Source organism: Gigantopelta aegis, chromosome 7 (assembly GCF_016097555.1).
Source record: "Gigantopelta aegis isolate Gae_Host chromosome 7, Gae_host_genome, whole genome shotgun sequence".
NCBI lineage: Eukaryota > Metazoa > Mollusca > Gastropoda > Neomphalida > Peltospiridae > Gigantopelta > Gigantopelta aegis.
In genome coordinates, this window is record NC_054705.1 from 33,521,864 (window position 1) to 33,810,221 (window position 288,358).

Here is a 288,358-nt window from a genome sequence, read left to right on the forward strand (position 1 = left end):
TTGGGTTTGTTTTCATGTAAATGCAAAGAAAACAAATATCGAATAGGAAATAAACGTAACATTTGCAAAAAACTTTGGGTCTAAATAATTGAACAGGATAATAGTAATAACGATGGCTTCGGGAACACAGCCAAAGTCGCATTTCGTTAAATGTCGGAATATTTCGGTGAAATGTCGGAAATGTACGAGGTTAAATTTGATGACCAATAGACAATAGTTTTTATGACATCAGTTCCGGTTTTGCCTTCTCTGATAGCAACGACGAAATGTAAAAATTAAATTTCGTTTATTCTTCTTATTCGAAGTATGACGTGATTATTTTCTTATGTAACGGTAATATTATGGAGATCATTCTTCCCACCTAAGTATGTGACAAGCGATACGTAAGTATGTTAAAAGAATATGGCCATTTTTATGGGCGTATCCATAATCCTGTAAACATGAAATTGTATTTTTATTATTTTTATTTTGGGTTTCCATTTCCGTTTCATATTCATGGATCAACCGAAGCATTCTTTGCGACGCTATACCCTGAATCAGAAATACTTCAGTACACGAAGGCATGAGTTCTACCCGTACCCCCTTCAAATTTCAATGGTTACGGTAGTTTTAATTACTAAATTAGGGATCGGGTTAGGCCAACTTAGGGTAGTTGTTAATCACTTCATACCATGGTCATTTCGTACCTGTTATGATACGTTCGGTCTACCATAATTGGTAATACACGTCTATGACGTACTTCCGGTCTTGTTGATTTTCCACTAGTGTGCAGTAAAGGTTGATAACTTTTGATCGTCTTCTTTATTCTTTAAAGTTCAAAGGACCTTAAACATGGTGGCAGTGGTGAAAGTCTTAAACATGGTGGCAGTGGTGAAAGTCTTAAACATGGTGGCAGGGGTGAAAGTCTTAAACATGGTGGCAGGGGTGAAAGTCTTAAACATGGTGGCAGGGGTGAAAGTTCTTCCACAGCTTTATTGTGTACGATTCTCCCGTGTCTGTGAGTACTCTCTGCACATACATTTCACACACTTTCGTGGTTTCCGCATTGGAACTTTTTAATCGTAGTACGCCATTTTGGTTATGTGTCACTGTGTGTGGCGATAGTCTGCTTAAATTCTTAAGTGGAGAAAATGAAGTGTTTGACAGTGTTGCTACTACAGTCCTTGCCTTTTGAAAAACAAAGACAAGTGAAAAATTGCACACCTCAAAACACTTGTACCCGTCAAAATGCTATGGTGAGTGAAAATCAAGCATTTATTGTGCGAACCAAATTGTTAACAACTACGAAAAATTACTCTCCTACCTTTAATTGCCGTTAGATTTCCTTCAAAGTTTGTCCAGACAGAAATCTTGAAAAACCATTACAATGACAGATTCCACATACCAGATGATAACTATGTCACCTAAATCGTCTTAGCTGAGAGCGCATAGGGCAAAAAGCGTGTAATTTTGTGCCAGCTGCCATTTTGACTTTTTATGGAATATTCTTCAAGAGGGGTGAAAGGATAGGACTTAATCTAACAACGTCATAACATGTTATGATATAAAAGCAAACGTGATGACATCATATTTTTTTATTATTATTATATTTTTTTTGATGATACCACTAGAGATAATTGATTTTATATTAATTGTGTCACATACTTTGGAGGCTTTCACCCCTCTTGAAGAGTATTCCATAAACAAGCAACATGGCTGCATGATGGCTGACGGCAGAAAACTGCATGTATTTTTCCCTGTACAATCTCAGCAAAGACGATATCGGCAACATCGTTGCAGTCTCGTGTATGGAATTTGTAGTGGTTTTTTTTGCGATTTGTGTCTAGACAAACTTTGGAGGAAATCTAACGGCAATTAAAGGTAGGAGAGTAATTTTTTGTAGTTGTTAACAGTTTGGTTCAGACAATAGTAATTGGTACATGTAAATGTAGAGACATATGTTGCAAAAATGAACCAATTAATAAACCAATATTGTTTTCTTCTAATTTTATGTTTGGTTCATTAGTGGAGTCGGATTCTTTGCCCTTTCAGGAATGGAGTTACAGTTTATAAAAAATTTCAGGAGTAGTACTACAGAAATATAATTATGACATGTATACACTGATGCAGACTATTTGATTTTTTAATTACAATATGTACTATTCAGATAATTTGATGCACACAATTATATATATACCTTTTCAGTGTTAGATGGTTTGATGAACGTGCAGCTAAACATATATATAGGAATCAAATTGTCTTGAATTTGATTATTATGTACAACGAACATTATTAGGATAGTTGGGATGGGAAAAAAACACTGGTTCCGAGGAGGTGGTTCATGAACTATGACCCAAGCATATCAGGTGTGCACTACTGACTCATATTATTAAAACATTTAACAAAAATTATAACTCGTGAAACATGGGCCTACAATTACTTCATTTGATAGTGTTGGGACATTGACATTCACATGGTATTTGCCACAGACTACTGAGCATCAAATCATGTTCCAGTCACATGGTCTGTGACTTTCTAACAAACGAAAACAAAAATTAAATAGTTGGAAATGATCATTGATTACTGTTACTATAGTGTGTACATATGTACATATCTAAATAACATATGCACATTCATTAACCTCTGGCTGAAATACAAATATTTAAATGAAGTTTTATTTGATTTTTTCTTAAAGATAAAAAAGAAAAATAATAGACGTAAAAAAATACCTATGCTTATTCCTACATACCTAATATTATCATTTCTTTTCCTTCTTTTTATTATTCCGTCTAATTTTTTAATTTTTTAAAGAAAGTATAAAATTACACGATTGCCATTTTCGGGACCTTACGTAAGCTTTGTAGGCTAACACTTAGTAACAGTTATGAACTAATTGAGACAATTTTAACGACTTTGCTGATTCCGTAACAAATTAATTTGTGTAGGCTACAGAAGCCACTATTTAATTCAATCCCATTTCTCTTTTTGTTAATTTTTTTTTGACCGCCCGATCTAATCTAGCGTCCAAATTTAATGAGTAGTAGAATTTTTTAAGATGCACATTAATTATATTAAAGGCCCACTATAGAGATGCAAAATTGTCAAAAGCAAGTTTCCAAACATGCTCAAAATTTTAAAGGCCCACTATTTAATTTTTGGATGTAAATTTCAAAATTACTAGATATGAACAGTATAAATGAGTTATCCTTATCAGACGTTGTGATCTGTTACCTTACAAAAGTGGACTGTTTCTAATTAATAATAAATTAAATAGGCAAAGAATTTTGATCGGATTGGTACGTCTTCGAAGATGTCTATTAAACTGTGTTTTCTGATTTGTATAGCAAAGATAAGTACCAGTCATATATTAAAATCTTGCATGGATACTGCCATTCTCGTAACATTTTTTTCTGGTTTATTAACTGGATCTTTCTATCAGCTACATACGGTAAATAGTGGCAATCAATATACAAAATTACTTTATGTGCGCCGTTTGTTAAGTGTAACACTCGCCAGATTGAAATTACGAGCGCGATCGCACCCGCACACCTTAAAAAGCAAGATCTGTACTAATAACATTACATATATTATTATTCCTGCATTCATAAGTAGTACTGCCCTACTACGAACTGTATTTTCAGTGAAAAATTTGAGAAACATTACTCACTGAACGTAAAAGAAAAAAAAGTATAGAAGACTGAGTGGGTCCACATTTACCTGCGAGAGTTAATCAGTGTCCGCCATTGAACGTTAAACGAGGTGGTGATGAGTGGAAATTTGTTAAACAGATGTGGCAGAACTATACTATTGTAAAGCTAGATAGTCAAACAGCTGAATATCAACGTGCTTTATTCCCACACACTATTGGACCAGAAGCTTTTACTCTGTAGTTAATGGAGTTCGCCTTCCAGATCCACACACACTGCAAGATATTATTGATGGTTTTGATGCTCATTTTATGGGAAATATTAATGAGACATATGAACGCTATATGTTTAACAGTCGAAACCAAAGTACTGCAGAACCTCTTGAAGACTATGTTGCTGCACTGCACACACTGTCAAAGACTTGCAATTTTTGTGAATTTATGAGAGACAGTCTAATGAGAGACCACATCATTCTTAGTATTACTGACAATGCTACAAGAAAATGTCTGCTTCAAGAATCGGGTCTAAACCTCACTACATGTATTGATATTTGTCGATGTGCTGAAGCTACATCATTTAGACTGCGATCCATTGGATGTGAAGAAATGTCTGTCCATGCAATCACAAGTCACTCATTAGGAGGAAAGTTAAAGCCCAAATGCAAGTTCTGTGGGAAAACTCATCCTTTTAAGAAATCACTTTGCCCTGCTTGGGGAAAAACGTGCAAAATGTGTAAAAAGAAGAATCATTTCGCAGAGAAATGTCCTATGAAGCGAGAACTTAAGAATATCCATCTGCTAGAGAATGTTCGGATTGATTCTGATTCTGAACAACTTCTCTCGGTAACAGACAAGCAACAGAAGATAATTAAAGCAAAGATGCTGATCAACGAGAAACCTAGTCTTCTTACTACATTCCAGACACCATTTGGTCGGTATCGATGGAAAAGGCTGCCCTTTGGAACCTCTGTGAGCTCAGAACTCTTCCAGAAATGTCTGAATGCTTTACTGCAAAGTCTTGATGGGGTGATTGGTGTGTCTGATGATGTCATTGTCTATGGATCTGGCGAAGACCTAGAATCTGTTACAGAAGACCATGACAAGAATCTCACTGCTTTGCTCAACAGATGTCGATCTGTGGGAATGAAGCTGAATAAAGATAAAGCTGAAATCCGAAAAAGTGAAATAACCTTTCTGGGTCACAAGGTAACCAGTGAAGGCCTGATCAATGAGAAACCTGTCACATTCCAGATTGACTGTGGTGCATCTGTGAATGTCATTCCTGAAAAGTATATTAAAGATACTTCTACTCTTATCTTGTGCAAGACGTCACTTCATATGTGGAACAAGACAGTTCTACAGCCGAAAGGGAAGACAAGAATAACTCTCTGCAATCCAAAGAAGATTGATCCCGAGAAAGTTGATGCTATCCTAAAGATGAAGAAACCTGAAAAAGTTGAAGATGTCCAGCGTCTCTGTGATTTTGTAAACTACCTGGTAAAGTTCTTGCCTAAGCTATCTGATGTTCTTTAACCTACCAGAAAACTGACACGTGCTGATGTGATTTGGAACTGGTATGGACACCTACTCATGATGATCGAAGCCTTCAATTTAAAGCTGTCCAGAAACTTGTAATTGAAGCTCCTGTTCTGGTGTACTATAACCCTGAGTGTGAACTTACTATTCAGTGATGCTAGCCAGAAAAAGTAAAGTTTGTTTTATTTAATGACACCACTAGAGCACATTGATTTTTTATCTTATCATCGGCTATTGGACATCAAACATATGGTCATTCTGACACTGTTTTTTAGAGGAAACCCACTGTCGCCACATAGGCTACTCTTTTACGACAAGTGGTTTACACCTACCCATTGAGCCTTGCGGAGCACTCACTCAGGGTTTGGAGTTGGTATCTGGATTAAAAATCCCATGCCTCGACTGGGATCCGAACCCAGTACCTACCAGCCTGTAGACCGATGGCCTAACCACGACGCCACCGAGGCCGGTTGCTAGCCAGAAAGGGCTGGGTTACTGTCTTGATGCAAGATGGCCAGCTAATTGCTTATGCCAGTCGTGCCTTGACAAAGACAGAAACTCGATATGTGCAAACAGAAAAAAAAATGTTGGCTATTGTTTTCTTGTCCTTCATCTTTTCGGGGGTACTGTCATTGGTTATTGCTCTACCACCTACAATAGCACTCATCACTTTTCTTTTCTTTGTGGGCTTTGCAATGCTGAACATAGTCTCATCAAGTTGCGAGAAGAATCCTGTTGCAGAAAATGGCAAAGTGACATCGGTGACTTCTGATCATTTCCTTTTGTTCGTGTTGTTAGATTCTTCTGGTAATACTGCCTGATCTTCAGAAGACTGGAACAACTGAGCTGGCACAAAGTCCGATTTGTTTACCGCATGTCTGTCGAAAGGGAAAATTCTGTACTTTCTGATAGACGCCTGCAGATTGGCTTGTGTTACTGCCCTTGTGTATGCCTGACAACCCATTCGACATACAATGCTTCTCGATGCCCTTTGTTGAATGCTCACGCATGTACGTGTGTCTAAGGTTGCAGTAGATTTTCTCGAACAGCCCAAAGCAACCAACATCCATTGGTTGAAGTACATGCGAGGTATGTGCTGGAAGCACAAACAGGATGATGTGTCTCTCTCTCGCCCATTCACGCAGACTTGTGACCATCGTACAAGATCAACACTGGTTTCTCTGCTGTTGGCTGGACAGAGTACTTGACAAAGTGCTCTATAAGATACTTCTGGAAAGTTTCACTGTTGTACCAGCCTGAATCACTGACAGTTCCATTAGCTCCTGGCAAACAACCTTCCATTAGCTCGTCTTGCATTCACTTCCCTTTGAAAATGAAATATGGAGGGATGGCATGTCCAATGGCATTGCCACATCCGATCACTGTCGTCGTGCTCGACCTCGGCAGTGTTACTGCAACTGGTACCGATTTACTGGAGGCAACGTTTGGAGGCTTGTGATTCTCGATTAGTCCTTTTTCATCTATGTTGTATATACGCTAAGGACTGTTCTTCAAGTCGTTGTCATCCAAAATCTTTTCCAAGTGGGAGTAGTAGCACAAAACTGTTTCCTTGGATGTTGCTTTGGCCCTCTGGATATCCAGGGACCTCGGCTTCTGTACATTTAACTCAGGGTATCTCCTCATGAGACCATGAAACCAACCTAAGGACACTGGCATATTGGCTCTTGTCTTCTTCCCTAAACAGATGGCAAGATCAGTTGCAATGATCAGCACATCTTATCTGCTGTAGCCATAACTGAACGCTGCCATGCTCTGTACATTTGACACCAGTTTTTCCTCTTCATGGGTAGATAAGAATGGTTCAGGTCCGGATTTATGGCAGGCCGCATCAACTTTCCAACTGCATCGATCATGCAATGTACTAACGGGAATATCAATTGTTCTTGAAGCTTTCCGGATGCCCATGCTATCTTCCACAACAGCTACATATGCCTTGGACACTGTCTCATCCGAATATAATCTTTATCTTGATTTTTCTGGCCGTGGAATAGTCTAAAACACAAAAATAAAAACATATTAAAAACATTACAAACTGCATACATCAGAATTCTACATAAGAAATGGCCCGGATGGGCTTCCATACTTTTAAAAATTTGACAGCAGTTCCCTCCCTTTGGTATTGTAGACCGCTAGTATAGATAGTAAACAAAGCAGACGACGCTTCCTCGTGAGTACTGAACTTTTCGTTTGTGTGTTACTGGTGACCTTTTAATGATGATGCATTTACAAAAAGTGTCACAAGGCAAAATGACATAAGATTACAAGATATTGATGTCATACTTATCCATGGGAGTTTTACCCGAAGCATTTTTGTAGGGCTAGTGAAAATAGCCTGGCTGTTAACTTGCGACCCTTGATGACGTCACATCTCTATTTATATCGCGAGAAATCCCAAACAAAATGGCCGTTCGGAAACTAATGATGTTCGAAAATTAATGACCGGACGATGTAGTGAAAACACGGAATTGGTGGCTAGAATGCGAAAACCCCAATGGGCCCACCATTGAGGATCGATCCTAGACAGACTGTGCATCAATCGAGTGCTTTATCACGGCATTTCAAGATAACAGATACCTGTTTTCATTTTGTTCTAGATAAAAAAAAATCTTCCCATGGTGAACGCCATTACACTAATTAACATTAATACATATATATACTCCACAATCACATCCACTCTCTAATATAATGTTACACTGCTTTGGCATTAAATGAGCTGAGATTTTTTTGTTCTCTCTCCCATCGTTAACCAGCTGTTGTGGTCTGGTGGCACTTAGCTGTGACAACATTGATTTTGTGTGTTTCTTGTTTCTGCTAATTGAGGCAAGCCAGCCACCATTAGGCCAGGGCCCTAAACATGTATACAGGGTGTGCGTACCAGTGGATTGGTGTTTTTTTATGTGGGTGTGTTGACGGCCAGTCAACTGTGCGTAAATCTGATTACTTCTGATCTTCGACATCTGGCATCACATCAAGATCCTGTTGATCAAATTAACTTCTTAATAATATCGAACGTTATTGAAGTTTCTGGCAGTCTACTTGTATAGGTGTTGTTATTTTTAGGTGTGTTGTTTTAAGGTATGTAGTGCTTATAAATACATAGAACATTTTAAAGTATATATATATATATATATATATATATATATATTATGTAGTAGTTTAGCATTGTCTTGTGTAATAAAAAAAAGTACTGGTACAATACATTAATGTGCATTGTGGGTTTGTGGGGTTTAAAAAAAGAAAGAAAAAAGTGTTTGTTTTGTTCAATGACAGCACTAGAACAGATTGATTTATTGGCTGTTGGATGTCAGACGTACATCTGGTAATTTTAACATATAGTCTTAGAGTTTTGGTTCTGTTTAACACCGCTGCTAGAACAGATTGATTTATTGGCTGTTAGATGTCAGACGTACATCTGGTAATTTTAACATATAGTCTTAGAGTTTTGGTTCTGTTTAACGCCACTGCTAGAGCACATTGATTTATTAATGATTACATCTTCGGCTCTTTAATGTCAAACATTTGGTAATTTTGACATATAGTCTTAGAGAGGAAACCTGCTACATGTTCCCATTGGTAGCAAGAGATCTTTTATATGCTCCATCCCATAGACAGGATAGCACAAACCAGGGCTTTTGATATACCGGTCTTGTTTCACTGGCTAGAATGAGAAATAGCCCAATTGGCTCAGTGGGATTTTTAGTGCTAGGAAACATTATATTTTGAAAAGGTTAACTTTATAATTTAAAGTAAAGTTAAAACCAGACAATTTGGTGTTTTTTTTAGCAAATTAAGTTATAGTCAAATATCAGTGTTCAAAATAAGCACTTGTCTGTTTGTCTTGACAAGTCAAAACCTGCTCGGACAAGCAATCAAAAATACATTCCTTGAGCTTGAATAAAACCAAACATTTGATTGGACAAGTGAAAATATTGCTGGACAAGTATATTTCTCCATGTACTTGTCCGGTGGACAAATATAAAATTCTGCTTATTTCTGTCTTTGGAATTCTGCTTAATTCTATTGCTGGACTAATGAAAAATTCTGCTTATTTCTATCACTGGACTAATGAAAAATTCTGCTTATTTCTATCGTTGTCCTGTCCCATTTAGAGCCCGGTTTTATTTATGTATTAAATTGAGATTGTTGAGTCACTATGTATCTTTACTTGTCTGTTTGAAACTAAAACATTAATTATTTTAAATGTTTGATTTATATAATATGTGTTATGATTCGCTCCAGTCATCTCGTGCTTATCCTGATAACGGGTCCCTCCACGATAACGACTTCTCCAATCATGAATGTCATTTTAATCATGTCAGAAGTCATTTTCTCCAGTGGAGGATGAAAACATGCTTCTATTTTCATGACTCGACTTTATATAGACGGCTTTAAAGACACAGCTATTTATAAAACAGTATTTATGGATTTACAAGGCAGTATGTGACGAACAAATATTAGTTAAACCAAAAGTAAGGTAGCCGATTCGTAACTACTAGTAACACGTTGAAGCCTGGTAGATATTATCTTTGCTTATCAATGCTTTTATTTAACTTTTAATGAGTACTAGTTTAAATGCATATCTTAGCAGTTGTAGGGTCCGCTAGTGTTCACCTGTCCACTAGTGTAACAATGAACACTAACGGTTGCAATGTTGACCGCTAGTGTAATAATTTAAAATGTTACAGTAACAGTCAACACAGTCGACTAATTTTACTACATCAACCATTAGTGTAACAATGCCAACGATTAGAAGAGCAATTAATTAATTTAATTATTGAATATTCTTGTCTGTGTATTGGATAGATAACTGGATTCAAAACCAGTAGATACTTGCACTGTGTCTATATTATTACTTTCGTACAGAATTTTTGGGGGATTTGCCTTATATGTAACAGCCTCTGGAAAAACAGTACGCTGGTGTGTCCTTTTCACAAATATTCTAATATCTTCTATCTTCAAGGACCATAATTCTGTCATGAAACTCAAACTGTGTCTGTAACTCCACATGATATATACAAACTTCCAGCTCAATATCTTGACGCATTGCAAATAAAAGTCTAGGAAAAGGCCGACGGACAGACTGACAGATGTTGGAGACAAAACCTGTAATCCCCTCTGGTTAGGCTGGTAGAGGACTACTATACACCCTTGAAAAAGTAAAGTTTGTTTTATTTAATGACGCCACTAGAGCACATTGATTTTTATCTTATCATCGGCTATTGACTAAAACACCCTTAAATTCTTTCTTGTACAACAATAGGTTTTGATAATGAAATTAAATTTTTTTTTATTATTTGTTGCAGTACGATATTGAATACGATGTGATGTTTCTTTCGCATTTCATTGATATAAATTGACTAAATCAAAATAATGTCCAACATCAAAACCAGTTATGTGAACACTAACGGTCAACATTGTACATAGTTAACCGTTAATGTTCACGTTGTTACACTAGCAGTCAACATTGCAACCGTTAGTGTTAGCGTCAATTTTGTGAACACTAACGGTTTTAGTGTTCATATTGTTACACTAGCGGTCAACATTGCAACCGCTAGTGTTCATTGTTACACTAGTGGACAGGTGAACACTAGCGGACCCTACATAGCAGTGCCATTAAAATATTAATTCGCTTAATTTCGTTTAATAAAATTATTGGGTACAAAATTTGCTAATGATAGTTAATAGTCGTTCACTGTTTTAGTGGAACCATGTTGGTAAAATCACGAAACCAAAATTCCGTTTTCTCATTATTATTATTATTATTATTATTATAGTGTTTTTCCTAACTTGTTTTAGCATTGTGTAGCACCATGCCTCAATAGTCTAGCACCATCTTGCCTTAATCAGCACGGGCGCCATGCTGCCCTGAGATTAAACAAGCCTTTTTCACTAATTCTGAAATTGCCTTTATAAAACACCCAAAAAGGTATTATTAATTAATAAAATATGCTTTTTATATCTTTTGCCATTACTTTATTAAAAGCAAGCACATAAATTACATTAATGTTTATGTCAATTAATTTTTGTGTATTTTTAATGAAAAACAAGTGCCCCAAAAATTGTGAAAATGCCCCAAAACTGTTTGGTCTACCGTGCCTTGCCAAATTTCTAGGGAAATCACTATATTATATCGAGTACAACTATTCAGCGAAAATAATATATATATACAGTTTCCAATGAGTTCCCATGATCACAAGGCATGGAACTGAAAAAGTGTTTCCCATGAAATTATAAATCATATGGCCTGCACCTGAGGTGATCGCTCTGTGAGACCATCCCTTCATGTCTTCATGTACGTCAGCGTGTATCCGGGAAAGGTGCAGAATAATATTAATGTAATGTTACACACAGACTGTTATCACCTCATCTCGTATATAATTATTAGTATACACACTACTTCTAATAGTGTTAGACAGTATGACAGCTGGTACAAACACTGACACAGGGCATCTAAATTATGGTAGCCCAACTTCGATGATTAGTGATGTTCAATGTTGGGCTAGTAAATAACTACTATTGCCATGTCCAACGGCTAGTGAATTTTTTGGGGGTCAAATGTTGCAGTTAAATCTATTTTGTAAATATGTATATCCTGCCCACACCCCAACCCCCCAATATTAGTGTTTTGAAGCTTTATCTCCCTCTTTAGGTGACATATCTGATTATTTATTACTATTATTTAGTCAAATTGCATTAACTACTGTAGGGCTAGTGAATTTGTAATCATGGCTAGTAAATTTTGTTAATCACTGATCCCATGTAAAAACCAGGCATTATCATTTTTAAAGTGACAGACCCTTGTTTTTAAACGTTCCAGTGTATTTTTCACTATTAGAACTTACGGTAGGTACTGGGTTCGGAACCCAGTCGAGGCATGGGATTTTTAATCCAGATACCGACTCCAAACCCTGAGTGAGTGCTCCACAAGACTCAATGGGTAAGTGTAAACCACTTGTACCGACCAGTGATCCATAACTGGTTCAACAAAGGCCATGGTTTGTGCTATCCTGCTTGTGGGAAGCACAAATAAAAGATCCCTTGCTGCTAAGTGAAAGAGTGCCCATGTAGTGGCAACAGCGGGTTTCCTCTCAAAATCTGTGTGGTCCTTAACCATATGTCTGACGCAATATAACCGTAAATAAAATGTGTTGAGTGTGTCATTAAATAAAACATTTCTTTCTTTCTTATAATGTTATTACTATTATATATATTATGATATATGTAGTGTTTTATTTAAAATGAAATTAGACTTTCACATCAATAGATCTATTCTATATCACTGGGAAATTTAGTAACATTTTATATAAAATTGGGAACTTTTATTTCAACGTAAATAACTTAAAAGTAGGCTAGTTAGAAATGATAATAATATTACATTTATGATGTATATATAAAGTAATAAATTAATGTGCTCTAGTGGTGTCATAAAACAAAAAGGGAAAAAAAATTGTATTATCACTTTACTAATTTTGTCTTTAAAATTGCAAATAATAATATGACAGTCTTTTGGGGAATGGTGCCAGATACCGTCACTCCCGTAAGACTAGCTTAAGGAGAGTGATTTTTAGCTTCCCTAAACAAACAAAAACTACTACAAAAGGATTAAATATCAATGCTCAGTATGGTAATATCTTAAATGGATCCCATAATATTATAAGTTGTAGAAGCATCACGAAGGGTATATGGCTTTTTATGTACCCTCTGTGTGTTCTTTTACCCCGAGCCGAAGGCGAGGGGTTAAAAGAGAACACAGAGGGTACATAAAAAGCCATATACCCCGAGAGATGCTTCTACAACGAATTTATCTTGCCGACATATTAATCTATATAGCCAAATAATCAACATAACGCCAGACAATAATTGTTAACAATTTATTAACGGAGCCGTACCACGCGGACGTGAACGAAACCACTTGCCAGTGACGAAAAATAGTTCCATCGATAAACGAGTTTTTAACTTCAAATGTTTGTAATACGAAATTGTCTGAAATAGATATTAATAATAATAATAAAAACTTTATTTATTTATAATCTAATTATTGCTTTAGCATTAACTGGGGTGGCTGGAAACTGTTTGAAATTACAGACGGGGTATAAAAGAATTTGGCTCCGCCCACAGGGGTATACGGGATTTGTCCAATGGCAAACAACCAATGAGATTAAAGAATTTTACATGAAGGTGAGATAATATGAATTAATCACTGCCCTCAATTTCTGTATGGTAAGGCAGGGCTCGAACTTAACGACGGCACTAACAGCAATTGTCGTTGTTGAGATATAAATTGCCATAAGTAGAGAGCATATTACTGATGGCACTTTTGTGGCGTCTGTAAAGCTCCTGAACAACGGCAAAATGTATACACCTGGTGTACATTATCTGCCAGTATTTAACATTTGCACATTTGAAATATGTCTACATACAGCATAATAATCTTTTTAGTCATGTTTATTTGCTGCAAAAGTCCCTTTAAAAAAAATAAAAAAATGCTATCTATAAGCAGGCTTAGAATTACCTTCGGTGGGCCATTTCATCCATTTTAAAACTTGCTGTGGGAGAAAAATTCTTAAGTTGATGCCCTGTAATGTCGGTAAAACATTGATATACATGTATACATACATGTACATGTGCATGCATGTACGCCTTTATGACTACATGCATGTCACTGTTGGCCTGGTGTGATGTCAGGAAGTCGTCTTGTTTGTCCCTGCTGTCTTCTTGGGTTGACAGCAGTAGGATGGCATTTCTAGCACGGCCTTGCTTGCTGTGAAGAAAGCCCATCTTGTTGACAACACCCCGTCGTACAGGTGCTAATTAACAGCTGTTGGGTGAATGGGTCGTGGATTATGTCAAAGCAGTGGTAAGACTTGCTGCTGTTTGTTCATCATGTAGGAAACACAAAGTTCCAGTTCTCTGTGTATATGCTATCAAAGTCTTCTGTGATGTACATGTACATACAACAGTGTAGGTAGATAGAGGTACAATGTACCAGTTTTGTTTTCTAGCCATGTAGGTATGAATACAGGCCTCTGAGTATTGCGAGAGCAAATAGTTTTGTTCGCGTGTCGCTCGCGTAAGTATAGTTTGTGTAACCCATTTTTCGTTTGCGTATTAATTTTGTGACATTTTTATGTTCATAATGGGTTACCTAAAAACGAAATAGGTTGCCTAAATTTGTTTTTGCGTGACCCATAAATGGTTTTCGCAATTTTTAAATTATCAACCGCCTGGAATAGACGCATGTACATTCCTTAATTCATTTCAATGATATATTGCGTGAGTGATTATATTTTGTTTCAACTTTGTGTGTGTGTGTATATATGTATGCATGTACTGTATATTGTAACTGAAGTGTTTTTACAAGACACATGTATATATTTATATTTACAGTGATGTATATTATAATTGAATAATGTTTTTACAAAATGTTTATGCACAATATATGTCCACGGGATGCGAAATTAAGAACAACACTAATGTTTTATGTTTCAAACAATTAGAACTTCATGCATATAGCACTTTTGGGATCTATCCCCATCGGTGGGCCCATTGGGCTATTTCTCGTCACAGCCAGTGCACCACGACTGGTATATCAAATGCTGTGGTATGTGATATCCTGTCTGTGGGATGGTGCATATATAAAAGATCCCTTGCTTCTAATGGAAAAAATGTAGCAGGTTTCCTCTCTAAGATTATATGTCAAAATTACCAAATGTTTGACATCCAATAGCGGATGATTAATATAGCATTGTGCTCTAGTTGTGTTGTTAAACCAAACTTATTTTTCATTTTTTGTTTTTCATGTATGGTCCATTAGCAGGGTTTCTGCCAGAAGGTAAAATGGGTATACCCAAAAATTAATTTTTTTAAAGTTAACTTTTTGACTGTGGTTGCATTCAATTCCATATCACCATACCTAAAAATGTCTTTCTGGCAGAAACACAGATTAGTAATTACAAAATGTATTAATAGGTACATATATTGTGTAGCAGTGCTCACTCCCATTCCCCTCCACAATCACCTGAAAAGTTTTTGGAGAACTTCAACTTGATCGCCTTGCAGTGCAAATTTTAATGAATTTCACACGATTGCTCACCTGGCATTATTTAAGGAGATTGGTCTTCAGCTCGCCTGGCATCATTTAAGGAGAGTGATCTTCAGCTCGCCTTGATTTTGTTTATGGTGAAGACTGTGTACATGTAATATATAGCAATATGCCTGCACTGTACATTTTGGATGTGTATGGGTAACTCTATTAACATGTCTATAAGTTACCGCACTGTGTACCCTGGGCACAACCTTTGATCTTCTTCATGACCGAGTCCATGGCAAATATTCAAGAAACCCCTAGAAATATTAAGGCACACTATAGCTGGGTTCCCATAAAATATGTATGGTCTCACTACACAGATGTCATCTGCCATGGAAACCCATGTTAAATTGCCCAACTTCAAATGAAGATTGCCAATAGAACGGGTTCTCGTTGGCACCAACAACATACCGTTACACCATTGCGAACATACATTATATAAGCATTTATTTTCACTCCAAAATTGAGAACATTTCCGTCTCAGTTTTTTTGCTATATGACTGCATCTGTCTGTAGTACCTGTCCGAACAGGTGGTTCATTAACTGATTCACTCCGGCTGTCTCTTGCGCTATACACCCATGTCCCAAAAGGTCGATGCCTAATATTACAAAATAACATGGGCAAAATACAGCCAGAAGGCTTACCATTAAACATACATATTGTTTTAATTCTTCACCATTTCCTAGAAGTGAATATGTGAACCATAACATGTGTCAGTTACGAACTATAGTGGACCGTGATGAATGAACTGTCACCCGGAAGTGATCTGTGTAGTGAGACCTAACATGTCACAGACTAGCTGCAGATATGTTCCCCTGAAACTTTAAACTGTATTTACTGTGACTGAGTCCATGGCAAATATTCAAGAAACCCCTAAAAATATTAAGGCACACTATAGTTGGGTTCCCATAAAATATGTAACATATCACAGACTAGCTGCAGATGTGTTCCCATAAAAATTAAAACTGTATTTACTGAGATTAACTACTGTGATCTGTCTTCATAAATTGCAAAGGTGTGTAGTTGCGGAAAAAAATCTCATGTCAGAATCTTAATCAGGCTAGGATTTTCTTAGCAATCTTAGCACTATGATATCGTAAATCTATCTTGGCTATGATTTCACTATAGCTCACACCATAGTTATGTCATAGTTTACGATTGTTTTACGATTTCATAGTGCTAAGATAGCTTCGAAAATATGGGACCTGGGCCCCATTCCACAAAGCGATCTTAGTTCTAAGATCACCTTAAGTGCGTATGGTCGTTATGCACATAAGGTGATTTTATGGCTAAGTTCGCTTTTATGGAACGGGTCCCTGGTTCACAGTATTGAAAAGTTTTCTCATTTGCTTTCAGGTTTGTCGTGTCTGTGGCAAAGCTACCTATAAAGACATAAAAAAAAAAAGATGAAGAGAGGTGATAGTGAGGTTGTCTCCACGTCGTCGGGTGCCTCCCGCAACTCCGGCTACCGCAGAGGCTCCACCTTCAACTTCAACTTAAACTTCAGCCTGCGACGCCTGTTCCGGTTCCGGTTCCGGTTCCGGCGTTCTCGCAAATATTCCAAGTCTCACGTCAGCCTCGACTCAGACTCAGGTCGCTCCGAGATGAGCTTCAACATCGCCAACGCCAATACCAGCAGCCTGAGTCCAGACCAGTTGAACTTGTCGTCGAGTATCACCCTGCACGTGCCCAATCAGACCGCATGCTACATAACCCCCCATCGACAGCCTCGTTCGAGGCAACCGAGCGGCAGTGTGGGGGGCGGAGGAGGGGCGCCCCGTGAGTGTCCCGTGTGCCTGGTCGAGCAGGATGCCGACCAGTTTCCCGAGGTGATGACCAACTGTGATCACCGCACGTGCCGCGATTGTCTCCAGCACTACCTGCAGATCGAGATATCGGAGAGCCGCATCAACGTCACGTGCACCGAGTGCCCCGAACGGCTGCACCCGAACGACGTGCACGCCATCCTGGATGACAGAGCCATGAAGACCAAGTATGAGGAGTTCATGCTTCGTCGCGTACTCGCTACCGATCCCGATGTGAGGTGGTGTCCGGCACCAGACTGCGGGTGAGTAGTACTTTTTTAAACTGTACTAGCCGGCCTCCACATAGACGGAACTCAGGGCTAGCTCTGGGTCAGCAGAACATTTTGCTTAGAGAAACCCAGTTATTTTGTAACAAAATGTCAATTAATACTTGAAATTATTTCACCAAATTATCTACTAAGCTTAAAGAAACCCAGTTATTTTGTAACAAAATGTCAATTAATACTTGAAATTATTTCACCAAATTAAAATAAAATTCTCCAGTTGTTTTTAAAATTCGCAATTGGCGAATTTGGCAAGTGCCAGAGCTAGCCTTGGAACTTCACATACGTTGTTTAATTTGCGCAAGAATATATACATAACACGAGACCGCGTATATAGTGGTCAAGTGGTATGTCCTTGCGCAAAATAAATGAGTGCAATAAATAGGAAGCAAAAACAATGTATGTGAAGTGCTGTATTTATTACATACCTTCTTTTATTTTTAACAAAAACGGTTTTTAATTTAACATCTTAAAGGAGCTCAATCACGGATTTAGTGAGCCTTGTTTCTCTAAATATGCATTATAAATGAAACTTACATTCATTTGGAATACCAAACCTAGTTATTATATGATCCAAAATATTTTAATTAAACTACGATTGAGGGAATTCCATAATATGCTTCTTTTTTAAAATTTGGAACTCTTCTTGTGATGAGACATGAAAAATACGTAAAAACAGACTTGTAGTGATGAGGCTATATATACGACAACCGTATAATGTATTTTTAGATTTTATATAAACGATCGCCGTGTATAGATACTTGGCAAATGAGGGCCGGCTATATACATGGCAAATAATAAAAAAACGGCGATGCTGGAATACCGTTCTTTTTTCGGATGAATCCAGATTTTCTTTACAACATGGTGATGGCAGGGTGTGCGTCTACCGTATGAGAAATGAACGCTATGCTGACTGTTGTGTTCTTGAACGAGATCGTTTCGGGGGTGGGGGTTGTGTCATGGTCTGGGCAGCCATTGCCCATGGTTATCGTTCACCACTAGTCGTCATTGATGGCAATTTAAATGCTCAACGTTACCGCAATGACATTCTCGCTCATCACGTAATTCCTCTGTTCCATAACAGCGCCAACATCTCGATTTTTCAGCCTGATAATGCCACCTCTCATACAGCTAGAGACACTGTAAATTTTCTTAGGACAAATAACATTGATTTCATTGATGACTGGCCCGCTAAAAGTCCTGATCTCAACCCCATCGAGCATGTCTGGGATAGTCTGGACAGACGATTGAGTCGTCGTCCCAACCCACCCGCTAACGTCAACGAACTTCGTCAAGCACTCATTCAGGAATGGAACAATATTCCACAGGCAGAAATCAACACTTTAGTCAATTCTATGCACCTGCGATGCACTGCAGTGGTCAATTCAAGAGGTGGTCATACCCGTTATTAAGTTTTTTTGTTTTTTTTAACCCCTACCACACTCGGTCAAAAAAATTCCCAGTTTCTGTTAACCTATGGCCATGATTTTTGCACCAAACGATGCATCATGGAACACTCTTTAAACAATTATTCCCCCGGTTTGTTTCATTAAGTTATGTTCAAGCAAAGTTAGCGGAAGTTTCTTATTTTGTTCAGTACATTTAACAAGTCAGGTGATGACCTTAAAAGACTTGTACTAATACTTCAACTAATTAATTAACGAACTCGAGTCTAAAAACATACAGATAATGGATTTTGTACTAAAAAATCCTTCAGCGCCTCATTAGAAAAATACTATAGTTTACAAACAATATCTCAATACTGACAACAACCCAACTGACTATACTATGGCGTGATTATGACCACACTATATGACGCGATTGACCAGACTCGCAAACATTGGCTGGATTGCTATTTATACCCCCGCCACATTTTACGTTTGGCGTAATTCTGCTATTGCTGGAATTCCAGCCGCTTGCAGAATTTACACTGTACAATTCCTCCGATCCCATCAATTGTTGAAACGGCAGAATTATTCTGCCCTTTATTGGATAAATTGCCAATAACGCTAAAATTAACTCTTTAAAATAATAAATATATTATTTTAGCTAACTATACTTAATTTTACATATTTTATAACTTTTATGAGACATTTCTCATTCTTTAAAAACACATAAATACATAATCAGCTAAAAATAGCACTTTACCTTTGCACGGTGAATGTCGTCTGCAAAAACAGCTGTTTATGACGGGAAGTAATTCAGAATGAGGCTCTGGTGCCATTTTCGTATAACATACATGTTATGAGCTACTATTGCTAATCTCCGATCTTATTTCCACTTGGAAACCGATATCATCTGTCATACGATAATAAATATCTCCATTAATGCTAAACAAATCTAATGATACGTGGTATGAATTGTGAATAATTCAACTTGCCATTAAAATAAGTGTAAACAAGAATGTAAACAAACGTTCTTGTTTGATTCTATTAAAGGTGCATTATCTTCCAATACAATCTGATTAAAATTAGCTCTACTGGTCTCACCAGTAGATCTAACAGCATTGTGTGGACTCCCATGTCCAGGTGACATTTCATTTATAAATAATTTAAATGTCGACCAATTACACTTTGCCTTTTATAACGTTATTTGGGAGCATACAAATTCTAAAAATATCGGTCGAGACTATTTATGCAACAGGCAAACTTGTTGGTCTATTTCAACATTGAAAAAACAGGGGAAAAAGTGCAGTATTAAACTCTGGATTATATACTAGTATAAATAGATTTTATGGCTATACCATCATGGGTTTTTTTCGTGTTAAAATGAATTTTATATAAAATTTTATATTGAAATTAGTTTTCGGCATACTTCGTAATTCACCCGAATGATTTCATATACTCTCGGCATAATCCCGAATGTTTTCAAATTCTTTTCAAATCACTGGCATGATTTTGCAAGTAAGATTTTGATTGGTCGAATGAAAGGTCAACTGGACATGAGCTCCAACGGGCTGCTGTTAGATCCACAGGTAATAGTGGAGCTAATTTTAATTAGGATTGCTTCCAATACGAACGTCAACAATAATGCAGATATTATTTATAAAATACACTACTGGTAATGTCACACATTACCAAATCCTTACAGTATTCCTCGTGTTCCAGATGGTTCGGTAATATGGATCAATCAAATACATGTACTTATTTACTATCTATATACATTTTTTCTGTGAAAATAGCCAGCCCTCGTTGGTGGAGGCTATAGACACGGCCTTCGTATATATAGTCACATTGTATATAAACACCGTCTAGTTCAGAGTATTCTTTAAAAATGTAACAATTCCTATCCCAAGTCAGCTGTTATGGCATATTTTGTATAATAATGAATTTGACACGGTGGAAAATGACGGTGTTTGTGATCCAGATGTTTAGAGTTTTTCGCGTACGACTAACGATAAATTTACCTATAGATGCAAAGGCCTAACTAGTCGGGATTGTCGACGTTTAACATGCTTCTGTTATTAAAATAAATTAATGTATAAGCTTATTATCATTCAGTACATGTTTTTATTATTTTTTAATAACTTATTTTCATTTTTTTAATTTTCTATTTACCCTACGTCGCAGAGGACAGTCAAACGTTCTTGTTACATGAGCTTGGTAACTCGTTTTGGCACTGCGGTTATTCGGGGAATGCCCATCACATGACTCAAAATAATACGTCACACCTCTGCTCTCCAAATAGCCGTTATTTTTCTCGGAATTATGGACCGTACCCATAATTCAGTTATTTTTATAAAATATCAATAATAAGTGTGATATGGTGGTTATGTAGATGGTTCAATAAAGTACTTTTAGGTACAAATCAAATGTATATATTGTCATATAATACCTTGTAGGGTCAACAATTAGGTCAACCATCTGTGAGAGAGCGCATTTAACTACATTTTCGTAAATCTATGAATCAATCAGGTGGGACGTAGCCTAGTGGTAAAGCGCTCTCTTGATGCGAGGTCAGTCTAGGATCGATCCCTATCGATGAGCCCAACAGCTATTTCTCATTCCAGCCAGTGCACCATGACTGGTATATCAAAGGCTGCGGTATGTGCTTTCCTGTCGGTGAGATGGTGCATATAAAAGATCCTTTGTAGCGGGTTTCTTCTCTGTAACTGTCAAAATGGCCATATGTTTGACATCCAATAGCCAGTGATTAATTAATCAATGTGCTCTAGTGGTGTTGTTAAACAAAACAAATGTCTTTTGTAGAAATAGAGATTATTATACAAGCTTGTGTTTTTAGGGTTAAATATTATTTATATTTCATCTCGTATTTTCATATCGTACAAGCAACCTTTTCATTGGTTAATTGTCTTGTCGTTAAGGCGATAGTTGCTACATGGATCCTGATTCTAACATGACATGATATTAGTGACATAACATTTGTCAACTGGGAAAGGGGAGTGATGTCATGGTACAACTTTGTTTTATATGGACCTAATGATTATACTAAAATTACATTTATAATATACCTGTTTTTATCTATGCATCTTATTCTAACTGCTCGGATCGATCCCCGTTGGTGGACCCATTGGGCTATTTTTCGTTCCAGCCAGTGCACCACAATTGGTATATATATCAAAGGCTGTGGTATGTGTTATCCTGTCTGTGGGATGGTGTATATAAAAGATCCCTTGCTGCTAATTGAAAAAGAGTACCCCATGAAGTGGCAACAGCGAGTTTCCTCTCTCAGTATCTGTGTGGTCCTTAACCATATGTCTGATGCCATATAACCGTAAATAAAATGTGTTGAGTGCGTCGTTAAATAAAACATTTCTTTTTTTTTTTTATTCTAACTGGCCCTGTTGACTACTATGAATTTTAAGTCTTGGCCCCGATTTGAAAAATATCAAAAACAAAATGGCGCAACAGATTTTAAAAATCTAACATGTTTTGTGACGTAGCTCTCTTTAGCACCTTGTCACTCCTTTGACGCGCATTCGTTTACTTCAGTGTGAATGTTTGACTCAAGTGTGAAACTGGACGTCAGATGTCACTCACATATGTCAAGCACTGTTAAGCATCTCGGCCAGATTAATTTGAGTAAGGCCGTATAAAATAAACATTTGATTTTCATCCCCACCTGCCCTTTTAATATAACATCACATTAATCATTAGTTACTTAATACAAGTATCACATTTTACATATAAATATTCAATTGGTTTATCCACCCACTGCACTACGACTGGTATATCAAAGGCCGTGGTATATGCTATCCGGTCTGTGGGATGGTGCATATATAAAAGATCCTTTTCTGCATTAGGAAAAATGTAGCAGGGTTTCCTCTGATGACTACGTGTCAGAATTACCAAATGTTTGACATCCAATAGCCGATGATTAATTAATCAATGTGCTCCAGTTAAACAAACCAAACTTTTTTTCTTCTTTTTTTCCAATTGGTTTACTTACATTTTATTACTAAATGAGTAATAATAGTTAATAACAAAATATTACTAGTCACATCTTTTCCCCCAAAATGTGGAACATGACAAAATGCTACAATATACCAATAAATATTCACTTCATCCATTTTGATCAAATGTCTGTGCAGGGAGAAGTCATTTCTACTTTTGGCAACCCTACATGTAGGCATCGCAGGATTGAACCACCTCGGTGGATACATTCAGCTGATTGGGTGTTTTCTCGTTCCAACTAGTGCACCACAAAAGGCTGTGGTATGTGCTTTCCTGTCTGTGGGAAAGTGCATATAAAAGATCCCTTGCTGCATTGGGAAAAAATTTAATGGGTTTCCTCTGATGACTACGAGTCAGAATTAACAAATATTTCATGTCCAATAGCCGATGATTAATTAATCAATGTGCTCCAGTGGTGTCGTTAAACAAGCAAACTTCTTCCTACATGTAGATGAGTGCTTGCATTGCTACAGAGAAAATACCCAAATCCACTGAGCAATTTGTGTGAAAATAAAATGTAACCTACCTGTATCATTGACACATTGAATTATCAGAATTATCAAATGATGTGTGTAATTATTGGCTACATGATTAATTTGGCTACTGATAAAGAGTAATTCTATTTTAATATATTATAGTAATTTATACAACTGAAGTACATCAACTGGTTTGTGTTGGATTTTTTTCAGATTTGCTGTGATAGCGGCCGGTTGTGCGGGATGTCCCAAATTGAAGTGCGAAAAACCTGGCTGTGATACTTTCTTCTGCTACCATTGTAAACAGCAGTGGCATCCTAACCAGACTTGTAATGCAGCTCGCGCAGAGCGGTTTCCACACATGCGATCGGGGTCGCTTAGTTACAGCGCCGAGTCAGGCTCACGTAGTAAGTCCATTATTGCCCTCGCTTAGTTACAGTACTGAATCATGCTCACAGAGTAAGTCCACTTCGTTTTATTGCTCTCGCTTAGTTACAGCATTGAGTCAGGCTCACAGAGTGTCCACTTCACTTTATTGTCTTTGTTTAGTTACAGTACTGAATCATGCTCACAGAGTAAGTCCACTTCGTTTTATTGCTCTCGCTTAGTTACAGCATTGAGTCAGGCTCACAGAGTGTCCACTTCACTTTATTGTCTTTGTTTAGTTACAGTACTGAATCATGCTCACAGAGTAAGTCCACTTCGATTTATTGCCCTTGCTTAGTTACAGCACTGAGTCAGGCTCACAGAGTGTCCACTTCACTTTATTGTCTTTGTTTAGTTACAGTACTGAATCATGCTCACAGAGTAAGTCCACTTCGTTTTATTGCTCTCGCTTAGTTACAGCATTGAGTCAGGCTCACAGAGTGTCCACTTCACTTTATTGTCTTTGTTTAGTTACAGTACTGAATCATGCTCACAGAGTAAGTCCACTTCGTTTTATTGCTCTCGCTTAGTTACAGCATTGAGTCAGGCTCACAGAGTGTCCACTTCACTTTATTGTCTTTGTTTAGTTACAGTACTGAATCATGCTCACAGAGTAAGTCCACTTCGTTTTATTGCTCTCGCTTAGTTACAGCATTGAGTCAGGCTCACAGAGTGTCCACTTCACTTTATTGTCTTTGTTTAGTTACAGTACTGAATCATGCTCACAGAGTAAGTCCACTTCGATTTATTGCCCTTGCTTAGTTACAGCACTGAGTTGTGGTCACAGAGCTAAGTGCACATCACTTTATTGTCTTTGTTTAGTTACAGCACTGAGTTGTGGTCACAGAGCTAAGTGCACATCACTTTATTGTCTTTGTTTAGTTACAGCACCGAGTTGTGGTCACAGAGCTAAGTGCACATCACTTTATTGTCTTTGTTTAGTTACAGCACTGAGTTGTGGTCACAGAGCTAAGTGCCCATCACTTTATTGTCTTTGTTTAGTTACAGCACTGAGTTGTGGTCACAGAGCTAAGTGCACATCACTTTATTGTCTTTGTTTAGTTACAGCACTGAGTTGTGGTCACAGAGCTAAGTGCACTTCACTTTATTGTCTTTGTTTAGTTACAGCACTGAGTTGTGGTCACAGAGCTAAGTGCACTTCACTTTATTGTCTTTGTTTAGTTACAGCACTGAGTTGTGGTCACAGAGCTAAGTGCACTTCACTTTATTGTCTTTGTTTAGTTACAGCACTGAGTTGTGGTCACAGAGCTAAGTGCACTTCACTTTATTGTCTTTGTTTAGTTACAGCACTGAGTTGTGGTCACAGAGCTAAGTGCACTTCACTTTATTGTCTTTGTTTAGTTACAGCACTGAGTTGTGGTCACAGAGCTAAGTGCACATCACTTTATTGTCTTTGTTTAGTTACAGCACCGAGTTGTGGTCACAGAGCTAAGTGCACTTCACTTTATTGTCTTTGTTTAGTTACAGCACTGAGTTGTGGTCACAGAGCTAAGTCCACATCACTTTATTGTCTTTGTTTAGTTACAGCACCGAGTTGTGGTCACAGAGCTAAGTGCACATCACTTTATTGTCTTTGTTTAGTTACAGCACTGAGTTGTGGTCACAGAGCTAAGTGCACTTCACTTTATTGTCTTTGTTTAGTTACAGCACTGAGTTGTGGTCACAGAGCTAAGTGTACTTCACTTTATTGTCTTTGTTTAGTTACAGTACTGAATCATGCTCACAGAGTAAGTCCACTTCGATTTATTGCCCTTGCTTAGTTACAGCACTGAGTTGTGGTCACAGAGCTAAGTGCACTTCACTTTATTGTCTTTGTTTAGTTACAGCACTGAGTTGTGGTCACAGAGCTAAGTGCACATCACTTTATTGTCTTTGTTTAGTTACAGCACTGAGTTGTGGTCACAGAGCTAAGTCCACATCACTTTATTGTCTTTGTTTAGTTACAGCACCGAGTTGTGGTCACAGAGCTAAGTGCACATCACTTTATTGTCTTTGTTTAGTTACAGCACCGAGTTGTGGTCACAGAGCTAAGTGCACATCACTTTATTGTCTTTGTTTAGTTACAGCACCGAGTTGTGGTCACAGAGCTAAGTCCACATCACTTTATTGTCTTTGTTTAGTTACAGCACTGAGTTGTGGTCACAGAGCTAAGTCCACATCACTTTATTGTCTTTGTTTAGTTACAGCACCGAGTTGTGGTCACAGAGCTAAGTGCACATCACTTTATTGTCTTTGTTTAGTTACAGCACTGAGTTGTGGTCACAGAGCTAAGTGCACATCACTTTATTGTCTTTGTTTAGTTACAGCACCGAGTTGTGGTCACAGAGCTAAGTGCACATCACTTTATTGTCTTTGTTTAGTTACAGCACCGAGTTGTGGTCACAGAGCTAAGTGCACATCACTTTATTGTCTTTGTTTAGTTACAGCACCGAGTTGTGGTCACAGAGCTAAGTGCACATCACTTTATTGTCTTTGTTTAGTTACAGCACCGAGTTGTGGTCACAGAGCTAAGTGCACATCACTTTATTGTCTTTGTTTAGTTACAGCACCGAGTTGTGGTCACAGAGCTAAGTGCACATCACTTTATTGTCTTTGTTTAGTTACAGCACCGAGTTGTGGTCACAGAGCTAAGTGCACATCACTTTATTGTCTTTGTTTAGTTACAGCACTGAGTTGTGGTCACAGAGCTAAGTGCACATCACTTTATTGTCTTTGTTTAGTTACAGCACTGAGTTGTGGTCACAGAGCTAAGTGCACTTCACTTTATTGTCTTTGTTTAGTTACAGCACTGAGTTGTGGTCACAGAGCTAAGTGCACTTCACTTTATTGTCTTTGTTTAGTTACAGCACTGAGTTGTGGTCACAGAGCTAAGTGCACATCACTTTATTGTCTTTGTTTAGTTACAGCACCGAGTATGCTGGACTATGTTATTGCTTATATTTGAGATCACGATTTCAAAGTTGTTTGTTATGATACAAATAGTTTTTCTTTTATCTTTGTGTTTGAATTTATCATTGTATATACATGTATCACTTCCAGATTTAGTACATTTTTCATTTCCACTTATTTCTGTGCTTATATCTAAGTGCTCTGTCCTGGGCACACACCTCAGCTATCGGGGCTGTCTGTACAGGACAATGAGTTAGTTGTTAGTGGTTAGTCAGAGACGAGATGTTTTAGTGGTCTTACACCTACCCACTGAGTCGTTAAAACTCACTCTGGGTGGGAGCAGGTACTGGGCTGCGATCCCAGTACCTACCGGCCTTATGGCCAAGCTAGGGCTTACCACCGAGGCCGGTATTTAGTACAAAGTTGTTTTGTTGTGCCAGACTCTACAGTTGAATAAAATATTTTGACTGTTAATTAATTATACATTGATAAATTCCCCAAAACGGCAACAAATTAATTTCCGCTTTAATGACTTGTTTTTCCAGGAGACGACATCAAGCCGTGCCCGCGTTGCGGTGCTCTGTTCGTCAAGATGAACGATGGTTCTTGTAACCATATGTCCTGCGTGCTCTGTGGAGCGGAGTTCTGCTGGCTCTGTATGAAGGAGATTACAGACCTACATTATTTAAGGTGGATACATGCAGGGATCGAAATTACATAACTTCATATAAAGGTTTCAATAAAAGTGGTGGGGCAGGGTCTATGTCGGTCCGTAGAGTACTCCCCTCGTAGCACCATGACTGGGTACATCAAAGGATGTGGTATGTGCTATCCTGTCTGGGATGGTGCATATAAAAGATCTCTTGCTGCTAATCGAAAAGAGTAGCCCACGAAGTGGCGACAGCGGGTTTCCTCCCTCAATATTTGTGTGGTCCTTAACCATATGTCCGAAGCCATATAACCGTAAATGAAATGTGTTGAGTGCATCGTTAAAGAAAACATTTCCTTCCTTCCCCTAAGGTGCTTGAGTCATGAGATCAAGCAAGCCCTTGTAGTGTTTTTTTTCCCCCCATTTCAACCAATACCACCTTGCCAGTATATCAAAGGTCATGGTGTGTACTGTCCTGTGTAAAAAAATGCACATTAAAGATCTAGTAAGGATGCAGAAGCAGTAAATTCCTGTCTCATGTTTGACCATTTTCCTGGTTATAACCAGTGTGCCACAGTTGGTTAAATGCCATGGTATGTGTTATCCTGTCTATGGAAAAGTGCATATAAAAGATCCCTTGCTGCATTTGGAAAAATGTAGCAGGTTTCCTCTGATGACTACGAGTCGGAATTACCAAATGTTTGACATCCAATAACCGATGATTAATCAGTGTGCTCTAGTGGTGTCGTATTGTTTGACCAAGGATCGAACCACCGCAGTGGACCCATTCTCTGATTGTTGGTTTTGCTGGCCCAACCAGTGTTCCACGACTGGCATATCAAAATAGCTAAATTTTATGTGGGGTTCTATCTATGACAAAGTGCATATAATTTGTGAGTAAAAAAATTGTCAAATGTTTGACATTCAATAGCTGATCATTATTGAGTCGATGTGCTCTTGTGGTGTAGTTAATCAAAAACAAATGTTATTATTTACAGGTATATAACTTAACTTTAATTTGTTTCGATCAAGAGTCACATTAACCACATATTAACACCAAATGGCTATTGTTTAGAATGCACTGAAATGTTGTGAAACAAAACTTCCTTTTCCTGATCCAACCAGTGCCATGTGACTGCACTGTCTATGGAAAAGTGCATATAAAACATACTGTATAGCAGGGCTTATGCTTGTCCTGGGCCCCGTTTAATGACGCGATCTTAGCGCTACTATCGCCGTAAGTACCTAAGGTAGCGACCGTAACTTTTTCCTACAATCGACAGTCCGTTTTACTAAACGACCGTAGCTTACAATCACCTTAAGTTACTATTAATATTTACAATAGGTCTGCACCTATTGTAAGCTCTAAGGTCGCGATCTTAAATTAACGCTGAGGAAGGAAAAAAGACGAATGGAACGTGTTTTTTGCGACAGAAGCATAAAGTTCGACACAATCAACGACGAGGAACTGATATGAAGGTATCGGATAGCTCTGCATGCTATGTGTTTCGAGCGGATTTGGAATGGACGACCTCTTTCGCCATTAACATTAAGGTCGACGACAGTCACTCTTCGCACCCATGTTTTGGCTTTGTACACAATAAATATAACATATCTTACCGTAATTTCACTTCAGATCCACATTTCGTAAATAGTACAATTTTTTTAATTCCAGGATTTTTTTTCTCTAAAAAACATGTGCATTAGTAAGTTCAAACAAAACAATTTCAATAGAATTTTTGCATTGGGATTTTCCCAGTGTTATTTATTGTGTATGAGAAAGGAAACGTCATACACTGAGTTTATTGTTAAATTATAAGAAGATGGAAAGTGACGTCATTGGAATACTGACGTCATTTAAATTCAAAATTAGCTGTATTATTACAATGCTATGCCACTTTAAAATAAAAACTAGTCTACTAACCTTGGCCCCTGTCAAAATAGTTCAGAGAGCAGACAACGCAGTTTACTTTCGGTATGTTTTTATTTTTAATAATTTTAAACAAAATATTAAGTTTAAGTTTTAAAATGATGAAATATATAAAAAGCACATTTTGTCAAATATATGATATAAAAAAATACCTTTGGATATGTTATATTTATTGTGTATGAAGCCGAAACAATTGTGCGAAGAATGACTGTCGTCGATCTATAAATAAAAACTACAAGTTATTTATTTCTGAGCCGACTGTTTTCTAAATTGGACACAAAAATAGTTTTAAAAAAATCTTATTTCCATGACGCTTTTACTTTTCTTCTTACGTCAAGCAAAACTGAAATTATTTACAAAAAAACATTTTTGTAGGAGGATGGGATGGTCTATAATATTTTAACCTTAGTTAAGATTGCTACTGTAGTAAGTTTGAGTTTACAATCGCACTAAATGTTAAGGTCGGTAGCGTAACATCAACCTTAAATCACTAAGTTCGATAGTAGCTAAGATCGCTTCGTAAAAGGGGGCCCTGGACAGAGGAGCCGACATGGGCCAACACCTGTGCCCATGACAGGCGTGCACTACAACTAGGGCTCACATTGGAACAAATTTTGGTTTAGCCAGTTTTCAGAAATGTAGAGTATTTTCTTCAAATTTGTTAAAAATGTGGTTAATTTGAGGAATATTTTATTAGCCAAAGACTACATTTTGTAGCCATTTTGTATAAAAATTAGCAATTGGCAAATTTGGCAATGTACAGGGTGAGCCTTGTACAACAGCTTGCTCTGAAAGTGTCCGTTAAGCCGTATGACGTGACCTGACCTGACCTGACCTGACCTGACCTGACCCGACCCGAACCGACCAGGGCTCACACTGGAAAGAATTTTTGTTTTAGCCAAATTTCAGATATATGTAATGTGTTCCTTGAAATTTTTTATTAAAAAGTGGCCAATTTCAACACCATTTTATTAACCAAACAGTAAATGTTGTGGCCACTTTGTATAAAAATCAGCAGTTGGCCAACATGGCTTTTTGGTAGGGTGAGTCCGGCTGTAGGTGTAGGCAATGCAGCAACAAGTAGCCTTAGTTTAAGATGTGCTGAGGTGTCGTTAAACAAACATTTCTTTCCTTTCCTTTCCTCCAGTCCATCGGGCTGCACGTTCTGGGGAAAGAAGCCATGGAGCCGAAAGAAGAAAATACTTTGGCAACTCGGAACGCTGGTTGGTGCTCCCGTCGGAATCACCCTGGTCGCCAGCATCGCAATTCCCGCCATGATCATCGGCATTCCAGTCTGGGTTGGCAGAAAGGTAATTATAGTCCTTCCCATCAGGGATGCGGGAGGTGGGGGTTAGACGTAGCCCAGTGATAAAGCGCTCGCTTGATGCGCAGTCAGTCTAGGTTCGATCCCCGTCAGTGGGCTGTTTCTCGTTACAATCGGTGCACTCGACTGGTATATCAAAGGCCGTGGTATGTCCTGTCCTGTCTGTAGGATGGTGCATATAAAAGATCCCTTGCTACTAATGAAAAAATGTAGCTCACAGACTGCTTCTGGAAAAGCCCCTGACATTTGGCAATTCGACTCACCGCTATGGCAATTGGTGTCAGTGCCGCCGTTAATTTCGAGCCCTTCTTAAACATGGTGGCTTGAACGAATGGGGGTGATTTGAGGCCATTTGAGATTGGTTATACATTTAAACTGAAATGACATGGTTTGTGCTTTATTTCCAGATTCACGCCCGCTACGAGGACAAGCCATCGCGACACAGGCGCAACCTCGCAATCACGGGTGGAGTTGTCGCTTCCATTATTGTCGCACCTGTCATCGCTGGTCTCGCTGTCGGTAAGTGGCTGGTTTCACTGGTGTAGCCGGGGCGGGATGTAGCCCTGTGGTACAGTGCACCACGACTGGGTATATCAAAGGCTGTAGTATGTACAACCCTGTCTGTGGGATAGAGCATATAAAAGATCCCTTGCTGCTAATCGAAAAGAGTAGCCCATGAAGTGGCAACAGTGGGTTTCCTCTCAATATCTGTGTGGTCCTTAACCATATGTCTGATGCCATATAAGCGTAAATAAAATGTGTTGAATGCGTCGTTAAATAAAGCATTTCTTCTACATCAAGGATCTAAGGGAGGAGACCAGGGGGACACCTGTCCTGCACACACACACCCCTAATTACTCCTTTGAGAAATTTTGTATACAATTTCCAGTGCATGTTTCATGAGTTTGTCCATGCACCCTTTTGTCCTTGGTCCCGTCTCTAAAAGATTCACTGGATCTGCCCTTGTATATTTAATACAAAATTGAAATGTGGTATATTGTGCGTAATCAACTTTTAAAAATCACCGAAAGGCATTTCAATCAGGTGTGTGTGTGTGGGGTTATGGGACCCCAGTGACACTCCCCCCGTCCCTCAAAAATCGGCCAATGAATGATCCATGCATTGTCAATAGAGATTTAATAATCTTTTTCTTTTTTTTCTTCTAGGTATTGGTGTGCCAATTCTCCTTGCCTACGTCTATGGAGTTGTCCCTGTGTCACTGTGCCGCAGCGGTGGTGGCTGTGGCATCACGACAAACACCGGTGGTGTAAGGTTCGACTTCGATGAAAACATCAACAGCAATCAGCCATGCCGATCTCCGTACAGAGGTAACTGCATTCATGTTATTAGACCGACCTTGGTGGCGTCGTGGTTAGGCCATCGGTCTACAGGCTGGTAGGTACTGGATTCGGATCCCAGTCGAGGCATGAGATTTTTAATCCAGATACCGACTCCAAACCCCGAGTGAGTGCTCCACAAGGCTCAGTGGGTAGGTGTAAACCACTTGCACCGACCAGTGATCCATAACTGGTTCAACAAAGGCCATGGTTTGTGTTATCCTGCCTGTTGGAAGCGCAAATAAAAGATCCCTTGCTGCTAATCGGAAAGAGTAGCCCATGTAGTGGCGACAGTGGGTTTCCTCTCAAAATCTGTGTGGTCCTTAACCATATGTCTGACGCCATATAACCGTAAATAAAATGTGTTGAGTGTGTTGTTAAATAAAACATTTCTTTCTTTCTATCTTTCATGTTATTAGTTCTCTTCCCCCCCCCCCCTCCCCATCAGTCCAACAGGAGGGGACTATAGGTTTTGACCTTTGATCATCAACATTTAAAAAAAAAAGGTTTTCATGTTACAATGTCGATTTTTGCTGGGCTTTTTTTGCTAAGACGTAAAAACTGTATTTGGAGCCAAAATGCCATCGCGAATGAAGTACGACGTGCATTCTGATTTCAATTTAAATATGCTCCTTATTTTGATATTAAATATACCCACCTTTTCTGTGCAATCCATGCTTTAAAAAAGAAGACATTAGTATTATAATTAATTCTAGAACTTTTGTCTGACCAGAGACCAACATTGTTTTGTTTTTGGCCTTGACCTTCTGACTACTGCAGGCAAGATATCTCGCCAGTCGACATACTGTACACTGTATACAGTGTATTCCCCAATTCATATTTCCCACTGTTTTGCACACTACACTCACCGGAAATGTTGTTTCTTAACAGGGAACAGTTTATTTTACAGCATGGTAGCTTTTGTTTGTTGTTTTTCAATGGAAAATACATTGTAATTTTGAGTTCAAAAAGTGGTTTTCGGCAAGTATTTTTTCTTGACAACAATGGCGGAACGTCACAGTCAGTTTCAGGGATCAATAGCTGATTGTGACAGCTAATTTGATAATAAATTTTGATAATTTTACCAGCAATGAAATTCACCAAATATTGGTCATAAAACCACTGTTATCGGAAATGATGGACATAAAAATTAGACAGCTGGCCAGATTTTTGCCGAATTTTAATCAACATTAACTGATCTAAAATATAAAAATTATAAAAATCCACGAAAATAATAATTACAGATTCAGATAGGAACTTTATTTTATGTATTTTTAAAACATTTAAGTTAATTTATGTGAGTAAAAATTATAAAACTTGTACCCACTTAATGTGGGTTTTTTTGTCAAAAATTAATCCAGTAGTCTAAAGGTTAAACAAATGTTGTTCTGGTTGCAGCTGCAGACAGTCAGAGCGTGGACACCACTCACAACGTTGCCAACCCCAGCATTGCTCCGAGCATCGGCGATGCATCTCTGGCTATGACCAACAGTCTGAGTGCCAGCGGAAGCCACATGGACCGGGTAGGGGTCCTACGTGACGAGAGCGACCGCGACTCCTCCAGTAACCGCGCCATCGCCAGTTCAAGTCTCAATGGCAGTCTCTGTGGCAGTACATACGCCGCAGTCGTTGGATATCAAAACAAGTGAGTGTGTGTCTGGTGGGTGGGGGTAGAGGGTGGAGGTAAAGCAGCCCATGTTGCAGCAGTAGGTTCTTGTCTCATATTGTGGGGTCGGGGGGGGGGGGGGGGCGGCGGAGGGGTTTGGGATCGATTATCGTCAGTGGGCCCATTATGCTATTTATCATTCCAGCCAGTGCATCATAACTGGTGTATCAAAAGCCGTGGTATGTGCTATCCTGTCTGGAATGGTGCATATAAAAGATCACTTGTTACTGATGAAACAAATATTCTGGTGTCCTCTCAAAGACTATGTAAAAAATACCAAATGTTTGACATCCAACAGCTGATGATTAATAAATCAGTGTGCTCTAGTGGTATCGGTAAAAAAATCAGTAGAGCAGTCATCAGAGGTGCTCCGGTTGTAGGAACGAACAACCAATGCCGCATATCTGGTATATGAAAGGCCATGGTCTTGTTTGTGGATAAGCTTTTAAAAAAAACAAAAAAAAAAAACTTCATTTCTGTTTTCCACCTGTCCAAATGCATAGTGTCACAGAGTACAAGTTTCATTGCTGTCTAGTACTGGATTGTAAATGAAATTTATATTCACTTGCAACCAGACTGGAAACACATTCTGCAAAAATAATTCCGAGTCAATACACCTTTTTTAGGTCTGATTTTGTTAGTCTTATAATACATTGACAAGCTTCAACCACAGATGATTTCTACATGTTGTAAGGAAAGAATGAAGGAAATGTTTTATTTAATGAAGCACTCAACACATTTTATTTATGGTTATATGGCGTCAGACATGCGCGCGGTTTAAGAATGACACAGATATAGAGGTAGGAAACCCTCAATATCTGTGTGGTCCTTAAACATATGTCCGATGCCTTATAACTGTAAATAAAATGTGTTGAATGCGTCGTTAAATAAACCATTTCCTTCCTTCATTTGTTTGTTCATTCGTTCATTCCAGTTAATGACTAATTTTTATTCATTTAGACTTGAAGTGCAGGCCGATGTGTCAACAAGTGCCTCGTTGCACGTGCGAGATAGCTGCAGCAATGAGTCGGCCAACATTAGCCTGAGTGATCACTCGACAACTGTTTCCTATGGCGACAACTGCAGCACAAGGGCTCTTGCTGGATCAATCCTTAGTGTGAAGTAAGTCAGGCTATTGAAACGGGTGAAATATTTTACATTGAAAACATAGATCCCAGTTTAATATCCACATCAGAAGGATGTCTGCCAGAAGGTACGAAGGAAGGAAGAAAATGGTTTATTTAACGACGCACTCAACGCATTTTATTTACGGTTATATGGCGTCAGACATATGGTTAAGGAAACCCACTGTCACCACTTCATGGACTACTCTTTGATTAGTAGCAAAGGATCTTTTATATGCACCGTCCCATAGACAGGATAGCACATACCACAGCCTTTGATGTACAAAGTCGGGTGCACTGGCTGGAGCGAGAAATAGCGCAGTGGACCCGCTGACAGGAATCGATCCCAAACCGACTGCGTATCAAGCGAGCGCTTTACCACTGAGCTACGCCTCGCCCTGTAAACATGTTGGGAGTATATTTTAACCGATATTAACAATGAACAAAGATTGAAGCTTTGTAAAATCAGAAACAAATATATCTTGTTGTATATAAAAAAAACCACGTAAAATATCAACTTGTGCTTAATTGTTGAAAAAAAAATTGGAATATATTTGTACTGGGTGTATGTTTTTCGTCAATTAGCACTTGTGGTTGCATTTTTAGCACTTGTGGTTCCAGTTAAAGTCCTTAAACAAATATTCCTTTCCTTTTATTAATTCATTTGTTTGTTCTGGGCCCATTGGGCTATTTCTCGCTCCAGCCAGTGCCCCACGACTGGTACATCAAAGGCCGTGGTGTGTGCTATCCTGTCTATGGGATGGTGCATATAAAAGATCCCTTGCTGCTAATCGAAAAGAGTAGGTCATGAAGTGGCGACAGCGGTTTCCTCCCTTAATATCTGTGTGGTCCGTAACCATATGCCCGATTCCATATAAGTGTAAATAAAATATATTGAGTACGTCATTAACCTTTAGACTACTGGATTAATTTTTGACAAAAAACACGTTGAGTGGGTACAAGTTTATAATTTTTATTGACATATATTCACTTAAATGTTTTATAAATACATAAAATAAAGTTCATATATGAATAGGTTAGTATTATTTTAGTGCGTTTTTGTCATTTTTATGATATATTAGACATTTGTGGCCAGTTTTCCAGTATTTTTGTCCATTATTCCCAATAACATATGATACATTTATTATCAAATTACCTGTCACAATCAGCTATCAATCCCAGAAAATAACCGCGACGTGCCGCCATTGTTGTCAAGCGAAAATACTTGCCAAAAACCACTTTTTTAACTCAAAATTTCAAGCTATTTTCCACTGAAAATCAACAAACAAAAGCTAGCATGCTGTAAAATAAACTGTTTCCTGTTATGAAAAAACGTTTCCGGTGAGTGTCGTGTGGAAAACGGCGAGAAATATGATTTCGGGAATGCACTGTATACAGTGTACAGTATGTCGACTGGCGTGACGTTGGGCGAGATATCTCGCCTGCAGTAATCAGAAGGTTAAATAAACCATTTCCTTCCTTCATTTGTTCAAGCATGTGATTGAAACATTTCTAAAAAAGCTGAAAATGATACATGCGTGCCAAAGGCACGTAATCGAATGCAGAATGCAAGGAAAATGAATCAAAGGAAAATATTTTTAAAAGCGGAATTCCACCAATTAGCAGAAGAATCACATGCCTGTTTGTTCATTTGTTCATTTCAGTTAATGACTCATTTTCATTCATTTAATTATTAATTCATTTAGGCATCAAGTTCCGGCTGCTGAGTCATCGAGTATCTCGTTGCTCTCGCGCGATAGCTTCAGTACTGAGTCGGCCAACGTTAGCATAACAGAACATTTGGGATCTGTGTTCTACACTGACGATTGTTCCACAAAGGCTACTGCTGGCTCAATCCTCAGTTTCAAGTAAGTCAGGTTGTTGAAACGGGTGAAATATTTTACATTGAAAACAAATATCTCGCCTGCAGTAGTCAGAAGGTTAAATAAACCATTTCCTTCCTTCATTTGTTTGTTCATTCATTCATTTCAGTTAATGACTCATTTTCATTCATTTAATCATTCATTCATTTAGGCATCAAGTTCCGGCTGGTGTCCCATCGAATATCTCATTGATCTCGCGCGATAGCTTCAGCACTGAGTTGGCCAACATTAGCATAACTGAACACTTGGGATCCGTGTCCTACAGTGACGATTGTTCCACAAGGGGTACTGCTGGCTCAATCCTCAGTTTCGAGTAAGTCAGGCTGTTGAAACGGGTGAAATATTTTACATTGAAAACATAGATCCCAGTTTAATATCCACATCAGAAGGATGTCTGCCAGAAGGTACGAAGGAAGGAAAGAAATGGTTTATTTAATGATGTACTCAACACATTTTATTGACGGTTATATAGCGTCGGACATATGGTTAATCTTCTGACTACTGCAGGCGAGATATCTCGCCCGACGTCACGTCAGTCGACATACTGTATACTGCATACAGTGCATTCCCCAATTCATATTTCCCACCGTTTTCCACACGGCACTCGCCGGAAACGGAAATATAATAAAAGAAAAAAGATTTCTTTTTAACCTTCTGACTACTGCAGGCGAGATATCTCGCCCGACGTCACGTCAGTCGATATACTGTACACTGTATACTGTGCATTCCCCAATTCATATTTCCCGCCGTTTTGCACACGACACTCACCGGAAATGGAAATATAATTAAAGTAAAAAGATTTTTTTTCAAAATGGTGGCTTTTGTTTTGATTTTTTCAATTGAAAATACCTTGAAATTTTGAGTTCAAAAAGTGGTTTTCGGCAAGTATTTTCGCTTGACAACAATGGCGGTACGTCGCGGTAATTTTCAGGGATCGATAGCTGATTGTGACAGCTAATTTGATAATAAATTTGATCGTTTTACCAACAACGAAAATTACCAAATATTGCAATATGAATCTTAGTTCGGGTTTTAAAAAAAAATCTGGTCAGAAAACCACTGTTATCGGGAATAATGGACATAAATACTGGACAGCTGGCCACAAATGCCCGTAAGTAAACGCAACTTTTTCGATTTTTTGCCTAATTTTAATCAAAACCATTAGCCGATCTAAAATAATAAAAATGACAAAAAAAGACATGAAAATAATACTTACCGATTCATATATGAACTTTATTTCATGTATTTATAAAACATTTAAGTGAATATATGTGAGTAAAAATTATAAACTTGTACCCACTCAACGTGGTTTTTGTTAAAAATTAATCCAGTAGTCTAAAGGTTAAAATGGTGGCTTTTATTTTGATTTTTTCAATTGAAAATGCCTTGAAGTTTCGGCAAGTATTTTCGCTTGACAACAATGGCGGCACGTTGCGGCCATTTTCAAGGATCGATAGCTGATTGTGACAGCTAATTTGATAATAAAATTTGATCGTTTTACCAACAACGAAAATCACCAAAGATTGCAATATGAATCGTAGTCAGAAAAACACTGTTATCGGGAATAATGGACATAAATACTGGACAGCTGGCCACAAATGCCCGTAAGTAAACGCAACTTAAAAAAAAAAAATTGCCTAATTTTAATCCCCATTAACTTAACTAAAAATCATAAAAATTACAAAAACCTACAAAAATAATACTTACCGATTCATATATGAACTTTATTTTATGTATTTATAAAACATTTAAGTGAATATACATGTGACTAAAAATTATAAACTTGTACCCACTCAACGTGGTTTTTGTTAAAAATTAATCCAGTTAAGGACCACACAGATATTGAGGGAAAACAGATGTTTTATTTACATACTCAAAATAGCAACCCCAGATGAAAAATCTAAAGTTAAATTAGAGCAATGAAACTAGATGCAAATGGTAGATCTTAAAGAGATCTTTCCTAAACAGTTTAAATTAGAGCAATGAAACTAGATGCAAATGGTAGATCTTAAAGAGATCTTTCCTAAACAGTTTAAATTAGAGCAATGAAACTAGATGCAAATGGTAGATCTTAAAGAGATCTTTCCTAAACAGTTTAAATTAGAGCAATGAAACTAGATGCAAATGGTAGATCTTAAAGAGATCTTTCCTAAACAGTTTAAATTAGAGCAATGAAACTAGATGCAAATGGTAGATCTTAAAGAGATCTTTCCTAAACAGTTTGAATTATCTTGGTAGCTCTATTGGAATCAAAGTTATATAGAAAGTAGGTGTCGGAAATCTAACCATTTTTAGAAATCGTGATGTACATTATAGTAAGTAAACTAAAGGTCAAAGACGGCACCGGTGCCTAAAATTATTAAGACTTTTTCCTTTAATTTGCTAAATAACTGACAAATCATAATAAAATTTAGCAATTTAGTGTCATTTTTCCTGCTGAATCCATTTCTAGACATTAAAATTAAATAACTTGAATAGGTATATGTGAAAAATGGCAAAATATAATTTGTCAAAATTATATGAATACATATTTGATGAAAAATATTTGGTTACTGTTTCTCACCTTTTATATCCGTTCATTTGTTACACCAAGAAAGTAATGTTCTTTCCTAAATATGACAATTATATGTGATATATACAATACATTGTATTTAGTAAAGTAATTTTCAGTTCTGTTATGTACATTTATTCAGTGGAAAAATCATCCTTCAAGAACTAGTGACCAGTGTGTTTTGAAAATCCATGTCATTCTTCGATAAGACCAATTACTTGACTGAGATATTTCATGTCATGTCATAGGGTTTTACGTGCACATTCAGAACAAGCTGTTGTAGTGCACGCCTGTCATGGGCACAAGAGCCATCCTTGGCCGGCTCCTCCATCCATGACAGGAAAGGTGGGGGGAGGGGAGAGGAGGGACTGCCTGCACTGGCAAGTGCAAGGGAGCACCAGCAGCCCGATCGAATCGGTAGCAGGCGGGTGGGGGTGGTGGTGGTGCTATGGAATTTTGAATGGAGCCATTAATGCCAAAGAGAAAGGGGTGCGCAACTTTGATTGAGGAAATTTGGCAGCAAGTATTGGGGGTTTGGGTGGTATTTTTTGGTCCAGTTCCTTATTAGAGCATGTGCTGGGCCATTAAATGGGGGCCGGTGCATTGTTGGTAATAAATGGACAAGGTCAAGAAGACCTTTATTTGACTGTTCAAAGAAATATTTTAATTCGAGAACAATTCCATTTGATAGCTCTGAAATAGGATGAATTTCTTCATAGTCCAGAAGTTTTGCTGACATAATGGTCCAGGATATTCCATCTTGCATCATGAATAATTTGGGTAATATATTACATTTAAGAACATGCTTATGTTGGCCTTTGATGAGAATTATGGCAAAGCAAGCTGAATTTTTTTTATTATATATAGGCCTACATACAGAAATATATTATTACATACCTGATTTGGTTTATGAAATTATTACATAATTAGGCTCCAATTTGAAAAAACTAAATTTGTCAAGTAAAACATACTTCTTTTGTAATAAATATACAAATATAAAAAATATTTAAAACAATAAAATTATATTTTGTTCTTTATGAATAATTTTTATATCATAAATTAATTAATGTAAAATTTATAATAATTATTAATGTAAAATAATTAATTACACTAAAAAAATATATATATATTTAATTTTACAAAATTACTTTGTGTTTTAGGACAAAAGATGCTATAAAACGAAGTACCATTTGATCAAAGAATGGGAATTCCAAATGAATTAGATAATCTATTTTTAGAAGAAAAGTTCAACAAAAGGGATTTCTCCATAAACCTGCACAAAATATCAATGAATTTGAACCATACTATATATATTAGTAATCATATATCATCCATGTTTGTTAAAAACTAAAAATCAACAAGTAAATTCACTAACAAATGCTGCAGTAATCATTTATTTTTTGCCAAAAAATGTACCATCGGCAAAATCCAAGATGGCGGCCGACTGACGCTTCAATGAAGGGAAACATTTGGGGAAATATGAAACTTTGGCAAACGATGCAGCATCGATAAATTGGGTTGCAGACAATATCAAATACATCAAAATAAAGTTTGAAGTGTCTATTATTAAAATATATATGAATCATTGTAACATTCCTTGAAGTTTTCATACAGTGATCATTCTACTTTGGGTATTTTTATCTTCAATTGAGGAATTCCTATTGATACGATTCAAACGCCACCACAACAGGCATCCTCTTTTCTGATTGGTTGCAAAATTTCATGAATATTAAGTAGGTGTAACCCAGTTGCAAGTGGACTTGAAATAGCCACATGTAGTGGGAAGCTTTGCCAATCCTACTGACGCGCAGTGAGCCGTGAAAAGCCGCTAATTACAGATTCAAACATAAATAACTTAAGATACAAATAAACAACACACACACATTACATGCTGTTTAAAAGGTAATTTTATTGTGTTTAAAATAATAGTGAAAATGTTATAGTAATTTATTAAAGAATAATAAAAAAAACTAAAGACAAAACCCACAAAACTGGCAATTCCAGATTACAATAGGTGTTAGCTGGGGTTGCTACTCAAAACATTTTATTTACGATTATATGGTGTCGGACATATGGTTAAGAACCATACAGATATCGAGGTTGGAAACCTGCTGTCGCCACTTCATCGACTACTCTTCGATTGTTGTCAAGCGAAAATTCTTGCCAAAAACCACTTTTTGAACTCAAAATTCCAAGCTATTTTCCACTGAAAAACAACAAACAAAAGCTAGCATGCTGTAAAATAAACTGTTTCCTGTTAAGAAAAAACGTTTCCGGTGAGTGTCGTGTGCAAAATGGCGGGAAATATGATTTCGGGAATGCACTGTATACAGTGTATTGTTACATAATGAAAATATAAATGTATTCTTATTGGTTAAAAACCAGTCACATGACCTTCCGTAAATAATGATATTGCCCTGAGACAGTCCTACCGGTCCATCAAAAGTGATATTGCCCTGACCAATGAAAATAAAGATGAGACAAAATTCTATCCAATTAATGAGTAAGTAACTAATGCAACGTCAACTGCTAATTGTAATGTAAACAAGCACAAACTTGTGACAAAACGTTTTGCTGTACTTCAACAAAAAGATAACATCTTTAGTCATACTGAGTTTAATTCCGCAAATACGACAAAAAACGAGGTCAGTAATCGTCAAATTGTGTATGGAATATCTCGCAGATTTAAAAACGTACATGATACATTAACATTAAAATGCAGTTGGAATTGGCACCGTCAGGATTTTATGTTACAAATAAAAAAAATGCATTTAGAAGTAATCGGTAACTGTTCAGTATTAAATGCATGTTCAAATTTATCACATTTTGTGTTTTATTTTGCTATTCATATGATTTTGATACTGTTATGATGGTTATAATGTCTCGAATTTGATTTTTGTCTTGGTAATGTTTCAACTGTTTTATTTCTGCATTCCTCTGCGTGTCATACGTCATAGGATTACGTGACGTCACTAAATCCCATCAGTTTTAATGCATTGCGGGAAATTATAAGCGATGGCGTATTTCGATTCTGATAAATAAAGCAGGAATGTATGAGTCTTATGGATGACATTATGTAATAAAACAATTATTGACCACATTTCAGGCAATATCATGTTTTATGGACTGAAGAAATTGATATTGCCCTCAGTGATGGTCAATAATTGATAACAGTATGTCGACTGGCATGACTTAGGGGGAGATATCTCGCCTGCAGTAGTCAGAAGGTTAAATAAACCATTTCCTTCCTTCATTTGTTTGTTCATTCGTTCATTTCTGTTAATGACTCATTTTCATTCATTTAATCATTCATTCATTTAGGCATCAAGTTCCGGCTGGTGTCCCATCAAATATCTCATTGATCTCGCGTGATAGCTTCAGCACTAAGTCGGCCAACGTTAGCATAACTGAACACTTGGGATCCGTGTCCTACAGTGACGATTGTTCCACAAGGAGTATTGCTGGCTCAATCCTCAGTTTCGAGTAAGTCAGGCTGTTGAAACGGGTGAAATATTTTACATTGAAAACAGATCCCAGTTTAATATCCACATCAGAAGGATGTCTGCCAGAAGGTACGAAGGAAGGAAAGAAATGGTTTATTTAACAACACACTCAACACATTTTATTTACGGTTATATAGCGTCGGACATATGGTTAAGGACCACACAGATATTGAGGGAAAAGAAATGTTTGATTTAATGACATACTCAAAACATGTTATTTACGGTTATATGGCGTTGGACATATGGTTATGAACCACACAGATATTGAAGGAGGAAACCTGCTGTTGCCACTTCGACTACTCTTCGATTAGCAGCAAAGGATCTTTTATATGCACCGTCCCATAGACAGGATAGCACATACCACAGCCTTTGATGTACAAGTCATGGTGCACTGGCTGGAATGAGAAATAGTGCAATGGGCCCACTGACGGGAATCCATCCCAAACTGACTGCGCATCAAGTGAGCACTTTACCACTGAGCTATGTCTCACCCTGTAAACATGTTGTTGGAGTAAATTTTGACCAATATTAACAATGAACAATGATTGAAGCTTTATAAAATCAGAAACAAATATATCTTGTTGTATAAAGAAAAATACGTAAAATATCAACTTGTAGTTAATTGTTGGGGTTTTTTGGAGTATATTTGTACTGGGTGTATATTTTTCGTCAATTAGCACTTGTGGTTGCATTTTTAGCACTTGTGGTTCCAGTTAAAGTCCTTAAACAAATATTCCTTTCCTTTTATTAATTCATTTGATTGTTCTGGGCCCATTGGGCTATTTCTCGCTCCAGCCAGTGCACCACGACTGGTACATAAATGGCCATGGTTTATGGTATCCTGTCTATGGGATAGTGCAGCTCTTGAAATTCGGACAAGTTTTCTACGGCAGTTAAGTGCCATCGCAAATACATTTTGCAACAGCACTATGACAGCAATTTTAAAGAAAAGATTACTGCTGTCAAAATTATTTATCTATGATCCACTGCAGTAATAATATGCTAAAAGATGACATCTCATCTTTACTTTAGTGCGTTTCCATACCGGAATAAACCGATTTATATTAATTGAAGAAACATTGCGCCACACTAGATTATAAAATGCTTTTTTCTAGGATCTGTATTTGGACAGAGTTCAGAGAAAAATGCCTAGAGACTTTTCACCACTCTCAGATTTGCGACAGCGATCAAATGCTGTCGCAAATCAATTTTGCGATAGCTTTTGCGACAGCATTGCCGATTGCCGCTGCGAATTTCGAGGACTGATAGTGCATATAAAAGATCCCTTTCTGCTAATTGAAAAAAGTAGCCCATGAAGTGACGACAGCGGGTTTCCTCCCTTAATATCTGTGTGGTCCTTAACCATGTGTTGAGTGCATCGTTAACCTTTAGAGTACTGGATTATTTTTTTAACAAAACCCACGTTGAATGGGTACAAGTTTATAATTTTTACTGACATATATTCATTTAAATGTTTTATAAATACATAAAATAAAGTTCATATATGAATCAGTAAGTAATATTTTCATGCGTTTTTGTAATTTTTATGAGATATTGGGCTGTCCAGTATTTATGTCCATTATTCTCGATAACAGTGGTTTTCTGACCAGAATTTTAAAAAATCCCAACAAACTACGATTCATATTGGAATATTTGGTGATTTTCATTGTTGGTAAAATGATAAATTTATTATCAAATTAAATGTCACAATCAGCTATCGATTCCTGAAAATGACGACGACATGCCGCCATTGTTATCAAGTGAAAATACTTGCTGCAAACCACTTTCTGAACTCAAAATTCCAAGCTATTTTCCACTGAAAAACAACAAACAAAAGCTAGCATGCTGTAAAATAAATTGTTTCTTGTTAAGAAAAAACTTTTCCGGTGAGTGTCGTGTGCAAAATGGCAGAAACTATGAGTTGGGGAATGCAGTGTACAGTGTGTCGACTGGCATGACGTCGGGCAAGATATCTCACCTGCAGTAGTCAGAAGGTTAAATAAACCATTTCCTTCCTTCATTTGTTTGTTCATTCGTTCATTTCAGTTAATGACTCATTTTCATTCATTTAATCATTCATTCATTTAGGCATGATGTTCAGGCCGATGTGTCGACAACAAACGTCTCCTTGCACGTGCGAGATAGCTTCAGCAATGAGTCGGCCAACACTAGCCTGGGTGAACGCTTGACAGCTGTTTCCTGTGGCGACAACTGTAGCACAAGGGCTCTTGCTGGCTCGATGCTTAGTTTCGAGTAAGTCAGGCTGTTGAAACGGGTGAAATATTTTTACATTGAAAACAGATCCCAGTTTAATATCCACATCAGAAGGATGTCTGCCAGAAGGTACGAAGGAAGGAAGGAAATGGTTTATTTAACGATGCACTCGACGCATTTTATTTACGGTTATATGGTGTCAGACATATGGTTAAGAACCACACAGATATAGAGAGAGGAAACCCGCTGTTGCCACTTGCAGGGCTCGCCCTGGATCAAAAATACCAGTAGCCAAAATATTAGCCAAATGGTTAAGAACCATTACAGATTGAGGTAAAACCTGTGTCGCCAAATTCATTTTACACAGTACTGTTGAGTATTTATATATGAATATGAAAATGCATCTTTTTCAGCTAATTGTGTACAAACTGGAATAAATCTGAATAACAAAACTGTATTACCTGATCAAAATCAAAGACAGCAATGGGGATAGGGGCAGTTAATATATTACTTTGATTTTTCAGCACCCCCAACAATTTCATAACTTGCGCCATGTTGTTGCTGTTGCTGTTGATTTCAGCATCGTGTTAAATGTTTGTTGTGATTTCTGCACGTAAATACCTAGGCTAACAATGCTGACTTCACAGTCGTTACAACTATTCCATTTAATATATATATATTCATATATAAAATGTTAATAAACTTAAAATTTACGGTCTTTTTAAAATCAAGCTGTATTAGTAAAAAAGTCTCCTTGCAGTCTTACAAATTGATATCTAACATTATCTAACAAATATCATGATTGATTGTAACAGCTAATTTTATTCGACAGTGTAGTTTAACTGCTCTTTTTATAAATACGAGCAAGTTAGGCTTTGAAACGCGAAATCTTTTTCATTGAAAACATGCGTGCTCTCATATCCATCAGTACGAAATTAACAAAGACAAAGGAAATAAATGAAACTGCAGTTAGGTATTCATTGATGCACTCAAACACTATTGTTTGTTTTTATACAAACATACATCAAGTTCACACAGGTATTGAGGGTGTTAAGTTTTGCTACTTATCAGCATTATAACAATGAAATACAATATTATGTATAATAGTGTGGAACAATGGTGGAGAATGACTTACATAAATTCATACACATATACCGACAAAAACAAAATTTATACACATATATGGACAAAAACAATCTATATCTATATATAAACAATCAGCAATATGGGTCACACAAATAAAGATATATTGAGTTGTTTGTAGTAATAGCATATCCTTCATTTTGTTCGCCTGTAGTAAGTAAATATTTGCCAAGGTTATTTATCTACAAATCTCAACATTTACTTGTGTAATCGTATTCTTTGATGTCCGCAATGATGTCTCTTGACACGTGGGTCACAGCTGACTCTGAAGCTTGACCAAGGTTCGTACGGAGTCTGGAAAACCTTGAAAAGTATGGAATTTTGAAAATCCATTTTCCAAACCTGGAAAAAGTATGGAAAAATACCTTTTTTGCGAGTTAGTTTGGGAAAAGTATAAAATTTTCGTCTTTTTAAAATCACGTAAAAAAAAATGTTTGGTTGCGTGAAACCAGCGGAATCTGATGACGTTTCATGAATCTCGGCACTAACGTACATTTGGTGTAATCGAGACTAACAATTGCCGACATTTACCCGTGGATTTTAAGTACGCGCTTGTGCATGGGCAAATTACAAAAGAAAGGATTGTCCATTTTGTTAGATTTTGATGCAAAAATATGGGGAGATGTATTTACTGACTATTGAGTAACATGAGTCTTGAAAAAATATTTTTTTGTCTTGATAAAAAGTCTGGAAAAGGTATTATGGAATTTGTTTGTTTCCAAGGTGTGAATGCTTGACATATAATCATACGCAGAGAGCTGTCCTGAGTTCAGCCAATGAACGTTCTTCCTAACATTCGCAAACTATTTGATTGGTGTCCAACATGTCCTTTTGGTTTTAACATGAAGTCCATAAACCAGTATAGTGAACGTTTTATTTTCAGCCTACATGTCTTTCGGCCCTGAACTGGCATGTGTATTCAAATTGATACGCGTTATTGGTCTGTTTTATTACTTTGGTTCAAAGACTTTACAAAATTAAAATAACAAGTTACAGATCTTCCAGACTGTTGAATGCATGCCATTAAAATGAATAATCGTGATTATTAAAAGATAGAAAATGGCTTAGCCAATATTTTAGCCACTTGCAAATTTTATTAGCCAATTTTTGTCAAAATTAGCCAGTGACTAATTTGGCTACCAACAGCGCGAGCCCCGACTTCATGGGCTACTCTTTTAGATTAGCAGCATGGGATTTTTTATATGCACCATCCCATAGACAGGATAGCACATACCACAGCCTTTGATATACCAGTTGTTGTACACTGGCTGTGACGAGAAATAGTGCAATGGACCCACTGACGGGGATTGATCCCAGACTGACCCTGCATCGAGCGAGTGCTGTACCACTGAGTTACATCCCACCCCTATGAAATACAGTGTTCCAATTTCAGAAGATTTCGGGGCGCATATTTTTGAAGCTATCTTAGTGATAAATACCAAATCGTGAAAACCATCGTAAGCTGTGACGTCTACTATGGTGTGTGCTGTAGTGACGTCATAGCTTACGATGGTTTTACGATATCGTAGCTTCAGAAATATGGGCCACCTAGTAGAGGTACATATGATCTGTTTTGTTATTATTACATACCCTCAAATTATTATTTTCTGGTGGAAAGCATGATCAGGGTTTTCGTTTTCTTTCAAAGTATGAGGCCTTTAGAGAACGGTAAGTTGCTATATCTACAGAGCATAGTAATAATGTAATTGTAAGCATGAAGGGGGGCGAAATGTAGCCCAGTGGTAAAGCGCTCGCTTGATGCGCTGTTGGTTTGAGATCGATCCCTGTCGGTGGGCCCATTGGGCCATTTCTCGCTCCAGCCAGTGCACCACGACTGGAACATCAAAGGCTGTGGTATGTACTATCCTGTATGGGATGGTGCATATAAAAGATCCCTTGCTGCTAATCAAAAAGAGTAGCCCATGAAGTGGCGACAGCGGGTTTCCGCCCTCAGTATCTGTGTGGTCCTTAACCATATAACCGTAAATAAAATTTGTTGAGTGCGTCGTTAAATAAACCATTTCCTTGTAAGCATGAAAAGTAGGAAACAGTGGAGGCTGCCATAGCGACTTAATACCCCAAATACCACCTTCTGCATGTGGTTAAAACTTCATATAAAGCATTTTGGTTTGTTAGTGTTTTACACACTTCATGGGTTATTTATGATATCAAATGGCAGTATATCACACGTGTTATCAATTTAAAGTTATACGATTGGCTGTGCCTAGGTGATGACCCAGTCGCCATATAGCCAATGAAATAAGCATGGTTGAAATTTCATTTCTTTCTTGTGTATAAGATAATAAATTTTAGTTGGAAAAGATGTTTTAAATTTATTATAAACCTTTTTGAGTATACGTAAGAAATAGAATACTACATTTGTATGCATTAGATATTATTTATCTTTCAAGTTGTTTTAAAATGTATTCAGTTTGCTTTCATTCATTACATATTATCTATATTTACGTAATTTATGTACGATAAATTATATCTAACGGCTACTCATACAGTATAAGTGTTACCTATTAGACTACTGGATTAATTTTTGGCAGAAAACAAGTTGAGTGGGTACAAGTTTATAATTTTTACTCACATATATTACCATATATGTTTTATAAGTACATAAAATAAAGTTCATATTTGAAGTATTATTGTAGCTCAGTTAATGTTGATTAAAATTAGGCAAAAAAATTAGGCAAAAAAAAGAGAAAAAGTCGCATTTACTTACAGCCATTTGTGTCCAGTATTTATTTCCATTATTCCCAATGACTGGTTTTCTTACCAGAATTTTTTTTTTTTAAACGAACTCCGATTCATATACCAATATTTGGTGATTTTCATTGTTGGTAAAATGATCATATTTATTATCAAATTAGCTGTCACAATCGGCTATTGATCCCTGAAAATGACCGCGATGTGCTACCATTGTTGTCAAGCGAAAATACTTGCCGAAAACTAAGGTATTTTCCATTGAAAAACCAAAATCGAAAGACACAGAAAGCAGAGTTGTCTTCCGTTTTCTAATAATAAATTGTTTCCGGTGAGTGTCGTGTGCAAAAGGGTGGGAAATATGAATTGGGAAATGCACTGTATACAGTTTACAGTTTGTCGACTGACGTGACGTCGGGCGAGATATAGTCAGAAGGTTAATAAAAGAAATATTTCTTTTTTTCTCTCTTTTTCGTGGATCTAGTTTTGGGCTGAGGTGTCGTTACACATCCATCCATCCATTCATTCATTTTTTATTTATTTTTTAAACAGAGAAGATCAACACGGTGTCCTCGAAAGCATTTCAACAGCCGGGACTTGGACGAAATCGGGTTCCATCAAGGAGGATACCTCATCCCGAGCCAGCCGTCCCTCGAGCTCCCCTCCACTCCCATTGCCAGCAACGATCTCGACGATGTCATGGCACAGAACTGCAAACAGTGCGACGTACCGATGGAGGGAGACGCAAGCGACACCAGTATGTTCGAATGTCTCGAGAAAACAACAAGTCTGTGCATGTGCCCTGAGAAAAGCATGTCGCTCTTCCTGAGGTGTCCGGAAAAGGAAAAGCTGCCTGACGTGTCCGCAAGTTGCGATACCATCAAAGACAATGCCAAGAGTATCAGCCCATGGGCGCATGGAGACATGCCCGTCGACGTGCGAAGAAGTTGCTCAACTTCACACCAACGGCGAGATCCAGACCAACGAAAATTGGAGAATGTTTTTCAAAAAGCTGTGGATTCTGTCGGCGTCAGTGACACCAGCACCAGCATCAGCACCGCTGCCGCTGCTGCTGCTGATGGCAAAAGAATTCATGACCTCAGTCGGAGCCGGAGCCGCAAGTCCGTTCTCTCCATGTCTCTAAGCGCCCGGTCGGGACGACTGGACTTGCTGTCATCACAGGACAGAATCGACATTTCGTCCACCATGCCGGAAGTGGAAAGCGACAGGCCATCGTGCTCCAAGACTCGATCGTCGCGGGCCTTGTCCGAGGCAGCCACGATGAACAACGTCAGCTGTACCTCAGTGCACTCGGACTGCATGTGTTCGCCGGAGAGCCCCGAACTAGCAAAGCGGCGACACAGCCTTGAGCTCGCCTACAAAAACGGCCGACTGTCGCCGTCAGCTTTAAACTGAGAAACTTTACCACGATGATGTTTTTGATTATTGCCACTAGTGTTGGTGCTACACAGAACAGCCACAAAGTTTCTTTAAATTAATAATAATAATAATAATAATAATGATCATATTACTAATTACATTATGGCTTTGCTACACCAAATACCCAAAGTGAATCCATCTGAGTTATATCACGGCTGTGGGGGGGGGGGGGGGGGGGGGGATGTCCCGAATAAAATGTTAATCATAATATTTTTAAAAATTTTGAAAATGTCTGTCATTACAGTAATATACTTCGATAGATACTATTATTGCCTGAGTTTTTTAATGTTTTAAGTCATGTCTGTGTCTTTTATGACATTTGATCACGCTTGATGTTTAGATTTATCATGTGAATTGTGATAAAGCGATGACATCTGAATATCACGCATGGTCACATGTCAGAATATGCTAATCAAAAATTCGCTTTTGTCATTTCGGACTTAGACCAAAGGTACAAATATTATCTATTGATCATTTACTAGTCTGAAATTCAGCTATATTTGAGTAATACACAAATTTTGTTCAATTTTCATAACCTTTTGACCTTTTGTGACCTCATTAAATAATGTATTTGCATAATGCTTACAAACAATTTGAGGGGTCTTTGAAGGTAATTTTCTCAGTTACTGCCAGGCTTCCAAGCACGTAGCATGGGACATTATTTGAGGGGGGTAGGGGGTGCTAGTTGAGTTATTTGGGGGGTCCGGGGGCATGATTCAAAGGTTACTGTAACTCAAACCGTATTTGGTATAGCACCAACATTAGTGTGGCTTTGGCGGGTCTCAATATTCCAGATTATTTTGCAAGGAATATTTTTTGTAAAAAAAAACCCCAACATTTTTAAATGTTCAATAGTAACAATAAAATATGCTGTTGCAAATAAAACATTCTTTTAATCCATTATTCTATGAAAGACAGACCCAGTTCCCTAAGCAATTCTATCTTTATTAGAACTCAAAACCAGGCCTCCATCTGTGTCCATGTGGAACAGGGCTATTCCACCCGAGGGTACATAATTTATTGTCAGGGACAAGGCTTGCAGAGTCCCAGACATCATATTATGTTCCCGAGTGTGGAATGGCCCTGTCCCACATGGATACATAATGGAGGATTATTTTTCTCCTGTCCAGTAGATGAAAAACAAGCATTTTGTGAAAACGTGAAGAACCTACATTTTAAAATTTTTACCTTACAATAAAATAATCATAATCATTGCAAAGATCGTACCCAAAAAATGGTTTATACTTAAAGTATAAACCGAAAATTATAGTATAATTTCATTATGACAGCAGGTTTCCTTGTTTTTCTGAAATATAAAAAGTACTTCTTGAGTTATTTTCCCGTTTACGTGACGTCACCCAATGTTAATATCAGCTCAAACAATAGAAATCACGTGGTCATGCAAGACTGATTTATTCCGCATGGGCTGACGTCATGGAATATGCCTGTCTTGCATGGCTAGGGATGGGAGAAAATTATATCCTAGAATGGGCGGCTGTAGTCGTCGGTTTTAAAATGAAAAACTGATACATAGGATACCTTTTATTAAAATTACAGATAATAATAAGTCAGTATTTCGTACAGAGCTTGGTGTTTGCTTTTATAGAATTGTGAATAATACTAGTACATGTACCTGTGACTTGTAAACCGGCTTCGGTGGTGTCGTGGTTAAGCCATAGGTCTACAGGCTGGTAGGTACTGGGTTCGGATCCCAGTCGTGGCATGGGATTTTTAATCCAGATACCGACTCCAAACCCTGAGTGAGTGCTCCACAAGGCTCAATGGGTAGGTGTAAACCACTTGCACCGACCAGTTATCCATAACTGGTTCAACAAAGGCCATGGTTTGTGCTATCCTGCCTGTGGGAAGCGCAAATAAAAGATCCCTTGCTGCTAATCGGAAAGATTAGCCTATGAAGTGGCGACAGCGGGTTTCCTCTCAAAATCTGTGTGGTCCATAACCATATGTCTGATGCCATATAACCGTAAATAAAATGTGTTGGGTGTGTCGTTAAATAAAACATTTCTTTCTTTCTTTCTGTGACTTGTAAATGAAAAACAAATGATGATCTTAAATAACTTTGTGTTTCACAAAATAGTGAATACTGATAATTGTTTTATATATAATGCAAATAATCATTTAGTTCCATAAATCAGTTGACAAGTGCCAGCAAATAATGTTTTAGTTTGACAAGTCGTTTAAGAAGTGGAAAGAATCATTTGTTTGGTATCATTTAACATATCGCTGTAAAATATTATAAAATACATAGCCAGAATTCAGGGCTTCTAGATTATGGTAGCCCCATTCCCGTGGCTAGTAATATTCAATGTTGGGCTAGTAAATAACTACATTTGCCATGCCCGATGGCTAGGGAAATAAAATTGTCAAATGTTGCAGTTACGTCTATTTTGTAAATATGAATATACTAACCCCACTTCATCCCCAAATAGACATATATGATTATTACAATTAGTTCCGTAGAACAAATATTCAATTGACAATGGACATAACCATATGGAGTTTTTAGATTTGCAGGTGTTATTGTCTATTTGATGCTCGGAAATGTTTATTTCTTTTCACATTACCTGTCGTCAAAACAAGTGCACTCACCCACCCCCCACCCCCCACCCCCCTTAAGGCTAGTAGTCTGGTCCGAACAGCCAATGGGATGGCCTAAATTCTTCTATTGCACACTCCCTCTAGTTCTGGTCTGGTTTGCCTATTCTTCCACTTGTCAGACTTCATCCGGTCCTTGGGGAGATATCGGGTGCATCTACGGATCTCGCAACCCACCGCCTTTTGTTGAATGCTGCACTTGTTTTGAGGACCGATAATGTGAAAAGAAATGGAGAAAACTTGGGAGTGTTTTCCCTTTTATGGATACATTACCTGTCCTCAAGGATTTATTCCCGCCCGAGCCTCCCCGCTTCCTGTTCTCTGTGCTATGCGCTCAGGGAAAACGAAGGAAGTTACAGTCACGTGACCGGAACTAGAGGAAATATGCAGTAGAAGAATTTAGGCCATCCCATTGTCTGTTGAGATGTTTGGAAAAGACTACTAGCTGTGGGGGGGGGGGGGGGGGGGGGGAGTGCAATTGTTTTGAGGACCGGTAATATATCCATAAAAGAGAAAACACTCCCAAGTTTTCTCCATTCTGTTATTTCAGCTACATTGTACGATGACCTAGAGGTCAAATGAGCGATTTTGTAATGTAGCTATGTGTGTGACGTCACATGCGTGATGTCAAAAGTCATATCCTGCTACTATATATATATATATATGACTTTGCTTCTTTCATCGTCATATTCTATCAATAGAAACAGTGGTTGCAGGATAAAAAATGTTTGAAGGGTGGGGGATGGGGGTGAGAAGAAATTGGATTGGTCGGTGATGGTATAACATGACAATACACGTTTATTTTACATGTATCTCATGAATGTCACTAATCAGAATTTCTAAAACGGATTATTACCAAGTCCAATAATAAAAATGTCCATGGACTGTAGATATTAAAAGTTAACGACATCAAAATTATTTTTAAAAATTGTTGTACCCAAAAATCAAATATATTTTTGCCCTAGGCAAGCCATGAGATGCTCTGTTTTCACTTAGGCCACATAAAAAAAATTACTTGTTTAGTGTCCCCCGCCCGATCTGAGAAATACCCCCGACTTCCAAATATATATATATATTTTTATTTAAAAAACCCCACTTCATATAGTGTAAAAACTCTCAAAATGTCATTTTCCTGCCTATTATAGTTATTGTGCAATCGCCGACAAACTTCATCATGATGTCAATTTTCTATCGGACAAAGGATGTACCACTTGCACCTGCGCATTAACATTGACACCATTTGTTTTGTTTTTTGTCCAACCATTATCATGTAAATACAACAATCATGCGATGGAGTGAGTTAATAGGTTAAAACATGCCTTTTCTGTCTATAATTATAGGATACTAAACGAGCTTCCATTTCGTATCATGTTTATGTCCCGAGTGAAGTAATAATCAGTTGTCAAAAGCTTTAGCGAGTGACAATGAAAATTATTTCACGAGAGACATAATCATAATCGATCTTAATTTATATCATTCATCTCGTTTCGTTGATGTTCCTGTAAGGTTGTAGTGCAATAATTGATGATGTCATTGTGTGACGTCAAATGTGCTACGTCCCACTTGGCACTTTTGTGGGACTATCACTTTGATAAAGATAAGATAAAAGATAAAAACTTTATTGCATATAAACATTCCACATATGGAACTGGATGTAAAACATATGCATAAACAAGAAACAAACAAAATGACTAAATAAGGACTAATTATGTGCAATACATGTATAATCGTGAACAAATTTGCATACTGCACCAGCACAGGCTGGATTTTGGTTTTGCATAATATATATAAATTATTCTTGCATACTCATACTTGTAAATAGGTAATTATGGAAAGTTAGATATGCATATAATTTGACACGTTGACTATTATATTTCTTACATATTGTGATATGATGGTATTCATCTTCAATTACATTGCAGTGGTCACATAAACGTTCTTCCACTGGAGTGAAGGGTTTTGTATGGCGCCCAGTCTCTATTTTTAATTTGTGGTCACTGAGACGTAATTTAGTAAAAGCTTTACGGTGTTTTGGATGTATACAGTGTAATAAATATGGCTCTAGTTGAATATTGTGTTTATATAATTTGTATGTTTGCATCTTATTACTGGATCTCTTTTGGCTGGAGCTATAAGGTTTTCTTTTAAAATATTGTGATACTTAGTTTTAATTATATTTATAAGATGAATGGGATAATTGACTGCTTCATTTTTGATTCAACTCACCAATGTAATAATATAATTTGTGAAGCCAACCTGTATTTTTCTTTTCAAGGCTTGTGCATTCAGAGAAAGCATGGTGTAAAATAATGTTGTCTGTAGTTTGCATATGGGAGTAAAAATGTAACATTCTTTTTACCACAGACAACAGGAGTGGGTGCAAACCTAGCTCAGCTCTAGAGGCCCAATTATGGGTACGACTATTAACCTGTAGTGTTGATTTACAGAATTTTAAAAGAACTCTCTCTGACAGGAAAGTTTCCAAATATTTTAATGATATGAACTGGGCACCCCAAACCTCACTGGCATATAAAAGGACAGGCTCAACAAGAGAATTAAATAACTGGCATGAAATGTCTACTGGTAGATTAACATTTGAGAATTCTTTCTGTATCTTGTAAAAACAACCTAGTCCTTTGCTCCAAAGTTATCGGGAACATTCTTTAAACTTTCCATTTTGAGTTAAGTATACTGTTACAACTGGGATTTTATTGCCCGAGATATGCCAAGTAAGCTTATTTGTTGTACTTTGGCCATCAAAAATAACAATTTTTGTTTTATTTAAATTAATAGTAAGATTGTTGTCATTACAATATATATCTAGTTGATCAAGGAGCTGTTGTAGACCATGTGGGGTTTCTGATAAAAGTAGAAGATCATCTGCAAAAAGTAGATGGCTTAAGCGCATTGTGTCTAGTGATACTTTATCTCCAATGTTATTCTTGGAAGTCATTAATGAACATAATAAATAGTGTTGGAGATAAAATACAGCCCTGGCAAACACCAATGTTTGATTGGAATTTTTGTGATATGCCTTTATCAGTCTGAACACTATATGTAACATTAACATATAAAGATTCGATTATTTTTAAAACATTACCTGTAACCCCCATAAGAGCAATTTTATTAAATAATTTGCTTCTATCCACAGAATCGAATGCTCGTTTGAGATCTACAAAGCATGCATAGACCTTTTTCTTTTTACATTTATATTTATCAATCAGGGTTTTTAGTTTTGATATGTACCAAGATATTTGTAACCATATGGGTAATAAATAGCGGTAACAATTCGTCAGATGTCTTCTTCCTGCAGTACTCCATTCTACATACAAAATAAAAATAAAAATAAAACCTCCCTACCTGGGAAAATTGAAATGGGTGGACGCTAAATAAGTTTAAAAAAAATAATTATGTGGCCTTATCTTATTGCAATGTTTTAAATGTTGAAATCATTATTTCCCAAATTTTGATGACCATTTAGCTTTCGTAATGATAGTGCTGTCTGTTGATCGTGGTGCTGAAATACATTGTAATTATCTGAATGAGAATGTTCGTTACTCAAGATGTTGGATTTTCATGCCTTGCAATGCCTGTGATTTCTCTTCAGAACTTAACAAGGATGGAATACAGTGAATCAGGAAATCACAAATTTAGCTAAATCTAAATTTGAAGAAACGTACAATAGAATGTTTTGAAGAAAAAATTTAGATTGTCTGTTTGGTAATTAAAGGGACAGACCCCAGTTTTTAAACACCTTAAGGCATATTTTTCACCTAGACTCTAGTTTCAACCCATAAAAATGGACACTAAGTTTGCTTAATTTACAAACCTGTAACAAATTTGGATACAACTGAGTGAAACAAGTGTGATGTTGAAATACCCTTAAAAATAGACTAACCGTCAACCGTCAACATATTTTTAAAATATGAAAAATGCATTTTGTGGTATTAGAAACACCAGGATGAGCAGAAACACCTCGATTGTACGGAAATGGATGATCTAAACAATAAAATGTAAGTAAAGTTTATTTCAGTGATCATAAACAGCTGTATTAGTGAAAAATATGTCATAGTGTTTAAAAACTAGGGTCTGTCCCTTTAATTGAGCACACAACAATGGTTATATCATAATGATTGAAGTATAAGTATAGCAAACTTTTTTTCTTCTTATTTTGCATGAGCTACAACAACTTGCTCTGAATGTGCACGTTAAACAATCCTTCCTTCCTTTCTTTTCTCAACAGTTGCTAATTAAGGCTTTTTGTACTACTGTGTCCGTTTGAAACGAGCCGACACCCACTGGTTGGGGTGTCGTTAAAATGTTTATTCATTTAGGGGATAACCCTACTGTGTTTTCCGATTTGGGGACGTATATCGGTGGTTTTACTGTCGCAAATTTAGTTTGATAAAACCACCGATATACGTACGCAAATCGGAAAACACAGTAGGGTTATCCCTATTCTAATTAAACTGTTTGCTGGTTGATTTTAAATAGGAAATTGTCACATTTGTAGTAAGAATAAGCCTATAAACGTCACCAGCTGGTGACGTCATTAGGCAGCGCATTAACAGATGATGGGTGGTCGGACAGTTAGCGGCTCGAACATAGATGTGTAATTTGACATATTTAATCTGCTCTCATGATTAGATAATGACTAATAAAGAATAATATGTTCATTTCTGACATAAAAACTTCTCAGTATTTAACGACTTCTGTACGTAATATGAACGCTACAGAAATTGTCTTTATGACGTCATTACAAAACAACCCTGTTCCTCGCTTAACCTATGACTTATTTCTGCCAGAAAATTTGCGACCGGCATATCGGTGATTTTACCACCTGAAATTTTTAGCAGGGATCCAATCAGATTTGTTCTTACAAATGTGTTGAATTAGAATCATTTATTCATTCATTTAAATGCTGCTGTTACTGATTTGGAATAAAAGGCCTCCGAGAATCGAAAATTTGCATAAACCATTTATGGGTTACGCCAAAATCAAATTCAGGTAACCCATTTCGTTTATAGGTAACCCATCATGAACACATAAATGATGTCATAAATTCAGTGCACAAACGGGCGAGACGTAGCTCAGTGGTAAAGCGCTTGCTTGATGCGTGGTCGGTCTGGGATCGATCCCCGTTGTTGGGGCCCATTGGGCTATTTCTTATTCCAGCCAGTGCACCATGACTGGCATATGAAAGGCTGTGGTACGCTTTTTTTAAAAATGAAAAATGTCAATCAACATTTTTCATTTGGGGAGTACACTTTTAGACGGGGGGGGGGGGGGGGGGGGCACTTCAGTGATCAAAAGTGTACGGTTTGTTATACGCTCAAATGCAAAAGTTGGGCTAACATTTGGAAGGCCCAATAATTTTTGTCCATCCACTAAACAATGTCAGTAAATGTTACTGGCATTGTGAATGTCACAATATATTTTTGGCAGTAAGGTAGACTGTCGTTTTGGGGGAACTAGCAGAACGACAGTGGCATACTGAATGTCTAATCTTTTTCTGAAGCAACATGTCACTATTAAATGATGGTGTTTCAGCGCTGAAACATATACACAAGACATGATTCTTTTTATTATCCATAACAAATTGTAATGTCTTGTGATTAAAAGCGTTGACAAAAAAATGAAAAATGTCAATCAAAATTTTTCATAAGGAGGGGGGGTCGTGTATATCTCCTAGGAAACAATATTGCAGGGCAGATTTAACGCAAATTATAGTGCCAGCGATATCTCCTACAAAAGATTTTAATGGATGATAAAACTCAATTAGCGAATATAAAGTCAGCACAAACGTCCGCAAATGGTCAAAGACAACATAGTTATCCCCTAAGTGACCCTAACCCTTGTATAAAAAATATTGGGTTATTTACCGAGTATTGCCTACAAGAAGGAAATGTTTTACTTAACGATGCACTCGACACATTTTAGTTTACGGTTATATGGCGTCAGACATATGGTTAAGGACCACACAGAGATTGAGATAGGAAACCAGCTGTTGTCTCTTCATGGGCTACTCTTTTCGATTAGCAGCAAGGGATCTTTTATATGCACCATCCCACAGACAGGATAACACATACCATGGCCATTGATATACCAGTCGTGGTGTACTGGCTGGAACGAGAAATACCCCAATGGGCCCACCAACGGGGATCGATCCTAGACCAACCACGCATCAAACGTGCGCTATACCACTGAGCTGTGTCCCACCCCTTGTCTACAAGAATGCATCCAGTTATACAAAATCAATTTAATGTATTACTTTTTCTTGCCCACTGGACAGTGTTATCCAGCTTTTGCACAGTGCTAGATAAATCTATCCGACCCGAAGTCTAGACGATTTCTACGTACGTGTGACCTCATAACTCATGCTTTATAACGACTGACGTTATAACTCATGGTTTTCAGAATTCTGTTTGCCATTTCACGTTGTAAAAATTGTTTTAAAATTATTTAAACAAATTAATATTTTCAACTTTATATTTATTTGTAAGTTGTTACATTTTTATGTCATTGCATGAGATGGACTATATTTTTCCTGCGTATGATTAAATGAGTTTGTAGGTAAAATGTTTACAAATCGTCTTAACCTTCGCTTACAAAATTAATGTTTTGTTACTGAAATTAAATGGGCAAGAAAAAGAATCGATCACCGTTGTGAGGTATAAATAAGGCAATTCCAACCCTCGGGGACAAAATGTTTCTGTAATGGCCTCGGTAAACCTCGATCCTCACAAAAAACAGTTTGTCCCTTGGGTTGGAATTGCCTTCTCTATACCTCAAAACGGTGATACATTCTATTAGTCTTCTCATATCCTTTTTACAGCTTCAAATCTGACGGGTGCATTTTCAATAGATTTTGGGGTTATTTATTGTCTACAAGAATACATCCAGTTATACAAAATCAGTTAAAAGTATTACTTTTTACTTCTCGGGACAGGATTTAGCCCAGTCGGTTGAGTGCACGCTTGAGGTGCTTGCGTCGCAGGATCGAACCACCTCGGTGGATCCATTCAGCTTATTGGTTTTTTTCTCATTCCAACCAGTGCTTTCTTGTCTGTGGGGAAAGTGCACATAAAAGATCCCTTGCTGCATTAGGAAAAATGTAGCGGGTTTCCTCTGATGATTACGAGTCAGAATTACCAAATGTTTGACATCTTAATTCATCAATGTGCTCTATTGGCGTCGTTAAACAAACAAAACTAACTTTTTTTTTACTTCTCGTATCCGTTTAACAACTTCAAATCTGACTGGTGCATTTTCAGCGGATATCAGTTGTTAAAATATTCACTTTCCTTATGTTATTCAGTGTAAATGGGTGGCTGGTTCATACAGGTAATCTTGTGATACTTGGTTTGAGATGAGACTAAAGTGGCCTGTTAAACCAGGTGGTTGCTATACACAGGCCATTATGTGATGTGATATCATGAGAAATACATTTTCATTCATTTCAACTTATTTTCGTGATTGTATCCAATTAAGGTTCAAGCACGCTGTCCTGGGCACACATCTCAGCTATCTGGGCTGTCTGTCCTGGGCCCCTTTCCACGAAGCGATCTTAGCACTAAGATCACCTTAGTGCATAAGGTAGCTATGCACTTAAGGTGATCTTAGGGCTAAGATCACTTTGTGGAACGGGGCCCAGGACAGTGAGTTAGTGGTTAGTGAGAGATAAGAGGATGTAGTGGTCTTGCACCTACCCACTGAGTCGTTAAAACTCGCTCTGGGTGGAAGCCGGTACCGGGCTGGGAACCCGGTACCTACCAGCTTTATGTCCGATGGCTTAATACACATGTATATACATGAAATGGAGCCATTTGAGGTCTTATGACGTATAAATTCTTCTCCTGTGTTCTTGTTGTTTTTTGTTGTTATAATGACGGTTGTTAATTGTATATTTGATTTTTAAAATGTATATAATGGAAATTATTTTAAAAAAAGAAACGTTTTATTGATGTATATTTTATAATGTAACATAGCTAAAAGCTGAATTTATTTGTTTTTGTTTTGTTGGATTTTTTTTTAAAGAAAAAGTATTGTGCTGTAATCTGTATGTTATATACAACTGCCGTATGCTAATGCAGTACAGTGGATATATCCCATTGATTGTAATCTGGTGAAAGTTCTGTGACGTTACGGTTTTCCGTCAGTTTATCAAACTGTTGTTCTTTTGTAGTAATGTTTGGAGGTTTTGTTTTGTTTTGTTTTGTTGCTTACCTGTATATTAATTTTTAAGAATGGAGAAGAAAAAAAAAGATAATGCATTAAAAAAATATGGTTACCAAAACTGACGTCATAACTATATTTTTCTTACAGTCTGTTGAATTACATATTCCCCAAGTTACCATTTCACATTGGATCATTCTTTTTAAAAATTTATGGTCAAGTATGGCCTGTAAATGTTTCATTTTTAACCTCAGGCTAACTCCTTCGGTCAAAAATGATACATTTGCGGTCATCAAATAGAAAATAACACCCGCAAATCTAAAAACTCCATATGGTTATCTCCCAATTGAATGTCAGTATCATGGTTAATTGCCTGAAACTAGGACTCAGGCTTTTCGTTGCAGGCACTATTTACATCTCTGTATTTGTTATCTCATTTCTTTCCAGTTGTATAGATAAATATCAACTTGTTGCAAAATATGCAATAGTCCCCAATTTATCTTCTTGGTGGGTTTTTTTTTTTTCTCTTCATTTTTTTGTTTTTTAAATATTAAATTTTTGGAACAAATGTATGTATATATAATAATGATGGATAAAAAGCTATTCAGTTTGAATGAATAAATAAAATTGAATTTGTTTTTTTTTTCAGATTTTTTTAGAATCTGTTTTAATTAACGTTAAAACTTATTAATCGGAAGGAAAAAAAATAATTCTGCTATGTTCAAGGCTTGGAAACTATATGTCTGTCAGACAGACAGATGGACTGACAGATACAATACAGATAAATGGCGAAGGAAGGTGCCAAAAAGTAAGGGTGTGTGTGGGGAGGGGGGCACATTTTTATATTTACACCCTTTTACACTATTATAAGAGCAATATATCTGAAAAGTGTGGGGGGGGACATTCCTTCCTCCCTCCCTCTCTCCTCCCCCCCCCCCCCCCCACACTTCCTACGCCAGTGCAGATGACAGACAAAAAGCAACCCCTTCAATTACCCATGGCAATCGGCAATGCTGTAGAGATTGCCGTAGAGTTTTTAATTCTCCACCGCATTTTTTTGCCTTTGACAGTATTCAGGTGGGCGTTTTTCAGTGGCATGTTTAGTTGTTTTTTTGTCATGGATATTTTCTTAATTGTAGGGGTTGAGAAAGACAGACAAAACCTACAGTCCCCTCCGATTGGACGAGTAGGGGTTTAATAAAAAGAACTAGATAAACTTAAAGTGTTTGGGCAGAATCTCTGTTTTACTGGTATCAACAGCACACTGTTTAGTCATATGTCTTCGTCTGTTAAAAACAGTAATAGTTTGTGTTCTCTATTGTGTACTACATGCAGTGCATTGTCAGCTATGGTGAATTATATTTTGTACCTTTTCAATCTACAAATCAAATGCTGAATAAATCTTGTTTATTTGTCTTGTGGCTTTATTCATCTGTTTGCTTCTTCATTTTTCTTTTTTTGAAAATACATTTTTAACAAGAGTTTCAGTGAGGTACATGTATATGATACACCTGTCAGGAGTTTGATGAAAAGTAGGTCATGGTGACCTGGTTATGATACAGGACTTGCCACTAGCCCAAGTTGTACTTACAAGCAAGGTTTGATGATTCTATATAATTTGATACTGAAGAACATGTTTGACATCCAGTAGCCGATGATAAATAAATTGATGTGCTCTAGTAGTAGTGTTGAACAAAACAAACTTTTTGATAAGAAGATATAGCCTGAACAAGGATTTCCTTTAATCTGCAGTAATTTATGAAAAATATGTTCGCAGTGGTTATAGTACGCAACACACTGCCATCCCAAGTTAGTTTTCATGCGAGGTTTGACGATCCTATATAAATTGGTAAGTAAGATATGACCTTAACAAGTATTTCCTTTAATGTGCAGTATTGTATTAAAATTAGGTCGCAGTAACCTACATGTAGTTATGGTATGCGACACCGCAATACCAGGTTGTACTTGCATGCTAGATTTTATGATTCTACATGAACCGATAAGAAAGATGTGGCCTGGACAAGGCTTTTTTTTAATGTGCATTAACATATGAAAAATAGGTTGCAGTGACCTAGTTATGGTATGCGACACTGTCATCCCAAGCTGTATATTTGCATACAAGGTTTGGTGATCCTATATAAATTAATAAGAAAGATGTGGCCTGGCCGAGGCTTTCCTTTAATGTAAAGTAATAATATGAAAAATAGGTTGCAGTGACCTAGTTATGGTATGTGACACTGTCGTCCCAAGCTGTATATTTACATACGAGGTTTGGTGATCCTATATAAATTAATAAGAAAGATGTGGCCTGGCCGAGGCTTTCCTTTAATGTGCAGTAATGTATGAAAAATAGGTTGCAGTGACCTAGTTATGGTATGTGACACTGTCGTCCCAAGCTGTATATTTGCATACAAGGTTTGGTGATCCTATATAAATTAATAAGAAAGATGTGGCCTGACCGAGGCTTTCCTTTAATGTGCAGTAATGTATGGAAAATAGGTTGCAGTGACCTAGTTATGGTACGTGACACTGCCATCCCAGGCTGTACTTGCATTCGAGATTTGATATGAATTGATAAAAAAGATGGCCTGGACAAGGATTTACTTTATTGTGCAGTAATGCATGAAAAGTATGTCATGGTGAACTAGTTATGGTATGCGACACGCTGCCATCCCAAGCTGTATATGGCATGCAAGGTTTGATTATCCTATATGAATTGATAAGGAAGATATGGCCCGGACAAGAATTTCCTTGCATGTGCAGGAATGCAAGAAAAGTAGGTCACGTTGACCTCGTTATGGTAAGCGACACTCTGCCATCTCAACTTGTACTTCCATGCAAGGTTTGATGATCCTGTATGAAATTGAATTGAAGATACGGTTCGGACAAGGATTTCCTTTCAAGTTCAGTAATGTATAAAAGTAGGTCGTGGTGACCTAGTTATGGAATGCAATACAACACCGTTCCACATTGTAAAATACCTGTAAGAAATCAAGCATTGTGGTTGGCTAATTACAAGTGGTTCATGCTACGATATACCATCTCCGAAAGTCAATGTACCTACTGTAACGTTGTTCACGCGTATTCCCAGTCTGGAGCTCCATGCGGTAAGACGTGTTTGTTTCGCTTGTGCACACTACATGTGCTTTCGTGTGCTCGACTTGGGGATCCTTCGTCAGCGAAATGAAGTTTTCTACTGGGATGTATGCGACCATTGGAACTGATTGAACGCTTGAACGCTTCTCGTTTCGACAGCCTGCACCACCAGGTTGGATTCTTTTTTAGCGAGATTCCTTGCCTCCACGTCATTTCTCCGTCTAGTTGTCGACTTGTTTTTTTTGTGACTCGTATGACGGCCATTCTGCAGAACGCCACGGTTGTTCGCGTTTAGTCTCTACATGTCCGAGCCTGTCCTAGCAGCACTGGAAGATTGACCGCCCCACTCTATGAAGAAACAGGAAGCGGGGTCGGCTCCTACTACTCTTTTTCTAAACTTTACCTTGCTTTATGGTGATACCATCTCGTATCCTCCAGAGTCAGGCCCGTCCGCACCACTATACCAACCCATGACGACTGGACTATACCCTAGTCTCATACTCTCTCTCGTTCAGACGGATCCAGCTTCTCAAGATCTGTATTTCAGCACAGCACTACACCTTCAACGTCTATCGACTGTCAATCTAGGGGTTTTCTTGACAGGATGCAACCCATCTCGTCCCTTTAAGCTGTGCACCCAAACGGCCTTAACGAGGCCACTCGCGTGGACATATCGATCGGACTTTAAACTTTTAGATCTGCGTTCAAAATTTTATGTCGAAATTACTATTTTTATTTTATTTAATATTATTAAATAGTCTGATCCTCTCTTCTTTCTCTTATTTAATTTTGGACTGTCCTAATATTTGGCCGAGCAGTCAATTCTTTTTATTTTTGGCTTGAAACCTTTTTATTTTTTTTATTTATTCCATTAACTTTTTTACTAATTGCTATTTTCAAAATTCTGCCCAGTGTTGGAATGTTTTTATTATTTAAGCATATTGAACAGAAAATCCAGTTACGTTTGGTGCATATATGACACCACACTCCGCATTGGTTTCACTACGCTGGCTTATCCAGGTCAAAAACACAGCCATGATTTTGAAAGTGGAACACTTTTGATGGGCTCGTACCAATCTCGGTTTTCATTGGCTTATCACAAGTATAGAATTCCCCAACAAGAGATCACATGAGATTTCGCAATTTTTTAACAAATTTAACTGTCTTGATTGAGGGGTCATCTCATATCTCCAAAACATATTTATATCCATAGAGGTATGGTACAACGCCTTTCCAGGGGTCAGTGAGTTGGGGATTTGCCTTGAAATTTTGACAGTGGCCTGCTGTTGGCATACGCGTTACATGTAAGGGGGTGTTACTAATTACGTAACGCTCTAGGGTTAGAGGAAGAGGGTACTGTGTTCTATTTACGTAAAAATTTTCAAGACTATATGTTATTTTTATTCATTATGTAGACCTAAAAAGGTTTTTTTTTGGAAATGCGCGGTCAGTCTAGGATTGAACCCCATCGGCGGGTATACAAAAAGACCATGGTATGTGATATCCTGTCTGTGGGATGGTACATATAAACAATCCTTTGCTAAAAAAAAATGTAGCGGGTTTCAAAAGCGCGTGTGCAGGGATTTAGCGGGGTTGGGGTTTTAGACTGTGTTAAGCGAAGTTTACATGGGGCCATGCTCCCCCCAAAAATACATTTCAATTTTTTTAAGCTTGGGCAAGCAAGGGTTTCGACCTCCAATACCCTCCTCCTGCACATGCACCCGATTCCTCTCTAAGATTATATGTCAAAATTACCAAATGTTAGACATCCAACAGCAGATGGAAGGAAGGATAGGATATGTTTTATTTAACGACGCACTCAACACATTTTATTTACGGTTGTATGGGGTCGGATGATTATTAAATCAATATGCTTTATCTTTGATGTCGTTAAACCCCCCGCAACTTTACCCTTTCCAAACGAAATAATATTTATTTGAATTTGTCAATTTTCACACGTAAAATTGTCTACTTTAGTATATTTTATTTTAAAAATATATACATGATTAATGTGTTACTAGTATACAAACTAAACTTTGAAAGTTCTACTAACACTTTATAGAATATCAATTCTGAAATAGGAAGGTACGACTGTTGATAATAGGCTACGTTGTCAAGATCAAACCAGTTTTAACTACAGCGCAAGATTTCTCTTTTAATTTTTTGAGACGAACCCTACAATTTGAAATCGGCAAACGCATGTGTTAACTGAAACTGACAACAGGCTGTCGTTTGTGCTTTGCTGAGCTATGGCGGCACGGGCGACGAATCAAGCGTATACGTTTGATGATATCCGTTCATAGCGAACACACACGACTTTTAAAAAGTGCATTTGAGCTTGTATTTCACATTTGTACATGATGTTATAATATGGTAACCAGATAATGTAACTTTAAGTGCACCTGGCAGTGAAAAATCATCGTGTAAACTCCAAATTAAGTTTTTTTATGTTCTTCCATCTTAAAAGTAGTTTATTGGTATTGCTTTCAGTTTAAAGCATTATGTTGTTGTTGTTATTTTTGCGTCTATATAAATAAAAATTGGTTCAAATACACAATAGTATTTTTCATATAACTAGTTTTGAAAATTTACTTCCAATTTCGTTACCCCGATGATGGACTCTTCCTATCGATTGACATCATCCACTTACAGATACGTTTGACAAATTTAAATGTGGAAGAGTAAAAACCGGCGCACACGAGCGATAAAAAACGCAGCGAGGTGCCTTAAAAATCACATTCCGGCAAAAATCGGATGAACGCAGTAAAAATGTACCGTGTGCGACTAGCCTGCTTTGCGGCTGCATTGCGTTTTTTAACGCTGCGATGCATTTTCAGAAATCAAACATGTTTGACATTGAACGGATGAACGCAGACGGATCCGATTGAAAATGCACCGTGTGCGCCAATCTGCGTCTGCGTTGCGTTCAGATTTGTTAGATGAACCAATCGTCTGTCGAAGCGTTTCAAAATGGCGTCATCCACCGACACTATGTGGACTCAAAAAACTAACACATGTTGACATAGCTCTACCAGGAGAGAACGTCCTGTACCAGGTTAATTCTCTTGAGTATAGTGACAGAGTTTTGAAGGCTGCGGCAATTGCCTAAAAAATACAAATGACTGGTATATTTAATTTTCGTACAGTAAGCTTACATTTGACGTAAATAGAGTCAACCACATATGTGGCACCATTTTGTACATGTTACATGATTACTCACGTCACATGACGTTAAAAATATATATACGCAGAGAAATCCCTGACCTATCGCAGGTAAACGCTAATGCGACGCATGTAGGCGCACACAAGCGTCATGCGTTTTTAGACGGATTGCGATTTTTAACAAGTCGCTGTGTTTTTTAACGCTCGTCTGCGTCGGCCTTAACATCGGAGAATTTCGTGAATGAAAATAGTTCGCTATTTATATTACATTAAAAATAAAAGATATATAATTTACAGGAAATAGAATAAAAGAAGGTAAAAGGTATTTTACAATGGAGATCACCAGTTTCCATTATTTGTTCTTCTCGAGGTGATATCGTCTAATTGACGTGGATAGGCGGATGATCACCAGTTTCCATTATTTGTTCTTCTCGAGGTGATATCGTCTAATTGACGGTGGATAGGCGGATGATCACCAGTTTCCATTATTTGTTCTTCTCGAGGTGATATCGTCTAATTGACGGTGGATAGGTGGATGACCACCAAGCCGTCAATTAGATGATGTCACTTCTCGAAGAAAAAAATGGAAACAGGTGATCTCCTAACAAAGTTTGGTGATATGAATTGTTAAGAAAGATATGCCACGGAAACGAAACGTTTTCGTTCGGAACTTCGGAGGGATGGACGTCTCACCATAATTATATGACCTGTCAAAAAGTTTGTTTTGTTTAATGAGCACGTCGATGAGGAAACCTGCTACATTTTTTCAAATGCAGCAAGGGATCTTTTATATGCACTTCCCACAGTGGTGTATTGCATGGTTGGAACGAGAAAAAACCCAATCAGCTGAATGGATCCACCGAGGCGGTTCGATCCTGCGACGCAAGAACCTCAAACGAGCACTCAACCAACTGAGCTAAATCCCACCCCATGACCTGTCAAAGAGGAGCGTATAACAATTGACAATCCAGGCCCCCAATTAAACTTCTTTTTTTAAAAACTATTAAATGTTATAAAATCATACATATACATACATACATACATACATACAGTGCCCCCCCCCCCCCCCCCCCAATAAACTCATGGCTACGCCAGTGATTCTGAAAGACCATTTATGTTACGATTGTGTTTTAAGAACAATTAAGTACTTGACACAGATTAGTATGTACATAAATAAAATTGTTTTATATTTGTAAATTTTATATATTTTCACAATATAAAGGTTAAATATTCTCTTCATACAATTTCTCGTTCGAGTCGGTGCACCACGACTGGTATACTGGGGTACCACGATATCGCGGTATTTAACTATTTGGAAGAAATAAAGAAATGTACTTAAACATATGAATGTAAATATACTTGGGTTTCAAATTTTGCTATATCTGCATCATGCCCATGCCACTGTGTTGACAAATAAATGCAGTTCTAACATTAAAACAGTTGATGGAAGTACACCATAGCACTGGCTTCCGTTCAAGGGGGGTTACCACGATATCACGATAAATCGCAAACGTAACAATACGATGGACCGCACGTGTCAAAAATGGCTCTTTTTGTACACACATTTGTAGTAATGCCTAGTAAACAAACTTCAAGACAATAACGAAGAAAAGTCAACTTAAAACGTTTCGTTTTTCAATTGTAGTAAAATATTTATATTTTCCAATGGAAAAGTCGGTAATAATAATTACTATTTTTCTGCAAAACAGTGTGGACATTTAAAAATACTACCAAGCCATATTAGTAAGATTCAACAGTTATATAATCAATATTTATCGAGTAAAACCAAGAATAGAACATACTAAAAGTTATGTGTTTTGTTTTAATTGCCAATAAATATAGGCATGACTCTTAAATGTTTCCATACTTTTCTAGAGGTCGCGCGTTCTAAATATAGTAACACTGTGACCGTATATAGCCTCGTTTTGATTGTCAACAACCAGACGACAGTCTGATAGCTGTGAGAGCAGAATTGTATGCGTGTATGGTAAGTACTGGGACTATTCATAAGCATGGTGGTGTCAGTAAAATCACTCTTACTGTTATTTTATGACTCAACAGTTAAACTATGAATAACTACCCAAAATTTTGACATTTCTTCAAATTTGTTAACGGGCAAAACAATGTGTTGTCTATCCTCATATTTCTAATAATAAACGTGCCATCGGGGGCTTTGCGCGTGCTAAACCGTATAAATGTAAATGCCGCAATATCGTGAGCAAGGAGTATATATCAAATGCCATGGTATGTACTATCCTGTATGTGATGTTAGTGCATATAAACGATCCCTTGCTACTAATGGAAAAATGTAGCAGGTTATCAAATATTTGACATCCAATAGGCCTAGCCGATGATTAATAAATAAGTGTGCTCTAGTTGTGTCGTTAAACAAAAACTTAATTTTCTCTTAATACATTTCATTCATATATAGCCATTTAACGTGTACTGTATTTGTAACAAAAAATTCTAACACTACTTATGTAGCTCAAGTGTCTTCTAGCCCTCCTGTTACATATAAACAGTGGAGGGCTAGAGGACATTCGAGCTATAGTCCGTCCCATCATTATATATATATATAATTTCAGTTTGGTTTGACGTAAGAAGAAAAGTAAAAGTGTTTTGGAAATAACAAAAAGTATTATTTTTTGTGTACAATTTACAAATCAGTCGGCTCAGAAATAAATAGCTTGTAGAAAATTTCATAGTATGAAAAAAAGGCGTTCTCAGTGGGACATGTACCTACATGGGTGGAGGGACGTAATGGTCAAGTGTACAAAAGGTATACATGGGTAGGGGGTATTAACGCGGCTAAACACTACATTTTAATGCTTATACAGCGTACAGAAATGTATTGTGACAGGATGTACCGAATATTTTACGGAATGACACGAACGGTTGGTCCATGGTATTCTGTGACAATTTCCTCCAAAAGTACGAACAAAAGCACCCCTTATGGTGGAAATTAACACAGAAAATCCAATATGTCAAATTTTCATAAGAACAATGTAGCGATACTGGATTACGAAATATGAACATTATGTTGGTTTTCTTGAGCATATGTTTTAAAAGTTATTGATAACTAACTATAACCGTCCTTACCCCCTTCCCACAAGTTTTAAAAAATGTTTGTTCGGTTTAAGTTAATAGAGTTTACAGGGGTGTAGCGTGATCTGGGCCCATGTTTAAAAAACTTAGTCTAGATTTTAATAAAGAAAGAATGAAAAATGTTTTATTTAACGACGCACTCAACACATTTTATTTACGTTTATATGGCGTCAGACATATGGTTAAGGACCACACAGATTTTGAGAGGAAACCCGCTGTCGCCTCTACATGGGCTACGCTTTCAGATTAGCAACAAGGGATCTTTTATTTGTGCTTCCCATAGGCAGGATAGCACAAACCATGGCCTTTGTTGTACCAGTTATGGATCACTGGTCGGTGGAAGTGGTTTACATTAAACGTCTCCGGCACGATATTTATTATTTATTATTTATAAATGTCAAAATGTAAAAAACCGGACTGTAGATGTTTACCTTGGTGAACTAAAAAATCCCATGCCTTGACTGGGATCCGAACCCAGTATACTGGGGTACCACAATATCACGGTACTTAACTGGAATGCACTAACATATATGAAGGTAAATATACTTGGGTTGCAATTTTTGCTATATCTGCATCATGTCCATGCCATTGTGTTGACAAATAAATGCAGTTCTAACATCAAAATAGTTGATGGAAGTACACCATAGCACTGGCTTCTGTTCAAGGGAGGTTACCACGATATCGCGGTAAATCGCAAACGTTACAATACAGTGGACCGCACGGGTCAAAAATGGCTCTGTTTGTAAACACATTTGTAGTAATGTCTAGTAAACAAACTTCAACACAAGAATGAAGAAAAGTCAACTTAAAACGTTTCGTTTTTCAATTGTAGTAACGTATTTACATTTTCTAATGGAAAAGTTGGTAATAATAATTATTATTCTTCTGCAAGACTGGGCATTTTTTAAAAATTGTTCATCGTATTAGTGAGATTCAATAGTTATATAATCAATATTTATCAAATGAAACCAAGAATAGAACATATTAAAAGTTATGTGTTTTGTTTAAATTGCCAATAAATATAGGCATGGCCATAAAATGTTTCCATACTTTTCTAGAGGTGCGTTCTAAATATAGTAACACTTTGACCGTGTATAGCCTCGTTTTGATTGACAACAACCAGACAGTCTGATAGCTGTCAGAGCAGAACTCTATGCGTGTATGTTAGGTACTGGGGCTATTGATAAGCATGGGGGTGTCAGTAAAATCACACTTTGTTATTTTATGACCAAACAGTGAAACTATGAATACTTGCCCAAAAATGTTGACATTTTTTCAAATTTGTTAACGGGCAAAACAATGTGTTGTCTGTCATCACATTTCTAATAATAAACATGCCACCAGGGGGGCTTTGTGTGTGCTAAACCACAAAAATGTAAACGCCGCGATATCGTGAGCAAGGAGTATACGTACCTACCAGCCTGTAGACCGATGGCCTAACCACGACACAACCGAAGCTGGTAGACTTTAATAAAGTCCAGACTTTAACGTAATGCTATTTAAATGGCATTGCCATGACGTTAAAGTCTGGACTTTATTAAAGTCTAGACTTTAAGGTTTATAAGCATGGGGCCTGGACCTGGGGCCAGTGAGGGGGAGGGGGGTTCAAATATGAATATGGACCCTTTTTCTATTTTGTTTTTGCACCATCAGAAACTCCATATGTATAAACCTGTATGTTTTAGTTCTGAAAGCAGACCATTTGCTTCAGCGGGGGTGTGTTTGTTTCGTCCGAACCACCCAGCCTACGTCCCTGGTTTACAGTAATTTTCAGACCATTCATCAACATTCATGATTCTGCAGTAGATAAGACAGGTTGGATGGGCACCAAAAGAAATGTTTTATTTCATGACACACTCAACACATTTTATTTACGATTATATGGTTAAGGACCAGACAGATATTGAGAGGGGAAACCCGCTGTCGACACTTCATAGGCTACTCTTCTTCTTTTTTTTTGATTAGCAGCAAGGGATCTTTTATATGCATTATCCCACAGACAGGATAACACATACCATGACTTTTGATATACCAGTCGTGGTGTACTGGCTGGAGCAAGAAATAGCCCAATGGGCCCACCAATGGGGAATCAATCCCAGACCGATTGTGCATCAAGCGAAAGCTTTAACACTGGGCTACGTCCCGCCCCTAGGATGGGTACCAAGATCGATTTCCCAACAGGTTCCAAGAGACCAAAACAATTTCAGTTGCCGATAATGTTAACATTTACTAATAAAATTGATATAAACAGCATATCAACACATACCAACAGCAGAACACCAATAAAAAGTGTTGCATCTCGCAGTTAATCTACCTGTAAAAAAATGTGGGGTGGGGGGATGAGGGGGATCACATACCATATAACATTTAATTAATGCCAATGTTTTTATTAGCAACTGTTAGTTTTGTTAAAAATTGCTATTCAATTTTTGGGGATACCCTGCATTGGTTTCAACCTCTGGCGTTTACTGCATAACAACTGCAGGGACGTTACAGTGTAAAAAAATAGTGGTACGGCTCCAATGTCTGTCCCATCATTCTATTAAAATGTTTTTTGTAAATAATTTCAGTTTGGTTTGACATAAGAAGAACAGAAAAATTGTTTTGAAAATAACAAAGAAATACAATTTGTATGTGCAATTTACAAATCAATCGGCTCAGAAATAAATAACTTGTAGTAAATTACATAGTATGAAAAAAATGTGATTCCTGTGGGACAGACTATAGGTTGCCAAACACTCCTTTCAATTAAATTCACCTAACAAGGACATTTTCACAGATACAACAAATATAACCATGCAACCAAATAAAAAAGGAAAGTGGTATGGCCTTGTATTTAACAAATAAAAGTGTATTTATTTATTGCCAATAGATAATAGTATTTGCACAAATAGTTAATCAATTTCACATATTACTACCAATCACAGCCGCAGCTGTTTTTACTGCATAAATATTTGATGCACCTCTAACTTTGACATGGAACTTTCTTCTTTTGTACGATGGAACCTAGACCAGTTTGCTGGTCAATTTGTACCATATTCATTTTGCAACATACATGTAGGTGTTTTGTACCATAGGCATATCGTAGTAACCTTGGTCATTTGATATGATTCATAACCACTCTGAAATTACCATGGTACGAAATTGCCTTACAGTCTTGTCTGGTGTATCGGTGCATGGATTTGATGATTCAGTGCTCTCAGTATTATGCATATACTCGTAGAAGTTGTTACGTTATCAGTGTATATTAGCAAATTGTAGCTCAATTAATTTTTGAATAGTTCATCCCCTGATATATTGTTAAAGGTGAAATGCAATCAAACATTTAGTATCAACAATGCAACATGTCTTAAATAGTATTTAATTTGATTTAATCGCATTTTCTAACTTTACGACAAGCAGTTGGCAGTACACTACTAAATAATAGACTGGCCTCATGGACATGCAAATAGCACTTATTTAAGGTCTCACTACACAGATCACTTCCGGGTGAGAGTTGATTGATGACGGTCCACTATAGTTCCTAATTGTGACACATGTTATGGTTCACATATTCACTTCTAGGAAATGGTGAAGAATTAAAACGATATGTATGTTTAATGGGACATGGGTATATAGTGCAAGTGACAGCCGGAGTGAATCGGTTAATGAACCACCTATAGCAAAAAACTGAGACAGAAATGTTCTCAATTTTGGAGTGAAAATAAATGCTTATATAATGTATGTTTGCAATGGTGTATGTTGTTAGTGCCAACGAGAACCCGTTCTATTGGCAATCTTTGTTTGAAGTTGGGCAATTTAACATGGGTTTCAATGGCAGATGACACCTGTGTAGTGAGAAATGTTTGGTTGTAAAAATCAGATTTGAAAAAATCTTTCGCCAAACCGAAAATTGTTTCTCAAATTTTTTATATTTTTCTTAATTGGCGCATTTAAATATTATTAGAATTATCAATAATTATATGATAATTTCAAAAAATCATTTATGTTTTCTTTTATAATCATGAAATATTGATATTAAGAATGACCAAAAAAAGTCTTAAAAATATTTCCCTGCATTTTAAAAACATAATTATTAGTAAACAGTATAACACTTTTCGGTTATTTTTGTTCAAACTGAGAGAAAACTGAAATGGAAAATACAGAAAAAAGGAAACAAAAATGAATCTTACACTTAACAATCAGTCCAGTTCACCATTGGTCACATTGTTACTAAAAATAAAAGTGAACTAAGATCCACATGTTTACACGATCTACCCAGGAAAAAAAAGAGGAAAGTTTGTTTTATTTAACGACTCCACTAGAGCACATTGATTTTTTATCTTATCATTGGCTATTGGATGTCAAACATATGGTCATTCTGACACTGTTTTTAGAGGAAACCCGCTGTCGCCACATAGGCTACTCTTTTATGACAGGCAGCAAGGGATCGTTTATTTGCACTTCCCACAGGCAGGATAGCACAAACCATGGCCTTTGTTGAACCAGTTATGAATCACTGGTCGGTGCAAGAGGTTTACACCTACCCATTGAGCCTTGCGGAGCACTCACTCGTGGTTTGGAGTCGGTATCTGGATTAAAAATCCCATGCCTCGTCTGGGATCCGAACCCAGTACCTACAAGCCTGTAGACCGATGGCCTAACCATGACGACACCGAGGCCGGTACCCAGGAAAAATATTCACTGTAGGCGTGCATCACTTTGAATTTTGAACATGCATCTGCAGTAACGACAAAAGAAAAAGATACTGAAACTGATTATGAGATGTACAAATTTTAAGAAAGTTTGAAAGTTTGTTTTGTTTAACGATACTACTAGAGCACATTGATTTATTAATCATCAGCTATTGGATGTCAAACATTTGGTAATTTTTGACATGTAATCTTAAATAGGAAACCCGCTACATTTTTCCATTAGCAGCAAGGGATCTTTTAAATGCACCATCCCACAGACAGGATAGCACATACCACAGCCTTTGATATACCAGTCATGGTGCACTGGCTGGAACGAGAAATACTTCAGTGGGCCCACTGATGGGGATTGATCCCAGATTGATCGTGCTTCAAATGAGCACTTTACCACTTTGCTACGTCCCGCCACCAAAATATTTAGAAGACAAAATAAAAGTGCTAAACTAATCCTGGGACATCATGTGTAGCTACAAAGTGAGGTCATAGGCAGTCTATAAATAGCTATGTTACCGGGCCACATCTACTGTGCCGAATCACCAGACATGTATATCGTTTTGGATACAGGGGGGTGCCTATATTTATGTACAATTTTAAAATGTTTATTTAGTACAGACAAACAAACCCCAACATTGAATGATGAGGGGCGGGACATAGCCCAGTGGTAAAGTGTTCGCTTGATGCACAGTCGGTTTAGGATCGATCCCCGTTGATGGGCCCATTGGGCTATTTCTCACTCCAGCCAGTGCACCATGACTCGTATATCAAAGGCTGTGGTAAGTACTACCCTGTCTGTGGGATGGTGCATATAAAAGATCCTTTGCTGCTAATCAGAAAGAGTAGCCCATGAAGTGGAGACAGCGGGTTTCCTCTGAATATCTGTGGTCCTTAACCATATGTTTGACGCCATATAACCGTAAATAAAATGTGTTGAGTGCATTGTTAAATAAAACATTTTTTTCTTTGTTTTTGTTTATTTAGTGAGAAACACATTTTCTACGTAATTCACAGTGTTCATAACGAAAATGATCTTTAAATGATGAGTACATGCAAATTAATCTTTTTTACTTATTTTTTTCAGAAGAGTTGCAGTGAGACAAATGATCTAACCCAGACTGAGTAATGTCATCTCCATCATCTGACTCGAGAGAGAGGAGAACGTTTTAGAAAATTATTTCTTACACCTCAGTCAGTTCGCATTTGACCGGGAGAAAGAACTTGCGGTAAACTGAATGTTTAAATTAAAAAAAAAATAACCGCTTAGTTTATTTTATTTAAAGTTACAGACCCTAGTTTCAACCCATAAAATTGGACACTAAGTTTTGTTATTTAAAGTTGCAGACCCTAGTTTCAACCCATAAAATTGGACACTAAGTTTGGTTATTTAAAGTTGCAGACCCTAGTTTCAACCCATAAAATTGGACACTAAGTTTTGTTATTTAAAGTTGCAGACCTCTAGTTTCAACCCATAAAATTGGACACTAAGTTTTGTTATTTAAAGTTGCAGACATTAGTTTCAACCCATAAAATTGGACACTAAGTTTTGTTATTTAAAGTTACAGACCCTAGTTTCAACCCATAAAATTGGACAGTAAGTTTGGTTATTTAAAGTTGCAGACCTTAGTTTCAACCCATAAAATTAGACACTAAGTTTGGTTATTTAAAGTTACAGACCTTAGTTTAAACCCATAAAATTAGACACTAAGTTTGATTATTTAAAGTTGCAGACCTCTAGTTTCAACCCATAAAATTGGACACTAAATTTTGTTATTTAAAGTTACAGACCTCTAGTTTCAACCCATAAAATTGGACCCTAAGTTTTGTTATTTAAAGTTACAGACCCTAGTTTTAACCCATAAAATTGGACACTAAGTTTAGTTGATGTACAAAACTAACATATTTCTATAAAGTTACAACAGAGTGAAACACGAGTCTGTGACGTTGAAATGGGAAATACTCTTTACAGGGACAGACCCTAGTTTCAGTCCATGAAAATTAACACTATGTTTAGTTAATCTACAAACCTGTAACACATTTGGATAAAGTTACAATTGAGTGAAAGACGAGTCTGTCACTTTGAAATGGTGAAATACCCTCTAAAAATAGACTAAAACTCGACTCCATAACTGTGTTTTTAAAAATATGAGAAATGCATTTTGTGATATTAAAAACAACAGGATGACCAAAAACACTTCGAATGTATGGACATGGATAATCTAAACAATAAAATCTAAGTAAAGTATAATTTCTGTTATGAAAAATGGCTCTAATGGTAAAAATATGTCTTAGTGTTTAAAAACTAGGGTATGTCCCTTTAAAAGTAATAAACATCTCCATATCCTTTATTTAGAATTCAGAGGTACGCGTGTTTTTAAAAATATGAAAAATGCATTTCTTGGTATTACAAATACCAGTATGACCAGAAACACTTTGGATGCACGGAACTGGATAATCTAAACAATGATATCCAAGTAATGTTTGACTTCAGTCATCAAAAATAGTTCTAATATTGACAGATATGCCATAGTGTTTAAAAACTAGTGTCTGTCAGTTTAACAACACCACTAGAGCACATTGAAGGAAGGAAATGTTTTATTTAACGACGCACTCAACACATTTTATTTACAGGTATATGGCGTCAGACATATGGTTAAGGACCACACAGATATTGAGAGAGGAAACCCGCTGTCGCCACTTCACGGGCTATTCTTTTCGATTAGCAGCAAGGGATCTTTTGTATGCACCATCCCACAGACAGGGTAGTACATACCACAGCCTTTGATATGCCAGTCATGGTGAACTGGCTGGAACGAGAAATAGCCCAATGGGCCCACCGACGAGGATCGATCTCACACCGACTGCGCATTGAGCGAACGCTTTACCACTGGGCTATGTCCCACCCCCAGAGCACATTGATTAACTAAACATTAGCTTTCGGATGTCAGACATTTGGTCATTATAACTCATAGTCAGAGGAAACCTGCAACATTTTCCCATTAAGCAAAGACTGTTTATATGCACTTTCCCATAGACAGGATAGTACATACCACAGCTTTTGATATGCCAGTCATGAGGCACTGGTTAGGAAGGGGGAGGGGAACAGGACACATGTTGGTCCACAGAGGGGATTTGATCCTTCGGCCTAAGCACCACCAATGATTAATTAAACAGTGTGCTCTAGTGGTGTTGATGAACAAAATTAACTTTAAATTTTAAAATGGGATCCTGGAAAAATTTTGAAGTTTAAAATATTGATCAGTTGTATTTTCAATCTATTTAGGACAAAAGGGTGGGATTTAGCTCAGTCAGTTGAGTGCTCGCTTGAGGTGCTTACATCGCAGGATCGAACCACTTCGGTGGATCCATTCAACTGACTGGGTTATTTCTTGTTTCAACCATTGCACCACAACTGGCCTGGTGCTTATAAAACTTTTTAGAGTGTAGACTCAAGACTTTTAATAGAGTCTGAGACAGTAATGTCATGACAACGCCATACAAATTGTATGCGTGTGATGTCATTAGAGATTGAGTCTGGGCCCAGGTCAAAGGCCATGGTATGTGCTTTCCTGTCTGTGGGAAAGTGCATATAAAAGATTCAAATTACCAAATGTTTGACATCCATTAGTTGATGATTACTAAATCAATGTGTTCTAGTGGGGTCGTTAAACAAAACAAACTGTTAACCTCTTTAGGTAGCTGTAGACCAAATAGTATCTGAATGGGTAAAAGTCCAAGGTGCACCCAACTTTTCATCCCGCAGTTAGGAGGCGGGACGTAGCCTAGTGGTAAAGTGTATGCTTGATGCGCAGTCGGTCAGGGATTGATCCCTGTCGGTGGGCCCATTGGGCTATTTCTCGTTCCAGCCAGTGCACCATGACTGGTATATCAAAGGCCATGGTATATGATATCCTGTCTCTGGGATGGTGCATATAAAGGTCCCTTGCAGTGTTCTCGCTGGGTGAAAATTAAAGGAGGGTGGCCGCGTGGCAGCACACCCTTAAAAAAAAGAAGCAAAAAACTAAAAAAACTAAAATAAAGATAATAATTAAAAAATTAAAATGGAAAAGCTTGGTTAATATATATCATTTGTGTGTTGGTTGGTCGAGTTTGCGGAAAGACATACTCCTTATTTTGCCTCTCATTATTTGGTACAAAAAAGTTGATTCGAAATACAAACGGACTCATGTTGTTGGTCTGACATTAAGCAATTCCGGTTTTGCTGAACCGATCAAAGTTTTAACATTATTATTTTAATAAAGATTTCAAGATATATGTAAAACAATAAAGATGTTTGTAAAGTGACTGTGATCCGCTAATGTGGGATTTAAAAAATCTGGTCATTTTATTTCCATCTTCATCGAATGAATCGATCGCTTTGATATTGTCAATTGATAAAAAGTAATTTCATTTTTGGAAAGGCGGTATATATGGCACCCAAGATAAATGATTTTAATTATAAAAACTACCACTTCTGTTGTTTTTATAAGTGGTGATATCTCCCAAAAATTAAAAGTTTATAATATTTTATAATGAATGAAATGACAGAAAGTAAAATTTGTTAGTTACAACAAATTAAATCTGCAATTGAGGACAAAATATCAGATGATAGTTAGTGGAAACAAAAGAGAGAATGACGACAAATTTGGTGCCAAATAAGTGGTTTTTCAGTCGGAGATTACCAAATCAATAACAAATAAAATGTTTTCATTGGTCAAATAAAATATAACTTTTATTGTGTGTATCAAACATACAAATAGATACAGGAATGGGACAAAGTAGAGGCTGTTAAAAATACTGTTAAATTACGTTACGGTAACTCGTAAACTACTGAAGTTTTTCGTCAGTTGCTTTTTCGTACAAACAACACAGCTTATTTCCTTTAATGTCCAGTGTGCAGACTGATGATTATTTTGTTGTGGGAAAAAGTGTGCGTTTGGAAATAGCAGAGATAGGTGCTGTAAAATATAGTAGGGTGCGGGAAAATAAAGGTGGGCGGAAAAATGCTTAAATGGGCTGTATGTCAAAATTACCAAATGTTTGACATCTAATAGCCGATGATTCATAAATCAATGTGCTCTAGTGGTGTCATTAAACAAAACAAACTTCATCTCACAGTTGAGGCTAACATTAACTTTAAAAATGGGGAAAACATTTGAAGTAAAAATATTGATCACTTCTTGTCTTAATATCTTTAAAGGGGCGGGATGTAGCCCAGTGGTACAGCATTCGCTTGATGCGCGGTCGGTGTGGGATCGATCCCTTGCGGGAACCCATTGGGCTATTTCTCATTCCAGCCAGTGCACTATGACTGGTATATCAAAGGTCGTGGTATGTACTACCCTTTCTGTGGGATGGTGCATATAAAATATCCTTTACTGCTAATCGAAAAGAGTAGCCAATGAAGTGGCGACAGTGAATTTCCTCCCTCAATATCTGTGTGGTCCTTAACTATATGTCTGATGCCATATAACCGTAACTAAAATGTGTTCAGTGCGTCGTTAAATAAAACATGTCTTTCTTTCTTTCTTTTAATATCTTCAGGACAAGGATAAAGGTGGAACTGCAACTTGCTGGGGCACTCTGCTGCAATATGTTTCTCACAACTAGCCACGGCAGAAAAAATGTACATGACCTTGACCTTGACCTTTTTAGGCCAGAAGAGGTTTCATGGTATTAGAAGGGCAAGGGAGGTAAGCAACATTTTGAATGTTGGTGTAACCATGAAAAAGTATCTCCAATAAAATTTTAAATCCTGTAGTCTGAAGGTAGGAGATGCCATTATTTACAATTTTGTGAATTCTCACATACCCGTTGGTGAGAACATCATTCATTATTTTTATAGCACATACATGTACTGTTAACACATATTTGTGTGATAACAATTTAAAGACATACTGGCTGCTTCTAGGTGATGACCAGGTTGCTACTGCCATACCATCCAATGAAAAAAGCTCTGTGACATATTGATTACTGAAATTTATTTCGCTGTAAGTTAACTACAAGCTATGGCTGTAAAAAAATTTGAGGTGGAAAAGATGTTTAAATTTATTTTTCAAGATATGTAAGAAATTTATAGAATACTACGTTCGTGTATGTTAGATACCATTTATCCTATAACTTACCCATGATATCCATGTCATAAACCCATGTGATAATTTAGTGTATTACCCTGTTAATAATGGTATGCAAATTTGAAATGTCTCTTGGTAATATGTTGCTGTGGATAGGTCGTTTGCTTACAAGCCAACAAGACGACTTTAGTACTGTGATTTGCTAAAATTTTTAATTAAAATGTTATTTTAGAAGTGTTATAGGATAAATATAATTTGCTATTCATGTTTTTTTAATATGTAAAATGTCAACCTCGTCTAGTTAATCAGTATTTGTCTCGTCAGAGCCTCGACAAATACCGATCAACACAGACTCGGTTGATATTTTCCATATTAAAAAACACTTGTGACAAATCCTCTATTTATCCTACAAGTCATTGGATATATTTTAAAATAACTCATTGTAAAATAAAAAGCTGCTAATTTGTAGGTGGCGAGTGTTTGAAAGTATTGTCTCACAACCTTTTCACCCCCTCTCCACGTGATCAATTCTCAAACGGGTGGGATGTAGCCCAGTGGTAAAGCGCCCACCATATGCGTGGTTGGTGTGGGATCGATCCCCATTGGTGGGCCCATTGGGCTATTTCTCGTTGCAGCCAGTGCACCACGACTGGTATATCAAAGGCTATGGTATGTGCTACCTTGTCTGTGGGATGGTGCATATAAAAGATCCCTTGCTGCTAATCGAAAAGAGTAGCCCATGAAGTGGCAACAGCGGGTTTCCTCTCTCCATATCTGTGTGGTCCTTAACCATATGTCCGATGCCATATAACCGTAAATAAAATGTATTGAGTGCGTCATTAAATAAAACATGTCCTTCCTTCTTTTAATTCTCAAACACTTCTTATAAAAACAGTTTGTCTTCTTAATTTGTTTAGAACCTTAGAAACATCTACCAGTTTCTGATTCAAGAATTCAAGAGACTTGATAGCTCGGGCCACATGGACACCACACCCGGATCAGCGCTCTTAGTGACCTGGAGATTCTGCTGGCTCATCTGTGCGGACAACTCTATCACTACCTGACAGCTCGACACAAGATGATGGACTTGTATCCATCCAGACATAAAAGGTTTTTTTCGGTTTCATTCAGATTTTTCCAGATCGAATTTTGTTTTGGTTATCGACAACCCTAGAGCAGATTGATTTATTAGTCATCAGCTATTGGATGTCAAACATTTGGTAATTTTGACATAGTCTTACAGAGGAAACCTGCTACATTTTTCCATTAGTAGCAAGGGAACTTTTATATGCACCATCCAACACAGACAGGATGGCACATACCACAGCCTTAGATATATCAGTTGTGGTGCACTGGCAGGAATAGCCCAATGGGCCTACTGATGGTCTGGGTGTTCCGCAGTTTGTCAGACATTTTCTATATTCTCCCTCCAAAACGTGTGATATTTTCAGGGTTTTAGATTGCACCAAGGCTGAGGTAATAATGGGTGTGCCCAAAATAAGAATAAAAAAAAATAGCCGAAACATGCTAACTTCAGAACATTTCACCTCAAAATTGATGACATGTTATGCATAAAGGGTGGGAAAGCAAGAAAGAAAGAAATGTTTTATTTAACGACGCACTCAACACATTTTATTTTACAGTTATATGGTGTCAGACATATGGTTAAGGACCACACAGATTTTGAGAGGAAACCCACTGTCACCACTACATGGGCTACTCTTTCCAATTAGCAGCAAGGGATCTTTTATTTGCGCTTCCCACAGGCAGGATAGCACAAACCCTGGCCTTTGTTGAACCAGTTATGGATCACTGGTCGGTGCAAGTGGTTTACACCTACCCACTGAGCCTTGCGGAGCACTCACTCAGGGTTTGGAGTCTGTATCTGGATAAAAAATCCCATGCCTCGACTGGGATCCGAACCCAGTACCTACCAGCCTGTAGACAAATGGCCTAACCACAACGCCACCAAGGCCGGTCCATAAAGGGTGGGACGTAGCCCAGTGGTAAAGTGCTTGCCTGATGCACGGTTGGTCTGAGATCGTTCCCCATCAGTGGATCCATTCGGCTATTTGTCATTCAAGCCAGTGCAGTGTGGGACGTAGCCCAGTGGTAAAGTGCTTGCCTGATGCACGGTCGGTCTAAGATCGTTCCCCATCAGTGGATCCATTCGGCTATTTGTCATTCCAGCCAGTGCAGTGTGGGACGTAGCCCAGTGGTAAAGTGCTTGCCTGATGCACGGTCGGTCTAAGATCGTTCCCCATCAGTGGATCCATTCGGCTATTTGTCATTCCAGCCAGTGAGGTGCGGGACGTAGCCCAGTGGTAAAGTGCTTACCTGATGCGCGGTCGGTCTGAGATCGTTCCCCATCAGTGGATCCATTCGGCTATTTGTCATTCCAGCCAGTGCGGTGTGGGACGTAGCCCAGTGGTAAAGTGCTTGCCTGATGCACGGTCGGTCTAAGATCGTTCCCCATCAGTGGATCCATTCGGCTATTTGTCATTCAAGCCAGTGCAGTGTGGGACGTAGCCCAGTGGTAAAGTGCCTGCCTGATGCACGGTCGGTCTGAGATCGTTCCCCATCAGTGGATCCATTCAGCTATTTGTCATTCAAGCCAGTGCAGTGTGGGACGTAGCCCAGTGGTAAAGTGCTTGCCTGATGCACGGTCAGTCTAAGATCGTTCCCCATCAGTGGATCCATTCGGCTATTTGTCATTCAAGCCAGTGCAGTGTGGGACGTAGCCCAGTGATAAAGTGCCTGCCTGATGCACGGTCGGTCTGAGATCATTCCCCATCAGTGGATCCATTCGGCTATTTGTCATTCAAGCCAGTGCAGTGTGGGACGTAGCCCAGTGGTAAAGTGCTTGCCTGATGCACGGTCGGTCTAAGATCGTTCCCCATCAGTGGATCCATTCGGCTATTTGTCATTCCAGCCAGTGCAGTGTGGGACGTAGCCCAGTGGTAAAGTGCTTGCCTGATGCGCGGTCGGTCTGAGATCATTCCCCATCAGTGGATCCATTCGGCTATTTGTCATTCAAGCCAGTGCAGTGTGGGACGTAGCCCAGTGATAAAGTGCCTGCCTGATGCACGGTCGGTCTGAGATCGTTCCCCATCAGTGGATCCATTCGGCTATTTGTCATTCAAGCCAGTGCAGTGTGGGACGTAGCCCAGTGATAAAGTGCCAGCCTGATGCACGGTCGGTCTAAGATCGTTCTCCATCAGTGGATCCATTCGGCTATTTGTCATTCAAGCCAGTGCGGTGTGGGACGTAGCCCAGTGGTAAAGTGCTTGCCTGATCTAAGATCGCGTGGATCCATTCGTCTAGTATTGATTCCCCAGTCAGTGTGGGACCTATTGGGCTATTGCCTGCCTGATGCATCGGTCCAGCCTTGATCCACAAATGGTGGACCTATTGGGCAAAGACTGTGGCATGTGCTATCCTGTCTGTAGGATAGACTGCATATTAAAGTCTGTAGGATAATGCATATTAAAGATTCCTTAGGAGCATATATGTCAAAATTACAAAATGTTTGACATCCAATAATCAATGACAAAATGGCACTTCTATAATAAAACAGCATGTTTTTTTCTTTCTTAGTTTCTGGGGTGCAATGATCTCATTGTCAGCTGGTATAGAAAATATTTTTTTACTTTAAAATCGCCTGTAGATGACTGAAAACTGTTTTATAAATGACCTTGACCCATTTCTCAGATAGGAGCAGATGTCGGCCATGGCGAATCACAAAAATGTAAGTTTTGTTGACCTGAGTGATAGCCAGCGAGATAATCGAGGCGCACAGTCGAGGATTCCATCACCCCCTGCTTAGTCCAGTGAAGTTGACTTTCAAGTAACAATTGCCAAACACTAAGGAAAATTGGCAGTGGGGGGATTTAGCTTAATTGGTAGAGTGCTCGTCTGAGGTGCTTGGGTCATAGGATTAAACCACAGTAGATCCATCTCAACCAGTGCCCCATTACCAGTATATCAAAGGCTGTGGTATGTGCTGTCCTGTCTGGAAGAAAATGTTGTTGCTAATAGAAAACTTTAACAGGTTTCCTGTGAATACACATCTTTTAACTTTTGGTTAATAATTAAATTAGGTATATCGAAGGCCGTGGTATGTGTTATCCTGTCTGTGGAAAAGTGCATATAAAAGATCCCTTGCTGCATTTGGAAAAATGTATCGGGGTTTCCTCTGATAATTACGAGTTGGAATTACCAAATGTTTGCTATCCAATAGCCGATGACTAATCAGTGTGCTCTAGTGATGTCGTTAAACAAAACAAAGAATATTGTTTGACCAGGGGTATGTCTAGCTCAGACGGTAGAGCACTCGCCCGAGGTGCTTGCGTCGTAGGATTGAACCACCGCAGTGGACCCATTCTCTGATTGTTGGTTTTCCTGGCCCAATCAATGTTCCACGACTGGCATATCAAAATAGCTAAATTGTATGTGGTGTTCTATCTGTGACAAAGTGCATATAATTTGTGAGTAAAAAAATTGCCAAATGTTTGACATTCAATAGATGATCATTATTGAGTCGATGTGCTCTTGTGGTGTAGTTAATCAAAAACAAATGTTAATATATATATAACTTTAATTTGTTTTGACCAAGAGTCACATTAACCACATGTTAACACCAAATACATTGTAGCTATTGTTTAGAAAAAAAAGGAGTAAACTAGAGCACATTGATTTTTTATCTTATCATTGGCTATTGGATGTCAAACATATGGTCATTCTGACACTGTTTTTTATCTTATCATCGGCTATTGGACGTCAACCATATGGTCATTCTGACACTGTTTTTTATCTTATCATCGGCCATTGGACATCAACCATATGGTCATTCTGACACTGTTTTTTATCTTATCATCGGCTATTGGACGTCAAACATATGGTCATTCTGACACAGTTTTTTATCTTATCATTGGCTATTGGACGTTAAACATATGGTCATTCTGACACTGTTTTTTTAGAGGAAACCCGCTGTTGCCACATAGGCTACTCTTTTATGACAGGCAGCAAGGAATCTTTTATTTGCAATTCCCACAGGCACGATAGCACAAACCATGGCCTTTGTTGAACCAGTTATGGATCACTGGTAGGTGCAAGTGGTTTACACCTACCCATTGAGCCTTGCGGAGCACTCACTCAGGGTTTGGAGTCAGTATTTGGATTAAAAGTCCCATGCCTTGACTGGGATCCGAACCCAGTACCTACCAGCCTGTAGACTGATGGTGCAACCTCGCAATCACGGGTGGAGTTGTCGCTTCCATTATTGTCACACCTGTCATCGCTGGTTTCACTGTCAGTAAGTGGCTGGTTACACTGGTGTGCTCGTTCGATGCAGCATCGATCCCCGTTGGTGGGCCCATTGGGCTATTTCTCGCTCCAGCCAGTGCACCACAACTGGGTATATCAAAGGCTGTGGTATGTACAACCCTGTCTGTGGGATAGTGCATATAAGAGATCCCTTGCTGCTAATCGAAACGAGTAGCCCATGAAGTGGCAACAGCGGGTGTCCTCTGTCAATATCTGTGTGGTCCTTAACCATACATCTGATGCCATATAAGCATAAATAAAATGTGTTGAGTGTGTCGTTAAATAAAGCATTTCTTCTACAAGGGAACTAAGGGAGGAGACCAGGGGGACACCCTAATTTTTACTCCTTTGAGAAATTTGTATACAATTTCCATTTTACAATCGTCAAAAATTTCATTGAAGTGCCTGTTTCATGAGTTTGTCCATGCACCCTTTTGTCCTTGGTCCTGTCTCTAAAATATTCACTGGATCTGCCCTTGTATATTTAATACAAAATAGAAATGTGAGATTAAATGTTGTATAGTGTGCGTAATCAACTTCCATGCATTGTCAGTAGAGATTTAATAATAATAAAAAAAAATCTTCTAGGTATTGGTGTGCCAATTCTCCTTGACTATGTCTATGGAGTTGTCCCTGTGTCACTGTGCCACAGCAGTGGTGGCTGTGGCATCACGACAAACACCGGCGGTGTACGGTTCGACTTCGATGAAATCATCAACAGCAATCAGCCATGCCGATCTCCATACAGAGGTAATTGCATTCGTGTTATTAGTTCTCCCCCCCCCCCCCCCCCCCCCCATATCAGTCCAACAGGAGGGGACTATAGGTTTTAACCTTTGATCATCAACATTTTTTAAAAAAGGTTCTCATGTTACAATGTCGATTTTTGCCAGGCTTTTTTTGCTAAGACGTAGAAACTGCATTTGGAGCCAAAATGCCATCGTGCATGAACTATGACGTGCATTCTGATTTCAATTTAAATATGCTCCTTTTTTTTATATCAAATATACCCACCTTTTTTGTGCAATCCATGCTTTAAAAAAGAAGACATTATTATTATAATAAATTCTGGAACTTTGGTCTGACCAGAGACCAACATTGTTTTGTTTTTGGCCTTGACCTTCTGACTACTGCAGGCAAGATATCTGGCCAGTCGACATACTATACACTGTATACAGTGTATTCCCCAAGTCATATTTCCCGCCGTTTTGTACACGACACTCACCGAAAATGTTTTTTCTTAACAGGGAACCGTTTATTTTACAGCATGGTAGCTTTTGTTTGTTGTTTTTCAATGGAAAATACATTGTAATTTTGAGTTCAAAAAGTGGTTTTCGGCAAGTATTTTTTCTTGACAACAATGGCGGCATGTCACAGTCATTTTCAGGGATCAATAGCTGATTGTGACAGCTAATTTGATAATAAATTTTGAACATTTTACCAGCAACGAAAATCACCAAATATTTGTCATAAAACCACTGTTATCGGGAATGATGAACATAAAAACTAGATCACAATTACGCGTACCTAAACACGACTTTTTCTCTCTTTTTTTGCCTAATTTTAATCAACATAACAGCGGTTGCAAAACGAAGTACTAGTAGTCGTTGGAACTGACAGAGTACTGAGTAGGAGTTGGGGGTTTATTGAGAGCTACAGACACTCAATAATTGAGGCACGCGGGGGGTGGGTGGGTGGGGTGTGGGGGGGTGTCTCTGTGGGCTGGAGTCTGTTACCACAGAACTGTGCAATGTAGTCCACTTGTAATGCATATAGTTGGTGAAATTGTTGGCCCATGAATAGAACAAGTATGACTTGATGGTTTTCCCTTTTATGTTTTGGTAAATTCCATTTCATTTCCGTTTCAGACTACAATATGTAATTAACATTTGAACTACATGTAACACAAGTTATTGACTGGCATCGACATGCTTTGCTATTTGTCATTAAATCAAAGTAAGCCTACATATTAGTAGCGAAAAATCACATCAGGAGCAAAGGCTACAATTATAATAACTACATAAAGCATGATTGTCCAACAATTAAGTGCACTGCTGTATTCAACGGGGCTTAGGGTTAAAAAAACGTAAACATTTATTTTATCATCTCTTTGACAGTCTAATGCCTGCAAATTGAAGTATGCGCATGACACAGCTAGCGGAAATAAAGTAACATTGCAGTGTTCAGCCAGCCGTTTTTTGCTAAACATTTGCAAACATATTTTGACTGGTGGTTCCTGAAATGGTCATTCAGTTTAATGTGTAGCGTAAAAATCTGTCTTCCAAGACAAGCGTTAGCGACATACCGCTGGCTAAACTCACTCCTGTAAAAAAACCTGTCCCATCTGTGCAGGCGAAAAACAGACTAAGCAGTAAACCAGAACCCAAGTTCAGCTAGCAAACGCTTTGCTAACGTTCACGAAGTATTTGATTGGTTCCCAATGTGACCATTTGGTTTACCGTGAAGCGCATAATCCATCTAGCGTTTGCCAATACTAATAGTACTGCGACGGGTCAGTCGTCAGTTTTACAGCGTGTGGCAATAGTAAAATAGTAAATTATTTTTTTTAACTTCGCGGAAAATCGTAATTCCGTTTCACAATGGGAATTCCGTCCATTTTCCGCGATCGCGGAAACTCACTGGGTCTAGTGTGCTCATGAATCAAAACAAAATATATTTTTAAAACAAAGGCAATGAGCAGTAATGGACGTTGTATTCGTGGGAAATTAACCAATAGAAACCGAGCTATACATTCAGAAAAGAATCAAGAAAACAAAATATGTCTGAGCAACTGTGGCAGAAATAGACGTCGGAAATGAGGGTAGTAAACGTTGCATGCGACGCGCAATGCCTTCTTTTGCAACCACTGCATTAACTGATCTAAAATATCATAAAAAGTTTTAAAATCCACGAAAATAACACTTACCGATTCAGATAGGAACTTTATTTTATGTATTTATAAAAAAATTAAATTAATTTATATGAGTAAAAATGATAAAACTTGTACCCACTCAACGTGTTTTTTTTTGTCAAAAATTAATCCAGTAGTCTAAAGGTTAAACAAATGTTGTTTTCTGGTTGCAGATGCAGACAATCAGAGCGCGGGCACCACTCACAACGTTGCCAACCCCAGCATTGCTCCGAGCATCGGCGACGCATCTCTGGCTATGACCAACAGTCTGAGTGCCAGCGGAAGCCACATGGACTGGGTGGGGGTCCTACGTGACGAGAACAAGCGCGACTCCGCCAGTAACCGTGCCATTGCCAGTTCAAATCTCAACGGCAGCCTCTGTGGCAGTACATACGCCGCAGTTGCTGGATATCAAAACAAGTGAGTGTGTGTCTGGTGGGTGGGGGTGGAGGGTGGGGATAGAGCAGTCCATGTTGCAGCAGTAGGTTCTTGTCTCATATTGTGGGGAGGGGGAGGGGTTTGGGATCGATCCCTGTCAGTGGGCCCATTGTGCTATTTATCGTTCCAGCCAGTGTATCATAACTGGTGTATCAAAGGCCGTGGTATGTGCTATCCTGTCTGGAATGGTGCATATAAGAGATCATTTGCTACTGATAAAAAAAATTATCTGGTGTCCTCTCAAAGACTATGTAAAAAAATACCAAATGTTTGACATCCAACAGCTGATGATTAATGAATCAATGTGCTCTAGTGGTATCAGTAAAAATACCAAATGTTTGACATCCAACAGCTGATGATTAATAAATGGACATATGGTTAAGAACCACACAGATATTGAGGTAGGAAACCCACTGTCACCACTTCATGGACTACTCTTCGATTAGCAGCAAATGATCTTTCATATTGTTGTGGCCGCGTCCCAAGGACATCAACAATCTCCAGAGAATATAAATAACATCCACAGATGACAAAGCCGTAAAGTGTTTCAGTTTTCAGAATTATAAATTTATTTAAAAGTTATGAGTAAATGAAAATAAAATTAATGTTCACAGGTAAGTTTCCAATATATAGATAGATCTCTTCCTTTCAGCTCTAATTATATTAAACCAGTGAGGCCTATCTCCAATAATTGTAAACAGCTTGCAGTTGCTTATAAATACTGCTTCCATAAAACAAGTTAATTAAATAGAGATGGTAAGTTAATAAAATTTGACTTTAAAAATATACGTTAAAGTTATTCCAGTGTCAATTTAAATGTATGCAATGTAATAAAGTCGGAAAGTTGGACAAGGGGACATGTCTTTAATGTTTGCTTGTCAAACCGCGAACGAGTGAGAGAACAACCCTCGACGTCCATTGACATCAGCCTTTTATACTTTTTCTTAAGTACCACGTGACGTCATAACAGCCAGTCAGAAATTACGTCACACTAGGAAGAGATCTACCGTTACAAAATAAATATCATTTCATTTAATAATTACGTTATGCACACAATTGCTCAATAAATAAAGTAATTGCTTTTTGGTCCAGCTTCCGTTTGCAGTTTACAGTTTGTAAATGGACACTCTAGATCCTGAGAAACTCCAGCTTTTATAAATACGTCAGTTCAGCCCATAGCAAAAGCATTACAAACTTGAAATAATTAATACTGGAAATTTCTAAAGTGCATAGACATAAAACTAACATTTCTTAATTGCTTTTTTAGTCTAAAATTAGCGTAAAACAATTTCACAGAAAAAGCCTTTGGAATATTTATAAAAACAACATTATTGACCACGCACAGAAACACGTTATTGTGCATTGCAAATACATTGAGAATTCAGGCTAATAATACAAACAAATTCTAATGTGCATAAACATGAGACTATCACTACACAATTGCTTTTTTTGGTCTAATTTCAATATAAAATAGTTTTAATGAAAAAGCCTTTGGGGATATTATAAAAACAACATTATTTACCTGGCACCGAAACGAGCTATTGTGCATTGCAAATACATTGGGAATTCAAGCTAATAATACAAACAAATTCTAATGTGCATAAACATGAGACTATCACTACACAATTGCTTTTTTGGTCTAATTTCAATATAAAATAGTTTTAATGGAAAAGCCTTTGGGAATATTATAAAAACAGCATTTTTATACTGTTGTTTACAAACAGTGTGTACTGATATATCAGACCTTAGCAACCAGTATGCAGGCCTTCTAGAATACGGTGGCCCGATGCCCGAGGCCAGTGTTTTTTGGATTCGGGCCAGTAAAAGTTATTTTGTACAATCCCAATGGCAAGTGGTAAAAAAAAAAGGCTACGTCCTACGATCATACAAAAACAAAATAAACATCTACATACTGAGTATGTGTAAACAGGTTCTCAGCAAACAAGGATATAGTTCCTAAAAGCACTAATATTACAGTAATCAGTTGTACAGTTATTATCTCACTTAATTAATAAAATTATATGCCATAATATACAAACAATATTAGGATACGTTCAACTAAGAAAATAGCTAATCGATCGTACAAGTTTCAGAGGAAAATAAACTTTACTGAAGGGCAACTTCGCTCTCGACAGCCATGTCAAAACAGTCGATGAACCGGAAATTTATCCCACGTTTATTTATGAGCCCATCAGATGTTTTTAGTGTGTAAGTACAGACACTTTGCAATTACGGAAATATTTACATCAGTAATATTAATGTCATCGTTGTGTCATAGCTATTATATGCACAGGAATTTGGGAATTAAATAAAGTCGAAGACCGCAAGACCAAAACACGGACATCATGCAAGCATTAAATTAACACATTTAGCGATTGTAATATACTAATATCCCACAAATAAATTACGTCAACTATTTACAAACATAGTTTCATACACTATAAACATATATTATGAAATACAACTAAATGTATATCGCACTGAGCATCCAAACAATCACTAATAACAATGGTAATGCAATTTCGTTTTTGTCTATATTGCGCGACACGACAAACTGCACTAGTAGGAATTTCATTAAACAATAACTATAATAAATGGCATAGTTCCAGACATTACAGAATACAAGCAAATATGCAGATAATTACTACTAAGTGTAAAAATAAATATTCTGTTTTGTCCATATTAAAATTACTTGAGAAAAGTCCATGTCACAGCACACATTTTAGAAAATTGTTGGGACAGCCATGTCAATATGCACCGTCCCATAGACAGGATAGCACATACCATAGCCTTTGATGTACAAGTCGTGGTGCACTGGCTGGAGCGAGAAATAGCGCAATGGGCCCACTGACGGGAATCGATCCCAAACCGACTGCGCATCAAGCGAGCGCTTTAAAACTGAGCTAAATGTACGCCTCACCCTGTAAACATGTTGTTGGAGTACATTTTGACCAATATTAACAATGAACAAAGATTCAAGCTTTGTAAAATCAAAAACAAATATATCTTGTTGTATAAAGAAAAATACGTAAAATATCAACTTGTACTTAATTGTTGAGGTTTTTTTTGGAATATATTTGTACTGGGTGTATATTTTTCGTCAATTAGCACTTGTGGTTGCATTTTTAGCACTTGTGGTTCCAGTTAAAGTCCTTAAACAAATATTCCTTTCCTTTTGTTAATTCATTTGTTTGTTCTGGGCCCATTGGGCTATTTCTCGCTCCAACCAGTGCCCCACGACTGGTACATCAAAGGACGTGGTGTGTGCTATCCTGTCTATGGGATGGTGCATATAAAAGATCCCTTGCTGCTAATCGAAAAGAGTAGCCTATGATCCGTGTCCTAAAGTGACGATTGTTCCACAAGGGGTACTGCTGTCTCAATCCTCAGTTTCGAGTAAGTCAGGCTGTTGAAACGGGTGAAATATTTTACATTGAAAACATAGATCCCAGTTTAATATCCACATCAGAAGGATGTCCAGGGCTAAACATTCGTGCGAATCTCCGAATCCGATTCGCGCAAGCAAACATTTTTTAATTAAATTGAATAATCAGTGAGTAAAAAATTACCGAATTAATAAATAAAAAAAATAAAAAAATAGTCTTGTTATCAAGCTTCAGTTTAATCTGGCTTCAAAAGCATAGCATACATTCGAATCTGTGCATGTTCGAAACATAGTGGTTTATCGAGACTAGTCTGGCCTGGAGCCAAGCGGTGGTTGGCCCATTTCTATGAACCAAATTGCCAATGAAGAAACCCGAAAGGAACATGTTTGTGCAGTTCTTACATAATAACAATAGACAGTAATTAAGTGTTCCCAAATTTAGTAATACATCAAACATTTAAATGTTAGTTTGCTGATACTATCTTCCTAACCTTGAATTACCTGCTCTTTTTAATCAATACATTTTTTTGTCTGTTGTGGAGATTTGCGTCAGTAATATCCATCCAAACATTGAACCAATACGCAAAATACATACATGTAGGCAAAAATATCCCATGCACTGTTTATGAATAAGCAATCTTCCAAAAGTAATGGGCTGCGTTCAGCCAGACCGAGCAAAAAAGCGTCTGACAGACTGGTTTGTGCGGTTCAGGGTAAACCAAATGGCCACATTGGAAACCAAATAGTTTGCGAACGTTAGCGAAACGTTTGCTGCCTGAAGTTGGGACTTGTGAGACACCTTAACAAAACCACTGACTGTAAAGAAAAAATGGAACCAACAACTAAACAAAACTGTTACTGACAAATTGGTTATTCTTTCCAGTAAATAATAAGGTTTTTGTTTTAATCCATATACAGTTAGTAGCATATGACACAGAATTCTATATACTAACACTGTTGATAAAGTTCTCTGAAAATTTTTAGAATCGGAGGATTCCCTTGGATTGCTTCCATGGGAATCCACCTGGATTCTCCTAAAAAAAGCAGAATGTTTAGCCCTGATGTCTGCCAGAAGGAAGGAGAGAATGGTTTATTTAACGATGCACTCAACACATTTTATTTACGGTTATATAGTGTCGGACATATGGTTACGGACCACACAGATATTGAGGGAAAAGAAATGGTTTATTTAATGACATACTCAAAACATTTTATTTAGGGTTATATGGTGTCGGATATATGGTTAAGAACCACACAGATACTGAGGTAAGAAACCTCTGCTGTCGCCACTTCATGGACTACTCTTCGATTGTTGACAAGCAAAAACTCTTGCCAAAAACCACTTTTTGAACTCAAAATTCCAAGCTATTTTCCACTTAAAAACAACAAACAAAAGCTAGCATGCTGTAAAATAAAGTGTTTCCTGTTAAAAAAACAAACATTTCCAGTGAGTGTCCTGTGCAAAATGGCGGGAAATATGATTTGGGGAATGCACTGTATACAGTGTATTGTTACATAATGAAAATATATCTGTATTCTTATTGGTTAAAAACCAGTAACATGACCTTCCGTAAATAATGATATTGCCCTGAGACAGCCCCACCGGTCCATCAAAAGTGATATTGCCCTGACCAATGAAAATAAAGATAAGACAAAATTCTATCCAATTAATGAGTAAGTAATGTAATGCAACGTCAACTGCTACAAACTTGTGACAAAATGCTTTGCTGTACTTCAACAAAAAGATAACATCTTTAGTCATACTAAGTTTAATTCCGCAAATACGACAAAAACAAGGTCAGTAATCGTCAAATTGTGTATGGAATATCTCACATAATCTAAAAACGTACATGATTCATTAACATTAAAATGCAGTTGGAATCGACACTGTCAGGATTTTATGTTACAAATAAAAAAATGCATTTAGAGGTAATCGGTAACTGTTCAGTATTAAATGTATGTTCAAATTTATCACATTTTGTGTTTTATTTTGCTATTCATATGATTTTGATACTGTTATGATGGTTATAATGTCTCAAATTTGATTTTTTGTCTTGGTAATGTTTCAACTGTTTTATTTCTGCATTCCTCTGTGTGTCATACAACGTCATAGGATTATGTGACGTCACTAAATCCCATCAGTTTTAATGCATTGTGGGAAATTATAAGCGATGGTATATTTCGATTCTGATAAATAAAGCAGGAATGTATGAGTCTTATGGATGACATTATAAATATAACAATTATTGACCACATTTCAGGCAATATCATGTTTTATGGACCGAAGAAATTGATATTGACCAAGGCCAACAGCCGAGGTCAATATCAATTTCTTCGGTCAATAAAACATGATATTGCCCTCAATGACGGTCAATAATTGATAACAGTATGTCGACTGGCATGACTTCGGGTGAGATATCTCGCCTGCAGTAGTCAGAAGGTTAAATAAACCATTTCCTTCCTTCATTTGTTTGTTCATTCGTTCTTTTCAGTTAATGACTCATTTTCATTCATTTAATCATTCATTCATTTAGGTATCAAGTTCCGGCTGGTGTCCCATCGAACATCTCATTGATCTCGCGAGATAGCTTCAGCACTGAGTTGGCCAACGTTAGCATAACTCAACACTTGGGATCCGTGTCCTACAGTGACAATTGTTCCACAAGGGGTACTGCTGGCTCAATCCTCAGTTTCGAGTAAATCAGGCTGTTGAAACGGGTGAACTATTTTACATTGAAAGCATAGAAAGTAATGTTTGTTTTATTTATCTTATCATCGGCTATTGGACGTCAAACATATGGTCATTCTGACACTGTTTTTTAGAGGAAAACCCGCTGTTGCCACATAGGTTACTCTTTTATGACAGGCAGCAAGGGATCTTTTTATTTGCGCTTCCCACAGGCAGGATAGCACAAACCATGGCCTTTGTTGAACCAGTTATGGATCATTGGTCGGTGCAAGTGGTTTACACCTACCCATTGAGCCTTGCGGAGAACTCACTCAGGGTTTGGAGTCGGTAGATATCTGGATTAAAAATCCCATGCTTCGACTGGGATCCAAATCCAGTACCAACCAGGCTAACCACGATGCCATCGAGGCCGGTTTGAAAACATAGATCCCAGTTTAATATCCACATCAGAAGTATGTCTGTCAGAAGGTACGAAGGAAGGAAGGAAATGGTTTATTTAACGACGCACTCAACACATTTTATTTACGGTTATATGGCTTCAGACATATGGTTAAGGACCACACAGATATTGAGGAAAAAGAAATTTTTATTTAACGACACACTCAAAACATTTTATTTACAGTTATATGGCATCAGACATATGGTTAAGAACCACACAGATATTGAGGTAGGAAACCCGCTGTCGCTACTTCGACTACTCTTCGATTAGCAGGAAAGGATCTTTTATATGCACCGTCCTATAGACAGGATAGCACATACCACAGCCTTTGATATACAAGTCATGGTGCACTGCCTGGAACGAGAAATAGTGCAATGGGCCCATTGACGGGAATCCATCTCAAACTGACTGCGCATCAAGCGAGCGCTTTACCACTGAGCTATGCCTCACCCTGTAAACATGTTATTGGAGTAAATTTTGACCATTATTAACAATGAACAAAGATTCAAGCTTTGTAAAATCAAAAACAAATATATCTTGTTGTATAAAGAAAAATACGTAAAATATCAACTTGTAGTTAACTGTTGGGGTTTTTTGGAGTATATTTGTACTGGGTGTATATTTTTCGTCAATTAGCACTTGTGTTTGCATTTTTAGCACTTGTGGTTCCAGTTAAAGTCCTTAAACAAATATTCCTTTCCTTTTATTAATTCATTTGTTTGTTCTGGGCCCATTGGGCTATTTCTCACTCCAGCCAGTGCACCACGACTGGTACATAAAAGGCTGTGGTTTGTGCTATCCTGTCTATGGGATAGTGCATATAAAAGATCCCTTGCTGCTAATCAAACAGAGTAGCCTATGAAGTGGCGACAGCAGGTTTCCTCCCTTAATATCTGTGTGGTCCTTGACCATATGCCCGATGCCATATAACTAAATAAAATGTGTTCAGTGCGTCGTTAAATAAATCATTTCCTTCCTTCATTCGTTTGTTCATTTGTTCATTTCAGTTAATGACTCATTTTCATTCATTTAATCATTCATTCATTTAGGCATGATTCAGGCTGATGTGTCGACAACAAACGTCTCCTTGCACGTGCGAGATAGCTTCAGCAATGAGTCGGCCAACACTAGCCTGAGTGAACGCTCGACAACTGTTTCCTATGGCGACAACTGTAGCACAAGGGCTCTTGCTGGATCAATCCTTAGTGTCAAGTAAGTCAGGCTGTTGAAACGGGTGAAATATTTTTACATTGAAAACATAGATCCCAGTTTAATATCCACATCAGAAGTATGTCTGCCAGAAGGTACGAAGGAAGGAGGAAATGGTTTATTTAACGACGCACTCAACACATTTTATTTACGGTTATATGGTGTCGGACATATGGTTAAGAACCACACAGGTATTGAGTGAGAATAAATGTTCTATTTAACGACGCACTCCAGACATTATATTTACGGTTATATGGCACCGGACATATGGTTAAGAACCACACAAATAGAGAGAGAGGAAACCTGCTGTTGCCACTTGCAGGGCTCGCCCTGGATCAAGAATAACAGTAGCCAAAATATTAGCCAAATGGAATTTTTATTAGCCATATTGAAAATGTTTGAGCCCAAATTGTTTTACACAGTACTGTAGAGTATTTATATATGAATGTGAAAATGCATCTTATTCAGCTAATTGTGTACAAACTGGAATAAATCTGAATAGCAAAACCGTATTACCTGATCAAAATCAATGACAGCAATGGGGATGGGGGCAGTTAATATATTACTTTGATTTTTTAGCACCCCGAACAATTTCATAACTTGCGCCATGTTGTTGCTGTTGATTTCAGTGTCATGTTAAATGTTTGTTGTGATTTCTGCATGTAAATACCTAGGCTAAGAATGCTGACTTCACAGTATTACAACTATTCCATTTATATATATTATTTTATTCAGTGTATGTTTAACTGCATTTTGTATAAATACTGCATGTTCATTTCCCGCGATCTCGATCTGCATGCGTGCTCTCAACCATGGGTACCAAATTAACAAAGACAAAGGAAATAAATGAAACTGCAGTTAGGTATTCATTGATGCGAACAACTATTGGTGTTTTTTTTACAAATTTACATCAAGTTCAAATTTTTTAACATTAGACAGTGAACACTCGACAACTCTTTCCTATGACAACAACTGCAGCACAAGGGCTATCTCAATCCTCAGATTCGAGTAAGTCAGGCTGTTGAAATGGGTGAAATATTTTTACATTGAAAACATAGATCCCAGTTTAATATCCACATCAGAAGGATGTCTACCAGAAGGTACGAAGGAAGGAAAGAATGCACTCAACACATTTTATTTACGGTTATATAGCGTCGGACATATGGTTAAGGACCACACAGATATTGAGGGAAAAGAAATGTTTTATTTAATGACATACTCAAAACATGTTATTTACGGTTATATAGTGTCAGACATATGGTTAAGAACCACACAGATACAGAGAGAGAAAACCCGCTGTTGCCACTTGCAGGGCTCGCCCTGGATCAAAAATGCCAGTAGCCAAAATATTAGCCAAATGGAAATTTTATTAGCCATATTGAAAATGTTTTAGCCCAAATTGTTTTACACAGTACTGTAGAGTATTTATATATGTATATAAAAATGCATCTTTTTAGCTAATTGTGTACAAACTGGAATAAATCTGAATAGCAAAACCGTATTACCTGATCAAAATCAAAGACAGCGATGGGGATAGGGGCAGTTAATATATTACTTTGATTTTTCAGCTTCCCCAACAATTTGATAACTTGTGCCATGTTGTTGCTGTTGATTTCAGCGTCATGTTAAATGTTTGTTGTGATTTCTGCATGTAAATACCTAGGCTAAGAATGCTGACTTCACAGTATTACAACTATTCCATTTATATATATATATATATAAAACGTTAATAAACTTAAAATTTACGGTCTTTTTAAAATCCAGCTTACTTAGTAAATGTCACCTCACAGTCTTACAAATTGATATCTAACATTATCTAATAAATATCATGATTATTGTAAACTAATTTTATTCAGTGTATGTTTAACTGCAATTTGTATAAATAATGCATGTTCATTTCCCGCGATCGCGATCTGAATGCGTGGTCTCAACCATGGGTACGAAATTAACCAAGATAAAGGAAATAAATGAAACTGCAGTTAGGTATTCATTGATGCGAACAACTATTGTTTTTTTTTTTACAAATTTACATCAAGTTCTAGTTTTTTTATTGTGTTAAGTTTTGCAAGTTATCAGCATTATAACAATAAAATACAATATTATGTACAATAGTGTGGAACAATGGTGGAGAATGACTTCCATAAATTCATACACATATACCGACAAAAACAAAATTCATTCACATATACCGACAAAAACAATCTATATCTATATATAAACAATCAGCAATATGGGTCACACAAATATACATATATTAAGTTGTTTGTAGTAATAGCATATCCTTCATTTTGTTCGCCTGTAGTAAGTAAGTATTTGCCAAGGTTATTTATCTACTAATCTCAAGATTTATTTGTGTAATCGTATTCTTTGATGTCTTTTGACACGTGGGTCACAGCTGACTCTGAAGCTTGACCAGGGTTCGTACGGAGTCTGGAAAACCTTGAAAAATATGGAATTTTGAAAATCCATTTTCCAGACCTGGAAAAATACCTTTTTTTGCGACTTAGTTTGGAAAAAGTATGGAAATTCGTGTTTAGGACTCACGTAGAAAATTTTGGTTGCGTGAAACCGGCGGAATCTGATAACGTTTTCTAATCTTGCCAGTAACGTACATTTGGGAAATCGAGACTAACAATTGCCGACATTTACCAAAGACTTGAAGTATGTGCTTGCACAATGCATGTTACAAAAAGATTGTCCATTTTGTCTGATTTTCCGAAAATATGGGGAGATGTATTTACTGAGTAACGTAAGTCTTGAAAAATATTTTTTTGTCTTGAAAAAAAGTCTGGAAAAGGTCTGGAATTTGTTTGTTTCCAAGGTGTATGAACCCTGCTAGAAGTATATTAGCGCAGAGAGCTGTCCTCAGTTCAGCCAATGAATGTTGTTCCTAACATTCGCGAACTGTGACGAGAAATAGTGCAATGGGCCCACTGACGGGGATTGATCCCAGACTGACCCTGCATCGAGCAAGTGCTGTACCACTGAGTTACATCCCACCCCTATAAAATACAGTGTCCCAATTTCAGAAGATTTCGGGGCGCATATTATTGAAGCTATCTTAGTGATAAATACCAAATCGTGAAAACCATCGTAAGCTGTGACGTCACTATGGCATGTGCTGTAATGACGTCATAGCTTACGATGGTTTTACGATATCGTAGCTTCAAAAATATGGGCCCAGACCCATAACCACCTAGTAGAGGTACGTATGATCCGTTTTGTTATTATTACATACCCTCAAATTATTATTTTCTGGTGGAAAGCATGATCAGGGTTTTCGTTTCCTTTCAAAGTATGAGGCTTTTAGAGAACGGTAAGTTGCTATATCTACAGAGCATAGTAATAATGTAATTGTAAGCAAGAAGGGGGCGAAATGTAGCCCAGTGGTAAAGCGCTCGCTAATCATTCATTACATATTATCTTTTATTTACGTAATTTATGTACGATAAATTATATCTAACGGCTGCTCATACAGTATAGGTGTTAATAAAAGTAATATTGTTTTAATTTTCTCTTTTTCGTGGATCTAGTTTTGGGCTGGGGTGTCGTTACACATTCATCCATTCATTCATTCTTCTGTCTCCTTTTTTTTTTTTTTTTAAACAGAGAAGATGGAAAGCAACAGGCCATCGTGCTGCAAGACTGTATGATCGTGGGCCCTGTCCGACACAGTCATAAACAGTGTGAGCTGCACTTCAGTGCACTCGGACTGCTTGAGCTGAAACTTTACCATGATTTTGTTTATTATTGCCACTAGTGTTGGTGCTACACCAAACAGCCACAAAGTTTCTTTAAATTAATTTTAATAATAATAATAATGATCATATTACTAATTACATTATGGCTCTGCTACACCAAATACCCAAAGTGAATCCATATACAGTTACTTAGTCGTTTGGCTGGTGTGTGTGTGGGGGGTGGGGGGGGGGGGATGTTCATAAAATGTCACAAAAGGTCATAATAATTGGAAAAACTTAGAATTGTTTTGTATTACACGAATATACTTCAATAGATAATATTATTGCCTTAGTTCTTTAATGGAAGTCATGTCTGTGTCTTTTATGACATTTGATCACGCTTGATGTTTAGATTTATCATATTAATTGTGATAAAGCGATGACATCTGAATATCAAGTGTGGTCACATGTCATTACATGCTAATCAAACATTCTCTTTTGTCAATTCTGTCAGTATTATTAATATTTCTAACATGACTTAGTTCATGGTTTGTACCATCGTATATACCAGTCTGTGTCTTTTATGACATTTGAGAGAGCTGTCCTCAGTTCAGCCAATGAACGTTGTTCCTAACATTCGCGAACTGTGACGAGAAATAGTGCAATGGGCCCACTGACAGGGATTGATCCCAGACTGACCGTGCATCGAGCAAGCGCTGTACCACTGAGTTACATCCCATCCCTATGAAATACAGTGTCCCAATTTCAGAAGCTTTCGGGGTGCATATTTTTGAAGCTATCTTGGTGATAAATACCAAATCGTGAAAACCATCGTAAGCTGTGACGTCACTATGGTGTGTGCTGTAGTGACGTCATAGCTTACGACGGTTTTACGATATCGTAGCTTCAAAAATATGGGCCCAGACCCATAACCACCTAGTAGAGGTACGTATGATCCGTTTTGTTATTATTACATACCCTCAAATTATTATTTTCTGGTGGAAAGCGTGATCAGGGTTTCCGTTTTCTTTCAAAGTAGGAGGCTTTTAGAGAACGATAAGTTACTATATCTACAGAGCATAGTAATAATGTAATTGTAAGCAAGAAGGGGGCAAAATGTAGTCCAGTGGTAAAGCGCTCGCTAATCATTCATTACATATTATCTTTTATTTACGTAATTTATGTATGATAAATTATATCTAATGGCTGCTCATACAGTATAGGTGTTAATAAAAGAAATATTGGTTTAATTTTCTATTTTTGGTGGATTTAGTTTTGGGCTGGGGTGTCGTTACACATCCATCCATCCATCCATCCATTCATTCATTGTTCTGTCTCATTTTTTTTTTATGACCCAGTCGCCATACAGCCAATGAAATAAGCACGGTTGAAATTGCTTGCTTTGTTGTGTATAAGATAATAAATTTTAGTTGGAAAAGATGCTTCAAAAATATGGGCCCAGACCCATAACCACCTAGTAGAGGTACGTATGATCCGTTTTTTTATTATTATATACCCTCAAATTATTATTTTCTGGTGGAAAGCATGATCAGGGTTTTCGTTTTCTTTCAAAGTAGGAGGCATTTAGAGAACGGTAAGTGGCTATATCTAAAGAACATAGTAATAATGTAATTGTAAGCAAGAAGAGGGCGAAATGTAGCCCAGTGGTAAAGTGCTCGCTAATCATTCATTACATATTATCTTTTATTTACGTAATTTATGTATGATAAATTATATCTAACGGCTGCTCATACAGTATAGGTGTTAATAAAAGAAATATTGGTTTAATTTTCAATTTTTGGTGGATCTAGTTTTGGGCTGGGGTGTCGTTACACATCCATCCATCCATCCATCCATCCATCCATCCATTCATTCATTCAATGTTCTGTCTCATTTTTTTTTTTTTTAAACAGAGAAGATGGAAAGCAACAGGCCATCGTGCTGCAAGACTGTATCATCGTGGGCCCTGTCTGACACAGTCATAAACAGCGTGAGCTGCACCTCAGTACACTCGGACTGCTTGAGCTTTACCATGATTTTATTTATTATTGCCACTAGTGTTGGTGCTACACCAAACAGCCACAAAGTTTCTTTAAATTAATAATAATAATAATAATAATAATAATGATCATATTACTAATTACATTATGGCTCTGCTACACCAAATACCCAAAGTGAATCCATATACAGTTACTTAGTCGTTTGGCTGGTGTGTGTGTGGGGGGTGGGGGGGGGGGGGCATGTTCATACAATGTCACAAAAGGTCATAATAATTGGAAAAAATTTGAATTTTTTTTGTATTACACGAATATACTTCAATAGATAATATTATTGCCTTAGTTCTTTAATGGAAGTCATGTCTGTGTCTTTTATGACATTTGATCACGCTTGATGTTTAGATTTATCATATTAATTGTGATAAAGCGATGACATCTGAATATCAAGTGTGGTCACATGTCATTACATGCTAATCAAACATTCTCTTTTGTCAATTCTGTCAGTATTATTAATATTTCTAACATGACTTAGTTCATGGTTTGTACCATCGTATATACCAGTCTGTGTCTTTTATGACATTTGAGGGAGCTGTCCTCAGTTCAGCCAATGAACGTTGTTCCTAACATTTGCGAACTGTGACGAGAAATAGTGCAATGGACCCACTGACGGCGATTGACCCAGACTGACCGTGCATCGAGCAAGTGCTGTACCACTGAGTTACATCCCATCCCTATGAAATACAGTGTCCCAATTTCAGAAGATTTCGGGGCGCATATTTTTGAAGCTATCTTAGTGATAAATACCAAATCGTGAAAACCATCGTAAGCTGTGACGTCACTATGGTGTGTGCTGTAGTGACGTCATAGCTTACGATGGTTTTACGATATCGTAACTTCAAAAATATGGGCCCAGACCCATAACCACCTAGTAGAGGTACGTATGATCCGTTTTGTTATTATTACATACCCTCAAATTATTATTTTCTGGTGGAAAGCGTGATCAGGGTTTTCGTTTTCTTTCAAAGTATGAGGCTTTTAGAGAACGGTAAGTTACTATATCTACAGAGCATAGTAATAATGTAATTGTAAGCAAGAAGGGGGCGAAATGTAGCCCAGTGGTAAAGCGCTCGTTAATCATTCATTACATATTATCTTTTATTTACGTAATTTATGTATGATAAATTATATCTAACGGCTGCTCATACAGTATAGGTGTTAATAAAAGAAATATTGTTTTAATTTTCTATTTTTGGTGGATCTAGTTTTGGGCTGGGGTGTCATTACACATCCATCCATCCATCCATCCATTCATTCATTGTTCTGTCTCATTTTTTTTTTTATGACCCAGTCGCCATACAGCCAATGAAATAAGCATGGTTGAAATTGCTTGCTTTGTTGTGTATAAGATAATAAATTTTAGTTGGAAAAGATGCTTCAAAAATATGGGCCTAGACCCATAACCACCTAGTAGAGGTACGTATGATCCGTTTTTTTATTATTACGTACCCTCAAATTATTATTTTCTTGTGGAAAGCATGATCAGGGTTTTCGTTTTCTTTCAAAGTATGAGGCTTTTAGAGAACGGTAAGTTACTATATCTACAGAGCATAGTAATAATGTAATTGTAAGCAAGAAGGGGGCGAAATGTAGCCCAGTGGTAAAGCGCTCGCTTGATGCGCTGTCGGTTTGGGATCGATCCCCATCGATGGGCCCATTGGGCTATATCTCGCTTTAGCCAATGCACCACGACTGGTACATCAAAGGCCGTGCTTTTATTCATTACATATCTTTTATTTACGTAATTTATGTACGATAAATTATATCTAACGGCTACTCATACAGTATACATGTAGGTGTTAACTATTAGACTACTGGATTAATTTTTGGCAGAAAACATGTTGAGTGGGTCCAAGTTTATAATTTTTACTCACATATATTACCTTATATGTTTTATAAGTACATAAAATAAAGTTCATATTTGAAGTATTATTTTAGATCAGTTAATGTTGATTAAAATTAGGCAAACAAATTGAATACGTTGCGTTTACTTAGAGGCATTTGTGGCCATCTGTCCAGTATTTATGTCCATTATTCCCAATGACTGGTTTTCTGACCAGAATTTTTTTTTTTTTTAAACGAACTCCGATTCATATCCCAATATTTGGTGATTTTCATTGTTGGTAAAATGATCATATTTATTATCATATTAGCTGTCTCAATCAGCTATTGATCCCTGAACATTACCGCGATGTGCCACCATTGTTGTCAAGTAAAAATACTTGTCAAAAACCAAGGTATTTTCCATTGAAAAACCAAAATCTAAAGACACAGGAAGCAGAGTTGTCTTCCGTTTTCTAATAATCAATTGTTTCCGGTAAGTGTCGTGTGCAAAAGGGTGGGAAATATGAATTTGGGAATGCACTGTATACAGTTTACAGAATGTCGACTGCCGTGACGTAGGGCAAGATATCTTGCCTGCAGTAGTTGGAAGGTTAATAAAAGAAATATTGTTTTATTTTTCTCTTTTTCGTGGATCTAGTTTTGGGCTGGGGTGTAGTTACACATCCATCCATCCATCCATCCATCCATCCATACATCCATCCATTCATTCATTCTTCTGTCTCATTTTTTTTTTTTTTTTAAACAGAGAAGATGGAAAGCAACAGGCCATCGTGCTCCAAGACTCGATCGTCATGGGCCTTGTCCGACACAGCCATAAACAGCGTAAGCTGCACCTCAGTGCACTCGGACTGCTTGAGCTCGCCTACAAAAACAGCCAACTGTCGCCATCAGCTTTAAACTGAGAAACTTTACCATGATGTTGATTATTGCCACTAGTGTTGGAATAAAATATGCTGTTGCAAATAAAACATTCTTTTAATCCATTATTCTATGAAAGACAGACCCAGTTCCCTAAGCAATTCCATCTTTATTAGGACTCAAAACCAGGCCTCCATCTGTGTCCATGTGGGACAGGGCTATTCCACCCAAGGGTACATAATTTGTTGTCGGGGACAAGGCTTGCAGAGTCCCTGACATATTATGTACCCGAGTGTGGAATAGGCCTGTCCCACATGTATACATAATGGAGGATTATTTTTCTCCTATCCAGTAGATGAAAAACAAGCATTTTGTGAAAACGTGAAGAACCTACATTTTAAATTTTTTATCTTACAATAAAATAATCATAATCATTGCAAAGATCGTACTCAGAAATTGGTTTAACCGAAAATGATAGTATAATTTCATTATGACAGCAGGTTTCCTTGTTTTTTTTAAATATAAAAAGTACTTCTTGCGTTATTTTCCCGTTTATGTGACGTCACCCAGTGTTAATATCAGCTCAAACAACAGAAGTCACATGGTCATGCTGACGTCATGGAATATGCCTGTCTTTCATGGGAGAAAATTATATCCTAGAATGGGCAGCTGTAGTCATTGGCTTTAAAATGAAAAACTGATAGCATAGGATACATGTACCTTTTATTAAAATTACAGATAATAATAAGTCAGTATTTCGTACAGAGCTTGGTGTTTGCTTTTATAGAATTATGAATAATACTAGTACATGTATCTGTGACTTGTAAACTGGCGTCATGGTTAGGCTATCGGTTAAAAGGCTGGTAGGTATACTGGATGGGACCACCCAAGCTGTCTATAAATCTGTTAGGAGTCACTTTTATGGGGGTTGTGAAATAATTGGGGGGGGGGGGGGGGGGGGAAAATTGTAAATAATTCAAACTTGATTACTTATTTAAATGGCTATTGGACGTCAAACATATGGTCATTCTCTACACTGATTTTTTAGAGAAAACCCTGCTGTTGCCACATAGGCTACTCTTTTACAACAGGCAGCAAGGGATCTTTAATTTGTGCTTCCCACAGGCAGGATAGCACAAACCATGGCCTTTGTTGAACCAGTTATGGATCACTGGTCGGTGCACTCACTCAGGGTTTGGAGTCGGTATCTGGATTAAAAATCCCATGCCTCAACTGGGATCCGAACCCAGTACCTACCAGCCTGTAGACCGATGGCCTAACCACGACACCACCGAGGCTGGTACCCAAGAGAAATATTCACCGTATAACATGGCCACAAAGAGGACTGCCACCCTGAGACTAGGTTTATATACTAAAGCACGCGCAGTTCTACCTTTATTCTCTGTATTGCATTATTTGTTTTTACTTCAGAGGCAGTGCAAGTCAAGCTGAATAGCTCGGCTGTCCTAGCATTTTTGTTTTCACCCCTGTATTAAAAATGAGTTAATCATCATAATTTAATTGTAATTTGTAAAGAATTCTTTTTATTTATACTGGAAAATGTTATTAGAGTTGGTATGGGTTTAAAACTTAATAATATGTTTTTATATGAATTTTAACTGGATTCATTATGAAGTTGCATGCCAATTGATAGGTTTCCTTTTGAAGGAAATGGACTACATATGGTGAGCACATGATTATTATTCAACAAAGGATTTTCTAGTTTTGTTTTTGGCAGTGCATTAAAATTACAATGTGATAATTGGAGGGCTAGTTGAATTTGAGAAGGGCCAGTAAGATTTGTCTTCAACTGGTGACCTTGGTTTTCATGTTAATTTTCAACCCTCAGATTGATCCCAGACTGATCGTGCTTCAAGTGAGCACCTTACCACTTTGCTATGTCCCACCCCCAAAATATTTAGAAGACAAATTAAAAGTGCTAAACTAATCCTGGGACATCATGTGTAGCAATTATAAATAGGCTACAAAGTGAGGTCATAGGCAGTCTATAAATAGCTAGGTTACCGGGCCACATCCGGGCATGGAAATCGTTTTGGCTACAGGGGGACAATTTAAAAATATTTATTTACTGTTGACATAAAACAAAATGGTAGTGTACGTATTTCAGATTAGGCACTGTTTATTTGGGTGGGCGGGATGTAGCCTAGTGGTACATCGCTCGCTCGATGTGCGGTTGGTCTGGGATTGATCCCTGTCGGTGGGCCCATTGGGCTATTTGTCGCTCCAGCCAGTGCACCACGACTCTTATTTCAAAGGCCGTGGTATGTGCTATCCTGTGTGGGATGGTGCATATAAAAGATCCCTTGCTGCTAATCGAAAAGAATAGCCCATGAAGTGGCGACAGCGGGTTTTCTCTGAATATCTGTGTGGTACTTAACCATATGTCCGATGCCATATAACCGTAAATAAAATGTGTTGAGTGCATTGTTAAATAAAAAAAAAAATCTTTCTTTTTGTTTATTTGGCAAGAAACACATTTTCTACGTAATTCACAGTGTTCATAGAGAAAAATTATCTTTAAATGATGAGGACATGCAAATTAATCTTTGTTACTTCTTTTTTTCAGAAGAGTTCCAATGAGAAAAACGATCTAAACCAGACTGAGTAATGTCATCTCCACCTGAGAGAGGAGAACTTTTTAGAAAATTATTTCTTACACCTCAGTCAGTTCGCATTTGACCGGGCGAAAGAACTTGCGGTAAACTGAATGTTTAAATAAAATAAAAAATTAACCCCTTAGTTTATTTTCTTTAAAGTTACAGACCCTAGTCTCAACCCATAAAATTGGACCCTAAGTTTAGTTGATCTACAAAACTGTAACACATTTCTATAAAGTTACAACAGAGTGAAACACGAGTCTGACGTTGAAATGGGAAATACTCTTTACAGGGACAGACCCTAGTTTCAGCTCATGAAAATTAACACTATGTTTAGTTAATCTACAAACCTGTAACACATTTGGATAAAGTTACATTTGAGTGAAACATGAGTCTGTGACTTTGAAATGCTGAAATACCCTCTAAAAATGGACTAAAACTCGACTGCATAAGTGTTACCTCTCAGAGGCACATGCATTTTTTAAAATATGAGAAATGCATTTTGTGACATTAAAAACAACAGGATGACCCAAAAACACTTCGAACATACGGACATGGATAATCTAAACAATAAAATCTAAGTAAAGTATGATCTCTGTTGTCAAAAATGGCTCTAATAGTAAAAATATGTCTTAGTGTTTAAAACTAGGGTATATGTCCCTTTAAAAGTAATAAACATCTTCATATCCTTTATTTAGAATTCAGAGGTACGCGTGTTTTTAAAAATATGAAAAATGCATTTCTTGGTATTACAAATACCAGGATGACCAGAAACACTTTGGATGCACGGAACTGGATAATCTAAACAATGATATCTAAGTAATGTTTGACTTCAGTCATCAAAAATAGTGTAACAGATATGCCATAGTGTTTAAGAACTAGTGTCTGTCAGTTTAACAACACCACTAGAGCACATTGGTTAACTAATCATTAGCTTTCAGATGTCAAACATTTGGTCATTATGACTCGTAGACAGAGGAAACCTGCTACATTTTTGAAGATGTTTGAAGTTTAAAATATTGATCAGTTTTCAATCTATTTAGGACAAAGGGGTGGGATTTAGCTCAGTCAGTTGAGTGCTCGTATGAGGTGCTTATGTCGCAGGATCGAACCACTTCGGTGGATCCATTCAACTGATTGGGTTTTTTCTTGTTCCAACCAGTGCACCACAACTGGACAAAGGCCTTGGTATGTGCTTTCCTGTTTGTGGGAAAATGCATATTAAAAATCCCTTGCTGCATTAGGTAAAATGTGTTGCGCCATCGAACAGGCCTGGTGCTTATAAAACTTTTAGAGTCTAGAGAAACTAATATCATGACAACGCCATACAAATTGTATGTGTGTGACATCATTAGAGATTGAGTCTGGACTTTGATGGTATGTGCTTTCCTGTCTGTGGGAAAGTGCATACAAAAGATTCCTTGCTACTAATGAAAAAATGTAGCGGGTTTTCTCTCTAAGACTATATGTATATGTGAAATTACCAAATGGTTGACAACCAGTAGTCTATGATTACTAAATCAATGTGTTCTAGTGGGGTCGTTAAACAGAAGAAACTGTTAACCTCTTTAGGTAGCTGTAAACCAAATGGTATCTGAGTGAGTAAAAGTTCAAGGTGCAACCAACCTTTCATCCCGCAGTTAGGGGGCGGGACGTAGCCCAGTGGTAAACCATATGCTTGATGCGCGGTCGGTCAGGGATCAATCCCTGTTAGTGAGCCCATTGGGCTATTTCTTGTTTCAGTCGGTGCACCACGACTGGTATACCAAAGGCCATGGTATGTGCTATCCTGTCAGTGGGATGGTGCATATAAAAGATCCCTTGCTACTAATAGAAAAATGTAGTGGTTTTCCATTCTAAGACTATATGTCAAAATTACCAAATGTTTGACATCCAATAGCCGCTGATTAATAAATCAATGTGCTCTAGTGGTGATGTTAAATAAAACAAACTTCATCCCACAAAATTGAGGCTAACATTAACTTTAAAAATAGGGAAAAATGAAGTAAAAATATTGATCATTTCTTGTCTTCTTGTTTTAATATCTTTAAAGAGATGGGACATAGCCCAGTGGTACAGCATTTGCTCGATGCACGGTCGGTGTGGGATCGATCCCTGTTGGTGGGCCCATTGGGCTATTTCTCGTTCCAGCCAGTGCACCACGACTGGTATTATAAAAGGCCGTGGTATGTACTACCCTGTCTGTGGGATGGTGCATATAAAAGATCCTTGCTGCTAATCGAAAAGAGTAGCCCATGAAGTGGCGACAGCAGGTTTCCTCCCTCAATATCTGTGTGGTCCTTAACCATATGTTTGATGCCATATAACCGTAAATAAAATGTGTTGAGTGTGTCGTTAAATAAAACATGTCTTTCTTTCTTTCTTTTAATATCTTCAGGACAAGGATAAAGGTGGAACTGCCACTTGCTGGGGCACTCTGCTGCAATGTTTCTCACAATTAGCCATGGCAGAGAAAATGTACATGACCTTGACCTGTTTAGGCCAGAAGAGGTTTCATGGTATTGGAAGGGCAAGGGAGGTAAGCAACATTTTGAATGTTGGTGTAACCATGAAAAAGTATCTCCCATAAAATTTAAAACCCGTAGTCTGAAGGTAGGAGATGCCATTATACATGTAGCCTCTATTAGAAATAACGAAAAACAATTAGGCAAAATTACGTCCCCTAACCACTCTACTTCTGGCACGTTCCGGTTTGAACAAACATGGACGATCATGATATAAATTCCTGGATCAGCGATGAAAATGTGCCTCCAAAAATTATTACAAGGGTTAGGTTGCAGAAATATTTACGAATAAGGGAGCTTCCAACAACGGGAACAAAACCACAGCTGGAAAAATGATGGTCACAGTTGTTTGTGAATCTTCAGCTGATATTTATGCATGCCAATCCCTGGCATCATAAATGTCCCCACCTATGCTTTAAAAGTAAAGAATGATACAGGTAAAAGTTAAGTTGATGAAATTGCATTTTGTTATAACTGATCCTGTGTTAAATATAGGAGATGAATCTAGCGAGCTGTCACACACCCTGATTGTTTTGGTTTTCTTGCATGGAAATGTATTTGTTTTTGCTTCAAAGCTGCAATCTCGCCTCACATTAATTATCATAATTTCATTTAAACATACAAACACACCTGCAGTTTTAATGAATTGAGTGTTACAGTAACATCGTAATAGATAATAGAAACATTATGTTTATAGTGTGTCCCATGGGGAACACATTTTTTCATACTATTGAATTTATAAGTTATTTATTTCTGAGTATATTTTTGTTATTTCAAAAACATCTACCTACAGTAACAGTACTTGTTTTGTTTCAGGGTTGAAAATTAACATGAAAACCATGGTCGCCAGCAGGGCCAGTTGAAGAAACATGTTACTGGCCCTTCTCAAATACAACTAGTCCTCCAATTATCACACTGCAATTGAACTGCACAGCCAAAATGAAAACTAGAATGTTCTTTGTTGAATAATAACCATGTGCTCACCGTATAGTCCGTTTGCTTTAAAATAAAACTGATAAATTGGCATGTAACTTTATAATGAATGAAGTTAAAATTTATATTAAAAATGTTTTTAAACTTTTAACCCTGTATCAACTTAAATAAAAAGAAATTTTGAAAAAAGAATTCCAGTATAAATAAAAATGTTTCTTTACAATTTACCATTAAATTATACAGATTAAATGTCATTTTTAATACAGGAGTGAAGACAAAATGCTAAAAGAGCCAAAAAAAAAAAAATGCGAGAATAAAGGTACATGTAGAACTGCATGTGCTGTAGTATATAAACTAGTATGGAGTGGCAGTCTTCTTTCTGGCGATGCAAGAGGGATGAAATAAACTTTGTGGCAATGCAAGAGGGTAAAATCTTCAGTAAAGGATTTCCTAGGGAGTGGCTGTCCTCCTATAGACAGAGCATCCGCACGTGTACGTTTAATATGAATATTGTAAATGCTACAGTAGAAGGTTTCTAATAAAATAAATATCAAAAGAAAAATAAATCTGTGAACCCACCCCCTAAAAAAAACCCCAACAAATCATTTTACCAAATTATGTGATTGACTTAGTTATCATATTACAAATCATTAAAAATGTACATATTGTTTATTACAGTAATATTTAGTTGATCGTATCATCATGTAAGTCTTGGTGTCAGTTTAGATCAGTTCTTATTTCATGCAAATCTCTTAAACATAAAAGAATACCGACAACGACAATAAGTTAACTGACCTTTGGAATAAGTCCTGTAGTAATGAAAAAAAATCATTGTTATTTGTATATGCATGCATGCGCTCACGTTAGTGTGTTAACACTACAAGATTTTGATTTTGTACCAGAATAATGTAAGCTAATTAAATTTGATTCCTTTTTATCGTAACATTGAATAACAATTATCAAATAGTAGCTCTATTAGATAATTATGGTGTATCCAGTCCAGTCCATTCCAATAAGCCGACAATTTCCAGATTAAAAAGTATATACATGCAATGTCTTTGATACGCTTTGAGCTCTATTTTTAGAAAGACCCAGCCCAAAGCCACAGAAGCCGAGTCTGGCGCTGTCAATTAATACAGCATGTGCCATGTATTCTGCTACCAGATCTGTAGTTCGCGCCAACACAGACGCTATGTGTTTTGTCACATTCAATTCAGTTTCAGTGTCTTTCTTTTTTTCAATTGGTACCATACTCGCCAGACCTAAAATTGATGATCGCCCAATGGACTACCTTTGTAAAATTCTTAATCGCCCTTATCCAATAAAGGTCGCCATGGGCGACTGGGCGACTGCTAATTTTCAACCCTGTTGTTTACATCAAATATATTTATGTTAGTCTTGCATGACGATTATTTAAGGTTAAATGTTAAAATGAAGACATTGTTTTATACATGATTATAAGCATAAGTGGCAGGCAAAACAAAAAACCTAATATTTTTTAAATACCCCACCCCCCTCAACAATTTCACCTCCCCCCCAAACATTTGGTAATTATCACNAAACCCCAAACAAACCCAGTAACAACAACAAATCTGCCCCCAAATAAACAATAGCCTACAAAACAAGCCCACACACCAGTACACACGCACAACCAAAAACAACCCAAACTGACACACACATTTGAAAAGTTTTTATCTATGTACATATACCAGTGGCGTATGAAGGTGGCAAGGCAGGGGGATGTACGCACACACACACAAACACAAATACACACACACACAGCCAAAAAGTGTGGGGAGGGGGCCACACTTTTATATTTACACACTTTTAGACTATTATAAAGCAAAATATCTGAAAAGTGGGGGGCACTATATATATCTATGTGTGTATATATATGTATGTATGTATGTATGTATGTATGTATGTATGTATATATATATGTATGTGTGTGTATATATATATATATATATATATATATATATATATATATATATATATATATATATACACCATGGAATGCTTAATGGTTGTGCATAATATTAATAATTGCAGGTAGATAGTCGATCGTAACTATTAAATTACACATGAAATTGTGTCCGTTACACTATGTCTGTCTGACACTGACACTGGACTTGCTGTTCCGATTTGTTTGCAAGTCAGACAGTAGAAACCTTATCGTTAGGTGAGGAAGTGAATTTCTGTATCGTTAGTTTCATTATTAACTACTGCGTAGGTTGTAGTTAATAATGCAGCTAGCGGTACAGAAAATCGCAGTAAGTCATTTAGTCAAATTAATGTACTTCCATTCGTACACAGTGATATATACACAAACACATGCATATTACTTGCAAATATCAAAACTACATTAAAGGAAACATGTCACGAGACCACATTATAGCTCATTTTGCTGTTTTAACGTGTTAGTAAGTATTTTTGCTGAGCACAAAACATTGTACATTTTCTTTTCTGTAAAAGAAGAAGATTGCATACAATCTGACGAACAATAATAATAATAGAAAACTTTATTAATGTCAAAAAATAAAAGAACAAGTCGACAACTACTCCACAATTCAGTAGTAACAAAGGACCTTTGTTGCAAGTGACTGGAGCGTAACGCGCTGGAAATAATTTAGTGGCTAATTGGGACCACTTAGCACGATGAAAATGAAGGGCAGATAAGTATATTTTTAATAGAGGCTATTTACTATTTTGTGAATTCTCACATACCCGTTGGTGAGAACATCATTCGTTATTTTTATAACACATACTGTTAACACATATTTGTGTGATAACAATTTAAAGACATACAACTGGCTGCTTCTAGGTGATGACCAGATTTCTGCTGCCATACCATCCAATGAAAAAAGCACAGTCAAAATTGATTTCCTTGTGAAATACAAGCTAGGCCTGCAAATACATTTTAGGTGGAAAAGATGTTTAAATTTATTTTTTAAGATACATAGGAAATACTACATTTGTGTATGTAAGATACCATTTATCCTATAATTTACCCATGATATCCATGTCATAAACCCATGTGATAATTTAGTGTATTACCCCGGTTAATAATGGTATGCAAATTTTAAAGGTCTCTTGGCAATGTGTTGCTGTGGATGGGTCATTTGCTTACAAGCCAACAGTTAAGACCTGTGTACCTGAGCGTAACGTTTTCAAAGATTTATTTTAAATGCATGATGTCAAACTGATTTGTGCTAATCGTGATGACGTCATATTACCGATGGCAGCGACTTTAATACTGTGATTTGCTAAACAAAAAAATTAAAATGTTATTTTAGAAGTGTTATAGGATAAATATAATTTGCTATTCATGTTTTTTTAATAAGTAAAATATCAACCTTGTCTTGTTAATCAGTATTTGTCTCGTCAGAGCCTCGACAAATACCGATCAACACAGACTCGGTTGATATTTTCCATATTAAAAAACGCTTGTGACAAATCCTCTATTTATCCTACAAGTCATTGGATACATTTTAAAATAACTCATTGTAAAATAAAAAGCTCTAATTTGTAGGTGGCAAATGTTTGAAAACATTGTCTCACAACCTTTTCACCCCGTCCACGTGATCAATTCTCAAACAGGGGTGGGACATAGCCCAGTGGTAAAGCGCCCACCAGATGCGCGGTTGGTGTGGGATCGATCCCCATCGGTGGGCCCATTGGGCTATTTCTCATTCCAGCCAGTGCACCATGACTGGTATATCAAAAGCTGTGGTATGTGCTACCTTGTCTGTGGGATGGTGCATATAAAAGATCCCTTGCTGCTAATCGAAAAGAGTAGCCCATGAAATGGCGACAGCGGGTTTCCTCTCTCCATATCTGTGTGGTCCTTAACCATATGTCCGATGCCATATAACCGTAAATAAAATGTGTTGAGTGTGTCGTTAAATAAAACATGTCCTTCCTTCTTTTAATTCTGAAACACTTCTTAAAATAGTTTGTCTTCTTAATTTGTTTAGAACCTTAGAAACATCTACCAGTTTCTGATGCAAGAATTAAAGACTTGATAGCTCGGGCCACATGGACACCACACCCGGAACAGCACCCCCTAGTGACCTGGAGATTCTGCTGGCTCATCTGTGTGGACAACTCTATCACTACCTGACAGCTCGACACAAGATGATGGACTTGTATCCAGACATAAAAGGGTTTTTTTCCGTATTATCTGGAAGTCCAGATTTTTTATAATCTATATCGAAGTTTGTTTTCTTTAACGACACCCCTAGAGCAGATTGATTTATTAATCATCAACTATTGGATGTCAAACATTTGGTAATTCTGACATATAGTATTAGAGAAGAAACCCGCTACATTTTTCCATTAGTAGCAAGGGAACTTTTATATGCACCATCCAGCACACAGACAGAATAGCACATACCACAGCCTTAGATATACCAGTTGTGGTGCACTGGCTGGAATGAGAAATAGCCCAATGGGCCCACTGACAAGGGAATCGATCCCAAACTGGTCGCATATCAAGCGAGCACTGTATCACTGGGCTGCGCCCCGCCTCACAGTCTGTACCATGCTTCTGGGTTTTCCGCAGTTTGTCAGACATTTTCTATATTTTCCATCCAAAACATGTGATATTGTCCGGGTTTTAGATTGCACCAAGTCTGAGGTAATAATGGGTGTGCCCGAAATAAGAATTAAAAAAAATATATCCGTAGTACAAACGTGCAATCTAATTAAAATTAGCTCCACTATTACATGTGAATCTAAGTTCCTAACAGCAGCCCATTGGAGCTCATGTCCAGTTGACCTTTCATTCGACCAGTCAAAACCTTACTTGCAAAATCATGCCAGTGATTTGAAAAGAATTTGAAAACATTCGGGATTATGCCGAGGGTATACGAAACAATTCGGGTAAATTACAAAGTATGCCAGAAACTAATTGCAATATAAAATTTTATATAAAATTCATTTCAAGATGGTATAGCCATAAAATCTGTTTATACTAGTATACAATCCAGAGTTTATTACTGCACTTTTCCCCGTTTTTTTAATGTTGAAATAGATCAACAAGTTCGCCTATTGCATTCCGCATTTTTAGTATGCTCCCGAATAAACCTATAAAAGGCGAAGTGTAATTAGTTGATATTTAAATTGTTATTTATAGATGAAATGCTGTTAGATCTTAGCCCAGTAGAGCTCATTTTAATCGGATTGTACAAACATGCTAATCTCAAAACATTTTACCTCAAACTCGATGTTAAGCGTAAAGGGTGGGACGTAGTCCAGTGTTAAAGTGCTTGCCTGATGCACGGTCAGTCTAAGATCGTTCCCCATCAGTGGATCCATTCGGCTATTTATCATTCCAGCCAGTGAGGGCCGTGATGTAGCCCAGTGGTAAAGTGCTTGCCTGATGCACGGTCGGTCTAAGATCGTTCCCCATCAGTGGATCCATTCGGCTATTTGTCATTCCAGCCAGTGCAGTGTGGGACGTAGCCCAGTGGTAAAGTGCTTGCCTGATGCACGGTCAGTCTAAGATCGTTCCCCATCAGTGGATCCATTTGGCTATTTGTCATTCCAGCCAGTGCACAACTGGGACAAAGCCAGTAGTGGTAAAGTGCTGCCTGTGGGACGGTCGTCTAAGATCGTTCCCCATCAGTGTTTCCAGAGGGTAAAACGGGTATGGCGTCATTTCCAAATGCCAGTGCAGATCTGTGGGACGTTAACCCAGTGGTAAATTGCTTGCTCTGATGCACTGTCGGTCTAAGATCGTTCCCCATCACTCTATCCGTTCGGCTATTTGTCTTTCAGTGGGAGGCCCCCCATAGCCCCCTGTTGACTGTGGTTGCCTTCAATTTTATAGCACCATACCCAGATCGTTCCCCCTGGTGGAAACACTGCTTGCTGCTAATCCTGTCTGTGGGATGGTGCATATAAAAGATCCCTTGCCGCTAATCGAAAAGAGTAGCCCATGAAGTGGCGACAGCGGGTTTCCTAAATCTGTATGCCATATAACCATAAATAAAATGTGTTGAGTGCGTCGTTAAATAAAACATTTCCTTCCAACCAGCCAGTGTACCACGACTGGTATATATCAAAGACTGTGGTATGTGCTATCCTGTCTGTGGGATAGCGCATATTGAAGATCCCTTGCTACTAATTGAAAACTGTTGTGGCTTTCCTTTTTAGAGCACATATGTCAAAATTACCAAATGTTTGACATCCAATAATCAATGACAAAATAGCACTTCTATAATAAAACTGCATGGGTTTTTTTTTCTTATTTTCTGGGGTGGTATAGAAAATATTTGTTTATTTTAAAATTGCCTTTAGATGACTGAAAACTGTTTTATAAATTACCTTGACCCATTTCTCAGATACGAGCAGATGTCGGCCATGGCCAATCACAAAAACGTGAGTTTTGTCGACCTGAATACGATCGCTAGCGAGATAATCGAGGCGCACAGTCGAGGATTCCATCACCCCCTGCTTAGTCCAGTGATGTCGACTTTCAGGTAACAATTGCCAAACACTAAGGAAAATTGGCGGTGGGGGGTATTTAGCTTAATCGGTAGAGTGCTCGTCTGAGATGTTTGGGTCATAGGATTAAACCACAGCAGATCCATCTTAACTAATGCCCCATTACCAGTATATCAAAGGCTGTGGTATGTGCTGTCCTGTCTGGGAGAAAATGTTGTTGCTAATAGAAAACTTTTAACAGGTTTCCTGTGAATACACATCCAAATAATGAATCAATTGCACAAATCTTTTAAGTTTTGGTTAATTATTAAATTAGGTATATCAAAGGCCATGGTATGTGCTATCCTGTCTGTGGGATGGTACATATAAAAGATCCCTTACTTCTAATGAATAAATGTAGCAGGTTTTCTCTCTAAAACTATATGTCAAAATTTAATTACCAAATGTTTGACATCCAATAGCCGATGATTAATAAATCATTGTGCTCTAGTGGTGTCATTAAACAAAACAAACTATAACTTTATATTAAGACATACCAGTGTTAGGTAAATAATGTTTAAACTTGGGAACATGTGCAAAACATTTTCTAGATTGTATCAAGTAAAGTTTATAAAGTATTTGGGTCATGCTTTCCTAGAAACATTTTTTTTTTTTTTTTTTTTTTAAAGAACATTCGCCTGGAGACTTTGAAACTTTATTGAAACCTTGTATTCCTTTCTTTGGATTCCAGCCTGGAGTGTACCATTCTGAGTTATTTAAACCTTGTATTCCTTTCTTTGGATTCCAGCCTGGAGTGTACCATTCTGAGTTATTTAAACCTTATATTCCTTTCTTTGGATTCCAGCCTGGAGTGTAACATTCTGAGTTATTTAAACCTTGTATTCCTTTCTTTGGATTCCAGCCTGGAGTGTAACATTCTGAGTTATTTAAACCTTGTATTCCTTTCTTTGAATTCCAGCCTGGAGTGTAGCATTCTGAGTTATTTAAACCTTGTATTCCTTTCTTTGGATTCCAGTCAGGAGTGTAGCATTCTGAGTTATTTAAACCTTGTATTCCTTTCTTTGAATTCCAGCCTGGAGTGTAACATTTTGAGTTATTTAAACCTTTGTTTCTTTGAATTGTTTAAACTTCCATTTTAAAACATTTGAATTCCAGCGTGGAGTGTCTGCCTAGCATTTTGGGTTATTTAAACCTTGTATTCCTTTCTTTGAATTCCAGCGTGGAGTGTAGCATTCTGAGTTATTTAAACCTTGTAATCCTTTCTTTGAATTCCGGCCTGCAGTGCAGCATTCTGAGTTACCTGCTGGAAGCCCAGGTGCTCATCTCTGAGTGGCATTCCTGCCAGAGTGTAATTCAGTGATTTAAGGCTAACTCCTGGCTCCGTAAACTGGGCCGTTATTACACAAAGCAACCTTATGGCATTCGTAAGTGCCCCTTTGATGTTATTTAATAGGGTTTAAAGAAGTGCACATTCAGAGCAAGCTGTTTACCGACCTTTTAATCATGTCTGATGTCGTGGCGCAAGTGCAGCGGTAACTGAGTCAATTTCGTAAGTGATAATTGCCGAGACATAAACATGAGAGGGGGGGGGGGGGGGGGGTGAGGGTGCCTGCACTGGTCGTGCAAGGGAGCACCAGCAGTCTGACCGGGATCGGTAGCAGGCGGGGGTGGCATCTGTGAAAGACGTAAGTTTATCATCGCACAGAGTTTCATAAAAGGTATTTGGTGCATAGATTAGATCCATTTTTTACACAAAGAGGGGACAAGTCCTTCTTTGAAAGTTTATCAAATCATCATGGGAGTACTGCCAGCTGGGCCGTGCTGGCATCGATTAAAAATGTAAGTCTTATATACTCACGTGCAGATTCCAGGGGAGGGTGCAGGGAGTGCATTAGTGGGGCATAATATATGTTGGTTGGTGTTTGATCGTAGAAAACCAGCTGTTTAGTTCTCGCATGTTAAGTATTTAAGTCTTATATACACAGGTGCAATTCGCTTCGTGGAACGGTGCCCAGATGTGCATCTCTGAGTGGCAGTTCAAGTAATATCTTTGTCCACCAGGTGATTTGGGGCAGTATTGCCAGCTGGGCTGTTCTGGCTTCGGTGAAAGACGTAAGTCTTAAATACTCAGGTGCAGATTCTAGGGGAGGGTGGTGGGGGTGCACACACTAGTAGGGGACTAGTGATATCTTTGTCGGCTTGGTGATTTAATGCAGTATTGTCAGCTGGGCTGTGCTGGCATCAGTGAAAGATGTAAGTCTTAAATACTCAGGTGCAGATTCTAGGGGAGGGTGGTGGGGGTGCACACACTAGTAGGGGATATGTAATATCTTTGTCGGTTTGGTGATTTGGGGCAGTATTGCCAGCTGGGCTGTTCTGGCATCGGTGAAAGACGTAAGTCTTAAATACTCAGGTGCAGATTCTAGGGGAGGGTGGTGGGGGTGCACACACTAGTAGGGGACTAGTAATATCTTTGTCGGTTTGGTGATTTGGGGCAGTATTGCCAGCTGGGCTGTGCTGGCATCGGTGAAAGACGTAAGTCTTAAATACTCAGGTGCAGATTCTAGGGGAGGGTGGTGGGGGTGCACACACTAGTAGGGGATATGTAATATCTTTGTCGGTTTGGTGATTTGGGGCAGTATTGCCAGCTGGGCTGTGCTGGCATCGGTGAAAGACGTAAGTCTTAAATACTCAGGTGCAGATTCTAGGGGAGGGTTGTGGGGATGCACGCACTAGTAGAGGACATGCAATATATTTGTCGGTTTGTGTTTTGGGGAAACCCGCTGTCACCACAGGGCTATTCTAGTATCAGTGAAAAAGGAAGTCTTGTAAACAGTTCTATTTTAACTAGGAAACTAAAGTTTCTTATACAGTCATTGAACAGCTTAAGGCATTCGTCCCTTTGGAATAGCCGTAGTAATGAGAGTTTGTTCTGGAACACACTCATTTTAAGGTATGTTTTGAGTCAGTGAAATAATTTAACAATCCCTATTGAGTCGACCGGTTTCCGAACCCAGTTTTTACCAGCCTAAATTTATTATGGCCTGAGTACAATTTTCTTGAATGCAATCTGTTTTCAAGATGTAAATTTTGTAACTCAGGTGTATTTTTCTAGGGGATTATGCGCACTGCCCACACTAGTAGGGAACATGTAATATCTTTTCGGTTTGGTCATTTGGGGCAGTATTTTTTCAAGGGCCATGCTGACATTGGCGAAAGATGTAAGTTTTGTATACTCAGGTGCAGATTCTACGGGAGATGCTGGGGGTGCACATACTTTTAGGGGACATGCCACAAAATCAACGGTTTCTGCAAGATGTATCGTATTGCCAGCCGTCACCAAAATTAACATTGAAGAAAGATTCAAAAACAAAACTTAATTTAGGGAAGGACTCTAGGGGAGGGCACTGTCATTAACCCCAACCCTAACCCTAGCTAATATCTATGATAAGGTGATTTATAATATTGCCATACTGGACAGTGCCTAAGTGAAAGTCTTACCCAGACTCACAATGGATCAATCAAGTTTCTAGTATATACCCATACACTGTAAATGACTAATAAATAAATGAAAACGAAAATATAGCATGGTACATTTGGTTCAGTATTGCCAGCTGGGAATGCGCGATCGATTTCTAAAGTATAGTTAAATTCTCATATTTCCGATTTGAAGGAAATGGCCGAAGTGGATCTCATGGAAATTAAAATATTTTCGGTCCATTTTTGTCATTTGTGCACTTTTTGGTGGAGAATTTGGATACCAGTACATGGCATTTAGTACTACCATCACAAGTGAAAAGCGATTTATAAGAGTTTTGATGTTTCGTTGTGATGAACACTGTCAATAACAGTTTTTTTATGGGTGATCGCTGGACATTTTTAAAAGATAGTTTTTTCTATTGTTATGTATAGTGCGCACCCCCATTTTTAATCTGTATTTTCTGAAAAAAATGCACATAATACATGGGGAAAATACGGTAGCTATTATAGAAATGGTCTCAAATGAGATTCTAGGGATTATGAAAGTAATATTTTCGGTTGAGCTGCAGTGAATACACCAATCGATGAATATGATACATACCAAGAATATGGGGTCTTGAATACGAATAAGTATTCACAAATAATAATTAAAGTGAATTTACCATGACTGGTATATCAAAGGCTGTGGTATGTTCTATCTTGTTCGGTTTTTTGGTGCATATAAAAGATCCCTTGCTGCTAATGGAAAAAATGTAGCAGGTTTCCTCTTTAAGACTTTCCTCTTTAAGACTAGACCTCAAAATGACAACATGTTGGACATCCAATAGCTAATGATCAATAAATCATTGTGCTCTAGTGGTGTCATTAATTATTTTATTTTTTTATAAAATTCTTGTTTGTTAACATGCCTCTCCCCCAACCCCACCCCCCCCCCAAAAAAAATAAATTGATAAAATATTGATGTAATCACTGTATCAGGCAAGTCCTACATATAATCTCTAAATTTAGGGGTTCCCCCCTCCCCCCTTCTTTCTTTCCTTTTTTTTTGACAAGAATAATTAATGCTCAGTTTTTAAAGGTTACATTAGACAATTAACCCTGCAAGTGCATTATTTATTAAGTGCTTGTTTTATATTTTTGCTTTCTAGTTGCCAGTGACAAGAGCTGAGGTACATAAGTGTTGTAATTAATTGTTGATAGTTTGTATTTCCTAATGTGCTAAGTTTGTGTTTTCTGTAAACTTGAGGAATCTCGCCACTATTGTGTTCACTGACTGAAGTAATGGGGTCATCCATCATGCATTTTTAAAAAACGTTCTGTGCTTTTATCCAATTTTAAGGTCAGGCCATAAGATTTCAAATTTCATGCTTAACACTTTTTCGGTTCCGTGCCTTGTGATCATGGGAACCCATCGGAAACATTTATTATATTTTTGTTATATTTACATTTTTGTTGAATAGTAGTACTCGATATGATAATCATGGGGAAAAAAATTTTGGTTCCGTGATTTTACCGACACGGTACGGGAAACGATCCTTTCTGTGAAATCTGAAGACCTGAAGGTTCAAGCATGCTGTCCTGGGCACACACCTCAGCTATCTGGACGGTCTGTCCAGGACAGTGGGTTAGTGGCTAGTTGTTAGTGAGAGAGATGTCGATGTAGTAGCCTTACACCTACCCATTGAATTATCAAACTCGATCTGGGTAGGAGCCGGTACCTGGATGCAAACCCAGTACCTACCAGCTTTGTACCAACCAATACAGCACTGAGGCTGGTTCCGTGAGGTATTTCACCACTATTGATTTGCTGTCTGAAATAATGATATTATCCAATCTACATGACTCTTGATAGGCTGAATTAATGGTGTGATCCGACCTACATGACACTGATTGGCTGAAATAATGGCATGATCTCACCAACATGTCACTGATTGGCTGAAATAATGGCATGATCCAACCTACATGATACTGATTGGCTGAAATAATGGTGGGATCTCACCTACATGTCACTGATTGGCTGAAATAATGGTGTGATCTCACCTACATGTCACTGATTGGCTGAAATAATGGGGTGATCCAACCTACATGATACTGATTGGCTGAAATAGTGGTGTGATTCGACCTACATGATACTGATTGGCTTAAATAATGGTGTGATCTCACCTACATGATACTGATTGGCTGAAATAATGGCATGATCTCACCTACATCATACTGATTGGCTGAAATAATGGTGTGATCTAACCTACATCATACTGATTGGCTGAAATAATGGTGTGATCTCACCTACATGCCTCTGATTGGCTGAATTAATGGTGTGATCCGACCTACATGACATTGATTGGCTGAAATAATGGCATGATCTCACCAATAGGTCACTGATTGGCTGAAATAATGGCGTGATCTCACCTACATGATACTGATTAGCTGAAATAATGGTGTGATCTCACCTACATGTCACTGATTGGCTGAAATAATGGCGTGATCCAACCTACATGATACTGATTGGCTGAAATAATGGTGTGATCTCACCTACATGTCACTGATTGGCTGAAATAATGGTGTGATCCAACCTACATGATACCTAAATAATGGCATGATACTGATTGGCTGAAATAATGGCGTGATCTCACCTACATGTCTCTGATTGGCTGAAATAATGGCATGATCTCACCTACATGATACTGATTGGCTGAAATAATGTTGTGATCTCACCTACATGATACTGATTGGCTGAAATAATGGTGTGATCTCACCTACATGATACTGATTGGCTGAAATAATGGTGTGATCTCACCTACAGGTCACTGATTGGCTGAAATAATGGTGTGATTTCACCAGCACTGAGGCTGGTTCCGTGAGGTATTTCACCACTATTGATTTACTGTCTGAAATAATGGTATCATCCAATCTACATGCCTCTGATTGGCTGAATTAATGGTGTGATCCGACCTACATGACACTGATTGGCTGAAATAATGGTGTGATCTAACCTACATGATACTGATTGGCTGAAATAATGGTGTGATCTCTCCTACAGGTCACTGATTGGCTGAAATAATGGCATGATCTCAGCTACATGATACTGATTGGCTGAAATAATGGTGTGATCTCACCTACAGGTCACTGATTGGCTGAAATAATGGTGTGATCCAACCTACATGATACTGATTTGCTGAAATAGTGGTGTGATCCAACCTACATGTCAATGACTGGCTGAAATAATGGTGGGATCCAACCTACATGATACTGATTGGCTGAAATAATGGCGTGATCCAACCTACATGATACTGATTGGCTGAAATAATGGTGTGATCTCACCTACAGGTCACGGATTGGCTGAAATAATGGCGTGATCCAACCTACATGATACTGATTGGCTGAAATAGTGGTGTGATCCAACCTACATGTTAATGATTGGCTGAAATAATGGCGTGATCCAACCTACATGTCAATGATTGGCTGAAATAATGGCGTGATCTAACCTACATGTCAATGATTGGCTGAAATAGTGGTGTGATCCAACCTACATGATACTGATTGGCTGAAATAGTGGTGTGATCCAACCTACATGTCAGTGATTGACTGAAATAATGGTGGGATCCCTTGATGATTTGAAAGAATGGGGAGTAGCTCTGTGGTACCGGCCTCAATGGTGTACTGGTTAACTCTTTCCCTTTCATTCTCGACTGCAGTTGAGACGCAACCAGCCTTCGTAAACACAGCTGTCAACATTCACAGGAGTTATTTATCTTGATTCTGTGATCGCTAGAACAGTAGAATGATAATCGAAAACGTTGAGTGTATTTTGTTGACTGGTATTTGTATTTAAGTTGTTATCTCAATATCGAAAAGAAAACAAAAAATCCCGGTCTAAATTTGTGTAAACGTTATCGATGACGTAACGCTCACATGAGTTCGATTTCTCGCTGTTTGTGTAATTATTTCATTTAAAACATGTTAGACATTATTATTTAATGAAAACTGAAGATTTGTAAAGGATGTATTCGCCGAAAATAACTTATAATACAGACTTTGAAGTAGATGCTGGATGGGATTACTAGTCATCAATTGAAAGTGAAAATAAACTGTCATAAACAATGACATCATGGATTGTGATCATAGGGTTTTCAATTTTTTAAAATATTAATAAGTTCTTCTGTCAATTTTATTTTGGTTATTAGACTCACTAATATGACCTCTAAACTATGACACACATCAAAATAGTGTAAAATTGTTTAGGTTTTTTTTTTACAATTTGAGGTTGAATAATGTAGGTTCTAAATGACATAATTTCACTTTGGAAAGCTGGATGGATAAGAGTTAAGCCATCAGACTTCAGACTGGTTGGTATCAGTTCCCACCCAGAGCTACTTGATGGGTAGGTGTAAGGCCATTATACCGACTACTCTCCGACTAACACCTAACCACTAACCCACTGTCCTAGACAGCTGAGGTGTGTGCCAAGAACAGCATGCTTGAACCTTAATTGGATATAAGCACTGAAATAAGTATAGACAACAATAATGTGGTAGAGCATTCGCTTGATGTGTGAAGGGTCATAAGATCTACTGCCCTTGGTGGAGCCATCTATCTCTCTCTCTCTCTCTCTCTCTCTCTCTCTCTCTCTCTCTCTCTGTTGTAAGCATTCGTGTCAGTTGAGCAATAATTGTGTAAATTGTAATGAATTATAATTTAACCCCCCCCCCCCCCACAAAACCCACACGATTATAAACTGTATGACATACTAACGTAAAACATATTCCTTAATACTCATTTCTCAGTTACCGTAGGTCAGTGTGGGGTCTTTAAACAAAACAAAGCTTAGACACCTAATAGTTACTGACTATGAATTTACAACATTTCCTTTTCTAGAATAATTGTTCTTTTATTTTGTTTCACTTTTGTGTGTGATTATTGTAAGGGGTTCTACTGAAGGAAAAAAAGGATGGGATACCAGTTACTAAATTTCAGTTCATTTTGTTTGCTATTTCGTTTTCTGATCCTTTCTGCGTTTGTCCCAGCATGTTGTGTTAAAACATGATTCCATTTATCCTGGTCAACAAGTGATAGTTATTTAATAGTCGACGTCATTGTCTCCCCTTTAAAAAGTCATTTATTTTTAGATACGTACGGTATACATGTACCAGGAAAATGTAACCCGAAATATGTGTACAGATATATCTGGTGTGTGTGTGTCTGTACAAAGTTCAAAACTGACTGTTTAACCAAGCATGTTTTGCAAAAAACATCAGTCATTCATTCATTCATTCATTCATTCATTATTTTTAAAAATAATTTATTCTGCATATATCATGAAAATGTTACTCCAAAAGTGTGTGTGTGTGTATGTGCACATGTGTGTGTGTGGTTTTAATGTAGGGGCAATAACTCTAACATGTCACAAACAAATCACATGGTCCACCATCATAAAATTGGACAGTTCTTTTGAAATTGTTAACTTAATCTTTCATTCAGTATAAATGTTTTAAAATCCTTTTAGTTACACAATAGCCAATGTTTATTGTAGTTTGTTCTGGGTATCATTAAAAAATCTATCGCTCCATACCAGTGTTTTTTCCAGAAATAAATTTTTGGGTATGGCGCTATGAAATTGAATGCAACCACAGTGAATATGGGGGCCTAACCCAGAAGAAAAAAAAAGGGTTACGTTTAGGGTTAGGATTAACAAAATCACAGAGTAATGAAAAGAGTAATTAATTTTGTCAAACGGTTAACTTTAAAAAAAAAAAAAATCTGCAAAAGGTTTTGGGTATAGCGCCATACCCATTTTACCCTCTGACAGAAACCTGCATTCTTCCTTTCATCTACTGGCCTCGGTGGTGTCGTGGTTAGGCCATCGGTCTACAGGCTGGTAGGTACTGGGTTCAGATACCATTCGAGGCATGGGATTTTTAATCCAGATACCGACTCCAAACCCTGAGTGAGTGCTCCGCAAGGCTTAATGGGTAGGTGTAAACCACTTGCACCAACCAGTGATCCATAACTGGTTCAACAAAGGCCATGGTTTGTACTATCCTGCCTGTGGGAAGTGCAAATAAAAGATCCCTTGCTGCCTGTCGTAAAAGAGTAGCCTATGTGGCGACAGCGGGTTTCCTCTAAAAAAGTGTCAGAATGACCATATGTTTGACGTCCAATAGCCGATGATAAGATAAAAAAAATGAATGTGCTCAAATAAAACAAAGTTTTCTGTTCATCTGTTCATTCACTTTCATTCATTCATTCATCCATCCATCCATCCATCCATCCATCCATCCATCCATTAATTAATTTTATTCTTCCATTCCTGTTCATTCTTTCATTCATTCTTCCATTCATTCATCCATCCATCCATCCATCCATCCATTCATTCATTCATTCATTCATTCATTTTATAATAATTTTTATCTTTGAATTCTTCTTAGTCACACCATTCCATTAAAAACTGCCAAATATTTATTATTTCCCTGAATACATTTTTGAATTCATGTCAGTGTTTCCCTATTCATGAATTGTTTTGTTTTTGTTTTTTAATTATTCAGAGCAAGAAAGGATTTAGTCAGTCCAAATCGAGCACACTGCCAGCATTGTATCTTTGGCTTCTCAAGTTCAAGGGACTTCTCGTGTCAAATTCTTAGCTTGAGTAATTTAAAGGTGCATGGGGTGGGACATAGCCCAGTGGTGCAGCGCTCGTTTGGTGTGGGATCGATCCCCGTCGGTGGGCCCATTGGGCTATTTCTCGTTCCAGCCAGTGCACCATGACTGGTATATCAAAGGCCATGGTATGTACTACCCTGTCTGTGGGATGGTGCATATAAAAGATCCCTTGCTGCTAATCAAAAAGAGTAGCCCATGAAGTGGTGACAGCAGTTTTCCTCCTTCAATATCTGTGTGGTCCTTAACCATATGTCCAACGCCTTATAACTGTAAATAAAATGAGTTGAGGGTGTCGTTAAATAAAAGATTCCTTCCTTAAAGGTGCATTCTCTCTCTCTCTCTCTCTCTCTCTCTCTCTCTCTCTCTCTCTCTCTCTCTCTCTCTCTCTCTCTCTCTCTCTCTCTCTCTCTCTCTCTCTCTCTCTCTCTCTCTCAAGTGTCGATATAACCATGTGTCAGATTACATGTATTTATAAAGTTGCAAATTAATTGATCCCATGTATATTGCATTGCAACTTTATTTTCGTGCTTATATCCAATTAAGGTTCAAGCACCCAGTCCTGGAGACACACACACTCACCCCGGCTATCTGGGCTGTCTGTCCAGGACAGTGGGTTAGTGGTTAGTGAGGTAGAAAAGGTGTAGTGGTGTTACACCTACGCATTGAGTCGTTAAAACTCGCTCTGGGTGGGAGCCGGTACCGGGCTGTGAACCCTGTACCTACCAGCCTTATGTCTTAAAGGCCTAACCACGACACCATCGAGGCCAGTGATCCTACATATAGTCTTTGCAGAATTAAAAAGGAAGGAAATGGTTTATTTAATGACGCACTCAACACATTTTATTTATGTTTATATGGCGTCGGACATACATTGTATTGTTAAGGACCACACATTTTGAGAGAGGAAACCTACTGTCGCCTCTTCATGGGCTACTATTTTCGATTAGCAGCAAGGGATCTTTTATATGCACCATCCCACAGACAGGGTAGTACATACCACGGCCTTTGATATACCAGTCGTGGTGCACTGGCTGGAATGAGAAATAGCCCAATGGGCCCACTGACGGCATTCTCATAGTTTCAAGTGTTAGATTTCACTGTTTTTACATGTAATTTTAAACATAACAAATTAATTGATCCCACGTATATTGCATTGCATTGCAACTTTATTTTCATGCTTATATCCAATTATGGTTCAAGCACCCAGTCCTGGACACACGCACATACTTCAGCTATCTGGCCTGTCTGTCCAGGAAAGTGGGTTAGATGTTGGCGGTTAGTGAGAGAGAAGAAGGTGCATTGGTCTTACACCTACCCATTGAGTCTATAAAATGTTGCGTTGGATGGGAGCCGGTACTTGGCTGTGAACCCTGTACCTACAGACCTTTTGTCCGTAGGCCTAACCTCGACATCACCGAAGCCAGTGATCCCACATATAATCTTTGCAGAATTAAAGACATATTGTCACAGACCACTGACCTATTTAATGGTCTAACAAAGTATTACCTGAACAAAAATAATTTGATTTGTCCCTAAATGTACTTTATTCAACTATCTTCATAACCACCGTACTCCATTTATTAATGATATTTTGTAAAAATAATTGAATTATGGCAATGGTCCCTAATTCAAAAACTAAAATTGCTGAGAGTGTTGACATGGATTTCACTCCATCATGGTTCAGTTAAGGTGATGTAATAGCTAGATTTGGTTTCCAACAATTAATGTAATTTTTAGTTATTATCCATTTTTAGAGAAATAAGGTCCTTAAATCCGTGACAGTATGCCTTTAAGTCAAGATCATAAAAATTGTAACCGTGGTTTCTTTGAGAATCCTAAACATATAATATAAAGTTCAGAGAAAATATTCATTGCAAAGCCATTAGAACAGCAGCCATATCTTTGTCAATGTGGAGATTTAATTCAATATAAACTGTCTGTCATCCTTGTTGGATTTTTGAAAAAATATATAGAGGATTTGTCACAAGTGTTTCTAAATATGGAAAATATCAACCAAGTCTGTGCTAATAGAATCTATCACCGTTGTGAGATAAAAAATAAGGCACTTTCAACCTGAGGGACAAAATGTTTTTTGTGAACTCAAGGTTTACCAAGGCCCTGACAAAAACTCTTTGTCCCAAGGGTTGGAATAGCCTTATCTATACCTCACAATGGTCATTGATTCTTTTCTTTGCCCATTAATTACAGTAACAAAACATTAATTTTGTAAGCTGCATATGGTTTGTTTATTGTTGAACGATTCGTAAAAATTTCACCTACTAACTCCTTTAATCATATGTGGAAAAATATAGTCACATTATACGACATCAAAATACAACAGCTTACCAATAAATATAAAGTTGAAAATATTAATTTGTTTAAATATTTTTAAAATAATGATACAACGTTAAATGGCAAAGAGAATTCTAAAAAAAAAAACCATGAGTTATGACATCAATCATCGTAAAACATGAGTTATGACGTCATGTGTATGCAGAAATCGTTTAGCCCTCGGGTCAGAATGATTTGTCTTGGACCGTGCAAGAGCTGATAACCCTGTCCAGTGGGCAAGAATAATCGGTATTTGTTCGAAGCTCTGCCAAGACAAACACTGATTAACTATATGAGGTTGTAGCCCTAGCACTCCCCAAATTCGCCAATTGCAAATTAAAAAAAAATAGGTGAATTTGATTTCATTTTGGAAAAATAATTTGATGTAATAGTTGATATTTTGCTAGAAAATAACTGGATTTCTGCTATTTTTTAAAGGAGGGGAAAATTAAGGCATTTGGCCTGGTATGCATAGTCAACGATATATAATTCACACTATTGCTTAATTAATATCAACAAGTATAATCGTTTAGTTAATTAATAAAACTCTTAAATGTGACGGCTATTATATATAACGGGTGCAGCCATTTTGTACCATCCCATTGAATACACCCTCTGGCGAGCTGGTGGTTACGTAATACCCAACGTGTCACGTCAGGAATTAGTCTTCGAACTGAAGAAACAAAACATACCTGATTTTTGCGGATGCATTGCAATGTTCTGTAATAATAACCATCCCAGTAAGCCAGCAACAATTATATAATATTTTTCAATACAAAATAGACCACCATTGTCAAAGTGTTGAAATAACTGTATTATGTTTTATACATAAATTAACCCACGTACTGAAATAATAATCAGAGTGTTTTCTTGGTTAATTTGTATTTTCTTTCCGTGACCTGTACCTGTGGTTCCTGATTAGCAGGTGTATATTTAGACAGTCCCCAGACACTGTGTCTAGACACACTAAAAAGACGTGTCTCTTTTATTAATATCACAGAGTATTGTGTGATAACCGCACAGATACCCCTCAAATCGTAATGGACATTATCAGCCGTCCTGCTTTATTACTGTAAGTAATTCTGTAAAACCCTTGATTAAGTAGACTTTCCCATCTAAAATCACAAAACTGACCAATTATGTTGTCCCAAAGAAAAGAAAAGTATCACTTGGGTATCGTGAGTGGTAGGTTTTGCTCGAACGTACCCTACCAATAGGCCTAATAATATGCATTTTTTCTTTGGATTTTTTAAAAAAGAAAAATACTATAACTCCATGTTGTTATGATACATTCGGTCTACCATAAGTGAAATAACCTTTCTGGGTCACAAGGTAACCAGTGAAGGCTTGAAGATTGATCCCGAGAAAGTTGATGCTATCCTAAAGATGAAGAAACCTGAAAAGGTTGAAGATGTCCAGCGTCTCTGTGGTTTTGTAAACTACCTGGCAAAGTTCTTGCTTAAGCTATCTGATGTTCTTAAACCTATCAGAAAACTGACACATGCTGATGTGGTATGGAACTGGACACCTACTCGTGATGATTGAAGCCTTCAAAGCTGTCCAGAAACTTGTAACTGAAGCTCCTATTCTGGTGTACTATAACCCTGAGCATGAACTTAATATTCAGTGTGACAGGGTTGAAAATTGGCTAAAGGCGACTAAGAATTTTACAAAGGTAGTCCGTTGGGCGATCATCCATTTTAGGGTCTGGCGAGTTGAAAAGAAAGATACTGAAACTGAAACAAAGAACATGCTCAATATTTTGACAGCACCAGACTTAGCTTCTGTGGCTTTGGGCCAGGTGTCAAAACGTATCGAAGACACTGCATGTATTTTTTTTTTAATCTGGAAGTCGTCGGCTTATTGGAATGGACTAGATATGCCATAAGTATCTAGTAGAGCTACTATATGACAATAGTTATAAGTACCGGTACGTTTTTTAAACTTTGTAATATGAGAACTAAATACATAGAGCATTTTGTTAAATTATTGTTGTTTTTCTTGTTTTTTACAGATTTATTTTTCTTTCGATATTTATTTTATTAGTAACCTACTACTGTAGCATTTACAATATCCAAATTAAACACACACGTGTGCATGGTTCATCAGTAGGAGGACAGCTACTCCAGAAAAAATCCGTTACTGGAGATTTTACCTCCTCTTGCACAATATAAAGAGAACTGACACCCAGATTTTGATTTTGGCTGTGCCGTTGAATTTCAATGTGATAATTGGAGGGCTACGTAGTTGAATTTGAGAAGGGCCAGTAAGACTTTTCTTCAACTGGCCTGCTGGCGACCATGGTTTTCATGTTAATTTTCAACCCTGGTGTGATGCTAGCCAGAAAGGACTGGGTGCTGTCTTGATGCAAGGTGGCCAACCAATAGCTCATGCCAGTCGTGCCTTGACAAAGACAGAAACTCGATATAATTAATTTATTTGAATACAGATGTCTGTATAATGACATAACAATAAGCTCCAAGCTGTTTACAAGAGAATGGTGAAAATTGTGCATTCTGTTACCATGGTAACCAATGCAAAACAGAAAACAAATTTCTAAAAAAATATTATTTTCAAGGACTGAGTAACAACAAATGTATAGTGACATAATTGTACTATGCCTGTAGAAAAGATAGGTGAAAATTATTAATTCTGTTGCCATAGTAACCAGTTCAAAACTATCTGTTACCATGGTACCCAGTTCAGTGGTAACTAATGCAAACTTTTGGTTGCCATGGTAAGTTATGTAAAACTGGAAACTATTTGCTGTGTGCATGCAACTTTTGGGGGTCACTAGATCAAAAGTAAAGGACACCAGTAATCAATAATTTGAGGGTACTTAAAACCCCCAAACAGATAATAACTGCCACTACTAGGTGGTTATGGGTTTGGAATCTTGAAATTGGACACTGCATTTCATGTACAAATTTTTAACTGCAGCTCTCTTACTATAATCGTTCTAAAAAAATGTTTAATGTATCCATTAACTCCCAAGATTTTAGGGTACTACATTTTATCCTTCATACCCTCTGGCAGAAATCCTAGACAGTGATATAAGAATACTAGAAATAGTAAAACGGATTTTATGCATTGCAGTAATTTATTGCGACACAAGATACTTTCAATAGTATCTTAAGGTGAAAATGACTTCACAGGGCCACAACTGTAAAGAAAAAAAAAGAAGTAAAATATCCATTCACATAAAAAAAAATCCTGGTATTCCTGGACAAGACAATTGGCTTAATTTTCCCCTATTTGTGCCCCACCCTTAGGATCCTGAGAGAGGGGTAGAATGACCAAATTCATAAGGAAATAGGTCACGGATATGTTCTAGTAGATCTGAACAAATTAGTTTAAAATTTAAATGCAATTTCTATATACTAACTATTGTGAACTCCATCCCTATCCCGGGGACATTCACAAGTTATATACACTGGTCATCTATTTGCCTTTACTTATATTTGAATACTATCCAGGTATAGCATTTAGAACAAATGAGCTGGCCTAAAACCATTTCACCATGTATTTCCATCATTTTATTCTGACACAATATTAGTTGTAATCCATGTAAATTTGCAACCCTATATAGCTGTTCAGGGCTGTAGCTAAGATTTAAAAAATGAACCAATGAGCATGGAAGGCGCAAGACACTAGTTAGGAGATCTGAGGGCGTGACCCATCCCCAGGACATTTTCTAGAGGCTCTGAAATACCATTTTGCGGCCATTTCAGGAAGGTTACATACTTAAAAAACCCATCAGTATCAATAAACAGCCCAGTGGTAAAGCACGGTCGGTTTGGGGTTGAACCCCGTCAGCGGGCCCATTGGCCTATTTCTCATTCCAGCCAGTGCACCACGGCTGGGATGGTGCATATAAAAGATGCCTTGCTACTAATGGAAAAATGTAGCAGGTTTATTCTCTAAGACTATATGTCAAAATTACCAAATGTTTGACATCCAATACCCGATGATTAATACATCAATGTGCTCTGGTGGTGTCGTTAAATTAAATAAACCCCCCACCCCCCAAACACCATTGCCTCTCTACCATAGCTATGGTTTTGGGCCCCGTTCTACGAAGCGATCTTAACCCTAAGATCAACTTAAGTGCATAGGGTAGCTATGCGCTTACGGTAATCTTAGGGCTAAGATCGCTTCGTGGAACGGAACCCTGCTGTTTGGCAGTAAAGCTAATATGAATAATTGTTGTTATACAGATTCGGGGACTTTCTTTTAACTCTGGCAAAAATCTGCCTGTATCCCCAACCAAAATTCGAGCCCGTACGCTTATGCCGCTTCATTTTTTTAAAATTATTTTGGGCACTGTCGCTTAGGCCCTTGGAGACGGGGTTCAGAATTTGTTTATGTGTGGCACAAAATGTAGTTTGAACTGATGAAGTTTTTGAGAAGTCAAAAACGTGAAACGTTTATGCATGACGCACGGTAGTCCGAGCGGACGTAGAAAATGTGCGCCCTACCGCAGTAGGTCACTGGAGATGTCACACAAGTAAATGTTAAAAACATTATTATCGGAATCATTAATTTATGCAACTTCTTCTGACATGTTCATAGAGGTAGTGAAAGAAGAATAAATCGCTGGCTGTTAGTACCACGAAGTATTGTATCTGGGTCAAACGGCGATAATATAGGTCAACTACACTTTAAAGTGTTTGCGATTTTTCTTTGATATTTTTATCAACAATGTAGGATCCTTTTATGATTTGTGATTATTACATCCTGAATACATTTTATTTGCATGAAATAACTTGTTTAACGATTTTTGAGACAAATAAAATGTTTCGGGTCGTTGCCTACAAAACGGAGCGTCCGCCCTGCTAAAAAAAACTACACAACAAAACAACGACGAATACAGAGCACATTAGCCCGAGTACTCTGACTGTAAGAGAGCTAGACGGACATTTGGACATAAACACGCTCTCATTACAGTCAGAGACCAACCTATGTCTTTTTTTGGCAATTCCTGACTACCAAACGGTAGGCAACGAATCCCGCTCTAATACCACAACAATCCTATGTTTGACGTCAAATACCTTTATATTGTATTTGTACCTTTTTAAGACATGAAAAGTGATACTTATTCTATTTTAATGCATCTGTCATAATGTAGTTCATATATAATAGTATATTATGACAAATTTCTACAGATAAAAGAAACCGCTACCAAAAAACAAGAAACAATAGCACGCGCTATTTGACGGGTAATTTCTATTTTTAAAAAACATAACATATACAACAATTTAGCAAATATTTGGATATGTCATTCTAAGACTATTCATTGACATTTTATTTTCATACTTTGTTTTTGGCAAAAATGTCAAAAGTTATTTTAGAAAATGATTTTAAAATGAAAACAATGCTAAGTGACGTCATTGTGATGACGCTTGATGTCGGAAATGTACGCGGTTAAATTTGATGACCAATAGACAATAGGTGTTTATGACATCAGTTCCGGTTTGCTTTCTGGATAGCAACGATGAAAGGTAAAAATTAAATTTCGTTTATTCTTCTTATGTCAAATTGTATGGCGGCAAATGTGCTGTCACATGACCTGTTGTTTATAAATAGAAATGGGGGAAATTGCGCTTTTCGATGACTCTTTATGTCGTCTGATTACAACTATTATATTGTATTTGTACCTTTTTAAGACATGAAATGTAATACTTATTCTATTTTAATGCAACTGTCATAATGTAGTTCATATATAATAGTATATTATGACAAATTTCTACAGATAAAAGAAACCGCTACCAAAAAACAAGAAACAATAACAAACAATAGCACGCGCTATTTGACGGGTTACTTCTATTTTAAAAAAAACATAAGATATACAACAACAATGTAGCAAATATGTGGATATGTCATTCTAAGACTATTCATTGACATTTTATTTTCATACTTTGTTTTTGGCAAAAATGTCAAAAGTTATTTTAGAAAATGATTTTAAAATGAAAACAATGCTAAGTGACGTCATTGTGATGACGCTTGATGTCGGAAATGTACGCGGTTAAATTTGATGACCAATAGACAATAGGTGTTTATGACATCAGTTCCGGTTTGCTTTCTGGATAGCAACGATGAAAGGTAAAAATTAAATTTCGTTTATTCTTCTTATGTCAAATTGTATGGCGGCAAATGTGCTGTCACATGACCTGTTGTTTATAAATAGAAATGGGGGAAATTGCGCTTTTCGATGACTGTTTTTGCCGTCTGATTACAACTATTATATTGTATTTGTACCTTTTTAAGACATGAAAAGTGATACTTATTCTATTTTAATGCAACTGTCATATTGTAGTTCATATATAATAGTATATTATAACAAATTTCTACAGATAAAAGAAACCGCTACCAAAAAACAAGAAACAATAACAAACAATAGCACGCGCTATTTGACGGGTCACTTCTATTTTAAAAAACCCCATAAGATATACAACAATTTAGCAAATATTTGGATATGTCATTCTAAGAGTATTCATTGACATTTTATTTTCATACTTTGTTTTTGGCAAAAATGTCAAAAGTTATTTTAGAAAACCATTTTAAAATGAAAACAATGCTAAGTGACGTCATTGTGATGACGCTTGATGTCGGAAACGTACGCAGTTAAATTTGATGACCAATAGACAATAGGTGTTTATGACATCAGTTCCGGTTTGCCAATAGCAACGATGAAAGGTAAAAATAAAATTTCGTTTATTCTTCTTATTCGAAATATGACGTTATTATTTGTTATGTAACGGTAATATTATGGAGATCAGTCTTTCCACCTAAATATGTGACAAGTGATAAGTATGTTAAAAGAATATGGCCATTTTTATGGGCGTATCCTGTAAACATGAAATTATAACTGTATTTTTTTATATACTAGTATATTTTTTTATTTTGGGTTTCCATTTCCGTTTCATTAGGGACCGCGGACACTTTTTAAAAATGACAAGAATGATATTGATTGTTTGTTACACTGAAGAAATACCTTTAAAAGAATTTTTTATTTAAAAAAAAAAGAAAAATCAATTGGCCTTGACCCCCAAAATATATTTTTTATTAATCAGGGTAGGTAACTCCGTTTTGCAAAAAAACTAAACGTTTGGCACACTCAAAATTTTAGGAATGTATTCATTATTTTCAAATAAAATACCTTCAATAACAGTAATATAATCAGTATATCGACTAATTGGTCATTATAATACCCATCCACCCCCCAAAAGAGTTCAACATAAGAAAACGGCCATTTTTTTAATGTGCTACATGTAGTAATCGGCAAACATCAATCATTATTCACATTATCACAGCATGCTCAATTGTACAGAGTAAAGAGCATCACTCGGCCATGGAAAAAGTTATATACAGGTCAGTTGTCAATATGTAACAGGACAAAATGTGTACCATTAATGTTGTATCTCTGTCAAAATGTCAACTTGTGTGTGTGTGTGTTATACAAGAGATGGAGAGAAGTGAGACAGAGAGACAGTGAGAGGGGTGGAGGGAGGAAAAGGACAGAGCAAGAGACATAACAGATATATGTTAGCTTTTGGGAAATTGAGTTTTTTCATAATTACAAAATTTGGAATAATTAAAGAGAATGCTTCATTGTTGGTTGTATGGCTTATTAGCCAGCCTGTCTTTGATTTTTAAAAAATAAGTTTGTGGCATTAAAACGTTTTTTTACATCACCCATGCTGTGTTATTTATACACATTTAGTGCTGTTAAAGGTGTGGAAACAGTGGTTTAATTGGTGAAAGAAAAAAAGTTATAGAATAGTTGGGAGTTTTAAAATTTGTTTTACACATTAAGTATAATGTCAAAGTTGACATTTTTACATGGGTATCACTTTAATAGATTACAGCCAATGATCCGCAATTGGTGTAACAAAGGCTGTGGTGTGTACTATCCTGTCTGTGGGATGGTGCATATAAAAGATCCCTTGCTGCTAATTGAAAAGAGTAGCCGATGAAGTGGCGACAGCGGCTTTCATCTCTCAATATCTGTGTGGTTCTTAACCATATGTCTGATGCCATATAACCGTAAATAAAATGTGTTGAGTGCATCATTAAATAAAACATTTCCTTCCACTTTAATAGTTGATATTTTGACTTGACATTTTTTCCAGTGAGATTTTGTCCTACATCCCTTAATAATAAAGATGTGGTTAAAAGGGTTATTTTTATGTGATTCCCTAACAACAGATGTGTCAGGGCCACAATAAATGTATTCATAATGTAAACAAATATCCGCCATCTTGGATTGTAGTAAACACACAAACAGGATGATGTTGTTAATGGGCGATCACAGTTATACAATAAATCAAAACATCTAAATTTTGTCATGTACTGCAAGAGTAATAAATTAAATATAATTACCTCACAAAAATAAATACTTGCAGTAACGACAACACTATTTTTCAATAATTAAATGCGGTATGGTTACTTTTTCACTTTGCCACTGAATAAACCGTAAAGTGGCAAGTAACATTAGTTCTATATTTGTTATAAAGTTTTATCAATGTATTTTATACCTGTTACAAGTACTGGTATTCTTCCAATAGTAAACAATAAATGTTTTATAGACGTTAACTAATGTGCTTTTCAAAACTTGCATTTGACAATGGTGTAACGGATGTGAGTGGCGCTACCAGTCTTCCGGTGTGGTCTCTAGTTTCATATTCATGGATCAACCGAAGCATTCTTTGTGATGCTATACCCTGAATCGGAAATACTTCAGTACATGAAGGCATGAGTTCGACCCGTAACCCCTTCAATGGTTAAGGTAGTTTTAATTGGGGATCGGGTTAGAGTGGTTGTTGATCATTTCATACCTGTTATGATACATTCGGTCTACCATAGTTGGTATTACATGTCTATGACGTACTTCCAGTCTTGTTGATTTTTCCACTAGTGCGCAGTAAAGGTTGATAACTTTTGATCGTCTTCTTTATTCTTTAAAGTTCAAAGGAACTTAAACATGGTGGCAGTGGTGAAAGTTACTCTAAAATGTTCTTCTTCAAGTATTTTATTGTGTATGCTTCTCCCGTGTCTGTGAGTACTCTCTGCACATACATTTCACAAACTTTCATGGTTGCCGCGTTGGAACTTTCGAATCGTAGTACCCCATTTTTGCTACGTGTCACTGTGTGTGTGGTGATTGTCTGCTTGAATCTGTAAGTGGACAAAACGAAGTGTTTGACAATGTTGCTACTAATAAGATTACATATATTATTATTCCTGCATTCATAAGTAGTACTGCCCTACTACAAACTGTAATTTCACTGAAAATGTCTGAGAAACGTTATGCACTAAATGTAGATAAAAAAAAAGTATGGAAGACCGAGTGGGTCCACATTTACCTGCGAGAGTTAATCTGCCACCGCCATTGAACGTTAAACGGGGTGGTGATGAGTGGAAATGTTTTAAACAAATGTGGCAGAACTATACAATTGTGGCAAAGCTAGATAGTCAAACAGCTGAATATCAATGTGCTTTATTCCTACACACTATTGGACCAGAAGCACTGACTGTATAATGGAGTGCGCCTTCCAGATCCACACACACTGCAAGATATTATTGATGGTTTTGATGCTCATTTTGTGCGAAAGATTAATGAGACATATGAACGCTATATGTTTAACAGTCGAAACCAAAGTACTGCATAATCTCTTGAAGACTATGTTGCTGCACTGTGCACACTGTCAAAGACTTGCAATTTTTGTGAATGTATGAGAGACAGTCTAATGAGAGATAACATCATTCTTAGTACTAGTATTACTGACAATTCTACAAGAAAATGTCTGCTTCAAGAATCGGGTCTAAACCTCACTACACGTATTGATATTTGTCGATGTGCTGAAGCTACATCATCTGAACTGCGATCCATTGGATGTGAAGAAATGTCTGTCCATGCAGTCACAAGTCACTCATTAGGAGGAAAGTTCAAGCCCAAATGTAAGTTCTGCAGGAAAACTCATCCTTTTAAGAAATCACTTTGCCCTGCTTGGGGAAAAACGTGCAAAATGTGTAAAAAGAAGAATCATTTCGCAGAGAAATGTTCTATGAAGCGAGAACTTAAGAATATCCATCTGCTAGAGAATATTCGGATTAATTCTGATTCTGATTCTGAACAACTTCTCTCAGTAACAGACAAGCAACAGAAGATAATTAAGGCAGGGATGCTGATCAACGAGAAACCTAGTCTTCTTACTACATTCCAGACACCATTTGGTCGGTATCGATGGAAAAGGCTGCCCTTTGGAACCTCTGTGAGCTCAGAACTCTTCCAGAAACGTCTGAATGCTGTACTGCAAGGTCTTGATGGGGTGATTGGTGTGTCTGATGATGTCATTGTCTATGGATCTGGCGAAGACCTAGAATCTGCTACAGAAGACCATGACAAGAATCTCACTGCTTTGCCCAACAAATGTCGATCTGTGGGAATGAAGCTGAATAAAGGTAAAGCTGAAATCCGAAAAAGTTAAATAACCTTTCTGGGTCACAAGGTAGCCAGTGAAGGCCTGATCAATGAGAAACCTGTCACATTCCAGATTGACTGTGGTGCATCTGTGAATGTCATTCCTGAAAAGTATATCAAAGATACTTCTACTCTTATCTTGGGCAAGATGTCACTTCATATGTGGAACAAGACAGTTCTACAGCCGAAAGGGAAGACAAGAATAACTCCTCAATCCAAAGAAGATTGATCCCGAGAAAGTTGATGCTATCTTAAAGATGAAATCTGAAAAGGTTGAAGATGTCCAGCGTCTCTGTGGTTTTGTAAACTATCTGGCAAAGTTCTTGCCTAAGCTATCTGATGTTCTTTAACCTATCAGAAAACTGACACGTGCTGATGTCGTATGGAACTGGTATGGACACCTACTCATGATGATCGAAGCCTTCAATTTAAAGCTGTCCAGAAACTTGTAACTGAAGCTCCTGTTCTGGTGTACTATAACCCTGAGCGTGAACTTACTATTCAGTGATGCTAGCCAGAAAAAGTTTGTTTTATTTAATGATGCCACTAGAGCACATTGATTTTTTATCTTATCATCGGCTATTGGACGTCAAACATATGGTTATTCTGACACTGTTTTTTAGAGGAAACCCACTGTTGTCACATAGGCTACTCTTTTACGACAGGCAGCAAGGGATCTTTTATTTGCACTTCCCACAGGCAGGATAGCACAAACCATGGCCTTTGTTGAACCAGTTATGGATCACTGGTCGGTGCAAGTGGTTTACACCTACCCATTAAGCCTTGTGGAGCACTCACACAGGGTTTTGAGTCGGTATCTGGATTAAAAATCCCATGCCTCGACTGGGATCCAACCCAGTACCTACCAGCCTGTAGACCGATGGCCTAACCACGACACCACCGAGGCCAGTTGCTAGCCAGAAAGGACTGGGTTACTGTCTTGATGCAAGATGGCCAGCTAATTGCTTATGCCAGTCGTGCCTTGACAGAGACAGAAACTCGATATGCACAAACAGAAAAAGAAATGTTGGCTATTGTTTTCTCGTTGGAGAAATTCCACCAGCATACATTTGGTCGACACACAAATGTTGAAAGTAACCACAAGCCTTTGGAAGCAATTCTACAGAAACCTCTTTCTGCAGCCCCAGAACGTCTGCAAGGTATGATGCTACGTATTCAAGGCTATGACATTACTGTCAGATATAAGAAGGGTAAGGAGATGTACCTCGCTGACACCCTCTCCAGAGCCTACCTGACCACCTCACAAAATATGCAAGAAGACTTAGAGCATGTGAATATGGTGAGTTTCCTACCAATCGGAGAGACTGACAAAGATGATTGTCTTCAGAAGGTGAAGTCTGTAATCGTACATGGATGGCCTGATGACAAACAAAAGTTAGCTGCTGAACTTACACCATACTACAGTTTCCGTGATGAGATGTCTGTTCAAGATGGTCTGATTTTCAAAGGAGAAAGAGTTGTGCCTTTTACCATGCGACCAGAAATGAAAACTGCAGTCCACTCGTCCCATGCTGGAATTGAAGGACGTCTAAAAAGAGCCAGAGAATACTTACTTTGGCCCGGCATGTCTGCTGACATTAAGCATTACATCTCAACTTGCTGTACATATGAGACCTCACAACCAAACAAGACACTTATAAGCCATGAACTTCCTTCTCGTCAGTGGGAGAAAATCGGTATAGATCTATTCGAGCATGATGGAAAAGACGTTCTAGTCACTGTAGACTACTTGAGCAATTACTGGGAAATTGAAAGACTCGAGAACACAAAATCATCAACGGTCATTAGATAACTTAAATCGCACTTTTCTCACTATGGTTGTCTCTGCATCATTGTAAGTGACAATGGACCTCAGTTCATCTCTACGTCATTTGCAAACTTCTCCAAAGAATGGGATTTTGAACATCGAACCACTAGTCCCAACAACAGCAGAGCTAATGGAAAAGCAGAGTCTGCTGTCAAGACTGCAAAATGTCTCCTGAGAAAGAACAAAGAACAAGACCAGTTTCTATCATTGCTGAACTACTGCAACAATCCTTCCCAGGCGACAGGAACAAGTCCTGTACAATGATTCTTCAACAGAAGAACCAGGCTCCGTATTCATAAACATACTTAAGTCAATGTATGATACTTATTTATGTACTTTAAGTATGTATTTAGGTATCATACATTGACTTAAGTACGTTTATGAATACAGATCCAGAACTCTACTTCCTACCTCACAGAATTTTCTCAAACCATTAATCAACATAGAAAACGAAAGAATGAAGCTACATGATCAGCAGAAAAAACAGCAAGACTGTACAACAAAAACGTTCGAGTGCTAGATGGACATTTGGATGGTTATGATCCACTCACTGTCTGCTGTCGGAGATAACTATCCACCGATTACTAGTTTTCGAACAGATAAGCACAGATTTCATGAAATATACAAAACGAAACTTAAAAATTGTTGTTCTTACCTGTAACTTGAGTATTTAATCCATGAAATAAACACGGTTCCTTACGAAAACAAAGTCCTCGGCAACATGTATGGCCGTCATTACGGGGTTTTCCTGGAATGTCACAGCCGTGTATGGTGCCCTGTTCACACCAGAAATAGGGCAGTTAACTATCGAGTCCAGTGTTGGCACGTGGGATGTGTACACTGTGCCCAAGTGACAAAGTTAATCGAGGCACTCTCCTTGAGTTGGAAGAGATTGCAGTGGCAACTCACCTCATCATCATCACCACAGATGACTTTTTCTGAATCTGTTTCTTTAGGGGCGGGGGTGATTTCTGGTGGTCCTTCATCTTTTCGAGGGTACTGTCATTGGTTATTGCTCTACCACCTACAATAGCACTCATCACTTTTCTTTTCTTTGGGGGCTTTGCAACGCTGAACATAGTCTCATCAAGTTGCGAGAAGAATCCTGTTGCAGACGATGGCAAAGTGACATCGGTGACTTCTGATGATTTCCTTTTGTTCGTGTTGTTGGATTCTTCTGGTAATACTTCCTGATCTTCAGAAGACTTAAACAACTGATATGGCACAAAGTCCGATTTGTTTACCGCATGTCTGTTGAAAGGGAAAATTCTGTACTTTCTGAAAGACGTCTGCAGATTGGCTTGTGTTACTGCCCTTGTGTATGCCTGACAACCCAATCGACATATACAATGCTTCTCGATGCCCTTTTGTTGAATGCTCACACATGTACGTGTGTCTACGGTTGCAGTAGATTTTCTCGAGCAGCCCAAAGCAACCAACATCCATTGGTTGAAGTACATGCGAGGTATGTGCTGGAAGCACAAACAGGATGATATGTCTCTCGCTCACCCATTCACTCAGTGCTATGGAGACGTGCGACTTGTGACCGTCGTACAAGATCAACACTGGTTTCTCTGCTGTTGGCTGGATAGAGTACTTGACAAAGTGCTCTGTAAGATACTTCTAGAAGATTTCACTGTTGGACCAGCCCGAATTAATGACAGTTCCATTAGCTCCTGGCAAACAACCTTTCAATAGCTTGTTTCGCATTCGCTTCCCTTTGAAAATGAAATATGGAGAGATGGTTTGTCCAATGGCATTACCACATCCGATCACTGTCGTCGTGCTCGACCTGGGCAGTGTTACTGCAACTGGCACCGATTTACTGGAGGCAACAATGTTTGGAGGCTTGTGATTCTCGATTAGTCCTTTTTCATCTATGTTGTACATATGCTCAGGACTGTTCTTCAAGTCGTTGTCATCCAAAATCTTTTCCAAGTGGGCGTAGTAGCACAAAACTGTTTCCTCAGACATTGCTTTGGTCCTCTGGATATCCAGGAACCTCGGCTTCTGTACATTTAACTCGGGGAATCTCCTCATGAGACCATCAAACCATCCTAAGAACACTGGTGTATCGGCTCTTGTCTTCTTCCCTAAACAGATGGCAAGATCAGTTGCAATGATCAGCACATCTTGTCTGCTGTAGCCATAACCGAAGGCTGTCATGCTCTGTACATTTGACGCCAGTTTTTCCTCTTCATGGGTAGACAAGAATGGTTCAGGTCCATATTTATGGCAGGCCACATCAACTTTCCCACTGCATCGATCAAGCAATGTACTAAGGGTAATATCAAGTGTTCTTGAAGCTTTCCGGATGCCCATGCCATCTTCCACAACAGCTACATATATATATGCCTTGGATACTGTCTCATCCGAATATGATCTTTATCTTGACTTTTCTGGCCGTGGAATAGTCTAAAACACAAAAATAAAACATATTAAAAAATCACAAACTGCATACATCATAATTCTACATAAGAAATGGCCCGGATGGGCTTCTATACTTTAAAAAAATTAGACAGCATTTCTCTCCCTTTGGTATTGTAGACCGCTAGTATAGATAGTAAACAAAGCAGACGACGCTTCCTCGTGAGTACTGAACTTTTCGTTTGTGTGTTACTGGTGACTTTTTAATGATGATGCATTTACAAAAAGTGTCACAAGGCAAAATGACATAAGATTACAAGATATTGATGTCATACTTATTCATGGGAGTTTTACCCGAAACATTTTTGTAGGGCTAGTGAAAAGAGCCTGGCTGTCAACTTGCAACCCTTGATGACATCACATCTCTATATCACGAGAAGTCCCGAACAAAATGGCCGTTCGGAATCTAATGATGTTCAAAAACTAATGACCGGACGATATAGTGAAAACACGGAATTGGTGGCTAGAATGAGAAAACCCCAATGGGCCCACCAACGGGATCGATCCTAGACAGACTGTGCATCAATCGAGTGCTTTATCACGGCATCTCAAGATAACAGATATCTGTTTTCATTTTGTTCTAGATAAAAAAATCTTCCCATGGTGAACGCCATTACACTAATTAACATTAATACATACATATACTCCACAATCACATCCATGCACTCTCTAATATAATATTACACTGCTTTGGCATTAAATGAGCTGAGATTTTTGTTGTTGTTGTTGTTCTCTCTCCATCGTTAACCAGTTGTCGTGGTCCGGTGGCACTTAGCTGTGACAACATTGATTTTGTGTGTTTTTTGTTTCTGCTAATTGAGGCAAACCAGCCACCATTAGGCCAGGGCCCTAAACATGTATACAGGGTGTGCGTACCAGTGGATTGGTGTTTTTTATGTAGGTGTGTTGACGGCCAGTTGACTGTGCGTAAATCTGATTACTTCTGATCTTGGACATCTGGGTGCTTCTGACTCTTTAATGTCAAACATTTGGTAATTTTGACATATAGTCTTAGAGAGGAAACCTGCAACATGTTCCCATTAGTAGCAAGAGATCTTTTATATGCACCATCCCATAGACAGGATAGCACAAACCACGGCTTTTGAGTTACCAGTCTTGTTTCACTGGCTAGAATGAGAAATAGACCAATGGGCTCAGTGGGATTTTTAGTGCTAGGAAACATTATATTTTGAAAAGGTGAACTTTATACTTTAAATTAAAGTTAAAACCAGACAATTTGGGTTTTTTTTTTTTTAGCAAATTAAGTTGTAGTCAAATATCAGTGTTCAAAATAAGCACTTGTCCATTTGTCTTGACAAGTCAAAACCTGCTCGGACAAGCAATAAAAAATACGTTCCTTGAGCTTGAATAAAACCAAACATTTGATTGGACAAGTGAAAATATTGCTGGACAAGTATATTTCTCCATGTACTTGTCCGGTGCACAAATGAAAAATTCGGCTATTTCTGTCGCTGGAATTCTGCTTATTTTTATCGCTGGACTACTGAAAAATTCTGCTTATTTCTATTGCTGTCCTGTCCCATTTAGAGCCCGGTTTTATTTATGTATTAAAATGAGATTGTTGAGTCACTGTGTGTCTTTACTTGTCTGTTTGAAACTAAAACATTAATTATTTTAAATGTTCGATTTATATAATATGTGTTATGTTGCACTCCAATCATCTTGTGCTTATCCTGATAACGGGTCCCTGCACGATAATGACTTCTCCACTCGTGAATGTCGTTTTAATCATGTCAGAAGTCATTTTCTCCAGTGGAGGATGAAAACATGCTTCTATTTTCAGGACTCGACTTTAGACGGCTTTAAAGACACAACTATTTACAAAACAGTATTTATGGATTTACAAGGCAGTATGTGACGAACATAAATATTATTTACCGTATATGCAAATATTTTCGTGGCTAAAATAATTCGCGATATGGCTTTCCTTTTACATTTTCATAAGGAATTATTTTCGCGACCGTGTCCCCCGATAATAAAATAAAAATTACCCATATTTCATTTGCCAAACTGTTTTCAATGATGATTTCACGCACATACTTGGACATGTTCACTATGCTGTCAGCGAGACCATTACCATTACCAATATTTATTTACATGCTCATATACCACTAGAGTTTCAAGCATGTCTGTCCCGGGCTCGATCTCTGGATAGCCAGTGAGACGTCAATGTTGTATGTATGTCTGATAAGACTATTGTCATGTTATCGATGGAACACGCACATGTGATACAGAACATTGAAAAACGCAAATATCATAAGAAATAACTTTTCATTATTGGTGATACTCACAAACTTCCATTTAAGGTTACAAAGAAAACAAACAAAACTGAGATTACATAACAACAGACTTGCACCCAAATGTGTGTCATTTGGATCAAATCCATGTGACCAGGCAGCTTTACAGAATCATGTGACCTTTCCATCATGTAGGAAACACAAAGTTCCAGTTCTCTGTGTATATGCTATCAAAGTCTTCTGTGATGTACCTGTACATACAACAGTGTAGGTAGATAGAGGTACAATGTACCAGTTTTGTTTTCTAGCCATGTAGGTATGAATACAGGCCTCTGAAAATTACAAGAGCTATAGTTTTGTTGGTGTATTAATTTTGTGACATCATTATTTACATGTTCTTGATAGGTTACCTAAGAACAAAATGGGTTGCCTGAATTTGTTTTTGCGTGACCCATAAATGGTTTTCGCAATTTTTAAATTATCAGCCACCTGGAATAGACGCGTGTACATTCTTTAATTCATTTCAATGATATATTGTGTGAGGGATTATATTTTGTTTCAACTTTGTATGTGTGTGTATATATGTGTGTATATGAGTGTGTGTGTGTGTGTGTGTGTGTGTGTGTGTGTATGTATGTATGTATGTATGTATGTATGTATGTATGTATATATATATATATATATATATATATACACACAGTCAAACCTGTATATAACGGTCACCCAAGGGACTTGACAAAAGTGGCCGTTATAGAGAGGTGACCCTTATATACAGGTTCAAAATTAGAACACATATATTAAAACATATCACAACTGTCATAAAAAAAAAAAGATACACGTGTTATAAATAAGGTGGGTTTTTTATTACATGAGACTGTCCATGTCAATACAACACAATACAATGATAGTACACAAATAACACACCTATTTTGTTTATTCACTTTTTAAAGAAGTCACCAATTTTGGATTGCTTCCCATAGCATTCCACTCGCATCGAAGACACATGTTCTTCTATATCCATGGTAGCGCTTAGAATGTCACACCTGCCATGAAATAGAGCAAACTCTTTCAAGTAACTCACATACTTCTCCGCCTCTGTTATTGAACACACCTTTTGTTTCCTACTTTCAATCTCGCCTTCATAACTCCCATCATCATTTTCGTCACGATCATCACTTTGGCCCGATTCATTGCTATCCATTTCTTTCAAAAGAACCGATGCAGGTCTAGCCCAATCAACAACAGACTCGTCACACGTCTTGGCGTGTGTATCACAGTCAGCAACTTCATGTAATGGTAACCCAAACAATTCCTTTGACTTGGCTATGATGGACAGGGGTACATCGTCGTCACCGTCGTCCTCATCGCTGTTGTCTCCGTTTGATGTATTCTCTTCGACAGACTGAAATCCACACCTTTCAAAACACCTTTTAATTGTTGAAGATTCCACTTCTTTCCAGGAACTGTGAATCCAATAAATGGCCTGAAGGACGTTAATATCTTTTAACAACTGTGTGCCACATTTGCTTTCATCTTGTTCCATGGCAGAAATAACATGCTGCAATTGACGCTTGCGGTATTTGAGTTTCATGGTCTGAATGATTCTTTGGTCCATTGGCTGGGATTTGGAAGTTGTATTGGGAGGAAGAAAAGCAAGTTTAACATTAGAAAGTTCTACTGTTGGGTGGGAAGGCGCATTATCAACAAACAGGAGCACTTTTCTACTCTGACGTCTCATTTTTCAGTTGAATTTTTCTATCCACCACTGAAACAAAGCACTGTTCATCCAAGCCTTTTTGTTACTTGTGTATATCACAGGTAGAACCTCGGGCGTTATTTTCTTAAAACAACGTGGCTTTTTACATTTTCCTATTACAAGAGCCGGAAGCTTCTCCCCTGTCATACTGGCACACAACGCAATGGTCAGTCTCTCTTTGGATCGCTTCCCACCGGCACATTCTTCTCCTTTAACTTTGAACATGCTCTTTGTTGTATATCTGTAGAAAAGGCCTGTCTCATCCATGTTGAAGATGTCCTGTGGTGTGTATCCCTCGCACACGGTCGGAAGCTTTGCCTTCCAGTCAATAATAGTAGCGTTATTGACATCACCTCTCTCGCCACTCATAGTGCCCATAACAATGTTATGTCGGTGTTTAAACGAGTCCAGCCACCCATTTGACGCCTTGAATGACGCGACACCCAAATCTTCGGCAAATTTAAGTGCTTTCTCTTTAATCAACGGCCCACTCAAATTTATCCTTCTAGATGTCGCATTTTTAAACCAGTCCCACACTAGCTTGTTTATGTCATCATTGACTTGCTTTCTTCTGCCTTTTTCTTTCGGCTGAAATATTAGTGTCAAAATCGGCCAGAACATCAGCTTTTCTTTTTAAAACTAAATTAATCTGAGAACGTCCTACACCAAAATGATCGGCGATCTTTCGCGCACTTAAATTGCCTTTCTCAGATTTGTTGATAACGTTGATTCTCTGTTCTAAAATTAAAGCAGTACGATTTGTCGGTGGCATTTTGCATGCAGACGTATTCGTTAATACATGTCGCAAACACTGACATTGACTTTCAGAATATATTTTGTTTAATTGAAGGTTATTACCCATGTGGCATGTTTAACTTATGTGTTTGTTTCATATCACCGCTAATCCTTCAGTGGAGTATGACCGTTGATTACAGCTGAATAAGATCATGAGTCATTAAATAATCCTACCACGTACGGGGCATCTTTACTGACCGCCGCCTTCAGCAATTCATGTTTATTTACCAATCATCTCTAGCTAGAAACAATCAGACACCTAACTTAACACTTCATTTGTTTTGTTTCTTGAGAATGAATAGAGTGATCATACATACAGATTCCATTATGTACAGCCAATGAGAAGTCGTCTATTGTTCAGTGTCACAGAAGTTACTGAGGGTCCGTTTGTTTTTCAATTACGATCAGAGAATTACAATGGAACTTTACATTGACGGAAAATAAACCCAAAGCTACAGACATGGCCAAATAAACACATTTAATTTATAATTTTTAAGATGATTCAAAAAGTAAAGACATAACCAGGGTTAAAAAAAAACAAAAAACAAACGTCTTCACGACGATCATCTTGTGACCATTATAGCAGGTTCAACCTGTGATTTTGGGTGAAAAATAGTGGCCGCTGGCCGTTATGGACAGGTGACCGTTATGTACATGTCAAATAAAGAAGGAAATGCATTGGGGGGGGGGGGGGGATTTATAGTAGCCGTTATAGGCAGGTGACCGTTATATACAGGTGACCGTTAGACCAAGTTCGACTGTATATATGTATGCATATACCGTATATTGTAACTGAAGTGTTTTTACAAGACACATGTATATATATATTTATTTACAGTGATGTATGTTATAATTGAAAAATGTTTTTACAAAATGTTTATGCACAATATATGTCCACAGGATGCAAAATTAAGAACAATACTAATGTTTTATGTTTCAAACATTTAGAACTTCATGCATATAGCACTTTTGGGATCTATCCCCATTGGTGGGTCCATTGGGCTCTTTCTCGTCACAGCCAGTGCACCATGACTGGTATATCAAATGCCGTGGTATGTGATATTCTGTCTGTGGGATGGTGCATATATAAAAGATCCCGTGCTACTAATGAAAAAAATGTAGCGGGTTTCCTCTCTAAGACTATATGTCAAAATTACCAAATGTTTGATATCCAATAGCCGATGTTAATATAACATTGTGCTCTAGTTGTGTTGGCAAATATTCAAGAAACCCCTAAAAATATTAAGGCACACTATAGTTGGGTTCCCATAAAATATGTAACATGTCACAGACTAGCTGCAGATGTTTTCCCATAAAATGTAAAACTATATTTACTGAGATTAACTACTGTGATCTGTCTTCCATACAAATTGTTATTTGTCTGAGACATAAATTGCAAAGGTGTGTAGCTGCGGAAGAAAATCCCATGTCAGAATCTTAATCAGGCTAGGATTTTCATAGCAATCTTAGCACTATGATATCGTAAATCTATCTTGACTATGATGTCACTATAGCTCACACCATAGTTATGTCATAGTTTATGATGGTTTTACGATTTCATAGTGCTAAGATAGCTTCGAAAATATGGGACCTGGGCCCCATTCCACAAAGCGATCTTAGTTCTAAGATCACCTTAAGTGAGTGCGGTCATTAGGCACATAAGGTGATTTTATGGCTAAGATCGCTTTTATGGAACGGGTTCCTGGTTCACAGTATTGAAAGGTTTTCTCGTTTGCTTTCAGGTTTGTCGCATCAGTGGCAAAGCTACCTACCTATAATGACATAAATAAAAAAAAGATGAAGAGAGGTGATAGTGAGGTCGTCTCCACGTCGTCGGGTGCCTCCCGCAACTCCGGCTACCGCAGAGGCTTCAACTTAATCTTTAGCCTACGGCGCCTGTTCCGGTTCCGGTTCCGGCGTTCTCGCAAATACTCTATCATCAGCCTCGACTCAGACTCAGATTGCTCCGAGATGAGCTTCAACATCGCCAACGCCAATACCAGCAGCCTGAGTCCAGACCAGTTGAACTTGCCGAACGGCAGTGTGGGGGACGGAGGAGGGGCGCCCCGCGAGTGTCCCATGTCTCTGGTCGAGCAGGATGCCGACCAGTTTCCCGAGGTGATGACCAACTGCTCACAGAGTAATTACAGCGTTGAGTCAGGCTCACAGAGTAATTACAGCGTTGAGTCAGGCTCACAGAGTAACTCCACTTGGATTTATTGCCATCGCTTAGTTACAGTACTGAATCATGCTCACAGACAGAGTAAGTCCACTTCGTGTTATTGCCCTCGCTTAGTTACAGTACTGAATTATGCTCACAGAGGAAGTCCACTTCATTTTATTGCCCTTGCTTAGTTACAGCATTGAGTTAGGCTCACAGAGTAAGTCCACTTCGATTTAGTGTCCTTGCTTAGTTACAGCACTGAGTTGTGGTCACGTACAAGGCCAAGGCCGGCTCTTGTGCCCACAACAAGTGTGCGCTACAACAGCTTGTTCTGAATGTGCACTTAAAACCCTATGACAAATCCACTTCACTTTATTGTCCTTGTTTAGTTACAGCACCCAGTATGCTGGACTTTGTTATTGCTTATATTTGAGATCACGATTTAAAAGTTGTTTGTTATTATAAAAATAGTTTTTCTTTTATCTTTGTGTTTGAATTTATCATTGTATATCACTTCGAAATTTAGTACATTTTTCATTTCCACTTATTTCTGTGCTTATGTCTAAGTGTGCTGTCCTGGGCACACACCTCAGCTATCAGGACTGTCTGTACAGGACGATGAGTTAGTTGTTAGTGGTTAGTCAGAGACGAGAGGTTGTGGTGGTCTTACACCTACCCACTGAGTCGTCAAAACTCACTCTGGGTGGGAGCAGGTACTGGGCTGCGATCCCAGTACCTACCGGCCTTATGTCCAATCTAGAGCTTACCACCAAGGCCGGTATTTAGTACAAAGTTGTACATTGATAATTAAATTTCCAAAATGGCGGCGACAAATTAATTTTCGCTTTAATGACTAGTTTTTCCAGAGGACAACTTCAAGCCGTGCCCGCGTTGCGGTGTTCTGTACATCAAGATGGACCAGGATACTTCTAACAAGATGTCCTGCGTGATCTGTGGAGCGAAGTTCTGCTGGCTCTGTATGAAGGAGATTACAGTCCTACATTATTTAAGGTGGGTACATGCAGGGATTGAAATTACATAACTTCATATAAAGGTTTCAATAAAAGTGGTGGGGCAGGGTCTATGTCGGTCCGTAGAGTACTCCCCTCGTAGCACCATGACTGGGTACATCAAAGGCCGTGGTATGTGCTATCCTGTCTATGGGATGGTGCATATCAAAAATCTCTTGCTGCTAATCGAAAAGAGTAGCCCACGAAGTGGCGACAGCGGGTTTCCTCCCTCAATATTTGTGTGGTCCTTAACCATATGTCCGACGCCATATAACTGTAAATAAAATATGTTGAGTGTGTCATTAAATAAAACATTTCCATCCTACCTTCCCCTAAGGTGCTTCGGTCATGAGATAAAGAAGCTCTTGTGGTGTTTTTTTCCCCCATTTCAACCAATTCCCCATTACCAGTATATCAAAGGTCATGGTGTGTACTGTCCTGTCTGTAAAAAAATGCACATTAAAGATCCCTTGCTGTTTTTTCAGTAGTGATGCAGAAGCAGTAAATTCCTGTCTCATGTTAGACCATTTTTCTGGTTATAACCAGTGCGCCACAGTTGGTTACATGCCATGGTATGTGTTATCCTGTCTGTGGAAAAGTGCATATAAAAGATCCCTTGCTGCATTTGGAAAAATGTAGCGGGTTTCCTCTGATGACTATACGAGTCGGAATTACCAAATGTTTGACATCCAATAGCTGATGATTAATCAGTGTGCTCTAGTGATGTCGTTAAACAAAACAAAGAATATTGGTTGACCAGGAGTATGTCTAGCTGTCAGTAGAGCACTCGCCCGAGGTGCTTGCGTTGTAGGATCGAACCACCGCAGTGGACCCATTCTCTGATTGTTGGTTTTCCTGGCCCAATCAATGTTCCTTGACTAGCAAATCAAAATAGCTAAATTGTATGTGGTGTTCTATCTGTGACAAAGTGCATATAATTTGTGAGTAAAAAAATTGCCAAATGTTTGACATTCAATAGCTGAACATTATTGAGTCGATGTGCTCTTGTGGTGTAGTTAATCCAAAAAAAATGTTATTATATATATAACTTAACTTTAATTTGTTTTGACCAAGAGTTAACACCAAATAGCTATTGTTTAGTAAAAAAACAAGGGGTAAACTCTTTTTTTTAACAACGCCTCTAGAGCACATTGTTTTTTTATCTTATCGGCTATTGGATGTCAAACATATGGTCATTCTGATACTGTTTTGTAGAGGAAACCTGCTGTCGCCACATAGGCTACTCTTATTTGCGATTCCCACAGGCATGATAGCACAAACATAGGCCTTTGTTGAACCAGTTATGGATCACTGGTCGGTGCAAGTGGTTTACACCTACCCACTGAGCCTTGCTTAGGGTTTGGAGTTGGTATTTGGATTAAAAGTCCCATGCCTCAACTGGGATCCGAACCCAGTACCTACCAGCCTGTAGACTGATGGCCTAACCACGACGCCACCGAGGCTGGTCTATTGTTTAGAATGCACTGAAATGTTGTGAAACAAAACTTCCTTTTCCTGATCCAACCAGTGCCATGTGACTGCACTGTCTATGGAAAAGTGCATATAAAACATACTGTATAGCAGGTTATGCTTGTCCTGGACAAAGGAGCCGACATGGGCCAACACCTGTGCCCATGACAGGCGTGCACTATAACTAGGGCTCACATTGGAACAAATTTTGGTTTAGCCAGTTTTCAGAAATGTAGAGTATTTTTTTTTAATTTGTTAAAAATGTGGTTAATTTGAGGAATATTTTATTAGCCAAAGACTACATTTTGTAGCCATTTTGTATAAAAATGAGCAATTGGCAAATTTGGCAATGTACAGGATGAGCCCTTTACAACACCTTGCTATGAAAGTGTATGTTAAGCCCTATGACCTGACCTGACCCGACCCGGCCCGGCCCGGCCCGGCCAGGGCTCACACTGGAAAGAATTTTTGTTTTAGCCAAATTTCAGATATATGTAATGTGTTCCTTGAAAATTATTAAAAAGTGGCCAATTTCAACACCATTTTATTAGCCAAATAGTAAATGTTGTGGCCACTTTGTATAAAAATCAGCAGTTGGCCAACATGGCTTTTTGGTAGGGCGAGTCCTGCTGTAGGTGTAGGCAATGCAGCAACAAGTAGCCTTAGTTTAAAATGTGCCGAGGTGTCATTAAACAGACATTCCTTTCCTTTCCTCTCCTCCAGTCCATCAGGCTGCACGTTATTGGGAAAGAAAAAGAAACCATGGAGCCGAAAGAAGAAAATACTTTGGCAACTCGGAACGCTGGTTGGTGCTCCCGTCGGAATCACCCTGGTCGCCAGCATCGCAATTCCCGCCATGATCATCGGCATTCCAGTCTGGGTTGGCAGAAAGGTAATTATAGTCCTTCCCATCAGTGGGGGGGGGGGGGGGCTTAGACGTAGCCCAGTGATAAATCGCTCGCTTGATGTGCAGTCGCTCTAGGTTCGATCCCTGTCAGTGGGCTGTTTCTCGTTACAGTCAGTTCACCACGACTGGTATATCAAAGGCCGTGGTATGTCCTGTCCTGTCCTGGGGGGGGGGGGGCTTAGACGTAGCCCAGTGATAAATCGCTCGCTTGATGTGCAGTCGCTCTAGGTTCGATCCCTGTCAGTGGTCTGTTTCTCGTTACAGTCAGTTCACACGACTGGTATATCAAAGGCCGTGGTATGTCCTGTCCTGTCTGGGATGGTGCATATAAAAGATCCCTTGCTACTAATGAAAAAATGTAGCTCACAGACTGCCATTGGAAAAGCCCCCGACACTTGACAATTTGACTCACAGCTATGGACAGTGCCGCTGTTAATTTCGAGCCCTGCTTAAACACAATGGCTTGGAACGAATGGGAGTGATTTGAGGCCATCTGAGATTGGTTAAACATTTCAACTGAAATGACATGGTTTGTGCTTTATTTCTAGATTCACGCCCGCTACGAGGACAGGCCGTCGCGACACAAGCACAACCTCGCAATCACGGGTGGAGTTGTGGCTTCCATTATTGTCGCACCTGTCATCGCCGGTCTCGCTGTCGGTAAGTGGCTGGTTTCACTGGTGTAGCCGGGGCGGGATGTAGCCCTGTGGTACAGTGCTCACTCGATGCGGGATGGACCCACCGGACTATTTCTCTCTCCAGCCAGTGCACCACGATTGGGTATATCAAAGGCTGTGGTATGTACAACCCTGTCTGTGGGATAGTGGATATAAAAGATCCATTGCTGCTAATCGAAAAGAGTAGCCCATGAAGTGGCAACAGTGGGTTTCCTCTGTCAATATCTGTGTGGTCCTTAACCATATGTCTGATGCCATATAAGCATAAATAAAATGTGTTGAGTGCGTTGTTAAATAAAGTATTTCTTTCTGCATCAAGGATCTAAGGGAGGAGACCAGGGGGGCACCTGTCTTGCACACACACACACACCTCTAATTTTTACTCCTTTGAGAAATTTGTATACAATTTCCATTTTACAATCGTCAAAAATGTCATTGAAGTGCCTGTTTCATGAGTTTGTCCATGCACCCTTTTGTCCTTGGTCCCGTTTCTAAAATATTCACTGGATCTGCCCTTGTATATTTAATACAAAATAGAAATGTGAGATTAAATGTTGTATATTATGCGTAATCAACTTCCATGCATTGTCGGTAGAGATTTACTCATCTTTTTTTTTTTCTTCTAGGTATTGGTGTGCCAATTCTGCTTGGCTACATCTATGGAGTGTCACTGTGCCGCAGCGGGTTCGACAACAGGTTCGACAACAGCAGTCAGCCGTACAGAGGTAACTGCATTCGTGTTATTAGTTCACACCCCACACCCCCCACCCACCCAATCAGTCCAACAGGAGGGGACTATAGGTTTTAACCTTTGCTCATCAACATTTTTAAAAAAAAAGGTTCTCATGTTACGTCAATCTTTGCCTGGCTTTTTTTTGCTAAGATGTAAAAACCGCATTTGGAGCCAAAATACCATCGCGCATGAAGTATGACGTGCATTCTGATTTCAATTTAAATATGCTCCTTATTTTGATGTTAAATATACCCACCTTTTCTGTGCAATCCATGCTTTAAAAAAAGAAGTTATTATTGTTATAATTAATTCTGGAACTTTGGTCTGACCAAAGACCAACATTGTTTTGTTTTTGGTCTTGACCTTCTGACTACTGCAGGCAAGATATCTCGCCAGTCGACATACTGTACACTGTATACAGTGTATTCCCCAATTTATATTTCTCACCGTTTTGCACACAACACTCACCGGAAATGTTGTTTCTTAACAGGGAACTGTATATTTTACAGCATGGTAGCTTTTGTTTGTTGTTTTCGGCAAGTATTTTTTCTTGATAACAATGGCAGCACATCACAGTCATTTTCAGGGATCAGTAGCTGATTGTGACAGCTAATTTGATAATAAATTTTGAACATTTTACCAGCAACGAAAATCACCAAATATTTGTCGTAAAACCAGTTATCGGGAATGATGGACATAAAAACTAGACGGCTGGCCACAAATACCCGTACATAAACACAACTTTTGCTTAATTTTAATCAACATTAACTGATCTAAAATATCATTAAAAAATTAAAATCCACGAAAATAATACTTACCGATTCAGATAGGAACTTTATTTTATGTATTTATAAAACATTTAAGTTAATTTATATGAGTAAAAATTATAAAACTTGTATCCACTCAACATGTTTTTTTGTCAAAAATTAATCCAGTAGTCTCAACGTTAAACAAATGTTGTTGTTCTGGTTGCAGCTGCAGACAGACAGAGCGTGGACACCACTGACAACGTTACCAGTCCCATGTTGCAGCAGTAGGTTCTTGTCTCATATTGTGGGGATGGGAGGGGTTTGGGATCGATCTCCGTCAGTGGGCCCATTGTGCTGTTTATCGTTCCAGCCAGTGTATCATAACTGGTGTATCAAAGGCCGTGGTATGTGCTATCCTGTCTGGAATGGTACATATAAAAGATCATTTGCTACTGATGAAAAAATTTATATTCAAAGACTATATGTAAAAATTTTAAATACCAAATGTTTGACATCCAACAGCTGATGATTAATAAATCAATGTGCTCTAGTGGTATTGGTAAAAAAACTAAACAAAAAAACCCACGAACATATTGTGGGGCTGGATTTAATTTGGTCAGTAGAGCAGTCATCAGAGATGCTCAGGTTGTAGGAACGAACAACCAATGCCGTATATCTGGTATATGAAAGGCCATGGTCTTGTTTGTGAATAAGTTGGTCTGATTTTGTTAGTCTTATAATACATTGGCAAGCTTCAACCACAGATGATTTCTACATGTTGTAAGGAAAGAATGAAGGAAATGTTTTATTTAATGAAGCACTCAACACATTTTATTTATGGTTATATGGTTAAGGACCACGTAGATATTGAGTGAAAATAAATGTTTGATTTAACGACGCACTCACCACATTTTATTTACGGTTATATGGTGTCAGACATATGGTTTAAGAACCACACAGATATTGAGGTAGGAAACCCTCAATATCTGTGTGGTCCTTAGCCATATGTCGATGCCATATAACTGTAAATAAAATGTGTTGAGTGCATCGTTAAATAAACCATTTCCTTCCTTCATTTGTTTGTTCATTTGTTCATTCCAGTTAATGACTAATTTTTATTCATTTAGACTTGAAGTGCAGGCCGATAGCTGCAGCAATGAGTCATCTAACAGCCTGATTGAACACTCGACAGCCCTTATGTCCAATGACAACATCTGCAGCACAAGGGCTGTCTCAATCCTGAGATACGAGTAAATCAGGCTGTTGAAATGGGTGAAATATTTTACATTGAAAACATAGATCCCAGTTTAATATCCACATCAGAAGGATGTCTACCAGAAGGTACGAAGGAAGGAAAGAATGCACTCAACACATTTTATTTACGGTTATATAGCGTCGGACATATGGTTAAGGACCACACAGATATTGAGGGAAAAGAAATGTTTTATTTAATGACATACTCAAAACATGTTATTTACGGTTATATGGTGTCAGACATATGGTTAAGAACCACACAGATATAGAGAGAGGAAACCCACTGTTGCCACTTGCAGGGCTCGCCATGGATCAAAAATACCAGTAGCCAAAATATTAGCCAAATGGAAATTTTATTAGCCATATTGAAAATGTTTTAGCCCAAATTGTTTTACACAGTACTGTAGAGTATTTATATATGAATATGAAAATGCATCTTTTTCAGCTAATTGTGTACAAACTGGAATAAATCTGAATAACAAAACCATATTACCTGATCAAAATCAAAGACAGCAATGGGGATAGGGGCAGTTAATATATTACTTTGATTTTTCAGCACCCCCAACAATTTGATAACTTGTGCCATGTTGTTGCTGTTGATTTCAGCGTCATGTTAAATGTTTGTTGTGATTTCTGCATGTAAATACCTAGGCTAAGAATGCTGACTTCACAGTATTACAACTATTCCATTTATATACATATATATATATATATATATATAAAATGTTAATAAACTTAAAATTTACAGTCTTAAAATCCAGCTTACTTAGTAATAGTCTTATTCAACTTACTGTGCTAGCACAACAAACATGCTATTCAACCTGAGTCATACCTACACACTGCAGAATTCTCTCCCTTGCCGGATATGCGCAATGCTATCCTTGCACGGGCTACCTGTAACTTCATTCTCAATTCTGCAGTCCACCTGTTAACACCTGTTAAGCTTTGGCAAAAAGTTTTCTTTACTTGTAATTTTGTGTTTGTTTTTTTGGTTGAACTTGACATACGGTTGGTAGTTGGGAATTCTGTGTTGAATTTACCATGTCCGACGCGAGTTCGTTGACAGCTAGCGCACGGAAAGTTTGTGCGCGAGATGGTTGTCCATTTCCTTTACGACGTAAAGACACACACGTGTTGTGTCCGGACTGTCGGTCTTGTTCTCAAGACCGTCAGTGTGAGATCTGTGCCACGTGGTCTCCTGACCAGTGGGTTCGGTTCGGTTCGCAGACTCAGGTTTCGGGTACCAGCAAAATCTTGTCGTCTGCTTCGGCAGTAGTCGGCAAGTCGGACTTAGTGGGTAGGTCCCATAAGTCTGTAGACACTTCGAAAAGTGTCCGGAAAGGGGGGAAACACAAGGGTGTTTCTTCTTCGGTCCGTGTTACGAGTACAGTTACAGATACGTCGGGAGCGCCCCCCCGGGCTCCTATTGTGACCGTGGTACGTGAGCCGTCTTCGTTAGTGACAGCGCCTTCTTCTGTTTGTGTGGCTTCGTCGCGGGCGTCGCCATCGTCGTTACAGTTACCTTTACAAACAGAAGGGGGGCAGGGTGGAGTCGTCGCGGCACCGGTTTTGACGACTTCATCGGTTACCGAGCACATGCACTCCGTTGTGCATAGGTCCACTGCTTCGTCCGCAGAGCAGGTGGCCCCGACTTTGCCTTCGATTGCTGCCAGTCGCTTCGGCACCTCAGCATTCTCAAGGCCCGAGGAGAGTTCTGCCAGTTTGCTTCGAACTGAGCCAGTTGTTCCGATGCCGGGATCCGTCTCTGATGGCATCCCGACCGATGTTTACCGTTGGGTGGAGGACTCATCCCGTTTGGGTCCTCCGTTTGCATATGTTTACCCCCAAGGGTCCGGTGACTTCGGTAGCAACGGACATCTCCTCACAGTTTGCACCGTCTTTGGTCCCTACCTCTTCGACTTTACTCGATAGAGGACGAGGTTCGCGCAGATACCCCTCGGCTGGGGGTACTCTGTGGCCGCAAACTCCGACCGTTCCGCACTTGGCGCAGGAACGACCGTTAGGCTTTCAGGAAACGTTGTTTCGGAGTTTTGTGGAATTTTTGAACGCTTCGCCTCAGTTGGGATCATTGCTTTCGCAGACGGGACCGTCGGGTGCGGCTCCAATTCCCCCCCCCCCCCCCCCCAGTTTTCCGCCAAAAAACCAGCAGAAAACTGCGTCTCGACAGCAGTTTGACGATGCAGTTAGGGATTGTCGTTCGGTTCCTATTGTTTCCGTCTCGGGAGACGCTGCCCCAGGGGCGTCTCGATTAGGGGGAGGAGTCCATATCGATCTTCGGGATCCAGTGGACAGTGACCTGGCTTCAGAGGAAGCGTCGGTTGGACCGGATTCTGTCGCTGACCCCAGCTCTCTCTCACTTCGGTTCGGAGGTAGAGGAGGAGTGCGATTATCCGGCGGTTCTGGCTTTTGTCAGGGACCAGGTCCGACAGGTATGCGGGGACGCTATACCTCAGGTTGAGGCCCAGCCTACATTCAAGGGTGTCTCCTTCGGGAACCGTTCTTTGAATTTGGTCACTCCTCGTGAGGAGTCGGGTTTACCACTTGCACAGGAGGCGCACAGTTCACTTTGTGACATTGATGTGTTGATCACTGGCAGTGATCGTATCCTGGGAGTGGGTGTTGATGAGTACCCAACGGCACTGCCTACGGGGAAAATCCTAACGGGAGCGCGCATTTTTCGTGCCTACTCCTATGAGACGTTGGGGGCGGATTTTCTCGAACATCCGGCGGTCGTTCCCCGCTAGTGTCCGAGCCGCTTGTTCCCCATCGCCGCATGTGTCATTGCCAATCGCGGATCTGGAATCGTTCGAACGGCTGGCTAAGTCGATGTTCCAGGTTAATAACCATTTAGGTACGTTCCTATTTGGCTTGGATAAGGCTGTCGAGAGCCTTCCCGCGATGGCGAAAGGCTGTTTGGAGGCTGCGTCAAAAGCCTCTAAGCATATCGCTCAGTTATCTGGCCGATTGTTTGCGAACAGTCTTTTGTTACGGCGTGACCATTACCTGGCGGGTTTGAGTGCGTCAAACGTTGCGAAGACGTTTTTTTCGTACACGTTCGGTACGGGAAAAATTTACTTTTCGGTCCCGATTTTAATATTGTCCTAGACAAGGATTTGTCGCGACCAGTCCCGAACACTCGACCCTCAACCTCTGGTAAACGTCGGTCCACGTTTTCGGGGTTCAAGCCTCCTCCTGTAAAAAAGGCTGCTTTTTTACAGTCGGCTCAGATCCCTAGGGTTCCTGACACTAGGAGGCAACCAGGTAACAACCCGTCTTCCGCTAAGCGAGGACGCAAACGTCGTACTGCGTTCCGTTCTCAGTCCACCAAAGGCGTTGCACGGGTGGTAAGCGGTTGGGGTGAGGGTACGTGAACGATCGGCAGTTGCTTTCGGAGGTACCGTTAGCAACCATACCCGTGGGGGGCAGGCTCCGCCATTTCCTTCGAAATTGGTGCAAGCTGCCTGGTCTCGACCCCTGGGTTCTGTCGGTCGTTCGACACGGTTACAAAATACCCTTTTCTTCGAGCCCCCCTCTTACTTCCACTCCGAGAATGCCGCCGTTACCGTCCGCGGATCGGCGCGTTTTAGTGGAGAGTATGATTGCCGAGTTTCTCGACAAAGGGGCCATCCAGAGAGTCAGTCTGGACACTCCGGGATTTTATTCTCATCTTTTCTTCGCCCGGAAGAAAAATGGGGAATGGAGACCAATCCTAAATTTGAAGCCACTGAACGTCTACGTCGATGTTCCTTCCATGAAAATGGAAACGGTTCATTCGGTCCGGAACCTGCTTCAAATTGGGGAGTGGGCCGTGTCGATCGATCTGAAAGACGCATACCTCCATGTCCCGGTGCACAAGGCGTTTTGGAAGTTTCTGCGCTTCCTGTTCGACGGGAAAGCGTACGAGTTTCGTGTGCTCCCGTTCGTTTGGCGACGAGTCCCCATGCTTTTACACGTGTGGTAAAAGCGGTGGTAGGTCATGTTCATTTGTTAGGGGTTCGAATGCATACCTATCTGGACGATTGGTTGATCCCAGCTTCGTCGCAACAGGAGTGTCAGACCAATGTCGGGTTGGTTTTGGACACGATCCTCCAATTGGGTTTTATTCCCAATTGGGTGAAATCGGAGTTAACGCCGGCTCAGATTTTCACATATCTCGGAGTGGTCTTCGATCTTGTGGTAGCGTCGGTTCACCGATGCGCGTATCCACAATTTCCAAACGTCGGCGCGACGTTTGATGGGGGAGCAAAGTACTACGGTACGATCTCTCCACGTGGTGTTGGGCCACCTCGAATCTCTGGCCTCATTGATCGTGCGGTTCAGACGATTCAAACGACCACTCCAGTGGCATTTGTCCCCACGGTGGGACGGTCACAATTGGGACACGATAGTGCCTCTGGGCCCATGGTTCACTCATCCGATACAGGAGTGCCTGTCGGACAAGTGCATGTCCCTATCGGTTCCGTTGCACCCCCCTGCTCCGAATCTGATCCTGTTCACGGATGCGTCGCTGCACGGGTACGGGGCGCATCTGTTGGATCAACACATTTCAGGGGTATGGAATCTCTCCGAGAGGAAGCTTCATATCAACTGTTTGGAGATGGAGGCAGTGCATCGTGCCTGTCTTCATTTCCGGTGTGTTCTTCGACACCGTCGAATTCTGTTGAGATGCGACAATACGTCGGTAGTGGCATATCTCAATCGTTGGGGTGGAACCAAATCGGAGACTTTGGGTCGCAAAGCTCTTGCGATTTTGGAATTCTGCGACCAACTAGGGACCACTCTGTGGGCGAAACATATTCCTTCATCGGTGAATGTGTTAGCAGATGCCCTCAGTCGACATACCCCTGTTCAGACGGAGTGGATGTTGAACAAAGGGGTGGTCGCAGCGGTTCTTCGGGTGTGGGGCAGTCCACAGGTGGACATGTTTGCCACACGGTTGAACAACCAATTGCCGGTGTTCGTGTCCCCGGTACCGGACACATTGGCGTTGGAGTACGACGCGTTAAGTATGGATTGGACGGGACTGGATTTTTATGCCTTCCCTCCTCCTGTCTTACTCGGCAAGGTGTTGATCAAAGTGGTCCAGGAACCTTGTCACGTGACGTTGATAGCTCCTCTGTGGGTGGCGCAGCCCTGGTTTCCACAGCTCCTGTCACTGTTAGTGGCAGTCCCGTTCCGATTACCAGTGTTGTCCGATCTACTCAGCCAGCGACTGAGTCAGACGGTGTGGCATCCGAAGCCGGAGGTCTTCCGGTTTCACGCGTGGAGGTTATCAGGGCTTCCTTGCGACGCAGAGGTTTTTCGACAAGAATTGCGCATCTCGTCTCTTCAGCAAAGCGCAAATCTACCGAGTCGGTTTATCAGTGTCACTGGCGTATGTGGGTTCGTTGGGCGAACGCACGGGATTTCGATCCCTTATCGCCTACTGTCAACGATTTAGCGGAGTACTTTCTGGCGTTGGTCCAAGAAAGGAAACTTAAAGTCACGACAGTGAAAAGTCACAGAGCTGCGATTTTCACTACTCTTAAACAGTGTGGATGTCGTGACTTTTCTACCAACTTGGTGTTGCATGATTTACTTAAATCATTACAATCCACGGTTGAACGACCTTCCATTATTCCGAAATGGAATGTCTTTCTGGTGTTACATGCTCTTAAGGGTGCGCCTTATGAGCCGTTGAGGTTTTGCTAGTCTTCATGCCTTGACGTGGAAGACTCTGTTTCTGGTTTCACTGGCAGCTTGTCGTCGGATCAGTGAGATACATGCTTTTTTGCATGACTTGGTTGATTACAATTCGGACGGGTCTGTCACTTTACGTACCGACCCTATCTTTGTTGCTAAAAACCAGTCTCCAGGGGAAGAGTTTCCACCTACTGTCATTCACAGTTTATCTCGTACACTGTCATCTGATAACTCGGATAGACTTCTTTGCCCGGTGAGAGCATTGAAGTATTATTTGCAGCGTACGAAAAACCGGCGGCAGGGTAAAAAGAGATTGTTTATTTCTTATACCATTAGGCCGGGTGATGTCACAAAAAATGCTTTGTCTCGATGGATAGCAGCTACCATCAAGCTAGCATATGAGATGGCGGGTGATCATGTGTTACGGAATTTCTCTGTTAAACCACATGAGATCCGAGCCATTTCTGCTTCCCTGAATTTTCATGACTCTTTAGATATTATAAAGGTCATGAATGCAGGGGTTTGGAAAGGACGGCACACTTTTGACCGTTTCTATTTCCGGGATATGGCGGTTGGTCCTGACGGTACACGTAGGATCCAGACAGTCATTGCGGCTCAACACGTCGTGTCTGTGCGCAGGGCAACGGAAAGGGGTCGACCTCTTTTCCGTCCGACTGCCATCGATTCACGCTTCGGACATGTTTAACACTCCACTCTTTTCTGAGGGATGGGGGTTTTTGTAGTGTTGTCTACCGTTTCCTCTCCCTGGGGAGATGTTTTTCCTCCCTTTCATGGGGATGAGTTTTTTTTTTGGGAAGCCCCTTTTTATTCCCAAAAGTGTTTTTTGACTCCTTGTTTCCGTATGTCGTGGTTCGTCCTATCTCCATGTCATTACTTCAAAGGAGCTTTTTGGGTACGGGTAAGTCCTCTATTTTCTTACCTCCTCCCATTAATGTTGAATTCACGTGCTCTAACGGTGTCATTGCACGTCCGTTATAGCATATTTGTTGTGCTAGCACAGTAAGTTGAATAAGACTATTAGAAAATTTGTTTCTAATTTTCATTATTATTCATACTTACCTAGTGCTAGCACAACAAACTATACCTCCCACCCACCCCTATGAGGCTTTCCCTCGGTGGGTGGACTTTGAACCGAGAATGAAGTTACAGGTAGCCCGTGCAAGGATAGCATTGCGCATATCCGGCAAGGGAGAGAATTCTGCAGTGTGTAGGTATGACTCAGGTTGAATAGCATATTTGTTGTGCTAGCACTAGGTAAGTATGAATAATAATGAAAATTAGAAACAAATTTTCTAAATGTCACCTCACAGTCTTACAAATTGATATCTAACATTATCTAATAAATATCATGATTATTGTAAACTAATTTTATTTAGTGTATGTTTAACTGCAATTTGTATAAATACTGCATGTTCATTTCCCGCGATCTCGATCTGCATGCGTGCTCTCAACCATGGGTACGAAATTAACAAAGACAAAGGAAATAAATGAAACTGCAGTTAGGTATTCATTGATGCGAACAACTATTGGGTGGGTTTTTTTACAAATTTACATCAAGTTCAAGTTTTTTTTATTGTGTTACGTTTTGCAAGTTATCAGCATTATAACAATAAAATACAATAGTGTGGAACAATGGTGGAGAATGACTTATCTATATCTATATAAACAATCAGCAATATGGGTCACACAAATATAGATATATTAAGTTGTTTGTAGTAATAGCATATCCTTGATTTTGTTTGCCTGTAGTATTTGCCTTACTGGTCGCGAGATCGCTATTACACTAAATATTTGGTATTATTATTATTTTGAGGTGTCGGATAGATCATGTAACCGTTTGTTCAAAAGATAGAAAATGGCTTAGCCAATATTTTAGCCACTTGCAAATTTTATTAGCCATTTTTTGTTTAAATTAGCCAATGGCTAATTTGACTACCAACAGCGCGAGCCCCGACTTCATGGGCTACTCTTTTAGATTAGCAGCATGGGATCTTTTATATGCACCATCCCATAGACAGGATAGCACATACCACGGCCTTTGATATACCAGTCATGGTGCACTGGCTGTGACGAGAAATAGTGCAATGGGCCCACTGACGAGGATTGATCCCAGACTGACCGTGCATCGAGCGAGTGCTGTACCACTGAGTTACATCCCACCCCTATGAAATACAGTGTCCCAATTTCAGAAGATTTCGGGGCGCATATTTTTGATAAATACCAAATCGTGAAAACCATCGTAAGCTGTGACGTCACTATGGCATGTACTGTAGTGACATCATAGCTTACGATGGTTTTACGATATCGTAGCTTCGAAAATATAGGCCCAGACCCAAAACCACCTAGTGGAGGTACGTATCATCCATTTTGTTATTATTACGTACATACCCTCAAATTATTATTTTCTGGTGGAAAGCATGATCAGGGTTTTCGTTTTCTTTCAAAGTAGGAGGCATTTGGAGAACGGTAAGTGGCTATATCTAAAGAACATAGTAATAATGTAATTGTAAGCATGAAGGGAGCGAAATGTAGTCCAGTGGTAAAGTGCTTGCTTGATGCGCTGTCGGTTTGGGATCGATCCCCGTTGGTGGGCCCATTGGGCTATTTCTCGCTCCAGCCAGTGCATCACGACTGGTACATCGAAGACCATGGTATGTGCTGTCCTGTATGGGATGGTGCATATAAAAGATCCCTTGCTGCTAATCAAAAAGTAGCCCATGAAGTGGCAACAGCGGGTTTCCTCCCTCAATATCTGTGTGGTCCTTAACCATATAACCGTAAATAAAATGTGTTGAGTGCGTGGTTAAATAAACCATTTCCTTGTAAGCATGAAAAGTAGGCAACAGTGGAGGCTGCCATAGCGACTTAATACCCCAAATACCATTTTCTGCATGTGGTTAACACTTCATATAAAGTATTTCGGTTTCTTAGTGTTTTACACACTTCATGGGTTATGATATCAAATGGCAGTATATCACATGTGTTATTGGTTTAAAGTTATACGATTGGCTGTGCCTAGGTTATGACCCAGTCGCCATACAGCCAATGAAATAAGCATGGTTGAAATTGCTTGCTTTGTTGTGTATAAGATAATAAATTTTAGTTGGAAAAGATGTTTTAAATTTATTATAAACCTTCTTTTTGAGTATATGTAAGAAATAGAATACTACATTTGTATGCATTAGATATTATTTATCTTTCAAGTTGTTTTAAAATGTATTCAGTTTGCTTTCATTCATTACATATTATCTTTTATTTACGTAATTTATGTACGATAAATTATATCTAACGGCTACTCATACAGTATAGGTGTTAATAAAAGAAATATTGTTTTATTTTTCTCTTTTTCGTGGATCTAGTTTTGGGCTGGGGTGTCGTTACACATCCATCCATCCATCCATCCATTCATTCATTCATTCTTCTGTCTCATTTTTTTTTTTTTTTTTAAAAGAGAAGATGGAAAGCAACAGGCCATCATGCTGCAAGGTTGTATGATCGTGGGCCCTGTCCAACACCATCATAAACAGCGTGAGCTGCACCGCAGTGCACTCGGACTGCTTGAGCTTTACCATGATTTTATTTATTATTGCCACTAGTGTTGGTGCTACACCAAACAGCCACAAAGTTTCTTTAAATTAATAATAATAATAATAATAATGATCATATTACTAATTACATTATGTCTCTGCTACACCAAATACCCAAAGTGAATCCATATACAGTTACTTAGTCGTTTGGCTGGTGTGTGTGTGGGGGGTGGGGAGGTGGGGGGGCCATGTTCATAAAATGTCACTAAAGGTCATAATAATTGGAAAAAAATTGATTTTTTTTGTATTACACGAATATACTTCAATAGATACTATTATTGCCTTAGTTCTTTAATGGAAGTCATGTCTGTGTCTTTTATGACATTTGATCACGCTTGATGTTTAGATTTATCACCTGAATTGTGATAAAGCGGCGACATCTGAATATCACGTGTGGTCACATGTCAGAATATGTTAATCAAACATTCTCTTTTGTCAATTCTGTTAGTATTATTAACATTTCTAACATGACTTAGTTCATGGCATGTACCATCGTATATACCAGTCTGTGTCTTTTATGACATTTGATCATGCTTGATGTTTAGATTTATCATATGAATTGTGATAAAGCGACGACATCTGAATATCACACGTGGTCACATGTCAAAACAGTGCTCAATTTTAAGGATTTTGGTTGCTTGCCCAGAGGGCAAGTATGGGTTCACATTGAGGTTGCCCTAATTTCATCCGTGTTTTGAAACTAGAGTTATATTTATTTTCCAATAAAACAGCAACCAACAGGTTTGGAATTAATATGTTGTCAATGTAAAATGTAATATGTACTGTCTGACAATAAAATACATTACTTTTAAATAATGTTTTTAAATGTTTGTAGTTATACACATGTACACATAGGGACTAATTGCTTAAGATTGTTGTGATTTGGTGACACATCGGCTATTTTCTAATTGAATGCACTCTATGTTCCAATCGAATGCACTGGAATGTTTACTATTCAGAATACTTCAGCCGATTACGATTTTTCCTGATGTCTCATGGAATCGGCCGAGGAGTTCCGAGTGGCAAACAAACCCACGTGATTTCGACTGATGCTTTAGTAGGGTGGGATAATTTTCCGTTTCAGATTTTGCCACATTCCGTTTAAGATTTTTGAAAATTCCGTGTGGTTTTTTTTCCTTTTTGTGTGTTAATTAGTGTCATGTTTTATTATTACAAACTATATCCATTTGTGTTTTATTGTTCCAGCTCTGAGCTTGTTGGCTATTGCTATTTTCTAAATACCTGTAAACATTTTTGTTGACACAAACTTTAAAAAAAGAAGTAGTTAAGTAATGTTTACTTGCCACTAATAAAGACTAAAAAAGTGATGTACCATATTTTCTGGCCTATTACACGCATTGGTGTATAAACCGCACCACTTGGTTTTAGACAGTTTCGATCTTCGTCCGTACATAAGCCGCAGTTAAAACAAAGTTACAAACTTAATTACTGTTAATTATTGTTTGTATTTAATAATAATAAAGAGATCCATTTTCCCTTAAATTCAAACAATACATAATTGTTGATTGTGTGGCTTTCAGTTTCATTTCATTTAATAGATGATGGTTAAGATTCATAAACAAAACACACATTTGACAAACCCCGCTATTTTCATGAAAATATTAACAAGAACTTTGTAATGCATTGTTCATAATCTTACATTAGTTGCCCAAAAATAAATAAATAAATAAATACATGATAACATTTTATTTGGTCCAGTATGATTACAAAACGTGAACCAAAAAAAAAAAGTGCACAAGTAAGAATTACTAGCACCCACTCGATTACACATGTATGTTTCTATGTAACCTAACTAGCGTGCCGTGTGCACAAATTACATATTCAAACGGGGTCGGGTCAAGCTGGATATAGGCCAGCGGTAGTGAACCGACACTAAGCACTGTTCTGTCGATAGTTTACAGTTTTGACATTGTTTTATAACTTTTAAATGAAGGCCTTTATAAAAAAAGAATAAAAAAAAAGTTTAGAATTATGTATTCAGAGCCAGTGTAAGGATTCGCAGGACCAATAGCACAAATAACAGGGGGGGGCCCCAATTCCCAAGATATATATTGTTCAACCCCTTCGGGGAGAGGGGGAAAAATTACCTGGGGAAAATAAATGTACACAATTACTCACCGCGGGACCCCCTGAAGCGCGGGGCCATAGCACGTGCTACTAGAATAAACCAGTCGGAAGAAAAGTAAAATGCTATTTTGGTGTGCAATTTAGAAAACAATCGGTTAAGAAATAAATAACTTGTAGTAAATTCCATAGCATGAAAAAAGGTGTTCCCTGTGAAACTGTTAAATGTGAATTGCTTCCGTACAGACAGATTAATTGAGCACACAACAATGGAGACATCAATGATTGCACGTTAAACAATCCTTCCTTCCTTTCTTTTCTCAACAGTTGCTAATTAAGGCTTTTTATACTACTGTGTCCGTTTGAAATGAAGTGTTGTCTCCAGATATATGGCTGCATGAGCTGTCCGTTTGAAATGAAGGGTTGTCTCCAAATATATGGCTGCATGAGCTGACACCCAATGGCTGGGGTGTCGTTAAAACATTTATTCATTCATTCAAATGCTGTTACTGATTTGGAATAAAAGGCCTCTGAGAAGAGAAAATTTGCATAAACCATTTATGGGTTACGCCAAAATCAAATTCAGGTAACCCATTTCATGAACACGTAAATGATGTCATAAATTCAGTGCACAAATGGCGAAACGTAGTCCAGTGGTAAAGCGCTCGCTTGATGCGTGGTCGGTCTGGGATCGATCCCCGTTGTTGGGCCCATTGGGCTATTTCTTATTCCAGCCAGTGCACCACAACTGGCATATGAAAGGCTGTGGTATGTACTACTCTGTCTGTGGGATTGGGCATATAAAAGATCCCTTGCTGCTAAGCGAAAAGAGTAGTCCATGAAATGGCGACAGCGGGTTTCCTCTCTCAATATCTGTGTGGTCCTTAACCATATGTCTGACGCCATATAACCGTAAATAAAATGTGTTGAGTGCGTCATTAAATAAAACATTTCTTTTCTTTTAATGCGCGAACGAAAATTGGGTTACACAAAGTATACTTATGTGAGCGACGTGCAAACAAAACTATCGCTCTTGCAATTTTCAAAGGCCTGAATAACACTTTTTATTTATTATTTTTCTTTTTTTAAATATTTTTTAACACTGTGTTACAGATCGATCAAAAGACAATGCCTATACTATATAGTAAGATATCACTTGGAGAAAAGATTAAAGTGTCCTCCTTCATATATACCTAAGAACAAAAAGAAACGCATACTTTTAATTTAATTTATTTAAAAATTATTCAGTTTGATGCTCATTAGTTTTTGTCTGTTAAAATGATCAGTGTCTTTTCAATATTTCAGGCCCAGTTTGAAATTCCATTTACAGAGTTAATTGCATCATGATAAAATACCTATATTCTGAATTCCATTGCAAACGCATCCAGAGTTCGACAAATCTGCTAGCCCGATCGACGCCCGGGGCAAGTGCTTTTTTAACACAGAGTTAGTGACAGACAGGGCTGGATTTAGACCTTGGGGGGCCCGGGGCAGTGGCCTGGGGCACTTCAGGTTCAAGGGCCCCTCAACATAGAAATTAAATTACATGACAAATAAAATAAAATAAAATAATTTTATAATTATTATATTTTTTTATAAAGAAAGTCCTTAGTCTGGGGGGCCCCTCTGACAGGTTGGCCCGGGGCCTCCTTTGACCCCTTATAGATCCGGCACTGGTGACAAATGCAAACCCAGTAAGTAGCCCCATGGGCTAGTGGGTTTTAAAAAAAACACCTTAAAAAAACATGCTAGCTCGCAATAATTTGTCATTGTCATCGATAATATCAACAAATTAATAAATCAATTTTCAATTGTTATTGCTACCGCATGTGTGAGTTTGCAATACAACACACATTTAACCTGAAATGTGATTGGCAAATCAAATCCCTTTGCGACAGTAACAAGTGATGAACCTGTCGGATATTTGGGGGATTCCCCAAAAGCCTATTTACATATTCATACGCTACTTCTCGCCATTTAGTTGGACGTACTTATACTTTAAAATACCAACGTCGAATCTTTTTCTGAAGCAAAATGCGTGCTCCTCTAAATCTTACGACGTAAATGCGGTTTATAAACGTTTGTGTGATGTCATGTTTGCGACGCTGACAGGAATGTGAAAGTAAGTAACGGCAACCATGACGAATTATGAATCTTCATTATCGAGCACCAGTTGTCATGGTGATTATTCGGAATAAGGATGGGTATAGTTGTTAATAAACAAAATACAAAAACTATATCAGGAGCAGAAGTTGCATTACATGTAAAAAAATATTTTTTGTATTGGCTTGCAATATAATTAATTTATGAGGTGGATGACATAAAATATGATGCTAGTGACCAGGGTTATGTTAACGCTGCCTTCATTACGAAAAATTATTATTTAAACAATTTTTAAAAAGAAAATGGATTTTGAATTAAAATGGAGATAACTACACATGTATGTTGTATTTGACCATTTGCATACGTTCATGCTGGTTTATACAGTTGCAAATATCCTCTTTAGCCGTCTTCATTCCACCGATAAATAGAGGAGACTCCCCGAGAGTGTTGTGATCTCATAATTTAATGAGTGCTGATAAATAATGATCTCACAAGACATGAGGGGGGGTATTCTTTTTATCATCCATTATCATTCTTTTCCCTTTGCGACAATTGTAAACAATTTCAGTAATGTGTGTTGAATGTCACTCTATTTGGCAGTGGTAGACTCGTTAACTAGCAGAACGAGTGGCGTGAAGTTACTAATGATAGGTTTAGCGTTGAAACATACACAGTGATGTAACAAATTAATGTCTCTTGATTAAAATTTGACCAGTCAAGATTATAAGGAGCGATATCTCCTAGGAGAATATCGCAGGAGATTTTGCAAATTATAGTGCCAGCAATATCTCCTACAAAAGATTTTAATGGATGATAAAACTCAATTAGTGATTATAAAATCAGCACAAATGTCTGCAAATGGTCAAAAACAACATAGTTATCCTCTAAGTGACCCTAACCCTTGTATAAAAAATATTGGGTTATTTACCGAGTATTGCCTACAAGAAGGAAATGTTTTATTTAACAACAGTTTATGTCATTGCATGAGATGGACTATATTTTACCCGCGTATGATTAAACGAGTTTGTAGGTAAAATGTTTACGAATCGTCCGACAATAAACAAACCTTCACTTAAAAAATTCATGTTTTGTTACTGAAATTAAATGGGCAAGAAAAAGAATCGATCACCGTTGTGAGGTATAAATAAGGCAATTCCAACCCTCGGCACGAAATGTTTCTGTAATGGCCTCAGTAAACCTCGATCCTCACAAAAAACAGTTTGTCCCTCAGGTTGGAATTGCCTTCTCTATACCTCAAAACGGTGATAGATTCTATTATAGTCTTCTCATATCCTTTTTACAGCTTCAAATCTGACTGGTGCATTTTCAATAGATTTTGGGGTTATTTATTGTCTACAAGAATACATCCAGTTATACAAAATCAGTTAAAAGTATTACTTTTTACTTCTCGGGACAGGATTTAGCCCAGTCGGTTGAGTGCACGCTTGAGGTGCTTGCGTCGCAGGATCGAAACACCTCGGTGGATCCATTCAGCTTATTGGGGTTTTTTCTCATTCCAACCAGTGCTTTCTTGTCTGTGGGGAAAGTGCATATAAAAGATCCCTTGCTACATTAGGAAAAAATGTAGCGTGACGTTAAGGTTTTCTACTGGTTTATCAAACTGTTTTCTTCTGTAGTAATGTTTGTTTGGAGGTTATGTTTTGTTGCTTACCTGTACCTGTATATTAATTTTAAGAATGGGGGAATTATAATGCATTAAAAAAATATATATAGGGTTACGACAACTGCGTCATATAGTAGAGTCGATATGTGAGAAAAAACACCTTAACCTCCAATTTTTTTTTACAAAAGGTTTTTTTAATCGTTTCTGGTACTCTTGGACATAGGGAATAACATATAAAAAATCTATCAAAATCGGACTACCAAAAAGCTGTTAAAACTGAGTCAAATCCAAGATGGCCGTTTCTTATTTCGCACTCTGTAAAATTAAATCAAATTTAATTAAATGACTATTTAGACCAGCCAAATGATTAACAAATAAGTAAAACTCATTTACTTTTCAAGTAATGATTCTATATTGTAAGAGCTTAATCTTTCTATTACGGCAGTGACTTAATAATTCAAAAATTCAAAATGGCCACTATGGTTCATGGATGCGATAAGAACCATTTAATTTGGTTGCTTATGTAATCACATGGGAATTTGGTGATAAAAACAAATTACTAATTTAAGATGTATTAGGATATTAAGGAGACCCAGTATAATAAAAACATTCCTAAATTTCATTTGAATGGCAATAAAAACCTCAAAATGGCTGCCATCTTACATGTATACATGTATGGAAAATGCATATATACTTAGTAATTGGCTAAGTAATATATATAGTATAAAAGTTCAAAATGTGATACTAACATGCCACTTTGCATGCAATTGGGAGTAAAACTTGATATAGGACCAACCTGGCAATGACCCCCAATGGACAGGTGACGTCACAATTCAATATGGCCGCCAATTAACTATTTCTTATTCTGTTTATATCACATTTAAAAGTGCAAGCTATAAAATATTAGTTCTAATGACACCTTTCAGACAATATTGTTACTATACATGTTGCTGTTATATATTAATCTTCTGTTTTGTAATCTGAATATACTGATCAAAAAAGAAATGTGTCTAATCATAAATGCAAGACCAGGGGCCGTATGCACGAGGGGCGGATAAGTCCACTATCCGGGAATAGTGCCTCTCCGCCGGATAAGTGGGGAAATTTGGTATGCATGACGGCAGGATAGAGCTCCCCGAATAGCCTAAACGCGAATAATGGCGGCGGCTATTCGCTACATTTTCTGCGTATAAAGGCCTATCCACCAGATAAGTCTGAAAGGAAAATGGCCGCGCTGGTGTGTTGCGATTCAGAAACAGGCAAATATGTCGACAAAACTGGTTATATCTTGATCGAGCAAAGCAATTTGACACTTTTTATAATGTGGAAGAGCATGAAGAATTTAAATTTGAACAACAAGATATTCTGAAGATCACAGATGAAATAGCTGGAAACATCGAAGTGTCCAGTCGGTTGGGCGTGTTAACGTCGCTGTCAAAAATCTACAAAAGTACAAGTTTGCAACACATATTTATTTCAGTCTGTTTGTATTTGCCACATCGACATGCATTGTCTTCAATGTTTTAATGTAACCTATCGAAAACCGTCCCCCATCAAAAGCCCTCCCATTGGCATTGTACTTGCTACTGTATTTCTTTTCAATTTTAAACAACGTAAACACGAACTTTGATTACGTCATACATGTATGTTGTTCACGAAAACACATCGACAACTTATCCAAAAATGGGAAGGTTATTTGGGGAAAATATACAAAAATGGAAATATAGAAATTAATCTGTATGTTTTTATTGGGGGTGGGTATACCTGGGAACACAGACAACGGCTTGTCAAACAACTAGCCTAAGGTAAGCAAATAAAGGTTTTAAATTTTCACAAAATTGTCAGCGTAAATAATATTAAACGCACCGGATGATTCAAATGGCCAGTGTACAGTACTGTAAACTGTGTAGTGTAGGCTACCATTTTAGCAGAACATATTTTCCGTAACTGAAACAAGTAGTTTAATTTAATTTTTATTGAAAACATGTGCAAGATATATAATAATTATATAAGCTATTTTCATTGATTTCACTTATTTATGTATGTGTTCATTTTATGTTATAGGCATACATCAGTCAACAATTTGGTGAGACTGACAACTTCAGCAGGTGCCAAACCACAAAACGAACATGGCTGTAGCAAATGGTGTCATTCTGTCAATGTGCAGGTAATGCAGACAGTGTGTGTGTGTGTGTGGAGAGAGAGAGAGAGAGAGACAGAGAGAGAGAGAGAGAGAGAGAGAAACAGACAGTACAGAGAGAGAGAGAGACACACACACACACACACACAAACAGAGAGATAGAGATAACTAGCTGAAGTAATTATTTTAAAGCATAAAATATGGCATTGGTAAGATAATTTAACCACTAAACATAAGATACAATTTTTCACTATTATTGAAGCATAGATTTGATAAAAGTAAAACTATTTAGTTACATAACAAATCTATCATTTGTACAAAAAAAAACTAAAAAAATTAAAACAGTGCTCTATAAACATATATTGTGACATGCTGTAAAATTCTTTTCTTTCTTTTTTTTACCTTGGTGAAGCAGATGATTTGTTCTTTTTCTTTTAACACCCACCCCCCCCCCCCCCCCCCAAAAAAAAAAAAAAACCCAAAAACAAACAAACCCAAACAAAACAACAACAACAACAACAACAAAAAAAACCACCTGTTATTTCCCAGATCACCGTATTATCATAAATGTCATATTTGTAACATTTTGTTCCAGGTACATGGCACATAAGTTGTTGTATACTCTGATTGTGAACCCAGGTGCATCTAAAGTGAGAATATATACAGCTGGACAAAGTTCAAGCAAGGTGTTGAATGTGTGCGTTTTGGAACCTTCTAAGATTCATAAAGTTATGGTTTGTGTAATGTTGCATAACTGTGCTAGAAAGCTCCATCTGATTCAGAGAAATTCAATGACAGTGATCCAGGTTTTGTTTTGTTACAAAATGATAACATTGATATGAAAGAGATTTCAACCCAGTGGTTCATGATGTTGATAGCAGAGCTGTTATTTACTAGTAATACATTTACTCTTAAAGACAGCTGTAGATGACAAAGTAATTTACATGCTCTGTTAACACAAAATGATATTCATATTTTACATTTTTCATACATCTTCATTTTGAATTTAAATCAATATGCAGCAGTAAAATAATGTTACAGTTAGATGATTATAATTGAGAACTTCAGTGCAAAACAATTCATAAAATAAAGACAAATTAACTAAATAATTATGAAAAATACAAATAAAAAATAATTTTAAGTAATAATTTTTGTTCATGTACAATACTGAGTAACTTTAATTACATGTTCCCTGTGACATGTCACCCACTTTAATTAACAATTTAAGATGTGTTTATCTTAAGTTATTTACACTTGGTTTATTTACTTCTACACTACACTTGCTTCACTCTTCACAATTTGTAAGGTGAAATAAATGATAAATATTACTTTGAATTGTTGTTGTTTGTTGTGTATTTCAGTGTATGTCCTGTTTAGCAATATGTACTGATTGAAAGAAATAAGGGATCACACCAACACTTACAGGAGATAGTGACTGCAACAAAAACACTCATCTATTGTGTCAGGAAGTTAACCATGTCACTATCATCCAGTCTTACATTCCTGTCATTCAGTGACTCCCACATTACATCTTCGTACTTTATACAGACATTAGGACGATAATAGTATTCAATACTAAGTGTTCCCTTATTTCTTTCTCTGTATATTCTGTATATGATGTACAAAACCTCATTTAAGTTTATGGTATTTTAAGTTTCAACATGGAATAGAGTATATATACGTGTAACATGGAATTAAGTCCCTATGTATTAAAAGTGTAAATACTAGTAGTTAACATCACTAGTTATTTAAGATACAATTGGTTTGACGGACTAATGTTATTACACTTGGTACAATAATGGAAATCAAATCTTTGTAGAGCTGACTGAAAGCAATGACAAATTTAATGAAAAACTAACTTGTGGTGTCCATAATTGAGCACTCCATTCCCCTCTATGTCTTGGATGTGCCTCTAAAAGTTGTTTATGTGTGTTAAATAATACTGATGACATTTTAAAATCTAACTTTTATTCCAGATTATAAATTGTATATTTGCATTTGGATTTTAAAAATATTATTTAGTTTTTTAATATTATTACTTTTGTATGGCTATTAAATAATAATAACGGAAAATTGCCCCTGTATTAAAAGCAGTTTCCGTTTCTCTTTTGGGGGTTCTGCCTACATATTTTAGACTATAACTGTGCGTGCCATAATTCATTTTAACAAAACCCCAAGTGTGTTTCACTGGGTGTTTATTTTCATAAATGTTCAGTCCATTTTGTTTAATGAACCAAAAGAAAACTGTTGCAGTGGTGGTAGGATTGGGGGTGTGGGTAGGTGTGGGGCTCATAATCCACATGAAAAAAATAATTCTTTATTTATATAAATTCAGACAAAGTATATTATCGTTGTCAAGTGCAGGTAATCAAGTTGAGTAAAGAATTTACCTGTCGCGTATTTCTTTGTTATTTCTCTCTCCCTCTACCCCTCCCTATCTCCCCCCTCTCTGTCTCTCTGTCTCTCTCTCTCTCTCTCTCTCTCTCTCTCTGCACACACGCCTGTATAAGAATCACCACGCATTGTTACACGGGGGAGTGGGGCGGGACGTAACCCAGTGGTAAAGTGCTCGCGCAGTCGGTTTGGGATTGATCCCTGTCAGTAGACCCATTGGGCTATTTCTCACTCCAGCCAGTGCACCAGGACTGGTATATTAAAGGTTGTGATATGTGCTATCCTCTCTATGGGATGGTGCATATAAAAGATCCCTTGGTACTAATCTAAAAGCCATATAACCGTAAATAAAATGTGTTGAGTGGCGTCATTAATAAAACAGTTCCCTCCTTCCTTTTTACATGGGTTACGTTAAAAATAATACTGTCAGTAGAATGAATGAAAAACATAGAGAGAAGTTTTAAGGCCAGCTCATTTTGCCCGAATGTCTTATTCGTTTTTACCCGAATTCGAAAATTGCCTCCCTCCACCCCCAGACGCTTATGGTTGGTGTTTGACCTTTTTTTCCCACGACTGGTATATCAAAGGCCGTGGTATGTGCTATCCTGTCTGTGGGATGGTGCATATAAAAGATCCCTTGCTACTAATGGAAAAATATAGCCTAGTTTCTCTCTATCACTGTCAAACATGACCATATGTTTGACATGCAATAGCCGATGATTAATAAATCAATGTGCTCTATTTATTGACCTGTTTTCCAGTTATCTCCCTCTATATCTGCATTTCTATATTTTATTAGTATGCTGGGTGTTATATCTTGGTCCCACATTTTAATTTATTTATTTGGCAAGACTATTTGCCTCTATTTTATTATTATTTGTTTTTAATTTGCACCCCTTCCTAAATATATACTTCACTTTTAATGACTGTTAATAACTGGATTGCTATTTCTTCTTCTTCTTCTTCTTATAACTATGTATTTAATTTTTTTTTTTTTAATTTAATTTTTATTTTATTTTATTGTATTGTATTTATAAATAAATGTATTTATATATTTTATTTATTTATAAATATTAAACGATACACTGTTCCTTTTGTTTACAAAAGTACATTGTAAGCGCAACGTTAGGTTCCTGGGCCCATATTTTTGAAGCTCTCTTAGTGCTAACAAATAGTTGTTAGAGGAAACCCGCTACATTTGTTTCCTAATGCAGCAAGGGATCTTTTATATCCGCTTTCCCACAGACAGGAAAACACATGCCACGGCCTTTTACCAGCTGTGATGCACTGAACAAAAATATCAGTTGAATGGATCCACTGAGGTGGTTCGATCCTGTGACACTGGTACCCCAAGCGAGCACTCAACCGACTGAGTTAAATCCCGCCCTAAGTGGATCAAATGACACAGGTAACAAAACTGACTATCACTGGATTAATAAAGGGAGTTAATTTGTTAAACACTTTACAAAAACCAAAAGTGTGACCATTTTATGAATTATCGAAGTGGCTGTAGCAGTTTACGTGTGCGAGTAGTTGTGGTCGAGGGCACTCTTAGATTTACGTCTAACTTTACTCGTAACTTACGTTTACACCTCTTTGTGAAATGCTCTTCAGTCGTAGATTTACGTTTACGTGCAAAACGTAGCTTACGATGTTTAGTGAAATAGGCCCCTGGGCCCATATTTTTGAAGCTCTCTTAGTGCTACGAAATAGTAAAACCATCGTAGGGTGTGACGTCACTACAGCACACGCCATAGTGACGTCATAGCTTACGATAATTTTACGACTTCGTAGGCTAAGATTTCTTCGAAAATATGCAATCCGCGTTTAGCCGCTATCCGCTCCTCCTGCATACGGCCCCAGATGCAAGCCTTTCTCAAGATATGTTCCTACTTAGAGGGTAATGATGAGGAACAATTAACAATTTCTGACCTGAGGTGTAAAATGAAACAATTTTTATGCTGTAATGAGTCTCTTCCATATAGACATTACTACCTTAAGGACAAACTAAAGCATAGCAGATGGGGTAGGCCTTCATGACTTCGTGACTATGAGAGAGAAAACTACACAATTACTTCGGTCTTACTTCCAAAGTGCTAAGGAAGGTGATGAGGAATCTCAATATACTTGAAACTGCTGCCGGTCAAAAGTGACATAAAAACCAATGTTGCTTCTATTGCTGACCAGTTATCCAGGTAGTCGTATGCTGAAACTGGATTCTGCTTTGCAATTAATTCTAAACACCCTTCATACGATGCTGGATTTGCTATTTGTTGGAAAAGATACTCGGATACAAGTGACAGCGATTGGTCAGTCAATTATTCAAGTTGTTAGGCCAAGTGCTGCTGTTGTGCCATTACAGATAAGACTTGCTGCCCAGATGCCCCATTTATATCGATCTAGATTCCTTTTAGACACTCTTTCTGAAATGGGGTTTATCATCTATAGTAAAGTGCAACGGTTTGAAAAGAATGCCGCTAATTCTGTTGCTCCAGGTGTTCTAGGCAAGGATAATGACCAGTTAGACACAACATTGTTATTCGCTGCAGACCAGATTGACCACAACATCCTCACAATAGATGGAAAGAGGCCAGGAAAGAAGACAAATCATATTGTACCAAGAAAAACGTCTGTCAGATTTAAACATAACAGGAAAGAAAAAGATCAAGATAATAGACTACTGTTTTGCTAACTGTCTGCTTTCAAGAACTTCCCAAACTCAGTGATTATGATAGGCAAATAGATATTTTATGGGAACTGTTGTTCAGTTTCCACAAGCTGACACCAATTTGTCATAGCATGGTGCATATTGTCCATGAAGGTTATTTTCATCCTGGTCAGTCTTCTGTTGGTTTTTTTTGCCCATGATAGACATATACTCTGAAGACAAGACGTGTATTCCATCCACACTGGATTACCTTTTTAATCTAGCTGTGAAATACTATGTATCCCCAATAATAGCATTTGACCAACCTTTATATTGGAAGGCATCAGAAATTATCAGCAATGCATCAAAGAATAGTCACTTCAAAACTTGTGATGTGTGAAAACCATATTTTCACTCATTACTTCGCAATTCATGAAAATATGGTTTTAACACATCACTCGTTGACATAAAAATCGTATTAAAAAACCCCACCATGAAATAGTTTCTATGTATTAATAAGGAATTGTACTCTAATGGTGAGTGTGTTCTCTATTGTGATTGGTTAATTAAATTCTTTTTTCCAGAAAACTAAAGACGTCATTAGCAATTGGAACAGGCGAAGTCAATGGTTCAAGGGTCTACAGTTAGATTGTAGTCAGGTATGTTTTTTCAAGAAATACCAAATATACAGTTAGTTCTGTAGAAAAACGATTCAGTTTACAATGGACATAAACATATATACTTTTTAGTTTTGTGGGTGTTATTGTCTGTTTGATGCCTGCAAATGTTTCATTTTTGACCTCGGGCTAACTCCTTCGGTCAAAAATGAAACATTTGCGGTCATCAAATAGACAACCCGCAAATCTAAAAAAAATCCATATGGTTATCTCCCAATTGAATGTCAGCATCATGGTTAATTTCCTGAAACTAGAGCTCAGGCTTTTCGTTGCAGGCACTATTTATATCTCTGTATTTGTTATCTCATTTCTTTCCAGTGGTATAGATAAATATCAACTTGTTGCATAATACGCAGTAGTTCCCGATTTTTCTTCTCTCTTTTTTTGTTTTTTTTTCTCTTAATTTTTTTTTTAAATGTTAATTTTTTTTGACAAATGTATATATAATAATGATAGATAAAAAGCTATTCAGTTTGAATGAATAAATAAAACTTATTAATCTGAAGAAAAAAATTCAAATCTCCATTTCAAGGCATGGAAACTATGTCAGTCCGACAGACAGATGGACTGACAGATACAGTACAGATAAGTGGCGAAGGAAGGTGCCAAAAAGTGTGTGTGTGTGTGTGGTGGTGGTGGGGGGGGGGGGGGGGCACATTTTTATATTATAAATACTTACAAAGTAAATATAAAGCAAAATATCTGAAGTGTGGGGGGGGGCATGTCCCCCTTGCCCCCCTGCTTCCTACGCAAATGCAGATGACAGACAAAAAGCAACCCCTTCAATTGCCCACGGCAGTCGGCAATGCCGTAGAGATTGCCGTGGAGTTTTTAATTTTCCACGGCATTTTTTGGCCCTTGACAGTATTCAGGTGGGGTGGGGTTTTTTCACTGGCATGTTTAGTTGGGTTTTTTTTTGTCGTGGATATTTTCTTAATTGCAGGGGTTGAGAAAGACAGACAAAACCTATAGCCCCCTCCGTTTGGACGAGTAGAGGTTTAATAAAAATAACTAAATAAACTTAAAGTGTTTGGGCAGAATCTCTGTTTTACTGGTATCAACAGCACACTGTTTAGTCATATGTCTTCATCTGTTAAAAACAGTAATAGTTTGTGTTCTCTATTGTGTACTACATGCAGTGCACTGTCAGCTATGGTGAATTATATTTTTTACCTTTTCAATCTACAAATCAAATGGTGAATAAATCTTTTGTTTATTTGTCTTGTGGCTTTGCTTCTTTTTTTTGTTGAAAAAAATAATTATTTTGAGAATACATCTTTAACAAGAGTTTCAGCGAGGTACATGTATATGATACACCTGTCAGGAGTTTGATGAAAAGTAAGTCATGGTGACCTAGTTATGATACAGGACTTACCGCTAGCCCAAGTTGTACTTACAAGCAAGGTTTGATGATCCTATATAAATTGATAAGGAAGAACATAAAACAAAATCCCTTGCTACTAATGAAAAAATGTAGCGGGTTTCCTCTCTAAGACTATATGTTGAAAATACCAAATGTTTGACATCCAGTAGCCGATGATAAATAAATCGATGTGAACTAGTAGTGTTGTTGAACAATACAAACTTTTTGATCAGAACAATTTCCTTTAATCTGCAGTAATTTATGAAAAATATGTCGCAGTAGTTATAGTACGCAACACACTGCCATCCCAAGTTAGTTTTCATACGAGGTTTGATGATCCTATATAAATTGGTAAGTAAGATATGACCTTAACAAGTATTTCCTTTAATGTGCAGTATTGTATGAAAAGTAGGTCGCAGTGACCTAGTTATGGTATGCGACACACCGCCATACCAGGTTGTACTTGCATGCTAGATTTGATGATTCTACATGAATTGATAAGAAAGATGTGGCCTGGACGAGGCTTTCCTTTAATGTGCAGTAATGTGTGAAAAATAGGTTGCAGTGACCTAGTTATGGTATGCGACACTGTCACCCCAAATTGTATATTTGCATACGAGGTTTGGTAATCCTATATAAATTAATAAGGAAGATATGGTCTGAACAAGGATTTCCTTTTAATGTGCAGTAATGTATGGAAAATAGGTCACAGTGACCTAGTTATGGTACGTGGCATTGCAATCCCAGGCTGTGCTTGCATTTGAGATTTGATATGAATTGATAAGATGGCCTGGACAAGGATTTACTTTATTGTGCAGTAATGCATGAAAAGTATGTCATGGTGACCTAGTTATGGATTGCGACACCTGCCATCCCAAGTTGTATATGCATGCAAGGTTTGATTATCCTATATGAATTGATAAGGAAGATATGGCCCGGACAAGCATTTCCTTGCATGTGCAGGAATGCAAGAAACGTAGGTCGTGGTGACCTAGTTATGGGATGCAATATAACACCATTCCACATTGTAAAATACCTGTAAGAAATCAAGCATTGTTATTGGCTGATTACAAGTGGTTCATTCTACGATATCCCTTCTCCGAAAGTCAATGTACCTACTGTAACGTTGTTTACGTGTATTCATACGCGGTGAAGTGTCATTGTTTGTAAATATGGAAGATGGAGTCGAGTCGTTTAATTTGGGTGAATTGGAAGAAATATTCGGACCACAAAATCACCCCGAAGAATACTCTCCAGATCATATAGCAACGCTTGCCAGTGGTTGCAAAACGAAGTACTAGTAGGCGTTGGAACTGACAGAGTAGGAGTTGGGAGTTTATCGAGAGCTACAGACACTCAGTAATGGGGGCACACGGGGGCATCTACGGGCCAGAGTCTGTTACCACAGAAGTGTGCAATGTAGTCCACTTGTACTGTATATAGTTGGTGAAATTGTTGGCCAAGAATAGAACAAGTATGACTCAGTGGTTTTCCGTTTAAAAAAAAAAAAAAAAAGCTATTTTTCGTTTCATGTTTTTGTAAATTCCGTTTCAGACTACAATATGTAATTAACAATTGAACTAACATACGTTGTGACAAATTAAAGGGTCCGAAAATTGACTCGATGACTGGTGTCGACATGAGTCGCTATTCCTCATTAAATCAAAGTAAGCCTACATATTAGTAGCGAAAAATCACATCAGGAGCAAAGGCTACAATTATAATAACTACATAAAGCATGATTGTCCAACAATTAAGTGCACTGCTTTATTCATCGAGGCTTAGGGTTCACAAAACATAAACATTTATTTTATCATCTCTTTGACAGTCTAACGTCGTCTGCAAATTGAAGTGTGCGCATGACACAGCAGAAATAAAGTAACATTGCAACGTTCAGCCAGCTGGGGTTTTTTGCTAAACGTTTGCAAACATATTTTGACTGGTGCTTCCCGAAATGGTCATTCGGTTTAATGTGTAGCATAAAAATCTGTCTTCCAAGACAAGCGTTAGCGACAAACCGCTGGCTAAATTTACTCCTAGAAAAAAAAACCCTGTCCCATCTGCGCAGGCGCAACAGACTAAGCAGTAAACCAGCCCTAAGTTCAGCCAGCAACCGTTTCGCTAACGTTCGAGAAGTATTTGATTGGTTCCCAATGTGACCATTTAGTTTACCGTGAAGCGCATAATCCAGTCTAGCGTTTGCCAATAGTACTGCGCACGGGTCAATCGTCAGTTTTACAGCGTGTGGCAATAGTAAAATAGTATTAATTTTTTCAACTTCACGGAAAATCGTAATTCCGTTTCACAATGGGAATTTTGTCCGTTTTCCGCGATCGCGGAAAATCACTGGGTCTACTGTGCACATGAATCAAAACAAAATATATTTTAAAAACAACGGCAATTAGCAGTAATGGACGCTGTATTCGTGGGAAACTCAAAGTTTTCCTGAAGAAATTAACCCATTGAAGCCGAGCTATACATTCAGACAAGAACCAAGAAAATATGAACTGGAGTCTGAGCAACTGTGGCAAAAATAGACGTCGGAAATGAGGGTAGTAAACGTCGCATGCGACGCCTTGGTTTGCAACCACTGCTTGCTGCATCGGCCTCTTCAAGCAGAATTTCAACTAACAATCGTCCTGTTGAGCGAAATGAGCTGATCGACAATGTACAGCCACTGACAGCAGACGACACTGATAACTCACACTTTGCCAACAAAAACTCAAATATTCAAAAATTCTACAACAAATTGATAAAAATATTGATCCCTTAAGTGCACCTGGCAGTGAAATATCATCGTGTAAACTCAAAATTAGAAAATGACCCCGTTTAAGCGGCGTTCTCATGATGCGATTACTCGCACCGGCATGTCGTATGCGATTTGTCGTAGCGACTCGAATCGTATGTCATTGTGTGGGAAGACGTTACGTCATAAGATTTGATGACGTCAAACAAAGCTCCATCAGTTTAAAAATATTTTGCGGAAAATGTAAGTGCATTTCCACTGAAATAAAGAAAACATGAATGTAGACAATTTACTGATGGCATTATGTAACAAAACAATTATTGACCACATCTCGATAGTAATATGTTTTATTAACCCATGAAATCCGGACATTTTGACATGTTTATAAGCAGGTGAAAAAACACGGAAGTAAAAAAAACTAAACGGTTGTACTTTAATGTGATTTGATTGGCTGAGAGCTTACGATTTGTTGTGAGAAAAAGACAATGTTCTAATGGTACGATTCAGACACGATTTGTTGTATAAGACTAAAATCGTTCCGATTTAGGTGTTCTCACGGTACGATTCCATCGCATGCGACAAATCGGTACGACTAGTCGCATCAAGAGAACGCCCCTTTACCCGGTCATGGCCTCTCAGTTTTCAAACGAACTTTCAAAACACAGATATTATAACAAACACAGCTCCCAGCATCAATAAAATTACTTAAATGACACCTACCTTTGACATGATAGGCTGTAGCGTTGAAATTCGCAACCATTATCACACAACAAATATGAATTAAGCGGCCTTCTCATTATGCTATTAGTCGCACCTGCTTGCCGTTGTGACTCGAATCGTGTGTGTAGGAAAACGTTACGTCATAAAATTTGATGACGTCAAACAAAGCGCGTCAGTTTAAAAATATTTTGCGGGAAATGTAAATGCCTACAAATTTCCACAGAAATAAAGAAAACATGAATGTAGACAATTTTACTAATAACATTATGTAACAAAACAATTATTGACCACATCTGGATAATAATAGGTTTTATGGACCCATGAAATTCGGACATTTTGACATGTTTATAAAATAAAAAACACACTGGAGTGACGAAACTAAACGGTTGTACCTTAATGTGATTTGATTGGCTGACAGCTTACGATTTGTCGTGAGAAATAGAATAGGTCCCTAATCGGTACGATTCCGGCACGACTTGTATACGACTGATGTCGTTCCGATTTGTATGCTTTCACAGTACGATTCCGTCGCATGCGACAAGTCGGTACGACTAAGCGCATAATGAGAATGCCCCTTTAGCAACGTAGCATAATAAATAAAAACGAATATATATAAATCTGTTTTATCGACAAACACTTTTACAAGTTTACATTTCAGACCGTTCCATATTGCAGGGTATTTGAAGGTTTTTTTATGTTCTTCCATCTTAAAAGTGCTTTATTGGTATTGCTTTCAGTTTAAAGCCGCACATCCTAGTTCCATCCAGCGAAAATAAATTATAATTTGGTTAATCTACAAACCTGTAACACACTTAGATCACGTTTTTATCAAATGGAGTGAAAAAGCAGGTTTTATATCGATAAATACCATGGGAATCCCCATGTCCCAAAGTTAGTATTCTGATGTCACCGGTAGATATCGCTCGAAGCACAACAATGCCTACGTCACGACAAATTTCACAGACTCGGGGTGCGTTCGTTTCACCTCTTCTGGACATGTTCCAACTGTTCTGTCCTGGTTGTATCCCCTCTCCAGATATCGTAAGACTTAGAAAAATTATTGGTTTTAAGGGTTTGTAACGTTTTGTATTGAGACACTTACTTGTCTGAACTTTATTGTTACTGAAAATGTTCACGAACTGTGAAGAAAAATTTCACAAATGAACAACAAATCGGATGTTGATTGCGCGAACCGTGCACGAGAAAACAAACCGAACCAAAATGATAACGGTCACGTGATATACCAACGTCTGTGACATTGAAATGGAAATATTCCCTCTAAAAATAGATTGGACCTCGCTTGCTTAACGGTTTTTCTCGACAAAACGTCTTGTGAAAAAATGCAAAAAATGCATTTCGTGGTTTTAAAAAAATCAGGATTACCAAAAAGCACTTCAGGTGAATGGAAATGTGTATTCTAAATAATAAAATGTAAGTAAAGTGCAATTTTATTTGTGAAAAATGGGGTTTAATAGCGAAAAACAACACCGTAATGGTTAACAAATAAACGTAACTAGGGTGTGTCCCTTTAAAGCATTATGTTGTTGTTGTTATTTTTGCGTCTATATAAATAAAAATTAGTTCAAATACACAATAGTATTTTTCATATAACCAGTTTTGCAAATTTACTTCAAATTTCGTTACCCCGATGATTGACTCTTCCTATCAATTGAAGTCATTCAGTTACAGATACGTTTGACAAATTTAAATGTGGAAGAGTAAAATCCGGCGCACACGAGCGATAAAAAAACGCAGCGAGGTGCGTTAAAAATCGCATTCCGTCAAAAATCGGATGAACGCAGTAAAAACGCACAGTGTGCGACTATCCTGCGTTGCAGCTGCGTTGCGTTTTTTAACTCTGCGATGCATTTTTAGAAATCAAACGTGTTTGACATTGAACGGATGAACGCAGACGGATCCGATTGAAAACGCACCGTGTGCGCCAATCTGTGTCTGCGTTGCCATGAGATTTGTTAGATGAACCAATCGTCTGTCGAAGCGTTTCAAAATGGCGTCATCCACTGACACCATGTGGACTCAAAAAACGAACACATGTTGATATAGCTCTACCAGGAGAGAACGTCCTGTACCAGGTTAATTCACCTGAGTATAGTGACAGAGTTTTGAAGGCTGCGGCAATGGGGGGAATTGCCTAAAAAATACAAATGCCTGGTATATTTAATTTCCGTACAGTAGGCCTAAGCTTACATTTGACGTAAATAGAGTCAACCACATATGTGGCACCATTTTGTACATGTTACATGATTACTCACGTCACATGACGTTAAAAATATATATACGCAGAGAAATCCCTGACCTATCGCAGGTAAACGCTAACACGACGCATATGTACACGAGCGGCATGCGTTTTTAGACGGACTGCTATTTTTAACGCACGTCGCTGCGTTTTTTAACGCTCGTCTGCGCCGGCCTTAACATCGGAGAATTTCGGGAATGAAAATAGTTCTCTATTTATATTACATTAAAAATAAAAGATATATAATTTACAGGAAATAAAATAAAAGAAGGTAAAAGGTATTTTACAATGGAGATCACCAGTTTCCATTATTTGTTCTTCTCGGGGTGATATCGTCTAATTGACGGTGGATAGGCGGATGATCACCAGTTTCCATTATTTGTTCTTCTCGAGGTGATATCGTCTAATTGACCGTGGATAGGCGGATGATCACCAGTTTCCATTATTTGTTCATCTCGGGGTGATATCGTCTAATTGACGGTGGATAGGCGGATGATCACCAGTTTCCACCAGTTTCCATTATTTGTTCTTCTCGAGGTGATATCGTCTAATTGACGGTGGATAGGCGGGGGTGATATCGTCTAATTGACCGTGGATAGGCGGATGATCACCAGTTTCCATTATTTGTTCTTCTCGAGGTGATATCGTCTAATTGACCGTGGATAGGCGGATGACCACCGAGCCGTCAATTAGACGATATCACCTCTCGAAGAAAAGAAAAAAATGGAAACAGGTAATTGTACTTGCATAAAAGAAAGTTTGGTGATATGAATTGTTAAGAAAGATATGCCACGGAAACGAAACGTTTTCGTTCGGAACTTAGGAGGGATGGACGTCTCACCATAATTAATACAACCTGGCAAAAAGTTTGTTTTGTTTAACGAGCACGTCGATCAGGAAACCCGCTACATTTGTTCTAATGCAGCAAGGGATCTTTTATATGCACTTTCCCACAGACAGGAAAACGCATACCACGGCCTTTATCCAGTTGTGGTGTACTGCATGGTTTGAACGAGAAAACCCCCAATCAGCTGAATGGATCCACCGAGGCTGTTCGATCCTGTGACGCAAGCAGCTCAAGCGAGAACTCGACTAACTGAGCTAAATCCCGCCCCATGATCTGTCAAAGAGGAGCGTATAGCAATTGACAATTCAGACTCCCAATTAAACTTCTTCTGTTTTTTAAAACTACTAAATTTTATAAAATCATACATATACATACATACATACATACATACATAGTGTGCCCTCCCCCCCTCCCCCCTATAAAATCCTGGCTAAGCCAGTGATTGTGAAAGACCATTTAGGTTACGAATGTGTTTTAAGAACAAGTACTTGACACAGATTAGTATGTATATAAATAAATAAAATTGTTGTATATTTGTAAATTTTATATATTTTCACAATATATAGGTTAAATACTCTCTTCATACAATTTCTCTTTCGAGTCAGTGCACCACGACTGGTATATCAAATGCCATGGTATGTACTATCCTGTCTGTGATGTTAATGTATATAAACGATTTGTTGCTACCAATGGAAAAATGTAGTGGGTTTCCTCTAAGACTATATGTCAAAATTACCAAATATTTGACATCCAATAGCCGATGATTTATAAATAAATGTGCTCTAGTGGTGTCGTTAAATAAAACAAACTAAATTTTCTCTTCATATATTTAATTCATATAGTCATTTAACGTGTATGTATTTGTAACCAAAAATTCGAACACTACTTATGTAGCTCGGGTGTCTTCTAGCCCTTCCCTGTTACATATAAACAGTGGAGGGCTAGAGGACATTCGAGCTATAGTCCGTCCCATCATTATATATATTATATATATATATATATATATATATATATAAATAAATAAATATATATATATATATATATATATATATATATATATATATATATATATATATATAATACTAATTATCAGTTTGTTTGGTTTGACGTAAGAAGAAAAGTAAAAGTGTTTTGGAAATAACAAAAAGTATTATTTTTGTGTGCAATTTACAAAACAGTCGGCTCAGAAATAAATAGCTTGTAGAAAATTTCATAGTATGAAAAAAAGGCGTTCTCGGTGGAGGGACATAATGGCGTTCTCGGTGGAGGGACATAATGGTCAAGTAAGGTATTAACGCGGCTAAACACTACATTTTAATACACAGCGTACAGAAATGTATTGTGACGGGATGTACCGAATATTTTACGGAATGACACGAACGGTTGGTCCCTGATATTCTGTGACAATTTCCTCCCAAAAGTACGAACAAAAGCACCCTTATGGTGAAAATTAACACAGAAAATCCAATATGTCAAATTTTCACAAGAACAACGTAGCGATACTGGATTACGAAATATGAACAGTACTTGAAAAATAAAGTTATTGATAACTAGTATGTTTTAAAAATGGTTTTCTTGAACAAGCGTGATGTTTTAAAAAAACTTATTACTCTAGATTTAGGTTGGACTAACTATAAATCCGTCCTATATGCAATATATCAACCAAACTGTGACCCATAAATACCCCCTTCCCACAAGTTTTAAAAATTTCGTGTTAGGTTTAAGTTTCGCAATAGAGTTTACAGGGGCACAAGGCTAGCGTGGTACTCTTGGCCCGTGTTTTTTTTTAAAACTTACTTTACCAATCACAGTACTTTAATAAAAAAGTCCAGACTTTAACCGTAATTCTATTAAAGTCCAGACTTTAACGTAATGCTATTTGAATGGCGTTCCCATGACGTTAAAGTCTGGACTTTATTAAAGTCTAGACTTAAGGTTTGTAAGCAGGGGCCTGGACCTGGGACCAGTGGGGGGATGGGGGTTCGAATATGAATATGGAACCTTTTTCTATTTTGTTTTTGCACCATCACTGCATCAGAAACTCCATATGTATAAACCTGTATGTTTTAGTTCTGAAAGCGGACCATTTGCTTTAGCGGGGTGTGTGTGGTGTGTGTGTGTGTTTCGTCTGAACCCCCCAGCCTACGCCCCTGGTTTACAGTAATTTTCAGACCATTCATCGACATTCATGATTCTGCAGTAGATAAGACAGGTTGGATGGGTACCAAAAGAAATGTTTTATTTCATGACACACTCAACACATTTTATTAACGATTATATGGTTAAGGACAACACAGATATTGAGAGGGGAAACCTGCTGTCGCCACTTCATGGGCTACTCTTCTTTTTTTTCGATTAGCAGCAAGGGATCTTTTATATGCATTATCCCACAAACAGGATAACATACCATGGCTTTTGATATACCAGTCTTGGTGTACTGGCTGGAGCGAGAAATAGCTCGGGGATCGATCCCAGACTGATCGCGCATCAAGCGAAAGCTTTACCACTGGGCTACGTCCCGCCCCTAGGATGGGTACCAAGATCGATTTCCCTATAGGTTCCAATAGACCAAAACAATTTCATTTGCCGATAATGTTAACATTTACTAATAAAATTGATATAAGCAGCATATCAACACATAGAGGCATTACACCAATAAAAAGTGTTGCATCTCACAGTTAATCTACCTGTAAGAAAATGTGGGGTGGGGGGGAGGGGGATGAGGGGGATCACATATAATATAACATTTAATTAATGCCAATGTTTTTATTAGCAACTGTTATTTTTGTTAAAAATTGCAATTCAGTTTTTGAGGATACCCTGCATTAGTTTCAACCTCTGGTGTTTACTGCATAACAACTGCAGGGACGTTACAGTATAAAAAAAATAGTGGTATAATCCATCCCATCATTCTATTAAAATATTTTTTGGAAATAATTTCAGATTGGTTGACGTAAGAACAGTAAAATTGTTTTGGAAATAACAAAGAAATACAATTTGTATGTGCAATTTACAAATCAATCGGCTTGGAAATAAATAACTTGAAGTAAATTACATAGTATGAAAAAAATGCAATCACTGTGGGACAGACTATAGGTTGCCAAACACTCCTTTCAAATTCACCTATGAAGAACATTTTCACAGATACAACAAATATAACCAAGCAACCAAATAAAAAAGGAAAGTGGTATGGCCTTGTATTTAACAAATAAAAGTGTATTTATTTATTGCCAATAGATAATAGTATTTGCACAAATAATTAATCAATGTCACATATTACTACCAATCACAGCCGCAGCTGTGTTTACTGCATAAATATTTGATTGTACCTCGAACTTTGACATAGAACTTTCTTTTTTTGTACGATGGAACCTAGACCAGTTTGCTGGTCAATTCGTACCATATTCATTTTGCACCATACATGTAGGTGTTTTGTACCATAGGCATTTCGTAGTAAGGTCATTTGATATGATTCTATAACCTTTCTGAAATGACCATGGTACGAAATTACCCTACAGTCTTGTCCGGTGTATCGGCACATCTGGTGATTCAGTGCTCTCAGTATTATGCATATACTCGTAGGAAGTTGTTACGTTGTCGGTGTATATTAGTGAATTAAAGCTCAATTAATTTTTGAATAGTTCATTCCCTGATATATTGTTAAAGGTGCATTTAAAAATTATTAGAATTATCAATAATTATATGATAATTTCAAAAAATCATTTACGTGTTTTCTTGTATAAACATGAAATAGGACAGCATTATTGATATTAAGAATGACAAAACTAGTCTGAAAAATATTTCCCTGCATTTTAAAAATATAATTAGTAAACGGTATAACACTTTTCGGTTATTTTAGTTCAAACAAAAATCTTGAGAGAAAACTGAAATGGAAAATACAGAAAAAAGGAAACAAAAACGAAACGTTTAACATCTTATACTTAACAATCAGTCCAGTTCACAATTAGTCACATTGTTACTAGAAATAAAAGTGAACTAAGATCCATGTGTGTACACAATCTACCCAGGAGAAATATTCATCGTAGGCGTGTATCACTTTGAAATTTGAACATGCATCTGCAGTAACGACAAACTGTGCCACTAAAGAAAAATATTCCAAAACTGATCATGAGATGTACAAATTTTAAGAAAGTTTAAAAGTTTGTTTTGTTTACTGATACCACTAGAGCACATTGATTTATTAATCATCGGCTATTGGATGTCAAACATTTGGTAATTTTTGACGTGTAATCTTAAAGAGGAAACCCGCTACATTTTTCCATTAGCAGCAAGTGATCTATTAAATGCACCATCCCACAGACAGGATAGCACATACCACAGCCTTTGATATACCAGTCGTGGTGCACTGGCTGGAACGAGAAATACTTCAGTGGGCCCACTGATGGGGATTGATCCCAGATTGATCGTGCTTCAAGTGAGCACCTTACCACTTTGCTACGTCCCGCCCCCAAAATATTTAAAAGTGTTAAACTATCTTGTAGTATCATGTGTTGCAATTATAAATAGGCTACAAAGTGAGGTCATAGGCAGTCTATAAATAGCTAGGTTACCGGGCCACACCCACTGCACCGAATCACTGGGCATGGAAATCGTTTTGGATACAGGGGGACAATTTAAAAATATTTATTTACTATATACATAAAACAAAATGGTAGTGTACGTATTTCAGATTATGCACTCTTTATTTGGCGGGGGCGGGATGTAGCCCATTGGTACAGCGCTCGCTCAATGTGCGCTCAGTCTAGGATCGATCCCTGTCGATGGGCCCATTGGGCTATTTCTCGCTCCAGCCAGTGCACCACGACTGGTATATCAACGGCCATGGTATGTGCTATCCTGTCTGTGGGATGGTGCATATAAAAGATCCCTTGCTGCTAATCGAAAAGAATAGCTCATGAAGTGGCGACAGCGGGTTTCCTCTGAATATTTGTGTGGTCCTTAACCATATGTCCGATGCCATATAACTGTAAATAAAATGTTTTGAGTGCGTTGTTAAATAAAACAGTTTTTTCATTCTTTGTCTTTATTTGGCGAGAAACACATTTTCTACGTAATTCACAGTGTTCATAGAAAAAATTATCTTTAAATGCTGAGGACATGCAAATTAATCTCCTTTTTTTACTTCTTTTTTTCAGAAGAGTTCCAGTGAGACAAATGATCTAACCCAGACTGAGTAATGTCATCTCCAGCATCTGACTCGAGAGAGGAGAACTTTTTAGAAAATTATTTCTTACACCTCAGTCAGTTCGCATTTGACCGGGCGAAAGAACTTGCGGTAAACTGAATGTTTAAAATAAAAATAAAAATTAACCGCTTAGTTTATTTTATTTAAAGTTGCAGACCCTAGTTTAACCCATAAAATTGGACACTAAGTTTGGTTATTTAAAGTTGCAGACCCTAGTTTCAACCCATAAAATTGTACCCTAAGTTTTGTTATTTAAAGTTGCAGACCCTAGTTTCAACCCATAAAATTGGACCCTAAGTTTGGTTATTTAAAGTTGCAGAGCCTAATTTCAACCCATAAAATTGGACACTAAGTTTAGTTGATGTACAAAACTGTAACACATTTCTATAAAGTTACAACAGAGTGAAACAAGAGTCTGTGATGTTGAAATGGGAAATACTCTTTAAAAGTAATAAACATCTCCATCTCCTTTATTTAGAATTCAGAGGTACGTGTGTTTTTAAAAATATGAAAAATGCATTTTGTGATATTAAAAACAACAGGATAACCAAAAACACTTCGAATGTACCGACTTGGATAATGTAAACAATAAAATCTAAGTAAAATATGATTTCAGTTATCAAAAACGGCTCTAATAGTAAAAATATGTCTTAGTGTTTAAAACTAGGGTATATGTCCCTTTAAAAGTAATGAACATCTCCATATCCTTTATTTAGAATTCAGAGGTACGTGTGTTTTTAAAAATATGAAAAATGCATTTCTTGGTATTACAAATACCAGGATGACCAGGGCCCGTGCTTATAAAACGTTTAGAGTGCAGACTCAATCTCTAATGACGTCACACACATACAATTTGTATGGCTTTGTCATGACATTACTGTCACAGACTCTGTTAAATAGAGTCTCGAGTCTCGACTCTAAAAGTTTTATAAGCACCAAGCCAAAAAAACTTTGGATGCACGGAAATGGATAATCCAAATAATTAAATCTGAGTAATGTTTGATTTCAGTCATCAAAAATAGTTCTAATATTGACAGATATGCCATGGTGTTTAAAAACTAGTGTCTGTCAGTTTAACGACTCCACTAGAGCACATTGATTAACTAATCATTAGCTTTCGGTTGCCAAACATTTGGCCATTTTGACTCGGAGGAAACCTGCTACATTTTTCCATTAAGGAAAGACCGTTTATATACAAGTCATGAGGTACTGGTTAGGAAGGTGGGGAAACAGGATACATGTTGGTCCACAGGGGATTTGATCCTTTGGCCTAAGAACCAATTAGGAGATAACCATATGGAGTTTTTAGATTTGCGGGTGTTATTATTTATTTTATCCTGCAAATGTCATTTTTGACCGAAGGCGTTGGCATATAAAAGATTCCCAGCTTGTAATCAAAAAGAGTAGCCCATGAAGTGGCAACAGCAGGTTTCCTCCCTCAATATCTGTGTGGTCCTTAACCATATGTCTGACGCCATATAACCATAACTAAAATGTGTTGAGTGTGTCGTTAAATAAAACGTCTTTCTTTCTTTCTTTTAATATAGACCGGCCTCGGTGGCGTCGTGGCAGGCCATCGGTCTACAGGCTGGTAGGTACTGGGTTCGGATCCCAGTCGAGGCATGGGATTTTTAATCGAGATACCGACTCCAAACCCTGTGATCCACAACTGGTTCAACAAAGGCCATGGTTTGTGCTACCCTGCCTGTGGGAAGCGCAAATAAAAGATCCCTTGCTGCCTGTCGTAAAAAGAGTAGTCTATGTGGCGACAGCGGGTTTCCTCTAAAAACAGTGTCAGAATGACCATATGTTTGACGTCCAATAGCCGATGATAAGATAAAAAATCAATGTGCTCTAGCGGCGTCGTTAAATAAAACAAACTTTACTTTTTCTTTTAATATCTTCAGGACAAGGATAAAGGTGGAACTGCCACTTGCTGGGGCACTCTGCTGCAATGTTTCTCACAACTAGCCACAGCAGAGAAAATGTACATGACCTTGACCTTTTTAGGCCAGAAGAGGTTTCCTGGTATTGGAAGGGCAAGGGAGGTAAGCAACATTTTGAATGTTGGTGTAACCATGTAAAATGTACATGAATTTGATCTTTTTAGGCCAGAAGAGGTTTCCTGGTATTGGAAGGGCAAGGGAGGTAAGCAACATTTTGAATGTTGGTGTAACCAGGTAAAATGTACATGAATTTGACCTTTTTAGGCCAGAAGAGGTTTCATGGTATTGGAAGGGCAAGGGAGGTAAGCAACATTTTGAATGTTGGTGTAACCATGATAAAGTATCTCCCATAAAATTTTAAATCCTGTAGTCTGAAGGTAGCAGATGCCATTATTAACAATTTTGTAATTTCTTACATACCCATTGGTGAGAACATCATTCGTTTATTTTTATAACACATACTGTTAACACATATTTGTGTGATAACAATTTATAGACATACTGGCTGCTTCTAGGTGATGACCAGGTTGCTACTGCCATACCATCCAATGAAAAAAGCGAGTCTTTTCTTTCCGTGGCCTGTACCTGTGGTTCCTGATTGGCAGGTGTATATTTAGACGGTCCCCAGACACTGTGTCTAGACACTAAAAAGGCGTGCCTCTTTTATGAAGATCACAGAGTATTGTGTGATAACAGCATGGATACACCTCAAATCATAATGGACATTACCAACTGCCATGCTTTTATTACTGTAAGTAATTCTGTAAAACCCTTTGATTAAGTATACTTTCCCATCTAAAATCACAAAACTGACCAATTACGTCGTCCCAAAGAAAAGAAAAGTATCACTTGGGTATCATGAGTGGTCGTTTTTGCTTGAACGTGCCCTACCAATAGGCCTAATAGTATGCATTTTTGGGGGGGATTTAAAAAAAAAGAAAAATACTATAACTCCATTTTGTTCTATTGATGTAACCTGAAATATATTTAGTTAAATAGTTTATTATACTATCAAGTCATTTATGTTGTCAGGTTGATGAAAGCAAAGCGCCTTGTCGTAAATTAGAGCGTTTGTTTACACTGTCAATAGAGGAGATGGACAGAGCTGACGTCACTTCGCCCCAAGTGAAACAAAATGGCTGCCCCCAGTTAGCAGGAATAATCATGTTTTTTTATTAACTCTAAAACTACGCATTTTTCATTTGTTAAAGTGTCAGTATGTGTTGGTGGTCCGGGTATGCATCTTTCCAACACATAAGGCTCTTGTTTGTGTAGACCCTACCTTTAAGGACCACACAGATATTGAGAGAGGAAATCAACTGTCGCCACTTCATGGGCTACTCTTTTCAATTAGCAGCAAGGGATCTTTTATATGCACCATCCCACAGGCAGGATCGTACATACCACGACCTTTGTTAAACCAGTTGTGGAGCACTGGCTGGAACAAGAAATAGCCCAATGGGTCCATCGACGGGGATTGATCCTAGACAGACTGTGCATCAAGCGAGCGCTTTACCACTGGGCTATGTCCCGCCCCCTAAGAAATAGAATACTACCATTGTGTATGTTAGATACCATTTATCCTACAACTCGTAGCTGGAAACCAAATAGTATCTGAGTGGGTAAAAGTCCAAGGTGCACCCAACTTTTCATCCCGCAGTTAGGAGGCGGGACATAGCCTAGTGGTAAAGCGTATGCTCGATGTGTGGTCGGTCAAGGATCGATCCCTGTCGATGGGCCCATCAGTTCTCGTTCCAGCCAATTCATTGGATACATTTTAAAATAACTCATTGTAAAATAAAAAGCTGCCAATTTGTAGGTGGCGAGTGTTTGAAAACATTGTCTCACAACCTTTTCACCACCTCTCCATGTGATCATTTCTTAAACACTTCTTAAAAACATTTTGTCTTCATAATTTTTTTTAGAACCTCAGAAACATCTACCAGTTTCTAATACAAGAATTCAAGAGACTTGATAGCTCGGGCCACATGGACACCACACCCGGAACAGTGCCCCCTAGTGACCTGGAGATTCTGCTGGCTCATCTGTGCGGACAACTCTATCATTACCTGACAGCTCGACACAAGATGATGGACTTGTATCCTCCAGACAGAAAAGTTCTTTTGGGGTTTTATCGGAAGTCTAGATTTTTAATAATCCGTATAGAAGTTTGTTTTGTTTAATGACACCCCTAGAGCAGACATTAGGTAATTAAAGATAAAACTCGCTACATTTTTCCATTAGTAGCAACGGATCTTTTATATGCACCATCACACAGACAGGATAGCACATACCACAGTCTTAGATATACCAGTTGTGGTGCACTAGCTGGAATAGCCCAATGACAAGTGACGGGGATCGATCCCAAACCGGCCACGCATCAAGCGAGCAATTTACCACTGGCCTGGGTCTCGCTTCAATCTGTACAGTGTTTCTGGGTGTTCCGCAGTTTGTCAGACATTTTCTATATTCTCTGTCCAAAATGTGTGATATTTACAGGGTTTTAGACTGCACCAAAGCTGAGGTAATAATGGGTGTACACAAAATAAGTATTAAAAAATATTATCCAAAGTAGAAACATGTTAACCTCAAAACATTTCACCTCAAACTTGATGACGTGTTAAAGGAAACATGTCACGTGACCTATATTTGGCACCAACCATGTACAATTAATTATAAATTGAATCACCTAAAAAAAAAAAAAAAAAAAAAAAATTAATTACTTAAAATATCTCCATAAAAAAACCCCAGATACGAGCTCTTAGCGGAAATTGCCGATCTTTAATGAGCAGGGCAATCACGAGGTCTGTGACGTCAGAGACGCGTCGCTTGATCTGAAGCCTTACACTTAAAAGCATTAGTCCGTACCACTCATAAAGAATCTAAGACTTGCACAGCTTACCAAAACAATGAGTGTTCGTTCGCAAAACGTTTTGCCGTATCAATATGAGCTGTTAGTAAATGAAGAAAGACCCACACATTTACTTACAACAGTGATACTGAAGAAAAAACGGATAGCGAGTCGGAGGGTGGAGAAACCGATGGTGCCAGATCAGACCGGTCGACCAATTTACAGCCCGGAGCCCGAAAGTAACCCGGAGACAAAACCAAAACTCGGATGCTAATGCCGAGGTGTATACTGTTCATATTTAGCATAAAGATACACCTCGATATGATGTATTTAAATATGTAAAAAATATAAATGTAGGACAAACATTTATTTTTTATTGTTTAAGAAAATATCGCATTTTTTATGTTCGGGCTGTACATAATGAAATCTGCACGCACAGTGTAAACAAACGCTCTAATTTACGACAAGGCGCTTCACTTTCATTAACCTGACTTGTAAAACAACATAAATGACTTGAGAGTATAATCAACTTTTAAACTAAATATATTTCTATTTGCATCAATAGAACGAAATGGGGTTATAGTATTTCTCTCATAAAAAAAGTAGCATATTATTAGGCATATTGATAGGGTGCGTTAGAGTAAAAATGACCACTCACGATACCCAAGTGATAATTTTCTTTTCTTTGGTACTACGTAATTGGTCAGTTTTGTAATTTTAGATGGGAAAGTCTACTTAATCAAGGGTTTTACAGCATTATTTACAGTAATGAAGCAGGGCGGCTGATAATGTCCATTAACATTGTACTACAGTCGCGACACGTTACGCCACAATGGTGGCTGGAAAAAAAGTCACAGGAAAAAAATGTCACAGAAAAAAGTCACAATTTAGTATAGGAAAAAAAATCACAGGAAAAAAAGTCACAATTTTTATATATGGGGTAATTGTTAAGTAGGCTAGATTAAAGAAAGAGGCCTCATATTGTGCATGGGTGGTGACTAATTGTTACACTTATTAATTAAGGTCAGTTAGGCAGGATTCCAGAAAGAGTCTTCATATTGTGCAGGGGTGATGCTTGGGTCTAGCTTACTGATTAGGATAGATTTAAACTAAGGGCTTCCTATTGAAATGATTTATAAAATGCCTAAGGTTAAATGTGTTTCACTATATATAGATATATTCTCTAGCTTGCTAGTATCAGAAGTATACTCAGCCAATCAGAACACGGCTCCCACTCGGTGTTACTTCAAGTTTGCGAAGTATCTGCTGTTTGGTCCGCGCTCGCGTGACTTTACTAAATGGCTTTTTTCCAAATTCCGCCCAAACTCAAACTCCCTGCTCCGGAGTTAGTCACTGGCGAAGTCAGAGGCTAAATCCGTGGTGGGCGTGCCTGAACCTTCGTGGATAGGGGCACGTTAATAGAGTTTCCCGTTCCCGTTCAGAAGTATATTTAATATGGAAGTTATTCATAGCAATAAGGGTGGTCACAAAATCTGTCATGAGGGGTTCATGTATACCAAACATGCAACTCGCAAAACAAAGTTGTGGTGGAAATGTGTCAAAAGATCTAGTGGTAATTGTCGAGGTTCTATGATAACAGACTTGATCGCCTTGAGGACCGCAAGAATGTGGCAGAATTTCTTCATGGTATTGGGTGGAACATCTGCCTAAACCACCAACATTAAAATCACAGAACATTTAACAAAAATCTCTTAATTAAAAATTGTGACTTTTTTTCCTGTTTTTTTTTTCTGTCACTTTTTTTCCTGTCACTTTTTTTCCTAGATTCGCCACAATACCCTGTGATCTTAAAAAAACTGGCATGTATTTTGTACGTATGTCTAGACAGTGGTAATCACTTACCTGGTCGATACCCTGCAATATACACATGCCAATCAGGAATCACATGTGCAGGCCACGGAAAGAAAGGACCAATTAACTAAAACAACACTCTGATTCTCAAGTCAGCCCGTGGATGAAACATAATAGTTATTTCGACACCAACAGTAGTGGTTTATTTTGTATTGAACTTCGTGTTACTGTGGGGCTTCGGGCGATGAGGAACGTTTTTGTGATTAAAAACATTATTTAAAATTATTATTATTTTCTACACGGTTTTTTTAAAAACATATTTAAATACATCGTACTGAGATGTATCCTCATGCCAAATCCCATGTTTGTATATGCCATATTTAATTACTTATTGACGTTTCCTTCTTCGGACGGTGAATACAGATTTTGTTATGTAGGCCCTAACATGAAAAATCTTTTTTTTTCCAAAAAAATAAATAAATAAAAATTTCTACATTTTTATTTTAACATATATAAATACATCATACTGAGGTGTATCTTTGTGCCAAATATGTACAATGTACACCTTGGCATTCGCAACCGAGTACTGTTTTTGTCTCCGGGTAACATTCGGGCTCCGGGCTGTAAATAGGCCGACACCAAAGTACTATGCGGTGTTGGTGTCCAATCTTTTCTTTTGCGATAAAATACACGTGTCTTTCTTCGGATACAATCCTTTGGAAAACCATAAAAAGACAATCCCGATCGTTTAAACTGTTTATTTTTACACCCAAAGGCCGCGCAGTACGGCACTGTTGGACTGAAAAGATCGTAAGCCCCTTACTCCATATATAAACAGTTAACAACAATGGAAGAGTACAGCAGCTGTGACGTCACTTCCCTTTTTTTCCGAACGCTCACGAATAAATAATATTATGCATAAATCGTACTTTGATACTGATTAGCGTAATTTCTTCATTTTAAGTTAACTACACGTATTTTATTGTTATAAAGTTATTTGTATATTATTTTTATATCATTTTGCTTTTAAAATGAGCTATAATATGGTCTCGTGTCATGTTTCCTTTAATTAAGCATAAAGGGTGGGACGTAGCCCAGTAATAAAGTGCTTGCCTGATGCACGGTCGGTCTGAGATCGTTCCCCATCAGTGGATCCATTCAGCTATTTGTCATTTGAGCCAGTGCGGTGTGGGACGTAGCCCAGTGGTAAAGCGTTCGCTTGATGTGCGGTCAGTCTAGGATCGATCCCCGTTGGTGGACCCATTGGGCTATTTCTCGTTCCAGCCAGTGCTCCCTCTCTTTCTCTCCCTCTCTCTCTCTCTCTCTCTCTCTCTCTCTCTCCCTCCCTCCCCCTCTCTCTCTCTCCCTCTCCCTCTCCCTACCTCTCTCTCTCTCTCTCTCTCTCTCTCTCTCTCTCTCTCTCTCTCTCTCTCTCTCTCTCTCTCTCTCTCTCAATATCTGTGTGGTTCTTAACCACATGTCTAACACCATATACTGAAAATAAAATGTGTTGAGTGCGTCGTTAAATAAAACATTTCCTTCCTTTCTTCCTTCCAGCCAGTGCACCATGACTGGTATATCAAAGACTGTGGTATGTGTTGTCCTGTCTGTGGGATAGTGCATATTGAAGATCCCTTGCTACTAATTGAAAACTGTTGTGGTTTTTCTCTTTTAAAGCACATATGTCAAAATTACCAAATGTTTAACATCCAATAATCAATCACAAAATAGCACTTCTATAATAAAACAGCATTTTTTTATTCTTATTTTCTGGGGTGCAGCTGTTCTCATTGTCAGCTGGTATAGAAAAAAATAATTTAAAATCATCTGTAGACAACTCTGAGAACTGACTTATAAATGACCTTGACCCATTTCTCAGATATGAGCAGATGTCGGCCATGGCGAATCACAAAAACGTGAGTTTTGTCGACCTGAGTACGATCGCCAGTGAGATAATTGAGGCGCACAGACGAGGATTCCATCACCCCCTGCTCAGTCCAGTGAAGTCGGCTTTCAGGTAAAAACTGCAGAATAGAACAGAACTTTATTTACTCTCGGGCCGTAAACCACTATATGGAAAATTAGGGGGGTGGGGGGGGATTTAGCTCAGTCGGTAGCATGCTCGCATGACGTGCTTGGGTCATAGGATTAAACCACATTAGATCCATCTCAACCAGTGCCCCATTACCAGTATATCAAAGGCTTTGGTATGTGCTGTCCTGTCTCGGAGAAAATGTTGCTGCTAATAGAAAACTTAAAAAGTTTTTTCTAACTACACATCCAAATAAAGTTTTGGTTAATCATTAAATTAGGTATATCAAAGGCTGTGGTATGTGCTATCCTGTTTGTGGGATGGTACATATAAAAGACCCCTTGCTACTAATGGAAAAATGTAGCAGGTTTCCTCTCTAAGACCGGCCTCGGTGGCGTCGTGGTTAGGCCATCGGTCTACAGTCTGGTAGGTACTGGGTTCGGATCCCAGTCGAGGCATGGGATTTTTAATCTAAATACCGACTCCAAACCCTGAGTGAGTGCTCCGCAAGGCTCAATGGGTAGGTGTAAATCACTTGCACCGACCAGTGATCCATAACTGGTTCAACAAAGGCCAGGGTTTGTGCTATCCTGCCTGTGGGAAGCGCAAATAAAAGATCCCTTGCTGCTAATTGGAAAGAGTAGCCCATGTAGTGGCGACAGCGGGTTTCCTCTCAAAATCTGTGTGGTCCTTAACCATATGTCTGACGCCATATAACCGTCAATAAAATGTGTTGAGTGCGTCGTTAAATAAAACATTTCTTTCTTTTTTCCTTTCTTTGGATTCCAGTCTGGAGTGTAGCATTCTGAGTTACCTGCTAGAAGCCCAGGTGCTGATCTCTGAGTGGCAGTTTCTGCCGGCCGTTCTTCAGCTCCACCAGGCTAACTCCAGGCTCGCCAGCTGGGCCGTGCTGGCATCCGTGAAAGACGTAAGTCTTATATACTCAGGTGCTCATTCTAGGGGAGGATGGTGGGGTTACACACACTAGTAGAGGACATGTAATATTTTTGTCCGTTTGGTGTTTTGGGGCAGTATTGCCAGCCAGCTGGGCCGTGCTGGCATCGGTGAAAAACGTAAGTCTTATATACTCAGGTGCAGATTCCAGGGGAGGGTGCAGGGAGTGCATTAGTAGGGGACATCAAATATTTGTTGGTTGGTGATTTGGGGCAGTATTGCCAGCTGGGCCGTGCTGGCATCGGTTACAGATGTTAGTCTTATATACTCAGGTGCAGATTTAAGGGGAGGGTGCAGGGAGTGCACACACTAGTAGGGAACATGTAATATCTTTGTCGGTTTGGTGATTTGGGGGAGTGTTGCCGACAGGGCAGTTCTAGTATCAGTGAAAAATGGAAGTCTTGTAAACAGTGCTATTTTAACTACAAAACAAGTTTCTTATACAGTCATTACAGCTTAAGGCATTCGTCCCTTTGGAATAGCTGTAGCAATGCGAGTTTGTTCTGGAATGTAATTTTAAGGTCGACTGGTATATCAAAGGCTGTGGTATGTTCTATCTTGTTCGTTTGATGGTACATACTGTATAAAAGATCTCTTGCTACTAATGTAGCAGGTTTCCTCTGTAAGACTAGACGTCAAAATGACGACATGTTTGACATCCAATAGCTAATGATTAATAAATCATTGTGCTCTAGTGGTGTCATTAATTTTTTTTTTAAATAAATTTCTTGTTTGTTAACATGCCCCTCCCCCCCCCCCCCCCCAAAAATTATGTATTAGTCAAGTGCTACATATACTGTAATCCAAATTTAGGTGGGGGGTTTTCCCCATCTTTTTTTTTACAAGAATAATTAATGCTCAGTTTTTAAAGGTTACATTAGACAATTAACCCTGCAAGTGCATTATTTATTAAGTGCTTGTTTTATATTTTTGCTTTCTAGTTGCCAGTGACAAGAGCTGAGGTACATAAGTGTTGTAATTAATTGTTGATAGTTTGTATTTCCTAATTTGCTAAATTAGTTTTTTCTGTAAACTGGAGGAATCTCACCACTTTTGTTTTTACTTTCTGAAATAATGGTGTCATTCATCCAGTATTTTAAAAACTTTCCGTTCTTGTATCTAATTACGGTTCAAGCATACTGTCTGTGGAAAAGTGCATATAGAAGACCCCGTGCTGCTGTACACAGCACTCCTGTCCTGGACGGAAGAACCGGCTGAGGCTGGTACTTGTGCCCAGAACAGGCGTGCGCTACAACAGCTTGCTCTGAATGTGCACGTTAAACAATTTTCCATTCCATTTCAGTACACAGCACAGACAATTGATCAATTCTCTCTGTGTCTGTGTCTGTGTCTCTGTCTTGGCTATTTCTTGTTCAACTGGTGTAACAAAGACCATGGTATGTACTATCCTGTCTGTGGGATGGTGCATATAAAAGATCCCTTGTTGCTAATTGAAAAGAATAGCCCATGAAGTGGCGATAGCGTGTTTCCTCTGTCAATATATGTGTGATCCTTAACCCATATGTCCCAACGCCATATAACCGTAAATAAAATGTGTTGAGTGCATCATTAAATAAAACATTTCCTTCCTTCTGTCTCTGTCTCTCTCTCTCTCTCTCTGTCTCTATCTCTGTCTGTCTGTCTTGTCTCTGTGTCTCTCGAGTGAGTGCTCCACAAGGCTCAATGGGTAGGTGTAAACCACTTGCACCGACCAGTGATCCATAACTGGTTCAACAAAGGCCATGGTTTGTGCTATCCTGCCTGTGGGAAGTGCAAATAAAAGATCCCTTGCTGTTAATCGGAAAGATTAGCCCATGTAGTGGCAACAGCGGGTTTCCTCTCAAAATCTGTGTGGTCCTTAACCATATGTCTGACGCCATATAACCGTAAATAAAATGTGTTGAGTGCGTCATTAAATAAAACATTTCTTTTTTTTTTCTCTGTGTCTGTCCCTCTCTCTCTCCTCTCTCTCTCTCTCTCTCTCTCTCTCTCTCTCTCTCTCTCTCTCTCTCTCTCTCTCTCTCTCTCTCTCTCTGTCACACACACACACACACACACACACACAGTTGTCACACACAGTTGTAAGCAACTGTAAATTGTAATGAATTATGTATAATATAATTTTAAGAAACCCCAAAACCCCATACGATTATGAACTGTATATTATACTAATCTAAAAAAATATTCCTTGATACTTACCTCTCAGTTACCTTAGGTCAATGTGGACCAGCGTCGTGGCAGGCTATCGGCCTACAGGCTGGTAGGTACTGGGTTCGGATCCCAGTCGAGGCATGGGATTTTTAATCCAGATACCGACTCCAAACCCTGAGTGAGTGCTCTGCAAGGCTCAATGGGTAGGTGTAAACCACTTGCACTGACCAGTGATCCATAACATTTCTTTCTTTCTTTCTTTAGGTCAATGTGGTGTCTTTAAACAAAACAAAGTTTAGACACCTAGTAGTTGCTGACTATGAATTTACAACCATTCTTTTTCTAGAATAATTGTTCTTTTATTTTGTTTCACTTTTGTGTGTGATTAGTGTAAGGGGTTCTACTGAAGAAAAAAAAGGATTGGATACCAGTTACTAAAGTTCACTTCATTTTGTTTGCTATTTCGTTTTCTGATCCTTTCTGCGTTTGTCCCAGCATGTTGTGTTAAAACATGATTCCATTTATCACGGTCAACAAGTGATAGTTATTTAATAGTCGACATCATTGTCTCCCCTTTAAAAAGTCATTTATTTTTAGATACGTGCTGAATACATGTACCAGGAAAATGTAACCCGAAATATGTGTACAGATGTATCTGGTGTGTGTGTGTTTTATTGTGTTTCACTTGTTTTGTGATTGTTGTAAGGAGTTCTCCTCAAAAAAAAGAAGAAAGAAAAAGGGATGGGATACAAGTTATTGAATTTCAGTTTATTTTGTTTGCTATTTCTTTTTCTGATCCTTTCTGTGTTTGTCCCAGCATGTTGTGTTAAAACATGATTCCATTTATCACAGTCAACAAGTGATAGTTATTTAATAGTCAACATTATTGTCTCCCCTTTGAGAAGTGAATTATTTTTAGATATACATGTACCAGGAAAATGTAAACCCAAATATGTGTACAGATGTATTTGGTGTGTGTGTGTGTGTGTGTACAAAGTTCAAAATTGACTGTTTAACCAAGCATGTTTTGTGAAAACATCATTCAGTCATTCAGTCATTCATTCATTATTTTTAAAAATAATGTATTCTGCATATATCATGAAAATGTTACTCCAAAAGTGTGTGTGTGTGTGTGTGTGTGTGTGTGTGTGTGCGCGCGCACACGTGTGTGTGTGTGTGTGTGTGTGTGCACACGTGTGTGTGTGTGGTTTTAATGTAGGGGCAATAACTCTAACATGACACAAACAAATCACATGGTCCAGCATCATAAAATTGGACAGTTCTTTTGAAACTTAATCATTCGTTCATTCAGTATAAATGTTTTAAAATCCTTTTAGTTACACATTAGCCAATGTTTATTGTAGTTTGTTCTGGGTATCATTAAAAAATCTATCATTCCATTCCAGTATTTTTTTTCCAAAAAGACATTTTTGGATATGGCGCTATGGAATTGAATGCAACCACAGTCAATATGGGGGGGGGGGGGGGGGGGGGGGGGGGGGGGGGGGGGGGGTGTGGGGGGGCCTAACCCAGAAAGAAAATGGGTTAAGTTTAGGGTTAGGATTAACAAAATCATAGAGTAATTAATTTTGTCAAAAGGTTAACTTAAAAAATAAAACAATCTGCAAAAGGTTTTGGGTATGGTGCCATACCCATTTTACCCTCCATTCATCTGTTCATTCTTTCCTTCATTCTTCCATTCATTCATTCATCCATCCATCCATTCATTCATTAACTCATTCATTTTATTCGTCCATTCCTTCGTAAATTTTCATTCATTCTTCTATTCATTCATCCATCCATCCAAACATTAATTCATTCATTCATTTTATAATAATTTTTATCTTTGAATTCTTGTTAAAGTCATACCATTCCATTTAAAACTGCTAAATATTTATTATTTCCCTGAATAAATTTTTGAATTCATGTCAGTGTTTCCCTATTCATGAATTTTTTTGTTTTTGTTTTTTAATTATTCAGAGCAAGAAAGGATTTAGTCAGTCCAAATCGAGCACAGTGCCAGCATTGTATCTTTGGCTTCTCAAGTTCAAGGGACTTCTCGTGTCAAAGGTCAGAATTCTTAGCTTGAGTAATTTAAAGGTGCATGGGGCAGGACACAGCCCTCTCTCTCTCTCTCTCTCTCTCTCTCTCTCTCTCTCTCTCTCTCTCTCTCTCTCTCTCTCTCTCTCTCTCTCTTCGTCCCTCCCTCCCTCCCTCCCTCTCTCTGTCCCTCTCTCTCTCTCTCTCTAAACTCTCTCCCTCCCTCTCTCTCTCTCTCCTCCCTCTCTCTCCTCTCTCTCTCTCTCTCTCTCTCTCTCTCTCTCTCTCTCTCTCTCCAGGAAAGTGGATTAGTTGTAAGTGGTTAGTGAGGGAGAAAAGGGTGTAGTGGTCTTATATCTACCCATTGAGTCATGGGTGGGAGCCGGTACCGGACTGTGAACCCTGTACCTACCGTCCTTATGTTCAAAGGCCTAACCACGACACCATCGAGGCCAGTGATCCCACATATAGTCTTTGCAGAATAAAAAGAAAGGAAATGTTTTATTTAACGACGCACTCAACACATTTTCATGGGCTACTCTTTTCGATTAGCAGCGAGGGATTTTTTATATGCACCATCCCACAGACAGGGTAGTACATACCACAGCCTTTGATATACCACAGCCTTTGATATACCAGTCATGGTCCACTGGCTGGAACGAGAAATAGCCCACTGGGCTCACTGACAGGGATTGATCCCAGACCGACCACGCATTGAGCGAGCATTTTACCATTGGGCTACATCTCGCCACTTTTGCATAATTAAGTGAAGAACATCAAAATTGTAACGTGTCACCACTCAATTTAAACCCGTGCTTTCTTTGAGAATCCTAAACATATAATATAAAGTTCAGAGAAAATATTCATTGCAAAGCCATTAGAACAGCAGCCATATCTTTGTCAGTGTGGAGATTTAATTCAATATAAACTGTCTGTCATCCTTGTTGGATTTTTGAAAGAATATATAGAGGATTCGTCATAAATATATACTGATTAACTATACGAGGTTGCAGAGATAGCCCTAGAACTCCCCAAATTTGCCAATTGCTAATTTTCAAACAATAGGTGAATTTGATTTCAATTTGGAAAAATATTTTGATGTAATAGTTGACATTTTGCTAAAAAATAACTGGATTTAATTCTGCTATTTTTTAAGTTATAAAGAAAAATAATTTGATGTAATAGTTGATATTTTGCTAGAAAATAACTGGATTTCTGCTATATAAAGTTACAAAGAAAAAAAAAGGAATATTTATCTATACTACTCAAAAGAATTTAAGGGTCAAAAATTTATAACCAAATAAGTTTCAGAGTGTATTAGATTGATGATGTAAACTACACCAAAAATTTAATTTATTGTTCCATATTTACAAAAACCCACAAATAAACGTCACTGTATACAAGAAAGTCACATGACATGCTGTCAAAGTTGAAGGTTGTCAAACATGGATTTTACACATTAGAACATTCGTTTAATAGTGTGTGAATCCACCCCTGGCGCGAATACACTCGACACATCGTTGCCTCATGCTGTTGATCAACGTCTGAAGAACTCTTGGGGAATGGCCTGCCACTCTGCCATAAGAAGTTGACCCAGATCATGAAGGTTGGCCGGAGGGGCATGGTTATCCCGAACTCTCCTGCCTAATTCGTCCCAGCGTGCTCTATTGGGGCCAAGTCAGGCGAATATGCTGGCCAATTCCTGGCGATACCTTGTTGTCTGAGAAAGTCCGTTACCACCCTGGCGCGGTGGGGTCTGGCATTGTCATCCTGCAGAATGCCCCGCCGCCAATCTGCTGAAGGCCTGGGAGAACCAACGGCCGAATAATCTCATTCAGATAGCGGATTCCATTCAGATTGCCATCCACCACATAGAGGGGGGTCCTGTGGTGGATAGAGATGCCGCCCCACACCATGACGCTGCCAACCACCGAACCGGTGACATTGTCTAACGTTAACGTCAGCGAAGCGCTCCCCAGGACGTCTGTAGAACGAACAGTCGTTGAACTGGAGACTAAACCTGGACTCGATCAGTGAACATCACTCGATGAACACGTTGCCGCCCGCAGATGAAGCGTGCACCAGTGACGTCTGGCCGTTCTGTGACGTGGTAGGAGTGGTGGTCGAACAGCCTGGCGACGGCAGCGTAGATTATTGGCTTTCAGACGATTGCGTATGGTTTGATCAGACACTCAAGTTCCAGTCGCAGTCCGCAGATTGTCACGTAATCGGCGTGCAGTGGTTGTGCGTTGACGTAGAGCCATATTGGTGATGTAGCGGTCCTCTCTATTTGTAGTGCTTCGGGGTCTTTCCGAACGTGGACGATTTCGAACAGAATTCGTTGCTTGGTACCGTTGCCACAGTCGGCCAACGACACTCTGACTGACACCAAGTCTCAGAGCAACATTTCTTTGCGTATTGCCATCCTGAAGCCAAGCAATAGCCCTTCCTCGATCTTCTATAGTCAGCTGAAGTCGTACCATTGTCGAATTTGGAGTGTGCACCATACACGAACGCAAGCTCCAATTATACGGAAATTCAGCATTGGGAACATGGAATACACGTGCAAAGCGTGCAAATGAAGCGCTTTGTGAAAAAGCAAGTTATGGGCACTTAGCAGACCTTTCGCTTTCGCCCTAATTTACGTGCAAATGTAAGCATGTTTTCGCCATTAGAACTAGTCAACAGTGTCAATGACAGTGGATTTTAATTCATTTATGGGTTGCTTAGACCCACTTTCGTCAAAATGGAACAATACCATGCGTGACATTATGGTCTAGCTAATATAATTGAGATTCAGAAAATAATGTCAAAAATATCGTCTGACCCTTAAATTCTTTTGAGTAGTATATGTAAAAAGTCATCACAGACTGAGGTTACACCAGTTTTATTGGTAAAAAACTTTGCTGGATGGTGATTTTTTTTTTTTTAATTTTGAGGGGCATAGCCTCTTCATAATCGATATTGGCTGGTGGGGATAGTTTGTGGCAGGATACAGGCCACTTCATAATCAATATTGGCTTGGGCTTTTGTGGGGGTGATCATGATCTTGCTGAGGTGAATGGCAAATGCCACTCGCCCCACAGTATTAAACCGTTCTTACCTTCACAGGATAAAGCGATTTATCCAGCAATCACTGTATACATTGGCAAGATACAATGACTAGATAATTCTCTATATTTTCGGTTATTGACCAAAAATATAGGTCACGTGACATAAGCCCGACTCATCTCGACTATTTCAGAGTAGATTTTCAATAAACATACTCTTTAAATCATTCGTTGAAGTACAGTAAATACAATACATATAACTTTTAGTTTTGCAATAACAATACAAAATTTATTTATGAATTAGAATTTAGAAACACATTTTTAATATGACAGAATGTAGCTAGCATCTTACAAATAATGTCATGTATCTTGTATGACGTCATACAACAAAAAACTTGCTAGGTTGACAATACTCGATTTGTTTACACAAAAATGGAATAAATAATGATTTTCCAGATATTCCTGTAGGATTGCAAGATTAAAAAAATAACTGGTTACTGTCTTCAGATATCGGCTATATCCTGCATTCGCCATTCTAAGCTTCGCAGGATAAAGACAATAACCAGTTATTCCCTATATCTTAGGGCAATAACTAGTTATTAATCCCATACCAGTTCAGTCGGAGAGGACTGTAGGTTTGGTATCCGTGCTTCTGTCTGTCTGTTTGTCTATTCCACATAGTTTTCCATCCTGGTTCTTTTTTAACAATTCCTCAAGATATTGGACTGACATTTCATATATTAACCTTGTCATGTATAGTTACAAAACAAGTTTGACTTTCATCACGATTTACCTATTTTTCAAAGAGTTATGGCCATTGGATTTAAAAGATATAAAAATTAGTTTTTCTGACTATTTTTTCGCAATGCCTCAAAATATTAAGCTGATCATTTTGTAAATAGCTGTATCATGTTACAGACCAAGTTTGATTTTCATAACAATTTACCTACTCTTTCACAGAGTTATGGCCCTTGAACATAGGAAATATGAAAATTTGTTGGGCTCGGTAAGGGACAGGTATTGCTTTACCAGTTCTCTCAGAATGTTTGTGTTTAGTCCCCTACCAGTCCAACAGGAGAGGACTGTAGGGTGTATACTACCAAATCAAATCCCATAGACGACAATAGTAACATATGTGGCTAAAACTTCTACCTGCAGCATATCATTCGGCATAAATGCCACGGATATAAATACTACCACCCCTCACCCTTAAAATGAATCAGAAAAAATTAAGAGTCAAGCTGCTCATTTCTGAGATAACAGGTAGTATCTATGACTACCCTAGTTCCGCACAAAATTTTAGTACTGTTTTTTTTTTTACAGGTACCCCATACATGTTTCAAGCACAAGGCTACTTGACACAGTGGTAACAGATGAAATGAAATTGCATAAAAAAAAATTGTCCACATGAAACTTTTATTTTATTTTTTTACAACCAACACACTCACTTTTATCACCAATCACAGGACTTGTGGTGTTCACTTCTCTATCAAACGTTGGGTGCACCTCAAACTTTGACCCAGCTGGAAGTTATTTGGTTTAGTACTACCTATAGGTTTTATGTCCATCCTTCTGTCTGTCTGTCTGAATCCTAGTTTCTTATTTATTCATGTATCATTTCCTTTACAGTTCAGTCTGTATTTCTATGATGTGTTGTCCAAGCAGAGCTCCTCTGTTGAAATGAAGACCCTGACAGCCAAAGCAAGTGAAGATTTTGTTGCAAAGTAAGTAAAATCTATATTTTAAAATTCTCTGTCATGATCATAGATAAAAGGGAAAAAAAACGTTTTATGCTAGCAGTATAAAAGGGAAAAAAAAACGTTTTATGCTAGCTTTATAATAAAACTGTTAACTATAAGCTACATGGTTTAAATCTATTTTACCATTTTTAATTAATTTTAATACTTGCCATTGGGCTTGACCAAAGTAATTATCTGATGGCCTGAGTCTAAAAACCACTGGCCTTAGGCATCAGGCTAGCATATTTTTGAAACCCTGCATATACTTTGTATATCCGATAAAAAGTAATATCTTGCCCCCTCTTCCAACCCCCAATCTAAGAAGATTTAAGCTGTAGCTTCCTCTTTAGGTGACATACATGTATCTGATTATTACTAGTTATTAGTAAAATTGTATTTATTTAAAGTAGGGCTGGTGAAATTTTTAATCGTGGTTAGTAAATGTTTAAAGTCACTGATCCCATGGCTAGTGGATTTTATAAAAAAAAATCTAGAAGTCCTGAATAAATGACTAAATCAAGTGACCACCAAAGACGTCATTTTGGTAAGCGACGTCATCTTCCCCTTCTCGCTCCAGCCAATGCACCACGACTATGGGATGGTGCATATAAAAGATCCCTTGCTGCTAATTGAAAAGAGTAGCCCATGAAGTGGCGACAGCGGGTTTCCTCTCTCAAAATCTGTGTGGTCCTTAACCATATGTCCGACGCCATATAACCAAAAATAAAATGTGTTGAGTGTGTCGGTAAATAAACCATTTCCTTCCTTCCTTCATCTTCCCCAGTTTTAGTATGTTGATTTCCATGTCTCATTTAGCTTTTGTTTGTGATTGAAAACACTCTTGTTGTAAGATATATATTATGGTCTTTCATGGGAAATTCTTTAGTATTTGCTGTCTCCATCTTTATTTGATGGGTTTTTTTTTTTTTTCTCCAGAATGATAACATTTCAAAAAAAGTCTGATGCCACCAGTGTTTGTCTTGTGTTCGACACCACCGGTGTGAGGGACAAGTTCACAGGACCCGGATACCACCACCCCGATAAATTTGTGGAACCACCCAGGGGTGTCGACAGCTTCCCAGCTATCTTCTCGTACCCAGGAGTGAGTAATATCCTACCTACCTTACCTCCTTCCCCATTTTGTTAATAGAACAGCCCATGATAATGCTCGTACAGACACCTACCTTACCTCCTACCCCATTTTGTTAATAGAACAGCCCATGATAATGCTCGTACATGTACAGACAGTCTTTATATACCTGTCTTTGGCAAATTGTTTCTCGTTCCAGACACCTTCCAGCCACATGTGTCTTTATATACCTGTCTTTGGACCACTTCTGGTATATCAAAGGCTGTGGTATGTGCTATCCTGTCTGTGGGATGTGCTATCCTGTCTGTGGGATGGTACATATAAAATATCCCTTGCTACTAATGGAAAAGGGTAGCGGGTTTCCTCTCTAAGACTATATATCAGATTTACCAAATGTTTGACATCCAATAGCTGATGATTAATAAATCAGTGTGCTCTAGTGATGTCATTAAACAAAACAAACTTTTTGTAAGAGATGACATGTTGTAGATAAATATCATCTCCAACATACATGTATGTTGAAATCACTTTTGAGACTCGTGAGTGATTGTTCCATGGTGATGACAGTCACATCATCCAATAAAATAAGGATGACTGAAATTGATTGTTCTGTGATGTGTAAGTTAACCTGAAACTAATCACTGGAAGGATATGTTTTATTTAATGACGTACTCAACACATTTTATTTACAGTTATATGGCTAAGGACCATACAGATATTGAGAGAGGAAACCCGCTGTCGCCACTTCATAGGCTACTCTTTTCAATTAGCAGCAAGGGATCTTTTATATGCACCATCCCTGAGGCAGGATAGTACATACCACAGCCTTTGATACACCAGTTGTGAAGCACTGGCTGGAACAAGAAATAGCCCGATGGGGATCGATTCCAAACTGACTGCGCATCTAGAGAGCGCTTTACAACTGGGCTACATCTCGCCCCTTGATCACTGTGTGACCTGTATGTCAACTACTACATGAAAAAAAAAAAAAAAATTGTTTTGTTTAACAACACCACTAGAGCACATTGATTTATTAATCATCAGCTATTGGATGTCAAACATGGTCATTTTGACACATTTATTTTTCCATTAGTAGCAATTTATCTTTTATTTGCACCATCCCATAGACAGGATAGCACATACCACAGCCTTTATTATGCCAGTCATAGTGCACTGGCTGGAATGAGAAATAGCCCAATGGGTCCACCAACGGGGATCGATCCTGAACCTGACCACACATCAAGCGAGCGCTGTACCACTGGGTACATCCCATTCCTTACACTGCAGCACATGATTACAATGTACAGCGGGAGATTTGAACTGAGGGTAGCACTGTACCAAATTGCATCTCACTGGGTCGTTAGATATATTTTTTAAACAATTCTTTGTAAGATAAACGTGTCAAATGGCCATTTTATATCTTACCTACATTATGCCTCCCTCCCCCCTCCCAGTTTAAGTGTTGGTTTTTTTCCGAATAGAACAGACCATCGATACATTGACGCATTACCAAACATTTTCTTAGAGCCCGGAGAGTAATATTCCACCTACCTATCTCTTTCCCTATTTTAAGTTTTATTAATAGAACAGCCAGATCAATGTAGACAGTAATTAATTCAATACCTCTATAATTAATTTAAAATAAAATTATTCAACAACAACAACAAAAATAAATTAAATATAAATAATGTTGTTTTTGTTTTTAAAAAACCCAAACAATACTTATTAACATTTGTATTAAAGTTGGGGATTGACCAAAAGGGGATGTCTATATTAAGGTCTCTACCTCCATTTGACAATTACAAATTTTACATAGCAATTTTAAATTAAATTACAGGTGTGTGATAACAATACCAAACTATTTTGTTAATTTTTTTTAGGACCGACCGACCAACCACTGGCCGAATGTTCTGATGAGGATCAATGAGAAGGACGTGGCGGAGACGGGAGACAAAATCAGCTGTTTTTACGACATGGTGAGTTATGTTAGGCTCAGACTACCAACTGTCAGCAGAAAGTTTGCCAACTTTCTATTATGACTTGGCTTTATATGGCTTACAAAAATGGCTTTAAATATTAGCAGTAAAAATGTTCACCAATGTGTTTCAAAACTTGGGTCTGTCCCTTTAAATTCTGGATGTAATGTTTTATAGTTGTGTAATGCAAGGCTCAGACTACCAACTGCCAGCACAAAGTTTGCCAACTTTCTTTTATCGTGACTTCTACGATTGTCCAGTTGCTAATCTTAGCAATTCTCGGTGTATAATGCCGGGCTCAGACTACCAACTGCCAGCACAAAGTTGGCCAACTTTCTACTGTTACGACTTCTATGACTGTCCATTTGCGAGTCTGAGTGCTCTTACAACTCGATTCTCGGTGTATAACTTTCTGCTGGCATTTGACAGTCTGAGCCTAGCATTGCCATAGAATGTTACACATTTATTAGTCTCATACCGGTCCAACCTGTAGGTTTCATCTCCATCCTTCTGTCTGTCTGTCTGTCTGTCCCACATATAGTTTTCCAGATGTTCTTTCACAATACCTTGGAATATTGAGCTCAAATTATGTATATAGCTTTATTAGGTACTGTTGCGGATCAAGTTTGACTTTTATGACAGTTTACCTCTTTTTCACAGAGTTATGGCCCTTGAACTTAGGAGATATGGAAATTTATTTGGGGGGCAATACCTGAAGATATTGAGATGAATTTTTAATTATATTGTTTATCATGGACTGTTGTGGATCAAGTTTGACTTTCATGGCAGTTTGCCGGCCTCAGTGGCGTCGTGGTTAGGCCATCGGTCTACAGGCTGGTAGGTACTGGGTTCGGATCCCAGTCGAGGCATGGGATTTTTAATCCAGATACCGACTCCAAACCTTGAGTGAGTGCTCCGCAAGGCTCAGTGGGTAGGTGTAATCCACTTGCACCGACCATTGATCCATAACTGGTTCAGCAAAGGCCATGGTTTGTGCTATCCTGCCTGTGGGAAGCGCAAATAAAAGATCCCTTGCTGCCTGTCGTAAAAGAGTAGCCTATGTGGCAAAAGCGGGTTTCCTCTAAAAAACAGTGTCAGAATGACCATGTTTGACGTCCAATAGCCGATGATAAGATGAAAAATCAATGTGCTCTAGTGGCATCGTTAAATAAAACAAACCTCTTCTTTTTTATGGCAGTTTACTCCTTTTTCACAGAGTTACGGCCCTTGAACTTGGGAGATATGAAAATGTGTTGGGCCTGGTAAGGGACATGTATTGCTTTAGCAGTACTCTCAGAATGATTGTTTAATTATTGATCGCCTGTAGCGGATCGCAGTATCAGTTTTTCTCAGTGGACTCATTTCTTTCTCTTTTTTTTTTACCTTTTTCTCTCATTGGGGGAAGGACATAGCTCAGTGGTAAAGCGTTCGCTTGATGCACGGTTGGTCTAGGATCGATCCCCGTCGGTGGACCCATTGGGCTATTTCTCGTTCCAGCTAGTGCTCAACAAATGGTGTAACAAAGTCTGTGGTATGTACTACCCTGTCTGTCGGATGGTGCATATAAAAGATCCCTTGCTGCTAATCGAAAAGAGTAGCTCATGAAGTGGAGACAGCAGGTTTCCTCCCTCAATATCTGTGTGGTCCTTAACCATATGTCTGATGCCATATAACTACAAATAAAATGTGTGCATTGTTAAATAAAACATTTCCTTCCTTCCTTCTTTTCTCTCATTGTTATATATTTCTTTAATATTATTTATCCAAGGTGTGTTGGTTTGTAGGATCGATCACCCTCAGTGTCTTTTTTTTCTTTTCTTATAAATATGTTGAATTATAACTTTTCTTCTTCTTTTTTTTTTCTTTTTTTTTAACTTCACAGAAAGCTCATAGTACGTATTTCATCTCGAGAGTGGATGCACGGGTGTCGCTGGTCGTGATATTCGAGACGAAGAAGTCGGAGAAGGATTCCTATGTGAACAATTTCATGTCGGACTTCGGTTCCCACTTGAGATGCACCAAAATACTCAGCAGTCTGAAGCCGGGGTCAAAAACATGATGATTACTTGATGATAGAAGTGTTGAAATCCTGGATTAAAACATGATGATTACTTGATGATAGAAGTGTTGAAACCTGGGTCAAAATATGATAATTACTTGATGATAGAAGTGTTGAAACATGGGTCGAAAACATGATATTACTGGATTAATGAAGTGTTGTAACCTGGGTCGAAAAACATGATGATTACATGATAATAGAAGTGTTGAAACCTGGGTCAAAACATGATGATTACTTGATGATAGAAGTGTTGAAACCTGGGTCGAAAACATCATGATTACTTGATGATAGAAGTGTTGAAACCTGGATCAAAACATGATGATTACTTGATGATAGAAGTGTTGAAACATGGGTCGAAAACATGATATTACTGGATTAATGAAGTGTTGTAACCTGGGTCGAAAAACATGATGATTACATGATAATAGAAGTGTTGAAACCTGGGTCAAAACATGATGATTACTTGATGATAGAAGTGTTGAAACCTGGGTCGAAAACATGATGATTACATGATAATAGAAGTGTTGAAACCTGGGTCAAAACATGATGATTACTTGATGATAGAAGTGTTGAAACCTGGGTCGAAAACATCATGATTACTTGATGATAGAAGTGTTGAAACCTGGATCAAAACATGATGATTACTTGATGATAGAAATGTTGAAACCTGGGTCAAAACATCATGATTACTTGATGATAGAAGTGTTGAAACCTGGATCAAAACATGATGATTACTTGATGATAGAAGTGTTGAAACCTGGATCGAAAACATGATAGAAGTGTTGAAACATGGGTAGAAAATGTGATATTACTGGATTGATGAAGTATTGTAACCTGGGTCGAAAAACATGATGATTACATGATAATAGAAGTGTTGAAACCTGTGTTGAAAACATGATATTACACGATTATAAAAGTCTTGAAAGCTAGCCCAAAAACATAATTCCTCAGCTATCTGGGCTGTGTGTCCAGGACAGTGGGTTAGTTATTAGTTGGTTAGTTGTTAGTTGTTAGTGAGAGAGAAGAGGGTATAGTGGCCTTACACCTACCCACTGAATCGTTAAAACTCGCTCTGGGTGGGAGCCGGTACCAGGCTACGAACCCTGTATCTACCAGCCTGTAGTCCAATGACTTAAACACTGCACCACTGAGGCTGGTCTGGATTAACATGGTGTTTGGAATCGGTTTGAATTTCATCATCGATGTGCACCAACCAATCAACTTCTAATCAAACAGTCGGTTTGAATTGTATGTACTTAATAAAGCATTCAATTATAAGGACCATGTACATGTATGGTGTTCACTGGGCTAGATCCTAATTTTACATTTAAAGTGACTGTTATGTTTGATGTTTCCGATTTAACTACCAACAAACCAGATTTAACTTGGTAACCAATTTTACTTTTCTAGTCCCTTTGTTACATGCCACTTCCGGTGCTCTTTTTCCGGAAGGTCATTCCAAATGATAAACAATTAGTGTGCGACCAAATGATAAATAAACTATTAATGTCTCACTAAAACACGACATCCCTCCTTTCTCAAATTACTAGTAGTTCTTTTCCTGTTTTAAAACATCTCGAAATGTTCTCATTGTATTATTATCATCAAGCAATTATGTTAACTGTTTTGCATTAAAATATTTAAACCGAATTAATCACTGTTCAGTGTTCACAGATAAAATTACACAACTTAAATATTTTGTTTCAACCCGAAACATTAACTTGTAATTATTATCCAAATTGAATACATTTCCAATCAGCTGAAAAGATTTATCGTCATTTAAATCAAGTAATGAAGTCTTCAAATCTTTTTGGCATTTTCCTCACACATGCTGGTCTTTCATGTTGTAAGTCTGGTTGTTTTAACTCTGTGTGAGACGGAATCACCGTTCTTGGAATTTCTGGTATATTTGGATTCTGTTCAGTCCTGGTTTCACTGTTTTTGCATCCGGCATCAATTTCCAGTTCAGTGGTTTGTGCTACTGAATCTGATCTATCCTGGGAATTATTTTGATCAGAGAAGAATTTCCTTATGTGACTAGAGTTTTTAGAGTACCGAGAACCATCTGGCCCTTCAACCACAAGACTGTTTCCAGTTTTCTTTACTACCGTACATGGTGTAGAATTGAACACTGTTGTTAGTTTGTTCAGTTTGTCCTGTTTCATCAACACAGTGTCTCCAATATCGATTTCGGAGTAACATGCTCTGTTGCTTGAATCTGAATACAGTTTCGCTTTCCCCTTTTGTTCAGCATCGCGGTCACGAACTTCTTGGTCATCGTGACAATTGGAATTGAACTCTGGAAGTTTTCCTCTCAGTTTACGATTGAACAACAGTTCAGCAGACTTTTTCCGGTGCTGGGGTGGGCGAGTGTTCGATATGATCGAAGATAGTGTCTTAGCTCCACCTTCCAGTTTCTCCCTTCAGCATGAGCAATTTGGATACGTTTCAACAATGAAGAGTTCTGTCTCTCCACTTCACCATTTGCTCGTGCATATTTCGCAGTGACTTTGTTATGAGTTATACCATTGTTTTTACAGTAGTCTGCAAATTCATCAGACTTGAATTGCGGACCATTGTCAGATTTGATAGTCGATGGAAATCCATGTCGACTGAAGATCTCATCAATGCGGTCTATCACCTTTTCTGTTGTAGTAGATTGCATTATCTCAACTTCATAATAACGACTGTAGTAGTCAACTACAACAAGTAGTGAATGTCCAGATGGAAATGGGCCCATCAGGTCGATTGCCAAGTCTTGCCAGGGTCCATCGCGTAGTGGTGTCGGCCTCAGAGGTTCAACTGGATCTGGTCGTGCTACTAACTGACAACCGTGACATGTTCTACAGTATCGTTCAGCAGCTTTATCCATACCAGGCCACCATACTTTTGTTCGTAGACTCTGTTTGGTACCTACAACACCAAGATGTTCCTCATGTGCTAGAGATAATGACAGGGGTCACAGTTTAGAAGGCAATACAATTCGTGTACCACGAAGAACAAGTTGACCAATTATGCACAGTTCACCTAATATGTGTATGTATGATTTGCACTTATCGAAATGTCCGGTTCGGATTGCATGTCGGAGTGTTTTGATTTCTTCATCAACTGCAGAAGCCTCTTCAACTTTTCTCGTCGTATTCTTCTGCTTCTTGCGCGTGCTTAGATGAAACACGAGAATTAGAACTGAGTAATCGTGATAATGGGTCGGCAATGTTTTGCTTTTCAGGCACATGCACTACATTGAAGTCGTAGGGTTGTAGACGTAATACCCATCTTTCGATACGTGCACATGGTTTGGAACGTGGACCATATATTGTCTCCAATGGTTTGTGATCGGTCACCAAATCAAATTTCATTCCGTACACATATGCGTGAAACTTTTCACAAGCCCATATTAAAGCCATGGCTTCTTTTTCAGTTTGTGAATATCTTTTCTCACATTCCGTTAGAGAACGGCTTGCATATGAAACAGCTATCCATCCATCAGATTGCTTTTGAACCAACACTGCTCCAAGCCCAACTGGACTTGCGTCGGCTATCACTTTCGTTGGAGCGTTTTTGTCAAAGTATGCCAGGGTATCTGCATTTGCCAAGCTGTTTTTGATCTCTTTGAATGCAGATTTCTCTTTGGGTCCAAACTGAAATGGAACATTCTTTTTCGTCAATCTTCGTAGTGGTTCTGACAATGTAGCGAACTGCAGAATGAATCTACTACTATAGTTTGCCAGTCCAAGGAAACTGCGTACTTCTGCTGCATCTTCAGGTTCTCTGGCTTTCAAAAGAGCTTTAACCCTTTCACTGGTTAGACCTATGCCTTTATCAGAAAGGAGTATTCCCATGAACACCAGTTTATCCATTCCAAACTGACACTTGTCACTATTCAAAGTTAAGCCACAGTCACGTAGTCGCTTTAAAACATTTCTCAGCCGTTCGTTGTGACTTTCCCAGTCAGGAGCATGTATGACAATGTCATCAGATATATTTTTAACACCTGAAATGCCAGCTAAAGCTGTGCGGATCTCGTATTGGTATTGTTCACTTGCAGCATTGACACCAAAACGTAGTCGTTTGTATCAAAACAGTTTCATCCACAGTCGGGGTCGGATGTCTTCCGCGAATTACTGCTTCGTTTGCCCGTCTCATGTCTATGCACAATCTTATTTGCCCGTCTCATGTCTATGCACAATCTTATTTGCCCGTCTCATGTCTATGCACAATCTTATTTCCCCATTTGCTTTTGGAACAATGACAACTGGGTTGAACCAAGGAGTCGGTCCATCTACTGGTTCGATTATGTCAAGTCTCACTAATTCCTCTATTTTCTCCTCCACCTTTCCTCTCAGATTGAATGGAGTGCGCCTCAGTGGCTGGGCTACAGGAGTTCCCTCTGGGTCGATATGTAAAGAAACTTGTTTGGTATTCAGCTTACTGAAAACTTCGGGAAATTGTTGTTTCACCGAGCTGGCAATGTCAGAAATCATAGCAATATTGACACCAATTTTGAGAACGTTCAGCCTGATGGCCGTCTCTCTTCCCATCAACGATATACCCTTTCTTCGATCACAGTGAACTCGCCATGCTCATGCTGTCAACACATTTTACCTCACATGTGAATGTACCTTTTATTTTCAGTGATTTTTTGGAGGCATATGCAAATAAACTTCTATTCCCATCATTTAGATGTGATTTACATTTTATGTGGTTATTTTTTAAAACTTTCCAAGTGTTTTCATCTATGATGTTATTAGTTGCACCTGAATCTATGAGAAAGTCTGTTTCTACTCCACCTATGTTAACGTTTATCATTCCCATCTTTGTTTTGTCTGTTATGCTGAAAGTATAATCACTCTCCTCGAGATGATTAACTTCCCCCTTTGAAGTTTTGGTTTTGCATACATTTGCAAAATGGTTTCTACCACCACATTTATTGAAAGTTGTTCCACGTGCTGGGCACTTGGGATCTCTACCGAAGTGTCCAGTTTTTCCACATCTATAACAACAGTTATCACTTTTGTTCACAGCTGGTCTCCTACCCCTGCTAGTCTGACATTTATCCGGGAGTGAACGGTACGGTTTTATTTATAGGTAGACGTTACACGGTGTACACTGTCAGGAGGTTCAGGACCCATCAAGTCCAGAGATGCCATTTGTTTCTCTACTTCTTCACACTGGTGAGCTATTTTTATTTACGAGCCAATGTGAGATCCGGTCCGGCTTCTAGTAACTTTCGGCGAATATATTCCGAATTACAGTTTGCAAGAACTGAATCGCGAATCTGATTGTCCGTGTCTATACCATATTCACGGTCTTTTGCTACAGTACGTAATCGTGTCACAAACTGCTGAATGGTTTCACCTGGGTTTTTGGAGCATTTTATCGAATGCATGTCTTGAGAATGGCGAGTTTACTTGAGGTACGAAATATTTGTTCAGTGCATTCACAGCCTTCGTGCAATCTTTAACTGTACCTGTATCGGGTAAAGTCACGAAAATGTCTTGCACGTCGGGACCTGCATAATGTAATAACTGTGCGCGTCGTCGTCGTTTATTTTCATCAGACGATTCTCTAATAATCAAACCTTTGCTATCGGCAAACAGTTCAAATGCGGTTAGCCATCGTTTCCAACGGGTACCTGTTGTTGCGGGGTTTGAAAAGCAATCGAATTTACCGATGCAAGTTTTGTCACCATCGGTCATTTTGGGAATAGATTGAACTTACAGGACCTGGATTGTCCTCGTCACCAGTGTTATGTTTGATGTTTCCGATTTAACTCGGTAACCAATTTTACTTTTCTAGTCCTTTTGTTACATGCCACTTCCGGTGCTTTTTTTCCGGAAGGTCATTCCAAATGGTAAACAATTAGTGTGCGACCAAACGATAAATAAACTATTAATGTCTCACTAAAACACGACAGTGACGGACCCTAGTTTATAAATACTACAACCTATTTTTCACCATTAAGCAGTTTTTGATAATTTAAATTTAAAGTACTTACATTTTATGATTTAAAATATTCATTTTCGTACACCTGAAATGGTTCTGGTCACAGGTACCCCCAAACAGAAACCCCTAATACAAATACTATAGTTATATCCATACTCTTTATTATACAACGTTACTATAACATATCTGACGTTGTTGTTTGGGGATACCTGTGATTCTGTTCATCCAGGTTTTTGTAATGTCCCAAAATACATTTTTCATAATTCTAAAAACGCATGTTCGTGTGAGAAGTAATTGTTATCTTGATGAGCTCTGGTCTATTTTTGTACAGTATTTCCCCATTTAAACACCACAGACATTAGCTTCTATCAGTATTAACCATATCCAAATGTGTTGCAGGTTTATACATTAACTAAACTTACTGCACATTTTCACAGGCAGAAACTGGGGTTTGTGCCTTTAATAACCATTTAATATCTTTTTTATGTGCGTACACATGAAAACGTAGTCGCCGTGTATATTGTATGTATATAGAAGAGGGCCTCGAAAGTTGTCAAACTTGTGCCCGATTCTTTTGTTCTTTGTACAATAAAATATGTTTGCAATCAAAAAAGAAATGTTTTATTTAACGACGCAATCAACACATTTTATTTACAGTTATATGGCGTCAGACGTATGGTTAAGGACCATACAGATATTGAGAGAGAAAACCCGCTGTCGCCACTTAATGGGCTACTCTTTTTCGATAAGCAGCAAGGGATCTTTTATATGCACCATCCCACAGATAGGGTAGTACATACCACGGCCTTTGATATACCAGTCGTGGTGCACTGACTGGAACGAGAAATAGTCCAATGGGGCCACCGACGGGGATCGATCTCACACCGACCACGCATCGAGCAAGCACTGTAACACTGGGTTACATCCCACCCCCGTTTGCAATCAAATCACGGTTTCAGCATCACAGACTCTTTGTTTCACTTTATTTTAACTTTATACAAATGTGCTACATGTATGTAGATGAACCTTTCATTTCATTTCAACATATTTTCGTGCTTATATCCAATTAAGGTTCAAGCACGCTGTCCTGGGCACACCCTCGCCTATCTGCGCTGTCTGTCCAGGATAGAGTTGGCTGTTAGGAGAGAGAGAGAGAGAGAGAGGGGGGGGGGGGGGGGGAGCGAGAAAGAGAGAGGGGGGGGGGGGAGAGAGGAGAGAGAGCGAGAGAGAGAGAGAGGAGGAAGGATGTAGTGGTCTTACACCTACCTACCCATTGAGTAGTGGTCTTACACCTACCTACCCATTGAGTCGCTAAAACTCACTCTGGGTGGGAGCCGGTACCGGGCGGCGAACCCAGTACCTACCAGCCTTATGTCTGAAGGCTTTAACCACCACACCACCGAGGCCGGTGTAGATGAACCAAACGTATTGTCTATTTCAATCGGCTAAAAGTAGAGTCGGTACCTTTAGGTAGTACTAAACCAAATAACTTCCGGCTGGGTCAAAGTTCGAGGTGCACCCACTTTAGATAGAGAAGTTGACACCACAAGTTCTGTGATTGGTGATAAATGTGAGAGTGTTGGTTGTTAAAAAAAAGAGAAGTTTCATCTAGGCCAAAAATGTATGCAATTTAATTTCATTTAGTACCACTGTGTCAAGTAGCCTTGTGCTTGAAACGTATGGAGTACCTGTAAAAAAAAAAAAAAAGGACTACTCAATTTTTTTGCGGAACTAGGGTAGCCATAGACGCTACCATTTATCTCTGAAACGCCTTCATATTTTATTTTGCCACCTTGGTGTATTAAACCACCAAAAATTGTATTCGATCTTGTGCATCTAAAGAAAGATCGCACAGATGCAATTATTTATAAACAACATTTCATGGAAATCCAAGAGAGGTACTGCGATTACATTCCTGTTTACACAGACGGATCACGGGATGGGAATTCTGTGGCTTCTGCTAGTTTCCCATCAGACGCAATAATTTCCATAGTTGGAATGTTGATACGAAAGTATCTTTTTATCAGTTGCCAATACAGATGTTATATTTTTAAGGGTACCCAGCCATGTTGGCATTAAGGGTAACGAAAAGGCAGATGTTGCTGCCAAATCTGCTTTGAACTAGCCCCGTGTCGATGTTGGTGTCGCCTACAGACAGACCGACAGTTTATTCAGTAAAAGGCCTCTAACCAAAATACAATCAATTTACACTATTTAAGAGCACGCGTTACATGATATTAGTTACATAACGGTCTGCAATTTAATTTTATATTATAGTAATAGCAAGGCAGTACATTTATAAATATTCAGTGTAAAATAAAGTTCACCATTCATTCTCAATCTAAATACTTAGTATACGAATTTTGATACATTTAGTTTAAAAAAATTCGTTTTGAGATGACATTAGATTATTGAAGATAATTGTTAATGGCAGACCAGAATTTACTTTCACAACGGGTAAAATGTATATATTTCTCAAATAATTATATTTTTTTGCATACAAACAATACATGGAGCTGATCTTCAATAAAAAAAAACCTGGTTATTATCTTGACAAAAAAGTGCATAATCTTCTCTCGTATACAATATTATTAAATTTACCAGTATCTACACATAAACCAAAGCTATTGCATCTAAATTTTGATAATGCAATTTGGAATCTCAATGGGATATTCATGCGTAAATAACATTCAACATTTAATAGAGATTTATACTGGTTATAATAATAGCAAGAATCTGAACTGCTCTGAGGATGCCCATTCTTGTTGTTGAATATCATAGTCTTTGCTTAAATATATTAATAAAACTACTGATGTCTCCCACATCCTGGCTTATACATACAAATCCAAAACCAAGTTTGAAAAGAATTTGTTTAATGCCTGTCGCCCAAGTAGTATGACCTGCATCATCAAGAGATTTAAGCATGACATGAGGAAACTGTATTAATTTACACCAGTATTTAATAGCACGAGTCATGTAAATAAGTTAAATAGTAGCTCTTCCACACTCACCTAATACCATATCATTTTTTACTGACTTCCCCACCTTTAAAAGGTGTTTACAAAATTTAATCTGAATGGCTTCTATTACCTTGCTTCTAGTAATACCCCAGAGTTATCATATTATCTAATATGTTAAAGCTATCAGCTACACTTATATCTCCGACCCTTTTTTGGTATCTAAATAGTGCCAACATGGGCTTATTTGCCTGACCTACAATGATTTTAAATTTCATATCAACAAATATATCTTTTCGACTTGGCAAGATGACGGTGCGGTTGCGAACAAGCTTCATTCTGTCAAGCCAGTCCTGGGAGAGTGGCAGTCATCCTACAGGCGGTGCAGGAAGGATGAAATAGTCTTGTGCCGTGCCCGCATCGGCCATACGTATTCGACGCATTCATTTATTTTAAGGGGCGAGACGTAGCCCAGTGGTACAGCGCTCGGTCGGTGTGGGATCGATCCCCGTCGGTGGGCTCATTGGGCTATTTGTCGTTCCAGCCAGTGCACCACGACTGGTATATCAAAAGCCGTGGTATGTACCACACTGTCTGTGGGATGGTGCATATAAAAGATCCCTTGCTGCTAATTGAAAAGAGTAGCCCATGAATAGGCGACAGTGGGTTTCCCCTTTCAATATCTGTGTGGTCCGTAACCATATGTCTGACGCCATATAACCGTAAATAAAAATGTGTTGAGTGCGTCGTTAAATAAAACATTTTTTTCTCCCCAGAGTGTACACTGACTGCGCCACATTTTGGTGGAGTATGATCATCTCAAGCCGACGAGAAATGATATATTTATTAATTGTAAAGTTTTTAAAACACTTTGACTTTTATACAAAGTTTTAAAATATACTTACCTTGATTTTATGTATTGTATAATACTCCCCCCCCCCCCAGCTCCTTACACTGGTTTTACACACACACACACACACACACACACACACACACACACACACACACACACACACACATATATATATATATATATATATATATATATATATTATTTTCGTATACTTAACATTTCTGATACCCAATAGCCGATGTGTATTTTTTTTTTCTGGGGTGTCGTTAAACATTTATTTCTTCATTCATTCATTCATTCATTCATTCATTCATTCATTCATTCATTCATTCAACATTTCATTGATAAAGAGAAAGGAAAACTGCCGCCGCATAGGCTAAAGCAGCAAGACTTCTTTTACATGTACTCTCCCCATAGACAGGATGGTACATACCATGACCTTTGATATACCAGTTGTAGAGCACTTATTGAGGCAGGAAAAAATATCAGTTTATTGAAGCCAATTAACTCGTGATATATCGCACTGCTCTGCCACTGAGCAGTGTGTGTGTGTGTGTGTGTGTGTGTGTGAGAGAGAGAGAGAGAGAGAGAGAGAGAGAGAGAGAGAGAGAGAGAGAGAGAGAGAGAGAGAGATTAAAAATGTGTTTTGTTTAATGACACCACATCGACTTGTTAATCATTGGCTATTGGTTTCAATAATTTGGTAATTTTGATAATCTTAGCGAGGAAACCCGCTTCAGTGTTCCATTAGTACCAAGGGGTATTTTCTATACATCTTCCCACAGACAGGATAGCACATATCACAGCCTTTAATATATCAGTTGTGATGCATTAGTAGCTGGAACGAGAAATGGTCCAATGGGCCCACCGATGGGGATCGATCCTAGATCGACCGTGCATCAGGCTGACGCTATACCACTTGATTACTAGATTACCTCGTCTCCTCCCCCCCCCCCCCCCCCCCCCCCCCCCCCCCCCCCCCCCCCTCCCCCCCCCCCCCAAGTAAAGATAGAATTATAAAGAAAACAAACAACGTAACAAGTAAAAATTACTTTATGCTATTCACATATAAGTACAGTACTTAGCTAGGCAACTAAATGGTGGATATTCTGTAAGTAATAATTTATCCGTTTAAATAATGTACACTCTAGAGACACGACCTTTTACAGTGAACATCTAGTAATTTAAATAGAATGACCAGTAAACAATCCGTCACCAAGCTTGGAGGAATAATAATAAAAAACAAAATGTACATGTATATATCAAAAGTTGAAATTCATTTTGTGGAGTTAAAAAAGAAATCGTTGCTTCTCAATTTTTAATCTTAAAGTATTTTTCTAAAGTTAAAAAGTGGCGAAACGTAGCCAGTGGTAAAGCGCTCGACTGATGTGCAGTCGGCACAACTGGTTTAAGAATCCGCGGAGCCTGTAGCACAAATAAAACCAGGGGCCCCTTCCAAGGATATATATTTTGCAATCCCCTCGGGAAGAGGGAAAATGACCTCGGGGAAAATAAATGTACACATCATCACGGTGCCCGTAACACGTGCAACGTGCTACTAGGATAAACCGGCTCTGGCAGTCGGTCTAGGATCGATTCCCATCGCTTGGCTCATTGGGCTATTTGTCATTTCAACCAGTGCACCGTGACTGGTATATTAAAGGCTGTGGTATGTGCTGTCCTGTCTATGGGAAGTATTTCAGAAATTGAAAAGCAGCCATAGAACAGGATGGGGGAAATAAGCCCGCCCCCCTACAAAAAATGGGAGCCCGTACGCCTATGGGTTTTTACCCCCCCCCCCCCCCCCCCCCCCTCCCCCATGTTTAGAGGTTCTTTATCTACTTTGTTTTTGTTTTGTTTTTGCTTTTTTGTTTTGCTTTATTTTCCCTCATGAAAATCCCTAACCGAACTCCAATGATATGACATGCATAAATGTTGTTGAAATAAGTATATACCAGACCAGGAATTTATGGTGTGTGGGGGGGGTGGGTGGTGATCCAGACTGGCTAGCAACATTTCTAGGGTGTGTGTCGAGCAATCTGATTAAAATTAGCTCTACTGGTAGACAGTATTGCGTGGACTCCCATGTCCAGGTGACATTTCATCTATAAATAACAATTTAGGGAACAGGGAAACTCTTTTTACGTGCCCCTATCCACAAGGGTTCAGGCACGCCCACCCCGGATTCAGCCTCTGACTACGCCAGTGACCGACCAATTACACTTCGCCTTTTATAGCGTTATTCGGGAGCATACTAATTCTAAAAATATCGGGCGGGACTATTTATGCAATAGGCGAACTTGTTGGTCTATTTCAACACTGAAAAAACAGGGGTGGGGGGGGATTGTATACTAGTATAAACAGATTTTATGGCTACACCATCATGGGTTTTTGTTTCGTTTTAAAACGAATTTTATATTGAAATTAGTTTCCGGCATACTTCGTAATTCACCCGAATCATTTCGTATACCCTCGGCATAATCCCAATTGTTTTCAAATTCTTTTCAAATCACTGGCATGATTTTGCAAGTATGGTTTTGATTGGTCGAACGAAAGGTCAACTGGACATGAGCTCCAACGGGCTGCTGTTAGATCCACATGTAATAGTGGAGCTAATTTTAATTAGATTGGTGTGTCGAGTATCACTTTGAATTAAATGATTGAGTATCACTTTGCTCTAGACACTTCCTCTACACACATGACATGATATCGATGACAATGTTACATTAATATATTGCATTGTAATACATGTATATTATAAACAAATAAGAATTATAAAATGAAAATGCTATATATTTAATAATCGAACAGCAAATTTGCACTGACATAAAATATCACATTTGCTCTAGCTAACACTATATAAATCTTTCAATATTACTACATGTTGAAAATACACATGCAAAACATATTTCTGTATTGTTGTTTATCACATTTTAGGATTGCAGGAAACCAATTAAATCAGTTGAAAAAATGCATGTTGAAAATATGAACATTTGGTGTTTTGTTCTGACACCCATACATTTTACTTCTTGAATGTTGGAATTTTAGTATCAACGGAACGCTTGTGTAATTTCATCTATTATATATATTCAATGTCGTCATCAACAATTATGTTGCATACTTAATTACATAATATTCATAATTGCATATGCATGTAAGTTGGTAAAATTACATAGCATTAATTGTTAAACACAGCACTTGGACATTTTATTAAAAAAGACACACCATGGGATTAGAACAAAATAATTGTCTTAAAATAAGGCACGAAATTACTGCAATTGGCCACGGACCAGCTTGGCCCCGTTCCACGAAGCGATCGTAGCGCTAAGATCACCTTAAATGCATAAGGTAGTTATGAACTTAAGATGATCTTAGTGCTAAGATCGCTTTGTGGAGCAGGGGCCCAGATATGTCCATTGTTTGCCCTTTCCCGCTATAACACTTACAAACAAACTACCACACTATCTGTGTTTTTGAAGATCAGGGTACCTAAACATGAGGTAAGCTGGTAACTGATTTTTTTTCCCCCACTACCCATTCGTCTATCGAGGCCCCATTATATTTGTCACCCTATTGCAGATGGTGCTGCAGGGGTGTACCTGCTTAAATCTTCAAATATACCAACTATAGGGCGATATTGTCAGAATATTGGTCCTGTCCTGAACAGAAGAGCCGACAAGGGTCAACACTTGCGTCCACGACAGCCGTGCGCTACAACAGCATGCTTTGAATGTGCACATGAAGCCCTGTGACCTGACCAGAATATTATACAGAAAGAACACTAAAATATGTACGAGTATGTACTGTTAATTTTTTTTTTTTTTAAATTGCCCAAATAAAGATGCGGCGACTGCCACCCCTGCCGTCCCAACTCCGACGCCCTTGTAAATGTATCATCCTAGGAAATGAGAATTATTCATGGGAGCAGAAGCGATATTGTCAAAGCGTCCTTTTGACCGTTATGTGCGGAAATACGATTTTGAAATGGTTTTGTCAAACAGAATAGGCTCCATGGTCTTGACTCCGTCTAGTCAGGTGGGCTGGACGTAGCCCAGTGGTAAAGCACTCGCCTGGTGTGCGGTCGATTTCGGATCGATCCCTGTCAGTGGTCCAATAGACTATTTCTCGTTTCAGCCAGTGCACCATGACTGGTATATCAAAAGCCGTGGTATGTGGCATCCTGTCTATGGGATGGTGCATTTTTTTTTATCCCTTGCTACTAATGGAACAAAAAATGTAGCGGGTTTCCTCTCTAAGACTATATCCAGTACAATAGCATGATTTGGCATCCATGTTCAGCGCTGGAATTGAGATGTATTATGCTATTCTACTTTATTTTTAAATCTCGTTATCATCGGGTCCGGGTCGAATTTGACACTCGAGTTTTGGACACTCAATGTTTTGGACTTTTGGGAGGCCCTACAATGGATACTGAATTTCAGTTTAACTGTTACCAGTTAATTTATGCGCAGGATGTCCTATGCTTCCCGCCATAAACACGCAACCTAGCCCCCCCCCCCCACAGTGTTATAGAGTGTGTCAGTTTGGCAATGGCTGGAAGTGGGTAGTGCATGATGACAATATTTGGCTTGTGGCCTACAAAGCAGGTCTATTAGTTTTTTAGTAAAGCGACTTTACAAACGTATTTAATGCAGTGTGTACATTAGGCTACTTCATGTGGCCTTGAAAAACGTTTCGCCTACAATGAGCCTATTTGAAGCAATAATTTAAAGCACGTCTATTTCAATATTCCGACTTTACAAACGCATTTAATGCATTACATTATGTGGAATTTCAAAACATTTTTAATACAATGAGTTTTATGTTGAAAAAAGAAAAACCTATTTGAAGCAATAATTTAAGGCACGTCTGTTTTAAAAGTCCGACTTTACAAACACATTTAATGCAGTTAGTACATTATATTACATAGAATTTGATATTTGTGTGTGTGTGTGTGTGTGTGTGTGTGTGTGTGTGTGTTTGTTTAGTACTAAAAATGACGAGTAACTTCAAATTTAATAGTTTATTTAAATACTACAGAGGTCAGCCTATTAGTAATCATCAAATAACGATTTGAAGAAGGCATTTTGTTATTATTAAACCATTTTTAATGAAGTACTATTTCCTAAACAGGGCTATATTAGGGTGCTCCAAGTCGTGATATGGCGCTTACTTGCCTTCGCTCGTTTTGGACATCTGAAAAGACACACGTTGTAGTATAAACAGTATGTAACGGGAACTCGTTTAACATTTTTATATCCCACTTCTGGTACTATTTCTATGTGACATTTCTGGTACCATTTGCAGATTGTAGAGTTAACGATTTTACCAGAATCAAACCAACAGGACCACACCTAACCTGAAATTACGGGGGTGGGAGACAAGTAAAAACCAAATTCAAGGCACAGTAATATAAGGCTTTTTCCAGATGGATGAAAAGGGAAGTTCTAAAATTAAAAGTTTATTTTTTTCAGGGGTTTGGGGTAAAGTTCCCTTCTGCAGCCCCGCTAGGCACGGTCCGGATTTTAGAGAAATAAAGCGAAGAGTTACAAAAATGATGTTAGACAGTAGTAACCAAGAAACAGAAGGAACACAGAAAAGACACTGGAATTGATGACGTAGGCACTATTTGGGTTATACTGGAGGGCGAGGCTGCAATTCCCTCCCTCCATGTTACCACCGTTTTCAAAGTATTTTTTCTGTACAGTCAGTATAAATGCTACGTTCGTGTCTTCGTCATTGCGATCTACGTCATAGTCGAGAATTTCCCACATATGGTTTCCGAAACGATCAGCTACCGTGAACGCAGTTCCGTTTCCGAATGTCTCCGGAAAATCCGAACCAACGAACCCGAGAGTTATCATGCAAACTTGGGTGTTGTTCCTCAGTTGAGTCTTGCACGTAGTTACGATTGTCTCCCTTCGTCGCCAGGTTATCTCCCCATTTGACCCAATGTTGACCTTAGGGTTGAACATCGGCTTTGCAGGAACAGCACTGAAAAATATATTTAATGAAAATAATTAGATTTAAAAAAAAAAATAATAATAAAGTAATAATTCTGAAAACGATATAATGGTCATATTTTTTTAACAGAAAAAAAAGAAAGAAATTTTTATTTAACGACGCACTCAACACATTTTATTTACGGTTATATGGCGTCAGACATATGGTTAAGGACCACACAGATTTTGAAAGGAAACCCGCTGTCGCCACTACATGGGCTACTCTTTCCGATAAGCAGCAAGGGATCTTTTATTTGCGCTTCCCACAGACAGGATAGCACAAACCATGGCCTTTGTTGAACCAGTTATGGATCACTGGTCGGTGCAAGTGGTTTACACCTACCTATTGAGCCTTGCGGAGCACTCACTCAGGGTTTGGAGTCGGGTATCTGGATTAAAAATCTCATGCCTCGACTGGGATCCGAACCCAGTACCTACAAGCCTGTAGACCGATGGCCTAACCACGACGCCACCGAGGCCGGTCTTTTTAACAGAATGATTGCAACCAAATCCTTCAGCCATTTCTCATTTAATTGCAACTTATTTTCGTGCTTATATCCAATTAAGGTTCAAGCACGCTGTCCTGGGCGCGCGCGCGCACACACACACACACACATACACACACACACACACACACACACCTCAGCTATCAGGGGCCTAATTCACTAGACTCGCAACTTTGCGATCTCGCAGTGCAATGCTAAAAGACTTGCAAAGAGGATGCTTTGTTGTCTAGCAGAGCCTAAGAGACCTTTGTGAATTAGCCCACTGGGCTGTATGTCCAGGACAGTGGGTTAGTTGTTAATGGATAGTGGTTAGTGAGAGAGAAGAGGGTGTAGTGGTCTTACACCTACCCACTGAGTCGTTTAAACTCGCTCTGGGTGGGAGCCGGTACTGGGCTGCAAACCCTGTACCTACCAGAGGTATGTCCGATGGCTTAACCATGACACCACCGAGGCCATTGAGTTAACCGTATTACTAAAGTTTCAGTCTCATCAGACCTTGACGTGAAAAAATAACTGAGGGGAGTAATTAATTGCTCCCCTATCCTAGGCTATAGGGAGCCATTTAATATATTACCATATTAATAGCTGTTAAAATGTTAAGGCGAGCTAAAAATGACCCTCCTTGAAGTAGTCTGAGGGGAGTGGTGGCGAGCGTGAGTGATAGCGCAGACCCTACTTTCAGCCCGTAAAAATGGACACTAAGTTTAGTTAATCTACAAACCTGCAACACACATTTGGATAAGCTTATTAAAACAAGGAAAGACGAACGTGCGTTTTTAAAAACAAGGGCATGTCGCTTTAAATCATGAGGTATGTCTTATATTACAGAGCGGGTTTCCTCTCTAAGACTATATGCCAAAATTACCAAATGTTTGACATCCAATAGCCGATGATTAATAAATCAATGTGCTCTAGTGGTGTCGTTAAACAAAAACAAACAAACTTATATTATAGTCAGTCCAATCTTCCATTACACCTTGATATGCTGTTCAGACATTACTGTAGCGATAGTGACCTGGGCTCCGTTCCACGAGGCGATCTTAGCCCTAAGATTACCTTAAGCGCATAGCTACCCTATGCACTTAAGTTGATCTTAGGGCTAAGATCGCTTCGTGGAACGGGGCCCTGATTTTATCTGACATACCCATTGTTCCCTTATTTATGTCCATCAGTTCGTGGCGTTCCAATGAACGATTATAATGGACCCTACCGATGTGATGACCGATTATGAAACATAATCGATGTGATGACCGATTATAAAACATAATCGATGTGATGATCGACTAAAACAAAATCATAATCGACTGTCGCGGAAAATGTTTTTATCGATATGTTGATATCAAACGGAATTATTGCTACATATCTATGCTGGGGTATTGTTAAACATTCATTCATTCATTCATTCATTCATTCATTCATGCTTACATGCATTCATTCATTCATTCATTCATGCATACATGCATAGAGAGAGAGAGATGGGGAGAGAGAGAGAGAGAGAGGAGGGAGAGGAGGAGGGAGAGGGGCTTGAGAGGGGGGAGAGAGAGAGAGAGAGAGAGAGAGATGGGGAGCAGAGGGGGGAGGGAGAGAGAGAGAGAGAGAGAGAGAGAGAGAGAGAGAGAGAGAGAGAGAGGAGAGAGAGAGAGAGAGAGAGAGAGAGAGAGAGAGAGAGAGAGAGAGAGAGAGAGAGAGTATATATATATATATATATATATATATATATATATATATATATATATATATATATATATATATATATATATCACATCTTGGCATAAACTAGTCTCATTGTATAATATGTTGCATCTATATTATTTGTCCCCTCTGGAATCTGCTTCTGAGATGCACGTGAAGATGGATGATGTGTGCACACGTGCAATACGATACCGCGAGGAACGGAAAGGAAATTACGCTTCTTGGCAGCATTATTTCACCAAGAGCTACATTAGCTGTTGAAGAATCGTCTTGAGGATAATATGCAGAGAAACAGCGGAAATACACACCCAGCTATATGTGCAACAGATGACAGGGGCGTTGACTGAGGGAAGGGGGTACGGGGGTTCGGACGACCCTCTCCCACCCGCTGAGGATAACTCCTTTTTTTTTTACAGTGCAACATACAAGTGTCCAGGGAAGATGTAGACAAGAGTCTGCTAGGGACATATTTGATATATATATGACAGGCGCCTAGGCTGGAGGTATGGAGTTCGGGCGACACGCTCTCCCACCCATCTAAACCTTTTCCTGTCCATGTACGGAGAAGCCGGCGAAAGTCAACACCTGAGCCCATGACAGGCGTGTGCTACAACAGCTTGTTGTACACGTTAGACCGTATGACCTGACCTGACCTGACCTGTGTCCAGGGAAAATGTAGAGTCTGTCGTGTTCACCCATCCCAGACCACGCCCCCTCACCCCCCCCCCCCCCGATATATACACATGGGCTTAGGCTAGGGGTATGGGGTTCGAATGACCCAACCCACCCCCACCCCACCCGCTGAGGATAACATTTTTGACAGTGTAATATTAGGTTAAACATATAGGTGTACAGGGGGAATGTTGACAAAAGAGTCTGCTAGGTTCACATTCCGGCTGGGTCAAAGTTCGAGGTGCACTCAACGTTTGATAGAGAAGTTAACACCACAAGTCCTGTGATTGGTAATAAATTTGAGTGTGTTGGTTATAAAAAAAAAAATTAGTTTCATCTGGGCAACTATTGTAAGCAATTGTATTCCATCTAGTACCACTGTGTCAAGTAGCCTTTTGCTTGAAACATGTATGGGGTACCTGTAAAAACAAAAGTGCTAAAATTGTGTGCGGAACTAGGATAGTCATAGACGCTATCCGTTATCTCTGAAGAGAGGTAACAGACCACAGTTATTTGTGAATCTTCAGCTGAGATTTATGTATACCAGCCCATGGCATCTTAAATGCCCACTTATGGTTTAAAAATAAAGAAAGATACAGGTATTTTTAGTCTCAAGGAAATTACAAAAAAAGTCATAATTATAAAGACGTATTTTAAATATTTTTAGTTAAATATTTGTGTTACTTTCATCATAATGTGTCGAAATTCCATGGTTTTGGTTGCATTTTTGACACTGTTCACACCCATACAAACCACCCCCAAGCGGAAGTTTGGCGGATATCACACATATATTTATGGAAACTTTGCTCATCAAACCTTACAAAAACACTCATTTGAATAAACGTTTAACCATTCAGTTTTTCACAAAATCAGCTTGTTTGAAAATTACCCAAAATGATCGCGCCCCACTTTTGTGCTTACTATTAAACATACATATTGTTTTAATTCTTCACCATTTCCTGGAAGTGAATATGTGAACCATAACATTTGTCACAATTAGGAATTATAGTGGACCCCGTGATCAATGAATTCTCACCCGGAAGTGAACTGTGTAGTGAGACCTAAGTATTAATAGGTAGAGAAATTAACACTAGCTACTTTCTGTCAGTTTAATTAGTTTCCAAACACCGTAAATGATATGGTTTTCAGTTCTAAATAATAATACAATAACCAATCCTGTGATACACCATTACAGCGTCTGTGAGCGAATATATTCAGGGGCTTTAGACGCACCCAACACATTTTATTTACGGTTATATGGCGTCAGACATATGGTTAAGAACCACACATACTGAGGGAGGACACCCGCTGTCGCCACTTCATGGGCCACTCTTTTCCGATCAGCAGCAAGGGATCTTTTATATGCACCATCCCACAGACAGTGGAGTACATACCACGGCCTTTTGATATGCCAGTCGTGGTGCACTGGCTGGAACAAGAAATAGCCTAATGGGGGCTTTAGACAGTGACGAGTCATGCTGTCTCGGAAAATGCATTAAAACTAGAAAGAAAATTTACTTGATACCCCCATTTACAACAAACGTGCGTGCATTATTATGAGAGTTGGTGTGTGTGTCGGGGTGGGGGGGGGGGGGGGGGGTAGCCCAGTGGTAAAACACTCGCTTGGTGCGCGATCGGTTTGGGGTCGCCATTTCTCGTTCCAGCCAGTGCCCCACGACTGGTATATCAAAGGCCGTGGTATGCGCTATCCTGTTTGTGGTATGGTGCACATAATACATCCCTTGCAGAATTAGGAAACATTTAGCTGGTTTCCTCTAATGACTATGTGTCAGAATTACCAAATGTTTGACGTCCAGTAACCGATGATTACTTAATCAATGTGTTCTAGTAGTGTCGTTAAACAAAACAAACAAACTTTTTTTATTATGGGAGTTGGACTTCCTTTCAACATTGCATAACCTAACTAGAGCACATTGATTTATTAATCATGGGCTATTGGATGTCAAACATTTGGTAATTCTGACATGTAGTCATCACAGGAATCCCGCTACATATTTCCTGATGCATCAAAGGGATCTTTTATATGCACTTTCCCACAGAGAGGAAAGCACATACCACTGCCTTTGATATATCAGTCGTGATGCACGTGTTAGAACGAAAACTAGCCCTAATGAGCCCACTAACGGAAATTGATCCCAGACCGACCGCGCATCAGGTTAGCGCTTTACTACTGGGCTACGTCCCGAACTCAACAGTCCAGTCAAATCAATTCTGATTCCAATAACAAAAAATACAGAAAAGGGACACAACAGAACTATATTAGTTGGCTGAAACAGTGGTATGACCCCTCAAGTATCAACAACGTTCATCACGCCATTAATGCAAGTACCATATGTGGCAAATTAGCTTTACAAGATGGCCGTTTGAAAATAACCAAGGAAACATCCCACCAACGGGAGAATTCCAAGATATGGCGCCCACTCAGCGTTCTGACAAATAGGCAATTACACATGTGCGCACGATTAACACGGTCTTTGTTAGCAGACGACAATTAACTGATATTTATAAGCCGGGCGACATTTCGATTCAGTCATTCATTACGTTTTCCCGAATATTTCCTTAAAGGTGCAGTCTCGCATCACAATTCTATAGGAGTGGCATAGGTCTCGGAATGGGTGGGAGTGGGGGAAAAAGAGGCCATGATCCCCGCATTTCCCCCCTTTTATTGCGCTCAGAAGTTGGGGGGGGGGGGGGGACGTATTTTAACACCTGGAATTTAAAATTTTCTCAGGGGAGCATTGTTTTGGTAAAACAATATAATGATAATAATAATAATAATAATAATGGTGAGTCGACTTTAAATATAACACATTAACTCTAGATAAGAGTTCCAGCCAGTGCCCCACAATTGGTACATCAAAGGCCGTGGTATGTGTTATCCTGTCTGTGGGATGGTGCATATAAAAGATCCGTTGCTGCTAATCGAAAAGAGTAGCCCATGAAGTGGCGACAGCGGGTTTCCTCTCTCAATATCTGTGTGGTCCCTAACCATATGTCCGACGTCATATAAACTGTAAATAAAATGTGTTGAGTGTCGTTAAATAAAGCATTTCCTTCCTTCTAGATAAGAGCTTTAACAAGTCTTTCATTTAGGCCGAAATTAATTTCTCGTGTGAATGTTTGATCTTTTAATGAGATTGACCATATAATTGATAACAGCAATGTACTTGTTGGGATGATTGGCGGGTTATTAAAGGGACTGTTGCAAGTCTTCTGTCATTTTAAATAGACTTTCCTTAGTTTGCTATAATTTTAAACAGACTTTCCTTATTTTGCTATCATTTTAAACAGACTTTCTTCAGTTTAATACCATTTTAAATAGACTTTTCGTAGTTTGATACCATTTTAAATAGCCTTTTCTTAGTTTGCCATCATTTTAAATATACTTTCCTTAGTTTACTATCATTTTAAATATACTTTCCTTGATTTGCTATCATTTTAAATAGACTTTCCTTGGTTTGCCATCATTTTAAATACTTTCCTTGGTTTGCCATCATTTTAAATAGACTTTCCTTAGTTTGCCATCATTTTAAATATACTTTCCTTGGTTTGCCATCATTGTAAATAGACTTTCCTTGGTTTAGCATCATTTTAAATACTTTCCCTGGTTTGCCATCATTTTAAATAGACTTTCCTTGGTTTGCCATCATTTTAAATAGACTTTCCTTGGTTTGCCATCATTTTAAATAGACTTTCCTTGGTTTGCTATCATGTTAAATAGACTTTCCTTGGTTTGCCATCATTTTAAATAGACTTTCCTTGGTTTACTATCATTTTAAATAGACTTTCCTTTGTTTGCCATCATTTTAAATATACTTTCCTTGATTTGCTCTCATTTAAAATAGACTTTCCTTAGTTTGCCAAAATTTTAAATAGACTTTCCTTGGTTTGTTCTCATTTTAAATAGACTTTCCTTGATTTGCTATCATTTTAAATAGACTTTCGTTGGTTTGCTCTCATTTTAAATATACTTTCCTTAGTTTGCTCTCATTTTAATAGACTGTCCTGAGTTTTGTTGTTATTTTTAAGATTGTTCAAAATTTTCTATTATTTTTAGTGGACTCTGAGTTTACTATCATTTTAAATAGATTGTTCTGCGTTTTTCTATTATTTTTAATACTCTCCTAAACAAATTGTCTGAAGTTTTGTTGTTATTTTGCTGTCGTTTTAAAGAAAATGTCCTATGTTTTGCTGTTATTTTAAATAGATTGTCCAGAATTTTGCTGAAATAGACTTTCCTGATTTTTGCTGTTATTTTGAAGTCTGTCTTGCGTTTTTTTTGCCAATTTAAATATACCAATCAGCTGAATGGATCTACAGAGATGGTTCGCTCCTGCGACGCAAGCACCTCAGGCGATCATTCGAGCGACTGAGCCAAATCCCACCCCTTAATATTAAAGAAAGAAAAGAAAAGATAGACAATCGATTTTTGAAGCATCTGTTTTCTGTATCCCACGCTAGGGTACCTTAAACCCTCCACCTTACCCCCTTCTCCCTTACCCGCACCAGAACAAAATACGTGCACAAAACAGAAACCAAAAATACATTTTGAAAAAATTTAAAATTGCTCTTTCAATACGCTGCCTTATTTATAGGTATATTTTAACGATGCTATTTTTTTTCTTTCAGCTAATTACAAAACATATACCATGTAACGGTTTTACATGCATGCATCATCACATTACCGTTCAATCAGTCTGTTTTTCTCTACAAGTCAGCGTGCAGAGATAAACAACATTTTCACACATAATCAAAACTATTTTGTTAACACACATTAACAACCCCTTTTTAACTCAAAAGTTCTTTTCTTGTGACACAAATTACACACAACAAAGAGGATGTATTGCGCAAAGGTTCCAAGTCATTAAACCAACGTTAGCTATTCGTCGCTGCTCAGTGGGTTAAAACACAACCCACACGTCAGCGAGTTATATTTGAACAGTACATAAACAAAGATAAATGAGTAACTGTAAAGCGTTGAGGTAAAAAGAGGAGAAGAAACAAAATGCCCCGCAGAGTTGTTTCAGATGAGATGGGAACGTAAACTCGTCTGTAGATTGAAGAATTTTACCTTTTTATTAAAAAAAAAAAAAAAAAAAAAAAAAAAAAAAAAAAAAAAATCCTTACGGTTACACACCACCATTAATTACTCCCTGCAGTTCAATACAATGTCTAGGTCAGAATATATTCTATGTAAAATACAACTCTATCGAGATGGTCATGTGACTACTAATTTTAGGGAGTGCTCTCAACTGACAAATACCATGTAAAAAAATCAACATAGGTCGCCCACAAAAATGCTCAGTGAACAGCCCTCATGCCTGATCACCGCCTCGTGTTGCTGTTATACAAGTGACACAATACCACTTTCACATTTGATATCAGTTAGTACTATATATTACAAGTAAGTTCAAACCAATGGGGTACCTAAATACTACAGAGGTCAACCTACGTATAATCATCAAAGAAATATTTCAAAAGGCATATCAGAATTGTGTAGTATTTGTTTTATCGATTGTGTAGTAACTATTTTTAAAAGGCGACACAGATTTCGCCTGACGGTGACTGGCACGGCGAAGTCATGCTGGTCAACGCGAAGTTTTGGCTTACTTCGCCCGCTACCGTGAGACCTGAAAACACAGAAGTGGCTATAGACACAGCGGCCGTGTATATAGCCTCTGCTAATGAAGTCTGACTATCTACACAGCGATCTTTTTTCTCTTTTTTTTCGGGGTGGGTGGGAGGGAGCTCAGTGAAAGACCATCACACCTCATCTAAACTTTTCCGAGCGTAGCATGGGTTACATCCAGTAAATAAATAATAAAAAAGAAAGAAATGTTTTATTTCACGACGCACTCAACACATTTTATTTACGGTTATATGGCGTCAGATATATGGTTAAGGACCACACAGTTATTGAGAGAGGAAACCCGCTGTCACCACTTCATAGGCTACTCTTTTCGAGTAGCAGCAAGGGGTCTTTTAAATAAACAATAAGCAATGAATAATAAAGAAACTCGTACATGTTGGTGTAGGCGATGTTAGGTGACCACACGGTGCTGATGTTGGCCGAGATGTTGGAGACCTGGTAAGGATACCATGCCAGTCGCTTGTCACGCCATTTCTGTAAATAGAAGAAAAAAAAGAAATTTTTGTTGCAACATCAAACTTTTACGTGAATTTTTTTTTAACTGAAAGACGTGTATTTTGGGTCCTTGTATATATTAATGATGTCACTTTTACTATTTAAACTTACAATCTGCAGGTCAGTAATGTTCTCTATATCAACAACATCATCATCACCAACACCACATCATCATCATCATCATCATCACCAACACCACATCATCATCAACATCATTAACACCATCATCATCACTAACATTGTCATCATCAACATCATCATCATTAACATCATCATCATCATCACCATCATCATCACCATCACCACACCATCATCATCATCACCATCATCTTCATCATAATTAACATCATCATCATCATCAACATCATCACCCTCATCAACATCATCATCACCATCATCATCAACTTCATCACCAACATCACCAATATCGACTTACAATCTGCAGGTCAATGATGCTCTCCATCTCCTGCCTCATGATGTCGAGGTCCCGGATGTGCATGAACGTGGCGTTCACGTTGACGATGAGCGGGTTGGGGAACATGTCCGGGGGGTGCACCTTCTCGTTGTACTTGTGGAAGATCGTCGAGTAGATCTGCCCTGCCTCCTCCAGGTACGAGTCCGCGTTCACACCCGCACTAGCCGAGCAGACACTACAACAAATGGTAAAAAAAAAAGTTTTTTTTTAACGATACCACTGGAGCATATTGAATGTCAAACATTTGTTAATTCTGACATGTAGTCTTCAGTTGAAGTTTGTTTTGTTTAACGACACCACTAGAGCAAATTGATTAATTAATCATCGGCTATTGGATGTCAAACATTTGGAAATTTTTAGTCTTATAGAGGAAACCTGTTACAGTTTTCCATTAGTAGCATGGGATCTTTTATATGCACCATCCCACAGACAGGATATTCCATACCACTGGCTGGAACGGGAAATAGCCCAATGCGCCCACCGACGGGGAATAATCCCAGACAGACCGCGCATCAATCGAGCGATTTACCACTGGACTGCGTCCCGCCGTTTCTTTGAAATGAAAGTTCATTTTAAAAAAAATTCGTAACAGTTTGTCTGTCTATCTGTCTGTCTGTCTGTCTGTCTGTGTCTCTTCCTCTATCTCTATTTCTGTCTCTGTCTTTCTCTCGTTTTCTCGCTCGCTCTCTCTCCCTCCCTCTCTCTGTATCTCTCTCTCTCTCTCTCTCTCTCTCCCCTCTCTCTCTCTCTCTCTCTCTCTCTCTCTCTCTCTCTCTCTCTCTCTCTCTCTCTCTTCTCTCTCTGTCTCTTTATCTATCTCTCTGCATGTCTATCTTTTGTTTTACTATTCAAAACGAACACATTAGTAATTAGGTACACCCAAAGGAAACACATCATCAAAGATCCTTTACCCATAATCGGTTAGTGGGGTAGTGGTGTAGTGGGGTAGTGTGCATGTACATATTGGATATAATAATAACACACGTAATTCATCACTATCATTATTTACAAGTCTATATCGATGTAAACTATGTACACACGTACACGATGTTTAGAGATAATCCCAGAACGTTTCCCTCCAATAGGAAAACCCGATATTTCCGACAGGCGAGTGTAAACAAAGTTACGACTGAAGGAAGTCCGCCGTTTAGGCCCCGTCATTCGGTCATTACGTAGTTGTCTGTAATTGTCACAGCGGGGCGTGGTGGTATTAACGCCTATCACCAGATTCGGGTTGCGTCATTTTAAAATGTTCGTCTATGACACTTGTAAATAAATATCTCTTTCAATTAGATGTACATTGAATGTCAGTTTCGGTTCGATGTTTTTTTTTTGTTTTTTTTTTTTTTTTTGGGTTGGGGTTTGTTTGTTTGTTTTTGTGTGTTTTTGTGTGTGTGTTGTTGTTTTTTTGTTTTTTTTTGGGGGCTTTTTTTTTGGGGGGGGGGGGGGGGGGGGTAATCTATAGCCAGGCCTACAATCTTTCTAATTTGGTTACTTGCTCTTTTTTTTTTAAATATTATTTTATTTAAAGGGACATTCCTGAGTTTGCTGCAATTTTTAAGATGTTATCGACTAATAAAGAGATTTTAACTATTGTAATTACATATCAAATATGTTTTTATGCATAAAATATTAGTGGCTGTATATTAAACGAGTTTCTGATCGTTCTACTATTTGTACTAGGTTAAATTTCATTTCATTTCCTAAAATATTGTTTTTCGTACGTAGGCCTACGAAATTATTCGAAGAGAAAATCCGTTTGGGCTTCTTACAAATATTAAGACGACCAGAAACACACTGAATATACAGACACTGATATTCTAAACAAGAAAATATATTTAATATGTAAGTTTAATCTTAGAAATATTTTATTAGTCCGAAACATCTTACAATGCAACAAACTCAGAAATGTCCCTTTAATTTTATATATTTTAAAATGTTGTTTGGTTTTGGAGGTTGTGTTGTTGTTGTTTGTTTTTTGTATATCTCACATGGCAATAACCCGTATGTATGTTATCGATTTAAAGACATATGATTCGCTGCTTCTAGGTAAAACCTGGTAGCCACAGTCATATACCATCCAATGAAATAAGCACAATCAAAATTGATTTCTTTGTGACATTTAAGTTAACCTGGAACTGATTGCTCTGTGACAATAAGTTAAAGGCGAAGACCCTAGTTTCAACTCGTACAAATGGACACTAAGTTTAGTTAATCCACAAACCTGTAACACCCTTGGATAAAGTTACAACATGGACACTAAGTTTAGTTAATCCACAAACCTGTAAAACCCTTGGATAAAGTTACAACATGGACACTAAGTTTAGTTAATCCACAAATCTGTAAAACCATTGGATAATAAAGTTACAATAATGTGAAACGAGAGTCTGTTACATTAAAACCGGAAAATATCCTTAAAAAAAAATAGACTAGAACTTCTCAGACGCAAGTGCGTTTGTAAAAAAAAAAAAAAAAATGCATTTTGAAATATTAGAAACAACAGGATGACAAAAACAAAACACTTCGGATAATCTAAACAATAACATATAAGTAATGTTTGATTCCAGTGATCAAAAACGGCTCTAATAGTGAAAAATATGCTGTAGTGTTTAAAAACTAGGGTCTGCTCCTTTAACTGCATGTACAAGCGCCATGAATAAGGTTTAGTTGGAATTTGAAAAGACATTTAAACCTGAAATTTATGGATATGCAAGAGATATAATAATAAATGGTTTCCGTTAACTACCATTAATCGTGCAACTCATTAAAAAAAACTTAGTTTCACTCGTTAGATACGTTTTGGAACAACTCGTTACATACAAGATAAATAGTATGAAGGGAGGAAGAAAATGCTTTATTTAACGATGCACTCAACACATTTTTTTACGGTTATATGGCGTCAGACATATGTTCAAGGACCACACATATATTACGGGAGGAAACCCGCTGTCGCCACTTCATGGGCTACTCTTTTTGATTAACAGCAAGGGATCTTTTATATGCACAATCCCACAGATAGGATAGTACATACCACGGCCTTTGATGTACCAGTCGTGGTGCACTGTCTGGAGCGAGAGCCAGAAGGTACGAAGGATAAATAGAATCTAACGGCCAGATAGAACAACTAGACGAGACAGATAGACAAAGAGACAGATAGGTAGATACAGTTTTATTAGTATCCATTTGTTATGCAATATACAATAGATGTTGAAACCAATGTAAGACATCCCCAAATGTGGTACTGCGATGTTCAGCAAAAACCGGGGTTGCTAATAAAAAAAATATTCATCAAATCTCTTAAATGGTATGTGATCCCCACCCAATTCTTTTTGCAATTAGATTAAATCATTTAATGTGACGTACTGGATGTGTTCTAACGTTGAGTATGTCCGTTTTATCGGCAACGGGAACTGGCCTCGGTGGTGCCGTGGTTAAGCCACCGGACATAAGGCTGGTAGGTACAGGGTTCGCAGCCCGGTATCGGCTCCCACCCAGTGCGAGTTTTAACAACTCAATGGGTAGATGTAAGACCACTACACCCTTTTCTCTGTCACTAACCACTAACAACTAACTCACTGTCCTGGACAGACAGCCCAGATAGTTGAGAGGTGTGTGTGTGTGTGTGTGTGTGTGTGTGTGTGCGCGTGTGTGTGTGTGTGTGTGTGCGCGCGTGTGTGTGTGTGTGTGTGTGTGTTGTGTGTGTGAGTGTGTCCAGGACAGCGTGCTTGAACCTTAATTGGATATAAGCACGAAAATAAGTTCAAATGAAAATGAAATCGGCAACGGGGACTGATTTGGTACAATGAAACTTGGAACCATTACTACATCAAGAATAAACGGACTACTTTTTAGCTTGGCGGGAGATTTTTCTTTATGTTATCAATCCATCAACCATTTGACACGCACTTACATCCAGAGAAGGTTCAAGCACATTTATCTTAGGCACATTCTCCGAATTTCCCCGGTGGATGTGTCCAAGGCATAGGGCTTTTATGTTAGCAGTATGTCACGGGGTGTTACGTTCACCCTGCGCTGAATAACAGAAGCGCCAGGTCTGTGTACTTCGCATCTGTGTTTCAAGTTTCGGGTTGTTCCGTCTTGTTTGGCTTCGCTGATCTATTCCTTCCAACCGGAGAACTTATTCTTCTAGAGTAAATATGCGAAACGTATCCGAGAGATCAGAGTATATTTATATAAGAAAACGTACACCCTTCGTCCGGTGTAAAAATGTTGCAATGTGAAAAAGGTGAAATAATACGTTTGGGTATTTTGGTGAGACGCAAGGGGTGATTGATTAAAAAAAAGAAATGTTTTATTTAACGACGCACTCAACACATTTTATTTACGGTTATATGGCGTCAGACACATGGTTAAGGACCACAAAGATTTTGAGAGTAAACCCGCTGTCGCCACTACATGGGATATTCTTCCGATTAGCAGCAAGGGATCTTTTATTTGCGCTTCCCACAGGCAGGATAGCACAAACCATGGCCTTTACCAGTTATGGATCACTGGTCGGTGAAAGTGGTTTACACCTACCCATTGAGCCTTGCGGAGCACTCACTCAGGGTTTGGAGTCGGTATCTGGATTAAAAATCCCATGCCTCGACTGGGATCCGAACCCAGTACCTACCAGCCTGTAGACCGATGGCCTAACCACGACGCCACCGAGGCCGGTTTGATTGATAAAGTGTGTATGTTAAAAAAATATGTAGTTTTTACACATAGACACGCATGCGCGTGCGCACGCACGCACACACAACCATATAACACACACACGTACAAACACACACACACACACACACACACACACACACACACACACACACACCACATTTATATACACATGTGAAATGCAGGGGCGTAACGTGGTCTGAACCGAGGGGGAGTGGGGTGGGGGTCGAATATGAACCTTGCGGACCATCTTATCTACATTTCTCCTGGACACCTCTATGAATAGCGTAATACTAAACTGTAAAAACGTTTTAGCCTCAGAGGGAGAGTGGGGGGCTTAGTTCGAACCTCCGCCCCCCCCCCCCCCCACACACACACACACTGCACACACCACACACTCACAAACACACAGAGAAAAAACCCCATTCGATTCAGTTATGACCAGGGCCCCGTTCCACGAAACGATCTCAGCCCTAAGTTACCTTAAGCGCATACTGTCACGGATTTAAGGATCTTATTTCTCTAAAAATGGATAATAACTTTTAAAAAAATTACATTCATTGTTGGAAACCAAATCTAGCTATTGCATTACCTTAAATGAACCATGATGGAGTGAAATCCGTGTCAACCCTCTCGGCAATTTTAGTTTTTGAATTATGGACCATTGCCATAATTCAATTATTCTTACAAAATATCATTAATAAATGGAGTATGGTGGTTTGAAGATGGTTGAATAAAGTACATTTAGGGACAAATCAAATCATTTTTGTTCAGGTAATACTTTGTTAGACCATTAAATAGGTCAGTGGTCTGTGACAATATGCCTTTAAATAGGTCAGTGGTCTGTGACAATATGCCTTTAAGTTGATCTTACGGCTGAGATCGCTTCGTGGAACGGGGCCCTGGAATTAAGTATTTGTTGTACGCAATGCAATTTAAAACATACCAAAAAAAAAAAATCTTAACAAAGGGTTTTAAAGAAACACCAATTTTTAACAGGTCTTATATTTAGCAACACTGGAACATTTTTGGAAGCGAATCACATATGATCTTTTGCTGTGTTATGGGTACTTTGTTTTCATGGGGTCGTAAAGTAAACTGGTATTGAATAGCTATTATCTAGGTCCAAATTACGCGAAATCCATAAGGTATGCGATAATGAACAAAACTATTCTAATATTCGTACATTTGCACGCAGTGACTTTGTAATTCTCACGACCGGTGCCCTATAATAATCCGCAAATTAAACTGAGTCGCTCGAACAGTCGATGATTACTCCACCACGTTTTTTTGTGTGAAGTTCATTTGGTGTAATTGACCAACTCGGGTGTTGCATATAGGATTAACATAAAATTACGGGACAGACAAGGTCAGGCGCGGATCCGGGAAGGTGTCAAGGGGGTCTGGACCCAAGATGACAAAACATCGTAAGTCTAGTTTTGCGCGTAAACGTAAATCTACGACTAAAACATAATTCTTATTACCATCATAGTACTTCATCTTTTTTTTTCTGTGGGATGGTGCATATAAAAGATCCCTTGCTGCTAATCGAAAAGAGTAGCCCATGAAGTAGCACAGCGGGTTTCCTCTCTCAATATCTATGTGGTCCTTAATCATATGTCTGATGCCATATAACCGTCAATGAAATGTGTTGAGTGCGTCGTTAAATAAAACCTGTTGGGCCACTGATGGAAGACCATAACGCTTGTTTTTTTGTTTTTTTAATTAAACTATCATGTGTACCATTATACAAATATAGTTTTAAGTACACATATTTCATTTTCTTTTGTCCTTAAAATGACCGTAATGATGTATATAAAAGATCCCTTGGGAAAATGTGGCGGGTTTCCTCTGATGAATATGTGTCATTTTGAGGAGTGCGATTTTTAGCACTCCTGGGTTTTTCAAAAACGAAGGTCTGAAATGTCTTTTATACCTGGGTTTTTTTAGGATATGTAAGAAATAGAATACCGTTCTAGTGTCTGGTAGATACCATTTATCGTTGGATACGTTTTTAAGACAACTCGTTGGGATTAAAGGAAAGGAATGTTTGTTTAGCACATTTTTAAACAACGGCTATTTCGTCTTTAACATATGTTAGAGGGACAGAAAAGAAACCATCTACATCTATCAATAAAACAACGAGGTGTGTTTTATATGCATTTTGTTATACACAGGGCAGTACATACCACTGTCTTTGGTATACCAGTCGTGGGACTTGGTTGAGGCGAGGGGGTGGGGACCTAGTTCATAGAGTGGGATTCGATCCTGCGAACCACTGCAGATGAGGCTAGCTCCCTACTTCTCAGATACGCACCCAGCCCCGTTATTAACGAAATAAAAAAAATTTTTTTTTTAAATACAATGATGAAATATCTTCGCATTAGTTTTAAAAGGGAAAAACCCCACACATGATGTTAACCCATTTTAGTTTTATAATAATAATAATAATAGCGCATCATAAACCGTTTGTAAGCACGCCGATTAACGTGCCACGACTGGCTGAATATAAACAACCCGCGAAGTACCGTAAACAGCCCCCCACGGGTGAAACGTATCCAGACCTCGTTGATTAAACAACGAACCGCAATGAAACATTCTTCATGTATTTTACAGATTTGTAAGACAAATAACAGTTTTGATTAATGTGGGTCAACTTCATTTCGGTAGGAATGCTTTGCACAAAGGCGCCATCTGCAAAATCTTAATTATCAATTTCACTTAAAGACATAATTCTTGTTGTATGTTGGTTTTGTACTCGGCTATTTACGGTTCTAACAATCCAGGACCAGTTAACCGACACGCTCAATTTAAAGACGCAGTCTCTTTACTAATGTCAAGACAAAACAGAACGGGGCAGGGCAGGCCAGGGCAGGGCAGGGCAGGGCAGGGCAGGGCAGAATATAGTAGATTAGAACAGAGCAGAGCAAAACAGAGCACAACAGAACAGAGTCGAGCAGAACAGAGTAGAACATAGCTGAGCAGAGTAGCACTGCGCAGAGCAAAGCAGAACAGAATATACCAGAATATAACATAGTAGAGTAGAACAGAACAGCAGAGCAGAATAGACAGGAGCGAGCAGAGTAGAGCAGAACAAAATAGAACAGAAGAGAGTAGAACAGAACAGAATAGAGAAGAATATACCAGAGCAGAGCAGAACAGACCAGAGTATAATAGAACAGAACAGAACGGAGTATAGTAGAAGAGAACAGAGTACTATAGGTATAGTAGAACAGAACAAAACAGAGTAAAGTAGAACAGAACAGAACAGAGTATAGTAGAACAGAACAGAGCAGACCAGAACAGAATAGACCAGAACAGAATAGAACAGACCAGACCAAAACAGACCAGAACAGAGCTGAGCAGAATAGAATAGAATAGACCAGAACAGAGCAGAATATAATATAATATAATATAATATAATATAATATAATATAATGTAACATAATATATCAGAACAGAACAGAGCAGAGCAGAGCAGAGACGATCAGAACAGCACAGCACAGCACAGAACAGAATAGAATAGAATAGAATAGAATAGAATAGAATAGAAATCGAAACAAAAACACCAGAGGAGGAATTCAAAGCAGCAACATCTAATGAAAACGTCCTCGGTGAAGTAGATGATACAGGTAAGCCACATGAAGTCAGGCTGGAAGGTACCGACTCCCACCCACGCCGACGTTAGCGAGTCAATAGACAGGTGTGAGACCACTACATTGACTTCTCTCTCGCTAATCACTAACCACTGTCCTGGACGGACAGTCCAGTTATTTTATCAAAACAACCGCCAGAAAAGCCCATTAATTTTATCACTAGCGCAAATATTAATTTTATACACTCAACCTCGGCGAACGTATCCATGGGGATTTACGGTAGATGTCAACCAGGCGTGTGTCGGGCATAATTTTTTCGGTAATTTAGAAAGATGAATATCTGCCGACTAACTACATTCTGCACGTGTTTCTGTAGCGTTCTGCTGCGAATCAAAGCAGAAGATTAACGCAACTGCTAGGCAAGTGTGGGCGGTGCAATAAATATCATAGTACACGGAGGTCATGTGGTTGAGTTCATTGCCAATGGAAGGAAATGTTTTATTTAATGACGCACTCAACACATTTTATTTACCGTTATATGACGTCAGATATATGGTTAAGGACCACACAGATATTGAGAGAGGAAACCCGCTGTCGCCACTTCATGGGCTACTCTTTTCGATTAGCAGCAAGGGATCTTTTATATGCACTATCCCATAGACAGGGTAGTACATACCACGGCTTTTGATATACCAGTCGTGGCGCACTGGCTGGAACGAGAAATAGCCCAATGGGCCCACCGACGGGGATCGATCCCAGACCGACCGCGCATCGAGCCAGCGCTTTACCACGAGGCTACGTCCCGGCCCTGGTGGACATAGGCGTGCGTACGAGCTCCCATTATTTTAAAGGAGCAGGCTCATTTTTGCCCGAATAAAACAAAAATAGATAACAATATTTATTATTACTGCCAAACCGGCCTCGGTGGCGTCGTGGTTAGGCCATCGGTCTACAGGCTGGAAGGTACTGGGTTCGGATCCCAGTCGAGGCATTGGATTTTTAATCCAGATACCGACTCCAAACCCTGAGTGAGTGCTCCGCAAGGCTCACTGGGTAGGTGTAAACCACTTGCACCCACCAGTGATCCATAAATAGTTCAACAAAGGCCATGGTTTGTGCTATCCTGCCTGTGGGAAGCGCAAATAAAAGATCCCTTGCTGTTAATCGGAAAGAGTAGCCCATGTAGTGGCGACAGCGGGTTTCCTCTCAAAATCTGTGTGGTCCTTAACCATATTTCTGACGCCATATAACCGTAAATAAAATGTGTTGAGTGCGTCGTTAAATAAAGCATTTCTTTCTTTCTTTTTATTACTGCAAAACAGCTATATAGTGTTGCAAACGAATCGCCACACATTTTTATATAGGTTACAAGTAATATTTTGGTTAAAATAATGAAAATACAAGTGTTCAGGCAAGCTCATTTTGCCCGAATTTCTCTATTTGTTTTGTCGAGAATTTCTCTATAGTTTTTGCCCGATTTTGACGATTTTCTCCAGGACTGGTTGACACCCCCCCCCCCCCCCCCCCCCCCCCCGTCTCGTACGCTTATGGTGGTGGAGATATTAATGATAACGTTGTCAATGATAAAGGTCTCATTGATCATGACGATGATGGTGATATTAATGCAAACGACGGTGAGTAAAAAAAGTTAAAGTTTGCTTTGTTTAACGACACCACTAGAGTCATATGATGATGATGCTGATGACAGTGTTGGTGATAAAGATGATGACGACTGATGATGATGATGACGATGATACAGATGGTGGCGGTAATGGTGATAATGATGATGATGACGACGACGATAAAGATGGTGGTGGTGATGATGATAATGGTGGTGGTCTTGCTGATGATGTGATGATGGTGATGATGATGATAAAGATGGTGATGATGATGATAAAGATGGTGGTGATGATGGTGATGATGATAAAGATGGTGGTGATGATGCTGATGACGACGATGATAAATATGATGGTGGTGATGATGATGATGATGATGATGATGATGATGATGGTAGTGATTACGAGAACGACTTGAAGACATGACATTAAACACACACACCATATTATTTACATCAATTCAATGTCATTATCTAAACTGGAGGAACAGTTACAGTTAACATTTTCCCACACAATCGATTATGGATTTTTATAATCGATCATCACGCCAATCCGATCAATTACCGATTATAATCGATCACTGGGATATCACGAGTCAGTACTGCCAGCATTTTGAACTTTGGCCCGGTGAGATGCAATTTGGTATATTGCTACCCTCAATTCAAATAACCAGCTATATATTGCAAGAAAAAATTAAAATTTATAAACCATTTGCTGTGGTATAATAGGATAAATGGTTCTATATGCAGACCGGCCTCGGTGGCGTCGTGGTAGGCCATCGGTCTACAGGCTGGTAGGTACTGGGTTCGGATCCCAGTCGAAGCATGGGATTTTTAATCCAGATACCGACTCCAAACCCTGAGTGAGTGCTCCGCAAGGCTCAATGGGTAGGTGTAAACCACATTGCACCGACCAGTGATCCATAACTGGTTCAACAAAGGCCATGATTTGTGCTATCCTGCCTGTGGGAAGCGCAAATAAAAGATCCCTTGCTGCTAATCGGAAGAGTAGCCCATGTAGTGGCAACAGCGGGTTTCCTCTCAAAATCTGTGTGGTCCTTAACCATATGTCTGACGCCATATAACCGTAAATAAAATGTGTTGAGTGCGTCGTTAAATAAAACATTTCTTTCTATATGCAGCGAGAGACCAGCCACGACGGCTCCCAATAGGCAGGTTCCAGTATGAGGTACAATTCGACTAAGTCAAAATTACGCGAGGATACCTTCCAAATTATGCGCCAAATCACCTGCGCAATAGTTTATGTTTTTGACTTTGTTTGTTTTGTTTAACGACACCACTAGAGCACATTGATTTATTAATCATCGGCTATTGGATGTCAAATATTTTTTACTTAATCCTACTGGACATTCACAATTCAATAGCACCAAAAGTGCCCCCACCCGCTACCGACCCTGATCGGGCTGCTGGTGCTCTCTTGTACTTGCCAGAACGGGCGGTCCCTTCTCCCACCCAAAACCCTGTCCTGTCCAGGGCCCCGTTCCACAAAGCGATCATAGCGTTAAGATCACCTTAAATGCATAAGATAGTTATGAACCTAAGATGATCTTAGTGAAGAAGGAAATGTTTTATTTAACGACGCATTCAACACATTTTATTTACGGTTATATGGCATCAGACATATGGTTAAAGACCACTCAGATATTGAGGGAGGAAACCCGCTGTCGCCACTTCATGGGCTACTCTTTTCGATTAGCAGAAAGGGATCTTTTATATGCACCACCCCACAGACAGGATAGCACATACCACGGCCTTTTAATTATCAGTCGTGGTGCACTGGCTGGAGTGAGAAATATGATCTTAGTGCTAAAATCGGCGGAGGAGTCGGCATGGATAGACACAACAGCTTGCCCTGAATGTGCACGTTAAACCCTTAGACCACACCAGACCAGACCAGCAAACCGATATTAAAACATTAGAAGCATGCAGTGCCGGATTAAGGAATTTTGAAGGGTGATATTTTAAGATCTAAAATTAATTCATACTGAGTGCTTAGGCGGCAAAGGCGTGCAGGATCTTCGTGGGGGTGGGGTGGGGGGGGGGGCGGTCCTGGAGGAATGCGATCAGAGGTGTATTTTAGCATATATACGTAGGTTGCCTAATGGCATTGGTGTTGACAGAAAACATACGCAGAACAGAAGAGATCTGTATTTCGTTCAAGGCCAGCAACCGGTTGCATCAGAGGATTGTATACATGTAATTAACATATATTTATACAACTACGTCAAGCTTGCAAGAGTCGTGTATCAACAGTATTATTATTATAAACAGTATTTGCAGATGATGGCTAAATTTGAAAATGAAAACCGTGAAGGCGTTTTACCGTTAGGACAAGAGTCACGTATTCTTCCTACTTAACCAGTAGGATAAGAGGGCTGCGTGCACCTCCCCCTCCCCTCCCCCTCCCCCCCCACCCCACACTTGAGGAAGAAAGTCAATGGCGTAGCCACATGAGGCACATGAGGCGCTTACCTCGTCTGGAATTCCCCCAGATTTATTTTATTTTTCCCATGACACTGATATTTATTTTACAGGTCTGGGTTTTTACCTCGGCGTTTTTTCCTCTCTGGCTACGCCCCAGAAAGTGTACTCTTTTTTTTGTACATACTCTATATAAATAAAGGTAACAAAATATGGCACTCCACTATGGAGGTTGTTTTTCATTTCATTTCAACTTATTTTCGTGCTTATATTCAATTAAGGTTCTAGCACGCTATCCTGGGTACGCACCTCAGCTATCTGTCCAGAACAGAAGGTTAGTTGTTAGCTGGTTAAGTTAGGGAGACAGGGCCGTACCCTCCGGGGGGGGGGGGCAGCTGCCCCTCCCCCCTGAGAATCTTGTCCTTTTTTTATTTTATATATATATCTCCAGTAATAGCATAGAAATGTTTAATCTTTATAGTATGTTAAAAATTATTTATAAAATTTAGTGCCCCCCCATGGATTTTGGTCATGGTACGGCCCTGGGAGAAGAGGGTGTGGTGGCCTTATACCTACCCAATGAGTCGTTAAAACTCGCTCTGGGGGTGGGAGCAGGTACCGGGCTGCGAACCCTGTACCTACCAGCATGTAGTCCGATGGCTTAACTATAACACCATAGGGTTTGGTTGGGTGTTTTTTTTGGTCCGCGTTTCAGACCCATCCACTCTGACGTAGGTTTAAAGGGCTTGTATCAAGACATAAAGGTTATTGTTGACAACGCTGAATGTTAGTGAAGCTCGGCCAAGGTAAATGTTATTTCACCTGTCAGAGTATTTACTTGTATTACTGTGTCAGCTTTCGTCCGTGTGGTATGGTAACGAATCTACACTACGCGTTACGGTAAACTACCTATACATGTATATACACTGGCGATTACCTGCGCAAAACGAACGGTCAAAAGACGTCGAGTACTAGTAATTAACACTTTTTGTTTTCATTTTAAGATTCAATCTTAATAATGCTAGGCATAGATTATCAACTGTCACAACGAAGTTGGCCTATTCAACAGTTGCCTTGTAATTTATGCCCCCCCCCCCCCCCCCCCCCCCCCCGCCCCCCCCCCCCCGCTCTCGACTGACGACGGGTGCGCTGAGGTTAACAACTAATGGGTTGGACGAGTTGGAAGATAATCGAGTTGTAAGAGAAAAAAGAAAGAAAGAAATGTTTTGTTTAACGACGCACTCAACACATTTTATTTACGGTTATATGGCATCAGACATATGGTTAAAGACCACACAGATTTTGAGAGGAAACCCGCTGTCGCCACTTCATGGGCTACTCTTTCCGATTAGCAGCAAGGGATCTTTTATTTGCGCTTCCCACAGGCAGGATAGCACAAACCATGGCCTTTGTTGAACCAGTTATGGATCACTGGTCGGTGCAAGTGGTTTACACCTACCCATTGAGCCTTGCGGAGCACTCACTCAGGGTTTGGAGTCGGTATCTGGATTAAAAATCCCATGCCTCGACTGGGATCCGAACCCAGTACCTACCAGCCTGTTGACCGATGGCCTAACCACGACGCCACCGAAGCCGGTGAGTTGAAAAAGAGTGCTCAGACTAGCAAATGGACAGTCGTAGAAGTCGTATAAATGCTAATATCGCATGTAAACTTGTTTTAGCTACAGATACACCCCCCCCCCCCCCCCGTGGTATGTGCTATCCATGGGGTGGAGCTTATAAAAGATCCCTTGCTACTAATGGAAAAATATAGCGGGTTTCCTCTTTATGACTGTTAAAATGACCATATGTTTGACATCCAATAGCCGATGATTAATATATCAATGTGCTCTAGTGGTGTCGTTGAACAAAAACTTCTCTCTGTCTGTCTGTCTGTCTCTCCCTCCCCCCCCCCCTCTCTCTCTCTCTCTCTCTCTCTCTCTCTCTCTCTCTCTCTCTCTCTCTCTCTCTCTCTCTCTCTCTCTCTCTCTCTCTCTCTCTCTCCACACCCACCACCAGCCTACGCCCCTTTAAGCACCGGGTATTTTAAACGAGAAATTAAATACATAAGTACCATTACTCACATATGGGATATTTACTAGTAGCTGAGTTACACTTCTTTATATTAACTTGCTCTCTGGGACATATGTTACTATCTTCTACGTCTGTAAGCAAGTTTCACAGGATACCAACATGCCATAAATCTACATCTGTCCAAAATAACTGCGAAATGCGATAATTATTGCGATAAAAAACGCAACCTATCCCTGTTTTATCTTTGAGGCTGCGACATAAACTGATTTTAGAATTAAATAAAGTAATATTCTTTAATTTTTACTGCTGTTTCCTTCGTTTTATATACGAGTGGTGTTGTTTATCGCGGAAGTAGTCGAAGCAGTCATATATATATATATATATATACTACTGGGAAGGAATGGAAAGGAATGTTTATTTAACGGCACCTCAACCTCGTTGGTGTCGTGGTTAAGTCATCGAACATAGTGGGTTCGCAACCCGGTACCGGCTCCCACACAGAGTGACTTTTAACAACGTAATGGGTAGGTGTAAAACAACTACCCTGATAACTGAGGTGTGTGTGTGTGTGTGTGTGTGTGTGTGTGTGTGTGTGTGTGTGTGTGTGTGTGTGTGTGTGTGTGCCCAGGACAGCGTGCTTGAATCTTAATTGGATATAGCTTGAAAATAAATTGAAATGAATTAAGAAATGGTGTCTAACATATGGTTATATCGAATCTTGGGGGTGGGGGAAGAGAGAGAGAGAGAGAGAGAGAGAGAGAGAGAGAGAGAGAGAGAGAGAGAGAGAGAGAGAGAGAGAGAGAGAGAGAGGCAGAGACAGAAAGAGAGACAGAGAGAGAGAGAGACAGAGAGAGAGAGAGAGAGAGAGAGAGAGAGAGAGAGAGAGAGAGAGAGAGAGAGAGAGAGAGAGAGAGAGAGAGAGAGAACGACTGATAAGGCGAGAATAGGACGTCCCACCACACCAAATTCCGAACTAAGAAAGAAAGGAACGAAGGAAGAAACGAAGGGAGGGCAGGGGTTCGACGTACATGCCAAAATGTAACATGTTTATTTGTTTTCATGTCCTATCTAGACCCGTTCTTATGAAACGTTTAGAGTTTGACAACGGCATACCTAACTGTAAGTGTGTGACGTGCATTCCCCCTGCCCCGCCCCCTATCTTGTAAGCGTATACACAGAACATCGTAAATTTACGTTTGCGAGAAAGTTGGTTTTGTTTATCAACACCACTAGAACACATTGATATATTAATCATCGGCTATTGGATGTCAAACATTTGGTAATTTTGGGACGGCACTTGCACCGACCAGTGATCCATAACTGGTTCAACAAAGGCCATGGTTTGTGCTATCCTGCCTGTGAGAAGTGAAATAAAAGATCCCTTGCTGCTAATTGGAAAGAGTAGCCCATGTAGTGGCGACAGCGGGTTTCCTCTCAAAATCTGTGTGTGGTCTGACGCCATATAACCGTAAAAAATTTTTATTATTTTTTCTTTTCGGTTCAGCGCTGGTGTTGTAGAGAATAATTCATGCAAACAGAATTTCTTTAGCATCAAAATTTTTTTCCCTCCCAAATGCATGTAGCCTAACTATTTCTTTGCGATAAAATACGTCAAAATAGGCTGTTTTCTCGATAAACTCGTAATCAAATCCATATGTGACGTCACGCCCCCAGCACACTCGTGATTTTTACATCAATATCGTAAATCACGTGAGGTGGACAGGTGCAGAGCTGTTTCGGCAGTTACGAAGCGTTAGTTTCGTATTCCACGCTTCTCTCTGTTTGAGGTTAACGAGGTTATCTAGTGTGTAAAATATCAACGTGCTTTTCATGAAATCTGTGACCTAATTAATTACGAAACGATCGTAGGTTGTGCCTAATCTACGTAATGGATCGTCTCGCCTATTATGATCATACGTGTCAATACAAAGATTAATAAGTTGTAGACCTTGGAGATACGTTAAAGCTACAATCTCCAGTATAATATTTTATAATATTACTTAAGTGGTAAAGCGTTCGCTTGATGTGCGGTCTGTCTGGGATCGATCCCCGTCAGTGGGCCCCATAAGTTATGAGACCCCCCCCCCCCCCCCCCCCCCCCCCCCCCCCCCAATGCTAGACCAAAGCCTCAAACTCGGGCAAAAATGATAAGAGATATTCGGCCAAAATGTGCTAACCTGAGACCTTTTTTTTTACCATGTATTTCCATCACTCTAGCCTCAAAATTAGTTGTAATCCATGTAAAAATTCGTAGTGATTCGTTTGAAACACTATATAGCTGTTTGGTAGTAATGTTAATATGAATAAATGTTGTTATCCAGATTTAGGCATTCGGGCGAGTTATAACTCGCTCTACAAAAATAGGAGGTTATATGCCTATTGAGGGCCCATTGGGCTACTTCTCATTCCAGCCAGTGCACCACGACTGGTATATCAAAGGCTGTGGTATGTACTATCCTGTCAATGGGATGGTGTATAAAAAAAGATACCTTGCTATTAATGGAAACAAATGTAGCGGGTTTCGTCTGTAAGCATATATGTCAAAATTACCAACTGACACCCAATAGCCGATGGTTAATAAGTTAATGTTTTCTACTAGTGTCGTTAAACAAAACGAACAAAGATAAGGTCACATAGCATACATTTTTGAGACATATTAAAATATATACATTTTCAGCTGGTTCGTACCTAGAAGGGGGCAAGGAAGGAAAGAAGAAATGGTACAGTTAACGACGCACTCAACACATTTTATTTACGGTTATATGGCGTCGGACATAATGTTAAGGACCACACAGATAATGCGAGAGGAAACCCGCTGTCGCCACGCAATGGGCTACTGTTTCTTTTCTTTTTTAGAAGCAAGGAATATTTTTATATGCATCATCCCACAGACAGGATAGTACATGCCACGGCCTTTGTTACACCAGTCGTGGAGCACTGGCTGGAACAAGAAAGAAGTAGCCCAATGGTCCCACTGACGGAGATAGATCCCAGACAGACCGCGCATCAAGTGAACGTTTCACCACTGAGCTACGTTCCGCCCCATGGGGATCTAGGGAGGCAGTTGCACACACACATAAAAACCCCACGAAAAAAGTGCCCTTTTTTTGTTTAAAAGAGCCTTTTTTGTCAAAAGGAGAAAGGCTTCTAGTACTATGCCGATTATTTTGCTACTGTCAATGACTCTGATGACTATGTGTCAGAATTACCAAATGTTTGACATCAAATAACCGATGATTAATAAATCAATGTGTTCTAGTGGTGTCGTTAAACAAAACAAACATTTTTAGAAGGGAGCATGGGAAGGAAATGTTTTATTTAACGACGCACTCAACATATTTTACTTACGGTTATATGGCGTCAAACATATGGTTAAGGGCCACACTAATATTGAGGGCGGAAACCCGCTGTCGCCACTTCATGGGCTACTCTTTTCGATTAGCAGCAAGGCATCTTTTATATGCACCATCCCACAGACAGGATAGTACATACCACGGCCTTTGATGTACCAGTCGTGGTGCACTGGCTGGAGCGAGAAATAGCGCAATGGGCCCACCACATACAGGGATCGATCCCAAACCGACCGCGCATCAAGCGAGCGCTGTACCACTGGGCTACGCCTCGCCCCTGGGTAGAAGAGGATGTCTGGTTCCATAGGGCAGGGCAAGATGAAACTGTTCCATCTATTACATGTACACAGTTTCCGCAGTCTGTAAAGCTGTCACACTATTCGCCTCGGTGGTGTCGTGGTTAAGCCACCGGACATAAGGCTGGTAGGTACAGGGTTCACAGCCCGGTACCGGCTCCCACTCAATGGGTAGACCTGTGTAAGATCATCACACCCTATTCTCTCTCACTAACAACTAACTACTAACCCACTGTCCTGGACAGACAGCCCAGATAGCCGAGGCGTGTGCCCAGGACAGCGTTTTTGAATCTTAATTGGATATAAGAACGAAAATAAGTTGAAATCAAATGAGCTGGTCATCGGTGGCAAACACAACAATATTGTGCTGGGTCATTTCGTAGTTCCGTCGCCTTTAAGACTAATTCGAGCACTTTGTTACACTCCTAATGAGGTTATCTCTTTGATCTGAACGTTACACAGCGGGGCATTAACTATTTAATACACATAACAGCCGAGTGTTAGTAATTTACTCCGTATAGTCACACAGAAGTTATTATTATTAACACGTTGTTGACATTCACAAAATCAGGGGCATTAATTGACAAAGCGGCATGAAGTAACATCACACCGTCCTTTGCAAGTATTTTGCACTGCGATACGAGATCGCAAAGTTGCGATAGTTTAGTGAATTAGGCCTTATTTAGTTGGACTGTCTCTCTCTCTCTCTCTCTCTCTCTCTCTCTCTCTCTCTCTCTCTCTCTCTCTCTCTCTCTCTCTCTCTCCGTCTCTCTCTCTGCCAGCCTCTCTCTCTCTCCCCTCGTCCCGCGCAAAACCGTCTCTCTCTGTCTCCCCCCTCTCCTTCATCAGGTCATCCTCTGCTCTACAAAGTCTATGGGGGTGGGGGTATATAAAAACTTGTGGGGGGTGGAAAAAAATCGGTAGGGTGGCGGGTCGACCGACACCCCATTGGCTACGGACCTGATCCCCAAATCTCACTCACCCCCACACATACATACATACATATACACGCAACAGATTTCGTTTCTACGGGGGCGGGACGTAACCCAGTGGTAAAGTGCTCACTCGATGCGCGGTCGGTCTGGGATCGATTCCCGTCGGTGGACCCATTTGGGCTATTTCTCGTTCCAGCCAGTGCACCACGACTGGTATATCAAAGGCCGTGGGGAAAAATATCCGCCCGGTCCCCCCTTCCCCTAACCCTAACCCTAACCTTAACTCCAACCCTAACCCCAACCCTAGGCCTAACCCCAGCCATAACCCCAACCCCAACCCTAACCCTAACTAAAAATAATAATGGAGGGGACCGGGCGGATATTATACCGGCCGTGGTATGTACTACCCTGTCTGTGGGATGAAGCCCATGAAGTGGAGACAGCGGTTTTACTCTCTCAATATTTGTGTGATCCTTAATCATATGTCCGACGCCATATAACCGTAAATAAAATATGCTGAGTGCGTCATTAATTAAAACATTTCTTTCTTTCTCCCCCCCCCCCCCCCCCCCTTTTTTTTTTTTTGTTCTTTGTTTGTTTGTTTCTACGGCCCTGTTATGTATAATAGAGAAAAGATTTGTTCTCGAACATTTTAAACGTTTTCTATCAGGTGGATTTTGGAACTGTGCAAACAAAAAAATGGGTGATGCTTTACAAATAAAACTGAAATAAATATTCAGGAATTGTCCAACTCGCCCCATCCACCGACAATTAACCTAGGTATACCTCTACATTACAGACGTAAACGTGATTATAATTTGATAAACAAAAAACAATCAAAATCACCCACACACACACACCATTTACTAAACAAAGTTTAAAGTTTGTTTTGTTTAACGACACCACTGGAACACACTGAATAATTACTCATCGGCTATTGGATGTAAAAAAATTGGTAATTCTGACTTGTAGTCATCAGAGGAAACCCGCTACATTTTTCTGTAATGCAGCAAGAGATCTTTTATATGCACTTTCTCTCAGACAAGAAAGCACATACCACGGCCTTTGTTCAGTTGTGGTGCACCGGTTGGAACGAGAATACTAAATAGAATGCGATTTAATTTTTTCTTCTCAATTACGGTTCAAACACGCTGTCCTGGACACATGTACTGTTGTTTGTCCATTACAATGTCTTTGTTAAAAAAACTTTCAAATATCGTAGAGGCTTTTGAATCGGGCAACAAAAGAAAACATTACTTTTTCTCTTTGTTTTCTCTGTCTTTTTTTTCTTCTTCTTTTTTTTTTTTTTTTTTTCTCTTTTCATTTTTATTTTTAGACCTTAAGGTTACATAATCTGTGAAAGAAGAACTGCAACTGTTGCATGTGAACCGACACGCTCCTTAAGTGTGATGAAGGTAATTTATTGCCGTCTGTATCTGACAGGCGCTCATCGCGATACAATCAAAACTGCCTTTTAGACAGTAGCATATCTCAGAGCCTGCAAATAGATTAGAACACGACGAAATGTCTCAAGATAGTTGTATAATGTTCTATATAGTAGTCCTTGACATGTGGGTCATTGAATGACGTCATTCTTTGAAGTCACGTGACTATTAATGCTTAAAAATAGCTTGTACTAAGAACAAAATACTTTCGAACGTGAATTTTGTCACATATAGTGACAGTTAAATCCATCCATCCCAGGATCGTAGCTAGCGGGGAGCAAGGGGGAAGTTGCGCCCCCTCCCCATGTTTACTGGTTATTGATATTGATATTAAGTATGTAACCTCCCTGAAATGGCTGCAAATTGGTATTTCAGAGCCTTTAGATTTCAAAATGTCCTGGGTGACATGCCACTAATGTCTTGCTCCTTCCATGTTCGTTCCAAGATTCATCTGCCACCACCACCACACACCAAAATCCTAGCTACAGCCCTGTCCATCCATGCATCCATCCATCCATCCATCCATCCAGACACACACACACACACACACACACAAAGGGCCGTAGCTAGGATTTTTGTTGGGGGGGGGGGGCAACTGAGTAGTTAATAGTCTAAAACTCCTTAAACAGTTAAGAAGATAATTTACTTTAAGTTTCTTATCATTTTTCCCTTGCACCCTCCCCCCCCCCCCCCCCTCGCTAGCTACGGTCCTGCACACACACACACACACACACACCTACATACATACACAAGCAATTGTAATCCCCTACCCACACACTTGAACAAAATATATCCCCACCCCAACCACACTTTTATATTTACACACTTTTACACTATTATAAAGCAAAATATCTGAAACGAGGGGGGCACATACCCCCCCAAGCTTCCAAACGTCAGTGCACCCTCCCCCATTTCATTTATTCATTTCCCTAACCATCCAGAATATCTTCATTAGATCTTCCAATTCCCGTTTAATCTCTTCATTAGCAATATCAGTTTATCTCGAGTAACTGGAGGGGGGTGTTTATCTCGAGTTACCTATCGTTTCCCTATCTCGAGAGACGGACCGACTCAGCGGGCGACTAGTGGGAAGCCGACAGTGCCACTTTAATAATGAGTATTTCTCCTTCTTGACGATACCGGAATACTGGAAACCATCAACAGTGATCGCTAATTTGTTCCATGCTTAAAGGGAACGTGTCAAAGTTATCTTCGTCGGACAAGTGTGTTGGGGGGGGGGGGGGGGGGGGGTTGGGGGGGTGGGGGGGGTCGATTTTATTTTCCCTTTCTTTCGTTTTCTTCAGATTTGATGAGGGTCGTAACTATTGTGTGCTCAAGATGGGTGATTCTATACATAGGCGTGGGCGGGGTGTTGATCGGTAGCCTTATGGTAGTACTAAACCAAACTTCCGGCTGGGTCAAAGTTCGAGTTGCATCCACTTTTGATAGAGAAGTTAACACTACAAGTCCTGTGATTGGTGATAAAATTAGTGTGTTGGTTGCAAAAAAAAAAGAGTTTCATCAGGGCAAAAAATGTATGTAATTTTATTTCATCTAGTATCATTATGTCAAGTAGCCTTGTATGGGGTACATGTAAAAAAAAGTACTCAAATTTTGTGCGGAACTAGGGTAGTCATGGATGCTACCTGTTATCTCTGAAATGAACAGCTTCACCACCAGTTTTTTTTCTTATTCACTTTAAGGATGAGAGGTGGTAGTATTTATATCCGTAGTGTTTATGTCGACTGATACACTGCAGGCAGGAGTTTTAGCCATCCATGTTACTATTGTCGTCTATGGAATTTGATTTGGTAGTATACACCCTTATCAGGAGGCAGAGCACTCGCGAACATATTGACTGGTACCATCGTCTTTTATCGCATCACATCAATCTAACTTTAGCCGTAAAAAACAGTCTACCGAGAGGTCACGATCACTCACTCGCCTTCCTGAACAGGAGAATGGGATCAGTTCAGTCAACCGTTTGTCGCTAACGCTTGCAATCCTAGGGTGTGTTTTTTTCTTTTTTTAATATCATACACATGAGACCGAATGACTACTTCGGGAGCCAGTTCAAAGCAGTTTGCAAACGTTTAGCGAAACACGACGCACTCAGCACATTTTATTTACGGTTATATGGCGACGGACATATGGTTAAGGACCACACAGATATTGAGAAAGGAAACCCGCTGTCGCCAATTCATAAGCTACTCTTTTCGATTAGCAGCAAGGGATCATTTATATGCACCATCCCACATACAGGATAGCATACCACGGCCTTTGATATATCAGCCGTGGTGCACTGACTGGAACGAGAAATAGTCCAATGGGCCCGCCGACGAGGATCGATCCCACACTGACCGCACATCAAGCGAGCGCTTGACCACTGGGCTACGTCCCGCCGCATCATAGTAAAGGTGGCAGGGATGTAAATAGTTCAATCATCGTCGTGTTACCATTGTAAATACAGCTCTTTTGTTTTTATATAGAAAAAACAAAGCAAATGTTTTTTCTGATTTTTAAGTAAGACATTTGACATTTCGCAAGGTGAATGTTGTTAATAAGTTTGTTAAATGAAATATGACTTTTCAGCACCTATTTCTGTATACCGAGTATGAATACAAACCTGGGGTGTAGTGACTTCCTTGAAGCGTTGAAAACAAATGAAGGGGTGCCTCAAAAACAAACTGAAAGCTTTTTTTTCAGATTTAGGTCGATTATATTCACCTACTTCAGCTCCACTATTGAAGAACAAAAAATGGCTAGGTGTGGGGGGGGGGGGGGGGGGGGGGGCGTTGCACACGGCCCCTTCTAAATAGGTCAGTATTAGGGCGGAAGTAGGTCACGCACCTGCCAAGGACAAGCTAGTAGGCCCCACCAAGGCCCCACCAAGGTCAGGACTACGAAAAGTAGGTCATTAGCCAAATGGCATTACAAGACTCCTTACTACTTATTGACTAGCGACAACACAAGCATTTATTACACACACACACACACACACACAGAGAGAGAGAGAGAGAGAGAGAGAGAGAGACCGTGAGAGAGAGAGAGAGGGAGACACGAGCGAGTGACCTTGAGAGAGAGGAGAGAGAGAGAGAGAGAGAGAGAGAGAGAGAGAGAGAGAGAGAGAGAGAGAGAGAGAGAGAGAGAGAGAGAGAAATACAGACACACACACACACACACACACACACACACACACACACACACACACACACAAACAAACAAACAAACACTGGCTTACGTGCACCGCCAGCATTTAAGTTTGTGTTTAACGACACAAATAGAGCACATTGATTTATTAATCATCGGCTACTGGATGTAAAACATTTAGTAATTTTTACATATAATCTTAGAGATGAAATTCGCTACATTTTTCCATTACCATCCCACAGACAGGATAGCACTAACACGGCTTTTGATATATCATTCGTAGTGCACTGGCTGGAACGCGAAATAGCCCAATGGGCCCATTGACGGAGATCGATCCTAGACCGACCGCGCATCAAGCGAGCGCTTTGCCACTGGGGTACATCCCGCCCTCCACACACACACACACACACACACAGAGCGAGCGAGAGCGAGAGCGAGAGCGAGAGAGACGCACACGCGCGCGCTTACGTGCACCGAACAACACATTAACAGAAATAATAGATATTCCAAGCAATAAAGTGCACATTATATAATTATTTTGTTACTAGGAGCACGGTACACTGACGAACAGGGGAAGACTTCTAAAACGAAATTAACTGCACTTGATAACTGACACATGATGTGTAACAAAACGTATGTAACAGGTTGCTATCAGTTATGACGTCAAAATGATGATTTGTCGAGAGGGTGTGTATCATAACCACTTCAAGATTTTCTTCTGACAGGTTCCCCACTCGAGATAACTCGGGGGTCATATCAACAGTTTATTCCGTTGTGTGTAATATTTAGCTTAGTAATTATACATGAGTGTGAGATTATGTGTGGTGTGTGTGCACGTCTTTGTGTGCGTGTATGTATGTGTGTGTCTGTGTTTATTTGTGTGTATGTGTGGGTGGGTGTCTGTGTGCCTGTGTATGTGGCTGTTTTTGTGGGGGGGTGTGTGTGTATGTGTCTGTGTTTATTTGTATGTGTATGTGTCTGTCATTGCGTGTCAGTGTGCGCGTGTGAATGTACGTACGTGTGCGTGCGCGCGTTGGGTCTCTGTATATCATGCGTGTGTGGGTGGGTGGGTGCGTGTCTGTGTGTGTGCGCGCGTGTGTGTGTGTGTGCGCGCGTGTGTGTATGTGTGTGTGTGCACGTGCGTGTGGGTGGGTGTATGCGTGTGTGTTTGCTCTCACGCGCATGCATTTCACTTCCATTACCCTGCAACAAAATAAAATGTCACTCTTTAACGAGTTGACAGGTATCAATTCTATTTCAAAATGTTAACATTATAACGAACGGAAATGGATTTGCTGTTGGCAACGTTATGACATTTATGTCACCCACACCCCAATTTTTTCTGGCCAGAAGGCAAACGCAAGCTGCTCTTTTCTTTTTTCTTTTTACACATTCACTCCCAACATTCGTTGATACACTTCATATCTGTTCTGCTATAAAACGTTTAACTTTATCGCCAATGGGAATTAATTTGGTGTACGGTAACCCCGGGAGAATTAATCACCGGCAAACTTCAAAAGAAACGTATAGTCCCTATTCTGGGAAACTTCCCAGCCGATTCATTTCAGGTGGGCTGCGGAACAGTTCCAGTTGTACTACACGGGCACGGAGTGTCTACACCTGTGTCTAGTGCGCAGACAGGTTTGTTTTTTTAACACGAAAGGTTATACTTCTGACACCAAAATGTTCCTATCACGTGTTTACGGCATTATTAACTTTCAAAACTTACACAATGGCCTTGTAATTAGGGTTAGTCGGTAGAGCGCTTGCCTAAGGTGCTTGCATAAGCGTGCGAGACAGGGGCGGGTGGGGGCGGGCTACTGTGCCCCTAGCCCGAGTACTCTGAGTGTAAGAGAGCTAGATGGACATTTGGACATAAATACGCTCTCATTACAGTCAGAGACCAAGCTATGTATCTTTTTGGAAATTCCCGACGACCAAAAAGTTGGCAAATATTTCCGCACTAATACCACAACAATCCTATGTTTGACGTCAAATACCTTTACATCGATCATTTTCGAGTTAACTGATTAAAAAAAAACAACATATTAATCACTAATACACATAGTACAGAAAGAAATCCGACAGCACCCACGCAAGAATTACAAAGCTCGGTGACCTATTTCGTGACGTAGATCACGTGATCGCCCACTGGGCAATTCCGCCTAGTAGACGGAATGGCTGAGTGGGCGATCATGTGACGCAACGTCACGATATAGGTTGGCGAACTTACAATTCTGCTTTCCGGAGTTTGCCGAAGCTTAGCTGAATGTGGGTGCTGTCGGGTTTCTTTCTGTAGTGCAAGTGGTTTACAGCTACCCATTGAGCCTTGCGGAGCACTCACTCAGAGTTTGGAGTCAGCATTTGGATTAAAAATACCATGCCTCGAATGGGATCCGAACCCAGTACCTACCAGCCTGTAGACCGATGACCTAACCACGACGCCACCGAGGCCGGTAAATGCGTAGTGATGCTGTTTGGTAGTAATGCTACTAATGAATAAATGTTGTTATGCAGATTCGGGCAAAAGCCAGCCTGCCCCCTTCAAACACGCAATTGCTGGCCTGTAGGAACAGCGGCGGGGGACGGGGAGGGGGTCCTTCTGAACACACCACCGGTTTTACGGCTACGTAGACTGGCTGAACCAATGGACTCTTCCCCCCCCCCCCCCCCCCCTTTTTTGTTTGCCTAAGGTGCTTGTGTCAGAGGGGAGGGGGATATGCCCACGTAATTACAGGCCTGTAGGACAGGGGCGGCGGAGTGGGGGAGGGGGGTCTTTCTGAACACAGCACTGGTAATACAGCTACCTAGATTGGCTGAACCAATGGAATGGTTAAATAAAAACCTTTGTTTTATATTAAAATGTAGCGTAGCACTCTTAACGAAATTAGTCTGGGAGCATTGTCAAAATATCCTTCAATGTCCATGGTCGTACGGTCCAAAGGCGGATCCCAGGGGACCTACCCCCCCCCCCAATTTTTTTTTTTTTCAAGTGCTCCCTTATCTGAACAACTTGTTTTCCCATTCCAATGTTGACAGGATTTAGCTCAGTCGGCTGAGTGTTTGCTTAGGGTGCTTGCGTCGCAAGATCGAACCTTACTGGGTCCATTCAACTGATTGCTTTTTTCTCTCGTTCCAACCAGTGCATCACAATTGTACAAAAGTCGTGGTATGTCTTTTCCTTTCTGTGGGAAAGTGTATATATAAAAGATCCTTTGCTGCATTATGAAAAATGTAGCGGGTTTTCTCTCCATCTCTCTCTCTCTCTCTGTCCGTCTGCCTGTGTCTCTCTTGTTTTTCTTCTGTCTGTCTGTCTCTTTCTGTCTCTCTCTGTCTGTGTCTCTCTCTCTCTCTCTCTCTCTCTCTCTCTCTCTCTCTCCCTCCCTCCCTCTCTCTCTCTCCCTCCCTCCCTCTCTCTCTCTCTCTCTCTCTCTCTCTCTCTCTCTCTCTCTCTCTCTCTCTCTCTCTCTCTCCCCCGTGCTGCATTATGGCATGTACGTCGAACCCCTGCCCTTCCTTCCTTCGTTCCTCCCTCCCCATCTCTCTCCATCTCTCTCTCTCTCTCTCTCTCTCTCTCTCTCTCTCTCTCTCTCTCTCTCTCTCTCTCTCTCTCGCTCTCTTGCTGCATTATAAAAAATGTAGCGGGTTTTCTCTAATGACTATGTGCCAAAATTACCAAATGTTTGATATTCAGTAGCCGATGATTGGGTAATAAATGTGCTCTAGTGGTGTCGTTAAACAATACAAACTTTTTAACTATTTCCATTGAAGTGTTCTTTACAGGAAATTTGTTCGTGTGCCCTGAATTCCCTTCCTAAAATCTCTCCCTCCCCCCCCCCCCTCAATTTAGTTATCTTAAGATAGGTACGGCCCTGACACTGCAGAGACAAGAATAATTGTTAAGTTGTCAGATGAGACATGAAAAAAGATGCTATAATAACGGGAACGCTTCTTTTCATACCTGTTCATGTCGAGCCGTTCTGTTATCGTTGTGTATGTCATATTGTTGGGAACAGATCTAGTTTAGCTGGCCGTACAGAGCCCAAAATAACAGGAAAACATAAAGTGCACTTTTAAAGAGGCACTTCTTAATATTTCGTAACTGCCCTCTTGCTCTCCACCCTCCCCATCTCTCTCTGTTGATGGGCGGTCGGTGTGGGGTCTATTTCTCGTTCCAGTCAGTGCACCACGATGGGTACATCAAAGGTTGTGGTGTGGCATGTGCTATCCTGTCTGTGGGATGGTGCATATAAAAGATCCCTTGCTGCTAATCGAAAAAGAGTAGCCCATGAAGTGGCGACAGCGGGTTTCCTTTCTTAATATCTGTGTGGTCCTTAACCATATGTCCGACGCCATATAACCGTAAATAAAATGTGCTGAGTGCATTCTTTCCTTCCTTCCTCTCTCCTATACACGACTGGCAGGCTGCCCACCTGTTTCTTCAACTCGCAATAATTCAAGAAGGTGTCAGTTAAATAGAAGCATAAACAATAATCTAATGTTGATAATAGCATTTAAAGAGATATTTCCGACTTTTTGCTCATTGTAACATGTTTCCTGCTAACAGAGACTTTTTTTAAGAATTAAATTACACTTTAATTTTTGTTTTCCTTTTTTCTTTTTCTTTTTTTTTTCTTTTTTTTTTAATGATTTTTTGGTGCTTAGAATATCAGTATCCATATTATACCCAATGTATTTCTGTTCGTCCTAAAGTTTATTTGGTTTTACGTCCCAGTAATGTTAAAAATTAAAGTTTGTTTTGTTTAACGACACCACTAGAGGACATTTATTTATTTTTTTCCCACTGCCCCCTTTTCCTTTCTCTCCTTTGAATTCCATCTCATTTTTTTCTGATCTGGCAACTCCTCCTATCTTTCAACTTCTTTCGATGTCCACCTCCACATCCCAGTCCTTGTCTCTCCAACCGCGACAGGTGCTTGTCTCTCGTCTCTTGTCACACAGCTGCCATTCCCCATCAGCTTGTAGCTGTGGGCTTAGTCCGACCACTTCGGGGAGTGTTCAGTAGCTACTTCTGGTTGTTAAGAGGCACTTTTAACCACCTACTATGCACCCCTACTACCGGCACATAGATTTATTTATCATCGGCTGTTGGATGTCAACATTTGCTCATTTTGGCATATATAGTCTTACAGAAGAAGCCTGCTACATGTTTCCATTAGTAGCAAGGGATCTTTTATATGCACCATCCTATAGACAGGATAGTACATACCACGGTCTTTGATATACCAGTGATGCACTGACTGGAAAGAGAAATAGCCCAATGGGCCCAACGACAGGGATCGATCCCTAACCGACCGCGCATCGGGCGAGCGCTTTACCACTGGGCTACGTCCCGCCCCTGTCCCGGTAATGAGGTTGATTGTTATGGAGGACGATGGCAATCAAAACTAGTGGTAATCAAGGCTTTAATAATTAAAAAGATTTACGGTAACCAAGAAGATTGGTGATAATCGAGACTTGGTGGTAATCAAATATCGTGCTAATGAAGGCTGATAATCGAGGCTAATAACTATGAAGGATGGTGGTAACCGAGAATACTGGTAGTAAGCGAGGTTGATGATAATCGAGACTGGTATTCACAAGAATAAGTGATGATCGAGAATAGTGATAACCGAAGCTGATGATGAGACTGATGATAATCGAGACTAGTGATTATGAAGAATGATTGTAATCGAGAGGAAATCCGGTGGTAAACGAGGCTGATATTAATCGAGACTTGTGGTAATCGATCGAGACTTGTGGTAATCACGGCTGGTGATCAAATTGAGATTGGTGATAACCTGATACTGAAGTATCTATTAACGTACATTCTTTAAACAGAAAACCATTTCATTTGAACTTATTTCCGTGCTTATATCCAATTAAGGTTCAAGCTCGCTGTCCTTATGTCTGATGGCTTAACCACGACACACGTTTTCTTTACAATAATAACAGCTGGAACTTGCTTTTTTACCACACCCTCCCACGCATGCACGAAATGTGTACATGTATGTATATTTTGTTTAGTTCTCTATGATTGATTTAACAGTCTGTGTTGCTGCAAGAACAAAAAATCACCGATTTTGTAAAGAAAGCTCAACAGAGTATATAGGTGATGGGGTGCAATATTTTACCCATCACAAATACAATATCAAATTTAATGTCATGCGAGTTAGTTCAGTTCGCTCAAATCATGTTATTTGACACTTTTGACAATAAATATTTTATTTACCATTCCCTTGGTACGTGTTTATTCTTTTTTCTTCTTTTTTTTCACTGACCGTCTCCGCCTGTTTTAAGTGCCCTATTTAAAGACTTAAGGTTTTTTTAAAAATCATCATTCACAATATATAACACAAATTGCCCTGAAAACGCGTCTGCCATTTTCAGAATTCTGTGGAGGTGGATCCCTCCTCCCCTTTTACAAAATCATGGATCCGCCTCTGCTTTTGGAATGTTCAAATGAGGTCAGGTCAGGTCAGAGGGTTTTAAGTGCACATTCAGAGCAAGCTGTTGTAGCGCACGCCTGTCGTGGGCGCAGGTGCCGGCCTCGGCCGGCTCCTCCGTCCAGGACAGGAAAGGCTTGGGGTGGGTGTGAGAAGGGACCGCCTGCACTGGCAGGTGCAAGAGAGCACCAGCAGCCCGACCGGAATCGGTAACAGGCGGGGATGGGGGGGGGGGGGGCTGTTCTTATGAATTTTGTCTCTTTTTAAAGCAGAACTGTAAATCCATAGGTATTTGGGCTGGAGGGATAGTGGGCGGCAGCCCCCTTCCCCCATATACCCCCAACCCCTCCCCGTTTTAACTAAGGAACTGGGGCCTAATTCACAAAGCTCTCTTAGGCTCTGCTAGACAACAAAGCATCCTCTTTGCAAGTCGTTTAGCTTTGCACTGCGAGATCGCAAAGTTACGAGAGTTTAGTGAATTAGGCCCCTGATCATTTTTGAACACATCTTTAGACTGGCGTTTTCAATGGCAAATTCTTCTAGTAAGCTGTATTCTTCGGTGGCCTCGTTTGAGGCGTTTTAATTACTTGCTGCCGTGTGTGTAGCCATCAGTTGGTTGGATGAGTGAATCAGTGCGTGACGTAACAGGTGGTGTTTGGCGTAACAGGTGGTGTCTACGTGTTTATTCAATTTGGATACAGCAGTTGGATATACGTGTGCTTGATTGAAAGAAAGGAAGAAATGTTTTATTTAACGACGCACTCAACACATTTTATTTACGGTTATATGGCGTCAGACATACGGTTAAGGACCACACAGATTTTGAGAGGAAACCCGCTGTCGCCACTACATGGGCTACTCTTTCCGATTAACAGCAAGGGATCTTTCATTTGCGCTTCCCACAGGCAGGATAGCACAAACCATGACCTTTGTTGAACCAGTTATGGATCACTGGTAGGTGCAAGTGGTTTGCACCTACCCATTGAGCCTTGCGGAGCACTCACTCGGGGTTTGGAGTCGGTATCTGGATTAAAAATACCATGCCTCAACTGGGATCCGAACCCATTACCTACCAGCCTGTAGACCGATGGCCTAACCACGACACCACCAAGGCCGGTAAAACTGGGAAAGTCAATGTAGAAAGTGTGTTTTACAGTCGGTATAATGCCTTTAATAACACTGGGAAAGTCAATGCAGAATAAAACTAAATGTAGAAAGTGTGTTTTACTCCAAACTATCGACATTGTGCCTTTAATATCACAGCGAAAGTCAATGCAGAACAAAACTTAATGTAGAAAGTGTTTTACAGTCGACGTAATGCCTTTAATAACACAGAGAAAGTCAATGCAGAACAAAACTAAATGTAGAAAGTGTTTTACAGTCGACGTAATGCCTTTAATAACACAGAGAAAGTCAATGCAGAACAAAACTTAATGTAGAAAGTGTTTTACAGTCGCTTAAATGCCTTTAATAACACAGAGAAAGTCAATGCGGAATAAAACTATATGTAGAAAATATGTTTTTCTCCCACGGACGTTAATTTACGAACCAGACTCGTCTATCTTGAATTACGTAATATGATCGTACGCTGTACGGAAATTACTTTAACTGTACGTTACAGGGATGGGAATCGATGTGGTTCAATGGTTAGTATGTTCGCCTAAGGTGTGATGAGTCCCTTTCTGGACCCATTGTCTGGTTCCTCCGACTAGTTCTTTTATAACTGGTATATCAAATGTCTTGGTAAATGCTGTTCTGTCAGTGAGTCCCTTTTTGGACCCATTGTCTGGTTCCTCACTCCGACTAGTTCTTTATAACTGGTATATCAAATGTCGAGGTATGTGCTGTTCTGTCAGTGAGTCCCTTTTTGGACCCATTGTCTGGATTCTCTCTCCGACTAGTTCTTTATAACTGGTATATCAAATGTCGAGGTATGTGCTGTTCTGTCAGTGAATATGTATATATGCCTAGCTACGCCAGTGCGGCAGACGTGGGGACGGGGGTGGGTCGAAGTCTCCCACCTTTTTTTTTTTTTTAAATTTTTTTATTTTTTTTAATTTTTATTTCACCACCAAATATACAGCATACATAAAGGAAATAATAAACATACATATAAGAGAAGCATATATAAATAATAAAAAAAACACAAAAAAAACAACAACAAAAAACATGTTATAATAATGGTATCCCATTTATATATACTAGTATATATCAATATATTTCCTGTGGAAAAGAAAAAAGGTATATACCGATGATCAACTTGTAATTAGTTATAAACTAAAAACATATACAATAATATATATTTTATACAATTAATTTTGTCCAAATATTCCATTTTTCCTCAAATTTAGTTATCCTGTTATTTATTGTAGTAATATATTTATCTATATAATAATACATGTTCAGATTGTTCTGGAATCCAGTTAACGTTAGTTTTTTACTTTTGCATTTTGGTTTATATATGTATTGTTTCGCAATTAGAAGTATTAAATTGACAATATTATCTTTTTTAGAATAATTAGGATTGCCTAAAATAATTGTTTGTGCATTTATTTGGAGTCTAATTTTAGTTTTCAAGAATATCCAGTTGATAACAGTATTCCAGAATGCTTGAACATGTTTACATAACCAAAAAAAAAAAGGTGCATTAAATCTTCACTAAACGTATGACAAAATTCACATTTATCTGATGTTTTAATACCATATATAACCAAATGCTTATTTGTTGTTAAAATAAATAAAAATATCTTGTATTGAAAGTAACGGAGCCCTGTGTCGGTGGTTAGCTTGATAGGGATAAGATATACATTTTCCCACCATTTGTCACAGAGGTCATTATCAAAAATATGATTCCATTTTATTTGTGCGTTTATTTTGTATTTAGATGTGTGTTCATTTATGCACTCTTTGTAGAAATTTTTACAAACGTTTGTTTTAAGAAGTTCTTTCAAACAATTAGGTATTATTGGCATTTCTAATGTTACTAATTCTGTATATATAACCAATTTATAATATTTTTTGATTGCTAAAATCAAACCGTTGTAGACTGTAAATGGCGGTATGATGTTGTATTTCATACAAAATTCATCATACGTGAGCCAACTGGTATTATTAAACAGATCTTTTAAAAACAAAATTCCTTTATTTGCCCATGTCTTGTAATAAACATATTTATTATTGATTTTAATAAAAGAGTTATACCAAATTGATAAGTTTAGTATGTTTGTTTTATCAGTTGTAGATTCACATTTATCTAAAAATATTGACCATATAAATAATACATTTTTCCAAAACGGATTTGTGCATACCTCTGCTTTTGCCTTGCTGTAAGCTGACCCAAAAGTTAATAGTAATTCCGCTTTAGACTGTAAACAATTACTCAATAAACAGGCAATGTCTTGGTTTAGATATACACTTTTCATCCACGATATTTTTTGGGCATTACAAATTATTTTAACATCTATTGCTCTTAAGCCACCATTTTGGTAATCTCGAATTAATGTTTTTCTAGCAATTTTATCAGGCTTTTTATTCCAAATAAACTGAAAGAAATAAGTTTCTAATTTTTTAAAGAAAGCATCAGTTGGGTTTGGGAGTGAAGAAAATAAATAAACAAATTTTGATAAAGCCAGACTTTTGATTACAGCAATTTTTCCTAATGCTGATAAAGAACGTTTTGACCATTGTTCGAGTTAACTTTTTAACTTCTTTTAACTTTCTATTATAATTCAGTTCTTGCATTTGATACAGATTAGTAGAAGAGAAATGGACACCAAGAACTGTAAATTCAGTAGTCCATTTTAATATATATTTTGGACACATTTTTTTGTGATCATTACGATCTTTGCCTAATCTTATTATATTTGTTTTATCAATGTTTAATTTAAAAGACCTGATATATTTGTAAAATATTGTAGTATTTCCATAGATGAAACTATTATTTTTTACAACCAACACACTCATATTTACAACCAATCACAGGACTTATGGTGTTCACTTCTCCATCAAAAGTTCCGTGCACTTCGAACTTTGACCCAGCCGGAAGTTATTTGGTCTAGTACTACCTCAAGCGAGATCCGTAAGGAAAGAAAGAAATGTTTTATTTAACGACGCACTCAACACATTTTATTTACGGTTATATGGCGTCAGACATATGGTTAAGGACCACACATATTTGAGAGGAAACCCGCTGTCGCCACTACATGGGCTACTCTTTCCGATTAGCAGCAAGAGATCTTTTATTTGCGCTTCCCACAGGCAGGATAGCACAAACCATGGCCTTTGTTGAACCAGTTATGGATCACTGGTCGGTGCAAGTGGTTTACACCTACCCATTGAGCCTTGCGGAGCACTCACTCAGGGTTTGGAGTCGGTATCTGGATTAAAAATCCCATGCCTCGACTGGGATCCGAACCCAGTACCTACCAGCCTGTAGACCGATGGCCTGCCACGACGCCACCGAGGCCGGTTTGTTTATACAGAGACTGATATTCTAAACAAGAAAATACATTTAAAGAGACAGATCCTAGTTTCAACCCGTGAAAATTAACACTAAGTTTAGTTAATCTACAAACCTATAACACATTTGGATAAGGAAGGAAGGAAATGTTTTATTTAACGACGCACTCAACACATTTTATTTACGGTTATATGGCGTCAGACACATGGTTAAGGACCACACATATATTGAGAGAGGAAACCCGCTGTCGCTACTTCATGGGCTACTCTTTTTCGATTAGAAGCAAGGGATCTTTTATATGCACCATCCCACAGACAGGATAGCACATACCACGGCCTTTGGATAAAGTTACAGTTGAATGAAACAGGAGTCTGTGCCTTTGAAACGGTAAAAATGGGCGGGACGTAGCCCAGTGGTAAAGCGTTCGCTTGATGCGCGGTCGGTCTAGGATCGATCCCCGTCGGTGGACCTATTGGGTTATTCCTCGTTCCAGCCAGTGCTCCTCAACTGGTGTAACAAAGGCCGTGGTATGTACTATCCTGTCTGTGGGATGGTGCATATAAAAGATCCCTTGCTGCTAATCGAAAAGAGTAGCCCATGAAGTGGCGACAGCGGGTTTCCTCTCTCAATATCTGTGTGGTCCTTAACCATATGTCTGACGCCATATAACCGTAAATAAAATGTGCTGAGTGCGTCGTTAAATAAAACATCTCCTTCCTTCCTTCTTGAAACGGTCAAATACCCTCTAAAAATAGACTAAAACTCGGCTCTATATCTGTTACTTCTCAGACCGACCCCTCTGGCTCGTGAACTAAATGTCATCTCGATGGTATTATCTGGATATAACCACAGAACGATTTGTTTCAGCTTCTTCTTTACACTGTGGTTTTACATAATTGTATAAAAAATAAAAATTCCATATACATGTACCTGACACTCAATAGCCGATGTGTATTTTTTGTGCTGGGGTATCGTTAAACATTAATTAATTAATTCATTCATTCATTCATTCATTCATTCTTTTATTCATCTAGTGTTCAACAACGTTGTAACTTGTACTTTACCAGGTGACCAACATAATGGAAATACAGACTGTATTTCCATCATTTTTTTTCACGCTGTACAGTACACCGTTGGCTACAAGACGACGTGACAAACAAGAGCGTAGGCAGACGTGTCGTACTGCGTTTTAGGAGCGCGCGCACACGTGCACTTTTACTGAAGCAGACGAACACGGATAACGCTGCTGACTTCTGTCGTTTCGACGAAGAATGCGACATGCGTTCGCTGATTGATTGTAATTTGACGTATGTCTGCTTTGAGCCGTACCACAGATGATTACAGACACAGACCTCGGAACATGCCAGGAACTGGAGGGGGTTGGGGTCATTCAGTGGCGGATCCAGAATATCCATTTAGAGGAGGCTAATGACATGTGATCGAAGGCCACAGACGTTGCCGAAGAGATTCCTCGGATTCCAACGTAAAATAATTAAAACTTTAGGGGGAGGACCCTGCCCCCCCCCCCCCCCCCCGATCCTCCACTGGATTATATATTAAAGTCTGGATAAAGTTGTAATAGAATTAAGCAACTCTGTGAAGGGGAAACACATTTTTAAAATAGACTAGAGCACGACTCCATAACGGTTACTAGGATCGATCCCCGTCGGTGGACCCATTGGACTATTTCTTATTCCAGCCGGTGCTCGACCACTGGTGTAACAGAAGCCGTGGTATGTACTATCCTGTCTGTGAGATGGTGCATACAAAAGATCCCTTGCTGCTAATCGAAAAGTGTAGCCCGTGAAGTGGCGACAGCGGGTTTCCTCTCTCAATATCTGTGTGGTTCTTAGCCATATGTCTGACGCCATATATCCGTAAATAAAATGTGTTGAGTGCGTCGTTAAATAAAACATTTCGTTAAGGGACGTGCTTTTTAGAATTATTTAAAAATGCATTCCGTCGTATTATAAACACTAGGATGATGACCAAAAACACTTCGGATGAAGGGATATGGATAATCCAAACAATTAAAGAGACATGCCCTAGTTTCAGCCCGTGAAAATGAACACTAAGTTCAGTTAATCTACAAACCTGTAACACATTTGGATAAAGTTACAATTGAGTGAAACGTGAGTCTGTGAATTTGAAATGGTGAAATACCCTCTAAAAATAGACTAAAACTGGACTCCATAACTGTTACTTCTCAGACACACATACGTTTTTAAAAATATGAGAAATGCATTTTGCGATATTAAAAACACTAGGATGACCAAAAACACTTCGAATGTACAGAAATGGATAATATAAACAATAAAATCTAAGTAAAGAATGATTACAGTTATAAAAAATGGTTCTAATAGTAAAAAAAAGTATGCCTTAGTGTTTAAAAACTAGGGTATATCCCTTTAAAGTAGTGTTTGATTGCAATTACCATAAAGGTTTCTAATGGTGACAAAATATGCCATAGTAAACATAGTGTTTAATAAAGAGTGGGCCTAATCTTCAGAGTTGGGGTGGGGTGGGGTGGGGTGGGGTGGGGTGGGGCACTGGTGGATTTTAATAAAACATTTATTTGTTCTTATGTATTTTTATTTCAGAAATGATCATAAGGGTTATGGCAGAAGTGACGAGTAAAAACACAAAAACATAATATCTCTTTAATCGTTTCATGGTTATTTGGTTGTTTATGATTGGTGGGTTGGAAGTATGCATGATATGACTAGGGTGTTTTGATAAAATTATGTTTGTTATGCATCATTGTTATGCACAATGGTATGGGAAGGACTTCTTTTGATGGGAACCATTCAAATTTTTGTTTTAATTTTTGTTTTCTGTGCATTATGGGTGTCACATTCCAGGCTTGGATCCAAAAACATGCAACTATTTAAATGGAATTTGTATATTAGCGGTGAATGAAGTTGAAAATTAGCGGGTGAAACATTTTGTCATTAGCGGGGGTCCGTACCTCCCCCTCCCCCACCCCTTCTCTGATTCCGCGCATGCATTCCGATACATTTTGTACACGATTCCTAAATCCTAATTAATGCATTTTACCTCCGCTCGATATTGAAAAAAAACCCCTTCATCTTCCATGCCACTAACCCCTCCTGGGACCTCCCTTGATGCGTGGAAACTATTTATTAGCCCTTTCAGCCGAGGCATGCCATGTTTTCCCTAGATAATGTACCTCCGGGGATTGTTACGGATTCCGCGTGCGTGTAGGACCGACAGCCACGTGGCGCGTGTGCTAATCACCATCAGCACTGTGCAGTCAGAACATGTGGCGGAATTACCACTTGCTTCGTATTAAGAACTACTACTTGTTTAATATTCAGAATTACTACTTGTTTCATATTCAGAATTACCACTTGTTTCATATTCAGAATTACCACTTGTTTCATATTCAGAATTACCACTTGCTTCATATTCAGAAATTACCACTTGCTTCATATTCAGAAATTACCACTTGCTTCATATTACAGGTACCGTGTCGGTAGTGTGTGGGTAAACTAGCGGAACCGAAATTTCGTGTCCTATGATTATTATATCGAGTACGATTATTCAACGAAAATAATATATATATATATATATATATATATATATATATAGAGAGAGAGAGAGAGAGAGAGAGAGAGAGAGAGAGAGAGAGAGAGAGAGAGAGAGAGAGAGAGAGAGAGAGAGAGAGAGAGAGAGAGAGAGAGAGAGAGAGAGAGAGAGAGAGAGAGAGAGAGACAGACAGACAGACAGACAGACAGAGAAATTACTTTTAAAAAACCCCACAAAACCCCCACCAGTTTCCGATAGGTTCTCATTTGAAATTTGAAATCCTATGGCCTGCTTCATGTTCATAAAGCAGGGCATACGCGTACGACTGCCCCTCCCATCCCCACCCCAGTGCTGTAGCAATAAGTTAAAAGTGTTTTGTTTTTTGTTTATTCAACTACTATTGGTCTAGGATCGATCCCCGTCGGTGGGCCCATTGGGCTATTTCTCATTCCAGCCAGTGTACCACAACTGGTATATGAAAGGCCGTGGTATGTGCTTTCCGTCTGTGGGATGGTGCATATGAAAGATCCCTTGCTGCTAATCGAAAAGAGTAGCCCATGAAGTGGCGACAGCGGGTTTCCTCTCTCAATATCTGTGTGGTCCTTGAGCATATGTCTGACACCATATAACCGTAAATAAAACGTGTTGAATGCGTCGTAGAATAAAACATTTCCTTCCTTCATCTACTATTGGATGTCGAACAATTGGTCATTTTAAACTCGTAGTCTCAGAGAAAACCCGCTAATGTTTCCATTAACAGCAAAGGATATTTTATAAGCACTTTCCCACAGACAGGACAGGACATACCACGGCCTTTTATATGCCTGTCATGCTGCACTGGCTAGAGCGAGAAATAGCCCAGTGGCAGCAGTGTAGTCAGACGATGTGGCAGAATTACCACTCGTTTTATATTTATATCATGGCAAAACTAAAAAGGTGTGCTTGTGGAAAGAGCCCTGTTCCTAAATTGCGGGTTGTACGTGTGACGGGTGCCACAGGTGGGACAGGATATGCTGAACCTTTCGCGACCACTTGTTTCATATTCATGATGGCAAAACTGAAAAGGCGTGCTTGTGGAAAGAGCCCTGTTCCTAAATTGCGGGTTGTACGTGTGACGGGTGCCACAGGTGGGACAGGATATGCTGAACCTTTCGCGACCACTTGTTTCATATTCATGATGACAAAACTGAAAAGGCGTGCTTGTGGAAAGAGCCCTGTTCCTAAATTGTGGGCTGTACTTATGACGTTGCCACCGGTGGGGCAGGATATGCTGAACCTTTCGCGACCACTTGTTTCATATTCATGATGGCAAAACTGAAAGGGCGTGCTTGTGGAAAGAGCCCTGTTCCTAAATTGCGGGCTGTACTTTTGACGGGTGCCACAGGTGGGACAGGATATGCTGAACCTTTCGCGACCACTTGTTTCATATTCATGATGACAAAACTGAAAAGGCGTGCTTGTGGAAAGAGCCCTTTTCCTAAATTGCGGGCTGTACGTGTGACAGGTGCCACAGGTGGGACGGGATATGCTGAACTTTTCGCGACCACTTGTTTCATATTCGTGATGGCAAAACTGGACAGACTTGCTAGAAACGACTCTGTTCCTAAATTGTGGGCTGTGCTCATGACGGATGCCATCGGTGGGGCAGGATATGCAGAACCTTTCGCGAACACCTGCTATCATTACTGGTTTGGTAGTGAAATATGGATATGTGTGTGATATATATATATATACTAGTATATCCATTGAGCTCTGTCTAGTACAGGTCAAACCAGTTTTAGAGACATTAGCAGGTCTTGTGGGGGGTGGGGGGGGGGGGTGCACAGCCCACTTACCCCGGCTCCATAATATAAACGTCAATACAAATTTGACTTATACAACCGGCCTCGGTCGTCTCATGGTTAAGCCATCGGACATAAGGCTGGTTGGTACAGGGTTCGCAGCCCGGTATCGGCTCCCACCCAAAGCAAGTTTTTAACGACTCAGTGTGTAGGTGTAAGACCAATCTTCTCTCTCACTAACAACTAACAACTAACAACTAACCCACTGTCCTGGACAGACAGCCCAGATAGCTGAGGTGTGTGCCCAGGACAGCGTGCTTGAACCGTAATTGGATATAAGCACGAAAATGCTGCCCTAAGTACCACTAGGCATGACAGGACATGATGATGAAAGAAAGAAATGTTTTGTTTAACGACGCACTCAACACATTTTATTTACGGTTATATGGCGTCAGACATATGGTTAAGGACCACACAGATTTTGAGAGGACACCCGCTGTCGCCACTACATGGGCTACTCTTCCGATTAGCAGCAAGGGATCTTTTATTTGCGCTTCCCACAGGCAGGATAGCACAAACCATGGCCTTTGTTGAACCACTTATGGATCACTGGTCGGTGCAAGTTGTTTACACCTACCTATTGAGCCTTGAGGAGCACTCACTCAGGGGTTTGGAGTCGGTATCTGGATTAAAAATCCTATGCCTCGACTGGGATCCGAACCCAGTACCTACCAGCCTGTAGACCGATGGCCTAATCACGACGCCACCGAGGCCGGTAGGACATGATGATGATGACGAAAATGAAGGGGTAGGGTTTGGGAGTCGAACCCTCCTGCGCAAAGCGAATTTTCTTCCTTTTTAAAAAAAAAAACATTTTTCTGGGAACCCCCACCCTAGAAAGTTAGAAACTTGGCTCTCCACAGTCTAAACCCCACCCCTGCATAATTTCTTGTACACGAGCCCGACTCTAAAACTGTGTGGTACTAGAGGCGGGACGTAGCCCAGTGGTAAAGCGCTCGGTTGATGTGCGGTCGGTCTGGGATCGATCCCCGTCGGTGGGACCACTGGGCTATTTCTCGTTCCAGCAAGGGGCGGGACGTAGTCCAGTGGTAAAGCGCTCGCTTGATACGCGGTCGGTTTGTGATCGATCCCCGTCGATGGGACCGTTGGGCTATATCTCGTTCCAGCCAGTGTACCACGACGGGTATATCAAAGGCCGTGATATGTGTTATCCTGTCTGTGGGATGGTGCATATAAAAGATCCCTTGCTACTAATCGAAAAAACTAATGTAGCGGGTTTTCTCTCTAAGACTAATATGCAAAAATGTCCAAATGTTTAACATCCAATAGCCGATGATGATTAATCAATCAATGTGCTCTAGTGGTGTCGTTAAACAAAACAACCTTGTTTTTCCTTTTTTTTTAAATATATTTTCTGGGAAGGCATAACTTGCCCCCCCCCCCCCCCCCTCCCTAGAAACTTCGCTCGCCACAGTCTAAGCACACACACACACACACACACACACACACACACACACACACACACACATATTCCCATGCATAATATTTTGTACACGAGCCCGACTATGTGGTACTACATGTTCAAATATCGCTCGTGTCTGATCAGCAATGAACGGCTGTTTGGACAATGTGTGTATGCGGAATTAATGGCGTCAATTACCGTATATTTATCGCTGTAAGTGGGCAATTATAACGGAAGGGCGGCGAGCGGTCAGACCTGGCATGTCTGTGATTCATTCTGGTGTGCATGACGTGGGTTTAAAACACCTGCCCGACCAACGCAGCAGAGTTCGCTTTCGTCTGTTCATCTAAGATGTACATGATTACTGACGTGTACTGTTATACCCTTGTTACTAAGTAAAAAGGGACATACCCTAGGTTTTTAAACACTAAGACATTTTTTTGACTATCACAGCTGGGTGGAGGTTTTTATAACTGAAATCATACTTTACTTAGATTTTATTGTTTAGATTATCCATTTCCGTACATTCGAAGTGTTTTTGGTCATCCTGGTGTTAATGTTAATTTTCACGGGTTGAAACTAGGGTCTGTCCCTTTAACTAAACATAGTGTTAATTTTCACGGGTTGGAACTAGGGTCTGTCCCTTTAACTAAACATAGTGTTAATTTTCACGGGTTGAAACTAGGGTCTGTCCCTTTAACTAAACATAGTGTTAATTTTCACGGGTTGAAACTAGGGTCTGTCCCTTTAACTAAACATAGTGTTAATTTTCACGGGTTAAAACTAGGGTCTGTCCCTTTAACTAAACATAGTGTTAATTTTCACGGGTTGAAACTAGGGTCTGTCCCTTTAAAATACTGTATTTCTAATTACTCGTCGCCATGGTTGTTAAAAAGTTTACTTTGCTTAACGATACCACTAGAGCACGTTGATTTATTAATCATCGGTTATTGGATGTCAAACGTTTGGTAATTCTGACAGTCTTTAGAGAGAAACCCGTATTTCGAATTACTTGTCGCCATGGTTGTTAAAAAGTTAAAGTTTACCTTGTTTAACGATACCACTAGAGCACGTTGATTTATTAATCATCGGTTATTGGATGTCAAACGTTTGGTAATTCTAACAGTCTTTAGAGAGAAAACCCGCTACATGTTTCCATTAGTAGCAAGGAATATTTTATATGCACCACCCCAAAAACAGGATAGCATATACCAGTCGTGGTGCACTGGCTGGAAGGACAAATAGCCCAATGGGTTCATCGACTGGAATCGATCCTAGACCGACCGCGCATCAGGCGAGAACTTTACCACGGGGCTGTCATCCTTGTGTTATTGTAATATTGAAATATTGTAAACTAAACTGTATATGCATGTAAACAACTTGCTTTGGTAAAATAAGACTAATCCGAAAACTTGTGGTGGAGTAGAGTAATGTTTAACGTGCACATTTAGAGCAAGCTGTTGTAGCGCGCGCCTGTCCTGGTCCCAGGTATCGACCTCAGCCGGTTTCTCTGTCCAGGATAGGAAAGGTGTGGGGATTTAGGAGGAGGAACCGCCTGCACTGGCAGGTGCAAAGGAGCACCAGCAGCCCGATCGTGGTCGGTAACAGGCGGATGGTGTTACGGTGCTATGGAATTTGGAGTGTCCCGTAGGATTTAAGTGCATTTTGACGAAGGAAATTAGGCGCAATTTGGAACGGTCGATCTAACAGAAAAAGGGTTGGGAGCTACGAATAGGTTTGGATATTAGTACGCCGAGAGTAGCTCAGTGAAGACTTATGCTCCATATTCATAAACGTACTTAAGTCAGTGTATGATACTTATTTGTGTACTTTAGGTATGTATTTAGGTATCATACATTGACTAAGTACGTTTATGAATACGGAGCTAGGGCCCAGTAACACAAAGCACTCGTAACACTTACGTCAGACGTACACCACACATTATGTATGGTGTACGTCTCACGTAAGTGTTACGTGTGCTTTATGTTACTGGGCCCTGGTGTGTGGTTAACTTAAGTAGTATAGCGTTTGCCTGAGGACATATAGTAGCAGAGTTTAGTTTTCGTCTGTGGAAATGGACACTAAGTATGGTTAATCAACCAACCTGTAACTCATTTGGATAAAGTTACAACAGACAGAAGGAAGAGTCTCTAATGTCAAAACGAGAAGGGGCGGTAGAGCGCTCGCTCGATGCCCGGTCGATCTGTGCACCAACGATTGGTATATCACAGACCGTGGTATATACTACCCTGTCTGTGGGATGGTGCATATAAAAGATCCCTTGCAGCTGCTGCCAATCGAAAAGAGTAGCCCATGAAGTAGCAGCAGCGGGTTTCCTCTTTCAATATCTGTGTGGTCCTTAACCATAGGTCCGACGCCATATAACTGTAAATAAAATGTGTTGAGTGCGTCGTTAAATAAACCAGTTCTTTCTTTCTTTCCGCTTGTGGAAATGGATACTAAGTATGGTTAATCAACCAACCTGTAACTCATTTGGATAAAGTTACAAGAGAGAGAGAAGGAAGAGTCTAATGTCAAAACGGGAAAATACCTTTTACAAATAGAGTCGTCTTGAGTCACTTCGTCTCCATTACCGTTAGTTCTCATGCTAGGGTCAGACTACCAACTGTCATCAGAAAGTTGGCCAACTCGATGGTTGCTTTGTAATTTCCCCAACTCCTGATTTACGACGGGTGCGCTCAAAT

General features: G+C 38.8%; 4 protein-coding genes and 3 long non-coding RNA genes across 14 annotated transcripts in view; 5 read left to right on the forward strand and 2 right to left on the reverse strand.

The window, feature by feature from the left end:
* The first annotated feature begins 208 nt into the window (after positions 1-208).
* On the forward strand, positions 209-49,447 carry LOC121378035 (E3 ubiquitin-protein ligase RNF19A-like). Its single transcript, XM_041506132.1, has 14 exons — positions 209-383; positions 16,627-17,338; positions 23,463-23,656; positions 27,131-27,275; positions 30,312-30,474; positions 30,896-31,007; positions 31,655-31,816; positions 33,224-33,470; positions 34,452-34,613; positions 36,322-36,483; positions 36,650-36,811; positions 42,371-42,532; positions 44,641-44,805; positions 49,171-49,447. The coding sequence occupies exons 2-14, from the start codon at positions 16,677-16,679 to the stop codon at positions 49,445-49,447; spliced, it is 2,775 nt and encodes a 924-aa protein (XP_041362066.1). The 5' UTR covers positions 209-383; positions 16,627-16,676.
* A 7,208-nt stretch (positions 49,448-56,655) lies between these two features.
* LOC121377611 lies at positions 56,656-57,351 on the forward strand. Its single transcript, XR_005958635.1, has 2 exons — positions 56,656-56,994; positions 57,122-57,351. It is a non-coding gene; the product is annotated as an uncharacterized LOC121377611 (long non-coding RNA).
* An 11,431-nt stretch (positions 57,352-68,782) lies between these two features.
* LOC121376757 lies at positions 68,783-87,044 on the forward strand. Its single transcript, XR_005958520.1, has 5 exons — positions 68,783-69,094; positions 75,982-76,123; positions 80,442-80,590; positions 81,889-82,081; positions 86,885-87,044. It is a non-coding gene; the product is annotated as an uncharacterized LOC121376757 (long non-coding RNA).
* Positions 87,045-99,388: 12,344 nt separating this feature from the next.
* Positions 99,389-177,900, forward strand: LOC121376756. Of its 5 annotated transcripts, XM_041504527.1 has the most exons (15): positions 103,067-105,768; positions 108,392-108,523; positions 110,821-110,961; positions 115,858-116,028; positions 118,228-118,365; positions 128,353-128,440; positions 152,086-152,608; positions 153,367-153,520; positions 155,713-155,881; positions 156,445-156,556; positions 157,200-157,298; positions 158,282-158,339; positions 159,183-159,396; positions 176,497-176,599; positions 177,168-177,900. In XM_041504527.1, the coding sequence occupies exons 4-13, from the start codon at positions 115,919-115,921 to the stop codon at positions 159,307-159,309; spliced, it is 1,578 nt and encodes a 525-aa protein (XP_041360461.1). In that variant the 5' UTR covers positions 103,067-105,768; positions 108,392-108,523; positions 110,821-110,961; positions 115,858-115,918; the 3' UTR covers positions 159,310-159,396; positions 176,497-176,599; positions 177,168-177,900. The 5 variants fall into 5 exon arrangements, with proteins under 5 accessions (XP_041360459.1, XP_041360461.1, XP_041360462.1 ...); XM_041504525.1 differs by lacking the exons at positions 159,183-159,396; positions 176,497-176,599; positions 177,168-177,900 and adding exons at positions 99,389-100,572; positions 168,485-170,987 and having other exon boundaries at positions 105,692-105,768; XM_041504528.1 differs by lacking the exons at positions 176,497-176,599; positions 177,168-177,900 and adding an exon at positions 168,485-168,618 and having other exon boundaries at positions 103,068-105,768.
* Positions 135,863-187,519, reverse strand: LOC121376758. Its single transcript, XR_005958521.1, has 3 exons — positions 187,120-187,519; positions 143,765-145,524; positions 135,863-139,975 (listed from the first exon to the last, which is right to left on the reverse strand). It is a non-coding gene; the product is annotated as an uncharacterized LOC121376758 (long non-coding RNA).
* A 4,148-nt stretch (positions 187,520-191,667) lies between these two features.
* On the forward strand, positions 191,668-220,779 carry LOC121377085 (KICSTOR complex protein C12orf66 homolog). Of its 4 annotated transcripts, none has more exons than XM_041504954.1 (12): positions 191,668-191,746; positions 195,380-195,519; positions 197,337-197,477; positions 199,301-199,473; positions 203,918-204,055; positions 204,860-204,998; positions 205,966-205,986; positions 209,156-209,245; positions 213,895-213,989; positions 214,941-215,106; positions 216,975-217,070; positions 218,953-220,779. In XM_041504954.1, exons 2-12 carry the CDS (start codon positions 195,421-195,423, stop codon positions 219,127-219,129), a joined length of 1,335 nt encoding a protein of 444 aa, XP_041360888.1. In that variant the 5' UTR covers positions 191,668-191,746; positions 195,380-195,420; the 3' UTR covers positions 219,130-220,779. The 4 variants fall into 4 exon arrangements, with proteins under 4 accessions (XP_041360888.1, XP_041360887.1, XP_041360889.1 ...); XM_041504953.1 differs by lacking the exon at positions 191,668-191,746 and adding an exon at positions 192,350-192,435; XM_041504955.1 differs by lacking the exons at positions 191,668-191,746; positions 205,966-205,986 and adding an exon at positions 192,350-192,435.
* A 12,290-nt stretch (positions 220,780-233,069) lies between these two features.
* Positions 233,070-288,358, reverse strand: part of LOC121377461 (acetylcholine receptor subunit beta-type acr-2-like) — a 67,702-nt gene continuing 12,413 nt past the window's right edge. Inside the window, exons 2-4 of the mRNA XM_041505453.1 lie at positions 244,360-244,573; positions 243,802-243,902; positions 233,070-234,879 (exon numbers count right to left, since the gene is read on the reverse strand). Coding sequence (XP_041361387.1) covers positions 234,432-234,879; positions 243,802-243,902; positions 244,360-244,573 — 763 coding nt within the window. The 3' untranslated portion in view covers positions 233,070-234,431. The remainder of the gene's footprint in view (positions 234,880-243,801; positions 243,903-244,359; positions 244,574-288,358) is intronic.

Coding starts and splice junctions, on each gene's coding strand:
- LOC121376756 (XM_041504525.1), top strand. CDS start 115,919: ATGGACACCACACCCGGAACAGCACCCCCTAGTGACCTGGAGATTCTG. Junction 156,557..157,199: donor CATCGCCGGTCTCGCTGTCG/GTAAGTGGCTGG, acceptor TTTTTCTTCTAG/GTATTGGTGTGCCAATTCTG. Junction 158,340..168,484: donor ACCAGTCCCATGTTGCAGCA/GTAGGTTCTTGT, acceptor TTTTTTTAAAAG/AGAAGATGGAAAGCAACAGG.
- LOC121377085 (XM_041504954.1), top strand. CDS start 195,421: ATGTCATCTCCAGCATCTGACTCGAGAGAGGAGAACTTTTTAGAAAAT. Junction 197,478..199,300: donor GTATTGGAAGGGCAAGGGAG/GTAAGCAACATT, acceptor AATTTTTTTTAG/AACCTCAGAAACATCTACCA. Junction 209,246..213,894: donor AGGGACTTCTCGTGTCAAAG/GTCAGAATTCTT, acceptor TTTCCTTTACAG/TTCAGTCTGTATTTCTATGA.
- LOC121378035 (XM_041506132.1), top strand. CDS start 16,677: ATGAAGAGAGGTGATAGTGAGGTTGTCTCCACGTCGTCGGGTGCCTCC. Junction 23,657..27,130: donor CGCCGAGTCAGGCTCACGTA/GTAAGTCCATTA, acceptor TTGTTTTTCCAG/GAGACGACATCAAGCCGTGC. Junction 27,276..30,311: donor ACAGACCTACATTATTTAAG/GTGGATACATGC, acceptor CCTTTCCTCCAG/TCCATCGGGCTGCACGTTCT.